Raw genomic sequence first — 284316 nt, forward strand, 5'->3', positions numbered from 1 at the left:
GCAATTTAATTGTACAGCTTGTTCAAGTTTTGTATACTAAAATCAGTATGGATTGTAAAACAGAAACTGCAGATAGATTGATACATAGATAGATAGAATAAACTTTATTATCCCCACTGAGAAATTTCCCTTGCTGTGTATAACATTCTCATTTACAACCAGACAGTTATACCAAGAGACATACAATCATTTTCACTAGAGAAAGGGGAGGATGAATAAATAAATACAGATAAAAATGACAAATATTTATGTCTATAAAATAAACATTGAATCTATCCAGACATATGCTTGTCCAATTCATGCACTGTATGTTTGTGGGTCAGATAAATTCTAGCCAAATAAGTTAAATAATATTATTTATTTTAAAATGTACAATAATGAAAATTCTCATTTGTGAACATAATTATGAAAATAAAATAAAATAATTAATTTTATTCATTACATGTTTTTCATGCACCCAAAGCACTGCATGCAGACAACTGTACAATCAGTGTAGTAATAAGATTAATTGCTGGTTATTTTTACGATAAATGATTTGCATTTCACACTTTCATGTGACACAAAAACTTTGAATGACCTCATTCTCTTCAGATAGTTATATGCAAAACACTGGTCAAAGTTACATTAAATCATTTAGGAAACATTTGATAGCATTGCTTTGGAATAAAGCTTGTTTAAAGCTTGAGCTAAAATGGCTAACATTTTTTGTTGTAACTTGGCCTCATTTGTATATCAATACTTTTAACGACAGACATAGATTTGGCCATTTTTAATTAATGACTTACTGACAGTGCTTTGTATGCGTGAGTTACATTGTCTTTTTGTACGTTGAAAACGTTTTTTGTTGAGATTATTTGATAGCCTAAATATAACAACTTAATAGGCTACTATGCAAGACTTGAATTAAAATGTTTTTTTTTTTTTTTTTAAATATATATTTTCAGTACAAAACAGTGCGGTAAATATGCAAAAAAAAAAAAAATCAATATCATGCTTGTTCAAAGTCACAAAGATTTGTTTTCTATTAACTCCCAAAAACAGCTGTTTCGACATAAACCCATGCGACTTAAACATGTGTTGTCTCGAAATATATTTTCCAAAAGTCAGGAATGTAGAGGAATTGCCCGTTTCAAACAAAGACAATCTATCCTGCTACATAAAGTAGCGTAATTTCTATCAGACGGATTGGCTATGAATCCGTACCGATGCCCCTGATTGGACGATTCTCTTGTCAGACTAAGCGCCTGCCCCGCGTTCCGCTATTACGTTTCCTCGATACACATAGCCTTTCGCCCAGAGACGCTGATCAAGGGACAGTCATAGCATCAGCGCCTGTAGTCTTGGTGGGATGGAGACAATACAACTGGTAGGTTCGAAATGTTTACCATTGATGCAATTGCTATGTATTCTCCGCCTCGCATCAGGACCGGTGCAACGGGAAGCATGGGAATATTTTTTAAGAGGCTTTCGATATAACCTTCACATTCTCCAGTTCTTCGATATTGTAAATGAAACTGGGTCTTACTGAGTCAAACAGCTGGCTACGTTTCCATTGATTGCTGTTCTTCTTAGGCGGATTTCGGTGTTAAATGTTTTAGCGAACCATTTTATCCAGTTTCCTCATGTCCTCCACAGGACGCGTACTCTGGGCAAACACTGTGTTGGACTTCGTATCGATGCGGTGTTTGGCTACCTAGGTGAACGTATTGTAGCCTCTCTGCATATTCTGTTTCAGTATCTCACAAATTATTTTGTGAAGCATAAAGTAGTTTAGCGGTATTACGAGAAAGAGACATACTTTGCCATGCTAAGAGGTCATTCCCTCCAGCACTGACTGGATTAAAGGGGAATCGCACTTAATTAAAAGTGGTTGTTGCTTTAGTTATCAGGAAGGATTTTAAAATTAAACTTAACAGATACGTCATACATGACGGGCAAAGTGAAAACAAATTGTAAATATTACTTATAGCCATTTGGAATTTGCAGGAAGTCTATTTCGATAAGTTCAATGGCATAGCCTGTAGCTTACCTACGATCATTTTTTATGGGACAAAAACGAAATCTAAAATTAATATTAGATTGATTTAAGCCTTTAGGCTTTATAAAATATGGCAGTGACCTGACTAATTAGTTTTCCCAGAGTTCATGTAGCGGAGCTGTAATTAAACGTGTGCGAAATAATAGAAAATTGATTATTCACTTATTTTAAAATGTGAAAAAAATGAAATTTATTTGTTTCTTTTATACGAGCCTTCTTGAGCCACGAATGTATTTTTATGGGTGAAGCGTCTTCTGGAAATAAATACTGGTAACTGATTTCACAGTTGTTTCACTGTATCCTGGTGAAGTAGCCTACCTACACTGAATTTCATACGTGTTTTTCGGAAAACAGACGAAAGTCATTTTTTACAGAAAAAGGGAGAACATCAGGGTCCTTTGAAAACAGAAGGCACTGAAATCTAATGCATCTGCTGTTTATATCCCGAGATGTTGCTCAGTCAAGCGTGCTTTTGTTCTGAAGCGCAGATATTCCGATGTCGAAGGTTTGCCATCCCGTAGCTCACTGTCGCATGCTCTCTTTTCATAACCGGCACCTTCTCCCGTATGCCGTTAAATATCTTGAATAGGCTATAGGGTATGCTTCTATACTCGGAAAATAACGAAAATGATGACCGAAATTATACATTAGCTTGTGTAACTATGCATATAAACAACTTAACAATTAGATTAGGTCCACCGAAAGTATTCAGATCAATATAACTTCTGTTTACAACACCCTGAAGACTTTTCGCTTAACATCAATACCAGACGAATAATTAGGTTCGATTTAGAATCCGTTTTCAGTTTTTAACATTTAGTAAGGAAAATACTTAACATTTAAAATTAATTTTATTTTCTCTGTATATAATCCTGCCATGTGTTTTTAAGAAGTGCATTGCTATTCTTCAACTCAGCTCACAATTTATTGATGTGTGTTCTTCTCAATACCACGTGACATCTCCCTTAAATAAGCAAGAAAGAGGCAGGTCATTTAAACAGAGTGGCATTTTTGGGAGGTAGCTATTTAGGATTTAAAATCTTCAGGTTCACTGATTGGCTAATGCAAATTTCATTGCCTCCTAAGACATTAAAAACTCACCGCCTGACTATACCATTGACTATCATTTTCAATAATTAAATATGCCTGTAACACTCAAACCCAACTGGTGTGCTAGAATGTCCTGTTACCTCCAGCAATGCCTACTGAGACCATGGAGCCTTAATATAAATTAAGTATATAAATTAAGTATTTTAAAGTATACAGGTGTTATACAGTGCAGTTCATAAGTATTTTGACAAAGACACATTTTGTTGTTTTGGCTCTACTCCACAGCATTGGATTTGAAAACAATTAAACAATCAGACTGTCAGCTTTAATTTAATGGTATTTACATTCATATCAGGGGAACCTTGTTGGAATTGCAGCCCTTTTTATACATAGTCCCCACATTTTGGGGGACCAAAAGTAATTTGAACAGTTGACAGCTCAGCTGTTTCTTGGCTAGCTTTTTGTTGAATCATTATTAGTTCATGCACAAGAAAGCTAACAACAGGTCGAGAGTTGATTCTAAGCATGCAGTTAGCATTTGGAATCTGTTGCTTTTGTCTCTCAACATGAGGACCAAAGAAGTGTCAATGCCAGTTAAGCAGGCCATCATGGAAAAATCTGAATAAATAGCCAAAAAATTGTGTGTCAAAATCAACTACTTGTTACATTGTTAAGAATCAAGAACACACTGGTGAGCTCTGCACCGGCAAACAACCTGGTAGACCACAGAAAACCACTGTAGTGGATGACTGACCTATACTTTAAATTGGGAAGAAAAAACCCATTTTACTTGTCAAACAGATCAAGATCACTCTCCAGGATGCTTCACATAGATGTGTCAAAGACTAAAATAAAGAGAACACTACACCAGCATAATCTCAGTGGGTTCACTGCAAGATGCAAACCATTGGTAAGCCTCAAGAACAGAATGACCAGGTTAGAGTAGGAAAAAAAAGTACATGAAAAAAAACTGTGTTTTGGAACAGACTCTTTTGGACAGATGACATGAGATTTAACATGTACCAAAGTGATGGAAAGAAAATTGTGGAGAGAGATAGGAATTGCTCGTGATCCAAAGCACCCCGGGTCATCTTAGAAACGTGGAGGTGATGTCTTGGGCATGTATCACAGCCACTGAAACTGGCTCACTTGCCTTTATTGATGTTGACTGCTGATGGCAGGAGCAGTATGAATTCTGAATTGTGCAGAAACATCTGTTCAGATCCAGCCAAATGCCTCAAAACTCATTGGATGGTGATTCATCTTGCAGCTGTACAATGACCCCAAACACACTGCTAAAGAAACCAGGGGGATTTTCATGGCCAAAAAGCGGGATGTTCTTGACTGGCCAAGTCAGTCACGCAATCTGAATCGACTTGAACATGCATTTCACTTGCTGAAGACAAGACTGAAGGCAAAACGCCCCAGAAACAAACAGGAACTGAATATGGCTGCAATACAGGCTATTCAGTGTATCACCAGGGAAGATGCCCAGTGTCTGGTGACATCTGTGAGTCCCAGACTCCAGGCAGTCATTGAATGCAAAGGATTTCCAACCAAGTACTTAATATGATGACTATTTAAAATTATGTTAATATGTCCAGTTACTTGTGGTCCCCTATAATGGGGAGACTATGTAAAAAAGGGCTATAATGACTACAGTGATCAGTGGATGTCGATGTTAATACTCTAAAGTTAAAATCCAATGTGCAGAAGTCCAGAGTCAAAAAATGTGTCACTGTCCAAATACTTATGGACTGCACTGTATATAAAGACTCTGATGTCTTCAGTGTTCATAAACCAGTTGACTCCAGGGAATATTTCTTTTTTTGAGAAAGAAAAATAATTAGATGTTTCAATGGAATTATTCAAGGTCCAGCCTCACAAGGCAAAAATACTTACCAAACAATCATATATTTTCAGCAGATAAGAGGTGCATGTTCTTTTACAATATTGGGTATTATTTCTGTAAAAGAACTGGATACCTCTGCAGAAACATGGTAATAGGATAGACCAAATTGCTTTATAATTCAGTACTTTGCACTCGGATCTTATGAAATAAATTATTTGGGTAAATTTATCTATGTCCCTTGCTCTGCACACTTGATTTAAAATTCCAACATATTTCGCTTTTTTTTATGACAGCACCTGAACGTGTTCCGAGTGTGCGTGTTTCTAGGCTTTCTCCGTGGTAGGAGTGATGCTCTTTTCACAGTACATTTTGCCCTTTTAAGTCTCAATATTGACATGTTTAATGCAGTGTGATGACAGAACACGGCACTGCAGAATAGAATCTTGCGTGGGAATCTTGCAGAGAAGTGCTCTTTTCCAGATCTAGAGATATATCTCTCTGGCTGTATCTCCCCCAGGCAGGCAGCTCACGAGATTTAAACTGGACACTGAACTCCCATCGTTATCGTGTCTCTAACAAATATAACAAATATGTTTTATTTCAGTTTGTTTATCTGCGATCGAGGTAATGACTGGGCCATTCATCCGTGCTAAATGAAAAAGTGTAATTAAATACCAAATCGATGGTGAGTTTTGATAATGACCCTGACAGGCCGCTGCAGGGATATTAGATTTAAATGACTGAGAGAAATTCTGAGGATGGAGGTTGTGCAATGCTAGTGCAGACAGAGCAGAACTCAAGTACAGTGTCCCTGAACTGCAGAGTTTGGCATCTTTTCAATGTTTCCGAACAGTGGGGGGTGTAAAGCCGATCGATTCGCCTCCTTAGGAGACCTCTAAGTCGGGGCGCCATCATTAATATCGGTACAGGTTTAGATCATATCGATTTAGTATTGATTCTAAGCCAACTATCATTTAACTGTTCTTTTACTTCAAAGAAAATAAGGTAGTTCATCTTTTCTCTTTTACATTTATTTCAAGTAAACTGACAGTGGCATTTTCTCCCACATAGTTTGTGGTCTTTATAATTTATAATACCAAAATTTTGCACATTGACAGCTCTCTTAATTAGATGTGCCAAAATGTAGTTAGTCACACAGTACACAGTACACCATACTGAAGTATTGTCAGTGGACGTGCACGTTACTCTGTGTACAATTCAGTGTATTTAATTCCTGTAAATAATTAGAATCTTATTTACTGAAGAGTTGCATACCTGCTCAATAGCAGATACAGACAGACCACTGATAGTGTGAAGTGGCAGATGTGGACCCCCCCCCCCAGGAATTCCCATCCATTGTTTTAAAATTATTTATTTTCGATAAATGTAAGGTGCTACTTGAAACTTTACATTTTGAAATGTAATGTTTTCTCTTATTCTCTCACTTTTAAATGTAAAGGTGTATTACAGCTGGCACTGAACATCAGTTATCTGTCACTGCTGCATTTACTGTTCAGTACACATCTAGGGATGCTTTCCAGCCACTTAGGGCTCACGTATCAGGTAGAGGTTAAGCCCTGTTGCTGAGAGTAGTGTAACACATGTAGCACAGCTCAGGTCCTTCCTCAGGTGTACACTTTAACTCTGAAGTGGTATAGACATTTTCCATAAATACCAGTGACCAGGGTTCAAAATGCTCACTGCAGACATTACTGTATAATTGCTTACTTAACCTCTGGAGTGGAGTTTTAGGTGAAATATATACTGTATACATAAAGTGACCACCTTAATGTTTGGGACATATTGTTTTCTTGATTTTGTGGTTAAATTGCACATTCTCAGCTTTTATTTAAGGGTATTTTTATACACTTTGGTTTCACCATGTAGATATTACAGCCCTTTTTATACACCCCCCCCTTTTTCAGAACAGCATAATGTTTGGGACATCATAATGTCATGTAAATGAAAGTAGTCATGTTTAGTACTTTAGTCTCATGTCCTTTACTTGCAATGACTGCTTGAAGTCTGTGACTCATAGACATCAGCAGGTGCTCAGTAGCTTCTCTGGTGATGCTTTGTCAGGCCTGTACCTGAGCCATCTTCAGCACCTGCTTGTTTCGGGGGCAAGTAGTACAGCCTTAAGTTTTCTCTTCAGCATATGAAACGTGTTCAAGTGGATTCGTACAGTATAGGGTGAGTGACTTGGCCAGTCAATATTCTCCAGTTTTGGCTTTGAAAAACTCCTTTGCTGCTCTAGCAGTATGTTTGGGATCATTATCTTGCTGTAGGATGAAGTACTATCCAGTGAGTTCGAAAGCATTTGCTTGAACTTGAGCAGATACTGTAAGATCCTCCTGAAGTGTTTCTGATTTGTCTGATAGGTGTTTTTTCTTCATTATGGTGAGAATTTTTTATTATTTGGATTGAATTATTTGGTCATCAACATTAGAGTTCTTCCTTGGCTCAAAAGCTCACCAGTGCTCTCTCACTTCTCCTTGACTTTCATTGCCACAGCTCTGGCCCTCATGTTGACAAATGCTAATAACAGACTCCAAAGGCATTCAAAAGCATAGAATCAAACTGAAATATTAAAACTGTCTTATACCTGCACTAAGGAAGCAATTGAACATACCTGACTAATCAGAAACACCTGTGAAGCTATCTGTCCTAAACATTATGGTGCCCTAAAATGCCATGTATAAAATATGCTGTAATTTCTACACGGTGAAACCAAAATGCGTGAAAAATTATCCTTTAATAGAAGGTTAGAATGTGCACTTTAATCACATGTGAAGTGTTTGATCACAAATCTAAAATTATGTCGTACAATCAAGAAAAATCAAGAAAAAATATAAATATTTGTCCCAAACAAATTATATTTGTATATGCATGCAGGATATAATTTATGTGTTATGAAAATTTTTGCATGTTTGAGGTATAACTTAAATGTATAAACTAATGTATATTTTAAATAATAGGTACAAAATAATAGAAAAAATATTAACAAAGGATTTTCTTCTGACGTGTTCTGCAGTGTACTTTAATACCCTTTATGAAAAAGAATAATACACAAACTGGGAGAGGGGGTTTTAATCATCACAGTTTGCAAAGACCATAAGTAGTGATTTGCTCTACAAAGGTTGTTCTCTTTCTCTGTGGTCATCAGTATGGAATGCAGCACTTGACTATTAGATTAGAATGAGTTAACAGTGTGGCAGAGGCCGTTTGGGGCATGATAAAATGGCCTACATAGAAGAGTAATTATTATGTGTTGTGCCTATTATATATTGAATCACCGTTGTCCTTTGTTTTAAAAAGAACCAAATACAATTTGGATTGAGGTACAACGTTTTCAATGGGCATAACCCATTTACTTTAGAGAGATCCTATTAGCTATTGATCTGTTTTGTATTTTTCGTCTTTCGTCTTGTATTTGTCGTCTTTTGATAAATAAAAATAAATCATTATATTTCAGAACTGCCTGCTCTAGTGATAGATTTCTTTTCAATTATATATGAATCCACAAAACATGGAATATTTTGATCTGTAATATTGATCTGTATTCAGTCGCACTTTGATACACCAGTACAACTTATATATGAAGTACATGTATTGCCTGTTATCCACCTTACATACTGCTTTCTTTGAAATGATAGGTAATATTAACTTTATATTTTAAATGCAAATATTTAATGACTAGAATATACATTTCCATATTTTCACTAACTATAGGCTGTAGTGTGTTGTTCTTAATGTTCTTTAGTACAGTAGTGCTTTTGACCTATGTTTGCCGATTGTGTTCTTGTGAGAGTGCATGTAAAAGAAAACCAGGGATGATCTGATCTGTGAATCCCCAAAACCGCAATACTAGGAGAATACAGGGTTTCCCCCAGAAAAGGTCTTAGGCCCGGTGCCAAGTGTCTTTTTTGACGGGGGCCCGGCGCGGGCCAGCGACAGACTGATGGCAGCATTAAGGTAGGGCCCTAAAGTTTCTGTGATAACGGAATCACGGACGGAATCGCGGAATTGAGAATTTAAAAAAGCTATAACACAGATTCCATAGGGCCCTACATTAAGTCAGTGCTAAAGCTAACTGGAAATTTGAAAATATGACTACGTAATGTGAATGTTGTTAAGTCATTTATTCAACACACATTAAAAAAAATCAACAACTATTTACAGCATAGCAGAGTCTTACAATGAATCTGACAACAATGCACAGTCTTGGAATGCTGTGTTTTCAACAACAACAAAAGAAATTAAATTAAAATAAATAATATCAAAGTTTTTGCACTCTAAAAAAACTTGTATTCAAGTCCTGATTGGCTACTGAATCTTATAACAAGCCTTGGAATGCAGGGCACATTTAAATAGGGATGGGAAACGAGAACCGGTTCCAAGTTGTCCTATTCATTGGAATCGTATGCCTCCGTGCTTATCGATTCCGAAGCCAGCATGTTTTTACGACAGCTGCACATTGCAAAACAATGACGTAACGCCTTGGGGGAGGCACGCACGCAGGCAGCCTCTCTCAGGTGTTTGCTTTGGACGGCAGCTGTCACAACAAATTCGATCCAGGCTGCCAGCCTTGATACATTCTGTTGCGATAAAGATTCAGTCTTCAGATAAAGACAACTCAGCAATTTCTCTGCATTAACGGGTTATTTTCTAGCCTGAAATGCGATTGTATTACTAAATGGCTACACATGTCATGTAACGTGCAAGTAGTTCGCTATCTCCCTGGATATGAAGTAAATGTTTTTAGCAATAAATAATAATAATAATAATAATAATAATAATAATAATAATAAATGCGATTTTATCTATGGAAATAGCTACACAGAAAGGCAAAATAAATGTTGTGGTTGCGATTGCCGTCGTAGATGTCAGAAGGAAATGTCACTGACAAAAAAAGCTTGCTCTCTTTACAGCGGTTTGGGCTGGAAATGAGCTGTAAGAGCGGGATATGCACAACACTGCCTACTGATTGGCTACTGAATCTTACAACAATGTACAGCCTTGGAATGCTGGGCACATTTCAACAACAACAATATATCTATGTATCTGTGTTACTGACTGTTTGGCTAGCTAGTTAGCTAAATGTTAGTTAGCTAAGTTAGCTAAATGACCACGTTGTCTTGCACATCAATGTCATCAAGCTAACCTTATTAATAAACAAGTGAAGTCGTTAATTCGATGGCGATTAATAAATCATGTAATGTTACAATGTATCAAACGTTACATTCATGCTATTAGTTTAACGTTACCTACACACTGCTTAAGTTAATATAAATATAATGTACTTACCGATGAGATGAAGTGATAACGCAGTTTGTAACGAGGTTAGTTAGCCTACTAAATAATAAATTGTGGCTTGCTAGGTAACGTTAGCTTGTGATAGTTGGAAGCGTCAAGTGTTTAACGTCACTCCACGCACAATGAGGGTAAAGAACACTGATCTCAGACCTGCTGTTCTCCTATAGTGCGTTCACGTTTTAACCAACAGATTTCGCTGGGGAGCTTTTCAAACGAGCCACCCCACTGTAAACGTAGTTTAAAAAACATTAAAAATACATTTTTTTTAAAAATTCCCCGATGCTTAGGCCCGGCGGGGGGCCAACTTAGGCCCGGCGGGCCGCCAGGCTTGCAATACACTGGCGGAAACCGTGGAATATTAATCCTGTTTTTTTGCGTTATGCATGTGTTTTCAGTATGATATGAATATAGTCAAGAGGATAACATTTCTGTCCATAAAGATTTTTCCTCAATCAACTATCTGTGCTAAGGCAATATTCCAGCCCACTTAATTAAACAGTGATATTTAGGAGTGAAAAATTTGCTCTAGGAGTCCATAGACAATGCATTTTAAGGTATATATGCATGTTATGTTTCTCATTTTGTGTACTGTGTGCTGTTTGTTATTTCAGAAAGCCTCATGTCAACAGATTAAGGAGAAATATTTGACTAGACTCGTTAATGCATTTCTCCCAAATATCTTATGGAGATATACTGCTATTTTTCTGCTTAAACTGTTGTTTGTCACTCCTTGAGGGTATTCTCTGCTTTGCCTGCAACCAAATAAAAATATTTTCTTCTGGCTGCATAATAACATACTCGGTATTTCTGCCTTGTTTATACCTCATCTTTAATGATGTTTGGGTTAAGACGTGGGAGAGGACTTCAGAACAGTCTTCTTCTGCCTGATGCATTTTTTTTCTTTTACATGTTTTGCTAGATGTTCTGGGTGATTATTCAGGTGCAGTTATAAAAAGAGGTAGCCCTTTTTGATCTAGCCACTTGACGGTTTCAGCCAGGGACGTTCTGTGGCCCATGCGGGCCCGTTTCACAGTTCTATCATAAGGCCCTCTCCTCTCTTGTCATCGCTGCCCCACCAGCCACTTGCTTATGTAGGTCTACAGGACACTAATTTCAACACCAACAGAAGCTTAAGGGCAAAGGCATATTTATTTTTGGTGTAGCGTAAGAAATTTTGTGGAGCCTACCCCATTGTATTTGCATAGCATGGATTCTAGCAATTAGTTGTCCCCGCTGACCATTAACAGCATCTCCGTTCCTCCTGAATATCAGGGTCTTGATTTCCTCCCAGTTCACTCCCATTCATTTTTGGGACCTTGCCGAAATGAATAGTTTTTAAGCACGAACTAACTACTAAGGATAGTAGATTGATAAAAGAAAGCACTAACATCAGAAGGTCTCTGTTTTCAGAACTGATGTATGTTACATTTTTTTACTGACACTGACTTATAAAAGAAAAATAAGATCTGGCAAAAAGGTTTTGTTGTATTAACTAAGTGATTTATCCTTGTACATGATAACAAAGTAAATCAAATTATGGCTTGTTGTATTTTTATGCTGTAGCAAAAATAGCTCCTCTATTTATAGCTATCCTAAACCTGAAAACAGCTTAACAGTTTACAAAATCTGATATCTTTAAGAAAAAAAAAACATTATATTGATTTATTATTCTCCATAGTTAGTTTGTGTTTTTGAACTATTCATTTTGGCAAGGTCCTGCTAATGAATGGGAGTGGCAGCTGGTTTGCTTGTCATCATGCTTGCAAATACTAAGTGGTTGGCTTCACAAAATTACTTATGTTGGATATACCAAAGTGGAATATCCCTTTGAAGTAAACTCTAAGCCTTAATCATAAAACCTAAAGGTGGTGTGTTTGTTCTTTCAACCATTCATTACTGGAATTTTGAAAAGATGTATTTCAAAAAACAAACCACATATCCACATATTTAATCTTTGTTTGCATTCAGGCTATGGATTTCCATAGCTTTTGGGAAAGGCAAAGGAGACGTAAAATTCCCAAACCCCACATATTTTTTTAAGGTAGACTGATCACTCACACTGGCCTACTCTCCTTTGGCGAGTAGCAAGCTTAATTTTCAGCCCTTTATATTAACATTTTTCAAAAATGTGCATGGGCATTTGGGGTACCTCTGCTGTTTGGGGCCTGTTTCATTTTATAACTGTTGAAACTGCCACGGCACGCCTCTGGTTTTAATTTTGGTTGTAGCAGGTGCATTCTCCGTTTTACGTTTGTCATGTGTTTCAGAGCTCTCTTCTGCGTTCAGCAGCTGCCTGGCTGTACACTGTGGACATTCCTCATCCCGCATTCTGTCCTCAGTACAGCTATCCCTTTATACTGTGGATGCTTAAAGCAAGGAGATTGAAATAGTCTTGTTTGTCTGACATGATATACCCTCATGCATTTATTGTCAAAGAGTTCGGTTTCCCAGACAGATCTGGAGCCTACTGGTCTGGCTTCAGTGCTCTCTTACAGGAATGCCTGATGTGCCTTTTATTTGCGCTCACTCTTTGCTGCTTCACACTGTCACGTTTGTGGAGCGCGTGCATAACGATGCCATTGCACTCTCTTTCGAGTGGTTGGTCCTGAAGTTTTCACCTGGGGGAGGGGTGAGGGGGTCAGGGCACTACTGATTTTGAAACGGCATTTTTTTTTTGTCTCCGTGTCGGTGGAAGTTCTTCACAGTACTGCCAGCGTACATCAGAGACATATTAAGTTCAGTTTGAAATGTGAAGTAGCATTGTGCAGTCTGTTTATCTTCCCCGTGGCTCCACCGTAACCTTCTTTCCGTTGACTGCGGAGCTCTACGGGATCTTTGTGCAGTCTCGTTCAGTGTGACGCCTACAGTGTCAGAGGTCTGGCATGTGGGCCCTATGGGGTGCGTTTCTATGCAGTGCTTCCTGACTAGTTTCTCTCCCTCTGCTTTAGCTTCTCGTTGTGTAAAAATAAACCAGCTTTTTGATATAAAGGTTTAAAACTAGGGTCATTCAACATTAATGGAATACAGTGTGTCATTCAGTGACAGCTGGAGTTATACGTTTGGGCAGTATTCAGATTTTTCACCATCATGCTGTCCTTGAAAAGTACTGGGGTAAATGGTGTAGGGTTGTCACGATATCCGATAATATCTCATGTCAAGATATTTGAAGATATCTCTGATGTGATTGTCTATGGCTACAATAATTAAAATCCTAATTATTATTAACTGTTTTAAGGATAAAATATGTGCAAATGTTTTCAAATAATAAGATTAATTAGAAATTACAGGTGAGTTAATATGTCAAAATCTGAGTAACCAAATAATTAGTTATTCACATAAAAAGTCAAATCTGTGCGGAGCGTCCTTTCTTTAGTTTTATGTTGCCTTGCAACAACGTCCGTATGCTTTGTTTTTTTATATTTGGTTGTTATTATTATTTGCTCTCTTTTTAATCTTTGATTATTGTTATTAGTATATTGGCCATTTAGTTTATTAATGGTGCCAGTTATCTGATGCAGAATCATATCCTTGATAATTGAGGGAGATGTAACGAGACACACTTACCCTCGGTGGTTGAAGTCACAAGGAAGTACTTGTGTGGGTCTATTTGTGCTACTGGTACCGGAGTGAGTGTTCAGCACTGCCAGAAACATTGCCACTCCATTGTATAACCTCCTAAAACCAGAGAGTGTTAACATGATCTTTTTCCTGGCTAACAACACAGAAAACTAGATCAAACACAGAAAATATCAAATAAGTTTAGCGTTTAGCTTGGAGAAAATTCTAATTTTAGAGTGTTATGTTATTTGATTTGATTTAATGTTACTAAAATGTTTTTATTCCTTAAAGGAACACTATGCAGGATTTTTTTGCCTTGCTGTGGTCCTGTGTGTACAATCAAAAAAGTTTTCTTCTTCATCTTCACCTCAGCCTAAGTACCTGACTTTGGACATTTAGGTACCTAACGTAGATAGCTGGATAGCTAGTGGTAACATTACTGACTGGTCCAACAAAAAAATGTGCCAACTACACATGACTTTTCAGCCACTTTGTGAACTTCAGTTGTCACCATTGAGGAAAAGCAATTCCAAGGTTGACTCTGGTTTTTGAATGAGCCCTATTGGCTTGTCGTTTCGTTTTGCTGTACTTGTGCCTCTACCGTTGCAGTAGCTAGCTACAAGCACTCTGATCCCACCCCACAGGCTCTGTAGTCACACCCTCCCCTCAGTGCTCAGAAGAGAGTGTCATGTCCAGAAATATCCCAAACACTTTTTAGAAGAAGAAGTACAAGCAGATGAGCACAGATTCTGCTAATGTTCACGCAGACAGAGACTGCCACTGCATCATAGATTTGACTGAACATTGTTATTTTGTAATATTTTCAAGGTAAATATCTTGCAAAGTATGCCTTTAATTGCTAAGCTGTTTTTTTAAGTGTTCATACATAGTTAATATAAAGTTCAATTAGGTTTTTATGTATTTAAGCTTGTTTTACAGTAATTGTTATTTAATATTGCCTTATTTAACTTAAGCTACTGGTCGTTGTTTGTAGTTGAGCACACTGTCACTAAAGTAACTACCGTAACATACGTAAGCAAAGTAAGCAGCACTAAGGCTATTCAAGATCAATGCTTTCACCAGGGCATATATGATCATTACTTCTGTAGATGTTGTCATAATTCCACTATAATATAAAAACAATAATAATAAAAATAAAATAATATTAAATATTACCATATTTCTTAAAGGCATATCAATGATATGAACAGGATATCATGACAACCTTAATATGGTATGCTGTTTTGACATTTTTCATTAAGTTATAACCAGTGGCAGGGCTGTGTCAACGCTTAAAAATATGTTATCTTACTGACTTGATTTGGGTGACAAGATTGAATAAAATTTATTTTACAAAAAGCTGTCAAAATGCCTGCATGCAAATGAAAAGAAAACCTAGTTACTTCTGGCATAAACAGCATATAGCTTAGCTGCTTAAATAGCTACGTGGTATTTATGGTGAATTGGTGATGTATGTCAGCCTTAGCTAATATTAGCTAGTTCATCTAGCTGGCAAACATTTACTACACTAGTACTTTAGGAAATGTGACGAAAACACTTGTCCTTTTACATTCTCACTGTTGTTGGGTATTAGGTTTTAGTGTCCATACCTGTGTTTTACATACCTCTTACCATTACTACACACCTGCAACATAATTGAGTACATATCATCATCCCCCTAACCAAGCATAGATACGCACCCCAAAAAGAACCAAAAACAGCCAACCAAGTCCAAACTCACTCTAAAAAGAGCCTTTTCTATTCTTGTTCAGTAATTACAACCGATATTCACAAGATGAACTGGAGAAGCATTAAGAACAAGCATCACGACAAGTGAAATTGCTTGATTCACAGAGTAGTATCGCATGTGTTGGCAACTTATTTTAGATTCTAAAGATAATGACAAGTAGCCAAGAGCATGAATACTAATACAGTATGCATGGGCTTTACTTCTTATTTTAAACAGAAAAGTTCTTCCCAATTACATTCTTTGCTTTGTCTAAATATTAAAGCATATCTTGTCAAGCAGGGTATTACAGATATAGTGTTCTGAGGGGGTGGGGGGGGGGGGGGGGGGGGGGCTTATAATCATCTGATAGTAAAAATACATTTTCTACAATTTTTTTTTTGCTGGTGGTGACATTTTATCAACTCCCATGAAATGCTATTTTGAGTTCATCTTTTTAAAATGATCTTATACTTTAAATATATTTAGAATGCTGGATTGTGTTCATGTACATACCATGAAATAGTTCTTGCTGCTGTTGTAAACAATGGCGGCAATATAATAAGAGATTCTGTTTAAGGTAACATTAATGATTAGTGTTATTTTTGAGTGTGGTTCATTTTTGATTCGGTTTTGGAAATTAATCACAGTTTTCGGTTTCAGTTTCTTTTTTATTTATTTATTTTTTAAATTTAGAAATATGAATTTACCATGTAATAATGACATTTGAAATTCTTTCTGAATATTTTTTATTGAAATGTTAAAAAGTAACTTAAATAACTAAAAATTTCCAATTTTCAAAGGCTCCAATGCTGTGACCAATGTTACAGCAAATCACTTGCATAAATGATCACTTTGGTCTTTGAAAACATAATTTCAGGTGTGTATTTCATTTTTTATTTTTTGACTTTATAATTTATCTCGCTTTTCATATACCATTGGCTCTGGGAGCAAAGAGATTTTCTCTTTGGCAGGTGAACGTTATACCAGCCTACTTCACAGATTCGTTTGCTGGTTCCTTCACTGCTCTTGTTCAGACTCCCGCGATTGAGAATGAGAGTCATGCTATGACTGTTTCCGACTTCAGACTCTCGTTCACTGTCTAAAAGGATGTATATCTGCCTTTTCACTATCTTTTTGGTCTAGTGCTGATGGCCCTTGGCCCAATGGAGTCTTTTATTCTTGTTAACAGCATATAGCATAGGCTTTTTCACAGATGCACATTCTTTTGAACCAGAAGATCGTAGTTGCCGTTTTACTGTAGTCAGGGGAACTGGTTTCTCTCTAGTTGTATTGAGTTCTTCCTGTACTTCCTGTAGGGCTTCTCTTGCTAGGCAACACAAGATGTTTGTCTACTGCATCTTGATCTTCAATCGTCAGCTGGAACCTTCTGAGTATGTACTAAACACTGCATCTGGAAATCTTAAGCTTCTTAGCATTTTGTCATTGGGTTTAACCTTCTTGCCGCAATGTTTACTTGGCTTCATACATCAACTTTAGTTCCTATTTTACTTGCACTACAGGCTAATGGTAATAGGCTGCCTGTAGTTCTAAAAAACTTAAGGTAGATGAGATTTCTCTCAATTTAATTACTTTTCCGCCTCCCTCCCACCCCTTCACCTCCCACTTTGCAAAATGATTGGGCATCCAGTAATTAATTAAATTGTAATTAAACCCAAAGGAGGCTATTTCGAGGAAAGTTGTGTTTAAGATTACTTTTAAGTGATCTGAGACATGACTTACGATTACTTTAATACTTTTATATTCAATAAATGTGCATATATTAACTGAATTATTCTCTACCTAAAGTTTTTTTTTTTTTTTTTTAAACAGGTTGTATTACAGGCATTTAGCAGACACTCTTTTCCAGAGCAACTTAAATATATACTGAAGCAATGCAGGATAAGAACCTTGTTCAAGGGTACTCAAACCTGTGTCCTTTAGGTTACAAGGTCAGTTCCTTACCCATTATACTACACTGCCGCCTTTGGTCGCCTAATACTTTTAGCCCGTACTGTATGTCCTCTGTAGGTGAATTCCTACAGCATACTGTTGTTATGCTCTTCAGATGTTTTTGCAACATTGAACCTACATTTAAAAATAAATGTATCTGGGCGTGTTTTTTCTGCAAGTTGCTATGTAGGATTTACTTGCAAATAGGTGGCGCAAGTTACAAAGTCATTTCCAATCCACAAAGGGTTCATTATAACATTATAATCTATAGGCAATTTTATTAAAAGAGAAGAATATTTAGCTGTGTGGGCAGTTTCTAATGAATGTGTGAAACACATCCTGAGAAAACATATAATCTTTTGTTCACATTTTATCTAGGTGACATTATATCAGGCAATCATGGAGCTGGGCTAAGCTGTAAACCAGTTGGTTTTAATTTTACTCAGACACTCAAGTGTTCATCATTGTAATACAAAGACGTCAAGGGGGAGGGAGAGTGGGAGCTTTATTGGTATAAAATCCATTGGGAAATGCATCCTGAAAACATATTTTCGTTCACATTTTATTTAGGCTACATTACTAAGCCGTAAGCCAGCTGCTTTTGATTTTTCTCAGGCAAGTGTTCATCATTGCAATATGAAGACACTGGGGAAGAGACAGTGGTAGACCTGCAGCGAGTGTAGAACTCATTGCGGGCCCAGTTCCTTCTCGGCCCGGTTCCGTCCCGGATTCGTTCTGCCACTGCTTTTAGTTCAGGAACTGTTGCTTTCGGTCACACCGAAAGGAATTGCTCAGAGAGCACGCCCCGCTGAAGCGGATCAATGCTGTTGTTGGCTAATGGTTACTACAGAGCCCAGTGGTGAAAACTGTTAAAGAGGAGTAGCTGCAGCTTCAACAAAAGGCAAGTTCACAACTTACTGAGAGCTAACTAAAGGAATGAATCATTACATGGAGGCGAATCAGTACATTTTGTTCATATAAATGATTCGTTCAAAAAGAATGAATCGTTCAAGAATGACACATCACTACTTGAGTGGTGGTGACGTGACTTTGGCAGAATGTGACCGCTTGTGGTCGTTCAGTGTAGCAACTTGTCAGCAATTTACTTTACTAAAGCACGTAACTGCTTCGAAATTCATGTTTGAGATATTAACGGATGTAATTTAATTTGTGGAACAAAATGTGAAACTTGGTTCAGCTCATATTCACTAGAGACCTTATTTTCTGCATAAAACCCAGTGGGGAAAAAGGCATTGGAAATCTTCAGAGGGAACCCATGGCTCATAAATGCTAACTCACTTCTGAGTTTTAGGACTACAAATGGTAACATGCTTTGGTCGAAACTGTGTGGATATACACAGTGGGCACAGTGGACGTACTACTTTCATTTCTTTTTGGGAGAAAACTGCCCTATTAAGGTTTTATTTACAATGTGGGAAGCCATCTGTGTGTGATGTGGGACAAAAGGTAATGCTGTGCAATTGTCACATTCTTGTCTAAAATGTTTATTATGCTACTGCGGATGATAAAAAGGATGATAAACTTGCAACTGACAATTATACTATTTGGCAGTGTTTTGCAAAGAGATTCTGTTTAAGGAATGTGAAGCGAAGGTTCCACAGAACATTAAGCTCCTGTTTGTTGTTCCTGTGTGCTGCAGTTTATCATGTAGCATAACTTAAACATGCAGCTCATGTGAATATTGGCAGTGCCACACATGTGGAAAGACTGTTTCAATTAATATTTTCAAGAAATCCGAAGAGCATGACAGTATTGAAAAATGGTGCAGAGTTATTGGTTTAATACCACTGCATACAGTGTTCCCAGTATACCACCCAGTCCTATAACCCATGGTATGATATTACTGGATATTGGCCCAACCTTAACCAGGGTTTATTGATTTCCCACACACATGGACAATGTATGATTACTGAGATCTGAGGAGTTACAGCCACAACAGTGAAACTGTGAAGTGAAATTCATCACGTGCTTGCGAAAATTATTTGCAATTTGAATTTGAGTTTTCCCCATTGTGAAACTGACACTTCTGTTGGCCTGCCGAACACAAAACTGGCTTGGTCAGGGTACAGTTCATGATTGTTTAATGCTTTGTCTGCAGTGTGGAACGCCTAATCATATTCATTATTAGTGCTCGCTGGCTGCTGCAGCTGATTTGGGAGAGGGCACACAAGCCATCCTCAGAATCATGTAATGTCGGCCAGCCAGTGCTTCTCATAACAGAAATCGCATCACGTTGCACAGACATCGGTGGTGGCCGACTGAAACCCTTCCGTCCCTGAGTGCTGCCAGTGCTAATATTGCATTGCTTTCCCAAGTTGATGGCCACAATTAGCACTTACACTGTCTGAATTTGTAACCAGACCATGGGGTTAAGGGACTAGAACAGTACCTTAATGTATGAGCCACCCAGTAGCCCGTCAAGGGCAAGAGATTTATGTACTCCGAATGTGCTGTACTGACCGGCAGCATCAGACACATTAAATTCTTCACATGTGTTTACTTATTAGTGAAGCAGCATTTCCCAATCCTGTTCTGAGGGGTACAATGTTTATGCTGTTTTCCATTCCAGCGGAGCTCTCAAATAATTGGGTTTGATTGAGTCGCTTATTGAACGCTGATCTTTTAGTTAATGACTACCAAAAAGACTAAATGAATTAAATGTGTCGTTGTGGGACTGTTTGTGCTAATGGAAATATAAATACATTTAATGAACAGTTTTTTGTTAATATCTGCCCCTTGGAAAAGTTCTGGTTAGCCCAAGCATTTAAAATACATTTATGCAATTCATTGTTGAAGGTCCAAATGAAAAGTCTTCAAAAATCAATGAAGTTCAATACCTTTCTTTGTCATTTATTTGTTAAATGTACCCAAATAATTTGAAATAATTTAAATGTTGTTATAGCCAATACATTTCAGAAAACCTACATCTGTGAAACAATACATTAGCTGTGAACTGCTGATACTTGTTCAATGATGTAAAAGACAGATCAGCATAAAATGAACAGCTTAATAAAACCCACAGTTACTAAAAGCTCTGTCTTTTAGGCATAGGGTTTGAAAATGATATCTGAACCCTGGGGGCTCCAAATCTTTTCATCAAAGGGGCATTTTTCAAAACAATGGGCCAAACAGTCAAAATAATTCCATTGATCTATCAGTGTGATTTAGATAACTTTTCAGTCACTGTGTTGGGTGCACATGGTGAGAATGGAGGTTAGGGTTAGTCTGAACAGGCAGGTTCGGAAACATTAGCATGTGAACTGAGTAGAGTGCCGAGAGGCTGGAGACCTTGGTCTTTTAATCAGTGCGCTGGTCATTTCTGTTGTTGTGCAGAGTGACCACTGAGGGCCTTGGTTTGAAAGCTGCAGCAGGCATTGAGTCGTATTTCATATAGAATCATACTGAATTACATTATTTCTGTTGATATTGATGGTAGAAAATTTCAAATTCCTGAAACATAAAATGAAATGGGATATCCTTTCCTTATGAATATAAATGGCGGCCTCTTAAGAAGTTGTGTGAAATGGACAGGAAAGAACTATGTGAGGAGATGAGCACAAGCAGTTTTCACCTTTTAGTATTTTGATTATTATTGACGGTTTAATGAAACCAGTCTTTGGAACAAATATAAAATGGCTAATAACCTGGAATATTAGTAGCTGACTTGCATTCTGTCCATGGGCGCTAGTTCTTGGAGCCCTGATTAAAAAGAACCCTAGTGAAAGTGTCCTTGGAAATTAGTGCACAGTATCCTTCAGGGCAGTGATGCGCTGCTGGACTGTAATGGAAATTAAAGGGCCTACACACTCAAGCTGGAGTCATTCCTATTGCACCCATGGCAAAGCAAGAACTCCAATTACAAGGCCTCTGCAGTAGGTAGGCATGGGGAAATAAAAGTCAGGGAAAGTGTTTGGCTTGATGTATAAAGCATTTATAAATCAGTCCTCTGATGGCTATAACCTTGCAGTGCAGTGTTTCCCCTTCAGTAGCCTTAAGGGGGCACTGCGCTCAGCGATCGGGGTGGAATACCTGCAAACCCCCCCCGAAAAAGATAAAAGCCATCCATCATTTTGACAGACAAGAAAATGAATTGTTCCTATCACAAGATCATGGGTTGTGTCCAATAGACCTAATACAAACAAAATGCTGGCTGGCTGCATTCTGATGCCTGCTGAAAGGTAGGCCAGGTGTCTGTGGTGGAACTGAGAAGTTGCTGCCCCCAGAATTTGCTACGATAAGAGAGTGATGTTTTTGGGCAGGATAACTTTCAGTAACAACAGGTGCATTTTTATTGTAAGCAGAAGTCCAAGCTTGCTACAATGCTGTAAAAAGTAGGGTTTCCCCCTTCCTAATTTCCTCTGTTATTACACATTTGTCACACAGAATGGTTTCAGATCTTTAGATAAAATATAATATTAGATAAAGGGAACCTGAGTAAACACAAAACAATTTTTTTAAAATATTTCATTTATTTAATGAAAAAAGTTATCAAACACCCATATCATCCATGTGAAAAGTAATTATCCCCTTAAACTTTAACTGGCTGCACCACCTAGCAGTTTCCTATAATTTTATATCAGTCACATCACTGTGGAGGAATTTTAGTCCACTCTTCTTTGCCGAAATTCTTAAAATCAGATAAGGGTTTTTGAGCATGAACTGCTCATTTCAGTTTCTACCACAGGTTTTCTACTGGTCCAGATCAGGACTAGATCACTCAAGAACTTTAATTTAATTTATTTTCAGCTGTTCAGATGTGTTTTGGATCATTGTCTTGCTGCATAACCTAATTATGCTTCAGCTTCACCTCACAGACAGATGACCGGACATTCTGCTTAAGAATTTCCTGGTAGAGGCTCCTCCTGGTTCCTTAAATAATGGCAAGTATTCCAGGTCGCTGCAGATCTTTGGAGGCTATATATTTCAACAATTTGGACTTTTCTGGAATGTCCTATGATTGTGCCATTGTGTGCTTGTAGAAACTTTGTGGTGACTGTTTCACTCTGATGATGAGGTTCAGTATGAGTTAAGTTTGTATTAAACAGGGTTGGCTGCAGTCAAACCTGGCTGTATTCAATCAGCTAAATGTTATTATCAATTTAATTTGTTATCTTGGTTGATTGAAGGGCGGCACAGTGGTGTAGTGGGTAGCACTGGCTCCTCACAGCAAGAAGGTCGTAGGTTCGAATCTCGGCTTGGGGCCTTTCTGTGTGGAGTTTGCATGTTCTCCCCGTGTCCGCATGGGTTTCCTCCGGGTACTCTGGTTTCCTCCCACAGTCCAAAAGTAGGCTAATTGGAGACTTTAAATTGCCCATATGAGTGTGTGAGTGAATGGTGTGTGTGCACTGTGATAGATTGGCGGCCTGTCCAGGGTGACTGCCTCTTGCCCAATGCACGCTGGGATAGGCTCCAGCACCCCCCCGCTCATTATAAGTGGGTATAGATAATGGATGGATGGATATTGGTTGATTGAGTAACTAAGAGGGTGATATGGATGTTAACTTTTTAAATTAAATAACTGAAATAATAATTTTAAAAATGTGTTTTTTTGTTTACTCTTTTTCCCTTTTTTAATATTACATCTGATCTGAAAGCACTGAGCATTTGCAAATATGGAATAAGAGAGGAAATCAGGAAGGGGCAAATACTTTTTTTACTCTGTGAGATTAACTTTAAAATATAATAAAATTACCATGCTACGGCATATCTATGATGGACTGGCAATCTCACTGTCTTTATGGACTTTTGCCAAGGCTAGCCATTTGAGGCATGAATGTGTGTATGTGTGTGTGTGTATGGGTCTGCATGCTTGTGTGTATGTGTTGCCTTATTAATTAAGAATCACACAGGCCAAGAGAAGAGAGGGTGTGTCCATGGAAAAGTTCTGCACTTCCAGAAAGACTGAATGCTGTGATAATGCCTGCTTAATGTGCATTTTAAATTTGAAATCCCCCCACATTTTTCTTTTACTCTGAAACTGCCAAACTAAAGAAAATTCTTTGTTTATTATTTTTTATTATTAATATTTTATAGTATGCTATAAAGCAAAACCAAAGGCATAGCTTTTATTTTGTTTTCCTTGTTGGTGCTATGCTCCTCTTGACCATGTTGCGTTCAAGCCACCATGCAAATTAACCTTTGATAAAAAATGCAACATTCTGCCCCTACCAAAATAAATTTTACACTGTGTATATCTTTTTTCAAAAGGTCAGGATCAGTCTTTTTTATTCTGCTGGGGTAGTAGCCTATAGTGTGTGCTAAAGGTGCATTCCTGGATTGTTGGTAATAATTGAGCTTCAGTACAATGCTGGCTCCTTAGCCATGCTGGTTTGGTTGCTATGGGGCTGGGTGCTTAGCAATTACTCGTCGCTATGGCACTGTGACTTGCAGGTCTTCAGGCAGGTCGCTCATGGCCGATGTGGTGAACTTGCAACATCAGGCACCTCGAGGCTAGTCACTAGAATCAAGCTGTAGTTCTGCATTTTGCTTTTAGGCTAAAAGGCTACATTTAAAAAATGCTTTTTAATTAGAAAGGTTAATGTTAGCCTTTCCTATTTAGATTGGAAGAAACTGTGCACAAAATGGCAAATCAATCCCCTTTAAGATAAGAGTGCTTTGGATATCAAGCTTATTTCTGTAATTTGTTTTTTGCCTGCCTTACGAATTCCCGAATTTGGGAGTCCCGATCCATACCTCTGGTTCGGAAAGCTACATTTTCCCCGTGTAGCAACACAGTATTCCTTGCAGCATTTCAGAAACATCCCTAGAGTTGGATATGCAGATGTGACATTTGCTTCGCAAAATTACACGCAGTGTCTGCAAAACTGATTTCATGATGAGAAAATGCCCAAGATGGAGGAATCTCGGCCGTCCGGGTCTTTAAATGCTTCACCTTGTGTTCATATGGTTAGCACCCCGTCACAATAAACCCTTTCAGCCCTTTATCATTCATTCAGTGACCCCCAAGTTTGACCCCTTTGAGCGTGCATTCATACTTTCGATTTTACCGTATTGGACCCCTTCAACTCTGTTATGCTTGCAGTCCTCACATTGGACCATGTTTCAGCCACATTCTCACACTGTCAATGTCCCTGCATTGTCAAATTTTAAATGGACTCCAAGGTTGTATATGCTGCTGAAAATCTGCTTGTTGCTAGGCGTCGTTGGCATTGACAGTGGTAAAACCTATTCCCTCTTGTGCTTGCCTTGCTCGTTTGTGTAGTGCATATTTTTTTGTGTGTCATTGGTAAATGACATCGTACAGATTCAAAGCAAAGTGTGAGAATGTGTTGTGGAAAGTGCTCCCTTTGTGTAGCAAGCCAAACTATATCAAATACACTGTTTAATTTCAGGAACTGCTTAAAAACAGAACACTGGAGCATCCTTGACCCATTTGCCCCTCCGCAGAAGCTGCTTTGAGAAGCAGATCTCTCAGGTTTCATCGGAACACTTTCACATCATTGGCACTATGCATTGCTGCCTCAAATCTGTTCATTAAAGGCAGTACAAAAAATAATAAGCAATGGTTTTTATTTTCTATTTTCATCTATTTATTTGTCAAAGGCATTTGTACAACTTCGCTGTTGGCATCTTTTTTGAGCAGTGATTGGTTTATATTTTCTTTCGTGAATACTGAACATAGTCAATTGTAGTTCCATGCTTACAGTTTCAATACATTAACTCAAATGTAATGTGCATTTCTTCCTGGGGCAGCAGTGTAATGTAGTGGTTTGGAAACTGCGCTGTTAACTCAAAGGTTGTGGGTTTGATTCCCAGCTTGGGCACTCATCCCTTGAGAAAGGTCCTTAACCTGAATTGCTTCAGTTTAAAAAAATATCCAATAGTATAAATAGATTGTAAAATAAGATCTGTGGAAGTTGCCTTGGATGAGACTTGCTCCTAAATGCCTGAATGTAATGCAATGCAATGTGATTACAGTCAAACATGCACTGGAGGTTAGCCACATTTAACGCTAGACCGGCCAGAGCTGACGCCCTCGGGCGTTTGGACTTTAAAATGAAAATCACCTAAACACAGCTAATGCTTCCACAACCTTTATGAAATATCTGGGATTAAAATAACTGCGTTTTTAGAATTCAAAAAAATTGGCACATTAAGAAAATACAGGAGGTTTGTGCCATTTTCTGCTCAAAACCCTCCCTCTGGATAGTTGCTGAATAACATGGCCGAGGAGAGAAAAAAACATTCACACATGGGTACTTACCAACAGGTAAGTGCTGGTAGCCTTATGTTAATGTGTTTTTCTCTCCTCCAGCATGCAGACTAACTAGCCATTCTGATTTTGCAGCTAACTAGTGGTTTCTATCTTGCATTGTAGCCTCTGTAGTTCTGTTGATGTGTTCTGTGGACAGTGGACTCTGACGCATCACACTTGCCCCCTGAAGAGTGTTTCTGATCTGTTAGACAGGTGTTTGGGGGTTTTTCATCATTATGGTGAGAATTTTTTGGTCATCGACCATAGAGGTATTCCTTAGCCTACCAGGCCCTTTGCAATTACTGTGTTATCTTTCCTCTTAATGCTGTTCCAAACAGTTGATTTTGGTAAGCTTAAAATTTGGCCTGCTTTTTCTTATTTCTCCACTTCATAATGGCTTCCTAGACTTGCATTGGTGCTGTGATCCTTATGTTGACAAATGCCAATAACAGACTCCAAAGGCAATCAAAAGCCTAGAATCAAGAGTAGATACTCAATGCTCTCTTATACCTGCAATTGAACACACATGACTAATCAGAAACAACTAATAATAACAATAATCAGAATCATTTCTTCCAAACATGTTTAAATAGAGGATTATCTATGAAAAGTGCTGTAATTTCTAAATGGTGAAACCAAAATGTATAAAACATATGCTTTAATAAAAGCTGAGAATGTGCAAATATGAATTGTTGAAAAAAGTGTGTCCCAAACGTTATGGAGCTCACTGTGTTTCACAGTACAGTTGATTACTGTTTAACGTCTTTCACATTCAATAAGTAAGGTTGTTAAGATGAACTGAAAACACACAAGGGAGAGGAGCCTCTCCCACACATTTCCTGACATGACCTCATTTCAGCTGTAATAATAGGTTTTCATCCCAAATGGTGCAGACACAATTTTGCTGATATAAAGATAGCATTATGAGTAAACCTGAACATATTCCTGGTATGATTTTGTTCATGTACTATTGTGATAGAATTGATATGTTTTTTGAAGAGTTTGATTTCAAAATATGGTGATGAGAGATAAGTGATGTTGTATGTGTTTTTACATGAATATTGAAAATCTCTTGGGAAAGGGTTACTCCCCAAAGAAAACAACAATGACAAACCAATCTCTGCTAAAAGTATGTATTCTATTTGTAAGAAAATGGCTCTGTAATAATACTGGAGTGGTTAAGCTTAAAAAAAAAATTTTTTAAAAGGGAAAATCTGAATTTCTTCATAAAGCAGAGTATAAATGCAGACATTTCTTGGTAATAGTTGGGCACCAGTAATATATCAAAATGAAACTGAATCACTTGAATCACCATGTTGTTTCCTTCATCATTTTGACAATGGAAAAATATGTCTATAATTCTGTTTTAGACTCGCTTTAGTGGGAGCTTTTCTTATGTGACTGAACTTTTTAGTACATCCTTACTGGCAAAGTAGTGGATTTCAGATTTGACATTTTTTTTTTTCAGTTCCTTGAGAGAGAGGGGAAGAGGGGGAGAGAGAGCAGGAGAGAGCGAGAGATGAACAATGGTGTGGTTAGAGAGAAAAGGGCCCACTCCCATCACTACAGCAGAGACTTATGGGAGTAATTGAAGAAGATATGAGTGCTGATATTGAGGTTCCCTAGATGCATAGCAACAAGGAGATGGGGTTAGGATCCTGCTCTTTTATAAAGTGATTTCTTTTATCCTGAGAATAAGGGCAGAGAATAATTTTGCTACCGTATTATAGTGAGGATTTCATGTAATTGTGAATGGACGCTACTGCTTTTGACCCAGAAAACTGTGATGAGGAGTTATGACTGGGATCTGATAACTATATCTGATATGAACTTAGCCAAGCCAATTTCTTATCTTGCTTCTGAAATATTCATATTTGGATGCCGTGGTTTTGCATTAAAATGGTAACTAAAGGCATATCTTTTTAGTTTTCTTTATCATATCCCTATTACATGGTTAAGCTGGAAAACGTTTGTTGAAATAAAACTGCAATGGTCCCTTGTCCTTAGATTCTGTACCCTGTGTATTTTGAACTGCAAATATAAAGGAATAATAATTTGACTGTTATTTGACTGTATATATCAGGAATATGCTGTCCCTTTTAGCTTGAATATATCTGTAGCATATCCCAACCTTATTATTTCATGCCCAGTTTTTCAGCACAATCAGCACTACGTGATTAAGGCATGGCACTTCAATTTCAACATTTTCAGGACTGAAGAAGCTGTATTTTTGATAAAATCCTCTCTCTTTGTGATTTCTTTGATCAGCATAATTAAGGCAGTCTTTTGGACAGAAAAATAAGTATATTCAGTATGACAGTCACTTGCTTAGAACTTACCGAGATGCTGTGGAGCCATATCATACTGAACCACAGGATCAGATATATTTAGACATACATTCAGTTGTCATTTGACTTTAACGTCGACGTGTATTTAAAAGTCAATATTAGTCTTTTTCAAAAGTTTGCCAAGTTGAGTGATCATCAAAATGAATAAAAATAGATTTTGCTTTGATAAAAGTAATGAATGTAAAGTAAAATTTGAAGAGAGGGTCACTCTTTGATATAAATCATTTGAAAGCTCTATTATATTATTTGCTTATGATGTACGTTTCATTTTTTTCATTTGGTCTTTGGAGGGGTCATTTTCTCCCTAAACTTGCCATGCAGGTTGAAGGCGTTTTTCCTCACTTAAGGAACCTGAGACTACCTTCTGAGTCAACCAACAATAATTCCAAGGTGTTAAACCCAGTCAAGCTTAAATGTGAATTCAGTGACATTGCTGTTTAGTCAGTGGGAATTCAATATATTTCTGTATAATATTCATATTTCTGTTTGTGTTTTTCTTTTTATTATTTGTATAATTCATTTTTTCTTTATGTCTCTTGCTTTTCTAATTTCGTTTCATCATCATTACTTTCGCTGGCGTTCTGTGGATGCAGCATGCCATGGGATTGGTGAAGTGTACATTCCTCTAAATAAAATATGTTTATATTTCTAATCATAATTTTATTCGGGGAGAGTATAGCAAAAATCATTAACATACACATTATTCACATTTTACTCTTCCACCCCCCCCCCACCCCTCACCCGTCAACCAATTGTTACCCTCCACCCATAAAACAGTCCCATCACATTACAGTACTGCATTCACAGAACACCAATCAACCTAATGGCAAATGACTAGAATTAGACGAGTAAGAAACATAAAGAAAAAACGAATTACACAAATAATAAAAAGGAAACATAAATAGAAATAATATGAAACAATCAGTTATAAGTATATTGTGATACATGCATGTGTATAGTCATACAGTGTTCCATCTCTTGTGTAAGAAACAACTGGAACAGCCTTTGTACTGAGTGAGTCCATAAACAGCAGCTACCTCAGAAGAAAGTGAGAGAGGATTACATGGTAGAAGGTTTCCTTCAAATTTATCAGTATCAGACCATAGGGCCCCAAATATTATGGCATATGATTGTTAATGGAAAATTAATATATTTTCCAGCTTTAGGAATAGCATCAAACCATTATACCAAAGTGATGCATCAGAAGGGTTAGCAGACCATTCCAATAACATTCTTCTCCAAGCTAGTAAGGAGATGAAGGTATCTTTTTTTTCAGTTTATCATTAAGCCATCACCTGGAACCCAAAAAATAGCTATCTGGGCTCCGGGTTCAACATCTATGTCACATGCCTCAGAAAGGGTCTGTATAGAAGACCAGCTGTCAGTCAATCGAGGGCAAGGCCAAAACATGCCAGTCAAGTCTTCTCTGACACTGTGACACCTGCCCTGCTTAAATTATGGTAGATTCTGTGCAGTTTTGCTTTCCTTCAATGGATATGGTGGAGGCCCTTAAACGGCATAAAACCAACATATGCAGTCATGTCACATTCAATGTATCTAAAGCACTGGTTTGCACAAAGATTTGTCCAATATCTCCTCTCTCAATTCTACTCCCAAATCCTTATTATTTTATGGAGGGCCACATTTGTAAGGGACATGATTATAAAGAAATATTTTAGATATGAGACCCTTAAGCTACTGTAGGTGTGAATTTGTGATATTGCATCCAGCCCTGATCTCGTGGCAAGTTAGGGCAGGTTGAGCTTTGATTTATTGATGAATCTGAAAGTAATAAAATAAATTAGAATGGAGTATGATACTTTTTTCGCAGATAAGACATTGAAATTAGTTTAAAAGTTGACATTTTCAGCTTTGGCTAATTTCTGCTATTACATGAAAGTGGAGTCTAGTTTAGCTGGAAGGCAGAAGCGGTTATTACATATGGGGACTAGGAAAGACAAACCTCCAAGCTCAAAATGCTGTTGAAACTGGGACCAGATCTTGAGGGCGGAAGCATCAATGGGGTGAGAGATATAACATGAGGGACAGAGACATGGCTTGGCAGGGACTAGGGCAGGGAGAGATATTGAGAAATTTTATTTTGCTTCTTTCTGACACCAATCTGTCTCTTGGGTCTGAACCCAGTATACAGTTTTTTGAGTATTTGCTGCCCAGCAGTAGTACAATTTGGATCAGGAAAATCCAATTCTCCCTGCACTTTCTACCTTTGGGATTCTCATAGCAGTGTGGTTGCATAGATTTGGAAGATTCAGAGTCGTATCATAGGTAAAAATGTTGCACCGCGTAGAGCAGATATTGCTATCTTACTCTCACATTCCTCCTCTGAGCCTGCATTTCTGTCCTGTGTTTTGTGTTGTGTATGTGTTGCCTTAAAGATATAAGGTTTTGCTTTTTGGTATTGACTTGAGGTGTGGCATTTATAAGTTGTTAACTTTCTGGTTACTATAACCCAGGGGGTTGTTGGCCATAACACTGCCCCATGAAAAGGTGATAGCTTATCTTTTGAGTGGAAAAAGGATTGGACAGAAACTGTGGAGGACACAGAAATAAATATAAAAACCTGAGCCAGACATTCATTTTTACCCAATTAATTCTCTCAGCTAGAGACATATGGAGTTTGCCCCATTTCATTTTTTATGATTTAGCCCATTTTCTCCACACAGTTTCTATACAATTTGGAATTCTCAATCATGTAGGCTACATCCGCACCTAACCCCACTCCCAATGCAGGACAGCATAGACAAGCACGCTTTCTCCATCGCAAGTGATGTCACCGTCTGCTTCTTTTCACACTGCAGCCCACAAGCCATGTTCAGACAGATAAGAGTCAGAGGATGACACTTCCTGCGCAGCTTTAGTAAGCAGGCCACAGTTGGGCCTGGCGTGGTCAAGAGCTCAATTTATTTGTAATCACTTGCTTGTGCGGCCACACTATGACTTTATGTCCAAAATCAAACTTTTCCAAGACTGCAAATACATATCCCCATTCCACCCAGACAAATGCCTTCTCTGATTCCATGGCAATAACTGCAGGCTCATCCAGATATGCACAACATTGCGATAAAAAGCATTAGCGAAGGAATGAGGACCCCTCTTAAAAACAGCTTAGTCTGTTGAAATGATATCTGTCATGGTGGCATCCAACCTGGAAGTAGCTTAGCCAGTATTTTCACATTAGCATCCAGCAGCGATGTCGATCGATAAGGGCTATACTCCGATGCATCCTTTAGCAGGAGTGTGATAGATACCTCTGTGAGAACCTTCCTGACTCACAGAGTGCTTCAACATTTCAAGCTGGGTGAAGCCCAAACAAAAGCTTTCAGGATTACAACAGAACTAAGAAAGTAATGAGGATTTGATGGGGACAGCCTTCGCCTGTGTCTGATTCTGTATCTACCTTTATGCTGTCGTTGAATTCAAACACTTTAAATTCTCTCCGGTGTTGGTTACTGCTAAGCCATCACATCCTTAAATAATGTACGGAATCCAAAGAGCATGAAAAAATAATGACTGTAATGTAATAAGATTTTGGGCTATTTTTTGTTTTGCGCTCCACCCCCACGTGATGTCATCACGTCGTAGCTGCAATCAGTGCTCCCAGCGGAAGGCACTGCGTTAAAGAAATGGGAAACTGACTCTTTGCCAGATTCACTATTCAAATCTGACTCCTCCCTGCTACAGCGCTAAGTGCTTCTGTTTACTCAGGGCGAGAGCTGGAGTGGTTTACGGGTTAGGAATGCAGCTCCAAGCCCTTGACAGAGCCAAAGCCGATGCTTTCATACCCTGCTTCTGATTCATTTATTTTTTTCTGTTTGAGATTGTAGTTCCCATACAAAATTCATTATTTAATGGGAGCTCTTGTTAGATGTCTAGTTTTATATTATGGCATATGAGAGGAGATGGTATGCTTTGATTTCAGGTCATTTGCTTGTGGGAAGTACAATATTCAATTGTTACAAAAATTACACATTCTTGTTAGGCTTGAAATCCAGCACTTGCCTTGCCCACCCCCTCTCCACCACACACCCCTCGCACCCCAAACATCAAAGGAAACCGCTTGGGCATTTAAATATATTATTAATCTGGTAACACTTTACAATAAGGTTCCATTAACTAACATGAGTTAAGGAATTAACAAAGAACGAACTAATATGTTAACATTTATTCATGTTAACTAAACCATTAGCAATGGTGGAATAGAAGCTAGAGATTGAGCAAGTAGCCTTCTTAGGTGTAAATAATGTGCTATCTATGCAAGTGTTACATTTAGAACAATTTGTTCGTGTTAGAAAATACTTTTCCTGCCAGTGTATGAAACAATAATTGTGATGACTAAAAGGGAACAAATCATGCTTCAATGACATTGAGATAACATGGAAGAGAGTGGTACATGATTTTATACATTTTTTATAAATTATTTGTTCATTTTTGCAAATGCCCTGTTTATAGATTCATTCCGTTTTTTTTCCGGTTTGTTGACAAAGACTGAACTTAATACAATGAAATCTTATTGTAAAGTGTTACAATTAATCCCTTGCATATGAACAAATTTAGGCTGTTGTGAGGTTCACAGTGTTTCGGCTTATTCAGAATGTGTGGAACCCATTGTGGCATTAAAATTGTGTGGGACCAAATATGATATTTGGGTTGTGTGGGGTGTAGGCAACAATACTTCAGTTTAACAATGTGGAAAATTTAACCTTTTAGAAAAATATTTTGGCAGACCTTAGGTTAGTCAGTCCTTTCAAACAAATTCATTCAGTGCTTTAATGTGGCATCAACCAAATCGGGTCTGTATCTTCAGTTCCTTTAGGATGCAGTACAATTTAGGATGTTTAGGACTAAGTCAAGTTTTGGAGTTTGGGGGAGTTAAGAGAAGAAACATTGTCTTCCTGTGTTTTGTGTTGTATGTGGCTGGTTTTAGATTTTTACCTAATTTCTTTTCTTTATGTTACACTGTAGGTGGAAGTTTGATATTTCCTGGCAAGGTCTGATTTGTAAGTCTCTCTGTCTCACTTCTGGTCATTTTAAGTTGCTGGAAATTTCTTGCGAGTTTGAAATGCACCATGCAGACATTGCACGCATTGTGAGTGTTGCATTACGTGAGGAGTTGTCGCCACCTTTAACGAAACAGGATTAAAGGTGTTGTTTTGGAGCTTTGAGCACTCCTGCTCTCTCTATTTTGGGCTTGTCTCTGCAAAGTTATTTGGGTAAGGAAGAGTAATGAGTAAAGTCTGTATGAGTAGATTGTTTTTCATTGGTACACGTCTTTTGTGTAACCTATTTACACACATTACTGAAACCGTTGAAAATGGAGTTGGCTCTCCCTCCTTGGAATAAAAGCAACATGTATCAAGAGTGAGAATCAAGAAAATATATATAGAATAATTTCAGAAACCATAAATTACAAGTGAGCACCTGCTAGATATCTCTCTCTCTGTGACTCAGCTGCCAGCAGGAAGATGAGTGTCTCTCGGGCCTCCAGAGGTTCGACTGCTGATTTCCCCGGTGGCCAGATGGAAATGTTTTATGGATCACTCCTAACAGCTGGACCCATATGCTTGCTGTCTGCTGAACCCTTGACCTTGTGAGAAGTCAAAGTCAAAACAAGGCCTGATGTGTTTGGTGATGCGCTTCCGTCGCCTGTTCGGGAAGGGACACGGCGAGAGGCGCTGCTCCCCTGCTGAGCGGGGATGGAGAAGATGTCAGAAACATTTTTACATTCATCTCCGTTCTCCTGCGAACCGTCTGAGAACAGCAGGCTTTGCTCGCACCTTGCAGCGTGGAGGCTTTTGTTCATCTCTTGTGAGAGATTTAGTTTCAACGGGCAGTTTTTTGTACCACCTATTTCATGTGAAATTCACCTCGCTTCTGCAGTCTGTTGGGTTTTGGGAATGTGTAATGTGTTTTTCAGATTGTGATTTTGTGCTCTTGCGATCTGTTGCTAGTGAGTGGGAAATTGCCAGGTGTGTTACCTTCCTGTCCATTGCCTGTAGAGGAATTCTGTTTAATTTAATCAGTTTAATTCCAATGGATGGACGTATGAGAGTGACTTATTATAATGTCCCTCTTCCTGTGTTTGCCTGTAGGCTCATTGTAGGCTGTACTATTTCATGTTCTGTCCGTTCAGATAAGAGGCTTATCCTGGTCTGACCGCGCTGTGCGAAGTCAATCCATTTGTCTATTATTGATCACATTCTTCTAGCTGTATCACTATCAGCAAGTTCTTCCTGCAATACATAGGGCTGCGTGATAGACAGATAATAGTTTAAACAAAGCTTAGCAAGTGCATTTTGAATGTTAGTAAACCCCATAGACATAGAGGGGAGAGAAAGAGCCTGAGGTCGGAAATGACCCCTGTGCTCTCCGACTCCCTCGGTTTCTCCCGCTCAGACGAGGCGCATTAACCTGCAGATGTGCGCATTGTCAGAATGCCCGGCTCACCGGAAAAGATAGAGGTGACCCTTCAGACTGGGAAAGGCAACGATGAACTCAGACGTCGTGATTGTTGAATTACAGGAGAGGCTGTCGTTAAAGTTTCTGCTGCTGTTCTTGGATTGTGCGAGAATGGTTTTACCGTAAACACAGAGTATGGTTATTCTTTGTTTACAGTGACTATTGTTATGCATAGATATTGAGGTCATCCGCATTGATGTGCTTTTCAAAATACAGAATCGTGTTCAATCTGTTATGATTGCAGCAGTCTTACACTGTGGTATTTGTATTCTCTGGGGTATAAAAAGGGCATGCAATTTTTGTGTTTTCAACTGAGGTAGAGAGGGAGAGGAGGAGAAGGGCAGGATCCTTCGTTAGACACAGTGAAGCACACCACATTAACACAGAGGGACTGATAGCAGCATTTTTTTAAGAACACATTTGTTGTGCTGGCAGCATTAATGTGTAATACATTAATTAATAATACCCTGCTCACAAAGTGCATGCTAATCAAGTGTTGGGGTGTTTGTGCTTCTATAAAATAATTTTTTTCAGTTTACATTTTAATTACATCATTTGCTACTTACTCGCAAAGTTCAAAGCATGCAATGCAAGGTGTTGTATTTTGAGGCTTTTGGTGAGTCTTTTGGCATTTAAAATTGAAAGTCATTTTGAGCACAAGAAGATTTTAAAGAAAAAGTCACGTAACATAGCTGTGCTCATCAATTGAAAAATAAAGAAAATGTGTCATCTTAAACACTGAACTACCCCTGTGTAAGAAGCTCTGGATAATTATTAGCTTTTACCCATAACCTTATGCCATTAAGTTGCCATAGCAGAGACAGAACTGTAAAATTGATGCGTGTTGAAGTGCAGTTAAAAATGCATTTTAAAAAGTGACATCTAGCAAATTGTGCAAACTTTGGCAAAGATTGTTTGGTTTGAAAATGATGAGGCTAACTGGGTTGAATGTGTTCCCAATCAAACAATTTTATGTTATTATCTTTTGTCTGTTCTTTTTATGTTTTTTTTTTGTTCACAGACATGTCTAGTACCTCTTCTGTGAAAAAAAGAAGGACATTATTTCATTTTGATGAGGTGAATGGTAATTAAGAGATTCTTGTTTGATATTGGGTTCAAGTGTTATGTGACAATAAGGCTGATGTCAGATACAGTAATCAATTACCATCATGTGTTTTTTTTTCTGCATCGTGTGTGTGGATTTTAACTCAGAACAGAACCTAGACCAGCTGTAAGAGACTGATGGGAGATCCCAACTGAGCTGATATGGACAGGGACATGGGAACTGGGAGGGAAATTGACAACTTTATCTTTAAAGGGTGCTGCCAGATATCAGTTCCTTTGATGATTTACCTTGTGAAAGAAAACTGTAAAATGCATTTTCGAAGGCTATTTCACGAAGTAAATTCCTCTGCAATAACTAGGTAAATAAAGATTGAGAGAGGAACTTTCTTTCTTACAAATAATATATTGGATTCAAATTTTTTTCAGTAAAGATTGAGAATACAATTGAAATACTTTGGGTCTGGATTATCTCTGAGAGCTCCTCGTTTAAACAGGTATTTTAAATGTGTGGGCTGAGTAGCTCTGTCAGTATCCACTGTGAATGCTCATTTATTTGTTTTATGTGGAAAGGATAACAAGCCCTGTCTGCATTCACTGCAGGGCCCTGCATTCACATGGTAAATATTATGAATCCTTGAGTTGTGAGGGTGAGTAACTGCATCCTTTGCACTAGCAGTGTGGTGATGGTCACAATTCCTGGATTGATTATATTTACCCTTGCACAAGCAATGTGGTGATCGTTCATTTCTGCTGTTTTCTTTCCTGGGAAATGGACTATCCACAGCAGCTTAAGAATAGCTAGACATTTTTGGTGCAGTGACGTGCCTCAAGGTGTAGAATTGTATCCTCAAGGCGCAGAATCGAATCCTCAAGGCGCAGAATCGAATCCTCAAGGTGCAGAATCAAATCCTGGCCATGCCAGAACCAGCTATGAGTGGCATAACTGGCATCACCCAGGAAGGTGGGGTGTTTCCCGCGTCATCAGGCAGTAGCAATGCCCCTGATAGATTGGGCAGCTGCAGGCCTACAGCTGCTGCACAGGAACTGCAGACCTCCAGTACAGCGGCGCTCAGCTCAGCTGCTTAACTGGAGAATGAAAAGAAGCGAAAGTGGTCTGCACTGCACTTTAGAGGACCTGCCTGCTATCCTGCACTCTACTGGGTCAACCGGTGTCATTACATCTATGGGAGGGGCCTACAACTGTGAGTGGGCTGAGCAAGTAAAATGAGTGATAAAAAGCTATCTAGTGTTGTACAATGGGGGCTTCATTCATATCTCCCCTAAAACACGCAATGTGTGGTAGCTCCCCTCAAAACACGCTGACCCTTTTTCTTATCAGACGGTGCGCCTTCAGCTTGTGGCTGTTGTTATTTATCGGCACACTGGTGTCAGCTAAAGCACTTTATGTATGTAAAAATAATGAACCCAAAAATGCAAATCAAATTTCACATCTACTGTCTGCACAGGATAACGAAAGATTGTGGAATAAAATGTAATACAGTCTCCCTTTGACTGTTTGCACTCTCATTTGACTTCTCGTATACCTAGCTGATATTTTTACATTGCAGTGGCTTCATTCCATTTTTTTAAATGAAGATAAAACAACTGCAGAATTGGAAACTGCTCCTCAATTTCTTTTGTTGTCCTTTGTTTAACTTTTTTTAATTCCAGTTTAGGCCAATGAAGTACTTTCACTAATTAAGCCTAATGGGCAATGTGTGTGGGCCTGTGTTCATCACATCAGTCTGAGTGAACACAGGTCAGCCCTAATTTGCTCTGAATGAGCCAGTTTGCCTAATTTTGTTCAGAATGATTACTGCTTAGAGCTGATATAAAACAAGGTTAAATTATCTACATAAATAACTCCTCCCACAGTACCATTCTCCTTGTCAGTCTTGCATGCACAGAACAATTTTGAGATTTAATGATAGCAGAGACGTGAACTTACAACTTCCCCATACTTAATGGCTTTAACAAAAGTAGCAACACGTCGTTACCATTTGAACCAATTTGCATTCATCTTGAAGAAGTTCAATAGGCATGAAACATTATCATATTAAGGCATTATTTTCTGCATTAATGATTTTTCTGAGATGAACTGCGGGGCTAATCGAAATAGCGGCAGCAGAGAGGACGGCGAGGAGAAGGCAGCGAAACCTGCACTGCGAAACAAGTAAAGCAGCACACGCTAAACGGAGTAATTATATGCAAAGATAGGCAACACCGACTTCAAACGCAGAACCCAGCGTGATATTTCAGCTTTCTCCAGAAGAAAACCGGGTCTGTCCAAATTGGCAGCAGATGGCTGTAACAGTATGTGTGGGAATGGATTCTGACTTTTCGAGACTTGATTGGTGATTAGCGTAAGCCCTTTGTTTTCCGGGGAAGATGAAGGGAGCGCTTGTAGGGAGGGGGTGTGCGCGAGGTCGGGTTCTGACTGTCCTCGGCCTGGTAGTATGGATCTGCTCGGCGCCTTGTGGTCGTTAATTGTTGTTCTCCTCTCTCGTAGGGGACTGGCGGGAAGCTCCCGAGACACAGAGCTTGTCAGACCTGTCATCTGCCGGACTTGTCTCTCTGATCAGCGAGTCCCCTTCATCCTCTACTGGGCCTTCATCTCCCTTTGCAGACGAGCTCTTCGCCTTGACCTCCGCACTCCTGCTCTGTTCGCTCGCTGCTCGCTCCTGATGCCACACCCACCTCTTTGTACTCAGGTTTGTAGGCCAGTACCGACAATGACTTATGACTTATGTACATAGAATAGTAGTGCTGTTTGGTTCAGACGAGAGCTATTTAATTACAGTGCATGCCAAGCCAGTCTAAACCTATGTTTATAGCCATTGCTCACACACATTCACATAACTGAATGTTAATGTTCTGTTATCATGAAAAGTTTTAAAACAAATGTGCCCCGTTAGTATCTGTGAAAATTTTGCATATTTATCCTCTTGTTCAGGCTATCTTGGATTCAGGTCATTATGTGGTCTATGTTGATTTCTGTGCCAATGAATAATTTGTATCACCTACGAGTCTGAATACTATTAACAGAAATTGTGGATTGTGGAATCTCACTGTAGACAGTTCTGAAGGTCAGAAAATGTTTTGAGAATTTTCTTCTTGCTTGAAATGCTTCCAAACAAGCAGGAACTTTCATGGTAATGCTTCCATTGATCCACAAGCAAGATAAATTAAAATTAGGAATATGTTTATTTATTTATTTATTTATTTAACTTTGTTTTTAAGGACTACATATTTCACAGGGTAGTATGGTGGTACATTGTTGCTGTAGTTTATTGTGCTTGTGTGCATACGGCTTGATTGTGCTTATGTGCAGGGGACAGCAATTTGTTTAATTTAGTCAGGCAACATTATTTGTTGTGCAAGCCATGTGAAACATATTTGTCACAAAATGACAGGACTTACATAGTTCATAGTCATTCTATGCAAACAATGCAAGTGAAGTATTAGACCTTCTTTTAGTGCCTTTGTTTTTCACTAACATATGATCTGTAGTCAAAAACAATATGCCTCAAAATCACTCAAAAAGCATTGTTTCTCTAATGAAGACATCCAGAATGTATTTCAAAACGTGTTAATACTCATTGGATAATGGAAGATGATTCATGGTTTCCCAAAGTAGACCTAGTTGCCCACTATTTTGCAGTGATAAGTTATCTTGCTTCCAAAGTTTAACTAAATGAATTGCATAGTTCCGGTGGGGATTTGTGTGTCACTATACAATAAGTTGTATTATTATTTGTTTTAGTCTTTATTGAGTACAAAATGAGAGTGTCAAAACAAAGCTCAGGAATGGTTACAGCTATTAATCTGCAGACATGGGTCAGTAGGACCCCCATGTTCAATAAATTATTACATATTTGACTATTGCTGGCTAGATAACACATAACATTAGATGACATATACAGTAGGTTATTATATCCAAAGCAACCTCCTTTCTCTCCAAAGAGTGTGGAAACCTTACTAGCTAGCATGCAAATGTGTATGAAGTAAGCTGTGAATTGTGTATGTATATTATTGTGTATATTATATTGAGTCAATCAATGAGCAATTAATTGATCATCTGCTCATTGATTGACTCATGTTGCACTTGCAGAGCATTGTTGCTCACCCATATGGCTCTTTGGCATTTTGTATCATAAGGAGCTAACCTGATGAAGGAATTGCAAAATACATTGTTCGCATCTGAGGTTGTCATTGAACTCAGCTTTAAGTGCAGTAAGATCTTTTTCATACTTTTCTGTGTGTGGGGTTTACAATATGCCACTATTAGTTGTACATATATATATGTATGAGTCATCTGGAAAATGAGCACTGCAAATCCAAGTCTTAACTGAAGATGGAGAATGATCATCTCCTTTGTTGCGACTTAAGAACATTTTAGATGTCAGGCAAAGCCACCATTATAGTCATTTTGGTAGGTAGTATTTTAGCTGGCGGACTGCCTATTATCAGTGTGTTTCATGCTATATCAGCTCCATTGTTATGCTATATTATAACAATGGGGCCCGACTGTGGGGGGCACACTGAATGTTTTAATGAAGTCAGAAAGATTCCATGTTGTCATGGAACCAGTCCTTAAGCCTGCTGCCTAAGTCCTGCTGTCAACCACTGACTTGGGAGCTTAGTATTTTCCTAACTAGATCCATATGCCAATTGTTCAATTTGACAGGTAGGCATTGTAACAGAAATACCATTTAGAGTAGTATATGCATATATACAGTATATTATTATTTACTTTATTTAGTAAAATTAAAAAAAAAAAATACTAAAACATTTAATTTATGTATTGTTGTCCATTTTTATAATCACTAGTAAGATCAGATAGATAGATAGATAGATGAAACAACTCAGCACTGTTGGAGGCTATGTAGTACATGAGTGATCAACACTAGTGCTGGACAGTCTGTTTTCCTTGTTATTCAGCATTTAATTGGTAAATAATGAAGTTTATTACACACTCAGCTCATCCTACTTGATTACTTGGGTCTATACTGACTGCTGATTTTATGGTGAGAACACAAATAGTTGTTGCCTTTTACCTCTCCAGCAGCTGCTGCTGGCCACCCCAGATGTTGTACATTTTCCTAATATTTAAGAGCTTGTCAGAGTAAGCAGAGTACGGTGTGAACATTTCCGTGATTGCTTCTTAATTGAACAAACTAACACAAAAGCGTGAAGCGAATTTGAAGGCATGATTTTGAATATTGATTTGGATGAGCTCGATCTCGTTATCCTGGCGTGAGCGCGAATGCTGAATGAGGTTTCTTTTTTTTGGCCTGGCGGCGAGCCACGGTCAGTGGGCGGAGGGCGAGTACCTGACTCACAGATAAATTGAAGAGCGGACGGGCGCGGTGTTGCCGAGATTTATCTCTTATCCCCTCAGCAGCACTCTGCGGACACAGGCTTACACTGCACACTTTGTGCGAGGTACACCTCTTTACGCGCCTCCAAGTTGTCAAAACCGCGCTATATATACCCCCACCTCACATCGATCAAGTGTGCTTACTCGGCCCCTGCCGTGAGAAAAAGCTTGTTCTTCCAGCCCACCAATGGGAAGAGGGGAAAGGCAGCAGGCCCACCCACTGGCTTCATACACCAGTCATATACCCAACCATGCAGGCGGATGACAGTTCTTAACTGAACCAGCACAGTACAGCTCATGCACAGAGATATGCTCCAATCAAAACCTGTAGCAAGAGCTCCTCACAAAAAGAGGTAAACAAGGGGACATGCAGATGACAAGTTCACCTGTTCAACACATACATGCACCTTGGTAAGTGTAATGCATATACAAGACATGAGGCCACCTGACAAGACCAGGGCCAGAGGAAGAAACAATATATTAAACTAGTTTTTTTTTTTTTGTAATAGTACCGTAAATATTGTCGTAGTATTAGCACACCTTTCCTTTTTGTATAGCCTCAGCCTTGAATTGCCTGGCTGTAGACTAAACCTCGTGACAGAACATGCTGGTGCCTGTAGCATGAATGTGAGCTTCTGTGTACGTTAAGAATTCATGTCCAGCCAAATGATGTAAAACCAGACAGCCCAGCGGGTCCATGCATGGCTTCCTCCAGTCCTTTGGGAGCTTGAGAGACAGGAATAAGTATCCACGGGAACAAGTTTTCCACCTCAATGACTGGGCTTGGGCGTGAAGTGGTCAGGAGAGAGTGAAGGGTGCTACTGTCGCTAGGGGTGCTGCATGGAGCACAAAAGAAAAGGGAAGAACGCATTTTCTTTTTTTTGCAATTTTACCCAACTCCTGCACAATTTCCTGCTTTCCATTCAGTTAGAAGACCTTCACTAGTCATGTTCTGTTCTAAGTAGATGCACCAGAGTTGAAACCACACCTAAAGGTCTGTCCTTGTATGACATTGGATATGTTTGTGTCCCGTGAAGGGCGGTGATGTTTGTTGTTAACAGTTTTGCAGGGTCAAAGTGTTAAGAGCTGAATGAGTAGGCAAGTCCAAGTCTTCAGTGCCTTTTGATGGTAGTGATGGTTTTAATGGGACCTTGTTTTTCTGCTTGGTTTTCACATGATTTTGAATTTGAGAAACATAACCGTCATCTTATCAAGTGGTCTGTAGGTTTTGGGTCTGGCTGTGAGCACAGTAACGCACCGCTCAACCTCAAGTTAAAATTTCTCCATTTTCTTGTGGGAGGGAAGGGGATCTTCAGAGCACCAGGTCAGATACAAGGATCTCACTTGCTCTCCAATACAATATTGTAGAGTGCCACCACACTACCCTACTGGCAAACCGATGTCCTCCTGGAAGAAATCCATTATTTTTCAAACCTTGCTTGTTCAGTTAGTGCTTTCATGTAAGTATATCAGAATCTAGGGAAACGGTTGAGTTCTGTATTCAGAATAAACAGCAGTTAGGTAGCAGAGGCCTTCAGTGAAAGGGAAAAAGAGGATCATCTAGGACAAAAGATGCGGATGTGCTTATTTCATTCATTTCCTCTCAAAAGGACCCATCGGTGCTTTGTAAGGCTAATATAATATTGCTTATTAAAGGCAAGGAACTTGAGAATCAGTTATTCTCTTGGCAAGGGCACAAACATTGAATTGCTGTGTGAAATAATAAAAACTCAACCATACCCAATTGGATTTGTGACCCTAAAATGAGGTTGAGCTTGCCTTTCATGTGCTTTTTTTCTGTCTACATAATTGAGTTAAGATCTCAAATGGAAATCCGGGGCCACAGTGCATTATTCTTTGTAGGGCTGAGCTCACAGACAGTACAGTTATGAAATGCAAAAGGTCACAATAATTTGAATAACAAACTGTGGAATGATGCATTACCATTATATTTTTTCATGCCATTGATGGTATTGTAAACGGATGGTGAAGACATAACATATGCTATAACCTTTAAAGCCATATTTTTTTGCAAAGTGACCAGAACTACTTAGTTATGAACTCTGTACTTTCAATGTGACTTGAAAATACAGAAAAATATTTTGTTGTTTATTGACTTATTATACTTACATTATGGTAGAAATCAAGCCATTGGTAATTGGGATCACATTAGAATATTCATTGTTTTTTTCTTATACTTTACATCGCTGAAAAGCAATGCATATTTGGCATCTTATGCAAACTGTTTGAATTTGTATTCTGTAACTGTAGTACTGTGACGTGTCCCTTGGTCTCATTCTGATAGTAACTCCAGTTTTTAATGAAGAAAAAGTGTGACTTTTTAATCCTGGCATTTTTCAGCAGTGATAATAAGGAGCTTGATAAGGTGTGACCGTGTTCTGTGTGTGGGGTTTACAATATGCCACTATTAGTTATACATATATATACGAGTCATCTGGAAAATGAGCACTGCAAATCCAAGTCTTAACTGAAGATGGAGAATGATCATCTCCTTTGTTGCGACTTAAGAACATTTTAGATGTCAGGCAAAGCCACCATTATAGTCATTTTGGTAGGTAGTATTTTAGCTGGCGGACTGCCTGTTATCAGTGTGTTTCATGCTATATCCGCTCCATTGTTATGTTATATTATAACGTGTGACTTCAGGTTTCCTACCCGTTCTGTTGACTGTTCCGTCTATTATCAAAGAAACTTAGTATCTCTATGCAATGTTTACCGGTGTTTACGCACGCACGCGCACACACACACACACACACTCTTTTTAGTCTAGTTTTTTTTAAATATTTTGACATGACATACATATGAAAGCTTCTTTGCTTTAACCACCAAATCTATTTGTTTTGAAATTTCCCATACCTTCAGTTCCCTTGACTGCCTGATTGTCAAAGGAGTTAAATTTACCTGAAGAGAGAGAAAATGAAGTGTTCCATGTGGGAGTTTAACTGGTTGCAATTTTTCAGGTGTCTATATCAACATTTTATAATGGTTTACTGTTGTATTTATGCTAGAAATCGATTTTCGTTTAACTAATATTTTTGAAGGAGGGGCTGCCATTTTGTTGCTTTTGTGCTTTTTATTTGTGCTCCAGGCAATAAATAAAAATCTCCCTCCTCGTTTAATAGAGTATGCAACACGTCTCTGAGGGCGGTATCTGATGGTGCTTTTTTAAAAGGAGTGATGTAGAGGTTATTACACCACTGAGAATTGCATAGTCCTTCTTCCCTGTCCCAAAAATCATACTCTTTCAAATGTATTTTCATTGTTCAGTTTAATGTGGTACTCATTTTGTCCAGTCACCACAATCTCTAAGCATGAACAGAGGTCTATGTTACAGTATATTTTACAAACAGATATTTGCAATGCTGCTTTTGATTCAATCGATCAATTATTGACTGAATTGCTTTAGGTGGATTTCGCGGAAGTGGATTTATGTGATTTTGAAGTGTTTTAACTTTTACAGTAGCACGCAATAAGTGTTTAACCCTCCTGTTCTGTTCATTTTTTAGGTACAGCAAAAATGTTCCCGGGTCAATCCCCATACAGGGGGGGTTTGCAAATACATGAAATGAACCATTTTCATTTAAAATGTTGATTACACTAATTAAGGCCAGTAGAAGAAGTTTCATACTGAAAAAATAATTTTAAGTATTTTTCCTAGATTTTCAAACTTTAAAAAGGGTCAATTTGACCCGCAACATAACAGGAGGGTTAAGTAATTTTCTGTTTTAAATCTCATGAAAGGTTACATGATAACATATTACATGATAGCAATTTGCATATGAACCAAGAGATCAAATTGTCCACCCTTTGTGCAAAGCTCTGAAGAAGAACCTAATATTTTTCCACTTGAACCATAGAAAACCTGAACGTTCATGCTCACGTGCCGCAGAAGTAATTACCTGTTTAGCATTCTTTATCTGATCTAATAAGTGCTGCTGTAGATGCCAGTTGATTTACATGCAGGACCGGTTTCACATTTGTATGCTAAATATGGATTTTCATGACTAGGACGGCACCTTCGAAGAATACAGACTGGAGAGTTACAATAATCCCATGGTTTTCAGTACTGCAGTTGAAGAAATACAACTAATTTGTTGAAAAATATGCTGACAAACATTTGCTTAAATAAGCACTCCATCTCCAGCTACCTGACTTTGGGTCTTTCTCAGTCTTTCAGCGTTGTGTAGCTGCTTTGCAGCATCCCAGCTGTAGGGCTGTTGACTCACAGCCCGAAGGGATTTCGCTGGAGATGGCTTGCTTGTGTGTTTTTCTCACAGCAGTTCCAAGAAGTTTAACACGTTCCAATTATAGACAAACGGTTTAACAATGAATGAGATCAGAGCATGTTTTGCACTGGTGTGTCTTTTATGTGTGGTGCATTAAATTCCAATCAAAATTTTGTGTTATTGGCAGTGAATAGGGAGGTCCAGCATGTAGTGTACTGAAAATGCGTCGTTCAGCTCATTGTTTGCTTTCTCCGTATCATTATCAGTTTATCTTATCAGTTTATCTTAGGCTAGATTGCGAAGCTTCTAGATAAATAGACCTGGCCTTCCGTGTGGCTGAGTCTGGAAAGGAACTTGCTCTGAGCAGGGGTCTGTCTGCTTCCTGCTGGGGTAAGTTAAGCTTTCATTGGCTAGGGTTCCAAGGTATACCCCTGCTTAAGGGCATCTAGCCATTGACCTGGTGCCTACTTGTCATCAGTTATTTATATCGAGGGATGTGGCTTTCCTTCGCTTAGCACAAGTTTTCCTCTGCCAACCGTAAATGTTTCACGAGTCATTTTATGTACAAGTAATTTGCAGCTTTTAATCCCTGTCCTCATAGATCTCTTTTGAGCCTTTTATTGATATTTTGCACGTTGCATTTGATAGATTTTGAGAGAGAAACACTGTTCTCCCATTTAGGCTGGGCAATGCATATAAAACACGCAATTGAAAGAGTCTAATAAAACGTGGTAAGAGTTTACAAAGGATGCCTACAATATAAGATGTTTTATTAATAGCTGCTATTGTACATAACACATTGGTTGCTGCTTAGTTCCAGATCTTTGAAGGTCTTTGAATGTAGTTGTGAAGCTTTGACTGAGAGGCTCTGGATTTCAGTTCACAGGTTCCTCTTTGCCTCTGCACATGTTTCTTTTCATTTTTCCTTAGCCGCAGAATTGCATTCAGTTCCCATATGAGTGTGAAGCCATCACAGTAGATGTATCAGTGTCAAGTGAATGGGGCAGATCAAGCTGCAGTGTTGAGATAGAAAGACATGTCCCTGCACGGCACTGTAAGAATCGAGTAGGTCTCATCCTCAGCAGTGTACTGAATCGCACGTGCACAGACATACATGTGCATGTGCTCTCGCACACGCTCAGAAAGACACATGCACACGCTCAGAAAGACACATGCACACGCTCAGAAAGACACATGCACACGCTCAGAAAGACATATGCACACGCTCAGAAAGACACATGCACACGCTCAGAAAGACACATGCACACGCTCTAGCTAAAGACAGGCGCATAGCTGGGTGCGTAATGAACGTGGGATAGCTTTGATGGCCTCCTCACTGCAACATGTCTCAAGTCGCTGTCAGAGAGCATGATTACGGTTGGACTGGTACCTGTTTGAACTTATATCCAATCCTCTCCTTCCTGAATACATTCCCTCCAATTAGACTATTAAAATTCAGAAGACGAGAGAAAAATATTAAAGGCTGATTTACATTAAATTGGGATTACATAGTATTAAAACTGAATGTCAATAGTACACTCTCCAATAAAGGTTAACGTGCACATTAAAATTCAGGGAATAAATGCTTTAAATCATCTTCAAAGGGGTTACATTCATACCTCTAACTATTCAAGGGGAAATTGGATTTAATTCTTTCTCTTGCTCCCTTTTCTCATTCCCTCTCATTCTCTGACTCTCACAGTCTTCTGTAATGTGCAACAAAAGAATTGTGAAATTGGCTTGGTAATCACTTGCCTTGGTAATCACCTTCTGTCTGAGTGTCATTGTAATTCTCGGATCACCCACTGCATTTCCCTTATCCTATAATCTCCCTTATTATATATTATTGAATGCCATATTGTTTGATCTAGCATATTTAGTGGATTATTCTTTGAGCATGCATAGTATTTAATGGTAAATTCTTTGACTGTATTTTACTCTCCACTGTACTTGTTCAGTGTATGTAGCAGTAGTGGCTACTCCTGGACGTGGAGTCCCAGTATCTGCTGGGCTTTCTTTTAACTGAAAAAAGCAGAAGCCAATTCAAACCCAAGAAAGCAGATGAGGTGAGTTCACTGTGCACTCAGTCGATCAATTAAGTGCTGAGTAACAGTGAAACTCAGCAGATCTCCAGGTCTAGGGCCGGCCACTTCAGTTTTCAATTTGGTCAGTTTAAACTTGGGTAATCATTTGCGATATAGCACAAGGTTAATGACCCATATGAAAAAGTAATAAATTTAAATATATGGCAGGAAATTCTAAATTTATTTTAATATGTTGTGTAATATAACATTATTAACACTCTGTGTCCACAATTCAAAATATTTACTTATGCAAATACATGGAATAAGTAAATATGCAAAAGCAGCCAAGTTGGAACATTTAAAAATATATACGTATATGTGTAATAAATGCATAAACAAATATAAGTATGTATGCTAATACATGTAGTTCCCATATATTTCAATATATCATTTTTACGTATGGAAATTTTATTCTTCATGGCATGCAATGCTGTTTCTGACATAATGTGGCTTAAGGGAGTAAATAAGCCCTCTAAACCTGAAAAGAGATCATTAAGAGAAACAAGCTTGTTAAAATTCCAATTACAAATTGTTGTTGTAACAAGAACTAGCGTACCCCGTGGCACCCAGTGTGAGAACCACTGACACAGCCCATTGTTCTGCCCTGTGCAGATGTTTTTCTTATTCTAACCTGTATTTGTGCTGTAATTGTATTTTATTTGAAAAACATGATTCCTTGGTTTAACTTTGTCTGCGACTGTGTCCTTCAACCATGAGATTTGCTCCAGTACCTCGTGGGAGTCTGTTCCCTGCAATCTCACTTTAAATCACTTTCAATTAAAATTAGTGAATAATTCATAAATTCATCAGTGCAAATGCTAAAGGGCACTCTAGAGCCAAAAAAGCTAATAATCATGAGTATTTTGCATAGCAACAGTTATTTAATGTATTTCTCTATTTGGAGCTGAGAGTAAAATTAATTCATTTAAGATTTTCTAAAAAATCTCAATAATAATGTTCCAGTGTGCCCCAGTGAAAGTGTTTGATCGGATATATTATCAACATTATGACTTTATTATGACTGAATCCATGGCTGCTGCTGATTTGATTTATACTTGGCTCTGAGTCCAACTAAATGCTTGTCCAACTGGGATTTATTTTCTAATGGAATTATACTGCCTTTTAATGTTTCTGAGTCATAGAGACAGTTACCCTGCCCAACAAATACTTCAGCTGTAAAAAAGTCATTTTCAAGGATAGAGTAACTCTGCATTTCTGTGATTGAAACCTAGCCTGTTGCAGCTAGGTTAATATATTCACACACAAGTAAAGAGAATCATCTCCATCTCTCCCAACATTGTAATGACCACTTTCACCAACGAATGCAGTTTACAGCTGATAATACTTTTTGGAGTTCTGCTATATAGTCCAATCATATTCTGCTGTCTTGGCTGAACCTAGCTGGTGGTGGAAGGAGGGGAAACAGACCCCTTGTTTGATAAAGATATTTACAAACTTCTCTGTGAAACATTAAAGTAGTAATTCACTTTATTGGGTGTCATCTCGGACTGAAGAAACAACTTAATTCCCTCAAGGCTGCTTCTATGCCGTGATTAAATCAAGAAGCTGCATGCTAAGTGTTTTCTCTGCTGCCGCTAGATAAGGTATTCAACACATGACTTATTGGTATATGGCCGGTACAACAGATTAGCACTGTACAGAGAGATGTTCTGCCAAGAGCAAAATGGGAAATATGAAAGTGGTATGGTAAGTTGTATTATAAATACTTGGGTGGTGGGGGTTTTATGCTGTGTAAAGCACAAGAGGAAATACCAGTGTCTTAGATGCTAGATGCTGTCTGAGCATTTTAGAACAGTGAGAGAAAAATTGAGACTACACCGTTTATGTTAACCAACAAGTACATTTTTTTGAAACTAGTTTCTACCTAGCTGTACATTGGTACCATTGTACAGGACTGAAACATTTAATAATTGTTGGCTAGTGTGCAAATTATGGCTAGTTTTATCTGGAATAAATAGAAATGTGTAGTGTGTTTGCCTCATTTTATATTACTATTCAACAAAAGTACACCTTGCTGTAATGTTGCAAGAGTTTTTTTAAACTTATATTTAAATTTAGATTAACATTTCAGAATGGTTGAATAGTCTGCCTAAGGAAAATTGCAAAAAGCAATAAATGTTTAGTTTGGTGCCAGTGTTTAAAAATTTCTCACGATGCCCGGCCCTATCGCTTCCCAAAATAAAGGCACTTTAGTCCGACGGTGTCTTTACTTTGCGACAGATTTCATCCGTCTCCGTTAGACGGGGGGTCACCGCCAGCGCCTCAGTTAGGCCTGCTGCGGCTTCTGCTCTACCTCTGCAGCCAATGCATCCGTAGTTTCTTGTCATCATAATGCAATTGGCTGAGGCTTCTGAGCAGAAAAAAATTTGGAAAGGAAATATACATAATTGAGCGGGCACGCGGGCCTGGAAGGCTGGCTCGGCGACGCCGGAGTGCTTTGCGGCGCGGCGGCGAGAACTCGCCGGGGCCCGTCTCGGCGGGGTTCGGCCTCCCCGTTCCGGCTTCGTCTGAAGTCGCTGCCGCGGGAGGGCTCGGTGGGATCCGCGTTGAGCCGCCATGAATATTTCACGAGGTGCGCATCAGCACCCATTTGCTATTGGCGGATGAAAACGGCCCCCGGCTACAGCCCTTTTCACGCGTAACGTCAGATTCCGGCGTCGTTAATGTCGAGGGTTCGCTCCTCTCGCTGGCGCTCGGCGGCGGTTCACAGGTTGATCCCATCCTCGATATTAATACCGCTAACCGAGCGGCTTTCCTCCGGTTCAGTGGACGCGTTCAATCGGAGAGTCGCCGCCTCCGCTGTTCAGTGCAAGGCGGATAATACCCATGGCTCTTTTCAGGCACGGAGAGCCCCTCCCCCTTTTATGCCCCGGGTAATTTGCTTCTCATTCGCATCTCCCATATGCTGGGTAGAGACTGGAGCGAGGGGGACTGCTCTGCCTTGATGGCCGTGCTTGGGCTGGGAGGCACTTTGCCTCCTGCTTCTGCAGCAGGGACCACAGAGATTACAGGCTCCCAATTTGTACAGCCTTTCATGGGCTGGCGCAAGCCTGCATGTACTGTACCTCAGCGGAGGATTATCTCTACAGTGCAGAGGGCATTGGAAGATACGCCAAAACGCTCACACATACTGTACATGCCCACACACACACGCATGCCCATTGACACACATGCACACACACATACATGCACAAACGCGCACATGCACAGAAACACAAACACACACATACGCCCACAGACACTCATGCACACACACATACACATGCACACGCACACACGCGTGCATGCAAACACGCATACAAACGCACGCACACACGCATAATTGTACACAGGAAAACACACACAGGAACAAAAGGTATATGCCCATAAACATACATCATGTACAATACCCATACTAAACCAATGTATGCACATATACAATACTTCACGAACAAGCGCAAATCCGCAATAGCTGCGACCGCACACGCGCATGAATCCATGTGTTCATGCATCCTCGCACGCACCCTCACACAAACACGTGACCTCTTCTTTGGCTCATGACCAACCTTCCCACAAAATCTTGTGCAAATCTGTGAATCCATTTGGGAGTTATGCGCCTTTTTGTGATAGGCCACACCCATCGCCACACCCCCTCTTGGTCAATCAGCCTGAAAGTTACTCAGCTCTATCTTCGGTCATGACCAATGTCCATGCCAAATTTCAGCCTCCTGGGGTGAAAACAGTGGCCGCTACAGGGTGGGGACACTTTTGTGGACCAACCGACCGACCGACAGACAGAGCTATAGAGCTGCGGTGGCAGCTAATAAAAAGTGAATATGAAGATTGTAATTCTTTCTCTGTTGGACATTTATGTTCATATATGCCTGTTGTTCTAGACCATTTTTTTCTATTATACTAGAATGAAACAGACAAAAGTAGACAGAATTACTTGAATAATAATAATTGCTAAATTCTGGGTTTTGGGGTAAAAAGAATTGTCTGTACAAGATGATCTTATTGAGACTCACCTGGAACATTCTAACGAATGAGCAGCCAAGCCTCCATTCCACTGCCACCCCATTCTCTTTCCTCAGGAAGAGCACCTTCAAAAGGCAGATAGCCCAGAATGCATTGCTTCTGCGAGAGGGTGTCACATCTGTCATCGTATCACACACGTATGAGGAAGCAGGCTGGGGAGTTAATGCCGTGGCAGATGGACAGAGTTCAGTAAGCAGAACGTCCAAACAGAGTGAGCAGCTGCCAGGCGTGGAGTTCAGCTCCCTGCACCCCATGACAGTCGGGGAGGGGGTTGGGAACTTTCTGTGTGGCCCTGCTCAAATCCAGCGAATAAGGAGAGAGGTATCGAGGGAAGTGCTGTTTATTCTGCTTGTGAACCATTCAAGTGCGTACGCACACAGATGCATCATCCAGGAGGGATTCGGCCCCGCCCCCTTGCGGTCCGTCCTCAACGTTCAAGTTTTGCGTGATTTCTAACTGTAAAATGTCCGGTGTTAATTAAACTGTCCGGAGTTGATTTAACACTGGACATGTTACTGTCAACGGCCACAAAAATGGCATTGCTGTTTGCACATGGGGGGGGGGGGGGGAATGGAACCCCACCCCCCCCCCCCCCCATGTGATGCAATCACCCCCTTAAGTAGAGCTTTTGTATTAATCATAGCTAATGGCAATGGGACTTCAGTCACTTTATAAAGCACAGTCATATGTTAATGTTTTGTCATTTTGTGTTTCCAATGTAGGCATCTGGTTTCCCTTAGAAAATGATCCTAAGCCAGCTTTGCTGAAGGATTGCATTTGCATTGCTTAGTGAAGAGCTGGGAAAGGCAACAGATGAATGCATGTGGTTTCTACCACTAGCCCAACACGATGGGTGACATTCACAGTCAAGCGCTGTCGTGGTCAAGTCATCACCCTGTTCCTTTGCCCTTTGTGCACCTGAAGTTCTTCATACGTATTGCTATTACTAGGGCAAGCATTCCAAATTTAGATGCGAAGCTTCATTTGAGTTTATCGAGCCAGTTTTAAGTGCAAACCTTTGCCTGAAAATGTCAAGGCCTCTGAAGAACAATAATGAATGCTTGCATTTTGGCATGCATTTTCTAAACTTCTAAAGGGAAGTCATGCAAGGAAGAAGCTCTTATCTTTAATTTGGAATTCTAATTTACTATAATTTCTTAACTTATCTGTATGATTGAATTTATTCACTTGTAATATTTCACTTATTCATTTGTAGATTTTTAGATACTTTAACATTATTATGTCTACTTCACGTGTACATAATAATAAAGATCGATGGATACATACAGGTATATGGAGTGAATATCTATATGGGTACTTTAAACATACCATTAGCATGTACAAAATCGTTTAGCACACACAAGTCTAATAACAAAACCAGTGATTGGTCATGGTATTTGTACTGCACCAATCATTGGTTGTGTTATTAGTTTTGTGTGTGCAAAAGTTCTTAGGACGTCAGGCCCTTGGTGTATAATATGGAAGATGGATCCACCCAAAGCTTCCTTGTGAGGTCTTTTACCTGGTATTTCTCAATGAGTATGTATATCACACATGAAGAAACCAAACCGCATTTATTTTCTTAACTCATCCAGTAGAACACCAAGCTGTGAATGAAGCTCAACTCAAGGTCACAGTTGAACATTGGGAGTTGTGAATTCTTAATACAGCATTAATAACTGTATTATGCTTCATTAAAAAAATTGTTGGCGGTTTGTCCAAAACGAAATGCATTAATATTAAAATAAGCCTGCAAATCTGTCTACATTTACTACACATATTAATACTTGACAAATCAGTTTTTTAATAATGTATTATGCGATTATTAATAATGTATAGAGAATTATTATTTTTATTTTATTATATTATTATCATATAGTTATCTGTATAATTACAATAATGAATGCATTGTGTGTCAGTGGATTACAGATCATTATTTACCATTCATGCTAAATATTTCATTTGTGTTTGTGTTATTAGGAGTATATTCAAATTCCTACACAGTATGGGCAAAGGTTAGCCCATTAGCCATGAAATGCAAATGAATTAATAATTTGTGATGCTGTTTAATGCATGAATATTATTACAAATTTTGCAGCACAATGAACATTAAAATTCCTTCACCTCTGGGCTCTGACAGGATTCACATCACCGGTTTAACAGTATAACTACATTTTAATTGTGGTGTTTGCGATTGATCACATATTCAATGTGTGATGCAGCCTTGTCTTTTGAGACCTCTCATTATCCTATCTTTATTTACCGAGTGTTTTTTTTTTGTAATTTGTATGGTCATATTTCATATTCTGTTCTCATAATGCAAAGCTGTGGGCTATATTGGAACTACCCTCTGAAAAAAAAGATTTGTTTTTTTAATCTGTCACAGCTTAGGTCATGTAATGTGCCGCTCATCGTGGTTTGTCATCTGTGTGCTTTTAATCGTGACAACGGCGTGTGTTTTATGAGACTGCACGCTTCTGAAAAATTGATCTCTTAGGCGCATCGACTGGAATCTCGGTGAAACCGCGTATTTCAGCGTTGTGCGCTACCTGAGTCGAATCTGTTCCACGGTACGCTTGCTGCAGGGAGAGCCGCTGGAAACAGATAGACTGTTTATAGTTTGGCTGCCGTATCTCCCGCTCCTCTCAGGATTGTGTCCATCTGGTATTAAATCTCAGGACGGATAGCTCAGCCTTGCCCAGTGGTCTTTCAGACTCCCTAGCCTTGCTAGGCGGATGCGAGCCTGACTTTCCCCCAGGATTTTGCATTGTTTCCTCACCAGACCATCTGCTCGAAGGCTGATGTGCAATTTCCTGTAGAATCACTCAATTGTAGTATGGAACAGTCATGAAAACAAATGAGCATTATTTGTCCTATATAATACAGTGTCAGGTTCCTAGATTGAAAATTCCTGGGCCGAACAAACATTTGGCTTAAGTGCTGCACTGTTTTTGAACCCAGGAAATATCGCAATTTTCATGACTTATAAATCAATACCCCCTTTTTTGTAATTATTGTTAATAGAGCGGCCACAATTTTAACTGGTGGGTGTGTTTCCTTTATCGAAAGTGTGGCGTAAAAAAACGGAATGTTTGGCAAAAGGTGTTTTCTTTGTATCTGAAGGTAATTATATTTGTCGTTGCCAGAGAGCTGTGTTTTGTGTTGTGGTTGTATTTTCCCTCCTGTGAACGTACACGACAGCCCGAGCTGTTGCCTCAAACCGTTGGAAGCGTCTTCCTACGGATGCCTAATTGACTAGTTGGGATGAGAATGTCACCATGGTAATTACTGACTGATATGAGGAGGCCCAATTAGACAATTATCCACCTGGAGCAGGCTCAGACAGATTAAAATATCCCCCTTTAATCAAAATGAGAGAGAGAGAGAGACAAAGAGAGAAAGAGAGGGAGAACAAGAGAGAGATGAGAGAGAGGGACAGAGAGAGAGAGCGAGAGAGAGGGAGAGAGAGAGGGATGCTAAAGGGAATGGGTGAGGATTGACAGAAGGCAGAGAAAAAAACAAACTGGAGTTTCTATGGAATACTCTCCCATTGTCTGTGTATGTATTTATTTGGCGGTTTCAGACAATGCAAACCTTTCACATGTTTCTTTTGTGGCTTTGCCAACAGACCTTGAGCCACATAGAGCGGTTTTTTCCTACGTTACAGTGACTGATGCACTGGGATTTGCAGAACAATATCCTTCTCGTAAAAAAAAAGAGAAAAAAAACGTCAAAAATGTACAGAGTTGAAAGGTCCAAAGCTAAGATGACAAAAACAAAATTGCGACAGGATGCTCTATCTATGGGGTATCGACTCATCGCGACTCATCAACGATTTCTTTTTTTGTTGACAGACCGGCAGCTGCTGGGGTCTGATTGCTGTTGGAATGGTGGCTGGCGGAGCAGTTAGCAGGGGCAGAATCCAGCTCAGCTGTGGAGCCGGGCTTTAAATCAAATCAAGCGGGTTGTTGAGAGCATTGTATTGATTGCAGAGGAGTCGGTTGTTATGAGATGTGATGAGGGGAGATGAGATGTGTCACTTGTTGGTGTGATGCTGGAAGCCTGTAGTTCCTGCTGCTGTACGGGGGGGGGGATAGGGTCCCATCTTATCCAGGACTGTCTCACAAAAGGGATGTTAAACCTCAAGGGAGGGACTTCCTGGTAAAATAAAGTATAAAAACTTGTGCAACTTGTATAAAAAGTGATGAAAATATAAAATGCAGCTAGGGAGAATTGCGGGGCGGCTGTGGAGGCAATGGTGTGAAGAGCTTCCCTGCGGTGAGCGGTGCACAGCTGGCCTGTCATGGATTTTCCAAATGGTCCTTAGCGCGGCGATGAGGCGCAGGGTCGCGGCTGACGCTGCAGAAGGCTCGTTCGCCGGGGCTTGAAGAGGCCACGGGGACCTTGGGGCGGCGCGCGGCGCGCCGAGAGGCCGGCGCGGTCCGGCGGCTTCTCTGACCGCTCGATCGCTCGCTGAGGTAAAACTCCTCCCCCCCCCCCACGATGCCCGGGGGCGGCTCAGCGCGACTCTTCCAGCTCTCGGGGTCGCGCCCACTTCGACGCGGCGTCTCGCCGGAGCTGTCGGGGGAGAGGTCGGCGAGGTCGGCGAGGTCGGCGGACGAGGCGCGGTCACGTCCGCCGTGTCCTCGCCCCCGGAACGGTTCTTCGGGCTGTCGCCGCGAAGCCCGTTTTTAATTAGCTTTTTTCCGCTCGACTCCATGCGCCCCCCGTTCCGCTTTGTTCTGATTTATACGGCCGTGCTTGCGCTCCTGTCCTACAGCAGGTGTACGCACCCGGCCAGTTTGCGGTATGGTATATGATTAAAGCCATATCTGCTAAGAGAGAAAGGATTCAATTACTGCCCACTCTCAGGGATCCAGCCTTATCTGGAGATAATGGAGGCCTGTAGAGAAGCTACTCACTTCAGGTATTGCAGGCCTGAGTAGAGGCACCATTAGCCTGTGTCCTGCATCAGAACACCGGACTAATAATCCCTTTTATATTTAGATACAGCATGGACTTGCTGCTTTGGCTCCAGCAAAGCTGTAAGAAGCCACCGGCTTGATATGCTTGACAAGTGTGTTTACATAAAATGTAGTGCACTACAAAATAGCATGGAAATAATTACCATTGCCTTTTTATTGTATGCGTGAATACTGCACACCACTACAGACAAAACAAAAAATCAGTGGCAGTGGTTACCTCCAGGTCTGGAGTTTGAAGGAGGCCACTAAGATACCCCATAAACAGAATTACATTTGATGAAAAGATAAAATGCCTTCTAATCGATTGATGTACGTGTGGATGAGTCTCTCAGTCACTCATGGGTAGGTCAAAGAAGGGAAAAGTGGCAGCAATGAGTAGCAGTTTGTAACAATATAGCAGTGTGGTCACTGGAGGACACGGTAAACAAACTTGCTTGTAATAAAACCTGGTAATTGTCTTTTGTTAGCAATTAAAATTATCTGTTAACCTTGGTGTGCTATTCAACCTTTAACTTGCTATGTATATCACACAGTGCAGTTAGGGTGTACATACAGTTGTTTGACATCCTATGTTTATGACTTTGTCATAAACAAAATTGAAAAATGAAAAAAAATGAAAAAATGAACAAGTTGAAAGAGTGTGGGGGGTGGAGAGACAATAAAAAGGTGAACTAAAAGAAAATGGAATTTTCTTCCAAATTTGGAGTGCCTGGTCATATGTGGGCCTATGTCAGCTCTCATTGCAGGAAACCATGCCGTTGATTTCGAAGTACGCGATGCTAAGCGGAAGACATGTCACGTGCAGCATAACGCACAGACCTGCAGGTGCCCAGTCCACCAGCAGGGGTCACTAGAGAGTGAGGAGGTGTGGATCCCTGCCGACTGAACCCTCCCTAACCCTGGGCAAGGCTGCTTCCAATTATGCCTCCAGTCAGCCCGCGGGGCTCTCAGCCAAAGTCAGCGCTTGCCAGGTCGGGATTCAGTGCCAGAGCATGGGGCTCATCCACGCGTCAGAATTACAGCAGCGTCTGAACAGGATTAGCCACCCAGTAGCCCCAGATGTGTTTATATAATTCAGCAGGATCCTGCTGATTTATTATTAGGACATTTGGACAAGTGGTGCAACAAGTGGACAAGTGACGGAGCAAATGGAGAGGTGTTAATAAACTTGGTTGTTTTTTAGTGAGTCGTTGAATCGTTGGCCAGGAATGCCATCATTTCTGATTCTGTATGTGGTTTGAACCATAAGTACTGTAATAAGTTCTAGAAATATTGTGTTCTTGGTAATACTCTGTGAGTCTTTAATAACTGGGATCGTGGAATCCTCTTTATTTGTTTTTAATTAGTTAAGAATTTTCCAGATGTATTGTTGTGTACAAAGTACTTCTGCAAAAGTCTTTGCATTTTTTATTTATTATTTTTTATTTATTATTAAGTTGAAGTTTGGTTGCATTTAATTCTGATCACGTGTTTTTGTTGGTGAGTGTTAGTTGTTTAATTTTCTGCTCTGAATTAAATCTTTTTTGAGAAAATGGAGTATGAAATGATTTTCCCTCTCATTACTGCTTCGGCAATTTCCTACGATAATGTGGGTATTGTTTTTTCATATTGTTTGTATTTTCTGTTTGACTTATTTTGCTCAATCAAGGATGTCCACTTTCCTAAAATATTTTTTTACAATTTAATTTGATTTGTGCATGATGTGATATGATAATTGTGTAAATCTTCGTTTCTGTGACTTTATGCATGATGGAGTTGCTTGCGAGGAATTTGTAAATATGTGAAAATGATCTGCGATAAGGTGAGAAGTTCGTATATTCTCTGTTTGATTGGCTTTGTCACCGGAAGGTCTTTCATTGTTGTTTTTGAGTTCCACATGCTGGAAAGATTCATTCTGTTTAAATCACCACAATGTGTACTGTATTGCCAAAGGGCAGTATGGCCAGCTAATGGGTTGCCAGGTTTGTGGAGGCTTTGTGAATTTCGTGAATTGTGATGAAAAACTAAAGTTACATTCCGTTCAAATGTTTATCTCAGAACTGAAAAGCATTTAAATAATTGACAAATCGAGGCCTTCGGGTAAGATAAGATCATTTTGGTGCTTGAATTTGAAATATGTGGTAACTTTTGTTTACTCCATATTGAAACGCTTGTTTTTTTTTTTGGAATTAAAAGCATGTGAATATATTTGGATACCTTACTTTTTCAAATCAGAGTTTTGGAACGAGCATTGTATCTGCTTAATTCTATGATTCAGGAATGCTTTCTTCAACAGTGAATTAATTCAGACTAATATTTTTTAGTGCCTTCAGAGGCTATTCAATCACTCTTGAACTTTTCACATTTTATTCTGTCACTCCTTACTGTTTGAATGCATTGAGATATGTTTTTTTCCCCATTCATCAACATGAAGTTAACACTTTTATGATGCATTTTTTTTTTAATGAAAGGCTTAAATATGTCAGTCATTAGAGTGAATACTTGTCAGAATGTAGATTGGCCTTACAGCTCTGAGCCTTCTGGGGTATGTCTGTATGAGCTTTGCGCATTCAAATTTCCAAACTTTTGCCCATTCTTCTATGCATATTTGTCCAAATCTGCCAGTGTAGCAGGGTGCATCATTGGACAGAATTTTCAGGTCATACTAAATATTTTCAGTGGGACGGCTTTGGGTGAACCATTCCAGAAAACTGACATATGTTTAAACCATTCATTTTTTTCCATGCAATTTGTGTCATTGTCCTCTTCTACAGAAATCTTCACCCCAAACTCTTTCAGGCTGGTTCTCATCGAGGACTTCCCTGCATTTGGCTCCATTTATATTGCCCTTAATGAGAAGAAGCTTCCCCTTCCCTTCTGATGAAAAAACAGCCCCATAGTATGATGCTGCCACCACCACCATGCTTGAAAGTCGGGATGGTCTTACCTGGTTGGTGGGCTATGTTTGCTTTCAGGCCAGAAAGCTCAGTCTTTCACATGGCTTCAAAATGCTGACCTTTTTCAGAATTGGCTTCAGTTTAGCCACTCAGTCTAGAGGTAAAATCTGTGAAGTGCTAAAGAGATTGTTGATCTCTGGACAGCTTTTACAGTTTCAGCCATTGAGCTGCAACTCTTGTCAGGGCTGTAGCTAGCCTCTTGGTAATTCCTTCCAGTACCCTTCTCATCCGATTTGTCATTTTGGTAGGACGGTAGGTTGGTAGTGTCTGGATTGTACCAGAAATGAGGGTGTACAGTGTCTAAAAATGTTAGGCTGTGCAGTGTCTGGGATTTGTAGGATTTGCTATGTCTGTGAGTGTTTGGATATGCAGTGTCCAGGGGTATTAGGGTATACAGTGTCTAAGAATGTTAGACTATGCAGCGTCTAGGGACATTAGGGTATACAGTGTCTAAGAATGTTAGGCTATGCAGGGTCTAGGGACATTAGGGTGTACAGTGTCTAAGAATGTTAGGCTATGCAGCGTCTGTGAGTGTTTGGATATGCAGTGTCTTGGAATATTAGGCTTTGCGGTGTCTGGGAGTGTAATAGAATGCAGTGTCTATGCAATCTTTGGGAATATTAGGCTTTGCAGTGTCTGGGAGTGTAATAGAATGCAGTGTCTATGCAATCTTTGGGATTGTAAGGCTTTGCAGTGCCTGAAAATATTAGCAAATGCAGTGTCCGGGAGTGTTAGCTGGCAGTGGGAGTGTTAACTACTTGGAGTTTGCTGAGCCATTTTTTCTCGTTGTCATTGCTCATTGAGATGGTCTTGTCAGACACCACATATTTATTTTTTTGACAAGAGAATGAAGAATATAGAATAAAGGATGTTATGGACTGTATTGACTATATTGACTATGTAGTAGTCAGAACAATCACTATTGACTATATTAGGCAGATATGATGAACTAAAGGCCATTTCAGATAAAATATTTCAGTAAAATATCTCACTTGCATTCTGATCATTCAATTAATCATCTTCAGTACCTCTCTGCGGTTTATTAGGTGATTACATACAGTTAAGGCCTGGCATTGGAAGGCCAGTTTGTAATGGACATTTTTCATTGTGCAAATGAGGTATTGCAAAATGTGAGCATAAAGAATGGGTGTTAATATCTTCTTTACTCATTTTAAGTGATTAATGTGGGATAGAAAAATAAAGTTGGTGCAAAATGAGCATGACCGTAATCGAGTCTGTGTCATCAAAATTCGTCCCTGAAGGTTTTAATGGGAAGCAAATGGAGGTTGCCTTGGAAACGGTTCAGCTCCTTTGCATTTGCCGAGGTGGCTTCCTGGTCGTTGAACCAAATTTAGCACATTACCCGAGCATGACGCTCATCTCCAAAAAATGTATATAGAGGACAGCTTTTGTAGAGTTTGCTGTGTTAAATAACCCTCTGCGGTCATGGTGGATTTAGAAGTTATAGAACTCAAGTTGTTTAGTTGTACAACTTTGGCAGTTATGCGCTGCTGGATAAATCCATCTGTTTTCACATGGGTTTTCTCAGTTATTTCTGTTTCTCTTAAACTCACATTTAAAATGCAGCACTTGTAAAAATATGTGTACATTTGTGTCACATTTGCTATAAAATTGTTCATCTTCGTAGCGATGGTGTATTTACCTTTCAAGTATAAAATTGCATTTGAAAAAATATGGCTTTACCTCTGTGCAACAAACTTTTGTCTAGAATGTTATATCTTGCAAAGGACTGAAGTCAGAATAATCTGACTTCATGCATAATTAGATTTGAGTGAGAGCAGTCGATTTGTAATTACTTAGGTTAATTCGTTTAAGAATTAGACTACAGGCATCACCAACACAGCCACTTTCACAGCAAATAGCACTATGGAGATGGTGATAACTGATGTGAAACAAAGTGTTAGAGCCGGTCTTCTGTGGCGCTCCCACTGGTAATTTTCATGTCAGCAATTAAGAGCCAAAGAGCAGGATCGCCCGGTTTAAATAAGGAACTGGCATCCAGTGCGCTGTATACTTTCCTGCGATACGGTGGAAACGTTGGCTTTGATGGGATTCTAGCCCTCGCATGTGCCATTAACCTGTCACGGGCATTACATCGCTCTGCGTTTCCTTTGTTCTGATGTTTTTGAACGCACACAAATGTTTGCGGTCTTTTCTTCGGCGGCAGCCTTCTCATCTTTGCTCTCCTTCCCATTTTGAAAACATGAATATAAATGAAATCACTATAATCTCATGCAAATACAGCTCGGCACTTTCCATATCAATTTCCATTAGCATCTGCAGCTTCTAGAGAAATATTTGTGGCGTTGGCAACGGAGATCCTGGTTAAGACGGGGGAATAATTATCCTCTGCTGTGGACTGTCAAATTGAAGCGAGGCTTTAGGAAAACAAGGTTTATGGAATAATGCTTCCTTAGCATTCGGATCATCTCGTCGTGTTATCAGTTAATCGCAGAAAACTGAGCTGAGCTGAGTACCGAGCGATGCGCGGCTACAGCGTTTCATGCACAGAGGCCTCGGCTAGTCGCCCCAACATTGTCGGTTTGAATCAATTTTACCTTTGAGCAAGGTTCCCTAACCCCCTTCAGTAAATATTCAACAGTATAACCGGTGATTTATTCGGAGTAGGGTTTGTACAAAAAAAAACCCCTGATGCTCAGATTGGTTGCTGAAATGTACTGAGAAGCCCTGTAAGAATTATAGCAAATGGATAGTGCAGTATGTAGTGTAGTGAAGAAACACTTGGTCCCCTGAATCTGAAAAGTGGTTATTATAGTACCGTTCCATGGGCGAAAAGAAAACAAAGCATTTTTCATCATCTTTTAATATTTGCTCTGTTTTTGTGGTGGCAGAAATCAAAGGGAAAAGTGTCTGCTGTCAGAATGCTTGGATACTGTTGCCACTGGTAGGCAGGGTAAAAGGGCTGAACTTGATTAGAATTACCTGGAGCCTGGAATTGGTATTGATTTGATATGGAATGCTGTCAAGGCAGAATAGTAGAACATAAATTCAGTGTGGAACTTCAGGCCATTGTTGGCAGAACAGTGCGCAAACGAGATGCAAATCGTTTGCTCATCCTTTGCCACCCAGGCTTTGAATGTTTTGCAGTTCTGTCTTTGAAAGCTCTTTAAGAACTTGCCGAAAGAAGCAGTGGTTGTAATGCTCCAGATTTTAAAAATTTTAAATAGTCAATTGTGTGTTAAGTTGTATTATTGTATTAAGGGTCATGATTCCTGTTTTTAATTACCTCTCATCATGATTCATCTTTATTTTAATATCTTGCTTATTTTCTATTTTGAATGTGTTGAGTAAGGAAATGGACTTAAACTGGAAATCATAGCAATACAGAGGAAAGAAATGTACAGAAAGAATAATGTGTTGTTATGGAAGAAAATGGCAAAAGATTGATAATCACAGGTAGCATTTACCACCTTTTGTGCCTTTGTGCCTTTGCGTTGAGAGTCTGTTGAGACATATTCCCATACGTCTTACATTTGCATTTGCTCACAACAGTGCTGGATGGCAGTACCAGTACTTGAGATTCATTCCTGTAATTGCAACAATTAGCCACACCAATAGCAACAAAAGCATCCCTGTAGCTTGGAATAATGGCGGCTGTTTGAAGAGGCTGGGGATAAGTGCGGAGACATGCCGGCTCCCATTAGACTCAACCAGCCCGAGATTAAAGCCCCGCGTTCTGGGGAGGGTCTGAGAGGCAATCAGGATGAAAGGGCCGCGCGGAAACAGTCGAGCCACTCCGCGGTCTGAGGAAACAATCAGCAGCGTCCGTTTGAACAGCCAGCTCTCAGGTGAGGAGGATGCTCCAGAGTACCGCGAGATTGGCAGGAGAGAGGGAGACTTGTTTGGGGGAGATCAGAGGTGGTTTCATCAATGGAGAACGACTTGCCTTTCATTCCACAACCACAATAAGTTACATCATTGTTAGATATGGAAGGGAGCATCTCTGGGCAGGAGCCGGGGGAGAGTGAGTGGGATGTGGATCTCTGCTCATAAAATAACCAGCTCATTCTAGAGTGCCTGACTGTAGCACACAGTCAATATAGTATGTACATGTAGGGTTTAAGGTGATCTGTAGTGTATCCTTGAGGTTCTCTTCTAAGAATACGCATTGGCCCATACAAGAGCCGTGTGGCACACCCAGAGTCCTGGTGTCCGAGGCTCCGGCCCGTAGCCGTGCCCTTCAGGAGAGTGATGCACAGGGACTTGGACTTGAGCCAAGGGCACGTATGACACACTTCCATTTTTAATGAGCGTGCTTCGTTCATTAAACATGATCGTGGTTATCTGTGAGGTTGCCAGGGGAATGTAGGTCAAACTGGCCTACTTTCACTGGAGCCCCGTCACACTTTTTTCCCTCTGTGAAGGGTATGAGAATATGTCCTTTGACGGCTTTCACCTGGAAGCTGGTGGGTTTTCAGAAATAGCCCCCCAGTCTGGTTTATACTCGAGCATCTGTGTGACTGTTGTTTTGAGTCATAAATCAACAGCACCCATGTGGTTTTCTTTTGATTATTTATAGCTTTCTGGCTTTTCAGTGGTCATTTCCAGGTATTTTATATTCATACAGTATTAATAAAGCCGCTGTGATTCTATGGTCAGTTGAGAGAGAACTGTCATATCTACTGGTAAACAGAAAGATGCCTGAGCAGTGGTGCCTGAATGCTAAATGTAAAGAGAACGGCTCTTGTGTTTTCATTTTCATGTTGCATGCTGAGCTACGTCGTGCCTGTGTTCCATTTCAGCGCACAGCAGCCATCTTTCCATCACCTGAAAACAAAGCACTTTGGCAAGTGAAGAAGTCCAAATTCAATTTGTGCTTGTATATATATATATGTGTGTATATCTGTGTGTGTGTGTGCGTGTGTGAGAGAGAGAGAGGGGGGGGGGAGAGTGGAAAGAACAAGAGAAATGAAATTGCACCCTTTCAGTATGAAAAGTGCATTAGTCGCAATTGCACCGTCATTTCACTGATGCTACAGCTATTTCATTAGCCTACTCCTGATATTTTTAGAATTTCATCTTTTGAGTTTCCATTATGTCATGAGCACAATTTCATACCACAGCCTCGTATTTCAGATGGGCTGGACTTCAGCACCTCCTCCTGCAACCTTCCACGAGGGACAGGGGAGACGCAGATGCCCTAGACGGGCCCTAATGCCCTGCTCTTTCAGTAATGAGCGCTGCCAGAAATACCCGATGCCAAGATGCCTGTAATTGCCTCAGCCCTCAGCTGCCCCCAGCTTCCTCGTTAAGACCGCAGTGTCACCCCACCTCCCGGAACACAGGGTCACTAGGGGCGGGAGGAGGAGATGGTAAAACAGGGGGCCTCTCTGGGGGGGGGGGTGCTTTGAAGAACGGTGGCCAAATGCTCCAGCATGCAATTAAAATTCCCCAAGGTTCATTTCAGGAATATTTTTCCGCTAATCTTTTTCTGCAGTTGAATTTAACTCCAGTTGCAGTTTCGCTTGAGGAGGGAAGCTACCTGCAGACAGATGGTCTGCCAGTTCATTTAGCGCGCAGATGCTTTCCGTGCGAGGTTCTGCATCCACGTGAACAATACCGAGGCGATGCTAAAGAAAATGAAACGTACACAAAGATGGTGCTTTTCCTCTTCGCCTTCCCACGCCTTGACTTGGGTCAAAAACAGCGGCGCTCGTAGCGAACGGTTCATGACGACGCGGATCGCGGCGGCGCTCGCGCTCGGAGGCGGCCGGGATCAAATCTCAGTTGTGCAATGCCGGCCATCTTTGAGGGCTTCTCCGTGCTAACGATGCCTGCTTCGGCTGTGTAAGGACACTTCACAGCTGAAGGTTAATCGCACTGTAGCTTGGCGCTCCTCAGAGAATCCTATCCTGTATCTTATTCAGCGGTGGTGTGCTTTGAATTTCAAAACAGACCCCCAAGGGCCACCCATTTCTGTTTGCAATTAGGATCTAAGAGCCTGAGTGTCAATACAAAGTTTAAGAAGAGCACTGACTGATGCCCCTAAAGGTTCAGTCACCAAGACACCGTTCGGGTTACCATTTGTGGACAGAGATGGAGCATGATAAGTGAAGAGGGGGACGCCATAAATCTATCTGTGTAACACCATTATTTTACAAACGTCACTGTATTCAGCTGGGCGGAAGCCATCACTCATATATACCTCTGTGGTTCACTGCTGATGTTGGTCATTTCTCAGAGGTAGAGTGATATACCTGCAATTAAGCTGGGATTCAATCAAACCTCAATGCATTCTTGAAATTGATGGAAAATGCTGCCAAACGAAGGAATTCGTTAATTAGACAAGAATTCATTCTGCATGTTTGTCTTGATTAAATTCTACTATGAATTTTCGTGTCGTGTAGTGTCCTGAACAATGGTGGGTAAAATGATTCTTTTTTACAATGGGGAATATTTGGTATATGTATTTGTTACTGTACTAGTATACACCAGGCTTGAGAATGCCACAACGCAACGATAAACAATAAACATCTGTTGTGCCTTGTCTTAGGTAGCTTCAAAAGGAATTTAGAATGTATTAGGGCAGTTAATTATTTTAGCATTAGCAAAGAAGTTGTACTTAATCCTTAGAAGAGGACTGGGAAGCATGTTAATTAGACCTTGATGAGTTTATTGATTACAGAGCACGCCCACATTTTTCCATTGAAACACCCATAGCTACCAAATGCGTCTACTGACTGTGGTAGATTCTGGTTGTTGAGTCACATAGAAAGTAGAGTAGTAAGATAAGCAGTGCAGAGAGAGTAGTGACAGATGACAGGGGCCTTCCTCTGTGACCTGATAGGCTATTGACATAGCAGAGGTGGATGAAGTAGGGCTACGCTGGCTTATTTGTGGCTTAGATGGGCACAAATAGACATGACTGTGCATGTTTTTATGATTGTATATTTATATAAATGTGTGTTTGTGTGTGTGTGTGTGTGCATCTTGATTTAATGTATGTACAGGAGCAGATTTACAAAAGGTTAAGTATTTTGGTTACTGCTACCAGGCATAAGCTTAGATGACAACACACAGCTGGAGCCATGAACAGCTCGTCATCTTATCAAATTTGCTTTGTCGTGCTTTGGGGACAATCCTGACTTGCTCCATTAGAAGGCATTTTAAATGGTATAACATTGAGCTTCTCTTGTCAGAAATGGAATAACTGCTTAATGATGTACTGTTTATCGTCCAAAACCATGGAAATGGCTGAATGCATTATGTAGATATAATTGTACACAAGCTTGCATCCATTAATAACAGGCAAGGGGCATGACAGTTAACGGTCTCCAAGGTGGAAGCTATTTCCGAAGATAGTTTAGAAATGATATAGAGTAGCTTTCATAAAGCTAACAACAGTTCCACAGCAGGGACAGAGCGGTGTCCACAGCATGCTGCTACCCTGCTTATCTGATATTAGTTTCCGTTAGTCGTTATCATTTCTGCTACACGCAGCCGAAAATGAACCACAATGGCGGACTTTTCTTGCATTCCAGTGCCCAATTACATAAGCCAACCAAAAGTACTGTTTCTCCCCAAATTGCTTTAAGTCCCTCCCTGTTTTTTAATTGATAGATAAATGCAGTGTTGTGTTCATTACTCAATTGCTGATGATAGTGGTGATTGCGGTCACGCACATAAACGCAAGGCCAGCTGGGGGAATATGCTATAAAGCAAATGTCATTTTCGTGGCTGTTTAAAAAAAATACTGAGGACTGCAAAATACAGGCATTCACATGCATGAGCTCATTATAGCAGTAGGTAGTGAAGGATATCATTATCGTCATGTGTGACTTTGCCTCACCTGACGCGTTTTTTCAAGTGAGGTTCTGAATGAGAGCAGATATCACTGAATGATCAGCGCATTTGGCTTCATTCTGGAGCATGGGCCATTATCCACCCATCAGAGCTGTGTGGATTTGTCCCACCAGTAGCAGGCTTGTGAGGAGAGGGGGGTCCTTGACCCCGCCCACAGTAAGCGTGTGAACAGAGGGAGGACTGGGGGCTTTGACCCCGCCCACAGTAAGCGTGTGAACAGAGGGAGGACTGGGGACTTTGACCCCGCCCACAGTAAGCGCGTGAACAGAGCTCAACCACAGACTTCACATAATTATGCCGGTCATACTCCCGGTTGAAAGGGAACCAGAACATCCACACGCAGTTTTAACAGGTTTACAGGGCGCCGCGTGCAAGCCTGTCTTGTTTAGATGGTATCCTGCTGCTCTTCAGCCAGAATGAAGGAATCCCTTCAAATTGCCCAGGCCTCATTGTGCCGTTTGTCACGTTGTCATGGGCGCTGACAGCCCTGCTCGCCCGAAACCGGCCCTGTCACACACATCACCTCGCTCACCTGGAGAGGCCTGCCGAGGGGAGAGCAGACGGTGCACAAGGCGCCCCCCCCCCCCCCCCCCCCCAGCTCGCATTCCGGCTTTAAACAGCAGCCGTCTGCAGTGAAGACGTCTCCGCTAGGAAAGGCTCGGTAATCATCAGCTGCAGTGCCCAGCTCATCTCTCTCCCCATTACTGCCGTTTTTTTCTTTATTTGGGTCTGTGCTCCACGAGATGTAGACGTCGTCCAGTACGGAAGGGTCCAACTGATGGGCAGTAATGTTAACAGGAGAAGACTAGGAAGAAGACGGATAACATCACGGGCGGAAGACAAATGCCTTGGCGGGATCTAGCAAAAGAAACCATCATACAACCGCACCACAACTACGGGAAGCAATCAGTGCAACAAGGGAGAAACCAGTTTCCCTGACTACAGTAAAACGGCAACTACGATCTGCTGGTCTAAAAAGATGTGTCTAAAAGAACTCTGCATCTGGGCCCTTGAGCAAGGCTCTTAACCCAAAAAACTGCTCCAGGTGCTTTACCCCTGTTCTCTCTCTCTCTCTGCCCACTTATAACTCCTCTCTGGCATTTCTCTCGGGGCATCCTTGAAAAAAGAAACACATTCTGAATGGACTTCCCCTGGTTAAATAAAGGATTTTTAAAAAATCCATATTGGGTGATCTGTGTAGCAATTACAGCCTGGTTTTCAAGTTATTTGTACAAATCTGGTTTGTCATCTCTGCCGGTTTGTGGTCCCGACAGTACAATGTCCGGTCTGAGTAATTGATTGAAAGAACTTTAGTTCGTAATAAATTTGCATCTCAGCCAGCTTCCCACCTTGTTCACGACTATGCTTCTGGCTGTGCGAGTTGTCCGGTTTTGACAGATTCTTAATCTGACAACCCTACTATGAAGGTTGGCATCAATTAGACATGCAGTATGAAAGTTATGGACCAAAACGCAAATATATGCATTATAGTGCTGCCATCTGGCTGATACTGTACTTTCCTTGAGTAGTGGGGGTCGGTAACTGCCCACCTACCAAATAGGGTTACTCCAGGACACCCACCTTGTTGCTGGATTGTCCTGTTTGTAGATTTGGGACAGGATAGTGCTGCATGTCAGGGGTTTGATACTTACAGATGTCTATGTCTTCATGCCTAGGAATGCAGAGACTCTGCGGAGTCTGACATCTTATAGAGAGCAGAAAATGATTCATTGCTTATGTGTAATTACTACAATAACTACAATGCTGCAGGCTTTCTTGTCTTAACAGTAGTTCAGTGAAGATATCCACCCATCAATCCATTATCTGTACCCCCTTATCCTGGGAAGTGTTGCGGGGGATGCTGGAGCCTATTCCAGCTTGCATTGGGCGAGAGGCAGGAATACACCCTGAACAGGTCGCCAGTCTATCGCAAGGCACACACACCATTGACTCACCATACCCTCACACACTCATACCTATGGGCAATGTAGAGTCACCAATGGGGAGAACATGCAAACTCCACACAGATTCAAACCCAGGCGACAATGCTACCCACTGCACCAGCGTGCCGCAGTGAAGATGTGGTTATTTTAATATACATATCAGCTTCCTCACAAATTACATGGATTTCACAGAATTAAGAGGGTATTTAAAATATATATTGTTTTTACTATTTTTAAAACCAGGATAATAAGTCCACACTATAATAATCATTGTGATGGATCAAGCCCATTATTATTTTGGTCATGTTTATATATTCTACAGAGGTTAGCGGGCAAGAGAAAGTCATTTCATATATACAGCTTTCATTGTTTTATGTGGCAACTATCGTACACTTTTACTGAAGTAGATATAGAAGCTTATGTTCACAATGCCGGTCCGTGGAATTTAATTTCAAGCAGTAAGACCAAGAAGGAAAACTCACAGTAATTGAAATGCTTTTAACGAGAAGCTTGTTAAAGTTGACAAAGTAATGGACTTTCAATAAAAAAATAAACCAGAGTAATTTCACCGAAAGTGAAAGACTGCGTTTATGGTGAAAACTTTGCTATAAAAGTCCTGTGATTGATTCAGAGAGAAAACACAATAGTCCTATCGGATCATGAGATTACAAACAGAGCAAGGTGAAAACCATGGAGTTGCTGCCATTTAAACACACACACCCACCCACGCACGCACACACACACATACACACACACACAAACACACAGAATTATAATTGCAACTCTAATAATTATTTTTCCTATTCATTGAAATTACATACCCGTTTTTACTGCAAATTTACCGCAATTATTTTTTGTAATTGCAGTGGATTTTTCCAGCTGAATGGAAGTACTGAATTTAAAAAAAAGATGAATTAGATATGTATGTATGTATGTATGAATGTATGTATGTGCGTGTATGTTTTTTTCCCATTTTTTTTTACTCAATTATGGAAGAGAGCAGCACAAGCTAGTCGTGGTTGTATAGCAATGAAAGGATCTTATCTCAGATTCTGGGCCTGTAACTTTGACACGGGAGCAGACGGTAAATATGATTAATTACTCTACTTAATTGCACAAGTGTTCCACTTCACTGCCCATTGGCTGTCAGCTGAAATTAATGCCCGAACAGAGTCATTCCTCTCGCAAAATATAAATAGTATAGCTGCATGTTCTTCATGAAAATGTATGATGAAAAGCTTTAATGACACAGCATTGCTGTTTTACAACCACCAAAGATTGAAAGATTTGTTACATTGTACCATTAACAAAAATATTTTCATGTTTTTCTATGGGGCAACAATACATCAACTGAAGGCCCAGAAATGACTTTATGTATCTGAAATTACTATTCTTGTTGGTTTCCACCTTTACAGGGGTTAGATACAGTACACTATTCAGGACAGAAAAAAATATACAAATTATTACAATGCGCCATTTACTTAGTATTTGTGGGGCTTTTATAGATGCTAACGAGACATAAAAATATGGGAGGAGAGAATGGAAATTTATGCATATGACCTGCTACAGCGGAGTTATCATGGCTGGTGGCTAATGTGGCAAAAGGCATCTGCTTCTTAAGGTCTGGGAAAAGCAGGTGTTAAGTTCTTTCCAGCATGCCGGCTGTTGCCATCCTTAGGGGGAGACGCCGTCAACGTGGTACGTTTGCGAAAGGTGATCTCTTTTTTCTAGATGGAGTATCGCTTCTTGGCCTGTCAGGGGAGAATGTGGGGATGACCTACAGGCTACTAAGTCGTGCCATATTCCAGTCACTGGATGAGCTTAATCGGAGATGATCTGGAGCCAACTGCAAAACGAAGCCACGCCATCCCTGCAGCGATAAGACTCCTTTCCACCCCACATTTCCCGGGTTCTGGGTCATTCCAGCTCACAGTCGCGACATTAGCTGGCATTTCGCAGACCGTGTTTTCATATGTGCTGTCGCAGACGCCGAAAGCCATGCCACGTCGATCGTCCCGTTTCGTCACATTTCCGAAAAAATCACGAGGCTCTAGTGGAAACCGAACATCGCTAACTTCCTAAATGTGCTAGCCGTAACTGACTGCACACGCGTTCAACTGATACCACCATCAGCAGCTGAGCATGTGTACAGAAACAGAAAGCACACACATTCTATCCGTGTCCAGGTTGCACGGGACTACCGGAATGTCATGTCAAGTGGCTGTAAATGCACACGACTCCTTTAGGAACAGTCGCCCTTTTGAGAAGACCTAAACAGTTTGTTTTTCTTCAAACTGATTTTATTCTGATGTAACAGTAATTACTATATTAAAGCTATCTAATTGGAGAGAAATGAGATTGATTCAATTTGCTGTGATATGCATTATTTAATAATATCCATGCCAATAAATACATACAAGGATTGCATGTTCTGTGGCAGTTCATTGATGATTCCACGTTGCATGCATAAACCGCTTTTACCCCTCAGGTCAATATTACATTGTTTGAATGTGAAACTCTGGATACAGTGCAACACAGCCATCCATGGCAACACATTAAGCCTGAAACATTTCGTTTCATTAGAAAGCATTATGTATGACCTTTCCTGCAGTAAGTGGTGTGGGTATTAATTTTACATAAAAGAGCATAAAGACCATGCATCAATGACTCTGACATTTTGTATGGAGAAAAATTGACGAGAAAATGTTACAGCATTGTTTTGAGGTTACTGTGCAAGCAATGTCAAGTGTCAGGATGAGTGGAGGTTTTTGTACGATGTGAACCTTGTTTTGTAGGCTTCCAGCTGCAATAAATACATTTGTACGTCATTTATCAAGAGTTTATACCTTAAACTGAGGTTGTTTCTTCCCAAAACTCTTTTGTGATGTTGATGAGGGAACCAGCTTCTTGGATACCAAACTAGCGTGATTCACGTTCTGAAATTCTTGACAAACACAGGCAAAAATATCCTTTGGTATGTGGCCAAACTGTTTCCTTTCTAACTTGTCCTTGAGGTGTGTTTGTTTAACGAATGTGAACAACTCTCTCGCTCATCTGTGTGATCTGTGTTTTGTTTGCAGAGAAAGTGTGAAGACGGAGGCTGTGGATCTGGATAGCCGCCATTAGCGAACGGTACAGTAGATGAGCCAGCTCCCTCCCTCCCTCCGGCCCGTTTTCCTCCCCGTCTAACGCGGCACAGTTCAGCTCCGTCATACGAAAAGTCAGTTTGGTTCTTAACTTACTTTGACTGTGACAAATTTGTTCAAGTGTTAGTTTTCTTTTTCTTTCCAAAATACAGCGCGCCGAGTTTGGCGATCGCCGAAAGGAACTCATCAAATGGAACATTTGCATCCATTTGTACGCCAGATTTAAGTAGAAATACTGAATCGATGCCAATAACTGCTTTTCACTTTGGAACTGGAAGCGGTTACTGTATAAATCAGTGCGGTTGCCTGTGCATGTGGATGTTTGCCTTTAGCCTGAAACAAGTCTGTGTGGAGGGCCTGACAGGAGTGTATAAGGGATGAAGCTTTCAGTACACATAGCGTACCATAAAGGACATAACACACATACCAGGCATAACGTTTCTGTATATAGAACTGGCTTGAGATAATGCTTGGGCTGTGCATAACCTCTTTTAGGGGTTCCCAAACTTTTTTTAAGGGTCACCCTACACAAGTACTTGTGGATACATCTATTTCATCTTGTCATTGGTTATATTGTTATGCATCTATATAAGACATGTAGCTGTGTAGTATAATATAAATATTTAACAGTTGTAATGCAGGGCTGGGGAAGGCCACTGCATCGCATGGTGAACAGACAGAAACAATGCAAAAAGGTTAATTGGCCGATTGCCTTTTTATTACAGCAGAACAAAACAAACAAAAATACTCTTATCAAATAATGAGCAGGAAACCAAAAATGAAAAATGTCACAATCCAAACAAAGTAGAAAAGCACCAAAAGAAAACCCCAAGCTCCATCACTCTGCAGTTCTCAAGGGAGAAGGTCCTCTTTTTTAAGCCTGGGAGCAAGGCCATTTTATACAGCCCACTGATTAGGCAATGGGTAGCAGCTGGGCTAACTTTAATGAGCTCCAGCTGCTATCTTGCCTGTGTGTAGGGCCGACACTGTCCACCAGGGGCAGCGTCCCACTCCCTTCCTGGCACCACTCAATTTATGCAACCCAGTATCAGTAAACCGGTCTATATTTGTTTTATTTGAACATAACAAATTTCCATTCATCCATCCCTTATCTATACCCGCTTAACCTGGTCAGGTTCGCAGGGGGGTAATGGACAGGCCGCCAATTGGGCGAGAGGCAGGAATACACTCTGGACAGGCCACCAATTTATCGCCGGGTACACACACCGCTTACACACACACTCATACCAATGGGCAATTTAGAGTCTCCAATTAGCCTAACCTAATTCCAGAGAAAACTGGAGTACCTGGAGGAATCCCAAACGCCCAGGCCGGGATTCAAACCCAGGACCTTCTTACTGTGAAGGTCATCGTGCCAATTTGATTTACAAAATCAAAATCAAATAACATATATATAATAATAAATCTTTATCTGCCTTTTTTCCCGATTATGCTGAGGACCACCTGGCACTGTAAGAAACCTTTATCATTAGCAACGAGATGTGTGCAAAAAGTTTTTTAACCCCTGATTTAGTGCCATTTTAAAATCCAATCCACTGCCCACTCAGTGGGCTGTGTCTGACTGTTTATACAGCCTTGACCTTTGAATTTTTTTTTATATTGCCAGCTTTTCCTCAAGGTTTCCTACAGCAGAGCGCCATTACTCACTTTTGCTTTGTAATTTGTTGAATGACCACAAGGCACAGACCGCAACTTTCCTGCTTACACGATTATAGTTTAGCCGCTTGAAGATTACTGCATTTGTGCATGATTAGTTTCTCCTGTATAGATGCTAATGAGCTTGACGGTTCCTGTTTTGTAACGCTGAGGTTTACGCCCTGTCATTTTGTAACAGTATATGTATATACAGTACCAGTATATAGTGTATATATACACACAGAAACTTACTGTATTTTCAGACACAGGAGACACAGGTATCTGTTTGCAGGAGTTAATTAGTTAGAAAATAAATAATTAAGAATGAATGCACCTGTTATCGATGCTGATGTTATTCATAGCGTTTTCCATGTTATTGACTTTCACAGGAACATTAAATTAAGGGTGTCCATGTGCTATTTTTCTCAAGTGTTGTTCTTTCATATCAAGCAGATGTTGAATTATGACAGTCACTTTGATGGGCGTTTTACGTGCGCTGTCATAAAGCGCTCATTGCCACAGCATGCCAGCACACCAAATGTGTATGCTATACAGAGATGTATGTTGACATGGAGAAATAGTTTGTTTGATGGGACACGGCCAATTGAGTTGCTGCGTTAGACTTTTCAGCAGTGGTCTGCATGTATATATCAGGCTGTTTCACCTCAAACAAACAAGTCCAGGTTGTTGAGATGTCTTTTTGACACATGAATGTTCCGAAGCAATGTGTAATTATGAGGCAAATAGCACTCTATAATTTCCTGTGGGTTAAGTGTGGCAGCAGGGTTTTAAGACGGCAGTTTCTTTTTATCTTTAACCCATAAATTTGAGCATTTTTGTGCTGTTTTTAATGCATCCCACATTTGATTTTTTTTTTTTAATTTAGAATACTTTGTTTATTTATTTATTTTTGTCCAGAAGTTGGCCTTATCAATTGTGATGTGACACAGCTTCATGTGTTCCATAGTCCATTCACATATCTTGATATTTACTGAAACAATTACTTTTAAATGTAAAGAGTAGAACTGCAGTGCCCTTCCTAATATTTGAACCTGCGACCTCTAATGTGCAAGGCCAGTTCCTTTATATGTACCCTGCCACTGTGATCACCTAATCAAAATGTGTCAAATGAGCATCGTCTCTTTCAGTCACTCTCAGCCCTGCCAGACTCATGATGGTGGAACAGTGATTGTGCCCGGTTTAAATGGTGGCGCTTTCATGGTTGCGCTGAGATTCATAAATTCTGGAATTCTTTCGGAAGCATCAAATTGGAAAGCTGGAGTGCTGGCTACGGTCATGAGAAGTACCATGTAATCGCAGAATTGGACAGGAAACGGGGTTAAATCCCCCTAAGTAGTCCTTGGGGTGTTATATGCTTGGGAGAGAAATCATCTGTTTTTAGCAGTTTTTGCAATTTTGGAGACAGACCAGCCATTTGTAAACTAAAATGGGAATGCACACCTAGTTATAGGTTATATCCTTTTCACCCACATCTTTTGCTATTAAATTAATATAGCAAGAAATCACGTGGATATTTATGAAGGTAAAAACAAAGTTAATAATTAAATAAAATCCTGTTGTATTTTTAGATTTAAAAAACAACGTTTCATTTCCATGGAGGATGCTGTTTGAACCATGTACCTATAAAAAAATGTCTCTCAAATAATATTCATCAGTTAAATGTGTTACAATGCAATTCACATGTGCCAAGAAATTCCAAAAGATATAAGTCTAGTTGTCCTACAATCAGTGTTGAATGTTTTCTGCTTGACTGTGAAATAGTGTTTCTGGTAATTCTCAAATGTTTATAAATGTAAATCAATGCCTTGGAAGACGTGTCACTTGTTGGAATGTAGCAGTGGAATTCTAATGAATAACTTTGTCCTTTAGGAATAAATATGTAAATATAATCAATCCCTCTAGGAATAAATATGTAAATATAATCAATCCTGCCCACAGAGGATTAAAGGTCATTACACTGAGACATTGGCTGAGATGAGGCAGTTGTTTCAGATGCTAGACCAAAATGTCATTTTTAATCATAATTGGTATTTTAAATGCTATTTAGTGAAGCCAAGTCATATTTTTATTCATATTTTACATCCTAGATCTCTGTCATACATTCCATTTTTGTGCACATTTCCTTGCTAATGAAAAATCATGTACAATGTCTCTTTGAAGAGAAGCCGCATAAATAATTTTGAGCTTTGTGCAGTCACTGAAGACACAAGACAAAGGAGCCAATATGTACGGCTGGATTATAAATAACATGAAAAAGAACTGACTGAAAGTGGGAAAAAAATATCATTCGTTTTTAAATGCGATGTACGCTTATGTTTATTCTCTTCTCGTGTTAGGCATACTGCCTTGGGTGATCGATTGCAAATAGAATTGCTTTTCAGTTAATTTCAAATGACCAGCCAGTTCATTTGATGGTTTCTGATGAAGGCTATATCAGTGATACATTACTGTAGCTGACAGATAGTAACTCTTCTCGCGCGCCTATGTACTGTCAGCTAATGCTATTGAGTGTGAGCTCAAGCCTCATGAAGTTCCTTTGTAAAGGTGCTTCTCCACTACCATCGGGAAACCTCCACTAATGGATCCATCAGAGCTGGCAAATTAATTACCCCTTTACCACTGGGTCCTCCACATTTTAATTAATCAGTCAATATCCCAGATCAATTAGACCTGAATTATGGAAGGTAATTAAGGAGATACATCCCAAACACAAGCATTTGTGTAAAATCCATGCTTTTAAAGGGGAGAGAATTATACCAGCATGCCCAGCAGTACTATACTATCCTGATACACTGTACTTTGTTCCAGGGATTTTGCACGTTTATTCTGTGTTCTGAGGAAATGTGCAATAGGCTTTTGTTTGACATATAAACATCTTTCAGTACATCTTTCAATCATTTCTTACATAGCCACTGTGCAGAAATTACAGTATATTATGAGTAGTCCTATATAAGGTGCAGATGCCAGCACTTTATTATTGTAGCAGCTGGATTGCATCATAAATAATGCAGAATATGCAGGGTCTCCCAGGAGCTGTGTCCCTGGAGTGCACTTAATTTGGTGCACTGGCAGTCTTTCCTCCAACCAGTGACTGTGCAAACTGCAACTCTCCCTACGGAGCGTCTTGCAAAAGGTCATTGCAAATATATGCTCTGAGATTAGATCATCTTTTAGAGTACAATTAATAAAATATTGTCTAATGTTCAAAATAATGCAATATAAATCTGTCTCATCTTCCTCTTACAAACAGATAATTGTATGCTTGTGTTCATATTTCAGTAAGATCCATTTATTGAAATATAAACATAGAATAATAATAGAATGTTTAGAACGGGCTAGTTCTCCCATAGAGGCTTGTAAGATTTCATATTACTTCAAATTGTTCAAAAAAGTGTTCATGTCTTTTTTGGCGAGGCTCAATTCTACACATCCTCTGGCTGTTCTAGTAGGCCAGTTGTCTTGGCTTTAGACCGAGGGCAACTCTGTTCTGGGGGATGAGAGAGAAGCATGCAGCTGCTTCAGTAGATTAATCAATAACAGGACTGGAAGAAAAACCGCCTAAATGTACAATAATGTATCAGGTAAAAAAAAAAAAGGAAATGGCATCGCATGATTGGTTTAAATAGATTTGTACTATGAATTGAAATGGCCAACTGTAATCAAGGATACAAGTCCAGCTTTCCAAATCATAACTCTTAATGTAATGTGCATGTGGTGGTTTGTGCTTTAATCAGTGGCCATAAAAGCCTGGATAGAATGAGGCAGCCTCCATGAGGTTAATCTGGGGTCAGTCCCATAGCAAATGTTAATGGGCTTCAGGAAAGCAATAAATAGCCCAAAGTGTTGGGATAGCTGATGGGAAAATAGTGTTTATTGGGAATCGCGCTTGGTCTTGCCAAGCGCCATGTGCGTAGCACGGTGGTCCAGCTTTATAGTGCCTCTTTATTGGTATGGTTTTGGTACCATTTGGCACGCAGTCTGCCCGGAAACAATACGTTTGGCTCTGCCGAGAAATTAATTCAATTATTTTGGGAATTTTTTTTTTGCCAAGTGGTTTTCACTCTGTCAATCCAGTGGTGTGTGAGACGATGTGTGAGGAAAAGCTAATAAATTACACAAAATAGTTTTCTGAGGGCTCTGTTATTTATTCACAGATTTTCCACATTGCTGAGGGAAAAATTAAGGGTCTGCTTCATGAAATCAGAAATAGGACACAAGTGCAAGGGTCTTAATACAGAAATGTTCCTCATTAGCTGTCAGCTTAATTTACTGTCATGCCCTTTGTCTACAAAGCTCAGCATAAACTGGTAATAGCTCTCAAGATGTTGCAGTGCCCACTCACTTTACTAATCTTTTGAATGATCTGGCCTCGTAATATCTCAGATAGTAATAAATAAAATTGATTTCACATTTACCCTTTTTGCTTGCAGTGTTCCACTAAGTACATGCCGTAAATTGCTAATAACGGTCTCTATATGAAAAATTCCAGAGGTCTGCATTTCTGTTGTTACAACGTTATCTCTGAAAGAGCTTATGCAAGCTTGTGGTCGAAAGCAAGCATTCTTTCTCTCTCCCTCTGTCGCGCTGAGCCCAGAAAGCCACCCCTAATGACACCCCTTCCAACCTGTTCTGGCTGGGATGAAGATGAGGATGAAGATGAAACACTCTTTGCCATTTTGTCTGTACTGACGCATCTCTCGGTCTGATACTCAGAACAGCGTGAGCTGTGTCCCAGGCACACGTATGTACACATGCACACGCACACTCAACACGCGGCCTCCTACAAAACAGGGCTTCACAGTGCTGCGCTGAAGGGGAGCGTCCCCAGTGAGCTGTAGATTAAATTTAAACTTGCTCTTCACCCTGCCGGGCTCTAGCTGTCAATGTGACCTCCCACTCTCCTCGGTCCCTGGGGCGAACCCTCGTCACATGACGCGAGGGCAAAAGCAGGCCCTTATGCTCGCGTCCCCAGTGCTGCTCAGCCACCGCCGATGGCCTGGCCATCTGTTCCTGTGTGGAGTAGCTATCAAACTAAGGATAAGACCTCTCTTAATCAATTCCGCTCACTTCTTTTGACCTTGCAGTCCAGATATGCCCACAAAGCAATATAACTCCAAGAAGTTGATGTAGGTATGGAATTTTCTTTAAAACTCACACCGTCATGTTTTGGGATTAACTGTGAAATAATGCTTATTTTCTTTATATTGAGTTTCACAGCGTTTTAAACATCAAAATATAAACTATTGGCAAAGATACCTATTTTAATTAAATATTGCATTTTGTATTATTTGACCCAAACACAAAGTGAAGACTTAAAAGCCGGATTTTTTTCCATGCTTTGCTCCTGTGTTTACAGTCAGAAACATCACCTCTTCAATTCTCAACCCCGCCTATGCCACCAAGATGACGAAGCTCATGCACCAGCAAAATAACTAGACATATAGCTCTGGCTAGTTATGTCAGTCACTTTATAACATTGTATTGCAGCTGTAGCTGCATTTATACCAGTCAGTCAGTTGCAAAATGCTTAACCTACATATCCAATTGCAAGGTTTAGCTTAGTGGTGATGGAACCACAGGACAGCATGGACCTATGCTATCTGAAATTAAACTTATATGAGAGAGTAGAATTTTCTAACTGGGCTCACCCCAGTTGTACCTAGCTAATCATAGTTAGCTCGCCCACATGAGGCAAGAGAAGTGGACTGGATTCTTACTCTTCAGCCTTAATTTGTTACTTTGTAAGATATTGGACCCACAGCAAATTCTCTGGTCATCATGGCCAGCTAGCTAACGTTCCCAAACATAACTGAATTTGGTTTGCTAATAATGGCAGGTACCTGGTGTTACCGAATACTGACCAGCCACTTGGCTAACGTTAGGTTAGCCACCAACATGACCCTATCTCTCCAGCACTTACCCAGCTGAAAACACACCACTGTAGCCTATCCATACACGTGTCCTCTTCTTGTTATCCTTCTTCTTCAATTGGTCACATGCTTTTCAGATACAGCCCACAAAGAAAAAAGGGTCACAACCAGAAATGTCCCAAAAACTTTTTAGGATCACAAATACAGGCAAAAAAGCAAGGACTGGTCAGAATTGCCCATAGACACAGATTGCCAGTGCATCACAGTTATGACTGAGCATGGTTGGTTTATAATATTTTCAAGGTGAAAATCCAGAATAGTATTCCTTTAAGGGCTAATCTCCCCACCCACTGTCTGTGGTGGGATGGAAAAGGCAAGCAGGCTGAATGGGCAGCTAAAATAGCTGACACCTGGAACACATTTCAAAATTGCAGTGCTTTCACCAGATTTTTAATAGCTCCAAATGGAAGAGTACCTGGCACAATATTGTACATTTAGGTGGTTTTTATTCCAATCCTGTGTTATTTGCTAAATTTCTGATGTGTATTTTTCTCTGAGCATGGAGATTCCCTCAATTTAAAGCCAATACAGCTGTTAGCTCTATTTCTAGTCATAAAATATAAAGTGTATGTGGCCTATGTAGCATGTAGCTTGCTATATGTTTACAAAGTAATGCATGTGGGTAGTTGGTTGGATACATTTTGTTCTCCATTTTTGTGGGTGACATTAACAAATTGGTGTAGCTGGTAAACCTGGCCACCAGCTGAAAGGGGGTGTGTGCATCTTCTGACATAGAGGTCTCCTGAGAGCGATCTCCAGTCAACGCACAAAGAATGCTCTGACCTTGGAGCCGCTGGTTCCCCTCTCCCACCTTACCTCTTGGGCTCTGTTAAGGAGGTCCCATGGATCCCGGCCGCTCATCCTTCATATCATTATTACATCACAAGGCTCCGAGTCCCAGCGACTCATCCTTCATTCCATTATGACATCACATTGTCCTTTGTGACCGCCGTTGTGAATAATTATGTATAATAAAATAGAGACGATGCTTGCAGTATGGGCTTGATTTATTTGCGTGATTTTTTCCCCCCAACCAACTTCTGCCATAGCCACGCCCCTTAGCTGTCGACAACAGTTCTAAGCCGCTGCAAAGCCGTTTCATTGGAAAACATTCATTTATAGAGATGAGAGCATTGATTGGACAGTTTGTCAACAGCAGGAAAACACTAACTAGGCTGTCAAACTCAATATTTCCTCAACAAGGTGAGGAAATTGGAAAATGTGAATAGCTAATTAGCTCCTCATAAACAAGACAGTGTAATATTAATCTTCCACGGTTACGATACTGTTTTTACAAATACGGACAAATCACTTGTGACGATCATTAGGTCTCTCAGTATCCACCGCTGAATTATATTCTACTCTATATATGAGTCTTCTAACTATGAGAATGCTATTCTATATATGATTCTCAACGATAAGAAAGATAATAAAAAATTTGAAAGGCTGCAAGGTTACAAAGCAAGTTGGTCACGTATATAAAGCATTTATTTTCAATACAACACTAAAATACAATTTTTAAATCTCCCTGCAAACCAGTTATTGATTTCAAAATGACGCCATGTTCCAACTAAACTTTCACCATCGTTTCACTCAACTAAACAAGCACTATTTCAAAGCAATACTGCACATATTTCCCTTGCTTTCAATTCTGAGATAAATATACAGAATTACACGTTGGAATTGTTACTAACATAATATCTATTGTCTTAGTTTGGGGCTAGTGTAGGACTATACATACAGTGAGCTCCATAAAGGCTTTTTTTCTTGATTTGGGTCTTACTCCTCAATTTTTGATTTGTGATCAAATAATAAATGTGATTAAAGTGCAGATTCACAGCTTTTATTAAAGAGTGCCTGTCTGTATGTACTGCCCTCCATTTTGCCGTATACTAGTCGTTCAAATTTAGTAGAAATGTTTTATGGGGGTTTGAGTTATAATAGTCTTGAAAGCCCCTGCCATCCGTATATGCCAACGTGTTAGTATGCTTTGCTTAACATGACAAAAGAAGACAGAAGATGCTACCTCAAAAAAACAAAGATGCTCACACACTCGCTAACTGCAAATAGTTGTATTGTGGAGATAGTTGTAGCAACAGCAACTAAAGTAAAAAAAAATAATAATAATCATCCAATCCAATCATTGATCGTTCTGTATGAAAATCCGTTATCCAATTAAATCGATTCACGGTGCCCTGTAACCTCATCATAGCTGTCAGGTGTGGTTTTGGCACAACTGCATTGTGCTTCATAAGCACACAGTATATTTACGTTTTATTAAGTGTGTCTTAGTAGTGCCGGAATGGTTTCAGTTCAGTTCAGCTTGCTGGTCTTTTTTTGTCTTAAAGCACAAAAGGCAACATCGTTCTGACACTATAATGCGGCAATTAACAAAAACGGGCAAAGGATTGAACAATATACCGATTAAAAAATGTGCAGTTTATTTTTAGGCATCTTGAATTTGAATGCAGTTATTTTTTGCCTTGGCACAGAAACTGTAAAATCACTATGGGCAACGCTCCCAGATCCAGTGTCACTGCCTTAAGGCAGCTGGGGAAATTGCCTTAAGGTCTGAAAAGAGAACAAGAAATTGTGACAGAAGTTTCATAGAGGTGACAGGGAGGCTGTGCTGGAAGGGCCTTTATTTGCTTCACAGCAGCATTGCTGCAAATAAATACAGTATGAAACAACTAGAGTAAGGATGCAGGCGGAAGGAGAGAGAGATTTACTCACCAGACGGGACATCAGTTCACAAGATACAGTTCAGGGCTGTTTGTGTCTGTCAGACATGCTGTGCCTACCGCTTAGGCTGGCCTTGCTCTGTGATGTCACAATGCATCCACCATGCCTCTGTAGGGTAAAAAGGTGCCCTACCAACCCCTGCAATAGGGGATGCTCCTTACGTGAACCGCGAGATCAACGTAGAGTGCCAACAGCGTTGTTTCTGAACGCTTGCTGCGGGATATGCCCGTGTGCACGCGTGTGTGCGCGTCCGTGTGCGTGCGTGTTTGCGCGTGCGCGTGTTTTAATGCCTTCGCTCCCCGCGGGTGCAGCTCTGGGGCTGTAGCTGTTGACCCTTTCCGCGGGACCCGCGATCGTCTTAATTGGAGGGCCGCGGCCAGGGGCCGTGGGGAGTTCGGCGACGCCTCCGCATGCCGGGCCCTGGCTTGGCGTCATCGTTGCCATTGCGTAAGCGCCGTCGTGTCCGGCGCTCTCAGAAAATGTCTCCCTCCGCTCTGGCTCGCCAGCCTCTGCCAAAATTGTGCTAGCGTGCAGGTGGCCCGGGTGCACACTTTGCCTTCGATGGCGTGAGTCAGCCCTGAGTCATTCCCATACACGCGGCCCCGAGGTGCCAGTGTGTCAGAGCTTTCCTGTTTGCTACTCCAAAATAATTGCCGTAATTTGCCTCATTACTGATAAACCCCGCAAACCCCCCCTGCTGAGTATAAATAACTTACTCGGGAGTGAATTTTGACTTTTAATTTCACGTGTGAATTATAGCAGCTAAAAAAGCGCATGAAACAATTATCACTAAAGTCTCCTGTTGCCCTGGAGATGCAGGAGATGGTACACAGCTGTAACTCCCACTTTTTCCCTCGTTCCCACAAGTTACGTATAATTCAAATATAATTCCTACATTTCGAGAGCACAACTGAAGAAACAAAGCAACTAAAGTCCTTTGTTGACCTATGGTAATTACAATTTACTGTAGTCTTCCCAACAAACAATATATAGGTCCAAGAAGTTATTTGTTTTTATTTAGAAGTATTTAAATGACCCTTTTCCAAGCCAGTATACATATGTGGATTTTGATTTTTTAATATCTCTCTCTATCTCTGTACTCTACGATCCTTTATCTGGAATACAAACGTGTCACAGCTTAGAAATGATCTGTTCCTCTGTGCCACACTATCATACTTTTCATGTCTGTTCTTACAGATGAAACGCTTCTATTATGAAATCCTCATGTTTTAATTATGAGCTGCTGTTAAAATCACTGTTTTGCTTTCCTGGAAGATGCTGATTCATTTGACGAGCGGTTTACACTCTGCTACCCAGACGAGCTCGAGGTTAGCGGCCTCCGCGGGGTAACTGAACCAGCCGAGCTGGGAAATGAAAGCAGTTCGTTTCAGCGTGCCACAGATGCTCCATTGTCTTTTATGGCTTGTTTTAGTATGAGAATCTGCCAAAAAGGAAACACGTTTTTCTGAAGGATACTTACTGTAAATACGGATACAAACGTGAATATTTGAAGGCTGTTATTGGTACAGGATTGCAGAGGATGTAAATAGTGAATGAAATGCATATGTTACCCAGTTTGAGCGAGTCTAACAAATAGAGGGCCTAACTCATAATGTTTGCTATTGTGAGTTCCAAATAGTAGTACTCGCTACCCACGGCAGCCATATGCCATGCCAGAATGTGAACAACGGGTAATATCAGAGGTTTTTAATAGTTGTCCCATCCAAAGAATTGAGAGTTTTTTTTAAGGAAGTCCCACATCGACACCAAATAGGTCTTAGGTCATCACCTGGGTCAAATAGGTTTTAGGTCTGACCCGGGTCAAATATTTATTTGGAAATACTTGGAACCTCTGCAGCCTTTTATTGACCAATTTTGTTTTGTATATGAGTGAAGCTAAAAGAAAAAAATGATATCAAATAAATTGTCAATAACCTTCATGGATTTTACAGGTGTCAGAAGGGTCAAAGGCCGTTTGTCAATTGTTTGAGCCCAGCTCTGACGTTTACAGGGTTGAAGTCCTCAATTAAATCCACAGAAGAGTTCAGCTCAACTCCTGAATGATCACTGATACATTGTTTCACTTTCTCCTTTCATTCCCCTACTGACATCTTTCGGTTATTATTGTATTAAATGTGGCTGCTCTGTGATTGCAGGTAATCACACGTTTTTACATGTTCAGCAGTAAATATAATCACACCGGTGCATTTGAGGAATTTCATTACAAAACCTGATAAATGCCAATTTTTCTCATTAGCATATTTTTGACCGTAATGTTCTCAGTGGAAAGCTTTTTATGAGCATAATGTTTATGTCCTCTCGATGAATTAGATTGTTTTTATTGCGTTCTAAATGTTTTTTTGGCAAAAATCAGTATCCATTAGACGAATGTTTTAACAAAATTCACCGTGTCCATAGTTCAGCTGAAATGGAGTGTTCAAGCTGCTGACTGTAGTTAAACATAATACGGCAGCTGTAAGATAACTAGCTAGCTAATGTCAACCTTTAATCCACAGAAATGATTTTGCAACAGATGGAAGATTGTAATTAACACTGTATGCATCCCTTAAGTTGTATGATGGCATTATTTTCAATGAAGATATGAAGATCCAGGCTAATGACATAGTTGGCTACCTCAGTAGCTAGCTAAGTAACACTTTGGATTTTCAAACTTAATTTGTTGTCCTTATAAGGAAAACTGAGATGTCTTAAATAGGATTATTGGAGCCTGTTGTATTGCTGACTGTATACAAACAGTAGACAGGTATTACAAACAAGTAATAAATGAAAGCAAATTACTGTAGGTTGAAGGATGAGATTAGGCAGCAGGCTTCTGTTACTCAGGCGGTTGGTGTCTCCGCACACCTTCAGCTAATGTAATCAGGTGAAACTGAGAGGTCTCACTTTCCCCAAAGTGTAATCCAGAACTGGGCTGTGCTCCAAAATGTGAGTGTACTTCACTTTGCTCTTAATTCTTATCCCCTGTATGTTTAACTGGGATAGAGATCTTTTTTTATTATCACATTATTGGGGGAGGGCAAATAAAATAGTTATATTTCCCTTAAAAAAAATTTAAAAAAACATTAAAAATGTATAACTTCTTGCTGTAAAATAGGAGCTAGATTTTGGGCTGTTGAGATTTTGGACATAACTGTGCATGTTTTTGTGTTATAAAAATTATAGATTTTCACTCTGTAGCTTAAAAACACATATATAAAATTGTCAGAATGGATGATGGTTTATATTTTGGATTTGAGCACTTCAACTGTAATTACACACAATTTACAGTTGCATTCGGCATGCCGCTGGGTTGACCACAAGCTATCTCTTTCATCCAGCTCTGCATCAGTTCCTTTCACCATGTAATACTGGACTGTTTATGCAGTGATTCATCCACTTCCTGGTGCTACAGTGGCGCAATTTGAATAGATATACTTGATCCGAAGAAAGCGGGATAAATAGTAACACTTTGGTGTGGGTGTTAAAAACTGAATTGCCGTTGTGCTTGTCGCAAGCATGCCAGCTATAATGACCTGCTTTTAACTGGAAATGTTCAGAGGAAATCAGCTGGTATGAGCTTGCAGACAATAGGTACGATGCAGCATGAACCACTTATTAAAGCCTTATGCATACTACACAAGACCCACATCTAGTAGAGTTTTTTGCTGTTTTCTCTGTGTATTAAAAAAAAAAAAGAAAAAAAAAACTCTGCAGTTACAGTAGCCGAGTGCTTGCTGGTGAAAATGAGAAGCACAAGGTGACCACTTGTGCGTACTGTAACTATAAATATGGTGATATTTAATGTATCGAGCATTTCAGTTCCCTCGTTGATGTAAGCTCTGTTGTCAGACTTGTGTCGAAAACACGTTTGCACCATTCCATGAAGCTAAATAATGGATCTCTTTAATATTAGAACAGGTACAGCAGTGTTCCACGGTGCTTATGAAACCGCCTCAGTCTCCTCAGCACTAGATGCTCAGGCCACTACTGCACGCTGAACTCATTACCGGCAAATTTACACATGAGTCGACTGCTTAACCTATAAGCCCAAAATATTTTGTGACTGCGTCCACGGAATCTTGAAAAGAATCCAGTATGTAGTAGTTGCTTAGGGTTCTTTGGCGTGTCTCAGTCGCGAAAGTTGACATCCAAAAAAAGGCTTGCGTTCCACAGGGGCCTTAAAGGTTTTCTGGCGGAGAGAGACCTTGCGCCACGGTGCCTTGCGGGAGAGCCCGAGATTCTCCGGGGGGTTGGCGCGGGGTTGGCCGGCAACCGCGGAACCGGCAGATAATTAGCTGAACATTGGGAAAATTTCCCGCCTAATTACCCGTCATTAACGCTGACTGCGCGGCTGCTGGGAGGAACGCGAGAGCCGCCGCGGAAAAGCGGAGAGAGGCGCGCTTCGCCGTCCGTCTCGAACCGAGGCGCGGGCCGCTGCCTCCGCTCGAATTCACAGCCTGCGTCTGCGCGATCTCGTGAGCCGTTAACGGCGCGCGGGGCCGCGGAAGTTTGGGTAATGGAAGCTTAATTAGCTCCCCTCCCCTCCGGTCCCCTCCCCTCCCCTCTCCTCCCACCATCGCTCTCGCTCTGCCAATGCGTCGGCGCTGGGATTTATGGAGATGGCGCCGTAATGGGGCCCGTGTTAATCTGTTTATGGAAACGTGTTTATCGCGAAGGCGTTGGCGGTGAGTAAAATGTGTGCCGCAGACAGATGAGTCGAGCATCTTGTTGTTCGCAAATGGGAAAAAAAATGGTTTCTGGTGTCTCGGACAGACGGTTTGATAATCGGCGGAACGTGTTTGTGAGGGTGCGTATGTGTGTGACGGTGCTGCAGGTGGCCCGCTGAGTCACGTAGCGGATGGACAAGATAAACGCAGGAAGATGTGGCTTACCGCCTTTTATCACCTCCTTGAACATAACTAAAGGGAAGAGTCTTCAAATAGGAAGATAATATAACAACAAAGACACCACTGTCAGACAGAAGAACAGACTTGTATGTAGCGAGCCCAAGCTCACGCTGTTGTCACGTGGAGAAGGTGGTCTACCTTTAGGCCTGGAGAGCAAGGCAGTGAGAAACAGGACAGCTGCTTCCCTGCCTGTGAGTGGGGCCGGCGCTGTCCAAGGTCCTGCAGCACTCCCAATCACTCAAACACCTGCGGGGCTGAACGGACAGCTCAGCAGACCCAGGAACAGGGTGAGGGTGCTCCTGTCACCCTTCCTGCCACTGCAGCATGTTAGTCCTGGGGTGCGAGAGTACACCTCTCTTCTTTTCATATGTCACATGCAGGTCCGTGCACGCGTACTGTGCTGGGTGTGCAGGCAAACAGGGACTCATCTCCCAGTGCCACTGAGGATAGGGCATCTCAGGCTGGCTGCATGAAATCTATAATGAGGCTAAAGTGAGGCTCATTTTCGAGGGTACTTTTGAAGCCATCTGATATATGGACCGGAGGAAGTGGCAGTGAGATAGGGCTAGAAAGTAGCACAATTTGGACATGTGGTTCAGGACCCTGCCTCCCAGCAGGGATAGGCAGTCTTTCCAATGCAATGTTTTCAAAATTCTTTGAGCTTTGAAATTCATATTCATATCATATTTCACACATAATCATAAATATTAGTGCCATTTGTGGCAAGATATTTTTCTTGAGGCATGTCTGTGTTTTTGCAAATGCATCCTTGTCTATGAAGTGAGCCAAAATGACACAACCAAATGATGGTGGACCTGAAGCACTGATCAAATCCTAGTTTTAACCAAGTGACATTGTCTTGAGAAGCTTTTCACTCATCCTAATGAAAGGCAAGGCTGTTTTGGTTTGAAAAGAATGAGCTGCTGTTCTTTGCAACTCCAGCTTTGCATCCCTCTCCCCTGCAATGTAGATCGTGTGTGTTGAGTTACCGCAGTGGAATAATGATTGGGACTTCAACAGCTACGAGATCTCTCACCCGCCTCTCTTCATCGCACTGTACGCCCCCAGATGCTTCAAAACCATGCCCCCTCCTACACACACGCACACGTACACAGACACACAGACACACACACACACACACACACACACACACACACACACTGACCTCTCAAAGAGCTGCCTCTGCGAGGAACAACACTTTTGAATTTGCTAAGCGATTTTACCGTGAAAGCAATTGTTGATCCTTCACAGGAATGAAAGCTAGCTCTCCCCATACAAGCCATGCAGATTTGATCAGCTTTTCTGCTGGTTTATATGGAAGCACATTCTGACCCTCATGTAGTTTATTAATGAAAACATTATTTTTACTAAAAAATGAAAGCACTTCAAGGTGCTCAATGACACATCTTTTATTTCACTGTATGGAAGACGGATACTGGAGAGTTACAAAGATGCAGATCACTTAATTCTGCACAAGGAGTCACGATACCAAGGATGAAAACTTCACACTTATAAAAGAAGCATAAAAGAAGCTATATAACATAGCCTCGAATTATCAGCGATACCAGAGTGACGCTTTTGCTAATTAAAAATTCTGAAAAGCACACAATACATTTTTCCTGTTTCATCTTCTCAAAGGTCTATGTCATTGGCACATTTGCTGTATGAAAATTGGAATAAATGACATACTGATTTTATATATCACCTGCTGTGTTTATCATGAGCCAAAAATATGAATTATGTTAAGCGGTGCACAAAAGGAGTGCTGTGTAAACAGAATGGTCTCTGTGCTGCCAGCCAAGTAATAATTTAGTGAAGATGTTGTCGACTGGGGTCCAATCAGGTACTGCGCTGCCTTGACTCAAACGAGCCTCAATATAGTTCATTTCTTTTTTTAAAATGACTGGAGCTTAGTAGACTTCCGTTCTTTCACTTGTTTTCACCTTTAAACTTAAGAGTTAAGAGGTATACTAAATATAGCCATGAAGTGCATTTGTTTGTATCTGATGCAGAACGACTGTAAACTGCCACAAGTGCTGTAGGTTTCTCAATTTTGTTCGCTGAAGAAAATCTTTTATGTTACAAACGTATCACAAGCACAGATTAGATTATTATTGTTCGAAATCAGACATAATTTAAAATGTAATTTGTTTCCCGAAGAACATGATTACTTCTGATGCCATTAAGCTTATTATCCTGGTAATTATAGATGCTTTTAATGACAGCTGGAGATTAACATGAGCCAAGGTCTGCATTCACACCGAAGGGGTTGCGCTGCACTCACATTTGCTTTGATGAGACGGTAGCTTTTTTTTTTTGTCATGCTTGCTATCTTTATTTTTCATTTTGCTGCCAGGTCTCACCATGAGATTTTTCTTTTTCGCGACAGTTATCTGGGGTACACACACAAACTGCTGGATTCCATGTTCAAAGTTCTGTCAACCAGTCTGTGTGCAACTCAGAAACTAATGAGAAGTTCAGAAGCAGAGTTTTTTTTTTTTTTTTTTTCATTTATTTACTTGCTATATTTTTCGGCTTCCCTTAAAATGTCAGAAAGATGGTAAATACATCTGTTATTTTGGTTACTTGTTTACTAGAGATGTGCTGTAATGATATTACCCCAGCGTGGGGGTTATGTTAATGCGCCAGGATCCGCATGCTTTAAATCATATATGAACCTGACTTGGCTTTGGTTTATGGTTGCTTTTCTGGAGGGGAAAAAAAGCAGTGCATTGTGTTTTTGTCAATAAAAAACAACGTACCTAATTAGTAAGTAGCTAGATGAATTGGCTTCTCAGCATCGAGAGTGCCTGATGTTGGACTAGCAAATATGGCTACTTTATATTCAGAATAAACAGAATCGCTGTGCATTGGGATTCAGCTATGTGCCCTCGGTGGATATTCAGTGAAACACGATGGCAAATGAATTTGTTCCTCCTGTAGATTTCTTCAGAAAATTACCCTCATTATTGCTTTTCATTTCAAATGGGTAGATTTATCTGATATCGTTTTCCTCTGCTAATAGCAGACATTATTGTCTTGTGGCTGCGCAATGCAAACACAAGTATAGGGAGGACGTTGGCAGAATTTTCCACACGCTGCTGGCACGGTTTTACATAATACTGCTGGGCGACGCAACATGGTTGCCCATCACTAAATTCTCTTCTAATGTCAGTTTTTATCTTACTAAGAGGCTGCAGAGTCTGCAGAAATGAAGCAGCACTGAGCTTTGACTGATTCAGATCATTACGGTATCATCGCAAGAAACCTGGTGAACAACATTTTTCTCCTCACAAGAGCATGAGACAAATCCCTGTTAAATCTAGTTTCAGAAAAATGCTATTTATAATTGGCCAATATCACTATTATTTTTTGAATTGAAGGAATATAAATTATCATATAAAAATTGGTCATTGTCCTCTGTCCAATGTAGTGCTTTGTTACAGCATATTGCTTATAGGAAATAAACATGCAATATAGGATTTATTTTGAAAAGGTAACATCTTCACTCTTATCAGAATAATGAGTAGGCTTTTGTTTCAGAGTAGGGCAGTTCTGTTCATACCTTTTAGCATTGAATATCATATTTTAAATCACATCTCTGTGAAGCACAGATTACTGAAGATTCCTGCTGGGAGAGAGGATAATTGCTTTGTCCTTTTCGAAAATTACAAATCAGCGCTGTTTAAAAATAGGCTCCCTTTAACATCCGGCTGCAGGAAAGCACTGAATTGTTGTTTAAATTGTTGCAGCTGAATGCAGTCACGTTTCATCCATTAGAATTCACATTTTTGAACTTAAAAGCTGAAACTGAAAATGGTGGCTGGTGAGCCTGTCAGGAGGCTCATGCCACTGAAGCGCTATTTCTGAGTGCACCTTAGCGTGCCCTGCAGTTTGGAAACGTGCCACCGTCAACTGCGGCTAGCAGAGGCCCTGTCTGGCTGGTGCAGGAAGGGGCGTAGGCGGGGCTGGATTTTCAAAAATCAACTAGAAAAACTCAAAAGCTGGCAATATCTGGTCTCTTTTCGTGTCTTCTGCATCTTAAACATGCTCCAGGGATGCTAGTCCAATGTGAATATGCCGTTTTCTTACTGGCTTGATAGTGACTTGATAACCAGTATAGCTGTTAACCACCAAGCTTTGTATCATTTGCGTAAATATCGACTGGTTTAAATATGATGAATGCGAGTGAGGTTTTCCTGTATCAGCAGCCTCAGCTGCATGGTTATCCAGTGTGCTAACTGTGGTAGCTCAGCTAATGAACCGCTTTGGAAATGGAACCATTTTATGTCATGATAAATATTTACTTCCTCAAATAATCAATTTAATATCTGATGGAATAGCCAAAGGTGCATGTATTATGCGTATATGTATAAATACATAATGTATGTTATATTCAATACTTCATTACCAGGTATGGTTTCTTTTTATACAAAATGTCCTCAGCACGTAGCATGCAAGACAAATAAGGGGCATGTAAAGGGTGGGTTGCTAAGGATTCGAAGACATGATATATATAGCAATTGTTCCCTTTTTGCAGAACTGGTTTCTCATAAAAATGCTAATTTATCTGTTTATTTGCTCATTAACATTTAGTCCACGTACCACCTAGGAATTGCCATTTCAGAGAACTGAAGGCAGATTTCTGTGCTAATTAAGAAACATGGTCTGAGGTAATGTACAGCTTGAAGTTCATTTCTTGGGTGCATATTCTTTGTTTCCCTGTATTTTCTTCCCTTTATTTTGCTATATAGTTTCTGGAGTGTAAGGGAAAACTGAGATCACTTAAAGGTGGCATACGAGAGGGTGACAGTGCAAGCCATCCTTCTCGTTATGATGTATCCCATTTTCAGCTGTTGTTGAAAGCAGTTTTAATCCGTGTCTGAGACAGTGCCTTTCTGTGGTGGTAGCCCTCATATGTGCTGCCTAGACTCCAGTGGAGGCACATTTAATTTTGATGCCACCTGTTGAGCGGTGGAGTGTATTGGGCCATCCTCCGACCTCCATAAAATGGTGGCATGTTTATATTATATTCTGTTCAGCATTTACAGGACATGTACAACAACAAGAATAACATCAACAGCCAAAAGAAAGGAGGACAGTTGAGGAAAACAGAGCACACTCTACAGTGTCTGATCAACTGTTCAAAGCAGAACAGCTTTGTAACTCTGCAGCCTGGTCTGTATTCATTTGTCTCAAGCTAAAATATGAAGGAAATAAGGTAAACAATAGATTTTCAGCAATTCCTCAGGTGAAACCCATTGCATGGATTGCTTGCGGATTACATGCGGAAAATGACTAATCTCCTGCACAAACGCGATGCAGTGAACCAGGCAGTAGCGGGAAAATGATTCTGTTGCCTTTTTTCCCGTCATCATCTCCAGTTTTCATGCAGAAGCAAGGGAGCTTGAGCAGCTTGCACCAAGCAACAGGCCTTCAACCATTGCCCTCGGGAAATGGATGTGCGACATTAAATTAGTTTCATCATACATCATATTTATATGTGGATTGCTATTTATTATTAAAATTATTTATCATTTGCTTAATATAGGTGATGTACAGTCAATGGCCGCTTTATTAGGTATGCCTATTAGCTTGGGTTGGGCCCCCTTTTGCCTGCAGAACAGCTTGAATTCTTTGTGGCATGGAAAGTGCTAAAAGCATTCCTTAGGGATTATGGTCCATGTTGACTTGATAGAATCATGGTTCCAGCAGATTTCCCAGCCACACGTTCACGCTGCGAACCTCACGTTCCACCTCATCCCAAAGGTGCTTTTTTGGATTGAGATCTGGGGACTGAGCAGGCCATTGGAGTAAACTGAAGTCACTGTCATATTTGTGGAAACAGCTTAAGATGAGCTTTGTGACAGAGCACATTCTCCTCCTGGAAGTATCCATTTCAGTAGTTAAGTGTGGTCACGAAGAGATGCACATGGTCAGCAACAATGTGTGGGTATGCTGTGGCATTCAATTGATTCTTAGTTGGTATTAGGGGGCCTAATCTGTGCCAAGAAAACATTCCCCACACCATTACACCATCACCACCAGCCTGCCCTGCTGACGCAAGGACCCATGGATTCGTGCTGTTTATGCCAAATTCTGACCCTACCATCTGCAAGTCGCAGCAGAAATGGAGAATCGCCAGGCCAGGCAGTGTTTTTATAATCTTCAATCATTCTGTTTTGGTGATCACCTGCCCACTGCCGCCTCATCCTCCTGTTCTTGGCAGACAAGAGTGGAAGATGGCGTGGTCTTTTGCTACAGTAGCCCATGGGCTTCAAGCTTCCACACGTTGTGCATTCAGAGATGCCCTTCTGCGCACCACTGTTGTAAACATCTGTTACATCGACTGTTATTCGAGCACTTTTGTTAGCTTGAACCAGTCTCCCCATTCTCCTCTGACCCCTCTCATAAACAAAGTGTTTTTGCCCATAGAACTGCCGCTCGCCGGATGTTTTTTGTTTATCACACCATTCTCTGTGAACTCTAGAGACTGTAGTGTGTGAAAATCCCAGGGGGGAAGCTGTTTCTTAGATGCTGGAACCACCATGGCAGGCACTAACAATCATAACATGGTGAAAGTCACTTTGATCACGTGTCTTGCCCATTCTAATGCTTGATCAAACATCTAAACCTCTGAGTTTCAGCCACATGGTTTGCTGTTTGCGATTTGCGTAAACAAGGACGTGTGCCTATTTAAGTGGCCAGTGAGTGTAGCTTGCTATGACATGAGCAGTCAAATATAGGCCTACGTAAGTTTTTCTGAAACCTCTTTTTTAATCCGATACTGTGCAAGTGCTCTACGTTTTATGGACGTGACCGCATATTGGCATTTACACGTGTAGTTACAGCCTGTGGAACTAATCCGCTAATGAATAACTCATGAGAGGAATGGAGAACTGGTCCCAATGTAAAGTGTGATGACATAACTGTTAAAAACTGCAGGAGATGGCTATACTGGAGAAACTCGCAAATGGCCCTGCAGGTATTGGACAGTTTGTCGTGATTCTTTTATCATTAGAAGCTGGGCTTTCTTTTTTAGCGGTTCTTTGCGTGTAACTCTCCCCTTGGGCGTTGGAGAAGCTCAGGGATGAGTACAGCCCTTGAGCCCCACAGATTTTTCTTTCTTCGTAGTTTTGATTCTCTTTCATTCATTTTCAATAGAAAATTCCTTCAAATGGCTTTTTACCGCTGGCTTCAATGTCTTTTTTTGTCCGCGCTCGTGCAGAAGATTTGTCACAAAGGATTATACGGTAAATGGAAGGAAATGCTTTGATTGTCTCATTCTTGATGAACCTCACGTGACGATAGCGACTCTATTAAGGAGATGAATCATTAAGCATGAAAACAGCAGATTTAATTCATCGTTTTGAGCCTCGCCAGCACCAGATGTTTACCAAAGTGCAGAGACGGTGGGGTCTGCGAGCCCTCGTGCGTGTCCCTGCGTCGTGTCGTCTTCGAGAGCGTCGGCAGGCGTGGGGCCCGTTCCTCCGTCCCTCCTACACAGCGCCGTTGAAAAGCGCGTTCGAGTTAGTAAAGCACGGAGCGGGCTCCGTCCGCTTTGTAATGACTGCCCGCTTCCCCGTGTTCGACAGGCAGGGTCATTCCACCTGCACAGGTTCTTCTCCTCCGCTCTGCTCCACCGCCGTGGAAATGAAAGTGCTGGCGATGAAGCTCATCTCATTTATTAAAGGCGGAGGGAAAGCTGTGTGCACTGGAGAACTTCCCCTGCTGAGGCTGCTGGCTCTCGGGTATGAAATAATCAGGACCTGACTGTATTGTTATTTATTTTTCATTCGCTAGTTGCGGGTTGCAAGTGCACGTCGCATGCAGGGCGATGGCTCTGGTGGCACCGAGTGCCATTTAGAACATTGAGCAGAAGGCAGAAGGAAGTAGATGGTGCCTGTCGCTCATGTGCACATGCTGTGAGTACATCTGCAGGCCTTTTTGTGTTACTCCTTAAAGCTGTATAGTATTTATGTCCTTGTGAAATTAATAAGTAATGAATCAATTATTGTCTATCTATCCGTCTATTTAATGTGAAATAGAAATTAAGAAATCAAGTATAAATGAAGATAATTTCAGTAAAAAAAACTATCTAGCCGCCTAAATTAATGGCATGTGACATGTAAAATGTCTTCATAAAGAGCATCTAATTAGCAAGTAAATATGCATTGTTTTTTTTTTTCAAGCTTGGCTATTATCAGAAGTGCAATGCGTACGCATTCTAAAGTGCTCCCCAAAGTTACTGCCCAAGACCTTCGCTAATAATGTTTGCAAATGCATTTCTTAAATTAGACGTCTTAATGATGTCCCAGGTGAAGAGGGAGAATGCTTTTAGTTTGAGGCCCCGTGGTGAAAGGGCTCTGAATGCAGCTCTGGGGTTTCCCTTTTGTTTACCCGCGTACGTGTTCGACATCTCCCCGAGCCGCAGAAACGAGGCGAGGATGAAGACAATGTGGGCGGGAGAACAAAAACCCGCAGAAGTGGCGCGCGCGCCGAGGATCGATCCCGCTTTCACCCCCGACCGGTCGAACGCGACGCGGAAACGTTTCAGCTATTCTCATTAAGCAAGCTGCTCTTCCCTCTACCGTAAAAAAATTAATTACCGGAAGTTTTTTTTGGCTTTGATCCACCCGGTTTGAATTTATGTGACACTGTCTTTTTATTTTGAAAAACATCAGCGACTCCTATTCATCACACTATAATGAATAATGGTAGGGGAGAGGAGATGCGTTTCGCCTTCTGCCTTGGTGTCTGTTACACTGGGTTATCAGTCTGTCAGAGGAGCTGGATTGCACATATCTACCTACACTCATGAGTAGGCAATATCCAGCAGATTAAATTCCACCCTCACATGCATCAAGAACTTCATATTTGCTTGGCATTTCAAAACCAATTCTGCGTATTGTTGACATTTCCTGCAAGGCAAATAGATTTTGATTTCTATGATATGTCGTTCAGCAAACCTTTAAATAGCTGTGGCGTCCTATACAGTTTGCCTACATTTCCCAAGTGTCTCGCTCTCTCAGCTGCATTTCTGACGATCTCTTGACTCCAGAGGCAATTGTTGTAGGACAAAAAATGTATTAAACTACAATACCCAATAGCATTTAGAAAGGTAGTGATTCATAGTTAGCTAAAAACCATAAAAATGAGCTATAAATTGACGAAGTAATCATAAAGTACAGACAAATCCTATTGTTATGTATGAAGCCTTCCTTAACGCTTCACAGATGTTGAAGAATATGGATTAAGTTATTTAAAAAAAGGAATCCATTGATGTGATAATTGGTATGTTGCTCTGTATCTTCATAAATAGCAATGTTTGCTTAAGGCTGCTTTTTTTAAAAAGTGGTTGTTCATTGTTTATGAAGAAGCTGTATGGAAGTGATTTATGTTTCACTATAAATAGCAAAATTTTGACTGACTACCTTTCTCTACTGAAGTATTCTCCAATTTGTCAAATCAAAATTTAACATTTTCAGTCTGACAGAGAAAACCAGAAACCATAAAAATGTAGTAATGTAATTCTCCACACTTTGTGTATGAAGAATAAAATAAGAAATAAATGTTTTCAAGCATTCCCATATAATGTCCTTTATGTAAACAAACTTATATAATGTCCTTTCTACCATAGGCAGTTGAATATATTTGCATGCATCCTTTTTAAAATCTCCTTGTTAGTTTTAATGATGAATGAACACAAACAGAACTGATCCCTACAGAGTGTGACTGTGTCTAAGAGGGTAATTTGCTTGTGGCATAAAATAAACAGAAGGTGCGCTGTAAGCCAAACACACTCCTGCATTATTTGAGAAGCATGGCTAGATATTTAAATCAGCTATCTGTGTGTATTAACTGATTAAATGCACAATATCTACCCACAGGTTACGCGCACTTTCTTCTCATTTTCTGTTTGTGATGAATATGTTACCATTGATGCGCACGTAATGCTAACAGTGATTTAGAAAACATGGCACCTGCCCCATCTGCTCTCCCTGTCAAGCACAGGTCATTAATAATGATGGCTTTGGATGAGCTTGTAGCTGAAACTAACGATGCTCTTTGATACGGGGAATGCTTGAGAGGAAATTACTCTTTTATCCCGAATCTGAGAGCTGACAAACCATAGGAAGGTGCTTTATGTTTTATGCCTGTTGTAACATGCAAGGGAATTTACTGTTCCCATTTAAAACCTCATCTGCACGTGCGCGCTTGTTTGTATATGTGGTTCAGGAAAAAAAAAAAAAGATGTGCAGCTCGCACCTATTTATAAACAACCTGCTGTGTGTCTTAATTAAATTGGGATGGTTAACTGTTTGCATTAACAGTTAACACAAGACGGAAAAAAATAGACATGCAAATAATCCGTGCATTGATTAGCACACCACACTGAAGGTAAAAATGGAGAGATTCAGGCAAGCAAAGCCTTGAGACCTCAGATAATGTGCATTCTTCACATCTTTACCTTGTGAGTCTGCTGACACTAGCTCAATAAACTCCTGTCATGGTGCCCTCACTCTAAGTCTTGACTTATTAAAATATTGTAATGTAAATATGGTTTATCATCTATCGTGATTTTTCCATCTTTTTTAAAGCATGCGATCGCTCCCATGGCAACCCTTGATTGGCATGCGGCGTGGTTGGTTTGGGTTAGTGGAGGAATCCGAAGGCATTGATCCAAAGGCATTTCGCAGCGGGCGGGCTGTAAGTAACAGTACGCTTGGTGTGCTATGGCAACTCGTCTGGAAACTGAATAGAGGTCCCCCCCCCCCCCCCCCCCCGTGGTCTCTTTCAATTCTGTGCATCGATTGGCTATTGGTAAAGACCCGCTGCACAGCGAGTGGGAAGTAAATATTGTGATAGACGTGGAACTGTCATCTTTCATTATCCAAAAACCGAGGAAAGCAAATGGGAACTCTTCTGAACATCAAAAGATGCCCATGTGTAGATACCAAAGCGGATGATTTGCCATTAGTGTAGATTAGGCCACATTCTCAGTTGCACTGTTATACTGATTCAAGCTGGAACCAAGGGCACACACAGTACCTTCCCTACAGTCATTTCAGCATATGTTATTTGGGGTAAAGTAAGGGCAAAATGTGACTTAATTATTGTGATGGCAGGTATGCCATCTGCCAAGTTACGCCTTGGCAGGGCATGCCCCACAGCTACAAGGCTGAGAGTTTGGCACTTTTTTGGGTTTCCTACAGAAATGACTACAATGACCACAGACTCTCAGCCCCTAAGAACATTAACCTCTGTAACTTCTGACCTCATGTAAACACAGACTTCAAATGCAACTTCACACGTCCACACAATAAAGCCCCAAAATGGAGTTATTTTGTGTTTTCCTCCTTCTTTTTTTCCTTTCCTGTTCTTCCTGCCAATATAATCACAAATGCTTCAGTCCCACAATCAGTAATTCTCCCCATTGGACATTTAGCTACATCTGCCAATAACAACATCTGACCACAGTAGTCTGATCAAATTAGCAAATTGCAGGATGCTTGGATACACAGGCAAAATGGACATATAAGGAAGTGCACATGATGCTATTTCAGCCATTGGAACACGTTTTTAACAACTTAATGGTTGCCATCTTTGTTTTGTGTGGAAGCCATCTTGTTTGCAAAAAAAAAAAAATTAACTTGATTTTACAGCTGTATAATCTTTGTGGGAAATATATTAAATATTGTAAATATTTCTGAAATGCGTTATCTGTGATTTCACATACGAACCACATATTGTTTCATGACTAGGCCTTGTTACCATTTAAATTTTGATGATACCCGTGCTAATACTTTTGAAAACTGTGGTGCTTAAATGATGCCTGAAACAGTAGTATATCTTCTAAAATAACAAGCAAATGATGACAATAAAGAATGTCTTTTCTATTGTAAAGGCAAGCCCATTTTTTGAATCCTCTTCGAAGAAATACAGCCACACTTTTACACAGTTTCACTTTTGGCTTTTTGACCAAGTTTAACACTAGCTAGCTTGCTAACAGTACTTGCCAGAGTGAGTGTAATGTTAATGACGACGGCACCGAAATGAAGCATCGAAATCTGCTTTGCAATTTGGTACCATAGTGCTAATGGGTTTTGGGGCCGTACCCTATTCATGATTTGGATAGCTACATGGCTACAAGGTAGGCCCTAAAACCTTGGACTACTATTGCAGGCTTCGCCCAGTCAGGGGCTTGTTCTGTGGGGCTGCTGCTGAGTACTATTGGAGTCATTTCCCAACAACGTTACACAGAATGATGAAAATGATCAAGCATACAGGCAAGATGAATCACCGCCAATTTGACTATTCATGGCCAGTTTAGTAAGTCAGTGTTAATAACTTATGCAATATTGATATTCAAATTATATCAAAATGTTTAATACATATGTTTATGAAAAGTCAGGAAGGGGGAGCTATACGGATTTCAGGTTTAGGCAGGTTTATCGATTTTCTTAAAGTGACAAAGGTCAAATTGACGGCGGGGGCTCTTTTACTTTTTAACTGGGCTACTGCAGCTACCTTGCAAATGCCATGTTTTGAAATTAATGTTAGCTAGGCCTATCATCAACCAACATTTTGCATGTTAAAAAACATTTGTTGAGATTTTTATTATATATACTGAAGATGAGAACCAAAATGAACCTACTTCACAGTCTTCGTTTATTTTGTTCTCCCTGCAAACAGAGTGGATTTTGGACTGTCGGTCGTGTTCTGCCTTTAGTCATTGTGCTCTGAAACTAGAGTGAAAATGATTCCATAGGAATTGTGCCTCCTGGTTGCACCAGGCCATCAGCTTGACATTTAAGTGTCCTTAGGATGTGAGGATTATACAAGCAGCACACAGGGAGCCTTGAGTCTCCCCATCCATATTAAAAAACGACTCTCTCTCTCTCTCTCTCTCTCTCTCTCTCTCTCTCTCTGTCTCTCCCCCCTTCTCTCTCTACTCTCTCCCTCCTTCTCTCCCTCTCTCCCCTTCTCTGTCTCTCTCTCTTTCTCTCCCTCTCCCACTCCTTCTCTCTGTCTCTCTCATGACAGTGAATTTTCACCCACAGGGACATGTCTGAAATTGCGGAAAACTGGCGTTAAGTGATGAAAGGCAGCAGCAAATGTGCTGAGGTGTCATCGTCAAGCCCCGTGTGATCATGGAGCTGGCTTTAATGAGACAGCCCTCACGCAGGCCACCGCACCGACACGCGTACTGCTCCAGGTCACTTGACTTTAACCGACACCCCTTAGAATACGAAAACAAAAGAGGCCATCAAAGGACGCGGGCGCGTGCCTGAAACTTGTGCTCGACAATGAGACGCGCCTCTCCGGCGACGATGCCAGTCCTGCAGGTCTCAGCACATTTGACGACATGGGAGAAAGAGTGGCCTTGACACGCCGTATCCTATTGGCCAATTACGGTGCCCTCCCCCCGGGAAGCAGGAATACGAAGATGGACGCGACGCTGAGAGAGTCGGGCATTTCGCTGCTCCGAACATTTCTGCCAGTTTGCAGTGAGATTGAAATTGAGAGGACGCTTCGAAAGCCGTTAGAAGATGTCCGAATGCATCCCGAGTATTAACCTGGTCACACGCATGCAATGTGTTTGGACTGCAACATGCACCGAAATTTTGATTGTATCAAATGTAGCACTTAACAAAACAAAAGATCGTCTAAAGAAGACCATACGCACGCACACACGCACGCACATATAAGCATACAAAAACATATGTAATTTTTAACCGCATACTCTTTGGGTTCTATGAATAATTGACTGGAGGTGCTGCAAATTGCGTAAGTTCTCCGCGGTTTCGGTTCAGCCATCTGTCACTGCCAGGATGTAATTAGAGGAAGTCGCGTTACGGGGTCCAGCACTGGCTCCTTCATTAGGCGTCTGAGCGTCAGGCGAACGCGGAGGCCACCGGTAATGAAGAGAAAGCGATTTCCCATCACACCGATGCACAGTTTTGATCATCAGATCTGTGACAAATCCCTGCAGGAACCCACCTCCCCCCTGCCTGCAACCGCCCCCCCCCCCCCCCCCCCCCCCCCCCTGAGCCAATCCCCTACGACGCTGCCATGGTTACACGCTATCATAAATCATAGATGGTATATGAATGTCCCTTTTGCCATCAGGCACCCCTGAAACGAACACGGGGGTTCGGGGTCAGAGGTTCGGCCGCGAAAGTGACCTCCGTCGACGCGAAGGCTGTGTCACCCTGTGGTCAGAGGGGCAACTGTGTGGGGCCTCATACACACTGGTGCTGAGAGAGAGAGAGAGAGAGAGAGAGAGAGAGAGAGAGAAGATAAGAGGGGGAGAGATGGAGGGAGAAAGTAGAGAGAGAAGGAGAGAGAGAAAGAGAGAGAGAAAGTGGCAGAGTGGATGAGAGGGGGAAAGATGGAGGAAGAAAGTAGAGAGAGAGGGAGATAGAGAGAGAGAGCTCTAGGGAGAGAGAGAACAATTGCTAGGTTACAGACAGGGCCCACTCCGGTTCTGATTTGACATTTAATTTTTTTTTTCAGATCCTTTGGCACAGTGTTACTATGCCGCATATTCTTAGCTTTTCCAGCTGTCTTAAAACGACGGAAAAGAAAAAGCTAACCCATGAAGCAGTAAGCTGAGCACTAACCTACGCACGTGTGTGAATGTGGGTGTTTGCTCATGTGCCTGTTTGCGTAAGTACGATTGTGTTTGGGTGTTGGGTGTTCTGAGCGTGTGCGTGTGTGTGCATGCATGCACGCGTGTGTGTTGTATGTGTGCTGTGCCTCTATGACTTGCAGTTGTGGACTCCGAGGACAACATGGCCTGTATTTCTAAAAGTTAAATCCTATTTTGTTGAAAAATGAACAATAAAAACTGCCAGTCCAAAATGGCCCCTGAACCGAATGGTAATATGTCGCGCACAGAAAACCACTTCTGCCCATTTGCAGTAAAATGCATAGCATTCATTTATAAAGGAGTCTATATGGGTCGAAGAGGAATCAAATGCACTCCATCACTGGGAGAGGGAGAGAAGAGACAGATAAAGAGAGGGAGAAAGAGAGAGCGATTGACAGAGGCCACCTGGAAGGCCCAGCTCACACCATTCTGAGTGTGTCAGACTGAGACCTCCTCCTGTGTGAGGCACAGCTCACCCTGTTCTGCATGACGGGGGCTCATCTGGTCCTCACCGCAGACCGGGGAGGGCAGAATGGGCATCGGGGGTGGGAGGGGGGGGGGGGGGGGGGGAGGGGGGCGGTCGGTTCCTCCTCCGGCCGCCGCGCCGCGGGGCTTCCCGCGCTGCTCGCTTCCAGCCGCCCGGGCGTGCCGGCCCCCCTGCCGGCCCGCTCATTACCGCCTCCCCGCCTCCGCCCGCCAGCCCGCCGCGCTGCCTGCCGGGCGAGGCTCGTCGTTTCAGACGCGCTCCATTATTTATTTACAGCCGCAGCTGCGCGCGGCGCGGAGTTAGCAACAGCGGCTCTCGCGGGCCGCGGCGGGCTCGGGGGATTTCGGACGCCGTCTCTGGGACAGCCGCGCGCTTCGACGGGAAACGAGGCCTCGGTCGCGAAGCCGTCGCTCGTTCTCGTTCCTCTCCTTCTCGGTCGGCGGTTTGGAAGGGCCGCGGCTGGCGTCGGGCCAAAGGAGGGTTTTGAGCTCCTGATCCGGGCGTGGCCTCATGAGCTGCGGCCTGCCGTTAGGTCGTCAGGCCTGCGCCTCAGAGCCCGCCCCTCCGCGCGCGCTAGCGGGGACGAGGCTAGCCGTTATCCAGCCAGGGACAGACGACGGGGGGAGGTGTTGTTTAACACGATCGGCGGAGCTCCACTCTTTGCTGGTCTCCGCGGGTGGAGCGTTTTCGGGTCGCGAGATCAAGGTTCCAATTCCCCGCGAAACGAAGGGCGAGCGAATTCGCCGTCCTCCGGTCTAGGGCGGGGCGTCCGCGCGGCGCCGGTTGCTACGGGGGGGGACGGGCGTTTGGTATGCTGTCTGTCACTCGCCTCCCTCCAGATGTTTTTCTCATATCAATGCGCCCGTCTCCAGACAGTCTGAAATGTGTGTAATTGACTGCCGCGGTAAGCCTGCATCTCAGGTGGATGGTTAGCACTCTGGCTGGGTCTCCGGGGGAGCTGTGGGGAGCTCAGTCGTTCTGGGACGATATGAAATCAGACCCAAGGGAAGAAACGTGGGAAAAGTGCATCAGACGACCGGCTAAAGGTCAGCACGTCCGTTCTGTTCTGTACAAACTGTTTCCTTGTTTGTTTCTTGTTCCGGGCCACTACCTTTCAGTGCAGATTGAAAAAGACTGGGGTTCGTTGAAATTGATGTTTTGAAGTTTAGTCTCCCGGGTAACGTGCAGTGTAAATGCTCTTGAGGTGCCCGTGACGTCCGCGGTTTCGACGCGTCAGTGTGATGCATTGTGTTTTGATGAGTAGACTGCAGTTGCTTGTTTTTCAACAAGAGAAAGGGGTACTCTGGATAAAGATTAATGTAAAGTTAGGCTTCTTCTAATACATGAAGGCAGGCCCAAAATTGTGTTAATTATACTTGACCTCCCTTCCTGACTCCTTGTAATAAATTTTATTTTCTATTTCTGGAATAATGTAGCATGCAGATTTTATGCTCTTTTGTGTTCTTTTATTGGCTGTGGTCTAACAGGTTTTCTTTGGGCTTGCTGTGGTTAATTGTCTGGTGTTTTTTTTTTACTATTGTTTTTTTACTATCTGTTACAGCCAGGCCCAATATAACTGATGCCTCGAGCACACAAAATATAAATCACAGTACTGCCATGATGCTCCGGGTTTCACAGAGAGAAGGTGCGTCTTCTTGGGCCACGATTCCTTTTGGGACTCTTTCGGCGATCCATCTCAGAGAAAGACCGTCACATGCAGGGAACTGCCGATTTTGACATGCTGACGTTTTCTCCAGTTGCAAAAACACAATTTACACGGAGGCCCGCCTGCCTGGTTTTGAACAACTCAATGCTTTTTGATAAAAATCTGAAAAATAACTGTCAGTGTGTAGCCTACTGCTGCCAGTCCTAATGAACCTCAAATTGTTCCTAAATATAAACCTGATCACCTCCTTTTAATTTGAATTACGAACTGCAGTTAAATACAGGCTGAAGCAGAGAGCTATGGGTAGGGCACGGGCATGGGTGTATTGGCCCTCTCGGCCATTTTGGAATTGGAATCGTACTGTGCCCCTCCATTACGGCCATGCTGTCCATATTCCCTCTTCAGAGCAGCACGGCTCCACTCTGCCGATACGCTTTCTCAAGAGCCAGTGACTATTTCCATGCCACAAGCCACACAGCATACTACAGGAGAGCTTGCATGGGTTGGAGAGGCGTGTCTTTCATTGATACAGACTGGAAGTCTGTAGGCTCCTATTGAGAGGAGCTGGAAACCACTCCAGTTTTAACCTGCAGTGTCTCTGCTATAAGGCCCAGCCTTTGTACTGCAGAGAAACATGACCGCATGAGCCATTAGGGGAGTCCAAGCCTGTGCAGAGTGGGGAGACTCTAGTTCTTTTTTCCAAAAGTTTGTTTCTGATTTTGTTAATGACTTATCGCAGAGCATCCCTGTAGCTTTTTTTTGTCTCATGCTTGGAGAAGAAATGCTGCATGCGCTCTCCTTTGTGTTAAATTCTGTGCTGCCTGCTTAAAATATCAACAAAAACTGAAGCACCATGACATTCAGCCTGCCTATTCTGTAACAGCAGTTAGCCAAACTTCAAACGCTTCAGATGTTGTACACGGCGACATGTTAGATATAACAGTACCTCGCCAAATAAATCAGGCTTTTGCTTACATTTCAAGGTACAAGTGAAAAGGCAGAGCAATGCTCATATCTACAGAGCATGAGGGGACTGTCAGCTTTGTCTTTGCCATCTAAAACATTGTTTTGTGTTCTTTGGCATTGTAGGTATTTGTTTTCTCTCAAATACATGCATATTGCCAGGAGCAGTGGCTCCCCTGTGAGGCCTCCCCACAATGTCATTTTCAAACACTGTGAGAAAGGCACAGTAACCAAGGTGATCACAGAGTAGTGAGCTATGCATTTCTGCATGTATCGAGGTGTAGCAGAGACTGAAGGCTTTGAGGTTATTCCGTCGAGTCTAATTCAGGGTGGGCAGTGCAACCAGCACATAGATATCATTTCAATGGTAGGGATTCAATGTTTATGCTTTGGGAGGAGCTATCATCCAATGGCTTGGTCAGACCAAAAGTGGAGGGATTGATTCCGTTAGCAATAGCCTCGGTTTGAGGCGCTCATGCATAGTGTAGTGATGGCTCCCACAGCCTGGAGAGAATCCAGTCATCTGTGTTCGGTTTAAGCGCAGGTGCATAATGTAGCCATGCGTCCTGTGGTTCGGATTGCTGACTGCAGCTCAGTCCAGCAGAGTGACGCATAATTATCTTGACAGTAGCTGCGTGTGTCTTGGTTCAGAGGCTTTTGTTAATTCCCATAGTAACCTTGGTTATAAACAGCTGGCCTACGAGCTCTGGTAACAGTTTTAGGCTGTCTTCTTGTTTGCCTCACTGTTTACTGTATGCTGGAGTAAAATCAACTGATAAATTCAAAACTGAATTCTATTTTATTCTGTTGCCTGGTGAAAAAAAAAATGGTTTAAAAAAATTCACTGCTCATAAGATTTGCCATACACCATTTATGGTGCTTATTTATTGCTGTGTTTTGCAGGAGTGTAAAGTCCCATTATTGTACATAGCCTTGCCACGTCTGTGATTCCTGGCCGCATCCATCTGCATTTCCCACAAACAATCATTCAATTATCTGTTATCATTCCAATACACAAGGCCATCCGGCGAAGCAAGCAATTCTTATCAATGGCGTTTTAATTGAAATTCCGAAAGTGAAAGAACACCTTCGAACTCAACCTCTGTGGAGACCTTCATGCACTGTTTAACAATGAGAAAATCAGCAAGAAACCTTTCAAGGAGACAACGGCAGCCGGCTCTAGGTAAAGGTACCATTCACGCTGAAATGAAAGGTGTCAGAATTCTTTACTGATGGCTGCCTTCTGTGCATTGTCGGTTTCTTTTCGTTATATTGTAGCTGTTGATCAGCGCGGAGCCGAACGGGAAAGACTCGTGTTTTTTTGTTTGACATTTGTAGACGTCAGGACTGATGAGCAACACTGCAGGTATGCTGTGTGTTACTGATTTTAAGGCAATGTGTGAAATGTAGCAGTCGAACACTATAGGCTACATCTTTGCCTGTCTGCTGTTATTATGGTTTTTTTAAATGTACCTCGCTTTACTACTGACCTTTCTGTAGGAAATGGATATTTGGATGTAGCTTATCTGCTCTGCTTAAATATGTGGGTTTTTTTTTTGTTTTTTTTTTTTGGAAATGCAAATGTTTAACTTAAATTACAAAACATGTCAGTGTTTCTAACAATATTCCACAAACGACATTTTTTTAAAAGTTAACATGATATTTTCAAAGAAGGTCGAAGGATTCAACCACTTTTTGGCCATTTAGCAGATGTTTTTTTTTGGAAAGTTACTCACATACTGTAGACTGTATTTTTATATACAACCCATTTATAATACACCTGGACTTTACTGTAGCTATTCAATTTAAGAACTCTGCTCAAGGACAGAGCAGCAGTGCCGCAGCTCAGAATCAAAAATACAACCTTTCAGTTACCAGCCCAGTTCTCTAACCGTTACACCCCAACAACTGAGCACACACCAGTGCTTGCTGTTTACAAGGCAGTTTTCCCAAAAACCCAAAATCATGTGCTCTTTCTAGATTAAAGGTTTATACATCATTTTTTTTTTTTAAATCTTGGGATGAGTTTAATGTCTGAATATGACTGAAAAGTGTAGAAAGAAGATACGTATAGAGTTACAATCATATTTAACCTACTTTGAATTTTTCATAGAACTGAACTTTGTGCACGTACAGTGTCTGTACTGATGCATGGGTATGCATATCTATTCTATTCTATATCTAATCGCTTGCAGTTTGCCCCATATTTCCTCTTTTAGTCCCACTTGGCTGTTATACTGATGTCATTTTGTTTAGGTGTTTCCTAACTATGTAATTATGGTCTCCACCTGTCTCAGGTGTTGGCTGTTTTTGTGATTGGCAAATGAATTGCTGTCGATTGCTGGCTACTCTGTATGTGCTTGCAACATGGTCTTATGTGTATAGCACAAGATGGTTTCTTAACCAAAAGGCTTGCTGCACTTTTGTTTTTTCCACTTGTACTATTAAAGATTGGCATTATGTTTTTCTCCACTTGTGTATTTTTCCTTGCTTGGAGTGCGAGTATTCTCTTTGTTTTTATGGACATGAGCTTTATACCTGCGCTCCAATACGCAGATACCACTTCTGTGTTGTTTTACAGAAATATACAGAAACCTCGGTATGAATTATAAAAAGTGCATGACCCCTCTGGGAAAAGTATAATTGTGTAAACACGGGAAGAAATACAATTTAAGATTCACAAGCATTAATGCATGCTTATTGAAAGAGGTCTCTGTTTCAAAGCTCTTCATGTTTCACATGAATCATTTTATTTCTGTTTCGCAAGTTCTGCATCAAAATGGTTGTTCCCCTTATTGATTTTTAATTTTGCTTTTATGATTTTTAATACACTACAGTTTATTGTCTTTAGTTCTGTAATTTGATAAAGCAGATGTCTTATTTACTGAGGCATTTCAGGTCTCATGCTCATGGGTACAACAGTATTTCCTCTTCTGAAAAAATTTGACTCCACAGTGCTAACCCTTATTCCTTTTCACTTTAACCTTTTACCACCCACCCCCCTTTTTGTTCTCTCGAAAGTATCTTGATTTGGATTACATTTATAATAAAACAAAGTAACTATATTTGTTCGTTAGACCCTTGCGGTGAATAAGGATATAAAGCTTTCAAGGATTTATTACATTTTTGGACTATCTGCTTTGAAGGTAGGGAAACACCTTATTCTAAGATTTACTTTGAAAAGTCTGGCGTAAATAGTACCTGGATTGTATTTATGACAGGCGTTTTTTTTTTTTTTTGTTTTTTTTTTAAATGACCATGACCGAAAAGACAAGAGTCTAATCTTTTAATACATATATTACATGTTCATATTCATGCAACTTTTCATAGTGCTAGGATTCCATGCTAATTTTACATAGCGCTAGCGTCCCACCAGCGGGTCCGTGAGTGAGAAAAGGTTTTAACAGTCGTGAATGCCCCTGTACCTCCAATTTTAATGGAGGCAGATTGTCAGTATCTATAATACCCAAAAATTACCTGGGCCAAAAACTTATGCTAAAACAGAAATAACATCACAAAACCCAAGAAAGTGAACAATCCCTTTAAAATTTAATTGTGCGATGTTAAAATTATTCAGTATTCAGCACCTACCAGTAGAGACAGTATATATTTATTGTGTGTGTAAATCATGGAAATGCTAGACTTCTTGATGAATGCATTCATGTGTTCCCTCATTAAAATCAAATACTTTTTTTTAACTCTTACTGACTTACTGGCATTAATTCACATAGATTGATATAGTGTATGTGCTGCTTATATTTTCTGAATATTTTACAGTACACCATGTTTATGATGTCATATCAGTTAAGGCTTGAAGTTATCAGTATTTCACACTATAAAGGTAATGCTTTATTTGACCCCCTACTAATCATGACTGTGGGACTATTTTGACATGCTGTGACAAATGTAATTAAACATTAATTTTTAATGACACTTTTAATGAAGTCAAATGAAGTTACCCAAAACAAACAAATGCCTATTTGGGGATTCCCAGCATGCACCTGGACAATGGCATTTGGTGGGTTGATATACTGTGCAATATATGCATGCTGTGACATACAGACGGGTGACAAATTAAAGGAAAAACCTGAATAAATGAGTGGAGAAACATAACAAATGCAGATGCTTCCATACAGGTGTACTGGCTGATATAATTAAGCAAATAACAACCAAAAATTCTCTTCCTCAGGTGACTGCGAATGTCAATGCAGGACATGATCAGACTGTGTCAGCAAGAACAGTCAGTCGACAACTACATAGAGAGGGATGTTATAGTAGGGTTGCAGTGCATAAACCCCTCATTACAAAGATGAATGCACATTTGAGAATTGCAGAATAGGCACTTGTAGACCTATGGTTATCCAGTGATGGAACATTTCTATCCTGATGGGAGTGGTCTCTTCCAGGATGACAATGCCCCCATCCACAGGATACGAGGGGTCACTGAATGGTTTGTTGAGTATGAAAATTATGTGAACCATATGCTATGGCCTTTGCAGTCACCAGACCTCAACCCACTTGGACACATTTCGGAGATTTCGCCGATGTGTTTGACAGCACTCTCCACCACCATAATCAACACACCAAATGAGGGAATATCTTTCGGAAGAATGGTGTTCCATCCCTCCGGTAGAGTTCCAGAGGCTTGTAGAATGTATGCCAAGGTGCATTGAAGCTGTTCTGCAGCTTGTGGTGGCCCAACACCTTACTAAGATACTTAGTTGCTTATGTTATGTTGGTTTTTCCTTTAATTTGTCATCCATCTGTATGTAATTAACCATGAAATTTTAATGACAATTTTATGACGGTTTCATGAGCACAGTGTCAAATAAAGTTAAACAAATAAGCAAAACAAATATAAAACTCATAGAAAGTGCCTGATTGGGCATGCCCAGCATGCACCTGGACAATGGCATTAGGTGGGTTGATATACTGTGCTGTACTGTGTAGTACCAGTGTATAGCATGGTGCACATTAAGAAGATTACAAATTATTTTGGCAATGTTTTCTTATTTCCTTTTAATCTATTGCTAAATTGAATGATGCACCTATTAAGAAGACTTAATAGGCATGATGTTTGACAGATGTTTTTACATCTGCATCAGGTCATAAATCAAGCTATTCCCCTTGTATACGGGGCTGAAATATAATTGCTTTTTTCAGTTGTCCAATTGGGACAGCACCCAAAGGGAGGCTGTGTGTAATGTATGCCAGTTTCTTCCCAAATGTTATTCTTTGTCTGCTTCTCCTACCACAAAGCTGTCCCCGCCACATTGTTGCAGTCGTGATAAATTCTGTCTCTCCTTTTGTTTGGCAAAATTAGTGCCTTTGTCTTGCAAATATCGGGGATTACGGTAAATTCAACCCGTACGTTCAGATTCTATAAAATAAGTTGAACTGTGAAGCTTTATTTGCAGCCTTTCCTATCTGAATCAATAGGATAATAGCAGACCGTAAAGATTTAATGGAAATTCACAGAACCTTAAAGGATGGATTGTTTCAGTGTCCTTTTATTGGCACAGAACTAATCTGGCGTGAATCGTACAGCACTATGTAAAAGTCTATATCTAAAAAGGGGGGGGGGGGGAAGGCATAAAATAAGCATATGGTTTGAGTGTTTCTTTCAATAGGCGCAGCTTTCCCACTTGTGCAAGGGACATGAGATTTTCAGAAAGGTTCCTCTTGCCTCTGTCTTTGGCACTCTGTATTACTGAGACGGATGGGAGTAATAGCTCTGCAGTGGCCTGGCTCCCTGCCCAGGGGCTCCTCATGTTACAGTAATGGAGATAAAGTCAGACACGAACCATGAACCCACCGCCCGTTACATTACACATATAAATGAACAAAATCCCAGGGATCATTTCAACATATGAGCAAAGACATTTGGATGGCTTATTCCATCTCTACATTATTGCTGTCTGGTTTATGATGTTCGTCAGGGGAAAAAAAGGAAGACTGCTGGTCAAGGCTGAGTAATTACAGTCATAGAAACGTGGTTCGACCATGTGACCACATAACGAGCAGGGCATGCGTGCAGGGAACTAGTGTTTCATAATGAACACGAGAACATGAGTGTTATCTAGATTTTTTACCTGCTGCCCAGAGGGTATCTAGTGCTGAGTTGAGCCAGCTCTCTGATGCATGACCTTATCTGACCCAAACCCCTTCACTCTCGTTGAAATGCTGGAGTACATTGAGATGAATGAGTTGGGTCCTTTCTCCAGTGTACCAGATAACTCCTTCCTCTGTGGATCCCTCTTGCTCAGTGGCACATTTTACTTAGGTAAGGCTTATGGGAGGAGAGAGAAACATCAGTAATCCTGCACTGTTTAATGACAAAACCAATGGATTCCAATACCCTAATACCACCCAGCAACAGTGTCCTTCCAGGGCCACCCTCTTTTTAAATAAGACCTGCTCTACTATACATTGCCCTTGTCTCTTAACATCTGAACCAAGGATTTAAAATGGTACCTTGAGAGGTTCTTTTATAGGATATGCAGTACTGTACAGAAGTCCACAACTATATACAGTATCGAATCTTTCAGTATTTAGTGTGTCCAACCTTCATTACAGCTTAAATTTATTTTCGTGAGGCTTGTTTTGAGTTTTTCAAAGAAATCTGCGGGGATATTTTTCCATGCTTCTTGTAAATACCTACAAAGTTCAGTCTCATAAATTAATTGCATTTTCAGCTTCTCTTAATCCAAATAATCCCAAACACATTCAATGATGTTGAGGTCTGGATTCTGGGGTGGCCAGTCCATTCTTATGGGAACACGAGCAGCTTGGTGTTCTTAGCAGTGTATTTGGGGGGCATTATCTTGCTGTAGAATGAATTTGCTCCCAATCAAGCTTTGTACAAAGGGTATTGTATGATATGTAATGATTTGTTTGTATTTATCAGCATTAATAATGGCTTCAGTCAAAACCATTCACCAGCTCCAGATGTTGTTAGACAACCCCAAACATGCACTGATCCTCCACCATGCTTGACTGATGGTTGTAGCCATTGATTGAGAGTCTTTCATTGCTTCAGCAGCATAAATACTGCCTTAGCTTACTTGCAAGACTCATCGGTCCATAAAACCTTACTCCACATCTTTGGTATCCAGTTTTGTCTAGTGCAAATTCTTCTTTTTGTTTTCTTTTCTCAGTAGTAGCTTTTTGGTAACTGCACATCCTTTCAGATCCATAGTATTGAGTTGTCTTCTCTTGACAGAAATACTGGTGGATTTCTTCTTATCTGAAGTAAGAGTGGAGCTTGATATTTTTTATCTCAAAGATAAAATCTTTAAGTGCTATTGTTGTGACGGTGATAGTTTTGGTGGTCTACCTGTTCTTTCACGGTTGTTAAGATTCCATTTTCTCTGTATCTTTCAATGATCTTTTGAACTCCACTTTTGGAAACTCCTGTTTTTTTGTTTGTTTTTTGCTTCCTTATGTCGATGAATTATCTTACATCTAATCTCATCAGAACTATGTCCTTAACCATTTTAGAAGCACATGAAAAAGAAATCTGCAAGGCAGCTAAGGTGTGTTTCTGAAGTTATTTGAATGTTTGAGTGACTTTTGAAGGCAAAGAGATCTAACATAACGTCATTGACACTTTTGGTAACAACATTTGCTGGGAGGACACAGCTGTAACTTGTTGATTGGAAAGACTGAAAGTGGTAGTTGGGTGCACAACAGAAAGAGCGGACAAATACTGATAGATCTGATATTATATGTAGTGGTAGTGGCTTATTTTCTGTTAAATACATGTTTTTGAACTGAACTGAATGGCTGATTTGACAGAAAATTGAATAAATGAAAGGGTGGTCTCTGACTTTTGCCCATTACTGTAGTTCATCATTTAATAGACGTATCAGTTTTTTTGCTCTTGAAAATAAATGCCAGGGAAAGTGTTTATTTGGATCCATTAGGTCAGTGACCTACATAGTGCACACTAGGCCAGTAGTGACCTTCAGACGGTTTATTTACATACATTTTGCAAGCCCAACAAAATGTATTCCCCGCGGTTCATTTTCTCATAAAGCCACTTTATTCTCAGTGCTTTTTAAAGTGGGACCTTTTACTACCCTTGCATATAATCAATGCGGAACGGCTCTGCATCCCCACTGCGTCCATGAAAACACACTTAACAAAGCTGTACTATGCGAGAGAAGCCTGTGGAGGACTTAATGCTCTAACATGTGATTACACCGTAGGGGTGTTGAATGATCTGTGCTTGGCGCTTCATTCAAAGCGCTGGAATGTCCCTAAACAGGCGGGTACCTTCTGCTCTTACCCCATACGCGCCCCCGTCTAATGTCAGCTTCCATGGCAACCAACGGACACTGCCAGTCATAAAAAATTGCGATTGATTGCCGGAACTGTGAATGTGAACGCAAGCCATTTTGCCGCTGTTTTGAAGCATTCAATTAAGAAAAAAGATGTTTTAATCACCTGTACAAAGATGCATTCGCTGTAAACGAAGGCCACCTAATGCGAGAGTTTAGCAAAGCCCTGGTCCTTTACATGCACTCTGCACCCAGACCTAGAGGCGTCATTAATCTGCCGTTGGATCGAAGCACCTGTGGGCTGAATTATGGCGAAACACTGCGTTTCTCAGGATGAGAAGCATCTGTGATACATTGTTGAAATGAGTTTAAAAGGAACTCGGTCTGTAGCCTATTAACTTTCACCAAGACCCTTGCCTCTGAGCTATAGACTCAACGAGCGTGGAAATGACTTCAGATCAACAAGCCAGAATAGATAAAGCGTGGCTTTCCCTTCTCGTCATTTAACGATGGCAGAGCCGGGCCTGAATTTACGGCATGTTAATTTACCGGACTGGAAATTCATAAAACGCCCTAAATCAGCCATTATTGTGCGTTGAGCTCATGAAGTGACGGCTTAATGAAACCTGAGCGGGGAAAATGGCGGACGTGGAGGGAGTAAACCCTGCCAAGTGGCTGCAGGAGCGACGCTATTGCTTGACCTCAAACAGGCAACCCACTGTGTGGGAGCCAGCCCCTGATTCTGCACTTTCATCTATCCATTACCTATACCCGCTTATACTGAGCAGGGTCACAGGGGGTGCTGGAGCCTATCCCAGAGTGAATTGGGCGAAAGGCAGGCACACACACCATTCACTCACACACTCATACCTATGGGCGATTTAGAGTCTCCAGTTAGCCTACTTGCATGTCTTTGGACATTGCATGTTCTCCCCAGACAGGGGGAGAACATGCAAACTTCACACAGAAAGGCCCCAAGCCGAGATTCGACCTTCTTGCTGTGAGGCGCCAGTGCTACCCACTGCACCACCGTGCCGCCCAGTCTGCACTTTCAGCGGTTATAAATATATACCGCAGGGTGGCCCATAGCAAGCAACGCCGCTCTGTTGTAAAATAATCACCTTTGCCGTCAGATCATTGTATTTTGAATCTCTGTGAAACGGGTTTACAAAGGGAAAGTGGGACTGTTGTTTCTTTTCTGTGAAGGTGCAAGTGCACTGTGCTCTCTGTAACTCTTCAAATGAACAGTTCTGTACCTCCACACCAAAGCCATTCACACGCCACTTAACTGACTGGAAGCTAAAAGCACGCAGTTAAAGGCTTTGGCTGTGGCTGAGAGAGATTCCCAGCGGGGGCTCATAAGTGAGTACGGTGCATTTCAATTGACGGGTGATTATAAACAAAGACAAAACTGCAATAACTCAGTTAAAATGGCTGCTCATATTATTGGGAGCTCTGTATTTCCGGATGCGTGGTGATATCAGCAGAGTCATAGAAGACGGATTCCTTTGACTGTGACAAAATCAATCCTCCGTGGTATGGGACTCAGGGCTAGACGCGGTTTATTTATCAAATGTCACCGCTGAAATGCCACTGACGAAGCAGGAAGCCGGCTTCTCGGGGGGGGGGGGGGGGGTGGGTGGGGGGGGGGGGTGAAAGGCAGGACGTGGAGTGTTTCGAGGAGGGCAGAGGAAATGGCAGGAACGTGTCGGGAGAAAGAGCAGAAATAGCGATCGTGACGCACAGGCCCCCGTTTGCTCCCGCCACAATGTCCTCGAGTCTGTTGATTGAGTTTAAGCAAGAGTTGGGGCCTGTGAAACGGCTTTCTTTCCTCACAGTATTGTTTTGCTAATTTAGCGGATACAGTACACGGAGCGAAGTGATAAGGCGATGAGTTATTGTAGCGCTCGTCCGCTTGCTTGTCCGAAGCAAGCAAACCGCATATCGCACAGCTACATTATGCATGGAATGCATCCCATTTATTTTGTGAAGACATTCGCAACCTTTTGTATTTTCCAACTTCTCAATTTGCACTTACTGTATGTACGTGTGACTTTTTTTTTAAAACTCAATACCACAATGCCATATCAGACCAATTCCCAGGATGCTAAGTGTGGTGAACCACAAAGAGAACACTTACAGGCTCATAAATAGAGGTACCAACCATTTAAATATAGAATTGCAAGATCCCCTCCCACCGTAAATAAAGGACATTGACATAATAAAATCATTCTGTGTATTAGCAGCTTCGCCGTATAGACTTAAACGCTTGATTGGTCACAGTACTTGTTCCATCAACGTCCCTTCCGCAACGTTTGAGACAGGGAACCTATTTCAGCCCTGAATAGGCTGCTCAAAGCATTGCAAGAGCTGAATGAAACACATTTGATTGAAAAGGAAATGATTGTTTATGACTCAGTATTTTTGACTATAAATAAACAATGAAGGATTTTAATAGGCAGTAGAGGCACCAGTAAAGTTCGTTGCTGAGGGGTGAGTGACACTTGCAAATGCAGTGATGTCATTAGAATCTATGCTAATTTCATGGGCGTGTTTATGACTTGTAATAATTTGAAATGAAATGAAACATTGACAGCAGGGGGTGAGGTAAATCTGTGCTCCCGAAGCTTTGAAGAAAAGTTCCAGTAATGATGTCGTCAGACAATCTCTTTCCCAGTTTTTTTTTCCTCCCTTCTTGTGTCAGTTGCAACACTTGTTTTGGTCCCCAGACCTTCTTAGTACTGGTACTCCAGGCAGGGGAAGGGCGTCCACTTCTTCATAACGTCCAGGGCACTTCCATGCCTCACAACCTTTTCGTGCTGTTAACACTATCGGATATCATTTCAATTCCAGCTTTTAATACACCATCAATGTCTGGACATGCAAGCATGGGTATGCATATAGGACATTTCATGCACTGCAACGGAGGTGCCTTGAGCTTTTTTCCCCATCTGCTTTGGGCGTTTAAGAGATGAGATGAAGAGTTTATTAGATGGAGGCTGAAGGCAAAACGAATTGAATCAGCCAATGAGGATTTTTAAACATCCAGCATGTGGTTCAGCTGCAGCCAATGAGAACTTTTCACACCCCGAATGTGGTTTGTAGAAACAGCCAGCATGAATCATCCGGATATCAGAGGGAAGCCCAACCGTTTAATCTGCAGATACTATCAGCCTCGGTCTGGCTAGAGGCAGGAGATAACTGTGGTTTTGATGTATTTCCTGGAAGCCTGGCATTCTGTCATGCTTTCTTTCCAACGCTGAAAAAAAGAAGCTATTCTCAAACAATAATATTGGTCAGTCAACATATTGCTACAGTTGGATTTTGAAGAGAAAGAAAAGATCTGTCATCTCACATAAGAATTCTTTTTTATTATTCATTCATAAGAGTATGAAGTCATGAAAGGTATTGTTTTATTGACGACAGAATGCCAGAGATTGCATCTACTGCAACAATGACCCTGATGCACAATGCTGCACTGGTCTTCCAAACATCCACTTGTTTGTTACATACATCTCTCATGACAAAATTGCACCAATATACAAAATATAATCAAGTAATATAATGAACTTAAAATCCCAATATTATTTCTGCTGTGTTTATCAAACACAATTTAAGGCCAGTTGCCATGGGTGAATTTGGGGTTTTGGGTTCCATATGTCAATTTTGAAATACTGTGATATTTTGCTTCTATTACTACACACAAAATGTGCAAAATGATAATACATAATAATCATAAAGTTATTTTAGCTGATTATTTAACATCTCCCCCATCTACACCAAGCACAAAATTATCATTATATTACAGCTTCATAAAATAGCGGATTATGTGCATAAGCTTTTGTTATATCTTTTGTCTTTTCCAAGTTATGTGGTATTATAGTTGTAAAAACAGGTGAAAATGCATTTTATTGACATGTCTATATTGTTTTTTAAATATTTATGTAAAAATGTTGGACAACATCCACTGTGCCAAGAAAGTCATTGGCATAATATGCAAATTAGCATGTATTTAAGAATACAGTACAGTACCTGATTTGCCGAAAAATCATGTCATACATAGAAAAATATCTTGTATTTTAGTGTATGTTACTCTGGAAGAAAAAATTATGACAGGACAAAATAAATTATTTTCCTATTCAGCAGCGTACCTCCCCTGAAATACGCACACTTTCATACTTTCTCCAGCCGATCATGTTCAGCAGTGAAATGATAAGGAATGCCCTAAATCCCTAGGTATGAAAACAGGGTCGAGTCACCGCAGGAGTTCCTTCGTGTGTTGTCAGTGTCTTCTCGGCGTCGGCTCCGTGTGGCCGAAGCCCTTTACTGCAGGTGTGCCCGGGTCCGATATTTTCCGGCAGCAATCTGACGCTTTGATTTCAGGAGGTTAACGCGTTTGGAGATGGGCGGTTATACCCTCCCTGTGCTTGTGCGCGTGCCGCAGATGGGCGGTTATACCCTCCCTGTGCTTGTGCGCGTTTGGAGATGGGCGGTTATACCCTCCCTGTGCTTGTGCGCGTTTGGAGATGGGCGGTTATACCCTCCCTGTGCTTGTGCGCGTTTGGAGATGGGCGGTTATACCCTTTCCTGTGCTTGTGCGCGTTTGGAGATGGGCGGTTATACCCTTTCCTGTGCTTGTGCGCGTTTGGAGATGGGCGGTTATACCCTTTCCTGTGCTTGTGCGCGTTTGGAGATGGGCGGTTATACCCTTTCCTGTGCTTGTGCGCGTTTGGAGATGGGCGGTTATACCCTTTCCTGTGCTTGTGCGCGTTTGGAGATGGGCGGTTATACCCTTTCCTGTGCTTGTGCGCGTTTGGAGATGGGCGGTTATACCCTTTCCTGTGCTTGTGCGCGTTTGGAGATGGGCGGTTATACCCTTCCCTGTGCTTGTGCGCGTTTGGAGATGGGCGGTTATACCCTTCCCTGTGCTTGTGCGCGTGCCGCAGATGGCGGTATCGGGGAGCGGTCGCTCGGCTCCCCCCTCGCCAGCACTTTATCTGCCGGAGTGAGACCCACCTCAGGCTGCCGCTCCCGTAAATCAGACCGCCGTTGTTCTCCCTCCTTTTCAACCCTGAGTCCGTGCGCGCGTACTGGGACTGTATGCTTCTGGGAGCGCTCGCTAACTCTGTTTGATATGGCGATCCCGTTCCCCATGTAATGCTTTGCCTTCAAAGCGCTCGACGTTACTCCTGTGCGGAGTCAAGCCCGGTGTTTCTGAAACCGAAGCACATCTGTGGCGTGCGCGTGTTCGGTGGAGAAAGGGCTTAAGCGTGTGACCCGCGCGGATCTTTCTGCTCTCTGGGGCAGCCGACAGCAGGCGCATGCAGCTGGACGGTAAAGGTCGGTGAACCCAGGAAGATATGTCCCGGTGTGTCTCAGGGTTACAGTCAGCTTCTTTTTTTTATGTGAGCGTGAATTCACATGACGTGCCATTTTCTTTCACGGCAAATATCTACCTCAGATTTTCCGGTGTTTTCTAAATTCGTAGCGAGCGACGGCGTGTTCGGGAGCGCGTGCGCACGCGAGCGTCCGCTGCCTCGTTTCCGCTCCGCCGAGGCGCGCGGTCGCTGCGTTCTGAGGAGCGCGGTTCACGCACAGCTGGTTCGGGCGGGGCCGCGGGCGCCCGATTGACCGGCGCGCCCGCTCATGCGTTACGGGAGAAGGACGGCCCCGCTAACCGAGTCGCCCCGCGAAGCCGCCAACTGACAGTCTGTAACGGCGCAGTCAGGGCTCCGCGCGCTACCCAGCATCTCAGCGGGACGGGCTGGCTGCCCTTCTGCTTCTCCGAATACCACTTTTCCCCTCAAAAAAAGCAGAAACACCCATCCTGCGGGGTCCTTTTTTGCTCAATTGTTTTGCAATTCAAGATAAATTGGACTGCCATTTATACTGCCGTATGATAGAAACATTGCCACAGAGTGTGATTTGGTTAATAAACACGCTCAGTAGCTATAAATTCAGTTAATAAATAAGTTCTACTACAGCTGTCCTTTCACACCATTGCAACATTTCTTTCTGTCAGCCATTCATATAGGGTGGAATATCAGTGCACATTAGTGAATATCACTAAATATTTCCCAAGGAAGTATTTTTATACTTGAGATTTACATCAACTCAGGGAAGTGGAGTTGAAAAGGTCACAAAACTAATAACGTTGACATTTGTGTCAACAAATTCTCTATAAAGCTCCCTGGATATGAGTGGCAAGCAAATAAAGAAAAATGAATAATGGCGTAGAGCTGAAAGCAGAGCTGAAAAATCTTTATTACTATGTGATTCGGCCTGGCTTGAAACTTAACTGGAGAGTATAAGTAGAGGTATAACTTATTCAAAAATCTGGGTGTTTAATTATGAAAAAGATGCAGAACAGCATTGTGTGTGTATGTGTGTGTGTGTGCCAATCATAGACAGTAAAAAAGAAATATGGACAGAGCGACTGTGACATCACCCATTGACTTTCCATGGGCTTTTGAAAAGTGTTGGGAATCCATGGAAGTGCAGTTTCTGTGCAGCTGTGTGGTAAAGTGGAAGAAGTGAAGTCTCAGCCAGGTCCGGGCACATTGTGATTGACAGTCCAGGGTGGAAAACATGACCATGACCTTGATGTCTACTTATCCCTCATCCTTACCGCTTACTACTTACAGAATTATCTTTAACTTTACACATTACAAATAAATTGTCTGAGCCCCAAGGAATATGGTTTGAAATGAGACATTTGGATACTGCCCAGAATCTAAAACAAATTTTGTATAAAACCTCTTATAATCTGCTGTAATTCAAGAGTCATGGGAAAATGTCAGACTGCCTAATAGCCTCGCAGTCAAGTGTGGTGCCAGATGGTTATAGGCAGCAAAGGCAAGCAAAACGAGAAAACGTGAGGTAATTGCAACAAACATGATAAATGACTGCTATGTCAGGTTTTCATGAATCCCCACAGGCTTTAGAAGTTAAGATGTTGCTCAACCTGAACTGAAGAAATACGCCAGCCTGTTTGGCTAATCCACATCAGCGCTGCTGGAATTCACTCTACATAAAATTTTGTCGGCAAAGAATCAAGTATAATTTCTGTTCCTTCAATGTGACTGCTACAAAGCTGTGATAAATTTAAAAAATGTGGCATAAACACAAAGGCTCATCAGATTGAGATTTACGGAATTTATACAGCTGACAAGCCATTGACTATGTTTGACAGGTTTTACATTTGCAGACTAGTTAGCTAGCCAAATGGTTTTGGAGTTGAAGTTGCTAACTCTATTAGCATTGTTAGGTCGCAGTAGGTAGGCCCTGCTAAGTAATTAGTTGGTCAAAAAGATAAATAGTGAAAATGACTTCCCGATAAAAATGCAGAGAAAGATTTTTATAGGGTCAGTTAGTACACCTTTTATCCATAATGAATTCAAAATGAATGATGATGCTAGCGAAATGAAATGGGATACGTGTGATGGTAGATGGTACATGCTTTTGCCAACTTCACAGAGATAAGAGCAGGATGGTTTGGAATGTCAAGGTCTTTACTAAGCGCGTGAAATACCACGCAGTGATGCAAACTGTCCCTGAATGGTCCACAAAATATTTAAATATTGTCCAAATGACACAATAACAACAAATTGGCATAGGGACATTAGACAAGAAAAAATACCCAATGTGACTACATTTTCTTGGTATGAAAAAATTATTGACTTTCTTTTTTGACTGCATGGGTACCATTGACTTATAATGAAGTGGGTGGCAGAAGGACCTATACTGGAGCCAACCGCACTAGGGCTAGAGATTCACATATCTCACCTAGACCAGGAAGTGAGCTTCAACAAGGATGCCTGGTCTTGGCCCCTTGGTGCCAAATCACCCCTGCTTTTCCTTCGCTGAGCTTAAAACGACAATTTGGCCAGCACTTTTTGTTTGCTATTGGATTATTTGACTAAGGCACGTCACAGTTTTCGGATTTTATATCTTCAAAATGAAAGTGTGGAACAAGGTCTCTGAAAAGCAACCAGATGGAGTGAAAGAGGGTGTCTAAGCGGCCCAAGGCTGGAGGGTGTCAGAGAGTAGTACACTGCCAGCCTCGTTTCGCAGTGGTATCTCAGGTCAGTCGAGCGCTAGTAATATGCTAGCGCAGGCTGCGAAGGCCCCTCTGGCACAATGACTGTGCTTCTGAGCTGGTAAACCGGCTGCTTGCTATATGCTTATGAGAGAGCACTGACGCCGGTGTTGCAGAGGTGGGAGTGGAATGGAGCGTAGGTCGCTTTAAAGAACACAGCAGGCCTCTGAAGGGAGCGGTCTAGAAGACCAGAGAAAATGGGGGGGCTGCTACATCATGGAGAGAAGGGGTTCTCAGGCTGAGGTGCTAAAGCTGCTCATAGAAGGAGCTCCGTTCCTCGTGCTAACCAGCTCTCTTTCCTTCCTGGCGCTGCTGAGCGGAGGGACCGGTGTGACCAATGACTTTGTGCCCGGGGCTTTGCCAGCAGACACAAGTTACCTCGCGGCGTGAGGAATCCATCTTCGCTGACGAGGGGCGTCGGCTTCCTCTTCCTCTTCCACAACGCGGTTTGTCTCTTTTAGACCGGAGCGGGAGCATCTGCGCTGTCCTGAAATATCGCCGGGCTGCTCTTTTCTTCTTTGCCTTTGAAGGCTAATAAAAGCGCATCAGCTCAGTCATGAACGGGCGCAGTTACTTAAAAAGTTTCCCCCCCCCCCTCGTGCGGAACGCTTACTTTCGCTGCAACAAACAAAACTATTAATCTCTACCACGACCGAAGTCCTCGTTTGAAAAAACCGGCCTCGTGGGCTTTCGAGATCATTGCCTGTTTTTATAAAATGTCAGCGTAGGCCTGTGTCTGTTTGCCTCTGTCTGTCTCTCGCTCTCTCTCTCTCTCATGAGTTTTTTTCTGGGATATCTTGTCATTTCCTGTGGGGAAAGAAAATAATCCTTCGGGCCGAGATAACAAGACGCCGGCGGTGATAGCAGCCCCGCCGCCCTCCCCGCCGCAGGTGTATCTCGATTCATCAGCCCCGCGCCCGTGTGCTCCTGACCCGCGCGTACGGGAACAGGCACGGAGAAACCCAAAGGGAAAGGCCCGAAATTACCCGGGCTGGAGTAATGGCACCCAGACATCTCGGCGCGATTCCCTCGGACGCTGCAATTTCCACCTCGGGGAAAAAAAAGCTCATTACCGCGCAGTGTTCCCCCTCACTTCAAGATCACGTCGTCATTGAGAGCGCGGAGAAAAAACTTGGGCAGTCGCGCCATTTTACAAAGGGGAGTGCTTCCGGCCACACTTACAGCTGAGGATATTAACATTAACTGCAAATTGCCTGAATTTTCCCCTCGGGGCCCAAGGCTCGCTACACGGACGCTGAGAGCAGAGTAACAATTTCACAGAGTCGAAGCGGCGTCCGAGGCGAAAAGCGTTGTTATTTATCGCGTCACGCTCGCGCTCCGTCGACGGGGAGCGTGGTATCGCGCGTCGGACGCGAGTAATGCGGGGAAAGACGCGTCTCCACGCGGACTGATGCGGCACATCAGGGCCGCGCGTTCCCCTGAGTGTATCGCCTACATAGGGTCCGGGAGATCCACGCACGGGTCCGACCGGGAAAATCCGTCAATCAAACCGCGGGCCTTCCCTGCTAGCGGCCGCTGCGTACTCTCGCGGGCGGGATTTAGCCTGCCGGTTGTGGATCCAGAACCGGCCGCTCACGCGCTTTTTTTTTGTGTCCGCGGAAAATGCGAGCGTGGTCATTTCTGCGAATTTGTCATTTAAAAAAAAAGGTGCCGTTCAAGGTCGTCGACTGCACGCTGCTACGGTGACAAATAGCTGCCCGTGACTCCCCAGCCAGCATAGCACAGTGAAAATAAAATGGAAAAGCACTTAAATGGGAACCTTTTTATTATGGTGCTAGGTGGTAGAGGAAGGCTATATGAATATTATCAAGTATTCTACACTGCTGTTTATTTATGTACAGTCGGAGCATAGAAAGCTCAAATTCAGCACCCATCAGAAATCTGAGACGGGCAGACCATGAAAAGCGTTATTCCGCTATTTTTCATTTCTCCATTTGTGTTCCCGAGTATACCTTATCAGCGAAATATGTCTCTGAGTCACGGGGCTTATTGATTTCTTTCACGGATTCAGCAAAGCAAGGGGTGAATATTAATCCCATGCATGGGGCAGAGTAGCATGTTGTGGTTTAATTGACATTCCTGGATCCAAAACAAGAGCTGCCATCCAGCTGCTGCGACGCGCCATGCCTCCAGAGTTCTAATTTGTCATATTGATCATCAGCTTCTAAATGCAGGGTACTGAAATTGTCTGTCTGTATTGACAAATCTAGGTAGCACGTCCGTAAACCTCACACTAAAGAAAATAGCAAATTAGGCATCATGAAATAAGAGAAACTGAAAAAAATCATATATCTGTGATTGCATTTATTTTAAATCATAGGAAGTAATCCTCTGAGACCTATTGTTTATTTTCCATCATTTTTAGTTGAGGAGGTAGAGCTCACAATAATAAATTGTTTCATTTAAGTTTAGGACATGTTGTGCATATATCTCCAGGGCAGTATGCACTATACAAGCTAAGGATTTCGAGACTAGGATTCTTAAAGCCTGATACTGACTAGTGTTAAAACACGGGCGGTTCCTTTGGCTAAACTGGGACTTCCTACAGACAAAGGATTCCTCTGCACAGTATGCATTCTGTCAGGCTTAAGTCCTAAATCAATTTAGTTGACCCTTCAGTGGCAGCTAACCGCTATCAGCTATCATTTCATTATATATTTAGGCGGGGAGTTTCTGGGTTATTGGCTTGCCAGACATGCTCACTAGCGCTTGCTCTTTCTATTTCTGTCCCTTTCTCTCGCTCGCTCCCTCTATCTCCCTCCCCCCCCCCCCCGACTTCCACCCGTTAGGATCCCTGTGCACCTCTGTTAGATGTGACACTGAGCTGGCAGCGACTGAACACATCTGAACAAAATGGCCTGATATATGCAGACCCCCGATAAAATATTGATCTGAACTGCTGTGTCAGCCTCTAATTCTCTCGCAAATGTGAGAGTGCTTCTCCCCAAGCTCTTAGTTGCTGAGCGCTAGGTCAGACACCCCTAACGACACTTATTTTAAGAACAGGAACGCCCTGACAAGGACTTTCAGAAAGTTACGTCCCGTTCTCTCCCTTTACTTGCGCTTGTCAGTTCAGTTTGAAAGTCACATCCCCCTTGTGCAGTCAACTGGCGTGGCACTTCCTATTGTAATCCAATCCTGCCTGTTAGCAAATCAGTGGAAATAGTTCTCTTATCGATTGCTTTAGGTCTGAAAAACCTTTCTCTGAAAACTCTAGTGTCTAGTGTTTTAAATGGCTGAGGGTAACCTCCATATGAACAGTCCACATCTGCATGCTCTTTTCTAGCGCAAAAAGAAGTGTCTCTGTATGAAGTATGAAACTTCCATTCTTTAATTCGGGTCAGGCAACGTTTATGCCCGATTCCCTAAAGCTGCGGAAATATAATGGCTTACAAACTGACAGAATATATATTTGTGTCGGTGCTGTCATGTGATGTGGTTCTTTTTTCTTTGTGTTTTTCAGGGCTAAATGGAGTGAGCGGAGGACTGCCTGAAGAATGAGAAGCCTGTAGATGTCCCAGTCCAGCCGTGCACTGAGAAACACATCTCTCTTTCTCTAAAGAGAGTCCCCTGACTTTGCCCCCGAAACGGCCCATTATTGACAATTAATGTCAAGTGTCACGCGGAGGCAGCGCGGCGCTGCTTTGCTGGAATTAACACCGCTAATGGGCAGGAGAGCACTCGAAATTCAATGCGCTAAACGCGAGTGAACGCTACATGATGCCTTCGAAGGTCTCCTGCTTATATGTTCTGACGGTGGTGTGCTGGGCAAGCGCGCTGTGGTACTTGAGCATATCGCGGCCCTCGTCCTCGTACGTCGGGCAGCAGCTGGCGCTGCCGGCGCGGAAGGCGGCCAAGGGCAAGAGCAACTTCACCTTCAGCAACATCCGCACCCGGCCCCTGAACCCGCACGCGTTCGACTTCATCATCAACGAGCCCAAGAAGTGCGACGCCGACGGCCCGTTCCTGGTCATCCTGATCAGCACCACGCACAAGGAGTTTGACGCCCGGCAGGCCATCCGCGAGACGTGGGGGGACGAGAGCACCTTCGCCGACATCCGCATCGTCACCCTCTTCCTGCTGGGCCGGAACACGGACGCCGTCCTCAACCAGATGGTGGAGCAGGAGAGCCAGATCTTCCACGACATCGTGGTGGAGGACTTTGTCGACTCCTACCACAACCTCACCCTCAAGACCCTGATGGGCATGAGGTGGGTGGCCACCTTCTGTCCCAAGGCCAAGTACGTCATGAAGACCGACAGCGACATCTTCGTCAACATGGACAACCTGGTCTACAAGCTCCTGAAGCCCACCACCAAGCCCCGGAGGAGGTACTTCACCGGCTACGTGATAAACGGAGGCCCCATCCGGGACATGCGCAGTAAGTGGTACATGTCCCGGGACCTGTACCCCGACAGTAAGTACCCCCCGTTCTGCTCGGGCACGGGGTACGTGTTCTCGGCGGACGTGGCCGAGCTCATCTACAAGACGTCGCTCCACACCAGGCTGCTGCACCTGGAGGACGTGTACGTGGGGCTCTGCCTGCGCAAGCTGGGCATCCACCCCTTCCAGAACAGTGGCTTCAATCACTGGAAGATGGCCTACAGCCTCTGCAGGTACCGCAGGGTGATCACCGTGCACCAGATCTCACCCGAGGAGATGCACAGGATCTGGAATGACATGTCCAGCAAGAAGCACCTGAGATGTTAATGTACAGCGCTCCCCCTTCCCTGTCCCCCTCCCCCATTTCTTTGTTTCTTCAGCAACATTATGTATCACAGACCTGGGTCATGTGATCTGAGAGGACAGCTAATGTTTTTGTCGTACTGTATCTACGGTCAGACTTAAATCCAGCCCTTTGTCACAAGAGCGCTTGGCTGTCTAGGTGCACATTCTAAAAAAAAAAAAGACAAACATGCCACTCGAATCACGTTGCACTGCTTATTTTGTAGTCTTGAGAAATAATTACAAAACAAAACATGATTCATGTAATTCCCTCAACATTACCAATTTGCGCTATTGTAATTATGCAGATCTGCGAAAACTCGGTTAAATTTAGATTCGAGCTTCACGTGAAATCTGGGACACGCCATGAAAGAGTTGAGCCGTTCGTGCTGTAGAGCTGCGTCGCGCACAGTACATGCCACTTTCCAGGTCAAAGTGACAAAAGGCTGCTTCACGGCGCTGCTACGCCAAAGAGCCTGCCAATTCGGAAAGAAAGAATTCCTGGCTCTGTGACATTAACTCAGCACTTAATGCACTAATTAGATACACCAGTATAACTAATGTGATCGCTCTGCAGACTGAAGCCAAATGAAATTGCAGTTAATTAACTCCATATTCTTGTAATATGAAAATGTATATCTTTGTTGGATGTAGTGTAAAATATGTTTTAAGACAATGCTGTTACATAATAATGGTCATCATTGTTGCTTAGTGTAAAGAGCCAGTCGTGTAAATCTAACAAATGATGCTTAATTAATGTGAAGGCTATTTGGATCTTTTCAATCCATTTTTTTAAATTTGTGGGACTGGACTGCATCTTTCTGAACTAAAGGCCAGTGAATTGCCAGACCTTAATGGCTTACTTTGCAATTATGATGTAATATCATTGTTTTCCAATATCAAAATTATTTTCTTACCTTGAGTAAATGATAGTGACATGCTGTACTCGCTTCTATTGGAACTGGAGTCCTGTTTGTATGTACAGAGCGTATTAATCTTTTGAACTCAGTATGTATCTGTTGCTACATTTCCATTAGGGTGAGTTTAGGAGACTTTATTATTTTGATTAAAATTTTTGTGCAACATGCCAAATGGAAATTAGTATTGTGTATATAAAAATGAGCTATTTGGCTTTATTAAAACACAGGACTTTAGCATTTTTAGTGTCGGGAGTTCAGTAAACTGGAAAATGTGCTGTAAACGTCCATTAATGCGAATGGGAACGGCTGTAATGTGCACAGCATATCCCCACACCTTTGCTGCATTAAGAATCTATCATTCCCACATAAAAGTTATTAAGTAACTGTCACTGAAACAGCACACCGCGCAGGCTCAAATTACATGATATACCTTTTGCTGACAAATCACACTTTGGAAACAACAATCTTGCTGGCAGTTTTATGCACAAGTAGGGAATATTCTGTAGTGCTCCAAGGTGAATTTTCGGTGACATTCTAATGGAAACGTAGGTAATGAGCATATGTACTGTGTACCATTGTATAGGTGACATATTGTATCTATTTACATTCCCAAGAGAACCTTGTGTATGTGAAGTACAAATCTTTAATTAAGCACTGCTGTTGAAATGATTGCAGACTATTATACTTTCTATGTCTCAAACCGGATATAGATCAGTTACAGGGGCTGCATTCTGTCTGAGCCAATTTAATTTAAAGCATATTGTTTTTTGTTTATTTATTTTTTTATGTTCATTCTTTTTTTATGATTCCTCTAGTATTATAAGCTGTTGTGATATTTTAATGTAAAGCATAGGTGAAGAGCCGGCTATCCTGAATGGGATAATTACACTGTACAGCGTTTCTTTTTTATATTAAAAATAAACATTCTTGAGTATTATTCTGAATTGAATTTGATCTGTCTCAAAATATGGAGGATTTCACAGTGATTATGAACGGTGATATTTTAATAATGATAACCTGGTATCACACAGCATCTGTCCTTAGTCCCGGATACCCACTCAAGCTGTGATCAAGCTGTGAATATCACTGTAGCACTGCTTGATCCAATTAAATATGTCATCCTTAAAGTTAAATTTTGGTATAGGGGTACAGGACAGTCACTGACCACTTCTTGAACCTGTGCAATTTTTTTGTTTTGAAATTGTACATTATGCTGTTTTTGTTAAAATGTCCAAGTCCATTCACGTCCGCCTGAGTGATTGGCCAAACACGGGCACTGGCAAATAGTCTCACTTGGCAGCATTTAGCCTACCCAGCATGCGCCAAGTTGTGACACTGCCAAATTCCATCACCTGCTAGTGGCAAATTGAGACACTTTGACATTCTGAATTGATGGAACTGGCTGCACTGGTATTACACAAGGAGAGGAGTGCTTCTGCTCCGTTAATTTTCTTCAATGAAGTTGCAGAGGTCTTTGAGTATAGTTCACAGTCACAAAGAGAACTGAGAATGGGAGACATTCAGCGTGCGGATGCCTGCAGTATGTCACACGGTCACTTTCATTCTTGATCGACAAAATAGTTTGCATTAGAATAAAACCGACGTTTGTCTGAAATTTTTAAAGCATTCAGAGCATGAACAGCTGGTGTATATTTCTTTTGTCATTTTTATGTTTGAGTTTTTGTGTTGAAGTGACTGTTCTTTAATTACTGCAGAAATTGGGATAGAAATGTCAGTTTTCCATTTTCTGATACGCAGTTTAATGAGCATCCGTGGTCAGAAAAGTATAAACTATCCCGCGCTTGCACACCTGTTCCTGAAAGCTGTCTCTGCATCAAAGTGAAGTTTGATTACAGTCAATAAGGAGTACCGTTCAGTCAGAAATGCAACAGTATATGTATGGTAGGTTGTCTGAAGTGTGAACAAATTCAGTAAGTCAGGAAGCTGTCTATCCAAAGCATTGATATTCCGCTCTTTCTTCCCCTTTTCTATATATTTTTTTTATCTGTGTTGACTAATGTGGCACCCTGACTCAGTTTATTCTACACTGTATGCGAGTAGACTTCGTAAGTTCATTGTCATCATTTGTAAAGCAGTACCATGAGTCCACTTTGTTCAAGAATATTTGAAGACGTGAGTGCAGCAGGACTTCAGAGATACTAATCTAATCAAATCGAATCTATTTGTATGGCAATTTTTACAATTTGACCCTGGCCTAAATCCCCACAAGAGCAAGCTGAGGGTGATGGAAACAAGGAAAAACTCCCTTGGTGGAACAGAAAAAAACTGGAAAAAAAACTTGAGAGGAACCAAACTCTAGAGAGGGAGCCCGTTCTCGTCTGACAGTCCAGTCAACCAAATGAAATCAGAAACAGCATACACAATTACGCCAAGCTGATATTGTGACTAATGTAAAAATGGCATAGCTAAAATAATTTCAATATTATTTTTTATTTCAATCATTTTCATTTTTACTTTTTCATTTAAATCAGTAACAGATGAATTATATGCCACAAGATAATTTGTGGATGTTATCTGAAGACAAATGACGCTTCAGAGAACTACTGGGCCATCCTCTCAGCTGATATTGCATTCAAGAGTTAATATAAGATATGTGATAATCAGCAGCTAGTCATTTGGTCTGGACTTCTGCTGCATAGTAACACTAGACTGAAGGAAAGCACTCATTTCAGATCTGCGCTCAGCTGCAGTGATAAATCATAAGTGATAAGTCAAAAATCAATAGCTGTTTTGATCATGAAGTACAGCATCAATCACTTACTTTTGAAGGTTCTGATGGGTGAAGAATTACTGTGGAGAATTACTACCTAGAGCGAGACTGGTTCACTGAAATGCTTTGTAACATAAGTCTTTCACTGAAACATGAAAATTGAGCGGGGGTGGATGAAACAAATATTTGTACTTCTACACATTATAAAATCGTCATATTGTTACTTTCCAGTCTTCCACTCTTTCAGTTCATTGGTTTTTCTGGATCAGTTACAAGAAGTCTGCTACTGAATTCTCTGAGCCAGTGGAGATCACAAAACAAACATTTGTGCCCACAGGCTATGTATTTCATACTCTGTTGCAGATAGTTGTCTTTTAGAGGATTACTCTAATCCTTAAAATGAGGTGCACTAACAAAATGGAAGTGACACAATAAACTGTTCATAGTTCCACAGAACAGAATGTCAATTTGCATTCAGGTTAACACTAACTGTTCAGAACACAATATATTGAGTTCTGACACGAACACTCCGGCTTGTGTAAAAAACAATTATATAAAATGGGCCTTAGAATACTGTTCTTATCAAATTAGTCCAGTGGAGTGTCTTCTATGTCAAATATATTTATTTCGACAAGTAAATATAAGTTATCCTCATCGTCCATCAAAGGCTTTTTATTCTTGTGAGGTTTGGGGAAATACCAAAGTGATTTGCAGTATCTGAGATTGTTCCTTGGCTGTCCTCGGTTATAAGAGAGCATGTGTTAGTGTGCCACTTAGAAGGTTCCAGAATGGCAATATGCTGGAAGAACTTTTCCTGTATGTTTGAATAATGCTCAGACAATAAGCAGACTGCTTCACTGTAAGGTCTAATTTTCACAGTCCACACAGCATTTTGACTAAAAAAGTAAGCCTGTAGTAGATATACTCAGATAAATGCTGTATGTATAGCCCTTTGAAATGCTCACAATACATGCTTTTCATTAGCCAAGGTCCAGCAGCGAATGTTTGGAAAGGCATCTCAGAATTGTTGAATGCGTACCAAGGCCATCCTAGGCAGAGCTCTGCTTTGAAATCCCTCCGGTGGTTATTCTTTGTTTTCTTAAGAAACATGCTCCAAGGGAAAATTTGATTCCAGCACTAGTGCATTAATACTGTTTGTCATTATGAAGGAGTGTTTCTTAGAATAATGAAAGCTATGTTTTCCCTCATTGACATGAACCCAGCATAGTACATTTCAAACTAGCCAATGCTAATGCAGTTCATACAATGTCTTTATAACAACAAGCTTGACAGAGCTTTAAAATTGCAACGATATGCTTCTCAGTTCACCTGTATGTATCAGTACTGAAATTTCACTCATCAAGCCTGCTTGTGTTTAGAGGTTACTGCCCTGCAGAAGTGTAGGGCTTGTGAAGGGGTGGATGCTATGTTCCCAGTTCAAACTCATGGAGTTTTCAGAAGACATTGCTTAATATTGCAAGAACCTAAAGTGGCAGCCACTCCCTTTTAGATAAGCTTCATACAGAGTAAGAGGTGAGAGGGGAAGACTCTTTCAAACCCTGCTTTTAGCCTCTACAACAGCAGATTGAGCCCTCTGGTACGCCGCGAGCATAAACACAGCTTTTCAGAGAGCGGTTTCGAATGCTTAGCTCCACAGGTGCACATTTCACTCTTAAATCAAGTGGAACAATAGGGCTGTGAATTGGGCCATGCCCGTAGCCTACCTTGCTATTTTCCCGCAGTAGGATTTTCTCTGCGCTTGCCCCCGACATCGCTGCTTTCACCTCCGTGACTTTCAATGCAAAGAAATGGGATGTCAATCACCGGGAGGAGCGGATGAAAGCGTTCAGGAGACTGACCTTCACCTTGCGTAAGGCTGTTAAAAAAACTGTTCTGGACTTTGAACGAATCTAAACTTTAGCATGGACTATGGAAAACAAAAACACCATTATTTTTGTAACAGCAAGATTTTATTTACCTTTCTGTAGACAATTTTAAACAAGCTGCTTACAGGAAGAACATGATTAATATGCAGAAATGGTACATACTGTATATAGAAAACACAACTTACGGCAAAACAAACAGCTTGGTACAGTTAATATTATGACTTCAATAGAAGCTCGGTACTTCAATAATTACAAATAATTTAGAGCTACTGCACTTATTTTAACAAATGAATGGCGAAACATTCTTCAGTAGTTTCCTTTTGTTTGTATTTTTTTTTTTCCCAGGTACATCATTATACAGTACATTTCTGAGACTAAATGCCTTTCAGAAAGACACTATTTCTGCACTGCAGTTAAATATAAGCTTATTTTTCAGTATTCAAGTTTAGTAGTTCACATCTATGAAATTGTATTGCAGTTTATGAATTATGTAATGGTTATGGTATCTTTGTTACAGATAACAATGGTTACAGGTTAAATTCTGTTTGGAATTCATTAGGTGAATCTTACAAGGAGGGCATTGGCATGCCTGGTACATATACTCTGGCCAAAAGTGCACAGTAACTTTCCTGTCAAAGCTTCCAGTCGATGGTGAAAATACTTATATTTCAGCAGAATATCTGTAGGAGGACATGCCTGTTATATAAGGGCCATACTGTAATGATCCAAACAATCCTGGATATTGCAGAAACTGTTACTGTCCATTAAGGATGAAGGACATTGTTTATCATTAGGTATCTAGGTTATGATTTTGTGCTTTACAATTTTGTCAACACCACACAATGTGTTTTAAGAGTTCATGACAGGTTGTGGTCAGGCTGCAGAAACGCTGCCATAATCTTCAGGCACTATTTGAAGAGCAAGGCACCTCCAGCGTCTTTTTTTTTTTTCCCAACACTGACTTTTGAAAAAAAATAAGTGTTTTTATAGCTCACTCCTATTCTCCCATCGCATTTTTTTTTTCGCTTTTGCTTGGATTACTCTTTCTGCAACGCGCACTACAGTTCATTAAATTGAATTCGACAACTATAACGCGTCCATCAAAATGTGCTTTGAGACAAATTTAACGTTCTGACAGAGTACAGTTCAGACTAATTGCTTTTTACGTCAGTCGTACTCACTGCAATACACGAGATGAAGACGCAGGCGCTTTACTTTGAAAACAGGAACAAAAAAGGAACGGAGGCATCCTTAGTTCGATAAATAATGGACGTTCGAGCCACACTGAAAGGAGGCAAGACAGTTGCCTCTCAAGCGACTTTTCAACATACCACCTGAGCCTCCCCTTTTCAGTGCCTGTCCTTGGGAGTGACCACCCATGGACTTCTAGAATCAAAAGCAGAATTAAAACAGAGCTTGGGGCGCGGTTCTGGCATAGTGCTAAGACGGTTGCAGCATAATTACAGTGGAGTTTTAGCGGAGTTCTAGTGGAGCTCCAGTAGAGTTCCCACGGAGGTTGCGGTGGAATTTTGCTTCTAGCAGAGCTCTGGCAGAATCCCAGAAGAGATCTGCTGGCGTTCCGGGCCGGTGAGTGGCAGGGGGACTTGCAGGGTGGAGAGGCTCAAGGCGCTTCTTCTCCATGCTTCTCCTGTGCTTCGGCTGTTAGCCCGCGACGGGCTCTTCCGCACCCGTGCCGGGTTAGGCCCCGTGAGAGACCGTGGGGGGGGGGGGGGGGGGGGGGGGGGGGGGGGATCAGCTGACGCTCAGCTGGGCGAAACCAACCAGTTTCACCTCGTCGGGTACCTCCGCGCCTTCGCAGCCCGAAGCCTGAGGGGGGGGGGGGGGGGGGGGGGGGGGGGGGGGGCGAGAAAAACAGGGGGGACAGCCAATTAGGGTAAAGCGCATAAAAATCACTTCCAGTCCTGAACTACTTTGGGTTATTGACGACCCGCTTCTGATTATCTGAGAATAGAGACAAGAACTGCCACGCCGTGACGCGTTGCCAAAAACGGTCCAGCGCCTTCTGCGTCGCCGAGGCGCCCGGAGCCAACCGCGGCACTCATCCGAAGGTAAACGAGCGCGGTGGCGAGCTCCTGCTTTAATAACAAACCCCGCTGTGATCCCTTAATATTTAAACTCTGAAATATCACTTTTAACATGCAAATGAGCTGAGGAGCAGAACAAAAAAAAAAGCTGTGCTTTTAGAGACTACATAGCTATCTATAAAAGTTTAATGAGGAGAACTTTTTGAAGTTTTGTTTTTTTTCTGTATATTAAATCTCTGAAGCTTCTGAAGCACGCCGTTTTTCTTCCGGCTTGTCGTTTCTACAGGTACCCCTGACCCCCAGATCAGTTCCGGCGGCTTCAGGCGCCGACTAGCCACACGACCGCTGCCATGTTGTCAAACACCAGAGGTACTCATAAAGCACGCTCAGCGTGGAACAGGCGCGATTGCGATGAAATACATAAACCGACGAAACGAAACCATTTACGCTACGGCTCCTCCGCGTCATTCTGCATTCATTTCTAATGGCAGTTTTTGTCTTTGCTGATTACTGCTGCCGTACACAGATTCACTATGATTATCCCCGGATTCTCACTGGCGGTAATGAAATCCGGGTGCGGAAATTAGCATTTGGGTGCAGTTCGCCAGCGACGTATGAAATAGCCGAAATTGAAAGAAATCGGGGGTTTATAATTATCACGGTTGCGCCGACGCATTAGCGAATAACGATTCACCATCTGCACCAGAACGCCGTCTCTAATGCGTTCTCATTCCCAGCACAGGCCGCAGGCCCCTCCGCACGCGGGCCCCGCGGCGACGCATCCACCCTCGCAGCGAAACGGCAAAGCCGCCGTGTGAGAATTTTCACCACGCCTTTCTGCGGTTCGTCTTATGCGAGCAACTCACCTGACCTCTCTGTGATACGATGTTAATGTGCAATGTGGCAGCCGCGTAGAGCTCAGTATACAACCCCAAACGCTGAAAAACACCACTGCCGTTTTCAACAACTCCTCCCACGGAGACCACCTGTGCCGTTCTCAGAGCCCAGGGCTCGTGGGCCAGCCGTGTCACTGAACACGTTTGCCCAGAGGCCCGGCGGACTGCGCTTTTATAACAGACTACGGAAACTAACGCTCACCCTCAGCTGTGCATGTGGCTCAGAACAATAAGATCCACACCATGTGCATCGGCAGGGCAGCGATGGTGAAGGTCACAGGTTCGAGCCCCGGGTAGAACACTGCTGTTGCACCCTTGAGCGATGCACTTAACCTGCACTGCTTCAGCTGTGTAAGTGGATACAATGTAAATGCTATGTAGAATGTTGTGTAAGTCACTCTGGATAACAGCGTCTGCTCAATGCCTGTAATGTAATGTGCACAGCTGATCATCAATCAACAGGACACATCCTCACATGGAGAAACAGACATAAACACGCACAGAAAAAAGTACCACAGAGACACACAGAGAATGCTGCCATCAAAACAAAGAGGCACACTGGAAAACATTAAGGACCACATTGTAGGAATATAGAACAGTATAGTAGTTTGACTTGGATTTCCCCTTCAATAGGCTGTGCACCTACGGTGAACCTAAATTCAGGACTACCGAGTAAGTTTATACCTAATTTGATTCTGACTGCTGTGACTCAGGTGATTTAATATCATTTTGATGTTTATTGCAAACATACCAAACTATGTGGCCGAGAGTATTTTAAATAGCCTCAATGCTCAAGCGCGCTCAATAAAAGTTCAATAGTGTGCCGGTGGTTAAAACGCATAAATGCTTAGACTTGTAAAAAATAATTGCTCGAGTGAAACGCATGGATTCTGTTCATTAGTCAAATGGAAAGTGAAAAAATATCTGTGCTAATGGCATTCAGAGGAGTAGGAAAAACGATGACCCAAACCAGCGCCGGGCGATAAACCCTAACGATAATTATCGAGCACATTTTTGAGCTCAGTAACAATCATTGCCACCATTGCGGCATAACAGCCACACACAGCCTCTACCTGATTGGTAAAAACGCATCACATGCAAGTGGCACGGCCTTGCTGCTGGTTGGCTATCACCCCAATGCCCAACAGCTGGAGTGATGTTTTATTATTATTTTTTTTTGCAAGCATTTCTGAGCAGTTAATTTCCCAAAAAATACTAAACAATTATCATTACGGTTCATCACCCAAGCCCGATCGACCTACAATCTGCAATCGACCCAGGGCACGTCGTGTTTTTTTCTTTCCCTTCCGAAACGCCACTGCTTTGCCATATTATTTTTAATTACAACCAGAGCACCTTTTTTTCTCAAGTTAATGTTGTGACAAGGCCCGCGCCGCTAGACGCGTGACACCAGCCGGGCGGAATTAAACTGGATTAAGTTCGCATTCGGCGAGGAGCTAATTATCCGCGCTGACTCCAACAGCTGCGCGTCTCCGCCGCGGCGTTATGGGACGGGAGGAGGGGGGGGACGTTGATGGATGGCGGAGTCTCCCGCTGTCCCGTCCCCTGGGCGCTTGGAGGCAGCACCGCGTGGCGCGCGGAGGGGGGAGGGGGGGGGGGGGGCAGCGCGGGTGGGCGCGCCTTTCTGTTCGCCGTCGCGTTACCGCTTATCCTTTCCGCGGCGCCCCCGTCAATCAACGGAGAGCCGAACCGCCTCGCCGCGATTGAGACGTGAACCGCGCCAATTAAACCCGGCTCCGCCATTTTGGCTCTCTCTGCGCGGCGGCGGCGCCGTAGCTTTGGAAACGGCCTCCCCCGGGTGCAGCGTCCTCAGATGATTTCTCTCGAGCGCCGAGCCTCCCGTACATATTTAGAGCCGGGCTTCTGAGATTGCATCGTGCGGAAGTCTCGCTCTAATTCCAAATGAGAGCATGTGGAAAGCTCTGGGGCGACGGGGCTAATGGAAAGGCCCGGAAGGTCGCCCGTCGGGCTACTCCAGATTATCAGGGACTTATGCTTCGGCCCGACAGAAACAACAATTTGCAACAAGGGGAAAGCGCAGGGCTTCTGACGCGAGAAGCCGGGGGAGTACGCGCCGGCGAGGTCGCGACCTCAACGCGGAGCTTAAATCCAACCGCGACCTCCACCGATTTCACCCAAAAGCCGAGAAGCCGCGGCAATGAAGGGCCGGGCTCGTTTCGCCGACGAGGATTCGCCCAGGAGAGAAGGCTTTTCCCGCTGCCGGGGGTCTAAACTAATTATGCCGCGACTCGGCCCCAAGACGGAGGCCCATTACCGAGAACATGCGCTTCAGAGCGGCCCCAGTGGCTCCCGCGGGGCGATGGACGCCTGCTCCGTCTGACGGCCCGCTGAGAGCCGCGCGGCGTGACACGCCGCCTTCTGGCATGCTCCGATTTGCAGCTGAGCCTCCCGGAGCTACCTGAGCCCGCTCCCCACGCCTGCTCTTAACAGAGCCTCCGCAGTGACAAAACCGCACCTCCCTGCCTCCCCCCTCACCCTCACTCCCTGCTTCACCCCCTCCCTCCCTCGGTCCCTCACACCCTCCCTCCCTCCCTCCTTCTCTCCCTCGCACACCTCCCTCCTTCCCTCTTTTACACCCTCCCTCCCTCCCTCGCGCCCTTCCTCCCTCCCACCATCCCTCCGTCACACCCTTCCTCACACCCTCCCTTACTCCTTCCCACCCTCACTCCCTTACTCCTTCCCTCCTTCACACCCTCCCTCCCTCCCGCCCTCCCTCCCTCCCTCCTTCCTTCCCACCCTCAACTCCCTTACTCCTTCCCTCCTTCACACCCTCCCTCCCTCCTGCCCTCACACCCTCCCTCCTTCCCACCCTCTCTCTCTCCTTCACACCTTTGCACCCCGCTCTCAGCGCGCCTCTGCTCCCCTCGCCCTTGGTACCAATCGCCACTTCCAAATTCCAAGTAATATTTTTCTTCTTTCTGTCGCGTGACGTTGAGCGCGCTGCCGTATTCCGGTTGGGTATTCCAGCTGATCTAAAGGTGCGGTAAAGCGGCCCTTCCTGACGTGTGTAATGAGAGGAATGGAGAGGCAACGCAGCTCGCCACGGCTCAAATACCGTTATTACGAATTCGGCTCTCCTTCGGTGCTCCTTCTGCTTTCGCTGGGTCAGCAAATTACATTTTTCAACAAAAAAAAAAAAAAAAAGGATTTAATATAATTCAGAAAAATATCACCACAAGAAACCCATTAATTCAACAACAGTTGGGCCATTTAGTTTTTACTTTCTTTATATTGAGTTTTTCAGTGGATTAATTCTGTCAGGTTGTGCTCTATGGAAGCTGAAGGCCTGTGCCACACAGAAGAATTGTCTTGTTTCATTTCGAATCAAATCAACTTTATTTGTACAGCGCTTTTTACAGGGAGCTGTCACAAAGACACTTTACAAAGTGACAGAAGGAGAATTTGCACAAGAAGAGCCACTTTAACCCACATGTCAATACAGAATGACAATAAAGTCACAGGAAGAAGATACAATCATAACCTATTATCCGGAAATATGTTTTCCATATTGTGTTCTCATATTATTAACCAGCACGAAGCCATATTTCAACCGTATTAGTCACTTTCTCATAAAATGCAGCTTACGGTTAACTGAAACGTCAACACCAAAAGATGTCATTTTTCCAAAATATTTATTTTTTGTGAACCCGTTCAATTAGAAAATGAACTGGAAAAGTTTCCTTGATGCTGATCAACACAGATCACGACTCTGATGCACCGAGATGCAGCTTGGTTTTAAAACGCAATGCAAATTTGCCAGTCACGTCTTCAGGCTAAGTGGGACGTGTAATCGGTTTTTTTTTCCTCCCTTCTTTTTGAACAGAGCACCGTTGTGCCTCACGTCGATCAATACAAATGACATTTTACAGGAAGGCAAAGCGAGCGCTGAGCGAACAGCAGCGATCGCTTCCAATAAGGAACGTTAATTGTGCCGTTGTTGCTATAATTGCTGTTTGGATTTGACTGAATTTAATTAAAGTATTTGCTCCTCAATTAAACCAAGTGCTCAGGCATTAGGTAAATAATTGCACTACCAATGAGCAACGTGTTAAGTGCTGATAACTGACTTTCATTTTCATGCATAGATGTAAATCAAACACTTTATGTAACCTTCGCTATGTCAATGTGTGTTTTATCATGGATAAATAAAGAATAAATAAAGGTTTTGTGGCTGAAGAGGGAACTGGGTCTTTGAGACCTGGACATACAGCAAGTATAAAAAGTGGTCTTATTTCTACATGGTGCAATCACAGTGTAAAGAAATACCTTTAATAAAAGCCGAAAATGTGCACTTCACACACATCTGAATTGTTTGATTACAAATCTAAAATTGTGAAGTAGAGAGCCAAATCAAGAAACCACATGTTGAACACTGTGTATTAGAAAGGTCCCAAGTTTAAATCTAAACTGCTCTTCGGGTACTTGAGCAATATATTTAACCAGTAAATCAAGCTGCGTATATCTTTAAAATGTAAGCTAAGTGCTTTTGCTTTTACCAATGCTGTCAAATAAGTGACTTACTGATGTGATGTAACACAAACTAGGGGCTGTGTAATGTACCAATTTGGCAGAAATAATATGTGCACTCACCAGTCTAAAGGTCAATACTTTGTAGGTAACTGGATCGTCTACAATCTTCTGAAGATTAGCAGCAACTGAAAAGTCACATTTCACACGTCTGTGTTAAATAGCAGTGCCTGACAAACACAGCAAGTGCTCTAAGTCATATTCATAAATTGTAAGAGCAGGAAATACAGTGCAAAGAATAACACTCTAGTATACAGAATGAAGGAAACAAATGGAATCCCTCTTGGAATGAGGGACAACCTTACCCACAAGGACATCATGTCCGTCCACAAGGCCGGCTGAGAAGAGCTCCTGAGACACTCCATCTGCAGTGTCTTCACAGAATACATGCCGTCAGCACAAATAAAATGAACTCTTGCTAGTTAGGGTGCACACTTATTCCATGCCATCACTAGTAAGGGCACTCTCTACACTCAATCAAGACAGCAAGTATGCATTGCTCTACACCTCCAGCGCAATAACTATACCTGTAATGTGCACTATCAACGCTTCAAGAGCATACTTCATCTGTGCCGATCTAGCAAGTGCCCTCACTCCACGCCGTCAAGACAGAAAGTGCACACTTTTACCCCATGCAGTCAAAACATCAAGTGCATTTGCTCGTCCCCCATTAGTACAGCTAGCTCCCTCACTGGACACCAGCAAGGCAGAGAACTCCCTCACAACAAACGTCAGTTTCATGGGTTCATTTGAGTTAAAATGTGGCATCATGCAATTATTTCTATCAAGCTATCATAATCGAATTTCTACACGCTTACCTCGACCAGGAGTAAATTCAAATCGTATGTCATTCAGCTCCTTCCTGGAGTTTCTGAAGAAAGAAAAACAAAATAACTGTTCAGAAAATTGCGATAGTTTAATCATCTAAGATACTTATTATTAAGTGGATGGGGTCAAAAGAAATGGCAGACTGTGTATATGGTTGGAAAAAGGAAAACAGTAACAATTCTGTCCCATATAAGGAGACCGATTAGCATCAACAGCTTCATGAAGCTTTGCACCGAATTTACAAAGCATGCAGTTCTTTGGAGCCAGGAATAAGATTTCATAGCCGAAGTTAGTGATGAATTTCACAACATGAAGTTGCACTCTTTTCCAAATGAATCGAACAAGAGAGGACAACATATTTCCAATACCTAGAAAACATTGGTTGTAGCATAGTTCTTACAAATGGCCTTTCACCGTGCGATTTCATCTGGTGTTTTAAAGCTTCAGGGACACTTTCAGATTTATTTGCTTGTAAAACACGCACGACAACACACACACACACACACACGGACACAAACGCACGCGCACACACACACACACACACACACACACACGCACACACACACACACACACGCACACACACAAACACATAACTCAAGGTGGCCACAGAGCCCACCTGTCTTGTCTTCAGCTGAGCAGACAGGAGAAACACACATTGTGCTGGTAGATTCGCCATATGGGCTGTCCCGTGGAGCCTGACAAGTAGACAGCCAGCAGCAGCAGAACGCTGAGAAACAGCTTCCCTCTTTCAAAACTCTATCAGCGAGTGGGCTGTCCAGCGCGAGGGCACTGCATGTTTTCTCTCCTTGCAGGGAAAAGATTTCTCCATCTGTCCATCCGTTATCTATACCCTGGGCTGGGTCACGGAGGGTGCAGGAGCCAATCCCAGCGTGCACTGGGTGAGAGGCAGGAATACATCCTGGACAAGCCAATCTATTGCACAACATTCGCTCATACACTCATAACTATGGCCAATTTAGCCTCCAATTAGCCTACTTGCATGTCTACCTGCGTGTGGGAGGAAATTGGGGTACCCTGAGGAACCCCACATGAGGAGAAAAAAACTCCACACAGAAAGGCCCCGGCTGGGATTCAAACCCACGACCTTCTTGCTGTGAGGCGACAGTGTCACCACTGGAATTCCAACTTGACTAACTTAGTGGAGAATAAAGCATTGGAATGGCTTCAGAGGTAAGGGCAAGTGAGGATGGGGTGTGCTTTGCAGAAGCTTTTTCTATCACACATAGTGCACCTGAGGTTGTGGAGGGCTGCAGTCTCTGCCGGTGTGTGTGTGTGTGTGTGTGTTTTTTGTTTTTTTGGTGTCACAGTGATTGAGTGCTTAATATAAGTCACTGATTGACTAAACCACACCTTGCTTCCAAGGCATAAATTGGCTTCTGATTGAACGAAAGTCACTATAAGGGCCTCCAGGCACAGCAAGATCACCAGTGTTATATCAACTCTAACAGAGTCCAATAAGGACAATATCTACTCTGTTAGAGTTAGAAGCATTCCTATCAGAGTTCATTTAACACTGGAGATTGCGCTGTGCAGAACTGGCGTTTGAGATCCTGACACAGAAGGTCTTTTGCATGTTAATACCTTTCATTTTGGAAATAGCTGCCGCGTGTTAAAGGAGTCCTTCATAATTAGCATCCTAACAAAGAGGCCCCAGCTTCCCGGGCTTTTGTTTTAGACGAGGGCGGGTGTGGTGGCACGAATTCTTTTCTGTCACCTGTAACAGATGAAACCTATTTACAGCACACGAGGCACATAAATAAGACAAAGCCACAGGAGCAGCCAGGCAGTGAACAGAGTCCTGCAGCGAGGGAAGGAGAGGACGTGCGACACATTCACTTTTTAAAAGCACACAAACCACCCGCAGAGCTGGGAAGTAAAGGGGGTCACAGAGTAGAAGTGCTGCCTCGTGTTTCTTTCACCCATCAACTCAGCCAGCTGATTTCACTAATTATTTCGGCCTGCCGGCTGAAGAAGTATGCTAATTAGCAAATCCAGGCGGTTATTTTCTGAACATGGATTTTTATCCCCTCTGACCACCTGATTTCACTGGGAGAAGTTTCGCCCAGTGTGGTCCGGTGGAACTGACTCGTACAGTGCTTGCGGCCGACGACGTGCGCGTCGAGACAACAGCCAGGCCTCCTGCGCTCCGAAACGGCAGAGGAAACCCGCAAAAATGAGACCTGAGCTTAAATTAGCTGCACAGGTGACACCAGCAGCCCCGCCTTGCTGAGGCTGTTCCATTTTTTCCAAAATGGTGGAGTGAGAATACCGCAGCGGAATATTAAAAATGCAGCGTTTGGCGTTATCGTAAGTGTCGGGAATACAAATGCGAGGTTTATATGCCTGAAGGAAATTATTCTGTCCAGAGAGTTTTTCACTGCATGGTGATATGGACCCAAGCTCCCTTTGAGGTAACAGAAGGACGATAAGACGAAAAGCTGAAGCAATGGCATATTAGCTCACTCAATATGGGCTCAAATTGACCGAAAACACTTCGGTGCGTTGAGCGATTGCACCAACGCCTCTGCTGGGGTCGCCCGGAGCAGGACCTTGGCTTTGATGTCATTTTCAGTGTTTCTGGGAGGGCAATGCATTGTGGGATTGTCAGAATGGCAAAGAGGGGGTAATTTACCCGAATGATATATCATCTCAGCTAAAGTGGAGGCTCTGACCTGCCACTCAGTTCCTGTAACAGGGTTCTAAATCACTCCGGGGCAGACAGCGCCATTTAAACTACATCATTAACGTCCTGGTGAATGGCTGTGCATCAGAATACAGATGCTTTGCAAAAAAAAGGGAAAAATAGTGTAGAAAACCACAAAAATTCTAGTTAAAAGTATCATAGTATCCATCTCAATGTATGCTAAAGTTGAGTGATTAATGCTAAGAAAGTTCCTGTTTTAATTAGGTAATTAATTTAATTATCAATAGAACAACTGTTATATAAAAAAAGTAATAGAACATTTCTCCATAACCAAAAGTCAGTGAATCATTCTCAACAGACTGGAATTCTATGTATGTGAGGAACTGGCCTTTTTTTTAAAGACTGGTGTTGCTTAGAGACGTATTGATGGATGAGGCCACTTTCTACAAGTGACCGAATTTGCATATTCTCCACATTTGGGAGTAATTGGTCTATTATGGAGGTGTGCACAAAGAGCCATAGGGCACAGCCATTTGGATCCTGACACGCAGGAGAACTACAATGCGCCAGGACACAGGAATACGCGGCGGGGGAATTTAGCGTTTCTGACCGTCGGCCCTGTTGACGCAGACAGAGGGATGGTCTCTTTCCCCCTGTCCGGGCGGGAAGGCGGGGCTCGCTCGCGGCGGGGCCACGGCCTCGAGGACGTCGCAGAGACGGGCAGGAGAACGGCAATTACAAAGGCCGGTCGCCGCGGAGACGCCAAGACCGCCGCGGCCCATTCTTTTTAGCCCCGCCTTCCCGGCGACTCCCGCGCACCCGGCTGCATTCTGCGCCTCTCCGAGCAGCGACCAGACGCTTAAATCGCTCCGGCTCTGAGATCACAAAGCGCCAAGCCATTCTTTCCTAATGAAAGGTAGGAAAGCGCCCGGCTGCATATCCGTACGGGGCGCGCGACAAAGGGAACTGTGGGTAAATGAAAAAAGCGATATTTGCCTGGCGGTGTTCGCCGGCGCCTCCCCGCTTTACATTACGCGCGCAAATGCAAACAGCTTTCCGCATTCACGGAGGAAGTGGATGAGCGCAGACGTCAAATTATGAAGGAGCAGCCCCATCCCTGCGTGGCTCTGCTCGCGAATTTGGCGGGTAAAACTGATAAAAATTTTCAATATCGCTCTGAATCCCCAAACCGTATTATGTTTGCAGGGGTATTTTTTTTTTTACATTCAGAAGAACTGAAGCACAAAAGCTCCTCTGTGGCAATGTCATCCCTTACCATCCAGATAAGACCGCAGTTGTGTACAGCACAGCAAATTCATCACACGGCGAGAGGGATTTTTGCCACTTTCTTTGTCTGACAAAGTAAAATGAACAACAGGCAAAAAAATAAAAAACTTGCAGTTCCAGAACATTCACCTGAATAACAGAGACCCCTAATTCCAAGCTGACTTCAAGATGTAAAACTGCAGGTTGCACACGAGAATCCTCGGTAGATTTCAAAGAGAGGTCCGAGAAACAAACAGTACGGTCTCGAAGTCTCAACGCTGACACCGAAATCAAAACAAACGAAAACGAAACGGATCATGTTTGGGGGCTCGCCTCACGGGGGATAGCGACAGCCGTTAGCATTCAACACCCAATCCACCGGCGTCGTGTCTGGACTCCGTCAGTGATAATGGTCCAGCTCCCAAGTCTATTCCCCATCTAATGCATCGATATTAAGTGGCACTGGCAGCATTAAGGAAAGCACTTATCGCGTTTGGCGTGACCGCGTCACGTCGTCTGCGTCCCTCCCGGCGCGAGGGCGCTGTGCGCGAACGCGGCCGCCGTCGCGCCGAAAAGGAAAATGACAGCCGCTTTTTTTTTTTTTGTTTTTTTTTTTGCACGCGCTCAGAAAGGAGCACGCTGCGCGCCGGAGAATGGCAGCGCCTAATTGGATTAATGTGGAATGTAATTAAGCGCCGCAAATCGCATCCGTCTCAAAGTGGCTGTTCTCCCCTGACCCACATTTCAGGATTTCCTTCTCTTTTCTTAAAAGTTTTTTTTTAAAGCCGCCAAAAACAAAAACATCCGCGGCGCTATCCAGCTGCGCTACATAATCAGAGACGCGAGGAGGAGGCAGCTCTGACTATGAGCTAATGCGACGAGGGGGGGGTCTACACCCCTATCTGATGGAACCGCTAAGAAGATACGTGCATAAAATAAATGTGTATTTTATTACACATTTTATTATTTATTATCTTAATTAATCCGACCCTGATTTTTGTTTTTAAATCCGTTTAGTTTTAATCTACCCTTTTACTGTGCTGCCTTCAGCTCTCAGTTCCACCTGCTCCCAGTTTTATGCACTGGCTTTTATTACAGTTTATCTGCTTTATTTATTTTATCTTTTTTATTATTGTCATTTATCTCATCATTGATCTTTTCAAAAAATATTTTAAATTAAGCACTTCTTTTTTTATGTTAAGCATGCAATCCTGCCATGGATGGTGCTATATAAAGTTTGATTGACTGATTTGATTGACTGAATGAAAGATACAATATGTTATGAAATCGTTAAAATCACACGAATATGTTTATTTGAAATCTAGTTAATCTAGTTATCATTCAACCAAGACAGTGAGCCGGTGAGTGAGGGTGGGTAGGAAAGGCCAGGAAAGGTGAGAAGAGTGATTCTGCGATTTTGACAAAGTTGTTAGCGCTTTCCAGAACTTTCCCCTTTCGCATTTTTACAAGTGGAGCTGTTAGCACCGTTGGTTAAAAAAACTTACTGAATGGTGGGGAAAATGAGAAATTAATTTCAGGCTCCACTGGTGCAGACTCACTAACCGTTGCCTTTTTAAACGCCTTTCTGTCCCCTATTTTTCGTTCTCCTCCTCTGAAATTTGGAACGTCCGAGAGCAATCCTGAGCCTGTTCCATCACTGCGGCATCTTCCGTCGATTCGGTAGAGTGACCGCTAGCATGTTCGCTTCTTGGCGCTCTGCGGTTCGCCAGCTGGGGTGCGCTGCCATTTCGTTTCCTAACGCCTGAGGAAATGAGGAACACCCTGCCGAGCAAAATCCCCCCCCCCCCCACCTTACGGCAGGTCACTACAGCTGCGAACAAGCTGCCCGGAGGGGCTATTGGTTGCAAAAGACTCCCTTACCGTCAATCCCAGACTCCTCGCAGCACAGAGGACAGGTGCTTTTATTTAGACGGACATTTGACGACGACCGGCACGGCCATTTTAAGGTAAACGATAACGCGTAAGTTGGCGAGACAGTTAAAATGGTAAAAGCGGCATCTTTATCCGCGGGGCGCGGCCGCTCATCGTGTGTACGCCGGTCTCCCCGAAGGCCGGTAATCTGGTCATCAAGCCCTTCGCTTTGCGGTCTCAACCCGCCCGCTCACTTCCCCCAGCTCCACCGCGCCGTCCGCACCGGCAAATCTCCTCCCGGCGCCCGGTAAACCCCCGACGGGATTACACCGGCGGAAATACACGGATCGTGCCGGCTTTCCAAACAAGGAACGCCGACAGAAAGGGATGGGGACATTTCCAGAAGTTTTCGGATCGGCGGAAAGCGCAAACGAACCGCGAGTTCTCTGCTTTTTCACAAGGCTGCAGTGCTCCAAATATCAACCTATGCAGAGGAGCTGGAACCGGTGAAAGGACTATTGCAAGTCTGTGACTGCGCTACTGAAACTGACACAAAGCTCCCCATTAAATGAGTACAGTCACCGGAGCTGCACCCCTCTTTTGCTGTCGGTTGCCTTGCAGGCAGGTGTCTTTTTAACAGGTGCAGCAGCAGCTGCGTTAGTCACTGTGAGGCGCGAGCGAAACAGCTAACATGCTTCTTACAGCACAAATCAATCATACCAGATACAGTAAAACAGGCAGAAGGAGAGAGTGTGAGTGTGTAAGAGAGAAAAAGAGTGAAAGACAGAGAAAGAAAGAGAGCATGGCACAGCCAGCCCATTTGAAACACTTATACATAAATAATCATGGATACCCAAGGGTAGGCTATGTTTGTGGTCAGTATTCGACCGGTGAAATGGTGGTGATGTCCTTTCTGCACTATGGGAAACGCAGAGACAGACAACAATGTTTAGTGTTCACTGGTTCTCTCACTAATTCTGGTCGTGTCGTTAACTGTCTGGTCATGTCTGTTTTTCAGGGTGCTTTGTGTGTGTATTCCACTTATCGCATTATTCATGTTCTCTTAAGCCATTAATGTACAAGTGCTTTAGCCTTTAAACACACAAATGCCCTTGTCACATATCTACATGCGATTCATTGGGTGTGTGGGGGGGGGGGAGGCAGTTCCATGTACAGCTGCAGGTAATGCACGCTTTGTTTTCAATCAAGAAAAAAAGTACACGCACACAAGGAATTTTTTACAAACCAAAATATTTTGGTTTACATTATAGAATAAAGCAAAATATTTAGGTTTAATCCATGGCTACATGGTCTTCCGTCAATTTCTTCATTTTTCAATTCCAAACTACAAGATTGTGCCATGCTGTCATCAATAACGTGCAATTGTAATTACATTCCAATCTCCAACAATAACAATCATCATCGCCCTCTCCATCTTCATTACAGTAACCGCATTAAGAGGACATTTTTCCTCAGGACGATCGAAAGCGGAATGCTCCACGTGTGACACAGACGTTATACAGTATGCTGGAATAAAGGCTCTCTTTCTAAAAAGTGACAGGGAGAAAAGGTTTCTGACACCTCGAAGGATTTACTGAAAATGCATGCGACCGAAATTGAAAGCGTTAGATAAATAGCTCGAATAAACCTTTATTTAATGATCTGCGGTGAACATACCGCTAAGGTATATTGTAAATCCTCAGCTGATGTGACAGGAAAAGGTAATTTCCCAACCCATTTACAAACATAATCAATACGCCTTGTAGAGTAAATGCAGGATCCTCCAGGTGCACGCTTAAATTACTCGCCAGCCTAGCTCAGTATATAAAACGCTACACAAAGAGACGATGGAGGCTTGCTGCGTAGGGATAAAAACAACAAAATCAATTAAATCCACAGAATTGCAGTGGTTAATTTGACTCCTTTAAAGCATATATATATATATATATATATATATATATATATATATTAATTTTAGTTCTTTCCTTTACAATGCCAATGGCATGGAAAACCATTGGGAAAGGGATTATTTTGCTGTTGAATAACATTTATTTATTGCAGATTTCTATCATGTGTTCATTATTTTGTTTCTTAAGCTTGGTGGAACCCACACAATCCTGCCAGTCACATACAGTAAAACGTGTGGAGATACAAAAATGGTATGTAGCAAGTAAACGGCAGGATGATTCAAAACACCGGTCAAAAAAGGGACGAATACCGGCTCATTCGGGTTAAGGCAGCATGCTGTGGAGCACGGATGAGCCCCACGCTCTCAGACTGAATCCGGACCGCGCCAGCGGTAACAGTGTCCAAGACCGGCTTGGTCGGGCAGGGATCCGCTTTTCACACTCTCCAGTGGCCCACCACCGGTCAGGCAGGCGACCCCGTGGACTGCCCGCTAAAGCGCCATCTGAGACGTCTTCCTCCCACTCAGCTCTGTGCGAGCTCGGCTGTGGGCTGGTGACACCGCGCGTTTGGGAGGAGAACAGCGGCCGTCCTCACTCCCCCGAATTGGCAGTGAGGGATCGCGCATGAACATCGCTACAGCTAACAAGTGGATAATCCAAAATGTAAAAAATGAATAAATAAATAAATAAATAAATAAATAAATAAAATAAAAAAGGAAATACGAATACACCTGGAACTTGTATGCCGAACAGATGTTCATAAAAATGCACACTGAATGCAATATTATGCTGCCCTCAGATCTGAACCTGAAGCATAAAACTTGCAAGCCACAGTCCATGCTGTGACTTAATGACAGCAGTGCAATGGAGGTGCTGTCCCCTGAGGAGGCTCCAAGGCTTCATTGGCTGTTTTTATTACTGTTCTCTGTCTATGCTCAGGTCAAACACTGTCTCATCTAAACATTTCTTCTGGATGTAACAGCTAGGAAGAAAGGCTAAATATATCGAGGACATATTTCAAAAGAAGCACGTCGCATTACTACAGAATCAGGGGACATTCATCAGGGATGGGAATTCTTTGTCAGAGACAGATGATAGTGAGACTAGGGTGAAGGGAGGGGGATACCGGACTCAGGTTTAGCAAATACTGGAACATTAGGAGAACCAGCTGGCCTGGCTCAAATGGCGTTTGTAGTTGGATTTCCCCTCATCTCAAAACAAACCAAACTTTGTTCTCAAACCAAGAACAGCCAAGATCAGAACATGCCCTTAAACTAGTCACACATAAAAGACAAAGACTCCTTGTGCCACAATCACAAGCTGTACTACAGGGGCTAACGGAAAAGAGCTTTCAGCCAGCCACAAAAATTCCCTAGAGTAATTTCAGGAGCGTACGATTAAAAAAGAAAAAACCGAGCTTGTTCCAATCTCTGAAGCGCACACTTGTTTTGGATTTCTGTTTAACTGGAACCGATACTTTGGGATAATGCTATCATTCAGATCTGTATTACTGTTTGTTGTGTCCTGATTTTATTTCCAGATTGGAGGCCCAAATCCTCGGTTCTACTTTGATTCTTATTTGGAAACCATTGTATTTCATAAGACTGCATTCACAGATATCACAGGAATTTGGAATAAACCGTAAATCCTCTCATGTCTTTGAAAAAGGTAGTTTTCCATTTTGGCTCAACTTCCCTGTCACTTTCACTTCCAGCAACACTTTGAAGCTGCAAGGAAACTGAGTGTATTATTTTATTTCTTGTTATTGTTTTTGCTTATTTACGCCGTCATGGTTATATTTAGCTCAGTTGTGTTCAAAAGGGCATTTAAAAAGGTGACAACAAAGCCAAATCAATAAAACCCTCTGGCTAAAGTTAGAATGTGTTGGCCCTGATAGGTCAGTGATACATTAGTGTTCTACTTCATGCTAGGTCAAGTGTAAAGTAGCTTGCTTTTTAACAGAAATTTAACAGATCGAATGAGGTCCCCACCCACATAAGGATCAAACAGAAAGGCATTTCTTGGAAGAATGTTGCCACTTTGGTTGTTACTATGGCTTTATTATTCTATATTATTAGTAGTTACTATTGTAAATACATTTTTATTGTAAATATTTTATGCACACAGACATGTCAACTAGCATAACAGGTTAACTTGAATTTAGTATTGATCCTAGGCACATTCCCGAGAGCTAATGTGGGGAATCCTGCAATCTCATTACGGCATAGCCAGCATTATGGTGCAGGTCAATGGGTGGGTTGCTTTGAATCGCTGGCTACAGTTGGAGCCTCACCTACACAAGATCATGACTCATCCTAAGTAGTTACTGTCCATTTGTTTATAAGCAAAGCACATCCAACGAATTTGGACAGACTTCTCAAATCAGCATCAACGTGCACATACTCATAGCACCGCAAGGTTGTGAGGCTACTTTGATTGAGCATCCTGACCTTAGCTACAAGCTACACACAAAAGTCAGGTAAATTGGTTTAGCTACTAGATACATCAAGCACTACTAACTTAGCTACAACCCTTAAATTAAATAAGTTTACTGATGAACTGAGAACCCACTGAGATGTTTTTGGATGTGATTCCTAACCTATGCATTCCACGTAAAGTCCTCGCAGTTAAGGGTGTTATGCTTAAATAATTTAGGCAATGCGGTTTTATTTGGTTACTCAAAGAACTCATCTGTGCAATTCCTAATTGCAGTACAAACGTACAGATGACACAGCTTAGCAAATCTGGCTGCATTTGGTTACAACAGTTACAACCCAACCAACAGAAAAAGCAGGCTTGCAAAACACAAAGCAGCTTTCAATCATGCCTCTAACCTGCTTCATTTCAAACAGAGTCACCAGGTGTGCGACTGCTTCATTTAAAACAATCTGTGACACGTGGCATAGAACAATGTCAATCACAAAAAGACAATATGGCACTTTAGTACGGCAATTTAAGGTTAGATTCGCCTAATGATACGGTAGTCGGGCCAGAACTGTTGAAAACAGCAGCCAATTTGTGTCCCTTAAAACATTTAATGAGCGTACAGCTTCATTAAAAACGAGAGTTCTTGTTAAAGATAAGACACGCCGCGCCTTCGCACGGCTCAACGAGGTGAACTTCGGAAATTAGGCGACATTTTGGCGTGCGCGCAAACGAAGAGGCTTCGACTCCAGCGCTTAGCGTGTCCGCCACCCAGAAGGGAACGCGTCAGGAGCGCCCGACCGGCGGTGAGCTGAGGCCAAAGGGGGCAGAGCAGCTCGCTACTCTGCTGTCAGGCGAATCGGCGGGAGGGGGGGGGGAGGAGGGGAGGGCCGTGGCGGAGGAAGAACCCGCCAAACGCAGCAGGCGTAATTCATTTCACAGCTTGAGGTGAAGTGTAGCGTGGCTGGATACGTTTCAGCGGAAAGCACCATACGTAGCCACCGGAGGGTGTCAATACTTGGCTTTAGATGATTGGAAGGGGAGGCAATCGGCTGACAGGGAAAATACTTACCGGCGCCTAGCAACCCAGCGAGCTCATTGCCTGAACTAGCCCGCCTCCGCTTGGGTTTTCGCTCACAAACCATGTGAAATAAAAATGTATAACTTGCTCTTGCCCTCGTTGTACAAAGAGCTCAGAGTTTGTTTCAAATGTAAATACACACTAAATAAATGGATTAGTTGACTCCGAGAGGCCCCTGTGAAGATCTTTACTTAACCATTCAACAACACCATGGGAAATGAGAATTAGTCACACCATAAAGAGCACTTAAACCTTCGGCGCTTTTTCAAGTCTTTCCTTCCAACAAGTTGATGTTTTGTAATTCATTTATGCAATTAAATGCGTTCCACCATTCTTTCACGTTTATTCCAAAGGGACGACTGACTAATCTGACTAAACAGGCTTAACACTCCTCGAAGTAATTCCTTAAGTCTTCTCCTTTAATTATTCATTGAAACTGCATAGAATTTATTGTTCACCAAAATGAAGTTTGAACTATTTATTGTTTTTTTTTTTTTTTTTCTTTAAGCCCGGGAGACAAATAAAACAGGGCACTGTATGTTATCTGCCACAGACAACAGCGCTTTATTACGAAAAAATCCCCTCAAATCTGTTGTTTGTTGGGGGTGGGGGTGAGGCGGGGGGGGGGGGGGCTCATTTCTCTCTCTCTCTGGATCGATCCCGGATTAAAAGCCCCGTTCGGCGATGCCGTAGCGCTCCCTCTCTTTACTCATTCGAGCAAACGCTCCTTTCCGCCAGCCCGCGCCGCCGCGCGTACGCTAATGGGGATTAAGCGACGCCCGCGAACGCCGCGCCGCTTCCCGTTATCACGGGCCGCTCTTCACGCCGGTCGACCTCGTCTTCCTCGTTTTTATCGCCGGCCCGAATTGCGGGAAAGCGCTCGCGGGCGGACGAGATCGCCCAAATGAAAAGCTCTCCTTAAACCCGCTAACGCCATTAGAACCGGGGCGCGGGAAGGCAACAAATTGGTTTGGCCGAGGCTACCGCTCAGATAAGCGCGCACGTACGGCCGGAACAAAAGCCAGCTGATAGCGCGGCCGGCGGCGGCGGCGGCTAGGCTCGCGATTAAATGCATTTAATGATAAGTTTACGGGCGCTAATGAAAACGCTGGTCAGCAAGCAGTGCCAGATTACAGCGTGTTTACGTGCCGGGGAAGGAGACGGGGTCTGTGGTTTCCGTGTAACCCCTGCCCCCCCACCCACACACACACACACACACGCTCAGCCTCCTGCTGATATGCTCCCCGCTCAGCCTTAATCCTGTTGTTCAGCAGTAGCTGAAAGCCGGTCTCCGCAGCACACTACCGGCGGCTCGACTCGCGCCGCTGAATTCCGAACATCTGTTCCGCCGCGCTCTCTCTCCCCCCGCTTCGCCGCCGCTCGGAGAAGCCCGCGGACGCACGCGCGTGTCCACGACGTCTCCGGGGGGGGGGGCCAGACCGGATACGGCGCTCGATGCGTCCTATTTATTTTCTATGGACATGCGTCCTATTTATTTTTCTATGGAAGCGGTCCGGCAAGTGGCGTGGTGCCATCGCCGGTTCTGTATTTGCATGGAATATACTCTGTCTTTGTTCTATGCAAATGAAGGCATCCGACATACCGTAGCTCGCTCTGGCTCACGAAACTCAGATCAAACTTTCAAACTAGGTGTTGCAGATCAAATGTGAACCAAGATTCAGCAACTACATTGCATATTTCTCGCCTCAAACGTTTTCAGAAATATATTCTAGTGGACTGTTCAGGTGGAATAAGAGAAAGTTTACCAACGGTCCACAATATTGTTCCTGTTTCCAAAATGGGAGCTGAAACCCGACTGAAGCACGTCTATCCAATCAGGTGCTGGCAGTGACAGCGGTTGCCCATATTCTGCCCATAAAACGGACAGCCTGGGGGTCCGGCGCGTCGTCATGAGCCTTCACGGATCTGGTGTGAACCACTATCTCACGGCTTCGATCAGGTCCGTCGCCCGCTATCCATACCGCCGCCGGGGGGGTCGGGGGGGTTGGGGGGGCTGACCCCGTCGATCGCTCGGCCCTTGTGGAACGTCCTCACCGTAACTTCACCGTTCCCACGCGGCGGTGAGGGAAATCCAGCCTGTTTCGCTACGGCAACCCGGGAAGCGCGCGCCTGACCCTGCGCGGAGGGGACAGGCCTTCGAACTGAGACGCCGCTCGCACCACCCAGACGGCCGAGTGAGTAACTGAGCCCAGGTGCCCCCTGGGAAACCCGCGATGCTTCCTTGAATGAAGCGGTTTCTCCCGATTCGCAGATGCCCCGCGCGCAACAGGCATGCGAAATATCGGAAGGATCTGCTTAAGCTGCGTAATTCACCCCGCATAATGGGATTTGCTCCGCAAATAAAGTGGTCTGCCAAATGCTTCCGCTCCGTTGTTCTGGTTAGCTCCGTTTTTTCCGTTACTTGTTGAATCGGGCCGCAGAGGTGGAACATACTGGGGATAAACATAATTCTGCGCATATGAGACGTAAGATTAGCGGGCAGGTCCTCGTTCCAGGTCATAAATGCCAGAAGCGATTACCGCAATTGGCCCGCGTGGATAATGAAGAGAGACAGACAGACTGATAACTGCGAGGCTCGGCGCTGGCTAATATGCCTGAAACTGGCAGCTCCAACTGGGACAAAAAAAAAACATGTGGCTGCAGTTTTCATGTATTAACCAGCGAAGCTTATACAGTTTTTATACGGAAAAGTTTGGCACCCCCGGCAGACACGCTGGACTGTATTTAAAAGTGGGGGTGCCGGCGGCAGTGCCGAAGCCAGGAATTTGTTTTCGGGGGTCGGCCTGCGGACGACCGGCTTTTTGGCCACGCTCATCAGGGGGGGAGTCTGGCCTTAGAAGAAGGACACATCGTGAAAAGGATTTAACGCTCGTGTGAAATATGGTGGTGGATTTTCGATGTTATGGGGTTATTTTGTGTCGACTGGTCCAAGCGTGTATGTCCTAGCATCTTGACCAAACACACAGTGCCCCCAAGCACAGCTGAAAAAGGGTGGACTAAACACAGAAACTGTTTCTGTAAAATGGTAAATCATAAACGCATGTAAGCACCACAAAATAAAAACTGATGTGATTTTACGCATGTATTTTTATCTCACATTCATCCTTGACCTCAAATGCAAATGCCTTAAGTATATAGCAAAAATAACTAATTTCACTATACTGTTCCCATGCTTTTGGAGGGCACTGTACGTGTTGCTCTCAACCAGGAGAGATTTGCTTTCTGAGAGTTTTTTGCTCACGGCAGCAAAACAAACATGAGAGGGCTCAGTTTAATTAACCGCATTTGCACTGCACACCGTTTGCGAAACAACATTTTCCAAAAGTTTTTCTCTAAACAAAAAAAAAAAAAAAAAAACAGAGAAACTGTATGTGACTGAATTAAAAAATAACTTCCAACCATTCAAACAAACACTTGAGTGGGGGCCTCATTTTCTGATTCCAATTAGACTGTCTCAAAAACGGGAGCCATTTTTTAAGCTCAAAATGAGCGAGACCTCAACGAACACGGCTCACGCCGGCCGTGAAGACGGCTCGACTTTTTGACCCTCTGCTGCCTCTAGTGGCGAAACGCTGCCCGTGCGGCGGCTGCTAATTCAATCGGTCAGCCGGGTCAAAGAGTCAGGAAATGAGCGAAACGGAGACATTACGGCTGCGTTAGGGCCAGTTATCCCAGCCCCGACTGAAAACAACACAACAAGCGATCTGTTTTTCCACAGAAGTCCCCGAGAAGCCCCCGCTTTGCAGCACCCAGCGGAGACCGGTCCGCGAGGTTAATTAGATTCCGATGTACGGCCTGAGTAACTGCGGCGTTCCCGGAGTGGCTGTGTGGTCGGAACGCTTCAGGCCTTCGTTCCGCGGAGGGAGGGGAGCCTGGAGCGGACCGAAAGCCCGGCACGCTTATCTCGCTGACCCAGCACCGGCGCCGCCTTCGCATTTTACAGGCGACGGGCGCCCCCCCCCCCACGCCGCCCGCGCCTGCGTCCGCGCGGCCGAGCTCCTGTACCGTGACCGCGCTGCTGATAGAGCCGTCGCTCGCGGTAACCGAAGATCGCGTTTGGCGTTCTAGCTTCCGCGCGTGAATTTAAAATCTATTTGGAGACCGGCCGGCTGCTGTGAAATACGGGGGGGGGGATACGAGCTCGGCGCGGTAAAACTGTCTCCTAGAGACAGACCTGGCCGCTCGTAAATCACCCTCCGCTTTTTAAAAAACCAAGCGGTCGCGTTTCGAGAAACAGCCAAGCGATGCGTGACAGGGCCGAACCCCGTCACGCTGGGTGAGAGGAACGGTCGGGGTGATGCGTGTCAGTGTGTACGTCTGTGCTGGGACAAAGGAAAGGTTGTGTATGTGAACAAGGATAAGGAGCGCTGCGGATCTTCACTGCACTTTTGCCAACAGAATTACCCTCAGGGTAACTGAGGGAACATGAGACAGGGAGCTCTCCGACGACTTTCTGCTTCTCCAAAGAAGGGCCCCAGGGATGCGCTCTAAAAAAGTTAGCGCTCTACCAAGCAATTATCATCCAGCGAGTATGTTTAACCAGAGCCCGAAATACTTCATGTTTCACAGAAAGTTCCAGAACTCCAAAGTGTATGTTCATATGAGCAGGTTTTTTCCTGCACTGAAATTTCTCAGGCGGGCCACCTAAGTGTTTTTTCAAGCCGCCTATAGGAGAAATCGTGCAAAAAAACCCCGGTAAAACGGTTAGAAATGGTCCGTGATTTTATCGGTACAATGTGGTCACGAATGACACCGCATTTCAAGTCTTTAAAGTTTTGACTGCTTTCATGTTTACGTGCAACCTTAGACAAGCCAAATTAACTACAGTAGAATCCGCTTAATTGCATTAAAGTACGAAGTCATCTATCATCTGCTATCACTGTGATTTTCAACAGAAACCGCCTTCCTTTGAAGATTTTTTTTTGTTTTTTTGGTTTCGTGTCTTTACAGGGCAGTTGTCAGTTAATTTATGATCTGTCGACTTCATCATCTGCCGACCACCAAAGTATATTTATAGATCATTACGCGATGTAACTGGACATAATTTCATGAAAATATCCTAAATATGCGTTAGTGGTTTCTGTAAACATGCAATCTCTTTACAATTGAATGAATGGGAAATGGTTTGGGATTTGGCAACTCTATGCAAATACCAGAATTATGCAATAATCCATTATGCAATTAAGTGGATTCTAATGCATTAACCTACACCATTTTTGCCTACCTGTGCAGATTGAAATGAGGAATAAAACTATGAAAAGCCTTTAATGCTGTTTAAGGTACAAGTAATACCAGTCACAAAAAAGTATTCTTTGAATGTATAAAAATAATTTCATTACAGTAAGCTGTCATTTGTGCGGATTCATTAAGAGGTTAATTACCATTGTACCCTTAGTTCTGAGCAACCAAAATGAGATGCATATTTCAAGACATATTACAATTCCAAATACAACTACTGTAGAATGACTCACTTTCAATGTGTAAATCCTTCAGTATAGGCTATATTTCTACCCCAATTCTGGCACTAACGATATGTAACACTTCAGTAAATATTTTAATTGTTCCAATTTTTTTGTCACGCTTCATTTTTTATAGCCTACATCTCAATGCATTGTGGGGGTCTCTCGAAAACCAGAACTCTCCGTTCTGAATGTAGCTAAATATAGAGAGACGAAGCGTCCAGCTGACAGCGGCGGCAAAGCCAGACCGACCGCAGTCGCTGTCACACAAAGTCACCGCCTAAGTCCTATTTAGAGCCAGGACAGACCCCGCTTGAGTGGTCCGCACCGGGACGTGTTTGGAAGCGTGTCCGCCCGAGCACTTCGCCCGGGGCTCCGTTTCTCTGAGAACCACCTTCGACGCCTTTCAAGAGCCGTTTGGTGGAAACTCGAAGGAATAAATGTTCCCTCGGCTTTAACGTCTTGCCACAGCTTGTGAGCCCTTTTACTGCGACACCGCACTTGAGGAGCCGGGCAGCATTCTAAAAACATCCACTGAAATACACTCTCATTCTCTCCACACACCACATACCGTTTCGTTTAATGAGCGCCATAATTCTCTGTATGTTATAAAACACTGTCCAATCACCCTTCCCAAAGTAAAACTTGAACAAGCACTTAACACCTGCACCAATGGCTTTCAGAGTGATCGCAAATCTCGTCCGGTGGCACCGAGTGTGAGCGCTGAGATATGACATCATATTTATCAAATTTAATAGCCTTCCCGAAGTCCTGCAGGCCCCTTTCCCAGGATTCCCGCCCGGTCCGGTTTCTGTGAGCCCGTCCCCCGGCGGTCTCCCTTCACAGTCAGACTGAGATAGCTGACGGTGACGGTGACCCCCGGGGGTCAGCGCTGGTAAACGCTCTGACAGAAGCTTCTGGAATTTTTTCCGCTCCCTCGTTAGCCCTCTCCTCCGTCACTCAGGCGCGCGACACCGGCCGGGCCCCCCGGCGCAGCGCAGCGCGGCGCTCTGCAAGCCTGGCGGAGGGGGCCCCCGGCGCGGCGCGGCGCTCTGCAAGCCTGGCGGAGGGGGCCCCCGGCGATCGACGGGCGCGCACGCGCGCGCGCGGCAGGGCGACGGACGAGTAATAAAATCTCCTGGGCTGAGTCACGCCGGCGCGCTAATGAGGCGAAAGGGCACTGCCAGGCCCCCGCGCAGCCGAATACACTCTGTCATTCTGTCGCATCATCGCGCCTGCTACGGAAACGGTCATGGGGAGGACCGGGAGAGGGGAACTGTAGATAGAGAGAGGGAGGGAGGGAGGGAGGGAGAGGGAGGGAGGGAGGGAGGGAGAGAGGTACTGTAGATAGAGAGAGAGGGAGGGAGGGAGGGAGAGAGGTACTGTAGATAGAGGGAGGGAGGGAGGGAGGGAGAGAGGTACTGTAGATAGAGAGAGAGGGAGGGAGGGAGGGAGAGAGGTACTGTAGATAGAGGGAGGGAGGGAGGGAGGGAGAGAGGTACTGTAGATAGAGAGAGGGAGGGAGGGAGAGGGGGACGGACGCAGGGAGATAGAGAGAGGGGGAGAGGGAGGGAGGGAGGGTGGACGGACGCAGGGAGATGGGGGGGGTACTGAGGGAGGGAGGGAGAGGGGGAGAGGGAGGGAGGGAGGGAGGGAGGGAGGGAGGGAGATGGGGGGGTACTGAGGGAGGGAGGGAGGGAGGGAGATGGGGGGGTACTGAGGGAGGGAGGGAGGGAGGGAGGGAGAGGGGGAGAGGGAGGGAGAGGGGGAGAGGGAGGGAGGGAGGGAGGGAGGGAGAGGGAGGGAGGGAGGGAGGGAGAGGGTGAGAGGGAGGGAGGGAGGGAGAGAGGCCTTCCTTACCTTAGCCGCAGCACCATGTTCACGGCGCTCTGGCCTGGAGCGCAGGGGGCGGGGACCTCGTAAGGCTGGACCTGCGGCGTGCGTGAGAAGAGCAGGAAGTCATTCGGTCACGGCGCTCTCCGATAATTACCGCCACCTCCGTACGGCCGCGCCGCCCTCGGTAGGCTTCCGCAGAGCCTCTCCGAGCCACCTAGCCCACGCTAGCGCCGAATTAAAGAAGCTACGCCGCCCGCAGGATCAGCAGCCCGCGCTCTGAGCTCGCCTCGCGGGAGCGGGGGCCTCCGGAGCGCCGCGCGTTTTCATCCCCCCGGGGGGGAGCGGCGGGCTAATTTAAAAACGTTCTGACGCACGCCGGCGCCGTCGAGGGCGGCTCGGTCCGAGGCCCCGGGCGGCTCCGAGCGCTACGGCGGCGTGGCTAACGGGCCACGATGAAAGCGAACGAAACGAGCCGAGCGCGCCGAACGAAAACGCAGGCGCTGTTAAGACGGCTATCGGGGCTTTGTGGATAATTGAGATTTGCTACGAAAAAAAAAGAAAAGAGAGGCCCGAAGCTGCGGGAGGCTTAAAGGGGAAATTACGGAGGATGAGCGGGCCGGGACCGCAGCCGGCGGGAGCCGGTGGGCCCGCCCGCCCGCCTGCCCGCCCGCCCGCGCGCCAGCCAGCGACGCTCTCGGGTTATCTTTGAAATGCTAATGGGCTCCGTGAGAATTCCGCGGGGCTCTTCGCCAGAGTAATAACCCTGCCCCCGGCCCGACGCGACCGACGCCAGGAGCTCGGGAGCTGAGTTATTATTATTACGGCTGAGAGGCTCCCCCCCCCGGGCTGGGGGGGGAGGAGGGGAGGGGAGGGAGGGGAGGGGGGCAGGGACGGGGGGGCCAAGGTCGCAGAGTCGCGAAAAAAAAAAGTCGCGGCGTTCTCCGGCGACGCTCACCTGGGGGTGCCGGGCGGACGGCGGGTCGGCGGTGTTCCCGTTGGCGTCCTTCTGAAAAAAAAGGAGGAGGAGGAGAGGCAGCGGGTGAATCCCTCAGGCGCCCCGCTCTCGCCCCCGCCGTCCGCTAACGCCGCGGCGAAGCCCGTCGCCTTCCTTCCCCGAACTGACGTCGGCGCGGCCGGGGAGGACCCGCGGCGGCTGACGCGAGCTCGTCCGCGACGCCCGGGAGCTCACGCCAGGGAGCAAATTAAGCGGCGGTAACAGGGAGGCGATTATACGACATCGGCGGCCAGGCCAGACTGGCGCGGAGCTCATCAAACAGGCCTGGCGGATCGAGCGACTCTGGCCGAGCACAACAGGGGGTTCCCTGATGCCTTTCTCATTACGTCATTCACGCTCAGCGCAGCTGCAGCAAACGCTTTCTACTGGAAGCCGTCAGCGGTACGACCGAAGTAAACAATGAGCACTGTCGCGGAACACCTGTTAGCCTCTTCCCCATGGACACAGCAACGTAACGACTCACGCAGCGCCTGAAACTTTCCTCAGAGCCGACAGAGCAACAAAAAAAGACATCACAACAAACCTGTTACCTTCTCACTTTGGACCCATAAACATAAAAGTCCCCAAAACACCTGTCGCCTTCTCATTATGGACACAGCGACACGACAGCGAAGCTCCGCTCTAATGAAATCATTTTGCTGAAAGGCATCAGGAAATTCCTCTCAAAACACACAGCAGGGACACGCAACAGATACCAACAGTTAACAAAGAGAATTTGTTTGCGTGTGAGTGCATCGACTTCCTTCGACAAAGATAATAGAGGTTTGTTTATGCGACTGTGCAATGATTCACTTCGCAAAGGCGATAAACATTCATTACGGCGGCGCGGTGACTTACTTACGTAAAGACGACGGAAGTTTATTTATATCGGTGAGCGATTGGCTTACCTCTCGGCTCTCCTCGCGGATCCTCCGTGACTGAAAAGACAAAATCAAACAGAACCGGGCGTTCTCATCCTCGGAAAAAACACAATTTTCGGCAGACGGATGGGGGGCGGGGGACAAGGCGGGGGGCGGGGGGCAGCGGAATGATCACAGCGGAATCGTGAGCACTTAGACGCGGGGTAAACGAAAGGACAAATCAAAACGAATGGCTGAGAGACGGAGACGATTCCTCACAGGTCGTTAAGGAGTGGGGTTATTTACTTTTCCCCCGCGAGAGACTCCAGTTCCAGCTCCTGACATCTTTCAAACACGGTCCCATCTTTGACACTAACTGCCCTCCACCCCCTCCTCCTCCACCCCCTCCTCCTCCTCCTCCTCCTCCTCCCTGTTCCCCTGTACATTCATGCCACCTCCGGATGCTAGCCTGCTAGTCTGGATCCAAACACAGGAGCCGCCCTGACAGCGCAGGCCGGTCTCCAGTCAGCAGGAACACAGGTGGCGCCGCGGCGCGTTTCCAAACAGAGGACAGGACAGACCGGCTCGTTTCTCGCTCTGGCTGCAGAGGAAGAAAGACAGGGCGGCTCAGCTCGGAGGCGGGACGCTCCGCCCTGTCAACAGGCCTGCAGTTTAAGCAGTGTGGAAGCGCTGCTGCGCACTGAACCACTGGACAGGGTCCAGCTGCCGTGTTCAAGCAAAGAAAGCTCTCTCGCCCACCTCAGAAACGCTCGGCGCGACGGACGGAGCTGACCGGACGAAACCGGGTGAGGTGGGAGCGACAGAGGTCCGCCTACCCTGCCCTGATTGGCCGCGGCCTTCCCCTCCTCGCTCCTCTCGTCCAGCTCGTCGTCGCTCCACTCCCAGTCCCCGTCCTCCGTCCGGTGCAGGTGCCCGCTCGACCCCGGCACTCTCCTCACCTGGGGCGGGAACGGGAACAGGGACTCCTCAAACATACGTCCACCACGCAGACGCAATGCTGCTTACTCCTCACGGAATAGGTTTCATACATACAGTGCACACAAAAATAAATGTAGTTCACATCACACATATGTCTATGTGTTTGTGAATCCTAAACAGCTTGAAACAGCTTCTTCTCAGAAGGCTGGTATTGTATGCGGGGGAGTCTCAGACAAGCAAGGGGAAACACACGGCCTACCGGGAGACTGAGGAGAGGAAGCGGGCATGCAGCGTTAAAAACACACGGCTAACCCAGGGGATACCTCACACAGCCACCAACCCAATCTAACTAGCGCAAATCAATGGGGAGCACCAAATGTCTAACGCAGGGGCATCAGACTCCAGTCCTGGAGGGCCACGTTGCCTGCTGGTATTTGTAGTTTTAGCACTTATGTGGTTAATTGAAGTCATTGATTGGCTTGACAGTCTTCCCACCTTAGTTCCAAGACCTAGATTGGTAGCTACTTGATAGGGAGCCTCTAAAAAAAAAACCAGCAGGCAGTTGTGACCCGCCAATACTCGAGTTGGCACGGGCAAAGTCAAAGAGGGAGTACCCTTCGCGTGGGATTGTGTTCAGAACCTGTCTCAGAACTCGACGTCAAGCTCGCGCTCCCCGTGCTCTGCTCGGGTTCCTTGAGCGAAACAGAAGAGCGTCAGGACCCCCTCAGGAGGAGGACAAAACACAGGCCGCGCGCCGCAGCGCTCAGCACGCCGCACGCTCCAGCGCCCGCTCGCGTTGTTCTGGAACACGCTTCCATCCCGCGGCATTCCCAGCGGTCCTCAGCCCTTCAAAAAACGCCCGGCTCCTCAACTCCGAAAAGCTTGAGTTCGTCCTCGACGCCGCGCGCGTTCGTTTTTTTTTTTTTAAATATGACAGCTGCCGTCGAGAGCTCTTCTTGATGTCGCGCGGAAAGCGTCGCTCGGTTCGGAGCGGGGACGAGCCGCGTACGCGATTAAAGCGAATCCCGCGGGGAGGCCGCGCTCTCGAGCTCGCGAGCCGGGCGGAGGAGCTCCGGAGGAGCGCGGGAGGCGAGTCACGCGGATCGGTCCGATCCATCACCAGGATTTCGGGGCAGGGGGATTAGTGTTCGTGTCTCCTGAGCGGAAAAAAAAAGCTCATCGTAATTCTCAGGCCCACGTAAGTCTCTTTTCCACAAACTTGTTTACGGCTCGATTAATATTCCGTAAGCCCTTTCAAACTTTTTAGCTCTGTCTTTAAAAAAAAAAAAAAAAAAAAACTCTTTATCCCACACTTTACGTTTTACTTTGGAACCCCCGACTGGATGTGCTCACTGTGACATGCCCCGTCCAAACGGGAGGGTGCAGAAAGCTTTTTTTAAAACGAGCACAAGCTTTTTTTAAAACGAGCGTAACCGGGTGCCGCTTTTTCAGACAGAAAACGCGAGATGTGAGCGAGACTACGGAAAACGCGAGCACAACTCAACGGAGAATTTCACACTCGCCCTTTACCAGGAAAGTAAAGTACCTAAAGCATTAAAGTTACTCGGAAATCCATTAAAAGGAAGGCTACCACAGGGCAACAGGGTTTTCGAATTACAGGGATATGATACCTTTTATATATGGCTTCTCTCACAGATGGTTTCTCTCACTGGTCTGCCAAAATCTCTCACGAGACAAAAAGCCTCCCGGCCTCTGCATTTCCGATACATACCATAGTACTCAGGTTATTACTGCAGCTTAGACATCATCCCCATAGTGTCAGGCACTTGAAATGTGATCATCTTTTATCAATGACTCTTTGAAGTAAACTGAGCACGGGACAGCCGAATACAGGAACTTTGATGCCCTCTGCTGGCAGAACAGTGTGCTAGCGTGCAATGTGCCATGTTATCTTGCAGCAAACTCCGTAACTCTGTCAATCTAAAATATAAACTAGCATTACGCTGGATGTGAAAACTGTATGATTGACAGCTGTACGCAGGATGTTGTACTGCTTAGAGGCAATTTTAGCTAACTGAATCAAGGGGAAGAGTGAACAACAAACAGGGACAGACAGGATGAGGAGTAGAGGTAAAGAAAGAAAAAAGTGAAAGAGGTAGAAAAATAGAGGGAGAAAGAGTGCAATGTTCTTCAGTCGTATCTGTTGCATATACGTTTTGTCATGAAGCGAAGTATAACCGATTCTAAAACGAGGTGCTGCTTTGGGGCTTCCAAGTGGCATATCCAGACACTGGTAGTGCAGAGAGGCACCCCATGGGATGCATTAAATCCTGACCATGCGCACGGTTAGGATGGCATACACAGCTGGGGGAGTAACCAGCGCATAATTGGCTGTAAGGGGGTCCCGGGGGTGAATAATGGAGTGAAAATAAGTGCCAGTTGGCTTTTGCAACGAGATGCGTGCAAAAGTGCCCCATTCTGTACTTCATTGAGGACACAGCAGCAATGAGGCAGATCTACAGACCCAAACAGCCCTACAGTCCCTTCCATAACCAAGGGGGAAACAAGAAAATGGTGCCAGACAGGGCCTTGTCGCCAAGTGTGTAGGGCAGCTGACTATCAACCCATATATGGACATTAACCCCCCCCCCCCCTCGGAACTGGGGGGTCAAATCCTGGCCATGGCACTTTCTGTACTATATAAAGTAACAAAAAAGGATTAGAAGGGTAGACTGCCCGTTCTCCTTTTAAAAAGAGAGGCTTTTTCCATGAAAGGTGTGTCCAGCAGTCCCTCGCCCAGTCCAGAGCACTGCTTTGCATGGGCCCTGAATCATCGCGTCTGAATCACCACCCGGGCCTTCAGCTCGTAAGCTGCATCGTAACACCGCGCTTCACACTCAAACCTGCTGAAGCAGCTGCTTCTCTTTGATTTGGCGCCTCCCTCTCCCTCTCCCTCTCCGCTCTCCAGGTGGTCCTGCAGCCAATTACACCACGGAGAGTCCTATCCTTAGCGTGAGGGCAGGATGTAATATTAGAGAGAGGGACAGAGATGGAGAGAGAGTGAGGGGGTGGGGGGGGGGGGGGGGGACCGGGGACGAGCGAAGCCGAGTCCAGCTCCTGACGGAACGAGGTCACCGAGTTTGGAGTCGGGCCGGAGGCGCGGTTACTGCTACCGAGGGCACCGCCGCCACCCGGCCCGAAGCGTCGAGAGGGCGGCGACACCCCGCTTCAGCGTCTGCCAGCTTCGCGCATCGATCAACATCCCGCTGACCAGACACGGCAGAGAGTCAAACCGCTCTCGGCGGTGCCGAGATTACGCCTCCTCCCGCGAATACCGATTGCCCCGCTCCGACTCGGCCGTCGGCCTCGCCGCTCCCCAATTAACGCTGAGTTCCGGAAAGTTCCGCGTGATCTCGCGTCAGGCAACGTCGCGTCGGGCCGGTTGCGACCGTCGCCCGGATCGTCGCCGAGTGCTCTCGGCCGCCCTCGCGGCTCAGTGGGCAGACTTGTTCAACAGCACCAAGACCGGCGAACAAAAAAACCTGTCCCTTTATAGCCTTATAGCTTTAATCCTACTGCTAATAGTATATCTTAGAAGAAGACTTTATAGTATAATTCCATAACAATGTTAATACATTCTATTTTGTCTGTTTTCTTGGACATTTATTAGTTTTACTGCTTTAGTATATTTACCAGCAGCACTTCCTCAGCAGCATTGGGGGGATTTCTTACAAGACGCCCGCTTCGGATAAACCGCCGATTATGTGATATAAAAGCCGTGAGTTATCGTCTAAGCTAAAGAAGTGTGTGTGTGCGTGTGTGTCTGTGTGTGTGTGCGCATGTAGGTATGTGTGTGTGTGTGTGCGTGAATGTGTGTGTGTGCGTGTGTGTGCGTGTGTGGGCATATAGCTCCAAGTCAGTGCTTACACAACTGAAATTACCAGGATTGTTTACAGTGGGATACAGAATAATGTTTGTTTACAGCAGCATTTGCTTGCAGCATAATAATGATAATCATCATCATCACGGTCATAAATATAATAACACTGATATTATATTGTAATATTGTTGTGAATCCTATCAACACACGGCTTAATGGCCTCAGGTTGTGCCGTCTCATTTCTCATGACATCACTCTAAATTTATACCTACGCCCTAAACACAAACCCATTATCGCCCTTCAAACACATCGTCAGCTGAAAATCCCACTAGGCAGTTTGAGAGAGAGCTGACCTTACTTGACTCACGCTCTCCACTACGTATGACAGGAAGGGCAGAACCCGTGCGTTTCACTAGCCTCCCACCCTTAACTCGCTGCAGCACCGCGTTCACGTTAGCTTTGAGAATAAAGCACCGCGTTCACGTTAGCATTGAGAATAAAGCACCGCGTTCACGTTAGCTTTGAGAATAAAGCACCGCGTTCACGTCAGCTTTGAGAATAAAGCACCGCGTTCACGTCAGCTTTGAGAATAAAGCACCGCGTTCACGTTAGCTTTGAGAATAAAGCACCGCGTTCACGTCAGCTTTGAGAATAAAGCACCGCGTTCACGTTAGCTTTGAGAATAAAGCACCGCGTTCACGTCAGCTTTGAGAATAAAGCACCGCGTTCACGTCAGCTTTGAGAATAAAGCACCGCGTTCACGTCAGCTTTGAGAATAAAGCACCGCGTTCACGTCAGCTTTGAGAATAAAGCACCGCGTTCACGTCAGCTTTGAGAATAAAGCACCGCGTTCACGTCAGCTTTGAGAATAAAGCACCGCGTTCACGTCAGCTTTGTGATTAAAGCACCGCGTTCACGTCAGCTTTGAGAATAAAGCACCGCGTTCACGTTAGCTTTGAGAATAAAGCACCGCGTTCACGTTAGCATTGAGAATAAAGCACCGTGTTCACGTTAGCTTTGAGAATAAAGCACCGCGTTCACGTCAGCTTTGAGAATAAAGCACCGCGTTCACGTTAGCTTTGAGAATAAAGCACCGCGTTCACGTCAGCTTTGAGAATAAAGCACCGCGTTCACGTCAGCTTTGAGAATAAAGCACCGCGTTCACGTTAGCTTTGAGAATAAAGCACCGCGTTCACGTCAGCTTTGAGAATAAAGCACCGCGTTCACGTTAGCTTTGAGAATAAAGCACCGCGTTCACGTCAGCTTTGAGAATAAAGCACCGCGTTCACGTCAGCTTTGAGAATAAAGCACCGCGTTCACGTCAGCTTTGAGAATAAAGCACCGCGTTCACGTCAGCTTTGAGAATAAAGCACCGCGTTCACGTCAGCTTTGAGAATAAAGCACCGCGTTCACGTTAGCTTTGAGAATAAAGCACCGCGTTCACGTTAGCTTTGAGAATAAAGCACCGCGTTCACGTTAGCATTGAGAATAAAGCACCGCGTTCACGTTGGCTTTGAGAATAAAGCCCCGCGTTCACGTTGGCTTTGAGAATAAAGCACCGCGTTCACGTCAGCTTTGAGAATAAAGCACCGCGTTCACGTCAGCTTTGAGAATAAAGCACCGCGTTCACGTCAGCTTTGAGAATAAAGCACCGCGTTCACGTCAGCTTTGAGAATAAAGCACCGCGCCGGCGCATCTGAACCCACGGCCCCAAGAGTGCGCTCCGGTGTGCTCAGACGGGCCCAGACGGCTCCCTTCCTTCCGCTCTGAGGGCCCAGATAAGAGGCTCACCCGTTCGCCCGCCCGCCCACCCGCCCGCCCGCCCGCCCGCCCGCTCCGTCCTCCGCCCGCCGCGGCGCATCAGAGAGCGGCGACCCTCTCGTCACGGCCCCCCGCTTCGTAAACGAGGCTCGCGGTTGTCGCTCGGCTTGAACGCTCGGCCGCGGCTCCGCTCCGCGCCGCGTACGGGGTTCCGGACGCACGCGTGACGACGACAGCCGAAGCGCTGCGCCGCCAAAGCCCCCCTACCTCCAAAAAAGAGAGCCGGCGTTACGGAAACGGTGAGACCGGAGAGCGGGGCCCGGTTACCTCACCGTTCACATTAAATCCCGTTTGTCTCTTCAGACCGTTCGCGCCGGAAAGGAACTACGCGCCGGCGATCGCCTGACTCGTCAGCGCGTTCATTCCGCATGAGTTATTGCCCCCCCCCCCCCCTCCCTTTTCATGACACTTGTTACATGTTGCCCCATCCCAGCACTTTTTGGTAATTTGTATTTGTCCTAATACTGTAGCTTATTCTTCTGCCTAGTTGGCCTTGCAGAGGTTAGGTCTGAATAGTGTTCACTGTGTGAACTAAACTGTGTTCTTGGCTAGAAATAGCTGTACAAAATAAGTATTGTATCTTACTGAACCTGTGTTTAGTAGTTGTCTATGACCATGAAATGCACTTTTTGTACGTCGCTTTGGATAAAAGCGCCTGCCAAATAAATGTAATGTAATGTAATGTTATGAGGACGCCGGGACAAGCCGAACGGAACCCCGCGGAACGAGAGGTCGCTCGGCGCGCGTTACGATGGGAAATTGAACACTGTGAGCTGGCGCTCTTTACTAATAATACTTTACGACAAGTCATTCACGTAATTCTCCTCAGCGTCGCTGCTTAGCGGAGGAGGCGGCTGTGCGTTGGTGTGAGTGTCTGTGCGCGTGTCTGTTGGAGAACGATGGGCGGCAGTGTAGTATAATGGGTAAGGAGTTGGTCTTGTAACCTAAAGGTTGCAGGTTTGAGTCCCCACTAGGACACTGTTGTTGTACCCTTGAGCAAGGTACTTAACCTGAATTGCTTCAGTATACAGTATATCCAGCTGGCTAAACGGATGCAATGTAAATGCTGTGTAAAAAGTTGTGTAAGTCGCACTGGATAAGAGCGTCTGCTAAATGCCTGTAATGTAAAGAATGTAAACAGAGTTGTGTGTGTGTGTGAGCGTGTTAGTGTGCGTTGGGTATGTGACTTTGTGTGCGCATATACAGTGAGCTCCATGACGTTTGGGACATACATTCATTTTTCTTGACTTGGCTCTGTACTGAACGATTTTACATCTGTAATCAAACAATTCACATGGGGGAACTATGTATAAAAAGTTCTGTGATTTCCACATGGTGAAACTAAAATGTATAAAAATATCCCTCAATAAAAGCTGAGACCATAAACTTTATGGAGCTCACTGTAGATGTGAGTGTACCTGTGTGCTTGTGTGCATGCATGTCTGTGAGAGAGACTGAATGTGCCTGTATGGACGTTTGTCAGAGAGAGTGAGGTGAGTGAGTGTGTATGCACTCTGGGGACCACTGGCATCATTACACATCCACAAAGAGGAGACGTGGAAACCAACTGGGGACATTGTCCAGGTCCCCACTCATCGCATTCAGGTTAAAATGATGACTAGACCCCCCCAGTGAAGTTTTATTTTTTATATACAAAGTGGGCAAGCGATGAGTGTTAAGTGTGTAACGTCAGTGCTCAGTGTTGCCTCTGTAGGCTGGAGCTGGAATTTCAGTGACACACAAACCCATTAAACACTCCTCTATTATTGTTAATAGGCCCCAGGCTGGTTTTCAGACTACAGGGGAGCACTGAGGAAACACTGAATGAATTTGTCTCTCCAAGTGTTATTTACTGTATACCTCGTTTAAATATATTTACCTCATAATATATATATAAATATGTTGATTGTGTCTGCGTGTGTCTGAGTGCTTGCGTGCACATGTATATGTGTTTGTGTATGTGTCTGTGTGTGTGCACGTGCGCGTTTGTGAGTGCTAAAAACATTACCCTTCTGGCTCTTTGAGCTATATTTGGTGCTCTGTTCAGCAGTTTTTCAATCAGATACTCTCTGTTCTGTAAATGAAAACAGGAAGAGAAATAAATAAGATGGATCTTGCTACTTTGACACACAGCAGTTAAAATGTGAATGGAGCGGAAATGGGAGAGAATAAATTAGGTACCTTTGCCTTTTGGAAAAATTTACATTTCAAAAGCTCTGCTGCAGTCGGCCTAAAGACAAAAACAGACACGGGCAATTAATCCACACGCCAGGCACAGAGAACCCTGCTTTATGGCAGTGCGCTTCTAACAGCAGATTAGGTGTACAGTACTGCAAACGCACTCGCTAGCAGATGCCAGCGCGTCAGCAGGATTTCCCTGCTCGTGACCCCCGCCGAAAACCCAGACCACACTTATGATCATCGAAGCTGAGAATCTAATTAGATAAAACGCCATAAAGGATTTTATTCTAATTTCTGAATGGCGTGCTCAGCTGTATTCGCCGCTAGAGAGAGGAAGTGAAAAATTGCGGGTCAGCGTCCCCGATCGTTCATCTAATTTCATAGCGGAGTTTTGATCCGTCCTCCTCCCCGAGAGCACGGATCTGGGGCTCGGTGAGGCTGGCAGTGAGCTGGAGAGTTTGAGCTGATTGGCTGAGAAAGCGTGGCGGAGGAGCGCGGACCTCTTCGTCGGGTCTTTCTGAAGACACAGGGTTATCAGCTTCCTAAAGGACTTGCCGTACTTCTTCAACATCTCCTTGTCCTCCACACCGGTTTCCAGTGTGGGGGGGTCGTTCTGCAGCGTCAGCATCAGAACCTGCGAAAGGCACAGGGAAACAGAAGAGCGCAGGCTTTGCGCATGCATACGCACAGAGATGCACACGTATACACACGCACGCATAGGCAGCCGCGCATGCACATACACACACACACACACACACACACAACCACTCACACAAACACACGCACACACACACACAACCACTCACACAAACACACACACACACACACACACACACACACGCACAACCACTCACACAAACACACACACACACACACACACACAACCACTCACACAAACACACACACACACAACCACTCACACAAACACACACACACACACACACACACACAACCACTCACACAAACACACACACACACACACACACACAACCACTCACACAAACACACTCACACACACACACAACCACTCACACAAACACACACACACACACACACACACAACCACTCACACAAACACACACACACACACAACCACTCACACAAACACACACACACACACAACCACACACACACACACACAACCACTCACACAAACACACACACACACACACACAACCACTCACACAAACACACACACACACACACACACACACACACACACACACAACCACTCACACAAACACACACAAACACACACACACACACACACACACAACCACTGACACAAACACACACACACACAACCACTCACACAAACACACACACACACACACACAACCACTCACACACACACACACACACACACACAACCACTCACACAAACACACACACACACACACACACAACCACTCACACAAACACACACACACATACACACACAACCACTCACACAAACACACACACACACACACACACACACACACACACACAACATCTCAGGTACCTTCATGGGTGGGTATTTGTGATACGGCGCAGATCCCGTGGCTAATTCAATGGCCGTGATTCCGAAACTCCAGATGTCTGCTTTGAAGTCATAACCTCGCACCTGTGAACATACTGGCTCTGATATATCAGGAATATCATCAATGGTGTCCGTATCGAGGGTCACATGCATGTGATAACTGGTGTCAGTACGTAAGGTGTCAGTACTTATGATGAGCCACATGGATGTGATTACTGGTGTCAGTACTTAAGATGAGCCGCATGGATGTGATTACTGGTGTCAGTACTTGAGATGAGCCGCGTGGATGTGTGTCAGTACTGAGAAAGTGTGAAAGGCCGCATGGATGATTGTTGTTTTGTCACCGTTTACCGTGGTTCTTTTAGATTCATCCCACAGTAAACTCAAAGTTCCTAACTCATTGCTAAGGGTGTAACGGTACATGTATTCACAGAGCAGCAGCCCATTTGGTATGGGACTTTCGGTTCAGTACGTGCTGTGAACCTAACAATTACAGTCTTGCTTCAACACAAATGTGGAACTTTGTTCTGTGCGGAACTTGAATTCAAAACAGGATGTTGTTAATTCAGCTCAGCTCCATCATTACGGCGGATTCAAATGAGAAGCCAGGGCACCAGGACCCTCCCGTATCACTGAAGCTGGCATTCCGGTATAATCGCTGGCAATACATCAAACGTGGCAATTCATTTGAGATTTGGCATCGCCCGAATGTGCATATTACTGGAGCGAGGGAAAAAAACAGCCTGGAGTGCCAGCCCTTCTCCCCATGGCATACAGGCGGTCTCTCGGTGCAGATTCAGACTTGCCCAAAGCAATGAGGAAGGCTACTGGAGCTATTATCGCAGCGGATCTGCGACCATGCTCAGTTGTAGAGAATATGGGTTTTAAGCCCTGGTGAAAACAATCCAGCTAAGACCTACTGGGCTTGTAAACTGGTTTAAGCTGGCTTTTCGAGACTTCTAGCTGGTCAAAGCTGGTCTGATACTGGTCATAGCTGGTCAGATAGTGGTCATAGCCGGTCTGTGGCTGGTCAAAGCTGATTAAAGCTGGTTAAGCTGGAAGAGTAAGCTGATGACCAGACTGGTGGACAAGCTGACTACAGGATGCTCCGCTGGTGAACAGCTGGTCGGCCAGCTAGAACCAACTAGTAGCGTCAGAAACAGCTTAAACCAGCTAGAAAAAGTCAGAAACAGCTTAAACCAGCTTGACAAATTTAGGCTGGTTTAAGCTGGAATTTTCCACGGGGAGCTTATGCAAACCAGCATATGCTTTCAGCAAACCACAGTTGCAACAACATAACCATTTTTTGTATTGCAACCATAGACCACATGAAAAATAGACTACAACCTATTTTCATAGGAAATGAAAACCAATTTTACATTTTTATACTGTACCGAAAATGTACTGAACCGCGAAGTTTAAACCGAGGTGTGAACCGAATGTACCGTTACGCCCCTCATCGTTGCACGCGGTATGGGAAAGTGGACCGGCCCTCATTCCCTGCCTTCCTATTTAAAAGGCAGCCCTAAGTCAACTTTCTTCCTAGAAAGCACTTCCTAGACCTCTAAGAAATTATAGATCTCAAGATCTATAATTATAAGCTCTTACAATGATAGATCTCAAGATCCACATCATTGGAACATAGTCCAAAAAGAACTACAACTTTAAAGTGAATTTAAAAAGATGGTCGAAGAACTGCAACATACACCCAAGCTTAATTGTGTTTTCAACCTTATAGATCGCATTCTTTTCTTTTTTACAGGGACAGAGAAAAATTCAAATGTTTATTAATTTTGTAATGTATAATTATTGTATTGATGTACTGTTGCTGTCCTCTTGACCATGTCTCATGTAAAATATATTTTAATGTTAATGAGTACTTACCTGATGAAATAAAGGCTAAATTAAAAAAATGAAAAATACAAAATACTGGCGTCAGCATTGACAGGGGCCACACAGATGACAATATTGGTGTCAGTGTTGTGAAGGGCCACAGACCACACATACCTGCTCCATTACTTCAGGAGCCATCCAGCATGGCGTCCCCACAAAGGTCTTTCGTACTTTGTTTCGTGTAACGTCTCCTCCAGTAGCTAGAAACGCACTGACTCCAAAATCTATGAAACCAAGAACAATCCAAATTCAAATTGCGCCAAAAATTATGTCAGCGAAACATCAACAAACTCAAACAAAATCAGCAAATAAGAACAGCTGTTGCAAGTCGAAGCTCATTAACAGTGAGAGATTGACACTTACAGGATAGTGTCTAAACACCCCAAAATTAACCCCAAAAATGACCACAGAATTGATTCAGCACCTGTTACCCAGTCTAGACAAAGACTCATCATGAGCTTCACACAGCTGGTATTCTTGACAGTTGGTATTCAAGGCTAATGCACAAAGACAAATAGCTTAATGTAAGGAGCACAAAACCTTGGACCCCTGAGCAATGGAAAAATGTAATATGGTATGAAGAGTTGTCTTTTACTCTTGTTTATTACATCTGAACAGGTTTATGTTTAGAGAAAGCCGATGTCTGTTACAAACTGTTAAACATGGTGGTGGATCTGTAATAGAATGGATAGTCATCTCATAGGAGTGACTGCCTGGGTCTGATGATTGTTCTGCTTGGTCCTAAATTACAAGAGCAGGTGCACCCTATGGTGCAAACCCTTTTCCTAAATGAAGTCCCCATTTTCCAAGATGATAACGCCCCCCATACACACTGCTAAACAAATTCATCTGCACAAGAATTAAGTCAAATGCATGTATCTATGGGAAGTTCTAGGGTTCAGAGTGCAAGGTAGGTGTCCAACTGCATCCCACAAAGACCTGCAGGCCTTCCTACTTCAGTACACGAACAGTACAATATCCCACCACAAACAGTGAATAACTCGTATAACATTATTCCAAGAAGGACCAAGCTGCTCCGAAGGCTAAGCTCCTTATTAGCTAATTGATATTCATAAATTGTTACGTTTCCATTATTTTGTACTGCCCTTGCATTTCAGCTACGTTCACCGATAAGCACACGAATGACAGACGAGAACTGATTCGTGTCCCCGCAAGAACGTTTTACTGGGGTCTAATCTACAAGTGAACCAGCGCTGATGTGCAGAGCTAATCGCCTAATTGAGCAGGTGCTAATTGGTCGAAGCAAAAACGCTGCAAGTGCACTGGGCCTCCAAGCATGAAATTGGCCGCCCCGAATCTATGGGCTGTGAATAGAAGCAGTTACCTCAGAAAAGAGCGAATTCACTCGCACCTGCACCTGCAGGCAGCTTTAACGCAGGGAGAAAGCGACTCTCCCCGTGTTGTGTAATCAATCAAACCCAAGAGGGTGGAAGACATTATTTTTTTTACAATCGGTGCTGATCGAAAACTTCTCTCTCATTAACTTGAAATGCTTCAGAGTTAAGTGCTTAAAGGTTCCCATTTTGTCGCTTATTATAAGAGATTATATTTCAAAGATTGAATGGGGTTGCTTTATGACTGCAGTCAGACAAACTCCTTTAATCTAGGCACCCCTGATTAAGGTAGCTAATCGAACGTCTGTGGTTTGATGTCATCAGCTAAGGGATTCCTATCCCTCAAAGATCAAAAATCTAATTCCTCATGTCACCTGTAGACCTGCAATCATGCTATGCAGTCAAAGTAGCATATTTATACCTTTTTGCCGTCCTAAAATATTAGGCTATTTCAGCTTGAGTGTGTTTCATTAACCTAGACAGTATTTTGTGTGCAATGAAGCATGTTCTAGATGTATTTTGCAGAGCTTTATTGGGCTATTTATTGGCTGTTATTGGGGCATTCCAGGGTTTTCAGTTTAAAGCAAAAATAAAATAAAAATATACTACAAGTAATCCAAAGCAGCTCATACAGCAAAATTATATTTCCAGAGGCTATACATATGAACACATAAATTTTATAACATTTATTCACAATTTTAAACATAAATATCTTAACATAATATAATATTACATTAATGAAAAGGCCATCAGGAAACATAACATCTCCACAAGGCTAAACGAGTTACATACAGGGCTAAGAAAGAAATGCTGCCCCATTAATGTTGGGCATCATGTCAGGCACACACCTGCGATCTGGACTGAACCATCCTCTCCCAGAAGAATGTTCCCAGCCTTCACATCCCTGAGGACACACACACACACACACACACACACACACACACATACACATGTACATGCACACACACACACACACACACACATACACACATGTACATGTACACACACCCACACACACACACAGAAAACAGATCAGGTAACATAACTATGTCCCAAACAGTGAAGCGTGCTGCATTGATCATGACTGTGTAGTTTAATTAGTATGCACTAGGAAAAGGGCAGCTTTTATTTTATTTTTATTTTCTATGAGGGTCAATAGATATTGACCCTCAACTTAATTTAATTAAATCTGCAATTTTTTGATTGGCAAGTAATATTTCAGCTTTCTCTTTAAATGTAGCATTCATTTTTCTTCTCATTATAGAAGAGAAAGTCAATAATCTGACAAAGTTCAAGTCAGTAAAATCAATGTAATCATTTTTAAACATGCACTTAAGGTGGCAGACCACCTCTGTGCTGTATCATACTGAAGTTAACATCTTTACATCACAGAGATTGAAGAGCAGGATAAATTTACTCAAAATTTCAACTATGGACACGAGATTAAATATATGGATGTAAGAAAATTCACAATTCTAAAATAACATAATTCTATCACAAAACAATTAAGGAATAATCATATAAACCAATGGCAACTGCTCAGCTAGAAACCCACAAAGCAAAAATCGTAGCTTTAACCTGATCATTATGCTCAACTTAATTTTCTTTCCTTAAATTATCAATATCGACATAAATACTGATTATCCTACTGATTCAGCAATTTTTTCTCTGCATCACAAAGACGACAGATAATTTGCATCCACTGATTATTTGCATAGCACCTTTTTATGTTTGTTGTTGTGTGGCCTAATGATAGATGTGTGTAGTGCCAAACAAATTACGTCCAAATGTGTGCAGCGAACCTGCTGGGTATTGCTACACTCTGTCTCACTTTGTTAACACCTCCTTCTAAATGCATCATAATTACTTGTGTTGACAAGCTCTTCTCTAAATAATCCCTGATGGAAAAATTGATAACACACTTGCGTTCACTTGTGAGAACAGTTTCTAGACTAACGAACATGAAGGTTCAAACACTTCTCGAGTTACACTGACATAGGTATAGACATTGATATCTCTGCAAGAGTACTTAAGTAAAGTAAAAATACTCAAATTTTTATAGACAGTCTTGGTATTATGCATGTGTAGGCATATATACTGTATATCATCAATACTGAACTCAACAACTACCCCTGGTGCTCATCACAGGAACAAAACTACTTGTTTGTGACTCAAAAAAGGGGCGTATATCCAAGGCAAAGTGCACCTAAATGACATTTAGTATTTAAGATAGAATTCCAGTCATAAACTCTTGTAATTAATAAAGAAAAATGGATCCACTGAACATATCAAAATAGTAGCTGATTGCTAACAAACTTATTTTAAAAAAAGGAAAGCCCTCTCACAGCAACTTTTCACATTAAGTAAAGTAAAGCTACAAAAAGTCATAGAATACCTTTACCTGTGGATCTGACCATTTCTGTGCAGGTAGTCTAGGCCTCCTAATACCTCTTTTAAAATGGTGGCTATTATAGGCTCATCCAGGACTCCATTCTGCTGCTCTTCTGTGTTGACCGTGTGTTTTATTACATCCAGCATCGACCCTTAAAAGAAACACTTCCATTTACTCCCCAAGCTTTGCAGTTGTCCACACAGGCCCTGTACGGTCAAAAATACTTCCCTTCTTTTACTCAATAGGAATGTAATAAAAGTTAAACATGAAAAATGCAAACCGCTTCAAATCTCTAAGCCAGGTCTACTAACTAAAACCAGTAAATATTAAGGTAGGGCTTTAGGCAGGTACTCTGTCCTACTGTCACAGTTAGCAGCGCCCAGAAAATGCCACATTACCATATTGTCTGTGCCAAGAAATAATTGGGCTACACATACAAAAACAAACATTTTACAAATATCTTACACTGCTGAAATGCTGAAATCCATTCAGGCATTAAAAACTGCAACTATCCTGCATTACAAAAGGAACTAACGAAAGGAGGTTGAGAAAAAAGCAAAAGAGACACTACACACTGTAACAGTTTTACAATCCATATAGAACTACACACTGTATGTGCACAGTACAGATCTTAGAGAACCAGCGATTAACCCTAAGGCACACCCATTACAACTGTTTAGTAAATACCACATAGCTTTTCAGGCCTTCACTGGCCACAGTGCATAAAGGCTACACTGTTGTAAATCAGGAATTATGTTTGCATTGCATTTTACTTGAGTTTCACATTAGTCGTTATCCACACGTTTTTCACCTTTAAAATCTGTCTGTATAGTCCAAACACACCTTGCGTAAACACACACAAAGCGAAGGATGGAGAGCCCACTGAGTAGCACTCAAGAGGCTGCCTCAAAGTCCAGTCCGAAAAACAAGAAAGCGTCATTCAGGAAATATGAGCACCCAGATAAGGAACAGAAAATCTAATATTCATGCTATATTCTTGAGATAATGAAGTGCTACGCACAAAGGATTTTAAATCATGACACGATGTGCTGCTCTAACTGCCTTCCAGATATCAATCTACATTTCCAGTCTAGCTCATTGTTTCACTTTCCAAGGGTTCTTCAGACATCAATCACCTCATTTTAACCTTAATTGCAATGACTATAGAAACCCATGTCTGTGGTACGTTTCATTTAGCATTCAATGAAGAAATGCAGTTAATTCAAATGTGAAAATGGCAGGAGGCAAAGCTTACCTCCACTTAGAAGTTTCATGACCAGCCAAAGCTCATCTTTTACAACAAATGAAGTGTAGTACGTGACTACGTTGGGATGGCTGCACTGGCTCATTGCTTGAATCTCTTTCTGCATTAAAACAGAAGAAAGTACGTAATTTCACACAGGAATCTGCTCAACCAGGGCGCAATGAAGCTCGGCCCATTCTGTTTTTTATTTCTTACACATTGTCTCTTAATCACTTCAGTAAGCAGTGCGTGTAATTTCTATGTAAGAAATCAACAAAGTTTGAGGAAACTTGCGGTGAAGGACCTGCACTGTTTGCAGTGTTACTGAACAAAATGTCAAGTATCTGAACTCCACCAATCATTTTGAAAGAGGTACTATGAGGTATTCTTCAAGATTTCTGTACTGCTTTGTGTTACAAATTTCCCTGCTGAGATAGCTACTGTGAATCATTTTCTGTTCAGTTCTACAGGAAGTTGCTTACACATTAAGCACACTATAAAGAACAAGCATTCATTATACAAAACCCACGTCATAAACAGGAAATCGTTTTTCCCACCTGCCTGACCCTGTGAAAGACCAGTGAAAGATGCTCAGACATGCATGCTGTCTGGAGTTAATGATAATGGGCCCACTTGAGAATCAGTGCCGGAATCGGGGGTACTGTTGCTTGGCCAGGGGGATGTTCGCTTACAAAAAAAGGAAAGGACATCCCCGTCACTGTCACACTTTTGTCTGTGAGCAGTTCCTATTCTATCCACAGCGATAAAAGCACACCGAGGGAGCAGGAGCGAAAATAAACATGAAAGGCCCAGAGGTATCAACAGAGAACTGAACCCTGTATTTACGGCGGTGCTCACCAGCAGCTCGTCCATGCTGGTCTGGCACTTCTCCAGGTTAATCCGCTTGATGGCAACGCGCTCCTGCCGGGGCAAGCAGAGGGCGGCCTGCACGACAGCTGTAGCCCCACTGCCTGGAATCAGCACCACAAACTCTGCATTACACAGGCGGCCAGCTGCACATCACAACCCTGACTGGGATACTGTGTTACATAGGGGGCTAACCATGCATCACAACCCTGACTGCGATACTGTGCTGTATAGGGGCCTAACCATGCATCACAACAGTGACCGGGACACCGTGTTGCATAGGTGGCTAACCATGCATCACAACAGTGACCGGGACACCGTGTTGCATAGGTGGCTAACCATGCATCACAACAGTGACCGGGACACTATGTTGCATGGGTGGCTAACCATGCATCACAACAGCGACCGGGACAATGTGCTGCATAGGTGGCTAACCATGCATCACAACAGGGACCGGGACACCGTGTTGCATAGGTGGCTAACCATGCATCACAACAGTGACCGGGACACTGTGCTGCATAGGTGGCTAACCATGCATCACAACAGTGACCGGGACACTGTGCTGCATAGGTGGCTAACCATGCATCACAACAGTGACCGAGACACCGTGCTGCATAGGTGGCTAACCATGCATCACAACAGTGACCGGGACACCGTGTTGCATAGGTGGCTAACCATGCATCACAACAGCGACCGGGACACTGTTGCATAAGTGGCTAACCATGCATCACAACAGTGACCGGGAAACTGTGTTGCATAGGTGGCTAACCATGCATCACAACAGTGACTGGGATACTGTGCTGCATAGGTGGCTAACAATGCATTACAACAGTGACTGGGACACTGTGCTGCATAGGTAGTACACTGCACACCTCAATAGTGACAGGAAAACTGTCTGGTACTAACCAGACTAACCAGATGGTCAACTCACTATTCCTACCAACGAAAACTCTGTCTCCCTTCTGCGGATAGTGAAACCTTTCAGTATGAAGCATCATCTGAAAATCTGTGACCAAGTACAGTTTCACCAGAATCATGAAACTAACCAGAGCAACTTGAGAAAGGGGAGGCTGAAGGAACACATAACCAACCCTCTGGCTAGTCTTTAGCAATACCTGGTTACACTGAAGGCTAACTGTGCATCACAGTGACTGGAACACTGCATTAAATTTAAATTCTCCAGAAAAAAATAGAAAGTATTACAAAAATGAAATAGTGTGAAATAGTTTATGAGGCATAATAATAAACACAGAGTGAAGTCCAACCAAACTTTTTGTGTTTATTTTTTATTTACTCTGCATACCTTTTATGTTTTATTTAACATCAAGCCTTTTATGTTGCTTTGACATTCATGTTATTTGTGTGTTTATAATTCCACAGAATAGGAGCAACACTTGGCCAGAAAAGAACATTGTCTCCATGACATCCCAGTCTACCAGTTCCCACCGGTAGGATAAAGGATATAACTACATCCTTAAATAAGAGCGCACGATTACACAATAGGAAGTATGCCACGCCAACTGCAGGTGGCAGATAAAGGAGGTGGGAGTGACTATAGGCTCAAATTACAAAGCAGACCATGCGTATGAACGTCTGTACAATTAATATTTACGTTAGGGCTGGCTTTCAACAAAGAGCTTGTGTATTAGCAAGAAACGTATTTTTCCAGTAGCAAAATGTTGTGACGCAAAACACATCAAAATGTCTCAGCCTGATTTACGTTACAATTTTTTATGATAATCGTTGCTGTATTTGGGTTGATTTATGAAGTACAGCTAGTTTTAATCAAAACAATGTAGTCAATTCGGCTGCAAGAGAAAGGAAACATAGGCTACACGACGTAGGCTAACTTGCACCCACTATGACAGCATCTCTTTCAAAATGTCCTTCAAACCTGGGACTATCCAGGTGGATACGACTGTGGTACAATTCTTCCACGAGATTTACTCCAATATTAATAGCTGTACTCTTTCGAGAAAGGCAATTCACCTCAACGCCAGCAGAGGACACGAAAATCCCAGAAACATAGCAAGCGGCACAAACGACTGGTGATCAGAGAAACTCCATCTGCGTGCTGACATGGAGAATTAAATGTATCATAACTGAAATTATTTCGCGTTAAATGCGTTTCATAAATAATATTTTTTTTTTTTTTATTTAAGTACGTAATAACCAGTGGTATGTTAAGTTGTCTCAACAAAATTTGCCTACAATGTAATAAATACATTTCAAATAGTCTAGATTACATTTGAAGATGACGCTCAGGAAAATTTTGTATGCGTATCGTAACAGCTAGCCTAGTTCATTGTGACACTACAATGAATCGTTAACAATAATTCAGTCTGCCGTTTACTTCCAACTAAAGCTAGCTAAATAACGTTAATAATAATTCAACAACAAGTACAGCAGTCTCCATAAATTAGTAACGTTACAGTAGCCAAGCTATTGGCTAACGTTAAACTCAGTTACATTACAGACAACAAATCTGTAGCTAGCGAGATATCCATAGACATTTTACAGCTACCTTCATCATAGTTACAATATTCTGTACTTGACAGTCGTGTGAATTTAATAAAAGTAATATTTAATTCCATATGCGTACATAAACATTCGTAGCCTATTTAGCTAACTAGCTGGTTAGCTAGTAATTTGTCCCATTAAATTTCTCTAAAGACTACCTTGGCTACTGGACACGTGCCACAGTCAGAAGAGCATCTTTCGGTAAAATAACGGCAACCGACTGTCATCTGTAATGCGAACATCTGTGAAAATGACAAGTCCTTTATTAAACAATATCATCCTATTTCGTGTTTCTGACACATCCTAACTGTACCCGCTGTCATCTAAAGCGAGTAAAATGATGCGGGTTGCCAACATCCGCATTACAAAACAGCATCGAAAAAGCCGGTAGGCCATCATCGTCATTTTATTGATAAGCAGCGGACTTCTAAAGTAAGACATACTTATACCAGTCGAGCTTGTAGGTAATATGATGACTAACCGATAACCTCCTGGAGCTCATAGGACTCCCGGGTAATTGGCCAGCTTGTTGTCGGCACTGGTTGCGGATTTTGGATGTGAACCGGAGATATGCTCGTCTCCGCCATGATGCTGCTGCTCAGCTATACTTAGATAGCGCCTTCAGACAGTATCAACAATTTCCCTCCACCTCCTGACTCAGGCCAGTGTCAGCTGCTGTCGGGCTCAGTAAACCCCGAGATGAAAACATCCGGAAAATGTCGGTACAACGACGCAGTTTGCATCATATGGATAAATTCAAATGATGTCGTATTAACTATTAACGTTATTTGTCAAAATTATATTCATTATGTAAAAGATTGCGTAGACTATAAATGCTGATTTAGGCTACATGAGTGTAGGCTATTAGGATACATTATTTTTAGCCTACTTAAGTCTTATTTTTTCTGCGTTGATAAAAAAAAAGCATGCTTTTAAGTTTATGAAGTCGGCCAACCAAATAACATGAACTTGTAAACTTTAAATATGAATTTTCTGCTATTTAAGTAGGTTATTGATGTTAAACTAGTTATGAAATGGGAGGCATATTCTCAACTTGCATTTATGTTCAATGCGAAATTGGAAATAATAAATAACGTGGGAAACTCAACTTCGCCTTGTTCATCAATCTTTCAAAACTGTTTTGTTTAAGATGGACATTGAATGCAATGAAGAAAGCATTTAACAAAATATGTTCGCTGTATTAAGTACCAATGTTAGCCAGTAGAGTGCATTGTGGCATTTTCATGTCAGACTTTTTTGTGCGGAAAAATTAATCTGAAATATTATTTTAATTTATACTCATATACATATTATCAATACACTTGAGTAATTATAAATTATATGAACAGTAACTACATATGTAAAATGATAACAATATTAAACCAACTGGTGTATGTATGTTACTAACCATAAATTATGCTTGTGTTGTCAATAGCCTAATTGGAAGTAAAACTTCAGTTTGAAATAAATCCTTAATCTGTTCAGCATTTGGAATTTAAGGTTACGCTTTAGTTGTGATAAGCAATGTGATCATTAATATACAAACTGGCTTATATTTACAATATGTTTTTCACATTCATATTTAGGTAGAGCAGACACTTATCCACAGTGACTGACAAAGTGCATGCAATAATGTTTGGCAAAGAGCAGAGTTAATACAAAGGTGTGGCAGTGTCACTATCTATACAGCAAATGTATTTGGTGTATTCTTAATAAGAGCATAGGTAGGGGTATTCAGCCCAGAATACATTCTCAGTTTTGAGTTTGTTGAACCAAGAATCAGATAATGCTATCTGTAATTTATTAAACTTACACCAGCCCTTTTGGCACAACACTTGTTGTGCCAATAGGACTGGTGCTGAGAGGGTATTTTGAGTGGTAACTTTGGTTTTATGAAGCCTGAAGGTCAGTTGACCAAAATATCACTGCCCATTATGAAAATGCTCAAATGCATATTGCATAGTGTTGCTCTCTTTTCTTCAAATTACACTATTTTTCTTTTGCACAGGGGATTCACATATAGCCCTATTAAAGAGGCTGGTTATCTGTCTGAAAAAAAACTAATATCTAGAATAGTATTTGGGTTTAACTTCATATTTTAAAAGGCATAATAGGCTACCTGAATAAAACTGACGCAATCCAAATATGACATGCAGCATTAAAATGAACCGTATATCAGAATTCATCCATAACTGAGCATAGGAAAGACTACATGCTCACGTATATTTACAGTGTTTTGAAGTTTGAATATTTCCAGATTCATAAAATTACATAAACACACCCATTTACAATAAGCTATGCAGACTTGCTGTACAGACAACAACAGAAGACACTGGGTAGCACAGATTCCAAAGTTTTTTTTATTATTTTTTATTATTATTTATTATTCACTCAATGCACCTTCATTTAGCATAATAACATCGGAATCTGTGTCACAAATCTATTTCTCTTTTAAACAAAATGGGGCAACTACAAATACGTATTCGTACATTTGTTTAAATAAAATCAAGAATGGGCGCAGAATAAAACGATGCATGCCGTAAAGAAAACGTGCATAAACTCGTGGCATTATATTTACTTTTTATTATGAAAAACATAATTTCGCTCTGGACGTGCATGCAGCGACAATATAGTTAGGCGCGTGTAGTTGACGTGTATACCTTTTGTAAGTTGATTGCAATAAATATGTGTGACAGTATAATGCACCAATCACTGGTGCAGCATTGAATGACGTCTGATAGAGTCTACTTCCCCATTACATTGAAAATCAAGAGAAAAGGGAATCCAACGGGCGGTGCCAAACCTGATCCCATCACGCGGACAGACCTGCAAAGATCACCCGTCATAGACCATTGTAACTTAGCTAGCTAGCATCCGCCACTGCAAGCGAATACGGCGAGACACAGGCAGAGCAAAGACGATAGTGCATAAAAACAGAGATGGCAGGTATTTTGGCTTGGTTTTGGAACGAGAGATTCTGGCTCCCTCATAATGTAACCTGGGCAGACTTAAAAAACACTGATGAGGCAACCTTTCCGCAAGCCGAGGATCTGTATCTGGCGTTACCTTTGGCATTTTGCATATTCATGATACGGCTGGTTTTCGAAAGGTAAGTGCATTGAACTTGCCATCGCTATGGCCCAATTGTGCAAACGTCAGTAAGGATGCTGAATCGACTTCTTCGGGAAATTTTCCTTTGCTTAAAAATAGTGTTCCAAAGTGTACATTATTGTTGTGAAGTGGTACCTCATATAGGGCAGCATATCCAGACAATGAAATGGAATCAATTCTACGACGGTGATCCATGTTTTATCAAAACATATATTCACGTTGTTGCTTTAGAATTCCGGATAATTTTGTTGCAGTGTTTTAAAATGGTACTGACAGTAGGGATTGTGAGACTTTTTTTATTTTAATATTGTTACCGGAATTATTTTCACCATAATAACCTGCTGGCCTAGCATCCTGGTTATGAATTGCAGCTGTCACTAGGAGGCGAAAGCGCCTTATTTGTCTCATGCATTTTTGCCAGGAATGCACTTTACGGATTTTATGTCATTATTGTTACAGATGGCCAAAGTACCGCATGGGCGCATCACGATGTAAACCAGACTTTTTGTGACTAAAGAGGCCCGTCCAAACGTGCCAGACGTAGTCGCTAGGGTGCTGTTTTGCTTTCGCGGAGACGCATGGTAACGATGGGCTACATATTTGGGTAGTTTTTTGCACACAATATGGAAACGATACCAGAGTTATGTTTACAGCACTTTCCCTGCGTATGTCTGAGGCTCATAGTCTCTATATCCCCGAACAGTGTGAGATAAATTAGCGCCGTTAAAGTGTCGTTTTTCATCAGTTATTTCAAACGAAGCTGCCGGAACGACTTGGGCCCGCCCCCTGGGAGTCTATACTAGAGAGTTTATAGAGGGGAAATTTTCGTTTCCCCTTAGTATACGAGCGGTCCCAAAAAAATCACAAATTATTGTTGAACTGAATTAAGAGCGATTAAATGGAATGATGTGTTTATTCATGGACCACTGATTTTATCATTTCAGCTCCAAATGAATGATGTTGATCTGATTTTTTTAAAAATCAAATGGCGTAACAGAAATTACTTTGATTAGTAAGGAATTTCAAATGCATTTAATTTGATGCCTTGAAATTACATTCGCCACAACGTTTATCAAGTGGGATGGCAGGTATGCCATCTGCCAAGTTATGCCTCAGTGCGGTATGCAACATACAGCACAGAGTTTGGCACTTTTCAGCGTTACCTACAGAAATGAACAGAACGGCCACAGACTTTCAGTCCTTACAAGCATTAAGTTAGATATAACCCTCATATAAAAACACAGAATTCAGCAACCGCTTCCTACAGCCACACAGTAATGTCCCAGACTTGGGCTATTTTGTACTAGCTCCTTAATGCCTGCTTCATGATCTTCTCATTCTGAAATGTCCTGCCTTTATCATGATAATAGTAGGCTAATTCTTCTGGTTGGTTAACCACTGTTTCAACCAAAACTGACACACCAGCCAATCATAACATCTGCTCATTGTTTAGAGTTGCCATTTGCTGGACACTAAGGTTAAAAACCTATTTTTACACAAGTATGTTTACATGTGATATTATTTTTGCAATAGAACATTTTCAAAAAAAGAAAAACTTTCTTGCTGCGATTACCCCACTCACTCATTGAGTTATTACTGTATTACTAGCTACTGCTCACTTACTAAATAAAAACCGAAAGATTAATACTGTTCCATTCACACGTATTATTTCTGCGGCCTACAGAAATACAACTAAAATGTATTTATCATTCATCTTACAAACATGCATCATATTGTTTCATGGTTCAAGGTAGGCCATAAAACCCCAGGCTAAAATCATGCCCTTGAACCAAACAAACATTATTATAACCAGGTGGAACGCCACACCTGACCTGGCTAGCTACCTATATAGAGTTTCATTAAAACAGCCAGCTGGTTGGCTGGCTACCTTGTCCTAAAATAGCCTGTCATAACCGCTACATAGATGTTAATTTAACACGCTCAGCCATGAATTTTTAACTGGACCAGTCTTAAGAGAAATCTGTCTCAATCTTGCATGGTGCCCCTTCTAAAATATATTTTACTTGTGAACAATACCGGTTGCAGGGAGATTACAGATAGAAGCAGGCTGTTAGGCAGTAATGTGAAACTGCCTGTCATGAGAATGCAGAGGGTTGTCCTCCCTCCCCCCCCCCCCCCCCCCCCCAGTAGAAATTAATGCACTAGCATTTCAATCATATTTACCTGAAAAAGGTGGCTTTCCTAGAGACACTTTACTTTAATTTGAGGTATATATTTATGCATTTGGACATAAAGGACATAAAGTTTAAAAATGTAATGCAAATAAAAGCATTTCACAGTGACTTTTCAGTTCAGTAAGTATTATTTTGAAATTGAGAGCAATTTTATTTTCTGAACTTTTTACAAAATACTGTATCCTAGCTCCTAACTGTGACAAAATAATTATTGAGAAATTGCTCTAAGAAAAGGGGAGTGGGAGAGGGAAAGAGGAGAGAGCGAGTGAGAGAGAGATTCTAGGGGGTTTGGGGGCATGAGCGACTTTTTTCAGAAATCACTCTAAAATGTTCCTTCTGATGACTTACAAGGGTAGAAGGATGGATGGATGCATTTTGCCTGCCTTAAAATAAAATGTGCAAGCAATTGAAGACCTGTACACAATATTTTCAAAAATTGAATTATGGAATTATAAAAACTTTAAAACATTTGAACTACCCAAAAGTGTTTCTTTCACCATCCATTGTTGCTTGACATAGCTAGCTAGGTAATGTCAGCCAACTAATTTCAGCTTACTTAATATAAAAATCAAAATGAATAAAATAAACATGAATTAATAAACAACTGCTGCTGTCCCCTCAGCTGTCTATTGTCTGTCTTAATTATGAGTCAGTATGTATGTTCAGACCTGGGTTTACAGTAACATAGCTTTGTATCAAATGTGAAAACACAACCCAGTGTTTCCCACAGGATTTTGGAAAACTGTTGGGAGGGAAGTCCAGGGGCATCCTCACCCAAGAGAAAATGTACATTTTATCCGTTAAATGCATAAATCTGGTGCACTCTGAGAGGACAATTAAGAGGCTAGATCTGTGAAGAATTTTGTGCTTTTGTGAACAATCCCGTCATAAACCCATGCAGTTGTATCACCTTTTAAGATACTTAAGCCTACACTTGAGCCATCAAAGAAATTAAGTAAAAGCTGCCACATGTATTGTACTGATTTATTTAAAGTGTTTAGAATCGCACTTAGGCTAAATGTTACAGTAAAAAACATATGGCACCGCCTGCTATGTCAGATTTAGAGATCACATATAACTAAAATCTGGATGGTAAATGAAAGTTAACCTATCAAGGAAACCATATCTACACCAATACCTTTTTGTCGACTTCAAATAGCTGAAATGTTTAATCAACAGGTTCCAATTAGAGATTATCTATAAGGGAGATATTCCAACTACATGAACATCTGGTGTCAACATTCATCTTATAGCAGTTCTTGAACTTGATTAAGATTCAATAGCTTTAAATATTTTTTTTAAATAATTGACATAATGATACATATCTCAGTGGGGATATAGGAGCTTTTCTAACTACCATGACAATCATTTACCTGTACCACATTGGTATAGGTGAATGATTGTCAGGGGTAGGTAAATGTCCAATGGGGAGACTTATTGTTTGTGGGCTTGCAGCATTGTGATGATGTAATCGCAAAGGAAAAAGGAGAAAATGCTAAATCCCCTACGTTTGGGGCTTCATTGTGCGGACGTGTGAAATTATTTGTGTATTCTGTCTGTTGAAACGGGATGAGAAGGTACAGAAATGTTTTAAGGACTGGGTGCTGTATAGGTATGGGGCATGCCGCCCCGCCAAGACATAACGTGGCGGGATGGCATTCCTGCCATCCCAATTAGCTGTTATTGTAGCTGTTGGTGTAGGTGATTTTGCTTAAGATCAGTGTACTGTTAGCTAAAGCTAAAGGACATCACCACAGGCTATAAATGTCTAGCAACCATAGCATACCAAAGGTTATTTATAGCTTCAGAAAGCACCTGTTTACGTTAGCCTGCAATTAAATTGAGTTACCGACCGCATGTGTACTTATTTTGGAATTCAGTTGTCTATCTCAAAACAGTGCCTAGGTAGCCAGCTACAATGACACAGAACTGATACGACTTAACGCTTTTTGTCTGTAACATCAGCGATGTACGGCAAAGCTAGTTGGCAAGCTTGCTAGCATGATTTTTAATTTTGGTGAGACGTTCTTGCTAGCCAGTTAGGTAAATGGCCTGATACCAAACTAGCTTGCCAAAAGTTATTTCGTTAGCTAACTAACCACCTCTTCTGACTGTAATTCAAAGTCTGACTAGCTAGCTTACCAGCCCAATTTTCCATAAGTAACTAATGTAATGTTAGTCAAGTGTGGCTGAATACTTTTATAAAAATATTGACTGCCTTATTTTAACTTGAAAAATCTTTAGAGACCACATTAGAAATGTCCTTGTCACAAATGAGTGACTTATTCTACAAAGTCCTGTAGCTATCCAGCTACTAGGTGCAATGTCACGGTTTGTTATACAACTTGTCTCGAAAGCTTTCTTGGAGCGTGCCCCCACTGGTTCCAGTGATTGCTCTGCATTTACCAGTAAACCGTGATCCTTCATACTCATTTGCTCTGGTACTCAATGCGTATGCTCTGGTGCCAAAAGTCCCATAGTTAAACATGGCAGCCTCCATGAATTGGCTTCATGTGCCAATGAGCAGCTCCCATAGGAACAGGTAAACAGAGCTAGCTCCAGTTCTTGTATATCTCAATGCCTCTGATGCTCAAATATTTACTACCACTGCATATCTGGTGTGATTAAAGAAAAAAAGATGAAAGATCGCCCCATGCCAGCGATTATTCTTATTACACTTAAAAAGACTGTGATTTCATATATCGTGCAGCTCTATTTATAATATCATTACTCATAAATACTGGAGTGTTTTGATTCTCCATGTGTCTTGATATGTGTGATATCATCCCAATAATTACAAAAATGGCTTCACCTTTCGTTTTATGAGCCAACCAGTGAATTAAAACCAACATAAATTTGCATATGGTTTCAATAATGTGAAGCCAAAACTCCATGTTCCTCGGAAGTTCCATCCAAAGGACTGAAATGTCGAACAGTGTTATTCAGAGGAAGTTCAATATTTTAGTGAATGGGAAGTTCATGGGAATGGATCGTCAAATATAGTTACAATTGAATTTGTGATTGGCAGGCTCTAGGTGGTCAAGAATTTTTAAGAACACATAAGAATGATTCAAGATAAAACTTGTTCAATGACTAGTTAATGCACTTGTTAATCTGGCTAGCTAGCTCGCTAGCTCTACTCTGTGAGCACAGCCAATCTTTTGAGGTGGCAGACAAAATACATATTCATTTAGCTTACAAAAAAATTCTCTATATTTGTACTTTGGATCGGTAGTTTGTACAAGCAGTATGATGAGGAAGTGCATTTATGTAGGCTAATGCTTTTCATGATCTTTAAGCACTTTACAGTGAAGGGGGGCCTCCATCAACCACCACAATACCAGCTGGGTACTATTGTGCCTTTCTGTCATTGCTATTTTGTTTTGGTTGATCACTTATAAATACTGTATGACCTTTTTAACAATCAAGATTTAGAAGTTTAATCATTATTGTAACCCCTTAGCTTTTAACTGTAAATAATTGTGCTTGATATTGTGCTGAATTGCCATTGGATAATTATGCTATCACCTGTTCACTTGAAGGCTTGAGTTTTTTGTTTTCAGTACAGTACTTTCCTCATCTTTTTACATCTCTTTACAGTACTTTCCTCATCAATTTTTATTAATTGTTCTGCAACAATGGAACATGGTGCAACCCACTTGTAAGAATAGCATCCTGAAGGGTTTTATTCTGATTGAGAGTTGTTTATTTGTTGAAGCAGTATGCATTTAAATGAATGGAACAAGGTAACTTGAGGAAAGAAACTGTTTGTGCATGCATGCTTTATTAAAGGAATATATGTGAACCAATCAATAGGCTACTTGTTTTTAGCACTGGTTTCAGTGAAATGCTGAACATTGTGAAAATTGCAGTGAAACCATTTTAATCGCAGCAGTTTTGGGACTGAACTTTTCGCACACAAGTCATAAGATGATGCTGCATCTGAACTAATTGTAACGCCAATCTATTGGCCACATAGCAGTGCAGTCTACTCAACCATAACATGAAATGAATTCATTAATTAATCTGATGACATTCCAGTTGTTTGTGATGATTAAAGTTATGCTTCTGGACTGCCAACTTGTTCTCAAAATGGCAAAAATGCAGCTCTTGCAAAATGAACTTCTGAAATGTGAAGAAACCATTTAATTGATGATATTATGAATGATTTATTCATTTGGCAGCAGTAATTTGTGGGGCAGCTTTCCTCCTTAACCTGTCCAGCATTGAAGACGATTCGTATTCCTATTTATTTCTTTATTTTGTTGCACTAAAACCATCTTGCATTCACTTCCGTTCTCCCTCATTTTGAGAAGTTTTGACAGGATGGCCTGGGTATGTTCAGAGTCTCAGTAACTTTGCTTTGGTTCGTTTTAAGAATACCATATGATTCAAGCTGGGAACATTTTTGTCAGCAAAAAGAACCTTTTGTCTGCCTGCCATGTTGCACACATTGTTCTATGTGATTTGGTTTACCACAACATTTTATGTGCAACCACAGGATAATGAGTAGGATACACAAAAGTATATACAGATTTAAAACTAAAATTACTTTTATTAGCTGAGTTATTTTGAAAGTAAAGGTGGAAATGAACAATTATGTGGCATTAATACATAGTTCATTCCATGAATGTCCAGAGGTGAATAGGGAAAGAATTCCATATTTTGAATTTAAACACAGATGATGACTTAGTCATTTTTGCACAAATGCAAATTAGCTTTCCATTGCCTGGTCGGGACCACAAACCGGACGTGTACAAATAATTTGTAAACCAGACATTCCAGTCAAAAACTGTACGTCTGGCAACCATACCTGGATAGCTAGAGGTTACCTTACTAACAGGTCCAACAGAAAACATGCCGGCTCCGGGTTGCTGTTCATCACCTTGTCGAACTTCAGCTGACACTACTAAGGAAAAGCAATTCCAAGGTTAACTCTAGTTTTTGCACAAGCCCTGTTGGCTGGTCTTTTTGTTTTGCTGTATCTTGGCTATTGCAGTGACTGGCTAGCTAGCAATAAACACTCTGTTGAAATCTGATCCCAAAACACATGTTCTCTAGCCACCCACACCCCTCCTCATACAGAAAAAGGCGCCATGCATTATAGATATGCCTTGGCATGATTGCTTTTTAATATTTTCAAGATATAAATTCTGCATAGTATGCCTTTAAAAAGCACCATGTTAAATTTGGTCGCTATATCTAGCCTATAAGTTAAGTTGAGGAAAAAATGCTTTTTGTCCAGGAAATATGTGATTTGGAGAAAATGGCCATTGAAGATTTTTCATTATAGAATCATGTGTTGTCCTGTTCTGTGACGTAGTGTGACGTGAATTCATTTATTTTCCATAAATACCATCTAAAATACACATACATTGAATAGCATATCTGAAGATAGACAACACACTGTAGGCAATTTGTCGATTTAAGTAGGCTACTGATTTGGCATGTTTGTCAATCGCAACACTAGACAAAGCCTTTTAACACCGATAACCATTCAAAATTGTACGTTGCTACCTGTATTTCAGGAACCATTATCACGATTATCTTATATCCATGCTAGCTATACACTATAGAGAATAAGCTTTTGAATGATATGTGATTCAGCAGGGTCAGTTCTACAGACTTGGTGACACACATTTATGAAAGATGCTTACAGAAGCTAATTTTGTGCTTGGTATACTTGACATGACTGTGTTGTTTCAGATCATTGTTTCATACATTTTATGAAACTATAGTAGTTGTAGAAGCTAAATATCACCATAGCTCAAAATGGACCTATCTAGCCAAAGTCACCCTTTTCACCTGAATATGAATTGATTCTGATTTCATCACAACATCACAGATTTTATACTGTACATCAGTCTGTTGTGCTCACCAGCCAGTTAAATAGTAAGTACTGTACTAAAGGAAAGCACACAATCCAGAACCAGGTAGCAGTTTGTGTATCCCTGATTTTTCACTGCTTGAATGCACAACAAGGCTTTAAGACTCAAGTGTTGATTTTTTTTAACATTTCAAAAAAAAAATTAAAAACTATGTATTACAAAAACAGAATCACACAGTCTCTGTCTAATTTAAAGAATGGAGGTCAAGTAGTAGACTTTTGTGAGGCACTGAGGTTCCCAGAATAATTTACTCTTCATTAGGGCTGTGTTCAAAGAATTGCTACAGTAGTATATCCTTGCCTCTTTCACTCTAGATTTCAGTACAGTGATTGGCATGTCAATATGTGTATAGTTTTTTAAATTATTATTATTAATTTGCTTGAAACATGCATATTTTTATTACTAGTAATGTGCTTTTTGAATTTTTAGAATGAGTAATGCTCTTCATATAGGCTATGTAAATTTTCAGATATATAAAATGAAACTACATCCTGTATCCCCCGCCTTGAAGCTTACTTCTAAAGCTTTGTTCTGTCTCACTTAAGAAGGCAACTGTCAATTCAGCTAGGGTATGATATGATTCCATCTACCACTTTCACAGCTACATATTCGACATTTTATTGACCAGTTACAGTTAGCCTAAGTCTTAAACAAGCTGTGTAAAATATGAAATCTCCTTGAGTCATGAATTAATGAATCAACTTCCCAGTATTAATGAGGCAGTGGTTTATCATATGGGTGGCTGTAGGCTATATATTAAGTGACACTATGAAGGGGGTCTGATATGGTGTCACTCGTTTTTAAACCTGAACATTTTGTGCAATAAGGTTACATCCTTTGTTTTAGAGCTAAATTATCTATTAGCCATCTATCCCACTCATACTCTCTTCATTGTTAACATTTCTGAGAATAGGTGAATTGATTGTGGCAATAGATTGACATTTTCTGTGTCAGATTGTGTCAGCGTTATTCAGTTGTCAGAAATGAAATGTGTATTAAGTGAACATTTTCTCAAACTGTTAGTGCTGTGTTTTCCCGAATATACAGGAATGAGGTAATAAGGCCAGTAGCAATGAAAATGTAGTACATTAAATACCAAAACACATTTTTGCATTCATGTTTACCCTCCCTGAAACCTACCTCCCCAAATGACACACATGAGTGCTTAAAGCACCAATTAGGCCTACATCAAGGACAGGCAACCAAAACATTCATGAGAACAAAAGATTTTAAGGCCAGGTGCGTAAATACCACTGGAAAACTCTCCTTCTCTCCTAGAGACCATCCCATATACTGTACCATGGGCTTGGTTCTAGTGGGTTCAAATATTTTTGAATTATCAATAATTTTTCAATTCAAATTATTGATAATACCCGTAGATTTTACTCACTCGGGAGACAGTTTGTAGGATCGTTGACTCTCAGGTTGTTTATATGGGTCCCTCCTACCCACCTATTTGCTTCCCCACCAAGGAATTTTCTGCACTGTGATCTTGATCTGTAACCCTGTCTGCATAAGGATGGAATGTTTTAAAAAATTTTTGTGACATCATAGAATGATGACATGCCTAAGACACTTGCAGTAGTATGTTGCCAATTATTTTTGAAATGTAAGCAAAGGTACTATGTGAAGTTCATGATTGCGCTCTTCTGGTTGATAACGCACAAATGTATTTTAACTTATTAGGCTAAATTCTAATACAAATGTTTTCCTTTTAAAACCTCTTCATTGGGCTCATTGATGGATTTGTTGCTTCATGTTTCCTTCTTGAATACAATTGTACAATATTTTGTACAATTCTTTGGATTATGCTAACCTTAAACCAGGGACACTTGTCATTTCCATACTGAGGATCCTTGTATTAATCTGAGGATAATGGAATCGTGATCTGAATTCAGGAGCTTTCAGGAGCTTTTAAATTCTTTGGTTATATACAATTTAAACTGCTGTTGTGCTGATAGCACAGGCGTAGTTACTGCTCAGTGCTGGGTTCATGGAAGCCCAAAGTGCTTCTTTGAGAGCAAGTCAGAAATGCTGCCATGTTGCGTCTGAGTTTGTTGTATAAAACAGCATAGGATTTGTACAAAAGCCGCAGTGAGGGAAAAGGAATATAAGGACCAATGCTTTTTTTTCACTATTTGCAGGTTTATTGCGAGGCCTTGCGCCTTAGGCCTGAAGATACAAGCCAACGGGCCTCAGAAAGCCCAGCCCAATGCGATTCTGGAGAAGGTCTTCACTGCTATCACCAAGGTAAGCCAAAAATACCCCTCATTCCATAATGGTACAGTACTCAATGCTCTGGATTTAATGAAGGCATTAATAATAGTAATGAATTCTCTGGGAACAGTTTGCAATCTGACTGCCGATTACGGGCAATCGAATGTGTGAGGTCAGCGTGTGAGACCCGCGCACGTCTCTGTGCCTTTATCTGCAGCTCTGTCTGCTGACGCACAACGGTTATTTTTAGCTCAACCGAGAAGCAAGTTTCTTTGACAAATGTTCAGATTCGCATACAGAGCAACCTGCCTTCCTCGATCTTCCTGAGCGCGCTCACTGAAGGTTTCAGAACCTGAGCCAGCCACAGCATATGCAAACAGGTTTAGCACTTGTGTTCACAGCATACTAAAGAACTGCAGCCAAATTGTGTCCCCCAAATTAGTCCTAATTTCAGTTGTTACATAGGGCGGAGTTGTGGGGTGGAGGCCTTTAATTTCTTTGAACGATATGACTGCTCTTTGCCATTTATTTAACCTTCTTTTCAACAGCAATGGCTGACTTGCTGAACGTTGTTCCTCCACGTCTGTCTGTTCCAGCATCCAGATGAGAAGCGGTTAGAGGGTCTGTCCAAGCAGCTGGACTGGGACGTGCGGACCATCCAGCGTTGGTTTCGCCAGCGCCGGAACCAGGAGAAGCCCAGCACCCTGACCCGCTTCTGCGAGAGCATGTGAGGGAGCCACAGTCCGCGCGATGCTTTCAGTTCTTAGGATATCGCCCGTCCAGGCCAACTTGAGTTTGTGGTGCTACTGTGAGGAGCCAAAACAGTTAGCTCAAACATTAGCCCCTTAATGTCTCACAGACCGAAATGATGCCAGATTCAAGTTCTTTCAAGCGTCTCTGTCCAGTGACAGTTAACATTTTATGTTTCTGCTAGAGGTAATATTTTCTTTTCAACTTAATGTGATGTTGCTCTTCTGGAACAGCAGAAATTGGCCCTAAAATGGAGTTAAGTATAGGAAATCTATGAGTGGTCTATGCTAGGGAACAAAGGAACACATTTTCAATTGACGTCGGGGGATATTGTAGTCACAATTATTTATGGAGTGGTAATAAGTCGGCACAAATTATGAAAACTTGTAGCATAATGCAGAAATGCAGTGTTTTGATCTTAAAAGGAAGAACACAAAAATGTGTTGCACAGACTTGATGGTTTCATTCTTTTTTAGTGTTTGCCCTGAGTAAGTGTAATGGGAGCTGTATCAGTCATCTGGGGGGATTGATCTGCTCCAGTGTACTGTAATGTGGTACAGTAATGTTCTGAAAAATCCACCAGGGAAAATGGGGTTTAGCATAAATGGAATCATGCATTGGTAATTGGCAGTTTTTGTGCAGATACAGTAAGTATTTTGATAAGCATGCCAGTAATACAGTTCCAGATTACTGCTACTGTCAGGCTCAGTCACACATGGAATTTGCAGTGAATAAGCCAATGGATGCTTTTATTTCCTTAAACTGAGCAAAAGAAAACAAATTCAAATGTGAAGCATTTTTGTTTGCCTTGCCTTGAAGGACTAGTGAGCCACAAACCGAGAGCCACTGGCTATATCCATCCAGGTTTCTCTTCAGAGACAGTGCATGCTGGACCTGTGATGACTTACTCAGCCTCAGCTGTGCATGCCTGCTGGTGAAAATCAGCTGTGCATGTTGTGTATGGTCCTAAAGAGCTCTCAGGCTTCAGGAGATGACAGGGTCCGCACAGGCTGACACATTAACACATCAGTACAAACCTGGAACTGAGCATTTCAGTTTCCTTATGTGGCATTTACATCCTGTTTGGCAAACATGGATGCGTCACATAGTCTGACCTATTACTGCTTGCAGGAAGCTCTGAAAATGGCCAAAGAGGAGTCGGAGTGGAGGTCCCACCCTCTCTGACATTGCAGTATCATTTATATACACAAGGACAGCCTAGAATATTGATTAATTGGCAGAGTAATATCTCGCATCACCCAATGGTCAACCAAGTTTAATTCCTTATATCTACTCTGTATGGTAGCAAAAGAGCAAACAGTTTTATCTTATAGCCCTTTACTATTCAAGGAGTTCCATGGCTGTATGGATGCATTAAAGCTGTTGCTGATAACATTCAAGGACAAGGGTCATGTCATACCTATGCATAAGAGACTGAATACAGGTACCAGGGGCCTCATTTCTGAAACATTCATACGCATGACTTTGATCCTAAATCCAATAGATTTGATCTTGCATGAAAACCGATAGACAAATTTATATTTATAAAATTTCAACCTGACGTGAAAACATCCTTATGAGCATGCAGTCTCCAGAGGATGCATGTAAACTTGACCTTGTGGTCATGCAGCTGTACTGCAGGCTCAACACATTCCTTTTTTTCTCAAACATGATAATATTTTGCAAATCCCCTTGCATATGGAGATATATGGGCTATTGGACCATGCATGTGTAAGATTTATTTCCATGATAAGCACTGTTGTGGGCCAATAAAACTGCTATTGCAGCACTTGCTCTTAGCATTATCAAGTCTGCAAACCTTTGTTAAAAAAAATGAAATAAAAAGATGTATAACAGCCTAATAAGAACTATAATAACACAGCAATAATAATAATCAATACCTTTATGGTTTTAAAGCCTGAAATCAATGCACAATCTAACATCTTGTCATAATGATTGATTTGCAGAAACACTATATAGTTCAGAGCTATACTGAGAGCGAGCAACAGAAGGCCTGTATTGATGGCTGTCAGTGACATCTCCATTGAAATAAAATAATTTGAATAAATATTAAGCTATGTCTATATGACAAAGTAGGATTACGGAGTTGATTGGATAACTGCACTGAATAAAACCCGAAATCCTCCCAAATCTGGAACGTGGACTGAAGTAAAAAGAGCTGTTCTTGGTTTTACTCGGTGCAGTTGTCCAGCCAACTTGGTAATCCTGCTTTGTGATGCAGGCCCCTGAAATATGAAATTTTAACATTGTAAACTAACAAAACTTAAAGATGTAAAAGGATTACATATCAATTTTTTTTATCATGTGACAACCAATGGTTCTGTAGGGGATAGCAGAAATGCAGACTCCAAGAACGAATATTTGAGGGTGTCCATTCACTGGGTGGAGTTCATGAGCTTGGTCACGTGTGCACAATTTTAGGATTTCATAAGATTTCATATTTACAAACAGTACATTTTATAAATCATTTGTTGGAAAATCATATGCTCACATTTAGAATGAATTTGAAGGCCCCACACAGTAAAATGTCCAGTGTTAATTCAACTCAATAGGGACCGTATATATTCTGTAAGAGTTGATTTAACACTGAACACTGTACCGCGCAGAAGCTACTCAGTCTGCGGTGGGGCAGTGGCTCATTTTCAGCAGTCTCGCTGCAGCAGAATCTGCTTTTCCACACGGACACATCTGACACGCGGGCTCCCCGAACGACGCCCGGAGTTTTCACCGTGGCGCGGTCGTCATAAAAAACGCATCTTAAAAGGGCGCTCCATTCATAATGGATAATTCGACGTGATTTAAGATGCATCGAGTCGTTCCTCCTGAGCCCAGAGAGCGTATTCTCCGGCTTGCAGCCCGGGTGACGTTCCTGTATCTTTAGCCGTCTCTGCGCATCGCTGGATATTTCCGTCGCTATTTCCGTCTGTGATCAGAACGAGAGTCCTTTCCTCCTCCGCACGGATATCTCAGGCCGCTTAATGGCGCTGAGAACGCAGCACGCGGCGGCAGGCGACGTGGGTGTCGAAGCGGTGTCGGTGCTGACGCAGTCCTGCCTGGTAAGAGGCTTGTGCAGTTCGTCGTTCGTCCTCCAGCCAGTGCTGCGAGTCTTCAGTCGGGACGGTGCTCTGCTGGGGCGCGGTAATGGAAGCTTTCCTCCCTCTGGCTCTGCCCTGCATCCATCGTGAGCGGGGTCGAGGGACCCTAAAAACGGCCCATCGTAAAAGCCTGTTTCTGTCATTTCAGTCATTTCAGCAATCGGCCCAAATTAAGGTAATAAACGTTGGTGTGTTCAGAGTAAATCGGCACAGCCAATGTTTCAGATTTTCAGATCTGGCTTTGGGTGAGCCAAAAGAGTCACAGCCTACTTTGATTAAATCCAGCGTTCAGACATGAGTGCAGCTAGTAGTCTGGGAAAGGCACTGTATGAACAGGGGTCTAGTCCTACAGGGTATGCCCAGTACCCCATGTCTCATCCACTGCAGCCTGCCTCCATTGTGAAATGGTACTAGAGTACTTGAGTCCAGAGGAGGGGGGAGGGGGTGGGGGGGATTATCCACAGAACATGGGTAATTTAGGATAATTTAAGAGAACAGACAAAACACATTTGTGTTTACATGTGACATTTCTGGGGACCAGAATGCCTTGAGCCGTAAAAGCATCCATATACCAGAGAGGATGTGGTTACTGTCCCATACTGTAGTCCTGTAGTGGGGGCGGCAGTGTAGTATAATGGGTAACCTAAAGGTCATGGGTTCAATTCCCATGCAGGACACTGCTGTTGTACCCTTGAGCAAGGTAGTATAATTGCTATAGTATATGTATAAATGGATGGAACGTAAAAATACTATGTAAAAGTTGTGTAAGTTGCTCTGGATAAGATTTTTTATTTATGTATTTTTGCTTGTTTTTTTCTTCGATTTTCCCTGACAGTTTTTGTGCAATGTACAAGCTGCTTTGGAGAAACTTGTATTTTCTTGCTTTTAACCACAAACTTGCGAATGCCCCTCTACCAGCCATTATGAAGCCACCCGTCATCAGAAACGTCTGTGCATATCTAAATAAAATGTCCTTTATGTATGAAAACATACACAAAAACTGAAATGATATATTTTTTTAAACTACTTTAGTACACTTAATAAACATTTTAATGCAGTGGGGTAATGGTGAGTCAGCAGTTAGTGTTATTTATATGCATATATGAGTAGGCCTGGGTCTTTTAAACACTTGGAACATTTCCACTTTGCGGTGTTGTGCTGGCACACACTTCCCAAGTAAAGAAAAACCCCACAATGGGTTTTACATGTTTTGTTCAGACTTGAAACTACCCAGATTTTCATGGCTGTGAAATAGGTCAGGGGTTTTACCAGTCAACCATGAAAAATGTTCATATATATATATATATATATATATATATATATATATATATATATATATAAAATTGGAGAAATCTTTTTAATTGAAAAGGTAGCACTGACCCCTCATTTAGGAAGAGCCTTTGATTCAGCCATACTTCAAATTTTTTCAGGAGTTGACTCCACTGTTGCTAAGCAACAATCTTGACCCTTCCGTAGGTGCATAATTTTGGCCTGTTTGTGTTTAAACTTATCCAAACCCAAGGAGGATGATTTGGACGTTGCAGCTGCTCGAATGCTTTGAAGGCAGACTTTGTTCCTCTCATTTTAAAATTCAACAGAATGTACTGTATGTTCTCCAGTGTGATGAACGCGTTTTAAACCCACCGTGGTTCAGAAGGCATCTGGTCTGATTCATGATCATTATCGTGATTATTATCATACATAATTATCTGTTATAAACTGTACGGTGCTTCAGAAAGTTCGTCTTTTGAGTAGGCTTCTTGTTGAATAATATATTCCGGATTAAAACCTGCACCCTTGTGGTTACAAAGTCACCTTGGACCATCCTGTCCAGAGTCGCTCCCCGATTCGTGTGCCTCTCTCAGTCCGGACACAGAATTAGAATGCAGGTGCTGTGAGTGTAATTAACCTGAGAAGGGCACCCCACTGGTTAAATGGCAGTGAAGTAAAAGTCCATCCTGTCGAATGCGTCTAGAAGGACCCCCCAATAGCCCCATTGCGTTTCAGAGCCAAACACCCGCTGCTTTTTAAATTGTTTTCATCCGTGCCTTATATATAGCAATGGGGTTTTTTTTTTTTTTTTTGTTTCACCTGTCTATTGTTCAGCTCAGCTCTCACCGCTCAAATTCACCCAGAGAAACGAGTTTCCATCTGAATGTGCAGCGTTCAGTGCGATATGTTTATGTAAGCGCTGCGGTGGAGGTTGGAGTGCCAGAGCTAATGTCATGCAGCATCATGCAGGCCTCCACATACAAAGACAAAAGAGCACTGTACTCCCACCTGTGGTCCGATGCCATATATACGACAGTGTCGCACTCTCGCTGCACCGCGCTCCAGTCTGTGTTCTTACACCATGTAGTGGAGCATTGTGAGTTACAAAGGAGTTCTAGTGCTTTCTATTAAAGTAATAATAAAATAGATACATGAAATGCTCATTTGCGCTGAATGAATTGTAAGTTTGTTTTCCGGTCTAATAAAAGCCTCAGATACTCAAATTGTTAAAAACTTAATTTGGATTCTGGAGTGTTTTTATCTTCTTTTTTTGCTACATTTTGGGTCCTAATCTACAGTTTCACAGACATCTGAAAAGGGGAATTTCTTTTGAGGTTACATAAGTGTCCAGATATTGATAAGCCAGGGGAAGTTGCTTCACTTTCCTCTGACCATCAGGGAGATGTGCCAGTGACTCTTAGCATGAATGCTGCCTGGGCCAGGCAATAATCTTGAGACCCTTACGGGAGACAAGCCGTTTGTCTGCTTGTCATGTGATCTGAACCGCTGCAGAACTGCACTAGTTAGGGTCTGCTTCAGTTCAAAGTGAATTACTGTATTTCTGTCATGTTCTTAACAGTTGCTAGGCTAACTGGGCTACCTACTTGGCTGTGGCTGCGTCACTCTAGCACCACAAGCTTAGTTGCTAAGCAACTTACTCTTCTGCACCCAGAGAGACACTAAAACTATAGATGGATAGCAACATTGTGCAGAGCACACACCGTCGCTGGCTCACTATAACCAGATATTTGTTTTAATATTAGTAAAAATGAAGTATACTTCATGTACATTTGGGGGCATCCAGCACTTCGTTTGGTTACCGCCAGTGGGAATTATACTGCTGTTAGATGCTAAGTGGCTGCCAGGAATGGGAAAGTCTGCTATACATACTGAATTTTTGCCTATCAGAATTACGCAGTATACATGCAAGTCACATATTGGCAATCCCTTTGATGCATGCTGGGGTACATTTAGGCCGTACATATTTGAATAATAGTTTAATGCATGCCCGCTTCTGTTAAAAAAATAAACAAAATAAAAAAGATGATTTGTTCAGTATTCATTATTTTTTTAACTCTCTTTCCTTCTTTCTCTCTCACTCACACTCACGCATGCACACAGTAGACCGGGGGATTCAAGGCTTCATGCAGACTTCACTCAAAATGAATGACTTTGTTACGATGTGTTACTGACTACAGTTTTTTCTTTTTGTTTTCATTTTAGGTGGCGGTTCACATTTTATCTGTACATATTCACGTATGGAGTGCGGCTCCTGAAAAAGGTAACAGGCAGAACACTGTTTCACACAAAGTGGGACCTTTATGATAGTTTGTTGCTGTCTGGCGTTGGGACGGTAGATGCAATAAAGGCTGCTCTGGCTAAGGTGCAGTGTTTGCCCCATCTTCAGTATACAACGTTCTGCATGTCATCTTAACAGTACCTCCAAGTGTCTCCACGGACCCCTCGGAGACTTGCACACCGTTTTTGTCTCCATTTTTGCATTAGTACGTTTGTATAATTTGTCATAACAGTTGTTTGTTAATGCAAATAAGTGTTCGTGATGCGGAGAAATGGTCCACAGCAGATGAATTCACTTTGAAATGCAGTCGCAGTTCATCACCACGTGCTGAGTCTGGGAAAGCGGCTGCATCGGGTGCATTCGTGTGCTCTCACACGCGCGTGCATGTAGGCATGCGGTTGCATTATGAACCGGGGTACTCCCTCAAGAGACACTAAGGGCAGTTATGAGAACTCAAGCCTTTGGTTGAACATAGGCTTCAAAATATTTATAAATCCCCCCCAAACCCCAACCAAACGCTTATTTTAAATGTTTCCAGATCACTTGCAAAGGGGTACAGTAACCGCTAATCAAACAGAGGAGTATTCGTAGCTACCACAGGAGTAAAATGGCGACCTGTCTCAGAGAATGCTTAGTAAATAGGTTAAGTGTGATATTCCCGATATTACTCTTTTGTTATTATTTTTGTGCGTGTGGGAACTATTTTTTTTTATTAATAAATGTCTCCTTGTAAAACTTGCATGACAGAGCACTTTATGAAAGGGTTTCACTCCTTGCTGCTGGGGCAGGACTCTTGGGGGGTGTTTATTAATAGCAGCAGGTCTTCAGCAGGAGCAGACTTAACTCTGCACTCTCTTTGAAGTGTATTCTTCATCCGCCGTGTTTATTATTATTATTATTATTATCATTATCATTATTATTATTATCATTATTATTATTATTATTATTATTATTATAAATGACGGTTAAACTATTGCTCTGGCTTATTTAGTATGTAAATACTGATTTATTTGGTGACTCATTTTAGCAACTTTTGTGCAACAAAATATGGTAAGTGTAAAGTCATGGAAGGGTTTGGGCAACATACCAAAATTTTTATGCGCATCAGCTTTGAATGGGTCATATACTCCCTGTGGGATTTGTAGTTTTTCCTGTAAGCTTTCCATTAGTTTTTTTTTCCAAAGTCCTTACCAAAGAACATTATAAGAAATGAACATTTTCATTTTTGATCCTGTGTATTTCACTAAATAATGATAGCATACTGTAAAGTACAGATCACGTTTTCGAGAGGAGGTTATTCCCACGTGTTTCTAAAGCATTTTGTTTGAAGCATTTGAATTAAAAATACATGTTCGGGGCAGCACACTGCTGTTTGTTAATTTTCTAAAGGAAGAGGCCTTTTGTCTGCTCTTTTGTCATTTGCCTCTGTCTTTGGCTTGCCAGAGACTGTTGTATTTGATCAGAATTTCAGGCCAGTGATTGTAGCAGGTGCTTGATCTGGGGGGTTGCCATGGGGATATAACATTTCTGAATAGCAACATAGATTTTTGATTGGTTGTTAAGCAACATGCTCCCCAGATTGAAGGAGATTTTGTATATGAACAGCTCAGACCATTTGAGGAAGAGGGAAGCCATGTCTGAATTTGCTACAGAAAGATGTGGAAATGCTTTATGCTGCACTTGATTCATTTCTGCAGTTGAAATCTAAAGCATTTTTGCAACCACTTATTTATGATTTGTGTATTAAGCACTCTCTGGCAATGGGTTTTTCAGACCGTTTTGAGAGATTAGGTTGAATTCATTTGCAAAGTATTTAATGTTGTGTGGTTTATGATTAATCAGTATTTTAGAATATAGAAGGTACTGGATCATTCACCACAGTCATGCAGAAGGATAGTCTTAGAACATATTTTGTGACATTTAGGTCCTTGTTCTTGGTGTGTAAGATGTTATTCTTAAAGTAAAATAACGGTGAAACTGAAGTAGGGTTTTGTGGACTCGCAGTAAGTCTGCAGTGAAGTGGGTGGGGATTATGTAATAACCGATACAGTAAGATATATAGCGTTGTCTTGCTACTTTGTAAATTGCTTTGGATAATTGTAAATTGTAATTGTCTATTATCACTCTTTTTTTCTCATTCCAATACAGACCTCCTGGATTTGGAACACCAGGGAATGCTGGTACAACTACCCTTATCAGGTGAGGGCTAAACATTAGAGGCCTGCTTTCTGTCTTTTAATATGTGCATCAGTGTCTGACGTTTTTGAGCAACTATTTTAAAAGTGTAAAAATTTTTACGTGTTCATTTGAGGATTACATTATTTTGTTGATTGACTACAAAATCACAGTGTTGTGTTTTTAAACATTTGAAACGCATGTTAATGTACAAAAAGGTGTATTTTCTATCATAAGTCAACATATCTGACTTGTATAGACATTTATCCGGCATTGTAACTTCCTGACATGTGTAACTGGACTTTCTAGTTACATTGAACAATAATTTTGGTTGCCTTCAGTGTCATCACTGTGAACTCAAAAAGTGTGCAATGAGCATGTTCAATAAAAGGTTTTAAAATGTCATAATCTTCACTGAATACATGACATGGGAGTTTGTGCAAAGCATACCAAACCATCTGCCAAAACTTTTCGCCTTAGTTTGAAGATTCTTCAGATGGGTATCATGTACTAAGGTCTAATGTGGTGTTTTCTTATTGGTTGCCTGAAATGACATTGGTGAAATTCAGAATGTTGACAAGCAAAGCAGGAAATGTCTACATACACCCTCACAAAAGCATAAAAGAATGATCATTTAATAGCTAAATAAAATGATGTTTGCTATTTAACATATTAGTAACACTTCTGTTCTTTGGATGTATTAATTGTTCTTGGCATATAGACACAAAATATGGCATTCAGACACAAAATTTCATCCAAAAATTTTTTTGCACTGCAATCTGTACAGTCTATTACGTGTACTCAGTGTAATACTTGTAGTGAAATCCAAGGAATGCTAATGGAATGCTCGCCACTCAAGATACTGATTATTCTTTCCTCTGAAGTGTCTCATTTTTATTTTCTTACAGCCCCTGACTGTGGATCTACACTACTACTACATAGTGGAGCTGTCCTTCTACCTGTCCCTCCTATTCTCCCAGTTCACTGACATCAGACGAAAGGTATCGTCTTGTGTGGGATTTGTAAACTATGCAGTTAACATGATGCTTCAGGGGCATTTGTTTGGGGCAAAGACTCAGGGTTTCCTTCTGCTGAAATCACCAGCTGTGTCTGAGTGTTGAAGAGTTTACTACCAGCTAATCTATCTACGCCAGCCATGGTCATCCACAATGATAATGTCAACCTTCAAAAGGCTGAAACATAATTCATGTAGTCCTGCCACATCCGAAAGGCTAAAAGTTTAGAAAATCTGCCATAGCCAATGTAGCAGAGTAAGCCTTAATTTCATTTAAACCGATACGCTGTAACGGCTATTCAGTGGCATATATCCAGCTTTAGCACTTAGCGCAGTGATACACCCAGACTCAAATATAAACAAATTCTGACCATGTCAGTGCAGACTGTGGCACACACTTGTCCCTGGCATCTCAATGATGAGCCATCTCATCATTGAGATGCCATGGACCATCTACAGGCTACCTGTGCCAACTGCACAATAAGTGCAGACCTGCACCATTAATGCTGAGCAGCTCAGGTTGTGCACTGCAGAGGGAAATTATGCAGCAGCTGCATATGCTTTGGAGGAAGTGCATGCTTACAGTTAGCGTGCAAGAACGCACATGGGAATAAAAGAACACACATGGGAATGAAATCATCAGTCACTCTGGATTGTCTACTGATTAAGTGTACTGTCCACTTCGCCTTGTCTTACAAATGATGTGTTGGGGGACTTGTGACTGAAAACTTAGGTAGGTATAGCACATTATCAGTTGAGGCCAGTTCAGATCAAAAAGTTATCAACCAACTAGGCTTTACGTTTTCAGGATAAATTTTGACAGTGTGAATTCCTGAGTTTCTAGAATGTCTGCTGAGGACTGCTTTTAATAAAGATTCAGTAAGTCCTGTCTTGAGTTCGGAGTTAAAGATAAGATGTATCCACTCGACCAATTCATAACTTGTTGTTATGGTAACAGTCATTTGATGCGTTAACCATGTTTATGAGGACGGTGCAGTCTTTAGAACATCCTAAGCCTTGAAAAAAATTAATGACCAGTGTTGTCTTGTCTGCTGTTGCTTGTTATATGAATTGGGCTTCAGAAAACATAATCCTTGACTCTAAAGTATTTATGATCTTCAGACTCTAAAAACGTCATATGTCTGAACACCCTCGCTGACCACTAACAACAGTAATACAAGAATCTTGCCATCCATATGGCAAATTGACATGAAAACCTATTAAGTGCTACCCTACCTTGCTTCATGGTCATGCTAGGCTTATTCTATTAACCTTTACCATACTTGTCCTATTTGCCATTGTCATAGTTTGCCTTCTCTCTCAAACCTTTTTCATACCTGCTTAACCTATTCACCATTGCCTGACTCATCTTACTGTATTTAAGCAGGCTGTAGCTTGCCAATTGTATTAACCCTTCTCTTGCCTGCATATGTTGTTCACCTTTACCATGTCACGCAAATGTTTAATAACATCATATTTATCAATCTGTACAGAAGACCCATTATATCATACCATACAATAACACAACATCCAGCAAAATTAAATGTTTTGGTTGTTTGATGTAAAATCCGCACTTGCATGCAAATGGATTTTCTTATTAATCTCATTAAATGTAGTTATAAATAATTTTTTCGACCATTTTTATCCCTACGTTTTAGTTTTCTCCAAATTTTGAATGTCCGATTGTATTCAGGGACTTCCATCATTGCTGAAAGTTCTATCAATTAAGGAAAGAATATACAAGCCTGCACTTTCCTTCAAAGTGCATCCTGCCGGCCACCACTCATTTTGACTCTGCAGTCCACCAGCAGAACTTCAGTCCTAATATCTGAGGAGCTAAGGTACCTGATTTAGCAGAGGAGTTGCTGGTGCCTGATGAGATGAGGACAATCCTGCCGACTGGGTCCTCCCCAGACATGGCTACAACCAATCATAGGTCTGCAGGGCTTCCAGCCACAGTAAGCACTGTCAGTGAGGATTCTGCACCAGACAATGGGGTCCATCCTTTTACACGGTCTATGGGTCCATCACATACCACCATATTGTTTTAACCACATTCTGCAATATGTTACATATAATGGGGCACCTCACCATCACTTCCAATGGGGCGTAGAATGTCGAACTTAGAATGCACGTTGAACTTAGTTTATGCTTAAGAAATGATTCTGAAGTACTCTAGAATGTTATTTGGCGATATAGCACTTCCAACGTAGCACAGAGGAGGGGTTTTTTTTCTTCGACCGTGTTATATCAGAACAGGTCAGTTTCTGTGTGTGCATGCATGCATAAAGGCTTGTTGATAAGCCTTAGTTGCTGATTAGATTTGAAAGGAACAAGATTGGAAGTTTATTTTTCCGTAACCGCAGTCACTGAACGGTATCAAGCCGTAAGAAGCCTTTTAGCAGAAAGGAGTTAATATTTACGGTTTTAATTAGACATGGGTTCTGCTTTTTTTGGATCTGCCTCTTTATTTCTCTTCTGGTTTGGCTCACACACGCCTGCTTCATGCCTCCTTCAGTCATTGGCATCGTTTCCTTCGCTTCCCCCCCCCTCCCTACGCTTCCCACCCTCGGCACGGTCTGTCTTGCCACAACGCCACAGCGTCATCACGCCATCGTTTTTCCTCTCCCCTAACCATTCCCTTGTTTTTTGTCTTTTCTTTTCTCTTCTTTCTTTCAGTTTTTTCATGCATTGAAGAGGGCATCTGAACCTTCTGTCAAATCCAGTATGTTCCTTGCCCTTTTTCACCTCATGTCTGCGCTGTATATTTCATAGCACTCGTGCTGTTCCTCCTCTCCCTCCTCTTCCTGATTGCTGCTGCTGTGTCACACCGTTGCTTGAATGCATAGAGGTGTTCCATGCAATCCATGAATGATACAGACCTCCAGGAGCTCTGTAGCGTAGTCTGAATTCAGCAAGTGTGAAATGATACTTGAGGTGCTGACAGGCTACTGAGAACTTTAGATCTAGTGTGGGGATAATGTTCCAGTACTCTTGAGCAGGCTAATTAAGCGGAGTCGCTTCTATAAATGTCCACCTGCATTAATTCAGTATGGATTTTTAAAAAAGAACGATATCTGATCTTTGACAGTGGTGAGTACGCAATCTATTCAACATACTGAGTGGGGGAACTAGCAGGACTCACCCTCCCACTCACACACAAATATAACTCATACACACCAGTCACACACCAAATTCTACCACGTAAGTATCATAAAGCACAGCTTTGGCTCCTGAGAGCCACACCAGGTTGAGGCTCTTGGGGTTGAGTGCAGTGGTGTGTGTGTATTTTCGGGCTTGGAGGAGACCGGCCCTTACAAGCCACTCAGACAGGGGGGAGGGGGGATTGTGTAGACAGGGCAATCTCTGTCCCAGACCGTCTGAGCCAACTGTAACAGCTCTACAGCTCACTGGTACGGTTCAGCTGTTGCACCTCAGCTGGGGGAACTGAAGCAATCTCTGACTTTTAAAGTTTCTGAAAACCTCCTGTGGTCCTCCTGAATGACCAGAGCATGTTGCAGTGATGGAAACTGGCCATCAGCTGCAATTGGGCATTAGACATGGAAGGGTAAATGGGTGATAAAAAACATTTCAATTTGCTATTGTCACAAAACCCATGCAGAGGTGGAAAGTCCAGGAGTAAAAGTAAAAGTCCTGACACGTTTTTTACACCCATAAACTCAGCCAGCTGATTTTAGTAATTAGTTCTACTTCCTGGCCTAAGAATTGTGCTAATTAGCAAATCCAGATGATTGTAACAAAAATACCGTGGAGGACTTTTACTTTCTGAACCTGGATTTTCCACCTTTGAACCCATAGTCGTGCTGGTAGACAGTGCCCTCTGTTTGAGACAGTAGCATATTTTGTCTTTGATTTAACTCTACTACTCTTTTTAGATTTGCAAACAGTTCACATGTGGTGAAAGTGCAGATTCTCAGCTTTTAGCAAAGGGTATCTATATACATTTTGATTTCACCCTGTATGTATAGCACTTTTTTACATACTGTAGTCCCCCAATTTCAGGGCACCGTAATATTTGTGATGTATTATATTTATGTAAATGAAAGTAGTCATGTTTAGTACTTATCACATCATTTGCATGCAATGACTGCTTGAAGTTTGTTTGGAGAATCTGCACTTTAATCACACATGAATAGTTTGATTACAAATGTGAAATTGTGGACTACAGAGCCAAATCAAGAAAAACAATTGTCTTTGTCCCCAATGTTATGGAGGGCACTCTAGGTAGGTATGCTCCCTTATATTTACCCTGTTCTTTGTGCAAACAGTTATTCTGGCAATGTGCTGATTTAATGGAAAAGCCCAGCAAATTTGGCACAGAGATCATAATGGTGCCACACTTTCTCTGTCTCCCTCAGGACTTCCTGGTCATGGTCATACATCACCTGGCGACAATCTCCCTGATTACCTTCTCCTATGTCAATAACATGGCGCGAGTGGGCACTCTGGTCATGTGCCTCCACGACGCAGCTGACATTCTGCTGGAGGTGAGTGCAGGCTGCCATATGTGCCTATCTGGGACCTGCGGGGCTTCTTATGTTAACTGGCCTACCACAGACTGCAGTGTAGAGTAGTGGAGCCAAAGGATGTAGTGTGCAGTAGCAGGTCTGTGTGCATAGCGTGCCTTGCAGACCAATCTTTCATATTCAGTAATGCTAAACAAATGTTGTAGTATACTTCCATTTTGACAGTAAAAGCCAGATAGTTATACTATAAACGTCATTGCATTAAATGGATATTTCCATAAAAGAAAATTGAGATCCCATGGAAAGTTCAGTGCTGGGTGCTTTAGGATCCAGAGAATTCACATTAATTATTTTCTGTATGAATACGTAGTCTGTATTTTTATTATAGTCTGAGCTATTAATACTTAATTTCTTTGGTGTTTTCAGGCTGCAAAAATGGCCAACTACGCCAAGTGTCAAAGGCTCTGCAACTTCATATTTGTCATGTTTTCCTTGGTTTTTATAAGTTCCAGGCTGGGAGTGTATCCTGTTTGGTAAGTGTGGTTTTTGTGTTTTATTGTGTCCTGTCTGTTTTATGCACGCAAGCCCTGTATGAGGGTTCTGCGTATGGCACCACGACAACATTATAACATCAGCAGCACCTAAACTTAAGGGCAAAAACTACAGAATTCAAAACTACAGGCAAATCGAGATCAGGATAAGGCCTGGCTGGGGGAGAACCCAGGCTGGTCTGAGGTCAGTGGTTGGGTCCGTGTTGACTGGCTCTTAGTTAAGTGGGGATGGTCTGAGGTCAACAATTGGACAGATTGGACTGGCTCTCAGTTCGGCGAATGGACAGAGTGGCTGACTCATTGAAATAGGGCCGGTCTGAGGTCACTTATTGGATAGAGTGAACTGGCTGGCAACAGTTATTAATATTGGGTTAAGCCACACTTTGGTAAAGAGGGTCATGAGCGACGCATACTTTTGCCACTGAACTGAGTCAGACCAGAATTAGTTTCCTTGGCTTCGCCTCTGTGAAACTGAATGTCGGAAATACCTTGCTGAAGCAGAGGAGAAATGTCAAAACATGTCACTTTTTAAGCCTGGTAAAAGAGCGCTTTGTTTTCAAATCCAGCTGAGTGAATCCTGGCCTGAATCCAAGTCTCAGAAAATGCCATTTTTACTGAGCCATAATGTGAGAGAGTGACATTAATCAGAGATCCTGCAGCAGTTCACTGTAGGGCTGTCATGTCTGCCTTCCTAAAATCCACATTGGGTAGAGGTAACAGGAGGTGCTGTCACAGATGTTCCATTTGTAAACCAGATGGTCAGCTGTTCCCTCATCTCCTGTACATCCTCATTCTAGGTTCTGCTTGGGAAGAGGAGGCCCTGGTGCTGCCCACTTCACTATGCAAGCTCTGTATGTTCTGTCTCAAACCACACCCCTTTTGAATATTTATGAGCCGGTTAACCACAATAATGAGGTTCAGCACAGGCAGACTTTCAGTTTGAAGAACGTGGAGCTGACTGTCTGGTTGCAAGGCTCAGTTCCTAAATTTGTGTGTCTATATATAAGAATGCATGTCTGCATTTTGAACACCAGGTTTGTGCTCTCATTTTTATTTTGACGTGTTTAGTTTCAGAAAGGGACCCCATTCTCCCTGTTAGAAACTGTGTGAATTGCAGACATTTTGTCCATGTCAATTAGTAAGGTGGTGCCAGTATAACTGAAGTGTTGACAGCATTTTTGTAACAGGGAGGCCATGCAGTCCAATAAATAGATTTTAACTTTACCCAGTACACCTCTGCCTTGACTGGTATTTGTATTCCATGTACAGTTCAAAGCAGATGTCCATGGCCTTCTGGAACTCTGATTCAACCTACAAGTTTTTGACCTGTAGCTATTGCAGCAGTCCTCAGGATTCCAATGAGCACAGTTTTAGCATCTTGAATATATTTCTCAAGCCTCTGTCTGGCTCTGATTATTTTTCAGCAAGCATGCGCTGCCCGAGTGTCCTTAGGTGTTGTTACTGCGAGTTGTTGCCATGACTTCAGTCTCAGGTGGCGGGTTCCTGCTACCGTTCACATAACGCTCAGAAATTCCTATTTTTCGGTCCTCTTTTTTTTTCTGTCTGTCATTCGAGGTTCAACGTTAGACACAAGCCACAGCGATGCGGGTTATAATTCACACTGGTGCTAACTGAATCGTGACCGCAAACACAGTCCAAAAACAGCCTTTTGTTGTCTAAACTGCAGTTTAATAAGTGAAGTCATTCGGCGCAGGGTCTTCAATGACCTCAAAGTGCAAAACAACTGCAAAGGCCTTTTGACACAGCAGTGTGACAGTGAGGGAGGTTAGCACGACCTCTCCTGGGGTTTGATTTTTTTTTTTTCGGAGCCGTTTATGGGGAGTGAGTCAGTGCCGGTGGCCACACAGACGCCCACATGCTCCTCTTGCACAGTACACTCATGGTACGGGGAGAGAGCACTTTGAAAATTAGCCTCTGCGTTGAGGCCTCCCGCGGGACTCCTACTCCCGTTCACATTCGTCCCTCCTCCACCCATCAGGGACATAACCTCCGTTTCCACCCTACCCTGTGTCAGCAGTCTCGCTGTTCTTTCATTCATTGCAGAAGAAAAAGGCTCCTGGTCTCTGGGCAATGGTGCGGTGAGGGAACTGGACTTAATGGTCAAGCTACAGATTTGAATCGCAGGGGTTGCGGGCAGCCATCTTAGCCTGAAATTCTTTCAGGAAATATTAAGTTGTATAGACAAACGGTGCCGCATTCCAGACAAGAGCTTTCTTTCAAGTTAATAGTTGATAAAGATGAAAAAATGCATGGGGTTTTTCCGTCCTGGTGATTTCTTGACCGTGTTTTTTTTTTATTCGGAATACCTGCTATGTATCATCTTTTTATGTGTCAGGTATCATTTGTTATGTATCATTTATGTATGAACCGTGCCAGTGCTTGCTTACATTACCATCCAAACTCGGTGCCGCAGCCTTTCAGGGCAGCACATACGTGGTTATAGCATTGCCCAAGGAGGAGGGGGTCAGGGGGATTCTCTGTTTAAAGCATAAATAAATGAATAAATAAGAAATTTGATGAATCGATTTAAATTGATGTTCCGTCCTCTTTTCCATCACACTCTGAACTCAATGTCCGAAATGCTTAAACATACATGAATTAATGACAGCAGTATTTTAAATGGATGAAAGGTCTCTAGAAGTTGACATTTGTCTGCGTGTGTTCAGACATCTTATTAAGTCCCCTTATTATGCCGAAATCCATAATTCTATTTAGGACACAGGACATTGTGTGCCGTATCGACGGACTAAGCATGTTTCTCTTCTCTTCAGGATTTTGAACACTACCCTTTTTGAAAGCTGGGAAATCGTGGGCCCTTATCCCTCCTGGTGGGTCTTCAACTTCCTGCTGCTCCTGCTGCAGGTGTTGCACTCCTTCTGGTCCTATCTCATAGTGAAGATCGCCTGCAGAGCCATCTCCAAAGGGAAGGTGAGGACCAATAGCATTGCCACTTTTAGATTTTGGTTATGCTACTTTCATTTATATCAGAGGTAGTGCCCGTTTGTTCTTTTCAGCATTTCAACACGGGGAAGGTGTTTGGTTCATTGTACAGGCCATTTTGGCCATTGATACACTGACTGAAGGCTAAATCGGCACCAGATTTCAATGATCAAGAAACCTTGCAAAAGATGCTTCGGAATGCACTGGAAATGCTTTACAAACGTATCTGCTGTGCTGAATGTTTGAGCAAAAGAACACATTTAATTTTTCCTGAGTAAATTAGCTGCTTTTATACAGAGAAAATATTTGTTGTATTACATTTATTCTATTATAATATCATGCATCATTTGTGTTACATATAATTCATAAGTAATAATATGTAACAATATATTGGTTATATAGAGGTAGTGATCAAAAATTTGGGGCATGTAGTGAAGAAACGCTAATATAGAGTCACTTAATGTGGCATTAGGCCACCAAGTTCAACCAGCACTGCCTGTATGGGTCATGGCGGTGAGCCTACCCGTGTCTGGATCCCTGCAAGTAGAATAAGACACCACTCTTCCGTGAGAAAGTCGATCGACCCTTGAAGGAAGTTGAAAAGGACGTCTCGGGCATCTTTCCAGAATATCCCATGAATGCTGGATTGGGTTCAGATCAGAGCTTCATTTCAGTACTGTAAAAATGCATCCTTACTTCCTTGTCCCCCAGTATCTGTGTGGCCCGAAAGCCATGACAAGGAACATTCACATTTTTTAAACAAATGAAGTTAGGAAATATGATGATTTCTCGTTGGTTTTCATCAGAGATGGGTATAATGACGCATTCTTTGTGAAACCAAGTTGGCCGTAAATGACTCCAGGTCCCACAGTGCTTTGTTTCAAGCAAGTAATTAAAAGGATAGCAGAAAGGTCAGTGCATAAGTGTAAAGGGATGCATTTGTACATCACAATGGCTATGGATAACAAAGTGCCGCTCATAAATTCATGATGGCAATATCTCATACAGAAGGGAAGATATCCAACTAATGAGCTAATCAGTGTCGTAAATCAAGACCTTTATTGTTGGAGTCAAGTTTTAAAAAAAATCTACATTCACCTCAGCCCTTTTTAAGACCGTTTTGTAAGACAGACTTTTCAGTTTGTCATAAATTGTAATATTGGTCACGAGAGAGACACACAAGAGACCCCTTGAGGATGAGGACTGAGGACTGAAATACAGATTAAAGGTTTTCCAGGCTACGTTCAGGATATAATAATGGCCAGGCATGTGGATAATATCAGTGTCCTACTCCTCAGTCCATTGGGCAACTTGCTTTCTGTGAATGGGGCCTTCGTCATCTTGAAAGACGCCCCTCTGAACAGAAAATGAATGGTTTAAACATGGGGCGAACATGAGCACTCAGTACCATTAAAGTAGCGACTAGCATCAACATCCACCTTGCACAATAGCGTGAGTCACCTAAGCCATGCCAGGAAAATGTATGCCACACCCGAACCACCAGAACCCTTCACTGTTGAAATACTTGAAATAGTCTTTTTTTTTGTTCTCTACCTGTAGCTACTATGTTGTTAGTGGTTATCTTGGTTCTCATATATTATTTAGCTGTACCTTTTTAAAAAATAATTATCTGGCCCTGAGGATATGTGCACTCACTGCCATTCCAGATGCATTTTGCATATGCACATTCAGTTCAGTACCCTTTCTGTTTTCAAAGCTTTTCACAACCCCTTTTGTGTACTGAATGCACCCCTGAGCTCCATAACCACAGGGTTATCAATAGTGTGTTCTCTATAACAATGTCTTGTGAAACCTGCCTGCTAACCTAGTCTCCCAGCCAATCCGTCCTTACAACGATCGTAAATAAGTGTAGCAAGTTTTCCTTCTGCTTGACACAAAGAATGTTGAAGGTTACTCAGCAGAGGGAAGTGGAATACCGTGTTGCTGTGTCTCCAAATGAGGAATACTGTTGCTCTCGCTTGGCTTTTCTCGTTGGTGATGTGATTCTCATTCCTCTGTCCTTGTGCCAACCTTGAAGTCGGGAAAATGGAATCCTTTACATGTGAGTACAGCAGGGAATCCTGATTCCTGAGGTTCAATACAGTTCCCTCTTTGAAATTCGCTAGGCCCCAGAACGAGTCATCCATCTCCAGAAGTAATGCATCAAACACATTGAACGCCAACATATTTTAACATGTTTTTTTAGCCTACATTTCTGACCTATATTTCACACAATACCCTGTGTGTTTTATTCTTTTATTTTGGTTAAGGTTTTTTTCTTTTCCTCCATCTCATATTCACTACATGCTCCACCATTTGTCATTTCTGTTGCCTGTCTGTTATGGGCCATTCTAGAGTGCTGTTGCTCTTTCGGGCTTCACACTCTTCTGTTGTTCCATTTAGCAAACCGTGGTCTTTTTGGTATATTTTGGTGCCGTCAATGTAATGGCCATGCATTTAAGGAAAAGTCTTTTTGTATTTTAACAATTTTGGAACACCAAGATCTTAAAGTATTACGGGTGCCGCATTTGCTTCAAATGGGAAGCCTAGTGCAGTTAGATTGAATGTCTTGGTCTAAAGCCAGTGTTTTCATTATCGCTTACGCTCCTCTAACTGCCGCTCACGTTCACGTAGGTGTCGAAGGACGATCGGAGCGACATCGAGTCCAGCTCCGACGAGGAGGAAGTTCCCCGCCCTGCTCTGAAATTCCATAGCAGCGCCACCAACGGGACTAATGGGACCAACGGGACCAACGGGTACCTGACGGGCACCCCCTGCTCGGACGAACACTGATCACCCCCACTTTGAGACATTTCGAGCACTGGAAGGATGTTGCATACACAATTAATAGGTTAATGTACGTGAGACACAAACATCACCCGTTTGATACTGGAAGTTCTTAATAGAATTTGTGAATTCCATTCCATTTTTCTGTATGGTTTTTTTTTCACCCACCCCTCTCATTTATTTCTCCGACTGTCTGCATCGAAGAGCATTTAGTGGGATGTCATATGCTAGCGTTCTCGTTGCGCACCAGCCAGCTTCTCCTCCTGCAAACGAATGGGGCCGTTTCATTAGCATTGTGTAAGCATGCCGAGTAAGTGTAGTTCTGACATTACGGAAGTGGTATTTTATTCTGTCTGTGTCTTTGGACATTATTTATTTTTTATATATATATTGGAGAATTTTGGACAAAAGGGATTTTTTTTTTGGATGTGTTTTAATAATTTGAATGTCAGTGTTGAAAATCGCTAGGCTCCTCATCTTCTCTTGGCCCACTCGTTGTGGACAGGTGTTGGGCCCAGTCACCGGCTACCTGCTGTAGATCTGGGTTTGCTTTCTATGCTGCAGTGTCATTCTCGCTAAATCTGTGGTTATTTGTTCCATTTGCCGGTAAACCATAATACGTATTCAATGATTTGTGAGGACCCACAAAACACACACTTATTACACTTTTAAGCTGTAAATGAGACCACCAGTAAGAGTATTATGTCTGTGTGTAATTTTAGAGTGCTAAAACATATATTTCAAGCTTAGGCTTTTTGCAAGTATTCTTCAACCATTTCTTTGTCTGTTTTTCATTAAAGTGCCCTCTGGCACATTTGGAAAACACTCAAATAGCCAGACACATTGTGGTATTAAATCTCCAAAGCTATTAAATATTTGCAAGTATAATATCCGATTGAAATGTTCAATGATTCCAGTCTCATAATTCAGCGGGCCGTTATGGTTTTGTTTGGTATGGTTAGGTTATGTTTTAAATTGGGGTAGCTGGTATAAATACCTGTACATTTTGTTATTTATGAATTAGGTATACATTTATTCTTTCAACAATGCCATGGAATAGGGTTTTCCTCCAAAATTGCATCAGTTTCCCTCTGTCCAGCAAACATGCGTAAATCTGAAATCGGTAACGATCATTTCTTTTAACCATTTCAAGCTCCTCTTTCTGAACATAAAAGTGTCAAGCAATGCAACTTGATGGGAAACCCTAAAATGGAATATTACGTAATGATGTTCCAGAAGTATTCATTATTAAGACAACTGAAGATGTAGAAGTACCATTATGTAGGTTGAAATAAATGATTACATTGTATTAAAAACGATGTCCTTTTTCCATACTGTCAATGCCTGGTAATTTTCTGCTTACATAGGTAACACAATTTTACTGCCAGAAAGGAATTTACTGAAGTACAATTGGATAATTAGTATAACTCTTAAATAAAATGCAGTAAACATGAAATGTTAGATGTGCGTGTCTTCAGACTTTCTGAATGAACAACACCTCTGACATTTACATGGGAGTAGATTAACTGATAAAACCCTACACACAAGTGACGTTCTGTTATAATAAAAGACCTCCCACCTAGATTCCACGAGCTAACGGTCCATATCATTGCTCAACATTGTTACCATGTAGTACTATGTAGGTGGCGGACATTAGATTTCAAAATGACATTCTAGGTGCCTTTCTCTGGTTTCTTCCGTGCATAAGGTCACTCGGTTAGTGCTACTTCTCTTTTAATCCGTCTTTAATTTCAGTGTGATTGCTGGTCTCCACTGCAGCTCCCTCTCGTGGTGTGGGAATATCCAACGATGAAATAACCCTGGTCTCCTCGCTTTTGCCAGATTACCAGTTTGCCTGCAGAGCTGGCTGTTGTACAGTTCACACTTGCTGTCGAAATATAATTGCTGTCTCAGAGGCCTGGGTTCCTCTGCCTTTCAGACAGATAAATCTTTGTATAGGTACAAATGAAAAATGTTGCCATGTATTTTGAATAAACATCTTAAAACCAACCAAATGCTTCAGGACAGTGTTTACATTATTTGTGATATCCTTACATTTAGCCGTTGGTTTGTTTCTGTATTTTATTGCAGTGCTACACTGACTTTCACTAAATCAGTGCTACAAATGGAAACCATTATTTTCATTGAGTAATCAGGAAAAAAATTCTGTGCATGTGTATTTAATAAGTGATTGTGCATCGGTTCAATGACTGATGATGCAATCAGTGACAAAGTGTAATTCCTTTACTGCAGTTGAACTGCCACCCATGAGGTGTCCGTCTATTGTAGTCTGGTATTAAGTAAGTAGTTTCATTAATGCAGATGGGTTATGTATCATGAAACACTTGCTTTAATAAAAGGCTATAGAAAGACATTCTTGTCAGTCTTTTTACTTTGTTGTTTAAATTGGTTTAATCGGTTATGTTATGAGACACTGAACCTACTAACAATCTTAAAACGAATGTATACGTCTTGGTAAGCAACTGCATCGTAATCACCATCAAGAGTGAGGGGTTTGTATTGCATTCAAGCGCACATCATCGTGCTAAAATGGAATCTGCCGGCGAAGTTTTATTGGTCAGGTGAGCGCAGGTGACTTCCGCATGCATGACTTTGGGAGAGTGGTCAAAGTTTCAAGTGCCAAGTCAATAAACAGCCCAGACCTACGACAGCATGAAGGACCCTGTGAGCGGTTGCACGGTGAGTGCAGATTAGAAAAATATCCCTACAAAACTCTTAAGCGTGGTGATCTTAAACTGCCCTGCTTCATTTTTAAAGAGGGTGTCGTTTTAAAGCTTAAATTATTTAGATACCTGGTTGGTTTAATGTTTGAAAGTTGTGCTTTGCTCGAAGTAAAAGTGTGGCTTCGCTTTCTTTTTTGTAGTACAATCTGTTGTACCAAGATCTGAAGAAATTTTCAAAGAATGGGGAGCATTTCTGCAAAGAACTCATGATAGTCTTTCAGCAAAGGTAACTAAACTTTTTTTGTGATAAATTTGGACCACATGCTGTATATATTGCTTTAAAATGGGCGGTAGTTAAACAGAACATTCTTGAGTGACACAAACGTATGCTATGATATTTTGTATTTAATAATAAGGAAGGATGATGTATAAATGGCTACTGCTGTGAATTTGGTGCTGAAAAATGCAAGCTCCTTCAGCCCACAAATTGCAGGTTAAAGTCTGAGCTTCCGGATTAAATTTTAATCGCTGTTGTGGTTATCGTTTCATTGCTTCTCGCTGCCTGTGAGAACGGGTATAGAAAGAGAGAGCATTTGAGTGGCCCTGACATTCCAAGGATGATATCGCTTACCATCACAAGCAGCATGGTACATGGCACAGCAGCGCTGGGGGTGGGGTGAGGTCATTTTGCTCATGAAAATTTAGGATTGTGACCGTACAGAATTGGGGAAAATTAAGTCTTTTTTTAATTTGAAGAAAATGTTGTAGGACTGGGATTCGTAATGTACACAACTGAGGTAATGGGTAGGTTGAAGAATTAGAGAAGTCTGGAGATAATTTGTAAGGAATAGTCTATGAAAACCCCTGCTGCTCTCATGCAAAATATGCAGGCCTGGCATGGTGATGTAGCAAGAGGCTGAACACTGTGCTGTTGCAAGGCTCTAGAGTGCTCCCATTTTAGGAGTGCTTTCTCCTAAAATTTTATTTTAGCTAACTGGAAAAATCATTTCCGAGAACATCTACTAATTGGGATACATTAGTGCGCCCCTAACTTTTTTATCTTAGGAGCACATGTGCTCCTTGGAAAAAAATGTTTGCATAGAGCCCTGTGTTCCCACCCCAGAAGTGCCTATATGTCATGAGAACCACAAGTCAAATTATACCACAGCACTTAGTGTAAGTGTTTCATTGCAAATGTACAAAAAATTAAATGGTTACCTAGTAAAAATGATCATTTTTTGATGTGTGTACATATGCCAAGATATATAATTTGTACATTAAGATGTTTGTGGAGAGCAGTACATATTTGTGTGGTTAGAGCAGCAATGTTGTTCAAGCGAAAGGGGAAAGGTGATGCTACAGCATACAATCACATTCTAGACGATTCTGTTTCCCCAAACAGATTTTATTCCAGCATGACAATGCCGGGCACACACTCATATAGAAATGGTTTTGTCGAGAACGGTGTGGAAGACCTGGCCTGCACAGAGCCCTGAATTCAACCCCATCCAACACCTTTGGGATCAGTTGGAAAGCCAACTGTTAGCCAGGCCTAATTGCCCATTCAGTGCCCAACCTCACTAATGCTCTTCTGGCTGAATGGAAGCAACGTTTTTCCAGGAGAGTGGAAGTTGCTATGGATGGACCAACTCCATTTTAATGTCTATAATTTTGAATGAGATGTTGGATGTCGTGTCCACATACTTTTGGCCATGTAGTGTAAAATTAGAGTTGAAATTAAACCTACAGATCTCCAGGTAGATCTCCAGGAACAGGATTGGTCACCACTGGTTTAGATTCTTGAGGTGGTGAAAGTAGGATAATTGTTTGAGAAGGGACTTGACAAAGAGGCTATGATAACCTCTTGCTGGTAGAGGACCAAAGTGCAATGTGAGTAGTTAAATATGTTATCACCATTTCTTTGCTTCAAGTTTGCAAGCTACCACACAAAAACAGTGTGAACAGCAATGGGAATCAATTGAAATTGTAGGGGGTTTTCCACTCTTGTAGTCATTGCTTTTACAAACTCATGAACAGGCATCCCTTTCTTGTGGAATTTGGACTTTCATTTTAACAAACCAAAAGAAGTTCCACTGAAATAATGTTGACCCTTGTTTAATCAGTCAGTATGTTTGGCCCACATACAGTAGCTAAATAAATATGTGCAATATGTCACAATAGTGCTTAGCCACACATGCTTTTCAAAGAGATATCATACAAACTGTTTATTATTTTACAAATATGTGTAGGCGCTGCGGTTCTGAGGTTACATATTTAAGGACTTTGCTCTTTATTTTCTTTGGTGGTGTAATTCAGGCGTGTGATGCCTCTTATCTGTGTGCTTGCAGGGCCGAGTTGGAGACCAGCTACGCCAAAGGGCTGCAGAAGTTGGCCGGCAAGCTCATCAAGGCTTTGAGTAGCATGGGACGCAAGTGAGGGCTCCTCCTCGAACGGGATGGCCTCCTGTACCTACTTTTTAAAATGTGCACTGTGCTTACAAATCACATCAAGACTACAGCTCTAATGAACCTTTAACTTAAACGTACACTATGTTTCCTCCTGTTTTAAGCTCCACCTACAATGCTTGGTCCCAGGTATCAGATGAAATGTATTCCATGGCAGACATACACAGGTAATTGTTTAAAATCCAAACCCTGGTTCATGAAGGGATGCTTGTTGTAATTAGATTGATCAGGTGTACCAACCATAGGTAGGAAAGAATTGAATTTTTACATTGTGAGACAGGCACATCCAAAGGAAAATCTTCCTTTCTCATTTTAATCTTAGGACGTTGGGAAATGCTTTTCAACAAGAAGCAATTCTAGAAATTCGCCAGATTCTTGATGAACACACTAAGCGGAAACGACCAGTACGTGTCTTTCTTTATTCGCTCAGAATTATGCAGATTATTAAATATAAATTATCCAAGAACTTGAAATTATCTTTTTATAACTTTAATTGTCTGTTTGTAGCTCGATAGTACTGTTGAGAAGACAGGGAAACTTGTTGTCACAAATTGGAATGAGCAACTTAAGGTAAGGTATTCAAATAATGTGAATTGCAAAGATATTTTGTACTGTATTACTCTTTTTAAAAAAAGTAATATACAGTATTTACATATTAAGACTTGAATATAACATTCTGAGGCAGGGCTGAGTACAGCAGGGGGAATTAGAGCAATCTGGAGCCACGCCTAGCGGTTAAGTGGGCACACACACACCTGGGTTGCATTAACTAATCAGACCAGGACTTAAAGGTGTGCTTCTTTCCACATAGGGTTCTGGAGAACCCCTATTGCTGGGTGGTGAAGGCATCCCAGGTGTATGTGCTCCAGATTGCTCTCATTCCTTCTGCCGGACTGAGCCCTGCCCCACATTCCTTCCCTAAGATGACAGTGAAACGGATTCACTTTTAATCAATAGCTTTTAAAAATGTCTATTGTGGTTTTAGACAAACTGTTATTTGTAGAATGATTTCATAACCAATTTAGAATGCTGAGCGTGTAGCTGAAAAGCACAAAATAGCTTTTCAGAGTGTATGGAGATAATCCTATTCCTTTTCACAAATTTGAATCAGTTACACTACAGGCAAGCTTTATTTAAATTGCTTAAATTAATTGTATAAAACACTAATGAAATTCTCATGCAGGCTTGATTTATATTTTCATAAATAGTGCTCTGGTTAAATTATATTGTCCACAGTGAATGTAACAAGTCAAATGTATTAATTTCAATGCAACTGAAGAACCAGGCAGGAACAACAAGGATGGATTTCTAATGGCCAATTTTGTAGTGACTTGTCTTCATTTGCAAGAGCAGGATGTCAACTAAAATTAAATGTAGATAGAAAAAATGCACACATAACTAATTTTTATTTCCCTGCAGATCAAGAAGAAATTGATTGGGTTGACCAGAGAACATGAAGCTCTCTTCAGTTTTGTAGAGAACAACAAGCAAATATGTACAGAAAAGGAAAAACAGAAGGTAAACTAATAATAAAATGGTAAAACAATTTCATATTTTCTACCATATGAAACAATGGGGAAATTATGTAAACATTGGGTTCATCTATTAGTTAAATATCAAATCTAAGACTTTTTTGCAATTTTGGGACCTTTTTCTAGATGTTGAAAGTTCTTATCCAGCTCTGTATACCAGAGGTTCTCAAACTTTTTTTTCCTTTCAAGAGATTACATACAGATTAAACATACAGTTACACATATGACACTTATCATAGATGTACATAACACATCAAACAGTCATGACAAACATACATATCACATTATATCCTCTGGATTCAGATCTCAATTAGCAGCACACTGGTTTTAGTTTAGCAACAGGATAGTGATATAAAATAATTCTTCAGCCTGTTGCGTTTAAACTGAGGGACTCTGAAATGCCTATTAGAGGGGAGAAGTTGGTATTCTCCGTTTAAAACATGCGAGGAATCTGAAGAGATACTGTTAGAAAGTCTGAGCATGCTGATGGATGATGAATGATGATGGAGTTTGGCTTCTTATATTCTTATATTATGTCTTATATTCATGGCCCAGTGAAACAGGAAGCCATGGATGGCCACTTAAGAGTTCCTAAAGACTAAAAGTCCTTAAGTGCATAAAAAAGGTTCAATATGAATGGAAATATATATAAATTAGATTTTCTCATTTTTGTGATATGTCTTTTTGAGGAAATTTATCCTCAATTAAAGGTCAGATTTCTGTAATATTTTTCATGTAATATCAAACTGATAAACAAAGACATTCCTGCATAGCCTTTTTTGCTCATCTTTACCAACGGTGGCAATAATTCTGAAGGGCGCTGTATAATAACGGAATAAAATAATGGCATGAAGAAATAGAACAGCATGTAATCTAAGGTCATGATGGCAGTATAACTCAAAGGTTGTCAGCTTGATTCCCAGCTGGTGCGCTGCATTTTTGAGCAGGGTGCTAACTTGATATGCTACAGTAAATATCTGCTGAGTGCTAAGTAGATATCCGGCTGTATACATTGTCTTTATGCAACATAGTATTTGTAAAAGTTGCTCTGGACATGAGCATCTGCTAAATGCAGAAATGTAATAGAAGAACAGTTTATTATTGCTCCTGAGAATTCCATATTTTGCCAATTAGATATCTGAGGCATTAACGAAATGTTGGTTGTGTTTGTTTTTGTTTTTTTTTATAAAGCTTTGCAGCTTCATAACAGCAGCTATTACAATGGTAGCTTTGAACCATTACATTACATTACATTACAGGCATTTAGCAGACGCTCTTATCCAGAGCGACGTACAACAAGTGCATTGGTTCACGATGTAGAGGTGCAAAAGAAACACTAGAGTGAAGTAAGGATCGTAGTGCCAGAAGTGACCACATCGATCAGGACTTCAACCCTGTAGAGTAAGCTGTTCAGCAAACAAGAATCCTAGCACTAGCACTGGAATCACATTTGCCTAATCAGACAAAAACAACAATCCTGCCAAATACACTAACGTAATCATATTATCCTAACTAGGTACAGTGAGCTAAACTATAGGCTAGGGAGGGGTGGGGAGAGGTGCAGCCTGAAGAGATGAGTCTTCAGTCTGCGTTTGAAGGTGGTAAGATTCTCTGCTGTTCTGACCGCCACGGGGAGGTCATTCCACCACCGAGGGGCCAGGACAGACAGCAGACGGGAGCGGGAAGTACAGACGCGAAGAGGGGGAGGTGCCAAGCGTCCAGAGGTGGCAGAACGGAGAGGTCTGGCTGGTGTGTAGGGTCTGATGATCCTCTGGATGTACCCTGGTGCTGACCCCTTAGCTGCCTGGTATGCAAGCACCAAGGTCTTAAATTTGATGCGAGCCATAACAGGCAGCCAGTGGAGGTCAGTGAGCAGGGGGGTGACATGAGAATGTCTGGGGAGGTTGTAGACCAGACGTGCTGCAGCATTCTGGATGAGCTGCAGGGGTCTGATGGCGGATGCTGGCAGACCAGCCAGTAGTGAGTTGCAGTAGTCCAGGCGGGACAGGACCATCGCTTGAACCAGGAGCTGGGTTGCGTAGGTGGTGAGGAAGGGGCGGATTCTCCGGATGTTGTACAGGAAGAACCTGCACGTTCGACTCACCGCCGTGATGTTCTGGGAGAGACCACCAGATGTGATTTTCCTTTTGCTTTTAATCCAGATGCTCAACAGGTTGACTAAGTCCGCTGAAGCACAGGCCAGGTCAGATGAGGAGTACTTCAATGTCAACATGGCCGGTCATCAGTTCAGACTGAAATGGGAGACAACACTGAAGAACTGCTACCAGGTGATCAGTGTAAACCAATGGCGTGTCTACAACTTTTCCTGTCTCCTGAAACTCCACACACCTCTTTCAAAAAAAACTTTCCACAGAGTTTTCTTGATTTTTTTTGTTCCCCAGCAACAAAAGTTTTGTTGCCAAACAAGTGGTGTCGGTCAACGAATCACCTATAAGGGTCACAGTGCTCAACTGAGGATCAACAATGTCTACCTCTTGCTCCCATTTTAGATCATTCAAGAGCTGGAGAAACAGCGCATTGAAATACTGAGCAACATCCTTCATAAATACAGCCTCTACATGTCCAGCTTTGGTCAGACGCTCATCCATGTCAGTATACCTTCCTCTTCAAGTGCTTCAACTGAAACATTCTTCATCATCCTCTGCATGGCTTACACATTGTATTCTCCGAGAATTTTAGAATTTGAAATGTCTCCTCTCTCTCTCTCTCTCAATGAATATATACCAAAGGGGGGGTATTTTGGGGCCCACTTCTCTTCCTTCTATATGCCCATGATATGAAAACTGCCTGTTCCGCTTATTCCTGTATGCAGACAACTCAGCCATCCTGGTATCGCACAAGGATAAAAAAAAACGTTACTAAACTGGGAGCTTTTCAAAATAAGAGCGTGGCTAGTAGATAACAAGCTCTCCCTTCACCTTGGAAAAACAGTCTATATCAACACTACTCAACTCCAGGTCCTGCAGACTGCAGTTTCTATAGTATTTTCACCAACCATGCCCTATACCCTATGCCCTATTTTTTCTCTCTCTCTCTCTTTCTCTCACAGTGTCAGAAACAAATAGAACAGGCAATCACAAACGTAGATGTGGAGAAGGACATTCAGATGCTCGTTGAAGAGACCTCTGTCACAGCAGAGGACAACAAGGCTGAATTTCTGCTGGCTGACTATTTTGTGAGGGCTTCTCTTCAAAACCTTGAACTATGTATGTGTATTGTGATGCATTGTAAGTAACACTGCTATTTTATGAACTCATGATGCCTCATAGGAGGAGGACAGTAAGACTGTGATGGGGAAAGAAAGACGAAAAGAGGCACTGAAGTCCAAACTCCAGCGGCTACAGGATAACATCTCAAGAACGAAGAAAGATCTGGATGGTAATTGTGCAGGGATAATGAATGCTTTATGGTGCATGCATGCAATGGACAAATTGAAACTCAAGAAGAAAAATTTTTTTTTACCTTTACAAATTATCTATGTTTAAGGTTTGGAGAGAATGGTTAAAACCTACACCGAAAACCCCTCTTTCTCAAACAAGAAGAATCTGGAGGAGACCGAGCAGATGCTTGATGAGGTCATTTTATACTGAGACATGCAAAGAGATGGCTGAGGCTTCTGGCCTGTGTTTGTATTTCAGATTTCAGATGTGATGTATTTACCCTCAAAACATGGTGTCTTTTTCATATTGCCTTAGACCACACTGAAGCTGGACCTCCTGGAGGCAACGCACTGTAAACTGTCTGCCACCATGGCTGAACTAGAAGGGAAACCCAAATCTTCTCATCGCTTCAGCCACAGCATTACAAAATGGAAGGATAAGGTAGACAGCTTAATTACAAGAACTTTATGTGTACCTAACTAATTTGGTCACAGGTCTCCCAACAATGGCCCAATGTTCCCTCTTCAGTTTATAACAATGAGTGTCGGCTGGTGGGAATTGTCATGGGTGGGGCTGTTTGTTATAGGTGGGGCTGTTTACATAGAACAATGAGGCAAGGACAGGAAGGGGGTACCCCCTAGCTGGAGAGAATAAAAAACAGATATTAAATAGTTAATTTTGATAACTTATGAAGGGAGATGATCTTAGGATAATAATTATTTGCCACATTACAAAAGCAGCACTTAAGCCTATCTGAAAGCAGACTCACTTGTAATAAATAATAATCATCGTTTCATTTAGGTATATCGGTGCTCTGCCTATGCCTTTTGAAATGACAAAGAATAATATACACACTATAAAAGAACACACGTTATTATTTGACTTGAGAAGATATGAAAATAATAGTATGCTTGCTCCTGTAGTCAATATGCAGGGTTTTTTTTTACATGAAAAGGTTCTTTGGTGCTCCCCGTCATTCTGCCAGCTATAGCCCCCACCACAATTGACAGTTTACTCCGCAAATTCTTTATCATACTGTTCCAATGTGCAATTCTTTATATTCACTGAATGAAAAACAATGAAACACCTTTGCCTATGCTGGTACTGGAGAACCGCATACCATTGTGTGAATTCATGCCTGTATGCCTAAAAATAAAGTATACTGCCCAACCGTAATGCTCATTTAAATCATAGCTTTCACCAAACTGTTTCTGAGAGGGAAAAAAGACTCCACAGTTCAACTGTTTGTGTCTTATTTGACAAAAATTACATTTCTGTACAAACAAGCTGTTGCAACCTCTAACTCAAAATTATAGACAACGTTTCCTGTGATAGGGATTAAAATATTATAAACACTGGAATCATTGATAAAAGAACACAATGGAATTATGTCTGCCTTTGCTTTCTCCCGGCACATACAGTACCATCGCAGCTGATTAGTGGGTGGCACCGCCAATAAGCCAGTCGTCCCTGCACGTGATAGTCCCACCCACAGAGCCCCAAAATGTGCTGTCTTGCTGTCATGTTTCTCTCTCTCTTTGCTTTTCTTTGATTATCAGATGACTGCATTCTACCCCAAATAATATTCAAGCTGCAGTTTTAATAGTTTCTTTCCCTTTTTCACGCTTTTGCGCACGCAAATTTAGTTTCACTGCACACCAAAGATCTACCTGTGCAGGAAAAAGCCTGACATACTGTAGGTGGCCCTGTAAATGCCTTTTCAAAGTGCAAGCAAGAGCAATATACATAATACATAAGAGCACTAACATTGATGACACACAAAACAAAAATATTGACATACAAAATATTGACCGAGATAAACTTACTCATATCTAGTAGTGAAGTACGTTCTGCCACTCTGTGGCAAAGGGGTATTTTGGGCAGCAGCGTTTTTGTCTCTGCTAGGATGCAGTTTTTTCGGTGACTTGGACAAATAAGAATTAATTTGGTCCAATTGCTAGAAAATATTCCTGTATATTGCTAGCCTCTGTCAAATGCTTGTAGTTTGGTCTGCTTGTCAGGTTGGTCGGTTCCCAGGCAACTGTTTGGTGTGCATTTTCTCTGATAGCATCCGATTCTGAGAAGGTGCTATTTTGTGGGATTTCACAGCGTTTGGATGTTCTTTCATCTGTTGGTTGCCATTTTGGCTGCAGTTGTAAACAAACCAAACTAGCATGCTAGGTTCCAGGCAAAAACATAAAAATAAAATCCATAAAATCATCATCAAGAACTGTGCATTCACTGTTAGCCCTTACAAAAGGAATATACTGCAGTATATTGTGATTATGCTGACTTTTTGGAGAACATAACAGAGAAATATATTTCAATATCTGTAAATCCTGAACTTGCTAATACACGGTGGTGACGCAATATCTTCGTAATACACATTATTTCAATACATTTTCATACATATTCCATCAGTACATCACACAGTGTTCTATTTTGTGTATTATTGTGTTTCTAAAGGATTTTGAGCACAGCATTGTACAGCTGGCACGTCCGGTCAAGATTAAGAAGACGCCGTTCAGGTCGAGACAGTCAATGAGGTCCACAGTCGGTTGCACAGCTCCTACCCAGAATGCAATAGCACAGCCTCCTGAAGCCCAGCCTGCCTCTGACCAGGACAGCGAAATGCAGTCTGAAGATGGGATGAATGGGCTTCTCTGTGAATTTGATGAGGACAACGGAAAAGGTGAACAGAGTCCATTAATAATTATTCGCCTTAACTATATGACCTCATTTTCATATTTGAATGTTGCGAGATATTCTGTTGACTGCTTTTGTTTTGGTTTTTTATTGATTTAAATAAAAAGCATTTTTCCACAGTACTACTCCAGTTATGCACATTTGATTACAAATATTCATTATGCACAGGTATGATCAAGTCACTGGATGTTATTAGGCTGATATTTACCAGATAGGTAGTACCAGAGTTTAGCGTCGTTTGAAGGTCTAGTTAACGTTACTTCTGCTCTGCTCTTATCTGTGTAGCCCTAGCCCCGCCCGCCCTGTGTGCTTTAGCAGCACTGTGAATGCGCAACAGGAGGCAGGGCAGACAGCTGTCCTGATTGGTTGTTAAGATTCAGGCATGGTGAAATTTGGAGTGTCTGATTTCAGAACCTGGGGCAGTCAGAGATTGGATTTTTTTTCTTTGATATTTTAAATTATTGATATTTGTTGGGATGTGAATGACATTTGACCAAATATGAACAAAAGTGTTCTTACAACAAACTTACATACCGCACCTTTAACTTAATCAAAGTGGACTTATTTTACTCATCTGATTCATTAGTATCTTTGCGATGCATTGATTCGAGAGGTTGTCTAGAACTGTAGATTGCTGGGTCTATAATCATTACAAAAAAATGATAAAACATAAAAAATTTACAATTAAAGCACAAAACAGCAAAACAATCTTTGCATTTCAATGTAAAGGCTATGCTAAACTAGCTACAAAAATACATTTTATTATGCTAAATGCATTATTGTGGTAAAGCTAATGCCTTGCTTTGTTTTCCCCATCAGGTGCAGAGCCCACATGCATTGGAAAATGCAAAGCACTTTATGACTTCAGCTCTGACAGAGACGATGAGTTAAACATCAAGGAAGGTGAGTCACAGCTACAGCTGACTACCAATCACACTGTAACAGATTACACAATACTGTGCAGCCATGGAAAACTCTGTGAGGACACTAACAGATTGTGTTGTTTTAGGTGACCTCCTTGACATTCTTGAAAAGGAAGACAGCGGTTGGTGGTACGGGACATTAAATGGCCTGAAAGGTCACTTCCCCTCAACGTACGTCGAAGAGCTGCCCACGTTCAGCGTCAGCATGTCGTCTGATGTATGACGCACTGCAAAATACTGGAACATAACATCAACATCAATTGTGAAACATTTCACATTTGTTGTTTATTGCACTGGACGAGTGCCCACACTTCAGCATTAGTGCCCCTGCTACACAGGTACAAGTGTAAAAGCTGTAAGCTGAGAAAAACAACTGATGATCTCAGCATTGTGAACAAAAGAAAACCGGGGTGTTGTTTTTTTTTAAATGGAAATGTTGTTGCTCACACTTTGTTATTCGTACTGAAGTCCAAATGAAAAATGAAATAGAAAAAGAATGTAATGAAAAAAATGTCACATGAAAAGAAAAATGTCAATTTATTTGAATCATCCAAGTTGTAATTGAATATTTAAATCAAATGCACTGAAGCACTCCATTTACTGTATTGTCACTATTTTATCATACATGGATCTTAATAAAATGGAAACTGGAACTGTAATTATCTTTTGAGATCTATCTCCTAAGATAAGGAGCCTTTGCAGTGCGCGTACAAAGTGAAGATAAACGACTCCATTTACTTTCATTGATAGGAGACTTTGAAAGAGTGTGTAGAAAATTTTATGTAGATTTTTTCATTCTCGTGTAATCATGCTATCAATTGTCTACCAATGTGGCTAAGGATCCAGCTGATAAGGAGTGGTGCTTTAAGATATTCCCAGGTTGTTAACATGCTGTTTTAAAACACTGACGTTTATAGCTATGAACTCTAGCGGTGGAACTCATAGTAAGTGGCAATCTCCTATTCTTCAATGTTTACCTAGGAGATGTACACTCAAAAGGTACTGGACATGACAGGCACATAAGAAGTTGAAGGTTGGCAGAGTATACCCTGTAATTACTGTATACAGCAACAAGCTCCAAGAGTTTGGTTACAGTAAACTGTAATACTGCGCGTACAGGCTGATCCTTCACCAAATTAATGCTGTGTTCACACACTGTGTTGTTCTGAAGTGGGTTATTTTTTTGACGAACACAACACACTGAGATGGCTTGGTTTACTATGCTCAGCCCAACACTCCTTTAACCTCCCTTCATTGTGTCTTGCATTAAGAGGCATATTCAGACTTGAGACACACATATACAAAGTCAAGTTAATTGCAAAATTGTGCAGCTCGGCAGTTTAAGTGAATGTAGTGCATATGGGCCGAATTTTAGGGTGTGTCCTATGTCAGGCCGCAGTAAATACAATTAGACTCAGCAGTGGTGAGACTAAATCAGACTAAATTTCAGCCACATGCATTTTACCAACAAAAACGGTGGAATATATTGGGAATGTGACGTAACTGTATGTGGGTTTTTTATTACACATAGAATGCTTAATGAGTACTATACATTTCTAATTAGAAATTAGAATTTATATTAAACTGTCACCGTTAAATTCCAAAATTATTTCCATTAGCTCTTAATGAATTAATAATATTCTTCTGGACATTTTTCTTCATATCTGTACAATTCAGAACTACGTGGGTGTTCTTTCAATCGAATATTAATGAATTATCACAAAGAAATACTAGATTCACCCAGCTCCTTGCTAAAATTAGGCTTGCATTTTTTCACCTCCACCATCTTCGTCCCGTGTACCAGTATCTGATCTTGATGCAGGTACAAATTTTTTTACCATTATTTCATTCACATTTTGTTGATTTACACATAATTAACACTTTAGAAATCAATGTAGCCGTATAATTCCTGTAATGTGATTCTGCTTTATATCCCTGGCTAATTCAAGGACAGTAGCTGTTTAACCAATGTTTCAGTAAACTAAAAAATATCTCGATTATACATCTAATAATTGTTAGATATAATGAAACCAGCATTTGTAGGGGACTCCAGAACTGAAATGATGTATAACCTTTTGTTCTCCCAAATTGAAGGAGGACTCTGCAGACTCTAAGAGGCCTAAAATTATTCAGTATGTCTAACTGGGGGGGAAAATTGTTGTCAGTTTAACTAGCTGCCTCTCATTACACAGCACAACAAGGTCTGGAAATTGAGGCTGAATGGGGTAGTCTAATCCAGTCAATGGCCTAATGTATTTAGCGTTTCTGTCCTCTTCTGATGTGTCCCACACATTCCAGTTTTTTGTCAGTTTCTCCAAAGATGGACTGTATATCAGTCTGCCTCTGCACTTCTATACTCTACATCTTCAGCAAATGCTCTGTTGACCTACACATTTTGTGCTGATGAAGACCGAATCAGACAGATAGGGACCTATACAGACTGGGCAGATTTATACACCTGTGTTTCTGTTTTTTGCCAGGTTTAAGATACCTGTTTTTTCTGAGCAGGCTTTTAGACTAATCGTACACATATGCTTATCTTTGGTATTAGGCTTCCTTGAAATGCTGGAAAATGTAAATTCACTCTCAGGTTAAACACACGCCAACCTGCGAACAAAAAAACTGACACTGCACTGTAGTTCTTTTACCTTGGACTCTTCTAAACTCATTAGAAATATTAGAAATACTTGCCTACCACAGCAGAGACCCGGGTTCAATCCCCAGCAGCGGTGCTTCCAGCTTGGTCAGACATTCCTACGAACACAATTGGCAGTGTTGGCGGGTGGGGAGCCGGTGAGGGTATGGATCCTGATTGTTGCATTAGCGACTCCTACTGGTTGGTCAGGGCGCCTGTTCAGCAGGGAGGGGATCTGGGGGACATAATGTGAACCTCCGCACGCATTACGCTCTCCCAGTGAAACTCCTCCCTGTCAGGAAGCGGCTGGCGACTCCACATGTATCAGAGGAGGTATGTGGCGGTCTACACCTCCCCAGACCGACAGAGGATAGCGCATCGACCAGGACTGTGATACACGCGGGAATTGGTATAACGACTAAAATTGGAGAGAAATGGCAAAAAAAAAAAATAATAATAGAAATATTTGATGGGATGCAATCGAAATTAATGCACTCCAGAATAGCAGTTCAAGGAAACAAGTAACAGAGGTAGAAGAGGCCGAAAAACACAAGCCTAATTTTAGTTTACTGGAGAGCTTAAGGTGCTTGCGCAGCAAGTGGCCAAGCAACACTCCATTTTATAAGGTTCGTTAGTGTGGAGCTTGTCCACAAATGGGTGACATGAGCCAAGAAGATTGTGGAGGCTATGGAATCCGTGGATTAATGCTGGCTGGATGTGGATGACTTGACACATCGACGGAGGGACTTCTGTCCTACCATTAAAAATAAATTGGCCAGCCACAGCATATTAGTTGGCAGAATGGGTGGCTGATCAATATTACATATTACACATATTACACTTCTCAAACCTTTTTGGTTCTTAATTTTGGGTGATTTTATTGGAATTATTTAGTCTTCAATTGAAAGAAGTACCCAGTTAAACAGATGTGAAAGCAAATTTACAGAATGTTATTAATTCCAAACTCACTTATAGGTAATTGATTTGGAATTCAATTGTGACAAGATAATGTAAACTTTAATTTGCAATTAGAAATATATAGCACTCATTGAGCATTCTATGTGAAATGCAAACATTTATCAAACGCACTTGTAGTTAGGCAGCATTCCCTGGTAGCAGTGCACTAGATATTTCACTTTTTTTGTGAGTGAAATGTGTGTGTAAATAATGTGCTTATCTCTGTCTTCATTAAGAAACACCATCAAGCTCATGATACATGCCCCATAATACATTATCCATGCATGTGCATCGCAGCTCTTGCACACTTGCACACCCAACTCTGAATTTACTTCATGTGTGCAATTTTGGAATTAAGCGGACTTGTTACGTAGATATTTCAAGTCTAAGTTGAATTCTAGCATGCATATCCAAAATCTGAGCAGGCCACTGTAAGCTCAGTTGTGAAAGCAAGGACTTCCGAATGTGCCAGGATTAAGTTAGAAGCAGACCCATCGGTAACACATTAGTAACACAATGTGCTTTGTTTCACATACGTTTCAGATTTGATTAAATGGACTCTTGTGGTTAACAGAAATGTCTGTCATCAACAATCAATGGTCTCTTACACAGATGGACAAGCAACAATACAAGATTCAAGCTCAGATGGAAGGTGCAGAAGAAACTTGTCAGTGGAGATTAAGCTTGTTATTGTATTAGTCTCTATTATGTTCTAATATGATGATAACTGCTACCTAGTTCATAGATTTATGACCCTGGGGTGGGGTGAGTAGTCTGGGATTTTTCATTTTTGGACCAGGACACCACTGCTAATGAAAAAACATTGCAGTTATTTTACATTTACGCTGGTTCATTCCATGGCAACTCAACCAGAAATAAGAATTTTGTGCTGTAAATTATTTAATCAAATTACATTTCCTCTCACATAATTTCATAGCACAGGGTATTCAGGTATTTTGTGTGACAAGATACAAAGGGCACACGATGTTTGGTGCCACTAGTTTAATTTTATTCTCAAAACTCATTTTGAATGCTCACTTAGAATAAAATATATTTCTCTGTGGTGTAGCCATTCCAGTGCTCTTAACTAGTTTTTCTTTCTTCCACCCTAGGCCAAGGGTCCAGTGCTCCAACCGTTAAACCATAGTGCTGCCTTCAGGTTACAACTAGAATTACAGCCAATGGCGTTGGTTTAGAAAATGCATAGTTTCAATTTCAGATTTCATTTTTAAAAATCGAAACCTCATTATTTGCTCTGCTAAAATAGGTAAACGATTAATCTGACAATTGAAGCAACTGCTGGTGAGCACATCCAATTAAATGAAGGCATAAACAACATTAACATTATAGTTAATGTTATAGCCCATGTACTGTTAAATGTAATTTTAAAAGTAATTAGTATGATGTGTGATCCAGAGTTCCACTAACATACATGACTATTGCAGCCCAAAAACACAATGTGAATCTGAGAAAGTATATAAAAATAAACATAAATAAAATAATTGTAAATGAATACATTTTAAAAAATAATAATAATAATATGGGTGAACTGCAACGCTTGTGTGAAAGTAGCATTTAAATTTTTCCAAATGAGATAATTTTCTGAAGTTCAGAAACAATTTGGGGTGGAAATGGTTAACTCGGCCACACTGGAGACTCACGAAAACGATGCGCGCGCATGGAGAGGATTGGGTCTATGACGTACATGTTTATGATTGGTTTCCAGTCCTTTACGTTTAGCCTGTTAGCTGCCGACTTTACGTTTTCAAATTTTCTCTAAATTTCTCTGTGGATTTCTTGAGTTTCTTCCCGCGGAGTTCGAAAGTGTAAATGGGATAAACCATCAAAAAACATCAAAACGGATCTCTACTGGCTTCTTATTATAACTACCGTCAAGTAAAAACGAAAAGATAAGCCGTTGTGATACACTGGTGAGGATATCTATTTTGTATCTATCTTTTGGTCTTATCAAACATGCAGGTCTGGTTTTAAGGTAGTCTGACGAGCTAAAACAGCTAGCCAGGCAAGCTGTCAGTTAGCTGCCGTTAGCTTGCCAGTTAACATTACTGTACGTTACGATAACTGTAGGTTAACTCAAACGTTTGGCTGTTGGCTAAATGATTTAATTAGACCAACTATGACCATCTCTGCCCAGCTAACGTTAGCTAGACAACCGTGTTATTAGGCTACTGTTTATGAATCGACACTAGCATGTTAGTATTAATCAGTTAGCCAAAATCTAATCCACTTTCAAACCATGTCAATCGTGTTTTATGTTTTAGATCACGAGTATGGCGTGTATAACAGACCCATACGTTAATGAACAGTTCAGCAGCAAGCTTGAAGAGGTAAGGAACAAACTGCTCAACCAAGCAATAGGCGAGATGATCGACACGGAGGAGGAGTTGTGTCAAGCGCACAAACAGTTCTTCAAATCGGTAGAAGGTACTCACACTACGACTTCTCTATATCCCCTACACTGAATGAGCATATTTGGACTGACGACTCGCGTGTGAACTTAACTATTTTCGTGCGTTATAGATGCTTGTTCGAAGAAATGCAAGGAGGCTGAAACCATGTTTGAAACTATTCAAATGTACAGAAATGGTGAGTAAATTTGTTTAATAATTGATTTAACAGAATCCTCAGAATATGTTCCTGCAGTGTAAGACAGACGATGTATTTAAACAATAAAACAAATCGGTGCACATGTAATGCCTAATGCTGCGTTATACTGAAAAGCTTGTTATTTGTGCTGTATTGCTTTTAGTTTACTCCTGTATCTCAAGAGCTTACCTCTATCTTCCTTGGTAGATGTCATTACTTCATTAAATACAAGTGCACATGGGTTGATGCTGTCCAAGAAGTGTAATAGTTATTATATTGGTGCTAAATGTTAGATTTTTAACCACTGTTGGTTAAATACATGTTATTCGGATCCTCTCGAGACATGAATTTTGTTGGTGCTGACCTTGTTGAAAACTCTAATGTTTGTTACCGTAGAGTTGGAACACATCCGTGATGTTGTTAAGCAGAAGAGGGACATTATTCCGGAGGCATTGTCAGAAATGGAAGAAAAGGAGATTCAGAAAGAAAACCTGATCAGTAACATCAACAGACTCAAAGAAAGCCTGGCCACGAAGAAGGAACGTACGTTTGAGATTGAAACATTGTTTGTAACGCTGTTTTTTTGTGTGATGTTCAATGTAAATGGACATATGCGTCCTTTAACTTGCAGTAACAAAATGTGTTCCTTGGCAATGTTAGCAATGATACAATTTGATGTTAGTGTGCAAATGTACTAAAATGGTGACTAATTTTCTATTTTATTTTCGTTTTTCTTCCTCTGAAGTTATTGTTTCTCAAAACAAAGCAAATAAAGCCAGACTGAAGAACTTGAACAAAGCTAAGCTGGTGTTCCAGGAATCACTGGGACTTGAAATAAGAAAAATTCATGGTATGGCATACAAGCTTTTAAATGCTTGTTGAAATCTTTTTCATGCATTTCCAAATGTGTCTAGTGTTAGTTTTTAACACAGAACGTCCTATCTCCAACTGATTACAATTTTGTATTTGTCTTTTTTAATTAAGGTGAAAAGTTGCAATTTATATTCAGAAACATCAGCCAGAAGGACCCTGAGACTGCATACACCTTTGTCCTCAGGATCAGCGAGGAGGGCTCTTATGAAGGTAAGTCGAATAGAGATGTGGCCGGGCTCTCTTGTGTCCCCCTGTGTAAGCTTTTGCAGGAGGTAGGATGTTGCTTTTGTCAGGGTGGTCTTCATCGCTGGCTCTCGGTATGTTAATATGACAGCATTTCAGATGACCAGTTAGGCACTATGGAGAATCAGTGCACAGTGACTCACGTGCACACTGGGAATCAAAAGTCTGCAGGTGTATTCCTGTGACTGCTCTTCAGTGCTGGCACAAGTGGATAAAGTCTTATATTGTTGAGGTTAGATGACTTTTTCATTTTGATGTACAATTTCCATAAGATTTTAAAAAGAATGTTAAATAAATGTTAATAAATAAATGTTAAAATCTATAACTAATAACATTTTTAAAGTCTGTTTTGGTCTCTGAGTCTATTTCAGTTGATCGCATAGAGAATAAAATGGTCAGGGGGAGGAAACGATCATCCCATGAATTTACATCTTCTTGGGAAATTTCCATTTAGAAAATTCCTTGAATTCTGCAAACAATACTAGTATATGTGAGCTCATGTCTTAGCCATTCTAATATCAGCAATGATAATCTTACAATCTTTACTAGAGACAAATATGTTCAGTTATCAGCCTTGGATTTCCTATACTCTTCTGCTCTCTCTTAACCATTTAATGGAATGTATTTTCAACAGCACAACAGGCTGCAGGATTGTGATGTTTATTCCAGTAATAGAACATTTAGTAATCTTGTAATAATTTCAGTAATTCAGTAATAATTGTAAGAAGCAGGAACTGAAAACATTAAGAAAATTGGAATGTTAGTGCAAATTCAGGCCTCAGCCTCTGGGCAAGTATTATTGTTGAACCTGCTTGACCTGGTCTTTATGGACCCAATGCTTTTAGCCGAGGGAAGAGGAGTGAACAGTTGTTGGGCAGGGTGGGATGAGTCAGCCGTGATCTTATGGGCTTTATGTTTGAATCCAGTGAGTTTTGATGAAACACTCAACTGCTTCTGGTCCTGGGTGGAGGTGTGTCCATACCATACAGTGATGGAAAAGTAACAGCCCTGTTGAACTGGGTCATAGTTTCATGTTATCACCATGGCAATAAAGTATTGGGACCATAATAAAAATAAAATAAACATACAAAATCCAGAACGTTTAGTGGACAGGCATTTTTCGGTCGTTCATAAAGCCTTGTGCTTCTGTGACGTAGTTGAATCGAGACTGCATTAAACTGTCGCATATTAGCTAGCTAGCTAGGGGGCTAACCTAACTGAGCTAACTACTTCTATTACTGTAGCTTACGAGACTTGGTGTCGATAGGTCGGTTGGCCTAATCTTCAATGCAGTCTTAAGAGAGTTGATCCTAGCACAGAGGGTATCTATACAGGGTTTTGTAACTGCATGACAATGCTTTCATGATATAAATCAAATTGGGACATGTTCTAGTCACAGGTTTCTTTGAACATATCATTTTCAGTTGTTCTTTATTTGTTCTATAAAATAAGTTTGGACGACTCGCAATATCACATCGACATGTGGGCATAGATGTTGCCGCTGCTTGGTTTTCTGTGAACAATACTACAGCTAGCAAGCAGTGGCTTTGTACTCTGCAATGAAAAATATATAATTTTTAAATGTAATTGTACTAAAAGAACAAAAATTGGCGTTAGAATATGGCCAATGCGAAGCGCATTCCACCAGCAATGGACCAGAACAGACAGCAGAACATGACCTGGAAGTGCAGGCTAACAATCAGAAGTGAACTTCAAGTGAACATCAATACATTAGGCACCCCTTGCCAGCGTTTGTTTTAAAATGATATGGAAAATGAAATGTTTTTTCCCCTCATTATTTGTGCACTAAAGTCTACAAGTTAATCTTATGGCTTAATGAACACTTCAAATGCAAGTGAAAAAAGTGACTGTTCAGGGTCTTGTAAATCTTTTAACACTCTCCCTTTCTGTGGTTTCCCCTCCCAGTGGTTTCCTGTGATCCTCCAATAGCAAACATGCCCCACTTGGAGCGTAAACTGCAAGAGACAAACAACTTCTCTGCGTTCCTGGCAAACGTCAGGAAAGAATTTGCATCTTAAAACTTTTTTTTTTATTGTGCGAAGTAGCCCAGTGCTGTGAGAATTACATTTTTCCCCCCTGAATGGAGTTGTGGATGCATTAGGTGAAGGAAGGACTGAATATTTTACTCAATAAACCCTGGATGTGTTAAATGTAAAATTATCACTATTTTATTTGCTGTAAATGTCGCAATTTTCATATTTATTTTTTATTTTCTGTCAAGGGGAAATTGTGTAGTTTATTCCACAAATGATTATCGCCGCTGTTCATTTCTGTTTGTCAGAGTTAAAGGCTAAGACTCATAATTTCTGCAGTTTGTATTAAAGCTGTCCTCTTGGCACATCATGCTGGTCACTGGGTTTATAGTTTAGGAAAGGAATACTTGTAAATGTCTTATTTCAGGAGGTGCTGTTATCCACTGCAGTTTAAGTAGCTTATGTTTTTTTCCTCCACTGTCCACGGACATTCCAGGGTCACTACTTTTAAAATAAAAAAAACCAAAAACAAATTGGAAATCTGGGCAGTTATTTGGCCACACCACCACACTTCAGCTGCAATATTCAAAGGGTCTTGTTGCAAAAGAGCGTGTGTGCTCATTCCACCTAGCCTGAATAAACAAAGGTGAATAAATACTCAATTGTTGCTTTGCAAGAAACTGGAAATGATACATTTGCTGTGGGGGAGTTGAATTGTTATGCTTATACAACCATCTGCTAAAATGCAGTATGTTTAACTGTTGGGGAAGCCCAAAATTGTCTAGAATGTTTTTGTAAGCTGTAGCATTAAGATTTGCCTGCACTGGAAACAAAGGGCCATGCCCAAACCATGAAAAACATCCCCAGACTAAGGGAGTGTCCAGATACGTTTGGTCATATAGTATATAATACCAAAATGGATGGATTTGGCCCTTTACGGTATGTGGAAAGCCACCTTTTGAGCAAAGCATCACATGACTGTTCCAAAGCATACTCTCCCTGAATCGCTGACAGGAGTGATTATAAAGAAGTGGGAAAATACTTGTTAATTTATAGACTTTACTAAGAGCCTTGGGTAAAGCTGCCAAAGCCTGGTATTTGCACAAATAGAGCTCTTGAGAGCTCTTCTGAAGATGGGGTACTATACAGCAGTAATATCTTAAGGCTCCAAATAAGTAATAATTAACATTTTTGAATCCTCAATCATTCGTAGGCGGATCTTGTTCCTGCATCTTGTGACAATAAGAACTCCGTGTCTTTGCAGCGTAACATTCAAAGAGATTGTACCACAATTGCCACAACTGTAACCAATTATAGTAAATTACAAAATGGAGCAAAAACGGTCAGACACTGCTGTCTTTGTGCGATGCACATCCGGATGATTCTATTTCACTAGAATCAATGTAAATTCTAATGTAAATTCCATTCATTATGGCTCCAAAGCAGTTATCACCACAGAGCCCAGTGAATCAACACAGTCATTTCAGTGGATAATGAATTCCAACTTTATTTTTCATTACATAGCAAAATATCTTAATGCATTGAATTGATATTACATGTAAAATTGCCTACCCAGGTTAGGTTTCTTGCTACCTCGTTTGAGAATATGGAACATTAGCAATAATTAATCGGATGTAATTAACAGGACACGCCACCTGGGAAGCTGAGAATTTCCCTTTATTTTTAACGAGCACTATATCACCTCACTTCTCATATGCTGTAAACCACGCCCCTGTGTATATGATAGGCCGTGTCTGTAACTGAGACGAGTAACATGCCATTGGACAAGGAGGCCACCTGCTCCAATGCCACTGAAATGATAACACTGGCAGGCAAGCCTATGACCACCAGTGTAAATGAAGATCCGACAGATTGAATTATAGGGATAGGTGGAGCAATAAATGCACGTTAATACTTTTATAATAATTGACGTGCAGCTGCCTATGGGAAACTGGGAAATGGCCATATCTGTGAGAGGCTGGTACAGTGCCTGTGGAAAATATGCATCACATGCTCGTTGGAAATACTGTACCATGTTCTTGGACGAAGATTGGTGTAATGAACATAAGGCCTCCTGAAACCTTTGGGAACACAATTTCTGAGACTTGTCTGATGGAAGCATTTTGCACATAGAAATGAAAGTAAAGGAACAACATAAAATGAAACACAAGGTCCAAATGCAGAAATACATGAAATTGGTATTACATGTAAGGCTATTATGCATTCACTTATGATGAATCAAAAGGTCTCATGGTTCTTTGAGGTAACAAATCAATACAGACTTCAGTGTTGAACTAACGTTGTTCCTGATGGCTGATCTCCCCAAACTCTTTATGACACAGTGTCTTAATAGCAGATATATATTAGGCCTATGTATGCTGTTCAGATAAATTGTCACTATGTAATGAAATGGAACTAGATTAATGCCTATGAAACATGGTCGATTGCTATTTCAAGTATAAATAATTCCCAAGATACTAAAATGTCAGTCAGTCATGTATTCATAACTGATATGGGGAGTTTATAATGTTATATTTCTTCAGAGTAGCAGAAAAATGTGTGCCAAAACTTGGGAAAGTAACCAAAGGATGCAAATTTTTAAATTATAATAAAGAGGCATCCAACAATTGTCATGCTAGCAGTGATAACAAAAAATAATGTGAGGTGTTTGGGATAAGAAGCATCTTTCAAATGTTTTCAGTCAGAAAAGTATTTCCCAACCTAAATGAACCATTTCCAAGATATTTTTCGAATATACGATTCAGAAAGGTGTGGAAATGGCCAGGTTTCAGTCCTTTACTATATTCAGTTCAAATATTTCAAATGTTTGAATTCAAACAATAAAAGTGGTTACAAATTATTACATTTCTGTATATTACAGATGTTGCAATGATATTACATTCTTGTTAAATAAAATAGTTTGTTCAAAATAATAATTTAAATAATTTTTTGATAATTAGAATCCCCTTAAATTCAAGTCAATATGGTTTTGTATGAATACACACACCCACCCGAAATGTTCAAAATGTTTATAAAACATGTTAAATGTACGCTGCTATGCTAAAAACCTCAAGGCCAAATACGAATTGGTTCTGTCACCCACGCCTGAGCTGTTTTGGGAAGCAGTGGCATTGGCACTCTTTGTCCTTAGCTGATGGGCGCTCCTGTTGTGACCAGTTTGTAATAAGCGCCCTTCAGGGCCATGAGTTCATTGTGCGAGCCTTTCTCCATCAGGAATCCTCGGGACATCACGGCGATGGTGTCCGAGTTCTGGATGGTGGAGAGGCGGTGGGCGATAACGATGCAGGTCCGGCCCTCCCTGGCTTTGTCCAGCGCCTCCTGGACCGTCTGTCGGACGATACGTTACACTTATGAGCTACGCTAACGAGGTGCACGCACCTCACTGTGAGGGCACAAAATGGTGCCGCTGAGCCCTTACCCGGGGGCAAAGGCGACAGTTACCTTCTCGCTCTCTGTGTCCAGGGCAGACGTGGCCTCGTCCAGCAGCAGGATGGTGGGGTTTCGGATGATGGCGCGGGCGATGGCTATGCGCTGCTTCTGTCCGCGGGAGAGCTGGGAGCCCTGGGCGCCCACATTAGTGTCATAACCCTGCATGTGAAACAACATTGCACATCTCATTCATACCTTTACTCACATCAGTTGTTCGATTAAAACACAGTAGCACATTAAAATAAAAAATGCTGATTGCTGTTGTTCCACCATACGTTTTGATGGGGCCAAAGCTGTTATTGGAGTCCTGATGTGGATGTTAATGTGGTTATCATTTTATGTGATATGTAAAATAATATGGAGATTATAAACATTTGGGTGAAATGTCACACCCACTTGCAAGCTCACTGGCCTTGTATGGTAGCAACTGTATCATTTTGCTGATTTTCATGAGGCTTTCAAAGATGCTTGAATGCAATTTACATATTAATTAACTGAAAGCACATGACAAGACTTTTAAGTATGTATCACAAAATTCGAAAATCTTGTATGGTAAACATTGTAGTTGCTCAAGGAAAATCTGTGATGGTATCTATGTACCAGATGATTGACAAATGAGTCAATGTGTCTATGCATACAAATACAAACTTTATTTGGGCCGTGGCCTATAGGAGTAGGCCTTTATATACGTGCCAAGGTTAATGAGTGTAGGATATTAAATGTGGCATGTTTCACCAACAGACTAATATTCTGAAATGCAAAAAATGTTACTGATGTAAAATGGCGGCAGTACCTCAGGCAGTGACATGACGAAGTCATGCAGTTGGGCTTTCTTTGCTGCAGTAATTACATCATCCATGCTGATGTCTCGAAAGTTGTCCCCATACTTAATGTTTTCTGCAATGCTGCAGTCAAACAGGATGGGCTCCTGGGAGACAATCCCAATCTTCGAGCGCAGGAACTGTACGTTGACTTGGCATGAGTCATGGCCATCAATCAGCTGTAGTAATTATAAGTTCACCTCATGAACTGGTGCAGTATAATGCATTTATTTACATATGCAAGCCCATAAACACATGCTGGTATCATTTCCTGCTTATTAGACAGTCTTCCCAAACCTGGATTTTAACATAAGGTTGGATTGGATAGCTACCATTAGCATGAAATAATATGAAATATTACAATTAATTAACCAATCTAAAACCTAATCTAAAATGTAATGCAACCAAAAATGTTCTAAAAACTGATAAATTGACACCCTATGCTAACATTACTGTGTATATCATTACAGACATGCTGCATAAGCAATAGCTTTGGCCTAATCATGTAGTTAATAGTGTAGTACCTTGGTGAGTCCTTGGTATATCAAACTAATAACATTTCCCTGGGGTTAATTATCAAATTAAACATTCAACAGTTCCATGAAATGAGTGTTTTTCCAGTTCCAGATAGATACAATCGTTATGTGGTATTTACCATATGCTTCTTGAGAAATTAAAACCTCTCTCCATAACCATTGTCACGATATGTCTCTACAAACTGTTAACCCAGGAACCAGCAACAAAATTGATACAATGACACTACTGTGAGTGCTTTTTGAATTTACACCTCGAATAGAGACACAATAAGAAATGAGAGAGATAAGGACAGGGACTGACCACAGTGCCATGGTCAGGGTCGTAGAACCTCTCCAGCAGCTGGACACTGGTGCTTTTTCCGCAGCCGCTGCTGCCCACAAAGGCCAGAGTTTGGCCAGGCTTCACCGACACCGTCAGACCGTTCAGCACCTGGATGTCTGGGCGGGTCGGGTACGTGAACTTGCAGTCAATGAACTCAATATTACCTCTAAAATCAGGCTGTTCAGGAGAGGGAGAGAAAAATAATATTAGCATTGTCAATCCTTCTGGAAAATCCAAGGAATAAATAGTAGTTTGAGAGTAACTCTGCAAACTTAGTGCCCCTGGGCATAATACCACAACATTAATATGCTCCCATATTCTAGTTAGCATGGGGTCCAGTAGCAGTGCAGTTTATGACTGACTACTATACTGCAGTTTGAACAAACCAAGGTATTTCTGCACACTAGTAAAATACCTACAGTCAAAGATAGCTGTTGGATAAATATTTTTCCTTATGTTACACTGAACAGCAATAAATAGTCTTACTGTACATGCGAGTACCAGAAAAGATAGTGGTTGTTCAGTAAGCTAGCTGACTATGAATTACTTGTTGAGGTAATCTTATTAGGTCAAAATTCAGCAACATTTTCTATCACTAATGAAACTTAATTAATTCTAATGAAATTAATTCTATATTGAACCAAAGAAAGCACTGTGATGTTTGGTTCAGTAGGTATATAAAAATTGAAATCCTCACCCATTTCTCTCCCTCTTGACTGTAAACATTGATTTTGGATCTGCGGTCAAGTAGCTGGAAAAACCTGGCTGCTGAAATCTTGGCTTTGGCGTAGTCAGGTGTGTAAGAGGAAGCACGTCCTAGGGCTTGCCCACTCGTCACAATAGCTGAGATAACTCTGCACCAACAAGATGGGGAACAAGCAGCATGAACGTAGGCCCCAAGAACGTGGCCAAGTGTGTGAACAGCTTCAGTCTGCAGAGTTCCTCCAGAAGTGGCTCACGCTAACTGACAGGAGCTTTACTGTCCTCAGAACAAAGCATTTAATGGACGTCAACCTTCTCTAAAACTGCACAGCCCTTGTGCTGGAAGGCTGCCCTTCTTGACAAGCTGCAGGAGCAGGAACACGGCAATTTCCAATAAATAAATGTGCAACAAACTGTGGAAAAAGGCTTCCTTCAGGGTGAATGTGTAATTGCCTCCTTAATAGTCTGAGTAAGCTGGCTGGTACCCTCATGCTCACCATGACAGTTCTTGAGCCAGAATTGACCATAGGTTCATAAATCGGAACAGAGTATCTTCCATAAAACATCTTACAGCTTGGTGCCCAGAACTGTACACATCTTTCACAGTGGCATACTTTTTAATAGCTGTGAGTGTTAATGCCATCAAACTTACAGCCTCATCACTAACTGACATTGAAAAACATGAACAGACTCACCTGAACACGATACTGAAGTGGAGCCCCTGTTGTTCCACTAAAAATCCTCCAAACCTATAGGAGGCAGCATTGGCCAGGAAGATCACACACTGGGCAAAGCCAAAGCAGGCACCGTACACATTGGCCTTTTTCAAGGCTGCGTTGTATGGAGCTTCCACCTGGACCTCAAACATTTCCACAAACATTTTCTCTTTCCCCAGACCAGCAATGGTGCGGATGTTATTCAGTGCCTCACCAGAAATCTACAGGAGGAATCAATGTTTTTGGTTTATTAGAACACGGAGGAACACAGAAGAAACAACATATTCAATAAATCTGTCAATCACTCAACACAGGCTCATTTAAAGCATTCTTAATGGAGACGCTGACCCCATGTACTTCACAGAGGGCCCTACTGAAATAGCAGAACACAACTGTAACTTATCTTATGAATTGTATTGGAATGATAATGAAACTATGATAGACAGTCTAAATAAATCATAGAATAACAGAAAACAATGAGATACACACAGAATTTAACACAACATTTAAAAACACTTATTCCAGTTCAAAATCAGTTTGAAAATGGTGTACTGTACAAATAGACATGTAATGTCTAATTTAAACTAGCTATTTCAGATTTGGCTCATTTTAGGCTGGTGGGATGCAATTAAATTTAGAAAATCCATTTTTGAATCTTGTACAGCAGAGTCAATGTTGGCCAGTGTGGTGCAGCTCAAGTCAATGATGCTATGACAGATTGTCACAATAAAAGCAGCAGAGAATAGCAATTATACCTACTTATTCACCCACAACCTGTCAGGCTCACTTTTTGTTTTTTACAAACGTGAAGCAGACGGTCCACCCACCATTCTTTTTTTGTTTTATTAGGCCGGTAGAAACCAGAGAGAGTAATAGAGAAGGATTCACTGCACAGAAGGCGCCATGGCAGGGGACTGAACCGCCATTTGTGCATGGGGGTGTGGCTTCAAAGCAGGTCACCTTACGGACTGTGCCACACGTTGCCTTGGGCTCATTTTTGAGGGATAATACTCAAAGTTAAATCCATCCTTTTCACAAGTTTGGCATCACCCCCTGGAACAGAACCTGCATTTGCGAGTTTACCTGTCCCGCGGCCTCCATGGCCTGCTTGTCCATCTTGGCGAATCCGGTGAGCATCCTGGCCTGAAAACCCCCGGAGAGCGCCAGGAAGGGCAGGAAGCACATGATGACCAGACTGAGCTGCCAGCTGAAGTAGAAGGAGATGATGATGGCCACTCCGATGTTGGTCAGGGAGTTGACGATCATGCCTATCTGGGAGCCGGTGGCCTGCAAGCACAGCGCACAGCGTTACTGCCACACCCCAAGAGCACGAGCCGCACACAATGAGGAGGGGCAGGGTAAGAAAGGGAAAATGGCTTTCAGGCCTGAGAATACTTTAGTCCAGGGATGTCTAATCTTGTCCGAAAAGGGACGGTGTGGGTCGCATGATTCTACTTGCCAAGTTCTTGATTGAAGAGAGAGTTTGAATCAGGTGTTATAGTGCTGGGATGAAACAAAAACCTGCACCCACACCAGCCCGTTACGAATAAGACTGGACACTCCTGCTTTAGACAAAGTTTTTCTGGGCCGGGCCTGTATCCTGTGATATATAGTCATAGTTTTGGAATATTAATTGACCATGCTGTTGGTCAGCGGTCACTAATATGGGGTGCAAGGAACCCTTGGGGTCCTCAGCAAAATTGAAAAAGTATTTTCCTTTTTGATAACATTGTATTATATTCATAATTAAAATATAACATATTTTATAACTGCTGTGAAAACATTACTTGACAGTGTTTGATAAACAGTTCTTGATAGTACTGTGATTAGTGCCACTGTTGAACATATATTGCTAAACAGTTACCAGCCTCTTAGAGATCTTATATAATCAAATCATAATTTAGACGTTTTCATGGATCACTAGTGTGCAAAATATTCAATGCATGGCATCGTATAGTGGGTATTGGACAGATCTTTCAAAATATAGAGATTTTATTTATACAATTAAATGCAAAAGTATTGGGACAGTTATTTTGGCTTTATAATTATGTCACTGAATACCTTTATATTTAACTATATATCGATTATATTTATTATAGAGGTGAGCTAGAGGATGCTCACTTTAGAGATAACCCCTGATGTAGGTGACTGTATCACAATGAGAACTGAGAATGGCCTTGGGTCACATGACTGAGAGCCTCAGGAGAAAGCCGTTTTCCTGGGAGACACCCACCCCTTGGACTTGGGAGGCGTCGGTGGCCAAGCGTGTGGTCAGGGCCCCGGCGCTGTTCCTGTGGTCGTCGAACCAGCCGATCTCCTGGCCCAACATGGCCTGGAAGCCCAGCCGTCTCAGCCTCCGGGTCAGCAGCTCCCCAGACTTGGAGAAAGCATAGCCCTGAAACACAACGCAGGCTCCTTTTCAGTGGCTTTGCCTCAGGTTTATGGACTCCTTACAGTATGCAGTCAGTGTGCCTGCATGTCTGTGCTGCTCCATGGAGTGAAAAGATTGAGAGCCGCAACCTTTGCAGAAGCAGAGTGACTAGTCTGGAAAGAGAGACATCCCCAGTCTAACCTGTTAGTTATTCCACTGATAAAACTGTACTCTGCTCACAAACAGACAACGCAAGTATTGACATGCGGAAGTGGTGTCCAGTTGGGGTGTGGGGTGTGTACCTGAAGAATCTGTGTGAAGAATGAAATCACTCCGATGAGTACGAACAACACACAGATTCCGTTGATTTCGTCTCTCTGGGCAACTGTATCAGTCATTGAGAAAGTCTGCAAAAATAAAAAGAGATGTATCACAAACAGTTTTCACACATGTATATGTAAATATGTATATATGTGTGTAGGTGTACATATGTGTCAATATATATACATATTCAAATATACAGAATGATAATTGAACATGTTTTTTTATTATACAGTATTTTAATTGCAATGTAAGGTGTAAGGTAGTACACACCATTTACATCCAGGCAACTTACCCCAAGAATCTGGCTGAACAATAATGAATAGAGGGGGTTAACTCCACCATTCACAGCAGCGCCTATAGAGCCGAACACCATGTAAGGCCATTCTGGGGCATTGTATTTCAGGATCCGGGTCACAGGCGCTGGCTCTATTTTCTCCTGTGCCTCAGGTATAGGGTTCTGATATCATGCAAACCCACACACGCATGCACGCACAAACATACACGCACACGCACACACACACACACACACACACCATGAGAACTGAGTAAGTTGAAAGACATTGGATAATATATTGATATATGTATTGTTGATAAGTAATTAAAATCACAGACACGTTTATTCTGCATCACTGTTAGAATTGATTTTTTCAATAGCAGGCTCCGCTTTGGCCAAGCAAACTTTAAGCTAATCATTCTTCATTGTTTTTGATTCATTTTACGGAATAGAACCAATAAACCCACTGGTACTGTTGAGTGTAGACGTGGTGGAAAGTGATTAAATATTTTTTGTATTAATCACTTTTTTTAAGAACTATCAGACATTGCTGTACTCATAACATGAAAGAATCCTGTTAATGAAGATTACTGAAGTAGCTGAAGTGGTGTTAAAAATGTCACTCGAACGAATATGTTCTCAAAATATTTGACTTACGTTCAGTAGGGAAGGATTTTTTAATAAAAATGTCTTTGATAACATTTATTGAACTGATGTGAAATGCATTGAAGCCAATCATTTCTCCTCTCCACTGATGTCCCTTTATTAAGTTGTTGAAATGTCTTTGTTGTAAAATAAATACCAAGTCAATATGACTCACAAACAAAGGCCCTGTAAAATAAAACATTCCAGCAGCCTTGATACTAATGGAAGAAGTGAACATGGCAGTCCCAACACACTCCCACTGACCGTTTTGTCTATGTCACTTGAGACTGTTGAGTCACTGTAAGGCCGCACCGGCTCTCCAGCAATAGATATCGAAGCCTCTGGGATCACATTCGACAGCTGTGACCTTGACCTTTGGCGGATAGAAGCTCTGCACAGACAAATAGCATTGTTTCAGTGATCTGTCCCTGGGTGCATAGACATAATTTAATACAGTTACCACATAATTATCCCCTTAAGATTTCCTAACATTAATATTTCACTAGAATATTTAGTTTAGAACAAGTATACCCTTAAAATTAACTGCCTATTGCAAAAAAACAGGTTTTATCATGAGTGACGCCCAGCTGATATCATTCAGTAACTGAAATCCTTTCGGAATAAAAGCTCATATGAAGTGTGTGAATGTTGGAATGTTTGATAACAAGAACAGGCCAATATGCCCATCTAGGGTAGTCATTTATTTGTTATAGCCAGAATGCAGATTTGAATTGTGCCCTGTAAGGGAAAACTTATTCAAGAACTATGTGCTGAGAACAAGGCTGAGGCTGTGGTCTCGAGGCTACACCATCAGTGCCTTCACCATTGACATAAATATTTTTGAAATGTTCTATGCTTCTACGATGACCTTAAATGAAAATCCATTTTTAGGGAACCAGGTAATGAACATCCTGAGAACCACAGCAAGGCTATCTACAGGACATACTGAAAAAGTGTGGAAAGAATTTTGTCAAAGGAGCATACCTTAAGCTTGCCCGATAACTCCCAGACTCAAAAGCATTCTTTTTCCCGGGATCCACTTCTAACAATTCTTTCTCTTCAGCCACTGTGGACGAAGTCAGGAGGAAGAAAGTCACAGAAAGCAAGAGACAGATAAGAGGAAAAAAGAGCAAGGAGGGGGGGAGATTCGAAGAGTGTTCAATGAAGTGAGACAAAGAGAGAAAGATCAAGAGGGTTGATCATATTCAAAGGGTCTTGAGGAGCTATACTACATTCGGTTCAGGGGATGTTTTGGGAAGATAAATGGGCAGGGACTCACTTTCCCGAGCCTTCTCATTTAAAGCCTTGTCACCCTGGCTCTGCAGGGTCACCAGGGTGAAGTAGACCCCTTTCCTGTCCAAGAGCTCTTCGTGTTTGCCTCTCTCCACTGCACGGCCACGCTCAAAGCCCACAATGACATCCGCGTTCTTTATCGTAGACAGCCGGTGGGCTATGGTGATGGTGGTACGGCCCATCCTCACCTTCAAAAGATCCAAACTGCCATTCAACTCAGCTAAACATAAAACAGACATCTTCACAAAATCTTCAATAATTCTCCTTGATGAACAAATGTGGCACTTTATGAAAGAAGCTTTGACATGAAATAATATGGCTTTTCAACATATTCATGAAAGCCTGTAAATCAATGTGTCCACATTGGCATACTGAACACATGGCGTGGGGCGCCCACCTTATCTAGCGCTTCCTGTACCACAGCCTCACTCTCGTTGTCCAAGGCAGAGGTGGCCATGTCCAGCAGCAATATCCTGGGGTTCCTGACCAGGGCTCGAGCGATGGCTATCCTCTGCTTCTGCCCTCCGCTCATCTGACCCCCTCCTTCTCCCACAAGGGTCTCAAATTTCTGTTTAACCAAAGAGGAGACCGTTTGGCAACAGATACTTTTACATATTCGCTCAGGGGCTGGGCATCTGCTGTCAGAGTGTCTCTTCTACCTGGGGCAAGTCCATGATGAAGTTGTAGGCGTTGGCCTCCTTTGTTGCCGTCACAATGTCCTCCATGGACACGCCTGGCCTGCCAAAGCGGATGTTCTCAGCGATGGTGGTGGCAAACAACACAGGCTCCTGCTCCACGATTCCAATCAGAGAGCGGAGCCACTGAATGTTCAGTCCCCGGATATCATGGCCATCTAGGGTCACCTGTACACAGGTCACAGTGAGGTTTGCGTGAGAGTGAATCACAGTGTTTCACTTTATTAATTACTTCATGCATTATAGCTGTATTCCTCCCAGGGAGAGTGGACTGTAGTACTAATTGAGTGCTAATGAAGGCATAATGACCTATACTGAATTCAGTAGTGGTTCATGAGGGCACACTGCAGGGACAGGCCATGTCCCCTGATAGCAGATAGCAGACAATTACAAGCCAAATGTGGTTTAGGCACTGAAGGGTTAGTGATAGCAATGGCAAGTGTATTGTGGACCAAAAGTGGAGTCAACCACATGCTACATTTGTGCAACATTTTAATTTTAAGCCAAAAGTGGCACAATTGTAACTAGCCACATTGAAGATCTATCACTGCATTGGATTCCGGGCCAAATGTGGTCCAAATGTGTATCACACCTGAGACATGGCCTCATCAAGGTTGTGGCTGCATCCTGGCAGACAGATTTTAGTTTTGGATTTGACGGTTCATCGCCATCATTCCATGATGGTATGTGGGTCAACTGAAGTGGCAAGTGTGGACCATCACTCAGTTGCTATCTAGCATACTCTACCTGTTGGAGGCTATCACTCAATATGTGTTCTTGCTTCCAATAAAACCAGGAATGGTTAAACATCCCAAACATTTAGAGCACTATTTCTACCAGTTTACTGATGCTACTTGCCATGCCCTCCTTGGGATCGTAGAAGCGCTGTATGAGCTGAACAGTGGTACTCTTCCCAGCTCCACTTGGTCCCACAAAAGCTGTTGTCTCCCCAGACTTCACAGATACATTCAGTTGTTCAAGAATCTGTCAAAGTACAGAATTTTATCAACTTTGACAGCTTTGCATCACCATAATACAACAATAATACAATGTTCTCCCATGTTATGTGTTTGCTTATTATTGGGATCCTGGCTTAAGATGTTCTGTGGTGGAAAGGTTTTTGTTTTTGCCTTACTGCTACTACAATAGCAGAGTAGGAATCTAGCTGGATTTTTGCTCTGTTGTATGTGTATGTGTAACTGTGATTAGTGTGTTCTATCCGGTGGAGTGTTGGATTAGTCTCAGCCATGCCTTCTGGTGGAGTGAGCGTACACACCTGGGTTGTGTTTACTAATCACCCTAGGTGCTTAAAGGTGTGCTCCTCTGCTCACTACAGGGCTGAGACTGGGACCACATGCTGAGAGAGTGTGAGTTTGAGAGGTCATGAAAGAAAGGACAAAGTTAAACTAACCTGATTGGGCAAGCTGAAAAGTTGTCACTGGCTCAGAGTCTGTTTTTTTCTGGTTAGTATTTTAGTTTTTGTTTTTGCCCAGAACCCGTGAGGGGGAAAGGTGAAGATGTTTATTTGTTTTCGAATCTGCAGGTTTTCTCTCTCTCTCTCTCCCCTTTTCCCTGCCTCTCCCTCATGTGGCAAATTACTGTGAAAACCCAGAATTGCTGCAGCTTCCAATCTGATGAAATGTGTTCATAGGACCAGATATAAAGTACAGGTAAACAGACACTTTTGACTTTCAACGGTTTGGGGCATCAGGAAAATATTATAGGAGTATAAAGAGTAATAAGTTTTATGAAATAAACTGACATTATAACATGGAAAACAGTGAAAACAACCCAAAACACAACCTTGACTTCAGGTCTTGAAGGGTAGTAGAAGCTGACATTATGAAACTCAATGTCTCCTTTCACTCTGTCCAGTTTGTACCCAGCTTCTGACATGCAGTCGATCTCTGGCTCCTGCACACACGGGTAAATACTCTGTTACAGCAAAGCTCTGATTGCTACTGCCTCACATGCCATTACTGACAGCAGCACAGGCACTGCTGCCACAAAGTCCATAAACACTTACAGCCAAGAGGCCTTACACACTCACAATCAGGGGCATGCACACATATACAGAGTATAATGGAAGGACGAGAGAAAACATTTTGCACACTCACACCAGGACTTTGCACACAGAATTACACTCACATTTATAAAGACCATAAAGTGCCACTTATAATAACTATGATGTATTATTAAGTCCTTCCCTCAAAAATTCCAACAAATAGTTCCACAAATGTTACGCATTTGTTTAAATGCGCAATAAACTGACCATGTATACTTAAAATTGTCACATAGAAAACACAAACACTCACTCTTTCAATTGTCTCAAAAATGAGGGTAGCTGCTCCTCTCCCTGAGGCGAAGGCCTCCAGACACGGAGAAGCTTGTCCAAGGCTCAGAGCCGCTATCAGGACACCAAAAAATACCTGGAGCCAGAGTTAAATGTTCTTAAAAGGTAACCAAACTGTAAAGGGCACACACAAAGCTCTTAACCAGCCTCATTTTAACTCTGTGATTACTCACAGGTTCTCTGATTACTGAGCAGTCCTGTGGGTATCAGATAGAGAACCCTATCAGTAGTCTGTAGAGTGACTGACTCTTAACTCATATACAAATAATCATGTTTGGCCGGGGGTTCAATTCCTTGCCGTGGAACATTTTTTACTGTGATCCATTTTATCAAAAACTCTCTCTGCGTCCCTCCTGTTTAAATAAAGTTAAAATACACAGGGGGGGGGGGGGGATTGTCTGCTCTCCTTAAAAAAAACTCTCTCATCTTGGGGAAAGAAATGAGGCATGCTCTAAAGACAGAAATACACTGAGCACCTTAATGTTTGTTATTTCTTTCTGAGCTGTCTTTCCTCTTAATAATGTTCCAGACAGTTGATTTTGGTAAGCCAAAGGTTTGGCCGATGACTCTTATTATTCAGAATGGCTTCCTTGACTTTCATCGACATGACTCTGGTCCTCATGTTGACAACCGCCAATAACAGACTCCAAATGCAATCAAAAGGCTAGAATCAAAACTAGATACTGGAAGCTCTCTTATACTTGCACCAAGGAAGCAATTGAACACACCTAGCTAATCAGAAACACCTGTGAAGCCATTTGTCCCAAACATTATGATGCCCTGAAATGGAGGAGGACTATTTATAAAAAAGTGCTGTAATTTCTACTTGGTGCTGCCAAAATGTATGAAAAAAGCTGAGAATGTGCACTTTAACCACACTTTAATTGTTTTATTACAAATCTGAAACTGTAGAGAGCCAAATCAATTAGAAATGTATATTTGTCCCAAACATTATGGTGCTCACTGTATATATGACTACTGGTCACAACATTAAGGACAATCATGCAAATAAGCACTTAACTTCCACTTAAATTGTAGGCTACTTTTTACAATTATTTGAACCCTTTCTATTACCCTATTAATGCTGCAGCCAATTACAAACCACCTTGTGCAGCATAACTTTGCACTGGCAGCCGGAGACTCGGCACCTAATGGCACTTTGATTTTATTTTTTAAATGGCTTTGTGATTTTAATTTGTTTTGTGTTAAACAATTGGCCTTCGTAACACTGCACATTTCTTTGCCATCTTGAAGACATCTTGAATTTAGTTATTTTGTCCATGTAAAGGCTGACTGAAGGACTCTTTATTGATCGTGAGATATGAAAAATGGTGAGCACCTGCAGCAGGGTTCCTGGGGTGTACTCCACTGTGTCTAACACCAGTATGGAGCCATACCAAAAGGCCAGGGCGTAGCAGAGGAAGATGATGAGCCACAAGTACCCTGTGAAGAACCCCATGATGATCCCCTTACGGATCCCCCATTGCTGGGCAGCGATGAGGTTCTTGTCATACCTGTCAAGCAAGAGCAAATAGAAGTGGAGCTGGAGCGAGCTGCAGCCTTAGAGAGTCCCCACATCACAACCAAACTGAAGTTCTTTGCAGAAGGCACAGTCTTCTCACCTCAATATCTCAGATACATTTTTTAAAGCCCCCTCCTCACCTGTCTACTTCTTTCTGTTCTCCTCCAAAAGCTGCCACAGTTCTGATGGAGGACAGCACCTCGTCTGCGACCGCCCCCGCCTTGGCGTAGGCTAGCAGCCCCCGACCGGTCAGCTTGGCCACAAACTGCGGAAAGACACAGGGATTATCTGAAGGGTGAATCTCGAGGATGATTTTATTGCCAAAATGACTGGCAGTTTGGCTCTCTCAGCCTCTAAAATGCACAGGCAGCGAAATGCTGATGGTTGAGTCTTACCAAAGCCATGAGGGCAGCTCCCACTCCAATCAACGGGCTGGCTGCAATCATGACCAGCGTGAGCTTCCATCCTTTCACAAAGCCCAGCAAGAAGCCGCACACAAAAGTGGTGAAACGCTGGATGAAGATGCCTACTTGGTCAGCAATGGCATCGTTGATCTTGTTGATGTCACTGCAAAAGGTATGGATGAGGTCAGGCATAACCAGGACAGTGTTTTCCCATTTAATTCTTCAGAGAAGCAGTGGTAGACAAGATAAAACAATGCAATACTCTCCCTGATCTAAGATCCTGCTTATGTTTTTAATATTTATGTTTTATATATTTGTTGTGCCAACTGAAAAATATACATAGTGTTGCTCTACTTGAGAATGCCATATATTATATAATGCCACAGATATCATGCATAATTAGTCATTAAAACACTTGTGTTTCAATCATTGAAACACATGTTGTTTCCTGAAAATCAAAAGTAAAATTGTATCATCAATTGCACCAAAATAGATGATAAAATGACCAAAGGTAAACTGCAGCCATATATGACCTTTAATTTCAGGGCACTGAGATAAAAGACAGCTGGGCTGGACTTATTATACTCAAATGGCTGGATGGTTTTAACTGGTGTAAAGTGTAATAGTTTGTTTTGGCTGGCTACCCAGATGAAAAAAGACCAGAGAACCATAAATCATGAGTGAAGACCATCATCACCACACAATAAAGTAGTGCTGTGTAGTGTCAAACAATCTTTGCTCTTACTCTGACATCCTGGTGTTCAACTCTCCCACAGAGTTGCAGTCGAACCATCCGATCTCCATCCTCATTACCTTCTGGAAATATGTCTTCCGAATGATCTGGATCTGACGTGCTGCTGATGTCACCCATAGGGAGATCTGGGAAAATCAATATTAGCCATAACGTTTTAATGTTGTGTACAGCACACTGTCATTTTGGACGTGGAACATTCTCTATTAACTGGAAAGTTCTTAGAAAAACTGGAAAATTCTTGACTGTCACCTGATCTGAATCCAATTGAACATGTGTTTTGTATGGTGAAGAGAAAGCTTAAGGCAACTAGCCCTCAAAACAAGCAGGAGCTGAAGATGGCTGCAGTGCAGCAGGGCTGACAGAGCATCATCAGAAAAGATACTCAGCACCTGCTGATGTCTATGGATTACAAACACAATACTACTTTCATTTACATAGATTAATATGTCCCAAGCATTATGGTGCCATGACTGTGATAAAAGTGCTGTGATTTCTACAGGATGAAACCAATAGTGTCCAGACATGTATGATGTAAGATATCAAAAGATATCAAAATGCACATAATTCCTTACCTGGAGGTATCCCAAGATAAATACAGATAGTCCAATGCCCACGTAGTAGTAGGCAAAGAAGGTCATTTGCTCCTCAATTTTCATAAACCTGCCATTTAGGCAACACATATTTAGAACTTGCGATACATTTGTAAAGACTGGCATGTTCCACTGGATTTCCCTATATTTCTGACAAAACTGTGGTGTTTCATGTTACAAGAGGCACTTTAAATGCATCATTAATTTCATAAAGACCACTTGTAGAGAAGAAATATAAATCATTATGGTAAAAAGAGGCAGTTTGACTTCTCCCTGTTGCTTTCTATCCAAACAAAATGTCCTAAAGGCACAAATCATTGAGTTAAACTATTATAGCATGCTCATCCATGCAATTTTTCAATATGGATATCCAAATAAAGGAAATTCTTTATTGTTGGGGAGAATATTTGTAAATAACAGCCATCTAGACACACTACTCAAGATGCATCCTTACAGAGAAATGTATTAATAAATAATGTACAGAGTCATTATTTTGAATAAGAAATGCCAGTATATGGAGGACTGTCTTACCCACATGGCCTTGTCATATTTAGATCAAGGTTCTCTTCTGCGGACTGGTTCGTCCATTGAATGGTATTGTTGATGCATGCCTTGTTTGGGTTTGCCAGTTCCTGGAGCTCCGTGTCGTAATCGATGAACGCGTCCGTTAACATCCCAAATACGAGCAGCATGAGCGGCTGTGCGGAGCCGTGCAGCAGGGCGCATACGCTCCCTCCGATCATCATGAGGATCTCGTGGCCGGTGGCGAACCGAAACTGGACAGGAACATGAAACGCGTGGTGACTGGTGAAAACATTGTAGGCTATGTTCAGCTGTCGTTTCCACCAAACCATTGGAGGCCAGAGAGCTTACCAGCTGGAAGAAGCCTATTCTGATGGCTCCCTCATCCTTTTTCTTGCCCCTGAAACAGTCGGAAAAATAAGTGGAAACGGTGTACCGACAATGAACAAATGAACTGGCGATGAACTGCGTATCCCAAACGGAGGCCCAATTGTAACTTACGCTTTGTCTTCCTTTGGGGACGACATGGTCCTGTTCAACAAAACAAGACAATAAATGCATTAGAAAAAACAAATGCATATAAAAGGAGCATTTGAATTATTTTAAAACATAAACACACTTACATGTATACGTCAGTTTTTTCTGTAGAGCAAAGAAAACAAACAATATAGAGCATTAGTTTAACGTACAACCAGTTACCCTGATTAATCCATTTGCTATGTTGATATGTTTATTTTTTATTTGATTTGTGGCATATGGTGAAAAGTGTCACAACCAGAACCAGATGCAAAAGCACATAACTTACATAGAGAATTATGATTCCTTACCTGTATCAGAAAATTCATAACCATTGTTTTCCTGTCCAAGCTTTTTGATGCTGTGCAGTCTCACTGACCCAGACATTGTGCTTTAACTGGACGGCATTTTTTGGGAAAAGGAACACCTTTTTAGAAAGTTGTCTTTTAACGGTGAAAAACTACATCATACTATTATTGAAATAACCAGTGGCTCGAAATGTGAGCCTTTACGAGCTCATTAAGGAATTTTCATAATGACTCATTACCAAGAATACTTTTTAAAGCACATATAAGAATTAATACAATTCTAAAACAGGACGGTATGTTTCCTTTCACATGCAACACATACACAAAGTACCAAACAGTTGTAGTCCACAAAAAACAATATAGACACAAAAAAATAAAATAAAAAGCAACCTGTATTTTGTCTCAGTCGTTCAAGTTACATGTTAATCCAGGGTTCTTGAGCAGGAATCCACGAAACATTGACAGTTGTCAGAAAAATACCCAAAATGGGTTCAGCTTGTAGCAGCCAAGCTGCTAGTGCTACGTGTGAGTATCCTGTCCAAGTAGTCCTGGCACATTTTGCCAGACTATATATTCAGAGGTAACTGTCCTGTCGGTTTGTGCTGCTAAAGGTTCAATGACCCAACTATTCAAAGAATGGAGAGAGAGAAAATATTAGGAAAATCTGCATGTGGCCCTTGTGTGTATGTGTCTAATAAGCAGGTGGATGTCATAGGACATAGCTATGTTATAACTACTATAACCTTAACTATGTCATGCTGTGTAAAACAAAATAATAAAAAAAACATATGTGAACGTGGGGTGATGCTGGAGGTCACTTGGGAGGATGTAAGTGATTAAATCTATACAAATGTGTCTGTCCCAGAACAGGGGCACCACCAAGGATTTTGGGCCCCATGAAGTGTGCTCAATGATTTTAGGCACACTATGCAGGGGCATTTGTTTGATGTTGGTCATGCATATAAATGTTTTGTATATTTTACTATTTGGCTTCTAAGTATTAACATCAATGTATGTATTTGAAATTGACCACTTTGCAGGAACCTGTCAGTTAAGTATAATCGTTTGTGTCTTTGGTTCCACGCACTACCAATGTCCAGATGGTCAGTTCTGTGGCAGAGCAACAGTCACATAGACACACGTGGAAAGCCTGGATCTGACTTCTCTTGTACATGTGTTGCCACACACGATTAGCACTGGTACTGATAATCACATTTATGGTCTTTATTGAAGTCAGAAGCAGCATAGTGAGTATGCATGAAAAATACATTCACTGAAGTTGGTTTATGAATAATTATTCAGTTAAAAACGTATAAAACCCCTTTTAATGGCAAAGCAAAAGTGAAATATGCAGGTTTACATCTGCAACTCATTAAACTTGCATCTTCTTTATAAACAGACATTTAGTGGAAAACATGAATTATGCCAATAAACATGCCAATGAAATTTACACACTACTCACTACATTACTCCGACCACAATTTCTGGCTGTATAAAACATCCATAATATACAAAGAAACAATGGATAACACGGACACATCGATATGTAATATAGTGGTTTTTATTACATATAGTTTTTAATTACAAATACCATAGGGACACACCATAGGCGTGTTCCAAACAAATGTTTTTTCTTTGTTTCACTTTTTAAAAAATGATGATATCATAATTGAGGGCCATTTATGGTGGATACATCTTATATTGTGAATGAGATTACTGGACTAAGGAACCAAAACCAAAAGTGCAATGTCCCTGGGAGCTGGCCAGAGTGCGTCTAGCTTCCTTGCTTTGCATGAAAGTTTTTCTCCTGTTTATGAGTGTTCCAGGAAAAATGGGTGCTCAATAAGTGTGTACTCAAAGCATAAGTGTCAATTTCGGTGTAAACAAGGGGCAAATGTCTGCTCTAATATGTAGGGGGCATTAAATTATCCCCATTAATAATTTCCTTACAGGGATAGTCCAACTTTTTGAGGAATTTGATTTTGGCTATTTAACACGTAGTTAGACAATATTTATGGGCTGCATGCTAACTGTGCTGCCTCTATGAATGGCTGCAGGTGGAAGCAATGTTAGCTTTGCTAAATTAGTGACGGAAATTAGTGATAAACTTTCCAGAATCATAAAAAGCTGAGTTATTTACACTTACATCTTGCATGTTCATAACGAGTAAAAGCCAAAACCATCTGCCACAGGGAGTCATCTGCCACAGGGAGTTTTTCCTTGCCACTGTTGCCTTAGGCTTGCTCCTGTGGGGGTTTAGGCCAGGGATGTCTATAAAGCGTATTGTGACAACTGCTGTAAAATATGCTATACAAATAAAATTTGATTGATTGATTGATTGAGTAAAAGTAAAAACAGTATTTTCAGTGCTTATACTATGCAAACCAATCCAGACATTTCATAAATTCATTACATTTATCTCTGTCTAACTGATGGGTGCCCCTGTTGTAACCAGCTTGTAGTAGGCGCCCTTCTTGGCCATGAGTTCTTCGTGCATCCCTTGTTCGATGATGGCTCCCTGCGACATGACAGCTATGATGTCTGCCGTCTGGATGGTGGACAGTCTGTGGGCTATGACAATGCATGTGCGGCCCTGCCTGGCCTCATCAAGGGCGGCTTGCACCGTCTGTGGAGGGAGAGCATGACATCACTGCTCTCTCAGAGACACATATACACACAAATGAGTGTAAACCTTTGGCATTTACCAAGTGAACAATTTCTAATGTGTATTATGCTAAATGGGAAGTTTCACTGTTTGCACCTTAGCTGCGTTAATAAACAACCGTTCTCAGGTGAATCACAGTACCTTCTCGCTCTCTGTGTCCAGCGCCGAGGTGGCTTCGTCCAGCAGCAGAATTTTGGGGTTCCTGACGATGGCGCGAGCGATGGCTATCCTCTGCTTCTGCCCCCGTGACAGCTGCGAACCCTGAGCTCCGACCTGAGTCTCATATTTCTGCAAAAAATACAGAATTGATGTGAGTGAGGGAGAGATTTGTGTGGCAAAAGGGAGTTGACTTATTGAGAGTAAAAGCATGCTAAAATTGTTATAATGTACTTTGGATTTCTTCATGGGATGAAAGGTTCAAAGCTGCAAATGGATTCTGAAAATTGCTGGCAGTGAGAAAGGGTTTCTAACATTATACTGACATTTGGTAAACTCATCACAAAATCATGCAGGTAAGCTTTCTTTGCTGCCTCGATGGTTTCCTCCATGCTGACGGTTCGTGTGTTGTCTCCGTACTGGATATTCTCAGCGATACTGCAGTCAAAGAGCACCGGCTCTTGGGAGACAATGCCAATCTGTGACCTCAGGAAGGGCACATTGACACGTAAAGAGCTATGGCCATCTATGAGCTAGGAGGAGAAAGAAGCAGCTGTCAGAACCACAAAGAGCACATTCATTATTACATTACAATCACTGGGCTGCAGTTTTTAATCCAGCCCAACGTACAGTGGCAGAGAATATCAGATTTTCTCAAAAAATATAAAAATGTAGTATCACCAAAAAGGAACAGAGGCCCATTTATAATAAATAAGTCTACTGCTAACCTAACAAACAACAATCAATTTGTATTGTAACAAAAGAGATTACCACCAAACATCTTCATCACACACACAAACAAACACACACATATTTATATTATGACAGCAGACAATCCACCCTCCTTTTGTACTTTTGCATTATTCAGACAGATAGAGAGAGAGCGGAGAGGGTAAGAAATAAAGATCGATGAGCGGGGATAACAGCTGTGAAAGTCCCATGGTCTGGGGATCAAACTTATATTGTATACACTGTGAATACTATCACTGTGGTGATTTGTATATGGACCACCCCACAGGAGCAACCCGCAGGACTCCCAGCCAGAATTCTAGTCATTCCACAGCCTGGCATGCTGTTCGAGAGCCTTCTTGCCAGTTGAATTTACACCTCTATAACAGAGTACTTTAATCGAGTACTACCTAACGATAAGAACCGAGAGAGATAAGGACAGGGACTGACCACAGTGCCATGGTCAGGGTCGTAGAACCTCTCCAGCAGCTGGACACTGGTGCTTTTTCCACAGCCGCTGCTGCCCACAAAGGCCAGAGTTTGGCCAGGCTTCACCGACACCGTCAGACCGTTCAGCACCTGGATGTCCGGGCGAGTCGGGTACGTGAACTTGCAGTCAATGAACTCGACCTTTCCCTTGAATGTATCCTGTTGCATAAAGGACAGCTGTGTAAGTTAATGCTGAGCTGTATTAGCAAGTGTATTTACATTTATGGTACTGTGACATTTTTCAATAGACCATATTAATGGCATGACTGATTGGATGATTGACAGTATATTGCCACTGGTTAGATTTTAAAGTGGCTTTCTCTTTTGGCTGGGTAGTCTGTAAAACCAAGAATGATTATTCTGCTTTTGTTGATAAATATTTGGTCATTGATTTGCTTTGTGACATGTTAGGAGAACATTTCTGTCATGGCGAACTCTGAAAGTAACTGTCAAAATTTGGTCTTTACCCCCTGATTTTTATTCATTCTATTGCTGCTATTTGCCTGACCTTATAAGACATAATGAGCTCTATTTTCCAGAATAAATAGTACGGAACATGGGTGTGCTGGGCATGGCTACTGAATTTTGGTATTTTCGAAACCCGAGGCGTGACTGATAATATATTCAGCCAAATCCAGCCCATATTCCACCTGCGCTCTGTGCTTTGAGCTGTGCACTACTGAAAAATCGGAAATTGGGCTGAATATATTATCAGTGGGTGTGCTGTAGCTGGACTCAATCACAGCCAATCGAATGACCTCCTTTCAATTCCTTTATAAGCCATGTGCATACTGTGCTGGCTTACTATCAATTTCCATGGTCTACCACTGAAATGGAAGACAAAGATATGCTCATCAGAAGAAGCTTCTCTCAAGAGGAAACTGATGTTCTTGTGTAGAGTAGAGCTGCCACTTTTTCCAAAAATTTAATTTCAAACAAATCTCGTAAATGACAGAAATTTGTCATTTGACATTTTCTACAGTCAAAACTTCAGCAAACTGTTGCCCAAATGTGGAATTTCTGACTGGGTTTCCAATGAAATCTGTATCTTTATGTTATAAAGTTTATTTGGATACTTTCTGCTGTAAGAAATAATGACTACAGAAACAAAATAAAACCAGGAAAGATCACAACAATAACATGACTTGGTTCGAACTGTTGCTCAAATGAAAGAAAAAATTATAATGCTTGAGTCTGTCACTAATTCACAATGGCATGGCATACTTAAACGAAACAGCTGACCAATCTCCCTTTGGAGGTTAGATGGCAGTTGCCGCTTGCATAAGTTGCAGGTGACTTTCTCCTTGGTTATTATATCGTCTCCAGTGGCATAGAATATTTCCAAATGGCACTCCTGAAGTGCAGGAGAGTTACAGCTTTCCTTGGCTCCTCCATTTGTAATGTACAGCCCACAGGCAACGCGGATGGCATGACCCACATATGGACTTGGAACTTGAACTGGCTCTGACACCGAAATTACAGAGCGCTGCTTGATCATTACTGACACACCCCCAACAGCACACTTCGATGCACAGCCAGTGACCAAATGAACAAATGGTACTTTGCCAGTGTGACAGCTCACCACACACCATGCGCCATCCAGAAAAAGAGCCCAATACACCATTATGGTAATCTGAGTATAGAGAAATCCTTGCTTTTCATCGGTGTATGTAATAATAAATGTTATCCACAGTATTAACAATTTTCTTAAAGATTGCAGCCCTATCCACAGTGCCCCCCTCATGGTGGAACATCAACGTCCCAACTATTTTTCTAGCAGTGCTGTTGAACTACAGGTCTTGCGGGCTGCAGTCAGGGTCTGTAGTATTTGATCCAACCATGGACTTCACCAGCTTATTTCACAAATTATTTTACCACCATGATTCAGGAAGCAGTGGTGGCTGCTGAGATGAAAACTGACGGGTGGGAAGCATCGCCATTAATTGATTATTGATCTCGATTTCTATTTAATAAAAGCTAGCATACCTACTAAGATCTGAGATCTTTTTTGCTAGCCAGTTACAAGCAATGTTGTGCTTGCTTTGTATTTAGCTAACTGTCTACACCACTTGCTAACTCCTTGTTAGCTAGTTCTAACTGGGGAAGTAGTTAATTATTATGTGCAAGGGGAGCAACTATGTACAACCATGTACTATGTTTGTATCTTTACTGAATCTCCTCCTTCCTAGATAGCTAACAGACAACAGTAGCTAAGTTCTTGTGGGCTCAGTTAAACCACCTAATAGCCATGTCTAACCTAGTCAGCTTGATTAGTTATTTTAAGATAATCTTTCCATTAATGAAAGCCTGCAACTCAGGAAAATCATCCAAACTGTAAGGTCTTGTGAGGCGATTGATCTTACCCATGTCTCTCCCTCAGTCTGGTTCATGCTGATTTTAGGGCCTCTGTCCAGAAGTTTAAAGAGCTGTGTTGCCGCTATCTTGGCCTTGGCATAATCTGGGGTGAAGGAGGAGGCTCGTCCCAGGGCTGTGCCACTGATTACAATGGCAGAGATCACTCTACACACACACAAACGCACACACACACATACACACGCATACATGCATGCACACAAACACACACACAGTTAAGTACTTTATGCAGTTTTGTGAATGCAATAATTTTCAAGTATGTAGCCCCCATTTTTCTGTATTTCATTGGTGGACAACTCAGTCAGCAAACCTTTATCTGTAAGACACTGAGCAGAGCATTTAGAAAGCATTGAGGGTAGCTTGGTACTATAACTGCATTCCACCACCCGCACAGTTGTAAATCTGGTGAAAACAATTGTTATGTGACTCCATTATACTATGTTCTCCCGCTATGATATAAATGTAGTGTGTCACAGTCAAAGTTCAGGGCACAACTAACTTACTGTGTCTTTTGTTTGTTCTGGTGATGCACAAAATGATGTCAGTTTGTGAAGACACTCTTTCTTTTGTTGTTTTGTCACTGCAATGGCTAGCTAGCAAACAATGGCTTTAATGTTGTACCAGACCCACCTGAACACAAACATGTAATGTAATCCCTCGTTGGTCACAAGATAGCCGCCGTATCGAAAGGAGCCTGCATATGCCATAAAGATTACACACTGTGCAAATGCAAAGCAGATGGCATATACGTTGGCCTTCTTCTTAGCCGCTCGATATGGAGCCTCCAGTTGCTGCTCGTATAGATCCACAAATGTTTTCTCCTTGGCTAACCCAGCAATGGTCCTAATGTTGGCCAGAGCTTCACTGGAAACCTGCAGAAGAGCAGGAACTCAGAGCCTTATAATATACTTCTGTATTTGTATTAGATCATATTAGTACAGGATGGAATGTAGAGGGATTTGATACAGAGATACAGGGCAGACTGTAAAGCAGAGAGTGACAGAGATACAGGGCAGACTGTAAAGCAGAGAGTGACAGAGATACAGGGCAGACTGTAAAGCAGAGAGTGACAGAGATACAGGGCAGACTGTAAAGCAGAGAGTGACAGAGATACAGGGCAGACTGTAAAGCAGAGAGGGATTTGATACAGGGCAGATTGTAAAGACAGTCATCATGTATAGCAATGCAGGGAAGAATGCAGACTTTGGCTTACCTGACCTGCTGCCTCCATGGCCTTCTTATCTTCATTTGCAAAACCTGTCAGCATTTTGGCCTGGAACACCCCTGACAATCCAATTAGTGGCAGAAAGCAACTGACCACTAGGGTTAGCTTCCAGCTAAAGTAGAACGCTATGATAAAAGATGCTCCAATACTGGTCAAGGAGTTGACAATCATTCCGATCTGTGACCCTGTCGCCTGCAGAAATAACAAGACACATAACTGGTGTCATTTGTTTATGTTTAATGTTTGCACCAATAATAATAATAAAGAGCTTGAAAGGCTACTTCTGGTGGGTTATGCTACTGCATTGACCATTAAGTCTGATATTCTGATGTTTATGTCCTGTGTATAATTGGAAAGATTCCACAGAATGTTTTTCCTGACCAGGAAGTGTACCATATCACTCTTTCACTGTAACTCACTCCTTGGACCATGGATGCATCCGTGGCCAGCCTGGTAGTGAGAGCTCCAGGGCTGTTCATGGGGTCGTCAAACCACCCAACCTCCTGCCTCAGCATGGCCTGGAATCCGAGTTTCCTCAGTTTCCTTGTCAACAGCTCCCCTGACATCCCAAAAGCATAACCCTGCAACAACAACACTGTGGTCACAGGCAGACCACTAAACAAATATTACGCACTGCCAGTGTCCATGGAAACCATACCTGTAGAAACTGAGAGAAGAAGCTCACGATGGCAATGAGGACAAACAGCACACATATTCCATCAATCTGATTCCTTTGCTCATTAAGATCCTGGATGGAAAATGTCTGCAAATGATCAAGGATAAGAAAAGTTGAAAAGCTAACAAGCTGAGATCTCAGCAAGTTTCCACATAATTGAAAGATGCAACTGTGCCTCACCCCAAGGATCTGACTGAATAATATGGCGTAGATGGGATTGACCGCTCCGTTTATTCCAGCGCCTATAGAACCCAGCAGCATGTAGGGCCATTCGGACCTGTTGTACCTCAGAATCCGTGCCACTGGTGCCGACTCGATGTGTTCTTCCCCTTCATCTTCCACTATCTGTCGTCACAAGTTTATTGAGATAGAACGAAGACAGAAAGGTATGATAAAACAAGATACAACAAGGTGATGGACAGTGGTGGACAGTGTAGTTGGTACCTTCTGTTTTTCTCTCTCGGTATCCATATTTTGACTGAAGCTATGAGAATCAATTTGGACGCTTCCAGATATAGCATCGGGAGGGTAACTCTGGGACAGCTGGGAGTGGGATCTCAGACGCAGAGACCTTTGAAAAAGATACATCAGTGGTGTAACTGTAACTTTATCACAAATCCAAACAAAAAAACTACCACTCAATTAAATCTTCATGAATAACCTAAAATAATTCTGTCACATTATTTATTAATATTTTACAATAATTTTTATCCATACACTTTGTCTACTAAGAAGTATGTGTAACACCAAAGTAAGGATAATCCCTGTGTTTTGGAACCTTACCTGCGTTCCGGTCCATAATTCACATTTCTGAAACTGCCCATTCTCTCAATGCCTGGTTCTTCAACAGTTTCGCTATCAGGAGCTAACAGTGAACATCAAATGTATAAGTGTTTGTAATAAAGCGCAACAGGCACATTTAACACTACTACAATGTGTTAATATGTAGATCAGACCCACTCTGCTTTGTCCTGTCTTTGGATGCGTCATGACCTTGGTTCTGCAGTGTGACTAAGGTGAAGTACACGCCCTTCCTGACCAGTAGCTCACTGTGAGAGCCTCTCTCAACTGCCCTGCCATGCTCAAAGCCAATGATGACATCTGCATTGTGGATGGTGGATAGGCGGTGGGTGATGGAGATGGTTGTTCGACCCAAGCGAGCCTGGAAATGTTGAGAGCATAAAGAGTTAGTCTGGACGAGCGCATGTACTTTCCGGGGCAAAAGGGAGGAGCGGCGGCTTCCCTATTGGTTAATCGAACTGTCTGTCTCAGCGTGCCGGTTCTCCTCGCCCACCCCCCCCCCCCCCCAACACACTGTCTGTTCCGTGTGTGTTGCAATCTAAGTCCCGACTGAAACACACCAGAGAAACGGACAAAGCTATCGAGCTAACCCAAATTATCAGCTAAAAACAGAATTGTGGACAAATTTGAAGATTTTAAATCTGTTATATCACAGACTTGCCAAATACATGGCATGACTTCGTTGAAGGACCTTCAGCGTGTGTGTTTGGATACACTGTTATGGAACAGAGATGTATTCGCTTGCTTCCCTACAGGATTTGGCAAAAATTACCTTTTTCAAGCGTGGTCTACGGTATGCTATCAAATAAATACCCAGAACAATGGCCAGAAGATGCAATGGTTTTGATTGTTTGCCCGTTACAATCAATACAATAATTTTCCCCAAATAGTGGCGAACTGATGCGAGTCTGTGGAAAAGTTTGCCTCCGGTATTGTTTTCCGGTGCACATTTCAGACCACGCCTCGCCAAAATTGTCACCACATTTGGCGCCACCCCTCTGCACTCTGATTGGTTGGGAAAATACAACTATCCCAGGAAGGTTGCCTCTTTCGTTTATGCCTAGAACGTCAAGGCATCGACCAGGCTCTGTTGAACAAAGAGACTGGCTCACGAGGCTAATAAAGAGTAAATCTCTTGATGAAGTTGTCAGCAAATTATATTCACCACATTAGTCTGTGGAAACAGCTAGTAAAAATGTACATTTAGATGGAATGCTTTCTTTCATGAATCAATTGTGAATTTGTTATTCATAATTAATTCATAATTTGTTATGAATGAGTTAATGCTGTATATATATAAGAAGAAAACAGCCACCTTATCTAGCGCCTCCTGTACCACAGCCTCACTCTCGTTGTCCAAGGCAGAGGTGGCCATGTCCAGCAGCAATATCCTGGGGTTCCTGACCAGGGCTCGAGCGATGGCTATCCTCTGCTTCTGCCCTCCGCTCATCTGACCCCCTCCTTCTCCCACAAGGGTCTCAAATTTCTGTTTAACCGAAGATGAGACAGTTGGCAACAGATACTTTTACATATTCGCTCAGGGGCTGGGCATCTGCTGTCAGAGTGTCTCTTCTACCTGGGGCAAGTCCATGATGAAGTTGTAGGCGTTGGCCTCCTTTGTTGCCTTCACAATGTCCTCCATGGATACGCCCGGCCTGCCAAAGCGGATGTTCTCAGCAATGGTGGTGGCGAACAGCACAGGCTCCTGCTCCACGATTCCAATCAGAGAGCGGAGCCACTGGATGTTCAGTCCCCGGATATCATGACCATCTAGGGTCACCTGTCAAACAGCAGTGTTTTATAGGTTAAAGCATCTGTCTAATGTAGAAAAGGTTCAAGAAGCTTATTATGTTCCAACATTGTCAGCAAATGGACAAGTTCAACAAAGCTAGTTTAGTACCATGCCTTCCTCTGGGTTGTAGAATCTCTGGATGAGCTGGATGACAGTGCTCTTTCCGGATCCGCTTGGTCCAAAAAAAGCTGTGGTTTCTCCTGCTTTGACCAGCAGGTTCAAATCATCTAATGTCTAAAATGACAGAGCAGGTGGATCATATGTTCACACTCTTTTGCATGGGTCTGTAAAACTGATTTGGGTACATTCCTTATTAACACGTGAGCAAGCCGATAACCGAATACCTTGATTTCTGGTCGTGACGGATAGTTAAATGTGACACTGTGAAATTCTATGTCACCTTTGACCTTCTCTAATTTGTGCCCATCTTCAGAGAAACAGTTAATTTCTGGTTCCTGGAGGACAATGAGTGCATTATTAATATGAGATATTACTGATCATTGGGGTATTTGGTGAGATAAATGGAAGGCAATCTGCCCCACCCTGTCAATAGTGTCGAAGATGCTCTTTGCAGCAGCTCGGCCTGAGGCAAAAGCCTCTAGACAGGGCGAGGCCTGGCCCAGGTTCATGGCAGCCATGAGAACACCGAAGAAAACCTGGGGACAAACACACATGCGCATGCCCCATTAGACACGCACAAACACGCACACACAAACATACATTCCCCCTGTGCATACTCCACAAATACCCCAGACCATCATCAGACATAAACATTGCATCAGGTGAATGGCTTGACAACTTCAAATATATCCCATAATTCCTTAAAATCAGAGGTAATTTGAATGGTGAAATTAGACTGAATTTGCAAACATTATAATGCTAATAACAGTATCTTATAATGCTTGAACATGTAAATATCTGAGTTATGACTGGGGCAGTAGAGTTATTGCAGGATAAGTGTGTGGGGGGAGTGGGGTACCTGAATTAGGCCCCCAGGAGAGAGCTCCTTGGTGTCAATGACCAGCTTTGAGCCATACCAAAATGCCAAGGCATAGCACAGGAAAATGATGCACCAGAGGTAACCTTGGAACAGACCAATGATGGTTCCTTTTTTAACACCCCAGTTCTGAGCCACAACCAAGTTGTTGTCATACCTGCAAAAAGAGCAACAAAGTCCATAACACAAAACATAAACTGTATCTCTTCTATATGACGCATTCAAAAAGAATATATCATTTTCATGTGGAAATGATAAAGGACCTGCGACTCATTCATAAACCAGCTATGACACCATTCTGCCCATAACATGTTACTTTATGAAATCTTACCATATGCTTATGTGTTAACCACATATCAATCAAATGTAGGATTAATGTAGAATAAAAATGTTATTACTCTTTTTTCATTACGCTTATAAAAAGAAGGGCCTGCCCCTGTTTTCTTCAGTTCGGGTTTGTTCATACCTTTGTGTGTAAGTGCCAGACTCTTTCTGCAGAAATCCTAGAATATTTCTTACATGGATATACCTTGCTGTGTCTGGTTATTACAAGGGAAGAATTTTCTTTGGTGAACAAAACAAAATATTGGGGAGTACTTTTACTTTCTGAACCTGGATTTTCCACCTCTGATCACAACAAGCTCATTTAATTGTATTCAGGGCTGCTCATGATCGACGACCCTGATTTAAGTGGGTGTGAATCTCACGTGAGAATATGTGGTGAGAATATGAGGCTCCATGTGGTCAAGTCCCAATTCCTGAATAGCTCATTGCATAGCTAACTGCATAAATACAGCTTAAGCAGCACAAGCCAGGATTGGCTCATGTGGTAGTAAATGTTTCTGCTTTGGTATTGGTGGCCTCACCTTTCGACCTCTTTCTGCTCGCCTCCAAAAGCAACCACGGTTCTGATGGAGGACAGCACCTCGTCCGCCACCGCCCCCGCCTTGGCGTAGGCTAACAGCTCCCGACCGGTCAGCTTGGCCACCGCCTGGGAGCGCAGCGGGACAAATACAGCATTAATTCAAATAATGAACATTGAGATGATATATTCTATGGTAAATTCAGATTCTTCTTTCTGAAACCCCTATTTAAGACCTGCGATTTTGTCTGACTTGAAAATATACATGGAAAAAAGAAAGATAATTTAAAGGTAATTCTTTGCATGCATACATATGCAGTTGCATACATCACTACAGAAATTTAAAGGGAAATGCATAGATAATGCATTATAGATGTATATATGAGATGTAACCTTTATTTAACCAGGGTAGCCACATTGATTGACATTTCTTTTGCAAATGAGCCCTGGCGCTTACATTGCCTTCCTAAAGTCGACCAGTGCTATTCAGAAGATATATGGATAATGAGATGAGCAGGGAACATGACCATTAAACAGAAAATGACACAAGAGTAATTTCTTGGGCACAATAAAACACATAGTTTAATGTATTTCATGGCAGATGCAATAGTTAAACAACAGTTAGCTGGATATGCAGATGAAAATAGTGTTGTTTCTGCACTCCTATAGTATTTATTACCATGGCCATTAATCCAGCTGCAAGGCCTATCAAAGGGCTTGCTGCAATGACCACCAGGGTCAGCTTCCAGCCTCCAAGGAACCCCACCAGGAAGCCGAAGATGAAGGTGGAAATCCGTTCGATGAAGATGGACACCTGGTCTGCAATAGCGTTGTTAATCTTGTTGATGTCACTGAAATGGAAGAACACATAACATTATTCAGTTTACTCTGAATTGGATATGAGTTATAATGGAGCATGCTACACTACAGTTAATGAAAATCCCTGAATAACATGCAAGACACCTAAGGAATGCTATGGCATATTTTCTGCTTATGTGCTATAAAAACTCTTACTGTATCTTCTTATGAATGTGGCATTAAAGTGCAAAGTTTTGATTCATACATGTTTAGTACATTTAATAAAGGAAATTGCATCTTCAATCTAATATCTTCCACTGAGGTTTAAGAAGCCAGGTAGTTAAGTCGCTTGATAATAAAGTAATAGTTGTGATTCGCGCTGTTTCTTCCTTGACTTGATTATGTAAAAATTAATGAATAAATTCAGTTTTGCACTTACTCTGATATTCTTGTGTTCAATTCTCCCACAGAATTGCAGTCAAACCAGCCGATCTCCATGCACATTACTTTCCGGAAGAAAGTCTTCCTGATGGTCTGGATCTGACGGGCTGCAGCTGTCACCCAAAGGGCAATCTAAAACCAGAGCGAAGAGAGAAATTGTAAAAGAGACATTACACAGAGTGAAGAGAGAAACTATGAAAGAGGTGACATTACCACAGAGCGAAGAGAGAAACTGTGAAAGAGGGACATTACCACAGCATGTCCTATAACCCACAATGCACAAGATCAGCAACAGTTTTACAGTGCTTTAGTCTATAACATTCTCAAACAGGTCTTGTAAGTACCAGATCTGTGGTTCTTTGCTATCACACTTTCTGAGTAAGGCTTGATTTCACTTACTTGAAAATAACTAACGAGCATCACAGCAATTCCGATTCCAACAAAGTAATAGGCAAATGTGGTCATCTCGGCCTCCATGTCTACTCTGCAAAACAGAGAACACATTTAACATGGGTTTTTATGTAAAAAAAATTGTCAGCAGTCTTGAGTTGATTCAGTGCAATATCAAGCCTGACCTTCAATATTCCATGAATCTTTACTACTGAAGGAATGATGTTTTGTTGATCATTCCACAATCTATATATGCAGGAAAAAACCTTTCAGAGAATTTTGGGGCAGCCTAGATCTCATTGTGTGAATGACAGTATGTCATTTTCGGAAAGAAAGTTTTCAGAAAAGATGAAAATGCATGGATGGCCGCATTTTTTCTCTTTTACACAAATTGGTATTGAGATAGTTGTAATGTGGGGTATGTGTGCATGAATGTGTCCATGATGTCTTCCAGCTCATAAATTTAAATAAATAAATAAAAATAGTCTGTTCATTCAATTGACTTTCTAATCTTGAATCAGAGTGTTATACATTTGCATCACTTCTGCATTGAATTTGAGCATCTTTGTTGCTCACTTGTGTGGCCATCTTCAGCAGTGGTGTCTAATCAAATATTCTCTCTGGTCAAATGAACCTTGCACAAGAACCAATCAGAATATTCTGCATCTACATCAGGTATTCTACACTTCATCTCTGGTCTTTTGGAATATTCTGCTGTCTTTGATTCTGGAATTTTGGATTACATTGGGACAAACATGCTGTGTTTTCCTTCATTTCTTGTGTGACTGGCCATGTCTGTGACCTTTGTTTTCAGGTAGTTCAACCTTGTCTTTAGATTAGACGTGAATATTTGTTGAAACTTATTACATTTTTAAACATTTAAATTTTCATCTGGTTGAGAGTTGTACATTTTGATAAAGGTTGATCCAACTGTTTGCTCTGCCTATCACCAAATTCAGCAATTTAATTCATCATTGATATCTTTGATAATAATGACCAAATGAAATCAAATAAATATATTTTAAATGTTGGGTAACTTAGGTGTTTCAACTGTTGATGCGTGTGTTCGGTATTCAGAGTACCAGACATCAAGCAAGGGAGTTAACGCTTAAAACTGCTGGGTTCAGGAAACGAAACATATTTCACATAATCCTCACCTTGCTGACAAGTGCGTATTGTATTTTAAGCTGAATAATTCCCAATGCTTCCGAGAACAAACATTCATTTGCACAAGGTTACTCCTGCAAGCACAATACTCTGGCAAGGTATAGGCAGAATAGCAATCTCACAGCCTTGAAGAGAGGGTCATACGACCAAACAATACCCTCACAAGGTGTCATGCTGCCTTCACCAAAGGCCTGTGAAGAGTACGATAATTCACAGTATTTTCAATCATAATGAAACAACACGTTCCTACCACTTCCGCTCTCCAACACTCACCCGCAGTACACGGTGGAGTTGTCTGCCAGTTCCACTATGGAACCGTTGATCCAGGTGACGGTGTTGTTGGTGCATGTTTTATTAGGGTCTGCCAGCTCCTGGAGCTCCAGATCATAGGACACGAAAGTGTTGGTCATGGTGCCGTACACAAGGAGCATTAACGGGGAAGCTGCACCATGGACCAGGGAACACAGACCCCCCACCACCATCATCAGCGTGTCCTTCCATGTTGCGAATCGGAACTAGAAAAAAACCAGATAATTTATGGCTAATCATAGCTTTTTAAAACAGCCTCGGTGTCGCACAACAGAACAAAGATAATGAATATGTTAAAGGATCAATCACAGCATGCAATAGCAAGCACCCAGATGGCCTATAGTTGCTATGCTGTATTTTGAATAATTTTGTTTTGCAGGCTGAAAGATTCTTAGCAAATGAGATACAAATGAATAATTACCAGCTGAAAAAACCCAACAGAGAGCCCTTTGTCTTTTTTCTCTTCAATCCTAGAGGTATAATAAAGAAATAAAAAAGTTGATGTAACTGAAGTTTTTCCATTAAATGAATGAAATAATAATGAAGTAATAAGTGTTTTGCATTTACTCAGGTTCCCTTTGTCGAATAATACATTTTGTCTACAGATCTTAAACCATTCAGTGAGACAAATAGGCAATAATAGAGTAAATCAGGAAGGGGACAACGACTTATTCACGACACTGTAATTGTTAGATAGCTTAGGTGTTAGGCAATGCCTTTTTATTGGGCTACATAAGTGAATGTATTATAAACCTAATCACAATTGAAACAAAATAGCATGTAAGTACAGAATGTTCATGCTAATGGTTTTATTGATAGTGAACTGTCTGTACTGGTGGTGTAATCATCTGTGCAGGTTAATTTTATTGTTCTATACATGTGTAGCTGTAAGAGAAATGACCAGTGAATGGAAATTGTATAGGAATAATACAATGGAATAATTCAATGTTTCACATTGACTTTGTTATGCAGGGTCATTCAGGGACAAAAGCAGTTGCAACAACAGTTTTATATTAGTGTGGCTCATGATATGTATTCTCGCTTGCAGACCTAAAATTGAACTATATCTGAACCCACCAAGTTAACTTTCCAAAATACAAAATAAACCAGACTTACTCCTTTTTATTGGGTGTGTAATCTGAAAGAAATTGAAAGATAAAATCAATTATTTACACAAAAGCCCCAGAAACAGTCTACATAATTTTTTAACTGTACCACCCAGGCACCTTCAGATATTGATACACCTTTGTTAATAAAAGTCACTTGTACTGTCATACAGGTAGAGTGCTAAAGCCATTGGATGCTATGCCTTCCCAACTGCCATCGGTCATTCATTGAAGTACAATGTGTTATGATGAATTTTAAATCACACATCACCTCCTTCAGATTCTGCTTTCTGCATGTGCGTTTCAGGTTCTTCCTTCAATGCTGTTACTTTTTGTAGATGAATTGGCTCCTTCATTTCTGGTTAAATTTATTCTTAAAGTATTCTTCCTGAAATCAAAGCAAAAACCACCATTATATAACATTTGTAAAACCTATATTGTGGAGTCCACTCCACAATGCCAGAACAGTCAATAAACTCACCTCTCATAGCAGATTTTCAATCACAAACACTAGTGCATAAATATTGATTTCAGAAACAATCTAAATTCTCCTCAATAAATTTAAGCATTATGAAATTAAACAGGACAATATTCAATATGCTGGCAGTAAGTGTGTGAGTAAGTTTGTTTAAAATAACAGAACATAGCCTACTTGTTTTATCGTGTATTTGAACTATTGGACTGCAGGGACCATATAATTACCAGCCAACCTTGAAGATAATACTGATTACAGAACTGATTCCAAGTGATATTATTCTTCAGCACCATCAGAACCTTTTGCCATGGACTGTCTTTTGCATTGTCCACTAGAAACGTAAGTTACATAGCAAATCCACAAAGATACATTCAGCACATACATTAAGTATTTATTTGATGATATGATTTAGTAGACCATTCTTTTTGAGGGATTATAACAAGTTTTAAAAATGTAATCCTTGGCATTATTGACAAGGATAAAGCAGGTCCCAAATTGCCAGACTGGGGATCATTTTATTTTGCGGATTTAAGTTTTACTGCTTGTCAAACCAAATTTGTCTAAGAATGATAAAAAGTGACAATTGATTGAAAGCTACACATGCTGTTAAAAGAAAACTAAACCAGATAAAACATTTTACAATATTTCTTCAACACAACATGTGGCTCAGTAACAATAATGAGATTAAAATGTAGGCATTAAACAGACACTCGGTGACTTATTAACAGCTTCTATTCTTTTTCTACATACAGTGCAATGCAATCTGCAACTAGATATTTAGTGTATAAATTCATGTTAACCACCTTAAGGGAACAACGACAATGGTATCCCACCTGAGAACTGAACCTATAACTGTGAACTGGCCAGCCCAGTTCCCTGACCATTATACTTTTATGCCACTGGTATGCTTTACACTCATTGTACATTTGCCATTAAATAAATCCCCCAATCAACTTACTTAATGTCAGTTTTTTAACAAAAGCATTTTTCTGTCTTTTCCAGTAAACAAAAGATGAAACAATACTGAAACACCTACAATACCTTTTCTGTCTTCAGTGTCCTTTCAGTAACTGCTGCCAAGGAAGAATGTTGTTTCTAAGGCAGAAGCCATTCATTCCTCTGATAATAATAGCTCCTTCCTGGTCTCCACCTCTATTAGACATATACATGCCCGATATCCCCGTAATCATAAACCACATGACTGAAGACATCATATCTGCCAAAAACAGTCTCATTAAAAAAGTTACATTTAGTCTCCACATTTTTGGAATCAGACAAATAATCTTGACAAGACAGAACAGTAGGAAAGACTGAACCTACAGAACATTGTGAAGCACAGAAAATGTGGCATGGATGTGTATGTGCGTGCATGTGTGTGTGTGTGTGCGTGTGTGTGTGTGTGTGTGTGTGTGTTGGAGAATGATAAGCAGTTGAGAATCTCAGGCCATCAGTACTGCTCTTATAATGCTGGCTTTATAAGAAGAGGTGAAAGGGACGTCCAAACCTGAAGAGCTGTGTTCCGCTCCGAGTTACACGTGTAATATAGTAACAGTCATTTTTTGCTCAATTGAAAAAAAACTAACTTGAATACGATTGGGCCTTATATTTATTACAGCTGTGAGCATCAAGCAGGATGGGACAGCCTTAGTCAAAGACGTTGTGGTATATAGAACGACTGCTGCTGTCAGTAGTCCTCAAACTTTGATGGGAGCATAACAGTCAGCAGGCACAACTTTTATACTATCCACATAAAAATCAGATGCCAGAAACTCTCATCCAGAGCAACTTACAAAAGCAGAAAACATCCGTGTTACTCCCAGGATCACAAAAGTGTGATGTCCCCGATAATAGTTTAGCCAGTTTAAAATGTAAAGAGTGCAATAAGTGTAAACGTGGGCAGACAAACCAACAATAATTATTGTCAACAAAATTAATACTGCGCTGCTAATCTGTGTTTAAACAACTATACCCATAGCATTGTTTTCCCAAAATAAAATGCAGAAATAAACAGAGGAGAAAAAGAGGGTTAAACCCTTGGGGATTTCAATATGAATATCTGGCGACTACGTTCCATGACTATTAAGGATTATATTTTTTTCAGAATGTCCTTGGGTAGTCTATATTTACTTCCATTTAACTATGTCACTTCAACTGAAAATAAGAAATGGCATTTGAATCAATCCTTCCCCCTTGTTGTTTTTTTTTTGCTGTTGCTGTAACCATCCTGTAGTAAAAAAATATCACATAGAGGAATATACCTCTAATTACGTAGACTGACCGTGCACCTGCCCACCACAATATAGTAGTCGTTATTCCAGAGCTGTTCCTCATTTCCACATTTTTCTTCTCTTGATTCCCGGTTAAGCAATATATACCCACCACTGTTAGATAGAACACAGTTACAGTGCAATAACAGATTCCAGTACGTTGAGGGATGAATGAAGCAGAAATCCATTTTGCACTCTGTGCTCCAGAACTTCCCAAAAATGTTCAATGATGTTTAGATCTGGTCTAACAGCTGGAAACAAACATTAGAAGCCATCTTTTGGTTTTCTACAAATGTTAACTCATTCAAAAGCACGAAAAACCATATTTCTTTTTTCCATTGCTCAGGGGTCCAGGATTTGTGTTCATTGTAAAGGGTTTTTTAAAATGCTCTCCAAATTGGAAATGTCACGGGCATTAATGAACACTTTATGGACAGATTGAGATTGGACTAATTCAACATCAGGCATTCAAACACATCACATTGACTGTTTGATTCAATTTGCAAAAACATTTTCTTTCAAAAGGTTTCTTTTGTTTTGTTTTCTTTACTCTTTTTTTCTCTCTGCCAATTTTACAAACCAAGAGGTGACTAAAGATCAATGCAAGTATTTTTTCTTTCTTTCACAGAGACAGTTCATAGTGTGCAAAATATGAATCCGCTGCTTTGACTAAACGTAGTATCGGAATCTAAAAAGACCTTTGGAGTTTCTACCTAGGAGTTTCTAAGTCCTCACATGCTCCTCTTGGGAGGGTCCTTGAATTACAAACTGCGTCATATTATAGCTATGCCGTTAGTCTGAGCCAATAGGGCACATGAATTGCCTTCATACTGAGGGAAAACCCCATTTTTTACTTTTTACTGCCAATTTGAAAATAACAGATATGACAAATACAGGAGATATAGAGAATTTTTAAAGGCCACAATTTTGGGGAACGGGTAAACAATGAAGCTGAAGTGTGCGATTCTATCCCACCGGCTAACTCTCAGACCGTAAATTACTTTTGTGTTGAGCACACTTCAGAAACGGGCTGTGACTAGGAGCTGTGCTGGCAGCACTCAGACTCTCCCAGTCCTTGGCATGACTTTGAACCTAGTGGGTGTCCAAACTGTTTTCAAAGCAGGAAAGGATCATTAAAATATCATTTCAAAAAGATGAAAGCTCTAATCTAGGGATTTTTAAAAAGCTACGGCTTCAGGAGACACTGCCTCTTCTGAAATAATGGTCTCAAATTTGACTCTAAATTAGGAAAAATAAAATGCTTTTTCTTAAGAAGGCTTGCCCCGAATAGATGGCATCTGGTTTGTTATATTCAATAATGAGGAATGCACAAGCTCAAGCTTCAAGCTCAGTCACTGTCTCTGGAAATGCCTTATTTTTCAAAGATGTGAGGCAAAAGTGATGTACGTATAATTAGCAGTGATATGCATTTGTTCTCAGTAAAATTTTAAAAGGCCAAAAATGAAGTGTAATTGAAGTGATTATATCTAATGTGTATCTCTGTAAAAATGTGAAAACACTTGAAACAATGAGCATGATGATATGGTCCTGGGTTTAACTGAAGCTTCATATATGTATTTATGACTTTCAATATGCTTTCTTAAAATTCTGGATCTGTGTCAGATTTTTTATTATTTTTTATTAGGAATTGAACAGGAAGCCGGTTTTTTACGTACTCAATAATGTGGTGTAACTGAGTCAACTGGATGTAGCTACACGTAATGTAGAATCTATGGTAATGCCTAACTTCAGATAAATCCTCCATTGTCTCGTTTGTTTGAACAATGAATGTAAAATATTAAGAAACTGCAGATAAGAGGGTAGAGCTGAGAGCGTATTAAACATTAAATGAAACACATCACAAAGTCAAGGGCCCCTATTGAACTGAACATTAATTTAAAATCGTGACTTGTGTGTTTCATTCATCACATGGATTTAAATCTGGCTTACAGTTTAAGGCGTAGGATGAGTTCACTGACCTCGTGGCCATTAGCACTAATGCTTATTATCTTTCACACCCACAGTGATAGGGCTGCAACAGCCATAAATTAATTATACACACAGTACACAAAAAGGTAAGGCATTGCACTCTCCGGGCTTGCCAAGGTGTTTTTTTTTAAGTGCATATAAAAAAACCAATCATTCAAAAATAAATAAAAGTGAGTCTGCTCTCAGAACAGATATACTTCGCCATAAATTTTATTGACAAAATGAAAGATACGTACATTTTGATCAATACATGCATTGGAAAGAATATCTGCTTTGAGTGCAGACCCACTTTCATTTAATTCATCCACAGTAAAACAGACATTCTTCATTGGTCTGCAGCACTCCTGGTCGATATTTCTCATCAGTTACCATGCATAGATTACATTTAATAGAGTAATACTTCCATTAAAAAGAGTGGTACAGAAATGGTAAGTGATAGCTGAATGAATCATATTATTTGGAGATAACTGATAAAACATTGTACTACTCAATTTTTACAATGTATAAAAAATTTTAAAAAACAATTCATCAATAATTTCTAAGGAGAAAAAAATGTCCCAAGTGATCCCAAAAATGCTTTGGAACAGTGACCATGAAAACAGCTCGCTGGACTTTGTTCCCTAATAACTGATAAACGTGCCGTGCTACCCCACCTATGCAGTGTAAAACAAAAATAATACAACTGATATCAGGCCTCTTGAAAAGACACATTCTAATCAATCCTACAGTATTATAAAATGCACACAAATAATTCAGATTAGCATTAGATCTTTTCTTGTGCTGTTTAAAATGTAGCTATCTATGATATTGACATGTGAGGCAGAACGTAATGAGTTGAATCCAGTCTTTAACATAAAGAAGACAGTGTCCATTGCAAGTCTTCTATCTGACAATCCAGAAGGACTTTGACATGGCCAGCCATCGTGTGTAAATACATGTGAGGGGTGGGCTTGAAGCACACAAATGTAAAAAAACAAAATAAGCAAACAGTTCATTATAATTATTAACTACACAGAAAATCAATATCCTAAGGCAATATACACTTGGCCAAAAAAAAGAAAAAAAAGAAAACTAATACTTGCAGGTCAACGACCGCTAGGTCAAAAACTTCCATTCAAATTGGAATTTGTCCCTTCTGAGTTATTAGTAATGAATTTCAATGGGAACTGAACCTTCTGATTGACAGTTCCTGCTGCCCCCCGACCCCACACACACACGACACCTGATGTGTGAAGGGAACTTCAGTAATAAAGAACAGTAGAGACAGCAGATGGGAAGCCTCCACCCTGCAGTTTTTATTAAATGAAATTCCCTCCATTGGATCTCAGAAGAGTCATTTTAACCTGTCAAAAGAAGTGTGGCGTCATGCAGAACACATATAAAAATAACCCAAGATGACCCCTGGAAGTCCGAATGCATGTAGAATTTATTGAATTTATCTGTATACAGACCATAGCTGACAAAGAGAAAGCTGGGACGACAGGTTTTTCCAAGAGTAGTTTATTAAATTTAAAATAAAAAGCAAGATGGCACCTCCTCTTCGAGCCCATTCTGCACAGACCACCGCCTCCACACATTTAGCAGATTATCACCCAGGCTAGCATGCAGGCCCTCAGAGCCACACAGCCCACCCAGTTCTTTTAACTCTTCACACACTGCCTGCCAAGCTGAGCTGCATTGGGTGCTATTATGACAGAACAAAAATCTGCCAAAAAATGCAGTTTGATTGCAGCATTATTGACCTATTCATATCTCATGCACTCTGTCAATGATAAGCATCGATGTTCTCACAATGAATGATTTCTGCATCAGCTGGGGTGGGCTATTTTAGAAATGTTCAGATTGATCACAATTCAAAATTGTGTGAAATGCATGTTTTCTGTTACTCAGTGCCTGCTCATAATTCTTAGATCCCCTGAACATCCAACTGTAGCAATGTTACATAAGATATTAAACCTATATTTCCTTTTTTTCTGTTGGACAAATCGTCACCAGCATTTCCCAATACTGAGTTAACTTTTACAAAGCTCTTCACAGTTAGCACAAAAGCAGTCAGCGTGGACTGTCAAACTGTGAATGATTTTCCCTTGCTTTGACACAAATGCAATCAATTATCACAGCTTTCAAAATAATTTTCTGACTCAAACTTAACCACCTAATGCCAACCCTCCTAGTCAGCATTGAGGATTTTTCCTCAGTCACCAGTGTGTGCTAGTCTGTGGGTTCTGTACAGTAAATAATGGCATTGATAAAAATTTAAAAAAACTGATTGGGCTGGACCCTTTGCCCAGCCTCTATTGTGTACAGGCCATGATTGATAACATGATCAATGAATTTCATCTGAAACCTGATCTTTATTTTTCCCTCTTGCTGTGTCTCTTCCATTAAGCAAAATATGCATGCGAAGAAGTGACGAAGAAGCCCCACTCCATTTAGCATGTCTTAGCAATTGGGAAAAACTGTAAAAAAAATTCTGTACTTTAATGCAGTAAAATTTATCTACAGTCAAAAAATGAATCATGCTAGACTACCCGGTCTTCTGCATTTGGTCACATGGTCTCATCTGTGTCACACCTTACATTATCTCTTGCAAGAATCTCATGCCTGATCCATCCCTGGAAATCCAGGTATCCGGCATTCATTGCATCCGGGAGGGGCATTTGGTCGTGTGGACGGTGGTCACAGACTTTCCACCTCCATGAGGAAAATAAGTTACACCATTTAAGGATGGGCTGAAAACCACTTATTTCCATAATTAGCCCCATTTCCCTCTTTTCTCCACTGGTACAAGCCTTCCATGGACATCACCCAGGAACTAAATGAGGCTCTCTGTTGTATGAGCCACTGTTGCTCTTTTCCCCATCACATTCTTTCCTCACCACCATGTTTTGGCCACAAGGCAACATAAGCGTCATTGCTTTATACCCAAAACTTTATGGCTATGTGTGCTGTGCCCTACTGTGCCCAAACAATTTGGTTCAAAACAGTCACTGCATTGTATAGACATCTGGGTGTACTGTACTGGTGCTCAAGTTCCTCGACGCGATTGGAGTTCCTCTTCATGAGGAAAGTGAACAACCGCTTCACCCTGACTTGATGCTTTTTCAGAACTCAAAAATAGCTACCATGTGTACACTTTAAACATTTTGAAATGTAGTGTTTTCTCCCAATATGACTTAAATTTCTCTGAGCATTGTTGGTGGTGACCATATCAACAGCTGCAGTTTCCTGCTCAGCTCAGATCCTACCTCTCCTCACTGTAAAAGGTACCCATTGGGACCTAAAGCAGAAATACAACAGAAAGGGTTACACAAGCAAAAGTGGTACTGCAGGCTTGGATCAATGTGCTACTGCATTATGCAGAGTAGACAGATTCCCTTGCAGAATTTATATCAAACCTGTTGGTTTGCTGGAAAATTCCTAATACAAATCACTGTTGAGCAGTCCAGATTGGCTGTACTTTCAGACCAGCCTTTCTCATTGATGGACCACTGCATAATAGCTCTAATCCCATCTGAAACTACAGCTTCTTACTTGCTATTGTTTTCCACCACACATGTATTCCTCTCCCTTTCCCTCTCCAGGACACTCTTCTCTGTCTCTTGCTGGGTCCATATTTGCATTAAAAATCAACCAAAGGATGTCCTTTATTACTGTATAGATGGTAATGAAGTATAAAACAGCAGGGTAATGTCAGATGCAATTCACCATTGGCATTTCTCAGCTAAACTTCAAAGTGCTCAGCCTGGAGACAAGACACGGAGCAGGAACAAGGGGGGTGGTAACCATTTCAGGTGTGAGTGTGTGTGAATGTAAATGCATGTGTGTGTGTGTCAAAAGGAGTGGCCTTGCATTTTTCATATTCATATGATTCTGTACCTTAAATTGGTGAATACACCCACAGGTACTATGTTACATTACATTACATTACAGGCATTTAGCAGACCCTCTTATTGTTGCCCGATCTAGTATCTCCACATAGAGGCTCACCAAAATTCTCATAATAGCCAAAGCTGTCACCCCCAAAAAGATCTTAAAATATTGCTATATTAATGTATCACCATAATGCTTCCTAGGAGAGGGTCAATTTCCCGATAACCTTTAAAACCTTACAAACAAAAAATATGTGTATTGTAAATTGACCCCTCTTACATCCTACCTGATCATTAAGTATGTACAGGCCAGGAGAAGAGATTATTTCGGTTTTAGCAGATCTGTGGATTACTTTGGGACAAACATGCTGTGGTTTGGTTATATTCTTTCATTCGTTTCTTTTGTGAATTGTCCGTGTCTGCAACATTTGATATTCTTTTAAGGTAGTTGAACCTCGGTTTTAGAACAGATATGAACATTTGTTGTAGATTAAAAAAATTTCTTAATCTGGTTTCAAGTTGTACATTTTGGTAAAGGTCGATCCAACAGTTTCTCTGCCTAT

The 284316-nt window shown here is 41.8% G+C and overlaps 7 protein-coding genes across 16 annotated transcripts; 4 read left to right on the forward strand and 3 right to left on the reverse strand.

Annotated features, from left to right (window-relative positions):
- Positions 1-1287: 1287 nt before the first annotated feature.
- b3galt1b (UDP-Gal:betaGlcNAc beta 1,3-galactosyltransferase, polypeptide 1b) lies at positions 1288-128234 on the forward strand. Of its 3 annotated transcripts, XM_035407918.1 has the most exons (5): positions 1329-1366; positions 16860-16934; positions 38129-38330; positions 72158-72209; positions 125116-128234. In XM_035407918.1, the coding sequence occupies exon 5, from the start codon at positions 125370-125372 to the stop codon at positions 126360-126362; it is 993 nt and encodes a 330-aa protein (XP_035263809.1). In that variant the 5' UTR covers positions 1329-1366; positions 16860-16934; positions 38129-38330; positions 72158-72209; positions 125116-125369; the 3' UTR covers positions 126363-128234. The 3 variants fall into 3 exon arrangements, with proteins under 3 accessions (XP_035263808.1, XP_035263807.1, XP_035263809.1); XM_035407917.1 differs by lacking the exon at positions 16860-16934 and having other exon boundaries at positions 1288-1366; positions 72158-72297; XM_035407916.1 differs by lacking the exon at positions 16860-16934 and having other exon boundaries at positions 1288-1366.
- Positions 128235-131981: 3747 nt separating this feature from the next.
- On the reverse strand, positions 131982-181904 carry stk39 (serine threonine kinase 39). Of its 6 annotated transcripts, none has more exons than XM_035411802.1 (20): positions 181694-181904; positions 178684-178796; positions 177838-177946; positions 176592-176733; positions 175039-175094; positions 172950-173059; positions 172827-172841; positions 170925-171026; positions 169921-170054; positions 169421-169469; positions 169248-169313; positions 162192-162269; positions 161475-161597; positions 160687-160716; positions 159740-159787; positions 158809-158879; positions 140243-140295; positions 139730-139798; positions 139488-139552; positions 131982-133741 (listed from the first exon to the last, which is right to left on the reverse strand). In XM_035411802.1, the coding sequence occupies exons 1-20, from the start codon at positions 181797-181799 to the stop codon at positions 133667-133669; spliced, it is 1614 nt and encodes a 537-aa protein (XP_035267693.1). In that variant the 5' UTR covers positions 181800-181904; the 3' UTR covers positions 131982-133666. The 6 variants fall into 6 exon arrangements, with proteins under 6 accessions (XP_035267693.1, XP_035267692.1, XP_035267695.1 ...); XM_035411801.1 differs by having other exon boundaries at positions 159740-159790; XM_035411804.1 differs by lacking the exon at positions 159740-159787.
- Positions 181905-183982: 2078 nt separating this feature from the next.
- On the forward strand, positions 183983-216507 carry cers6 (ceramide synthase 6). 2 transcript variants are annotated; one of them, XM_035410912.1, is made up of 11 exons: positions 183983-184321; positions 194551-194656; positions 195220-195350; positions 201985-202042; positions 204209-204259; positions 205144-205236; positions 209630-209758; positions 210164-210270; positions 213081-213237; positions 215288-215311; positions 215884-216507. In XM_035410912.1, the coding sequence occupies exons 1-11, from the start codon at positions 184152-184154 to the stop codon at positions 216040-216042; spliced, it is 1185 nt and encodes a 394-aa protein (XP_035266803.1). In that variant the 5' UTR covers positions 183983-184151; the 3' UTR covers positions 216043-216507. The 2 variants fall into 2 exon arrangements, with proteins under 2 accessions (XP_035266803.1, XP_035266804.1); XM_035410913.1 differs by lacking the exon at positions 215288-215311.
- Positions 216508-218660: 2153 nt separating this feature from the next.
- On the forward strand, positions 218661-230406 carry nostrin (nitric oxide synthase trafficking). Its single transcript, XM_035408082.1, has 16 exons — positions 218661-218736; positions 218921-219006; positions 221069-221152; positions 221290-221352; positions 221508-221589; positions 221693-221755; positions 222605-222703; positions 224880-225005; positions 225228-225326; positions 225788-225913; positions 226008-226116; positions 226225-226313; positions 226434-226559; positions 228585-228810; positions 229644-229727; positions 229834-230406. The coding sequence occupies exons 1-16, from the start codon at positions 218710-218712 to the stop codon at positions 229968-229970; spliced, it is 1626 nt and encodes a 541-aa protein (XP_035263973.1). The 5' UTR covers positions 218661-218709; the 3' UTR covers positions 229971-230406.
- Positions 230407-235096: 4690 nt separating this feature from the next.
- On the forward strand, positions 235097-239589 carry spc25 (SPC25 component of NDC80 kinetochore complex). The gene is made up of 7 exons (XM_035408248.1): positions 235097-235270; positions 235622-235784; positions 235881-235946; positions 236343-236489; positions 236692-236796; positions 236931-237029; positions 238989-239589. The coding sequence occupies exons 2-7, from the start codon at positions 235631-235633 to the stop codon at positions 239099-239101; spliced, it is 684 nt and encodes a 227-aa protein (XP_035264139.1). The 5' UTR covers positions 235097-235270; positions 235622-235630; the 3' UTR covers positions 239102-239589.
- Positions 239590-241838: 2249 nt separating this feature from the next.
- LOC118222192 (bile salt export pump-like) lies at positions 241839-258739 on the reverse strand. Of its 2 annotated transcripts, none has more exons than XM_035407576.1 (29): positions 258565-258739; positions 258178-258257; positions 257974-257992; positions 257852-257881; positions 257702-257750; positions 257360-257604; positions 256811-256898; positions 256230-256363; positions 255476-255647; positions 255221-255345; positions 254898-255072; positions 253521-253634; positions 253009-253119; positions 252064-252189; positions 251170-251373; positions 250908-251078; positions 250497-250698; positions 250202-250283; positions 249482-249608; positions 248591-248755; positions 248277-248381; positions 247837-247998; positions 246687-246890; positions 245583-245824; positions 244883-245039; positions 244165-244362; positions 243300-243506; positions 242519-242665; positions 241839-242404 (listed from the first exon to the last, which is right to left on the reverse strand). In XM_035407576.1, the coding sequence occupies exons 2-29, from the start codon at positions 258251-258253 to the stop codon at positions 242204-242206; spliced, it is 4038 nt and encodes a 1345-aa protein (XP_035263467.1). In that variant the 5' UTR covers positions 258254-258257; positions 258565-258739; the 3' UTR covers positions 241839-242203. The 2 variants fall into 2 exon arrangements, with proteins under 2 accessions (XP_035263467.1, XP_035263466.1); XM_035407575.1 differs by having other exon boundaries at positions 258178-258263.
- Positions 258740-259746: 1007 nt separating this feature from the next.
- Positions 259747-274078, reverse strand: LOC118222701 (bile salt export pump-like). Its single transcript, XM_035408474.1, has 24 exons — positions 274009-274078; positions 272578-272662; positions 272177-272310; positions 271619-271790; positions 270944-271068; positions 270060-270234; positions 269623-269736; positions 269425-269535; positions 269189-269314; positions 268865-269068; positions 268604-268774; positions 267448-267649; positions 267271-267352; positions 266932-267058; positions 266668-266832; positions 266470-266574; positions 266231-266392; positions 265800-266003; positions 265361-265458; positions 264577-264736; positions 262175-262372; positions 261322-261528; positions 260981-261127; positions 259747-260800 (listed from the first exon to the last, which is right to left on the reverse strand). The coding sequence occupies exons 2-24, from the start codon at positions 272653-272655 to the stop codon at positions 260600-260602; spliced, it is 3468 nt and encodes a 1155-aa protein (XP_035264365.1). The 5' UTR covers positions 272656-272662; positions 274009-274078; the 3' UTR covers positions 259747-260599.
- Positions 274079-284316: the final 10238 nt, after the last annotated feature.

Source organism: Anguilla anguilla, chromosome 3 (genome assembly GCF_013347855.1).
Source record: "Anguilla anguilla isolate fAngAng1 chromosome 3, fAngAng1.pri, whole genome shotgun sequence".
Classification (NCBI taxonomy): Eukaryota; Metazoa; Chordata; class Actinopteri; order Anguilliformes; family Anguillidae; genus Anguilla; species Anguilla anguilla.

Bases quoted from the DNA above. Each gene is read 5' to 3' on its own strand.
- b3galt1b (XM_035407917.1), top strand. From the start codon at position 125,370: ATGATGCCTTCGAAGGTCTCCTGCTTATATGTTCTGACGGTGGTGTGC.
- nostrin (XM_035408082.1), top strand. From the start codon at position 218,710: ATGAAGGACCCTGTGAGCGGTTGCACG. The intron at 221,590-221,692 runs GTACGTGTCTTT...GTCTGTTTGTAG, and splicing joins ACACTAAGCGGAAACGACCA to CTCGATAGTACTGTTGAGAA. The intron at 226,117-226,224 runs GTAATTGTGCAG...TCTATGTTTAAG, and splicing joins AACGAAGAAAGATCTGGATG to GTTTGGAGAGAATGGTTAAA.
- cers6 (XM_035410912.1), top strand. From the start codon at position 184,152: ATGGCAGGTATTTTGGCTTGGTTTTGGAACGAGAGATTCTGGCTCCCT. The intron at 202,043-204,208 runs GTAACAGGCAGA...ATTCCAATACAG, and splicing joins GAGTGCGGCTCCTGAAAAAG to ACCTCCTGGATTTGGAACAC. The intron at 204,260-205,143 runs GTGAGGGCTAAA...ATTTTCTTACAG, and splicing joins GGTACAACTACCCTTATCAG to CCCCTGACTGTGGATCTACA.
- LOC118222701 (XM_035408474.1), bottom strand. From the start codon at position 272,655: ATGGAGGCCGAGATGACCACATTTGCCTATTACTTTGTTGGAATCGGA. The intron at 272,311-272,577 runs GTAAGTGAAATC...CTCTGGTTTTAG, and splicing joins TGCTCGTTAGTTATTTTCAA to ATTGCCCTTTGGGTGACAGC. The intron at 264,737-265,360 runs TCGAGCGGCTAA...TTTGTGTGTGTG, and splicing joins CAGCAACTGGAGGCTCCATA to TAGAGTGATCTCTGCCATTG.
- LOC118222192 (XM_035407576.1), bottom strand. From the start codon at position 258,253: ATGTCTGGGTCAGTGAGACTGCACAGCATCAAAAAGCTTGGACAGGAA. The intron at 257,605-257,701 runs GTAAGCTCTCTG...GTTCCTGTCCAG, and splicing joins GAATAGGCTTCTTCCAGCTG to TTTCGGTTCGCCACCGGCCA. The intron at 247,999-248,276 runs GTACACACCCCA...GTTGTGTTTCAG, and splicing joins TCTTCACACAGATTCTTCAG to GGCTATGCTTTCTCCAAGTC.
- spc25 (XM_035408248.1), top strand. From the start codon at position 235,631: ATGGCGTGTATAACAGACCCATACGTTAATGAACAGTTCAGCAGCAAG. The intron at 235,785-235,880 runs GTACTCACACTA...CGTGCGTTATAG, and splicing joins GTTCTTCAAATCGGTAGAAG to ATGCTTGTTCGAAGAAATGC. The intron at 236,490-236,691 runs GTACGTTTGAGA...CTTCCTCTGAAG, and splicing joins CCTGGCCACGAAGAAGGAAC to TTATTGTTTCTCAAAACAAA.
- stk39 (XM_035411801.1), bottom strand. From the start codon at position 181,799: ATGGCGGAGACGAGCATATCTCCGGTTCACATCCAAAATCCGCAACCA. The intron at 169,470-169,920 runs GTCCGCGCTCCT...TTTTGTCTTTAG, and splicing joins CAGAAAGACCCGACGAAGAG to GCCGACTGCAGCAGAGCTTT. The intron at 169,314-169,420 runs GTACCTAATTTA...TTTCATTTACAG, and splicing joins AATTTTTCCAAAAGGCAAAG to AACAGAGAGTATCTGATTGA.